This window comes from Corvus kubaryi, unplaced genomic scaffold (assembly GCF_017639235.1).
Source record: "Corvus kubaryi isolate FWS band 111438036 unplaced genomic scaffold, C.kubaryi_AGA036_p1.0 74, whole genome shotgun sequence".
Lineage (NCBI taxonomy): Eukaryota > Metazoa > Chordata > Aves > Passeriformes > Corvidae > Corvus > Corvus kubaryi.
In genome coordinates, this window is record NW_024582061.1 from 16194179 (window position 1) to 16480734 (window position 286556).

Consider the following 286556-nt stretch of genomic DNA (forward strand, 5'->3'; position numbering starts at 1 on the left):
CTGTTCTGGTTTACTGGAGGTGGAAACAAGACTGCATGCCTCAAAGGGCTTTGGAACAAGCACACACAAGCCAGATTCTCACCAGCTCTAAGGCTGTAAAGGTGATAGAACTGAACAGGTGTCATGAGCAAGGGTCTGTCCCATACACTGGTGTTAGGGTACATACACAGAGCTGGTATTTAGGAATATATTAGCTTTGCCATCTGCTCTGTGTGTTTTAGTCTCCTCCCCAGAACTGAGGCTGTCCATCCCCTTCCTCATTCCCATGTGCTGACTCTCCAGTGCTCCCAGTTTACAAATACTCTTAATAAACTGGTGAGGGCACACCTTCCCATTCTGTCTGGTTGGACCTGTTGGCAGTGCAGTTCTGCCCGCTCCTGTCTATGGCTGCTCTCAGGCTGTAGACTCTTCATACTCTGCATTAAGCCATCTGCTGTCTTCAAGAAGTGGGAGAGAAGGTGTCCCCCTGAGTCTGGGACCGTGTGTGTATCTCAAAAGACCAGCATAGATATTGTTACAGAAACGTATTTGCCTTTTCCCAGCTTTTTCAGCTTTTTTTCCCCCTTGCTGTCCAGCCTCCTTAGCCAGTGGAGAGGAGTACTACAGCAGCAGGGTTTGGAGGGAGCAGGAATCCTTCTCCTTTTCTCCTCCCTTCCTCTCAGGACTTCCCCCATCTTTGACAGAGAAGTTTCAAGGTGAATTTCAGAAGTGGAGCCACCAAGGGAAGTCTTTCACCCTGGGTTTTTTTAGAGGCAGTGCTGGTGAGATGGGGGAGGGAGCATCTTTCTTGGACAATCCGTCCATTTTAGCTAATGTGTCAGATAGCATTCTGTATACAGTGATAACGCAACGTTGCATTTTAAATTATTTAATCCTTAGGGCACTGGTATTTTCTAGACTCCCAGATGTGTACTTTGAAGTTTGTGTGTGTATATAAAGTCTGTAGTCTATCAAAGGTTAACAGGAATCCCATTTGTGTGACTTTGTGTTTTGTAAGTTTTGCAGCAGTGAGTGTTGGTCAACTGTTGATTGCTCTTCACTCTGGTTCCCAGATTTTTTTCCCCTCTTCCTTCCCTTGCCCCCCACTGCCTTTCTGATGGCTAGCCTATTACAGCTTTCCTACCCTAAAAGCAGACAAAGGAGACTCGAAGCCTGTAGGCTATTGGGGGAAGTTCCCCTTGTTTTTAATTACTTGAAGGTCAACAAAAATATTAAAATAACTGGGTTGTCAGGAGTTCCCCCAAAGCTCATTTCTTCAGTATGATATCACCCCTCACTTGGTGCTGACTCCAGTACCGTGGTCTTCACATTGTAACAGCAATGTGGTTGGAAATGATTAAAACTCTAGATATAAAAAAGGTGAGATAGAAACAGGAGGAAGCCACTGTCTGAGCTGATTTGAGAACAGTTGTCACACACATATCTGTATATGTATATATATATATAATTTTTTACATGAATGCTTTTACTTCTTCCTGGCAACCTAATGAATTAATATTTTATGGCCATTTTTTGCTGCTATTGAGCTCAATTTGTGTATCAAATGGAGACTGAAGCTGCCTTTTTGCCTTTTCTGTAGACTCTGCTCCACTTCACTTGCATCAACCATCTCCATCATTTCTTCCCTTCAGTTTTGCCCTCCTCTGAGCTAGCCACAAGCCTGTTCTCAGGAGGCAAATGATCACTTCCTACAGGCAGCCACCACAGCAGGCAATAGCTGCCCTGGCAGTGGCAGTCCTGACAAAGGCCAAAGATGTGATGGGTCACAGGGACACTGCAGCTGGGAGTATTTTAAGAGCAGGGTCAGGTATAAGGGGCAATAGAAGCAGGGAAGAAGGTGTAGGATTAAGTATGCAGGAAACCTCCAGTAATGCTGCTGACTCTGTGGGTCGAACAGAATGTTGCAGAGTCTTTCAAACTGGCACCTTTCAGTATTAAATGCAGTACACATGTTGACGTACAGCCTGGAGGGCTGCCTTACCTATAGGTAGGCTCCTTCCTGGTCAAGCCTGTAGCACAGAGCAGGAGAACCTAAAGCTGAATGTGAAAAGGGCAGCTCCCAGCCACTTTCCTGGCAGAGCGGCTCAGAGACAGATTGATTGTTATGAGGCCCAGGGTGTGCATTGGGCTGCTGGCTGCCTCAGCTCCAAGAATGTCTCCGTGTGTTCTGCTGTAGCTTAGTTCACACAAGCTTCCCATGAGATTGTCGTCTTATTCCCTGTAACTACAGGGTGAGGACCAACTTGCTCAGCTGTGGGTTTCACTGCTGCTGAGCTCCACTGCTAATCGTTCAAGTCAGATGGATTTCTTTTCCCATGTTTAAAAGCAATTATGGAAACAGGAGACCGCTTTCTGCCCCCTGGCAAGCTGCCATCAGGGCCCTCATTCTTAGCATGTGGGCACGCAGTGAGAAGTGAAGAGATGATGCCCCATCTCTCCCAGGCCTGGAGGCTGTGGATTTGCAAAGGGGAAAGTCCAAGTGCATGATCTGTGACAGAGTGTGTGGAATTCTGGAATAAAATGACTTTCCACAGAAACCTGGTTGTCTCTGGCATGTTTATAAACAAAGGAACATCTCTCTCTGCTTTCACCTCGGTGCATCACCTTCATGCTGATATAACTCTGCACCACACCAGTGCTTGGGGACTGACATGCCCCTTGCTGATTCACTTGCTTTCCCTTTGCAGCTCTGGGCACTCAGCACTTTGCAGCTTGTCTCGAGGGAGTAATCAGCTCGGTGCGGCAGCGTCCTGGTTCCTGGCAGCTTTCACACCAGTCACAAGATGATGCGTAATTGTGGCGCTGAGCCTCCCATCCTCTCTCCGATAGTCCGCGTGCCCGGACAGGCACCTGCTTTTCATGTGGCTCCCCAGACTTCAGAGGCTTCCGTGCCTCTGGAATATTAAACTTTCCTGTGCAAGCTCTCCCACCCTTGTTCAGTCACACCTTGGTTTTTGTGTGCCAGGCCTCTCCCCTGCCAAATGCACTCCTCTCTTATCCAGGCATCAGCCTTGAGGCAGCGAGGAACCTGCTTTGCCAGGGGCCCATGTCTGGTGTGCTGAAGTTCTTTGCAGTAAGACCCAGTTTTATGTGCCTGCTTGGGAAGGTGGAGTGGAAATGCTGGATGTCAAATAAAGTGTGAAGTCGTGCTGCTTTTGATGGGTCCCAGGCTCCTCAATTCTTGGAAGACATGCTACAGTGGCAACATTGTCCTATAAGACTTATCTTAATGAGGACTCTCTAATTAACTGTTTTGGAGGGTATTTTATGATACAAAGGGAGTCTACATCTCCAACAACTTCTTTTTTTCTAATGTCCCTTGCCTGCGTTGCTTTTGTTTTTTTCCTTTTATCTGTCCTGTGGTAGAAACAGATCAGATGAGATCAAGCACGTTTCATGCCATACAGAGTCTTACAGGAACAGCTAAAATAAGCTGCTCTGTGAAATCTGTGACAGGTATTACCCCCTCAAGTTAAAGCCCCTGGAAAGCTTAGAGCCTGCAATACATGGTTAATATATGCAGTGGTTTGCACCTTTGCATAAAAGCTGTCCTGGCACGAACAGGGAGGAGAGATCAAAAGATAAGTGTCTGTTTAATGTAAAGAAGAAATAATTGAGGGGAGTGATAATTATTTCAAGTATGGAAAAAGTTGCTACAAAGAAGAAGAGCACAAATAGTTCTCCAGGCTGCAAAGACTCAGAACCTCTTTTGTTCTTAGCCTAAGGAACAAACAGCTTAGGAGGAAGGTGAATTTTGGAAAAAGCAAAAGCCCACTTTGTTATATAACCACAGTCCTGTCCTGCATATTAATGTAGCTGAGTTTACATTTTACTTATTTATTTTTGCATCTCTTAATTTTAAAAATAAATACATAAATTCTAGCCTATTTTGTAGCTTATCTTAAACTGGGGAAGAAAGGATGACTGAAACCCAAATTTGAGATTATCATGCTACTGTTGAACTGCATTATTAATGTAGTAATTTTTTCTTCCCAAAGACTTAGTTGCATCCATGGTTTTTAAGGTTTATTTTAATATTCTAATCTTCAAAAAAGCTGCAGACAGCTGCTGCTTTTTAAATTTAGTCTCACAGAAAAAAAAAAAAAAAGAGCCTCTTCCAAATTTTAGTTTCACAGAAGAAAAGAGCGGCCTTTTTCAAACAAGGAATTTCTCTTCCAGATAAGATAAAATATGTTTGCTCACTACCTGGACTATTCAGTGGCTCCAGCATGGCTCACTGAATCGGACTGGATGTTGAAATGCTGGGCTTTGCCCACAGATGCAGCAAGCAAGAAATGGGAGATTCTACCTCCTACCAGTGAAACCCAGTATTGGCTTCCAGCCCTAGGAGAACTGCTGTGGTCCAGACATTTGGGGAACTGTTTGAGATATCTGGATTTTATCTTTTTTATCCTTGTCAGGTTGAGTTACTATCTGAGTTTATGATCTGAGGGATTCAAAGAATATCCTCCCACTCTGTTGGTTTTTTTTTTTTCCTCTCTCTCTCGTTTTTTAATTTAAGATTCAACACCTTCTTAGAACAGCTCTTATTTAACAATGTGTCCCCTACACAATCAAGGATAAAATTTTTACTAGCATTCTCTGAGAAGGACAGCATTATTCACATGTCAAGGACCCAGAAATGTGGTGGTGAGCAGGCTATTATTCCTTTCTTTACAGTATGTGATCCTGTGGAATAATCTTGCAAACAGTAAGGCAAAAGAGGGTGGTAAGACCAGTGGGTAAGGCAGGGAAGATCTGAAATCATTCTGTAGACAGGAAATGTTCTTGTCATTTTACAAACAGCAAAGAGAGTGGGACACAGAGTTTGGCTCAAGGAACTCAAACTTCTCATGATTTTAGGCTTTCCTAAGTACTCATGCAGAAGTCAGTTCTGAACAAAATCACATTAAACACAGTAAAAGATGGATTTTTATTTTGTGCCCTGGTTCAATTTCCCTGGCTCCTGTGGCTAAGTAGCTCTTTGATCTGTCTATTAACACTCAGTGCTGAGCTTCTCAGGGGAAATAAATATATATAGATAAATTCTAACCACATTCTTCATGAAAAGCCTTCTCCATACAAATAATGGGCAAAAGTTGCTTACTTGTGTTTTTGTTTTGTTTAGGATTTTCTTTTGTAAGGCAACAATTCCCTGGCTTCAGTGCAATTCCACCCTTCCCCTTCCTCTCTCTGTGGCAGAATTGTCAATGTTCTACAAAAGCACAGGGGCGATACTGTCCCATAAGACATCCCACTACAATGATCCTGGTCCTGTACAACCCTCTTGTCTCATTCTGCTCAGCATTGCAAAGCACTGCACACCTCAGAGGCAACAGACACGAGGGCATAGATGGCAAATGATGGACTGTGTAGGCTCTTTCCCACAACAGGCATTACTTCAAAACTCGTAGTGCCCTGGCAGGCTCCTTACCTCCCTTGAAAGGCAAGAAGCAATTGTTCCTGGAAGCAGTATTGCAGAATGACATTTTTGCCTTCAGATTCTTGAATTTATTTAGCACAGGGGGCCTTGGAGACAGTAAGTACCACCACTTACATGGATAATAAGATGTGAATCATGTTCAGCTGCTGCTTGTTTGCAGCAGCAGCGAGGCACTCTCAGAGGGCCTGAGGTGCGCTGGAGCCAAGGCAGTACAAGGCACAGCAGTTCCAGAGGCTGCAGAGCTGCAGCTCCCACGGTGCTTGTTAGAGAGCATGCTGGCAGGGGCCCAGCTCCCTGGCATTCACAGGGAAGGTGGTTTTTGCTGAGGCAAGGACATGACCAAGGCACAAACCTTCTCTTTTCTGAATCACTACCTGTGGTCATGAGAGAGACAGTAGTAGAAAGCATCCAGCCTTTTTTTGAACAAGGAGCAATGAACTTGTGTTTTGGGCTAGGAACCTTTCTCCTTTTGGGGATTTTTTTAAATTTTATTTTATTTTGTAGGTTTTTTTTCTTTTTCTATGTAAAACAAGAAAATGAATAAAGAATGATGCATCTTCAGTCCATCACTCTGCACTGCAAAGGAGGATGTTTGGTATCATCAGCAGACTGGTGACTCCCAAGCTTTGTGCCCTGGGACAGACTTACCTTTTTGTGAGCCTGCCCTGCCTACGGGAGACCTGTATTTCTGGTAAGTGCTCAGCATCCAAATGTGCCTTACTGAGACTGCATGACTGAGGTGAATGGCTCAAATGTTACCTTCCTGACTAGCACCAGCACTGCCTCAGACCCAGAGAAGATGTCTCCTCTTGAAGCCAGGACAAGGCCTCAACAAAATCTCACCCTCTGAATGCCAAAAGAGCAGGCCAGCTGTACCTTCCCAACAGGGCTGGGCTGCTGTGGCTGGCTCCTGACAGAGCTGGGTTTAGTCTCAGACCAGTTCTCTCAGCAGTCCCAGAAACCTCCTCCTGTTAAGAGAACTGCAAACCTCCCTCACCCAGCACCACGGCAATGGCAGTAAGAGGGCGGGTGGGTTGAGAAGCCATAGCACCTACTCAATATGATACTTTGGCTGCAAAGTCTTCTTTGGGGACTATTATCCAGCCTGCCCATGGCCAGTCCACTCACTTGAGGAAGCTCTGCTGGGGCCACCTGTCAGACCATGTACAAGTGCAGGGAGCAGAACAGGCTCAAAGTCTTCTGAAATAATCTTCTTTCTGACATAATTTGCCAAATCCCCAAACACAGAGACCTTAGGAGGGAAAATGACATTCCTTCAGGAAAAAGCTATAAACTCAATGGTATGACAATTACGTCAGTATCCACCAGGAATTTTTATTTCCTTCTTTGTAAACAAGTAGATATTAAAACAGTACAAAGTCTGCTGGTAAATCACTGAGCAGTTGCTGCCTATGGAGAGTGGAAAATTATTACTGAGTAATGGCTGCAGCGTTCCTCCCCAGGGACTGGGCAGCTACAGCCTCAACAGTGACTTATCCTCAAATGAGTTTCAGAGCTTCATCTGAACTACTTGTTGTGTCAGTGTTCTTGCTGAAGCTGCCTGCCAGCACCAGAATCAGAGATCTCACACATGCCCAAAAGATCCCTAGAACTCTGTTTTATTTCACTCATAGGGTACACCTGTGCACAGTCTCTCTTCCTGGCCTCATCAAAACACTCTGAAGTGACATGAAGTGAGAAACAAACCCCCCAGAGGAGCACACAGAGCACAGCCTGGTATTACCCTTTCACTGTGCACCCCCCTCACTGAACAGAGAGGCTGAAATAAGCTCAAACAACCTTCCCACCTGCTTCAGCCAAAGCCGATGGTTTAGGAACCAGGTTCAGGAGTGCAGTGGAATTGCTGCTGGGCTGCTGCAGCAAGGGGTCCTCATGCTGACCGGTCTAAGGGGCACTGAGACACTGAAAGTGTCTGATGTTTTATAAAAATGGCCATAAATGTTTTATCTAAAGACACTGAAGTGATGATGATGGGCTGTTAACTCACCCACCGGTGTCTGGGCTGAGATGCTGCAGTCTCATAATCCGTGCCTACTTATCAGGCCTCAGCTCTTGCTAACTTCACACTGCTAAAAAGAAGCAGTGTGCATTGTCACTCTCCTCTTCATCCTTTTGCACAGAATGGCACAAGACACCTGGCACATGTGATGCCAGCAGATGCTGGTAATGTACAGGTACATACATTTTGATACACATGGAGCACACATTCTGCAGGGGGATCACATCAACTACAGGCCCATGAAGAACAACAGCTGACATGAAATACATTTCTGTTCTTTCATTGCTTGGATAACTGGAAGGCTTTTGTTTGTGTCCTAAACTGAGCCCACATGTGCTAATGAACATGAAGGATTATTCCTGACCCCCAAATCCTTTCATCCTAATAAAACAAGGCTGGACAATGAGACAACTAAAAATATCCCCCAATGGTCTGAACAAAAGTCAGCACCCCCTCCTCTCCCTCCTTCACGCATATTTTTTGCTAAACATCATTTTCAGCCAGTTGTAGCTTTGCTTAGGAAAATCATGCTTGGGCAAGTTACAGCTCACCTCCCTCTTACCAGACTTGCACGATGCTTTTACTTGTGGCAGCTGGCCACAGCCTGGCTGATTCTGAGTAACTAAGCCTCTGGAGACACGTATTTTGTGAGCTATCAGCATGTGCTTGGCATGCCCACATTTGTTCAGTAAGAAAAATGTAGGTGGACAACCAGGGTTGTTTCCATAACTGTCTGAAATAATTGAACTGGAAGCTGCAAATGTAAATTGCAGATTTAATCCTCTTTTTTATTAGTCTCATTTCTAATGTCAGGGATATTTACATAGCAGGATGGAAACAGAAGACAGTGAGGGGGTGGGTAAGTAATGAATGATTTATTAGAGATCCCATTTGGTGTACTAGTCCAAAACAAACGAGGCAGAGCATATGTATAACTTACTTTCTGTTTGTATGTAATAAAAGATGGATGCTAATGCATCCCAGCCTGATCTTTAATCATATATATTTGCTTTTCGGTCTAGTTTTAAAATGGAACATCTATAAAGCAATCCCTAAAGAGCTTACAATGAGAATCTCACAGAAAACTTCTTTCAGATATCTGTTTGTACCATGTGAGAGAAGCAAGCAAGCACTGTGAATTAGTGTGTGCCATAGAGGTTGTAGGTAATTCTCCCTCAAAATTGCTCAAAATGTCTCTGCTTTGCCTCATTCCTCCCTTGTGTTTTCCTCAGCACTCTGTCTCCAGGAAAAAATCCTGCTGGTCTCTGGACACGCTTTGTTAATCGAAGTGCAGGGTAAGGCTTCCTGGAAGGTTCAAAGGACTCAAGTTATCCCTCACAAGAATCCCCTTGGGGACTTGCCCTCACACTCACCCTTCTGCACAGCAGGCAATGCTGTCTCCTCCCCAACCACCCCAGCAGAGCCCAGGGCCAGCAGAAAGCCCATCTGCTCCTTCCTGGGGGCACTGAGGCTCAGTGGGGGCCCAAAGCTGCCTGCCCAGTGCCACCATGGCCATCACGCACTCTCCCAATGCAGCGTCAGCCCATCTTCCCCCGACCCTTCCCCTTTTCCCAGCGCTCCAGAGAAGAGCAAACATCTCTGTTACTTGTGCTGGTTCCCCTCCTGGCCCCAGCAATACCCACTCCTCCCACCCTCCTTGCTCCCCTGCTACAGAGGCCCACGAGTTTCCCTGCCACTGACAGTCCCTGAGAGCATCCTATGCAGCCGGTCTAGACTGTGTGAGGGGATGTTACTATGGAAACATTTACGTCCTCCCGGTCTTTGGTGTGCTTACTAAGAGCATTCAGCATGTTTGTCTCCTGTATTCTTGCTGGTGGAAGAAGAAAATCTCTTTTCCTTTGCAATGTTTACTTTGAAAAGAAAAAAAAGGAAGAAATTATTTAAGCACATATCTTGACTTTCCATCTTAAGGAAGGGGGAGGGTGAGTGGAGGAGTATTAGTTTTCCACCTCCTGGTGATGCTGTTTGGCTGGAGGTGGCTCTCTGCAGTGCTGATTTTATCAGGGCACTTCACAGCTTCCCAGCCAGGCCTTTGGCCTCTATCCTGCAGCGAGCTCTGGAAGAGCAGCTCCTTTCTCCTGCAGCTGGCCCCTCGCTTCTGTGTCAGGATGGATCTTACTGATCCCAGGAGCTCCCTTTGCCCAGGTATCCAGGGCAGGAAAACAACATCCACGGTGATAAAGCTGTTAACATGACAGCAGGATGTCACTCACCATGCCCACAAATTGGTGTTCCCTCAGAAGCCACCTTTTTGTGCTGTAAATTAAATTTTCTTCAGAGCTGCTCAGTCTCTGAGCCACAAATATATTATGTAATATTGGAAAAGAATTCTTTTTTAGACACTTTTGAGTTAGTAGAAAGTAGCTAGTAGTCCTCTGCTTAGAAAATACTTATAATTTTTTTTTGTACAAAACTTCCCAAAAATTGTTATTTGTGCTTAAAGAACTGTCTTGCACCTTGGTCAAAAACTCTAGCCACAGTGGAGACATCTCTGACATAATATCTGCAAAAGAAGAAAGATAATTTATGAAGGAACTGGGGTTGTAGTTCATGAAATGATTTAACAACAGTTATTCTGCAGTCCTGCAGGAAACAGGGAAAAATATGCTTTTCTCTTAATGGCTGGCTTCTGGTTACTTGATTTCATGTTCTGGATTGGAGATTGTTACAGAAAATCTGTCTGGAACTTGTAATATGAACAAATTTCCACCTCCGTTCACACACAAAAGGGAAAGCAGGCAGCTAGGAAACAGGCAGATCTGGGTTAAGTTCCTCATTGCATACTTCATTTTTGCTTACGTGATTCTTGCGCACACATTCCCAGAGTCCTTTCAGAGAAATCTATAATTATCTTTCCATGAGGAAGGGTTGGGTGTACACATATTGGGTGCATTTCTGTTTATTTAGCTGCTATTATGGTCGTACAATTGCCTTTTTCTTTTCACTTAAAGGAGGGGAAAGCAGGCACAGCAGTGGATGTGAGAGCTCTCCCCTTAGCCAGTGAGGACATGGAAGTGCTGTCCACCCATCCACACAGCCAATCACCCACTTGGCTTCTTTAAAACCTGCTGCATCCTCTCAATTGTCCTTTGAAGCTAGATCTGCCTCCGCTGTAGTATTTATCAGAACAGTTATCTCAGACTGCTCAACTGCTACTTTTTTTGGCATCGGAGGCGGAGGACATTTTTCTGTGTCTCCTCTATTTTAATGAGTCATTTCAAATTCCGTGCTACAAAAGAAAGAAAGAAAGAAAGAAAGAAAGAAAGAAAGAAAGAAAGAACGAACCAATACCAACCAAAATAAAATAGCAACAAACCAACATGGAAGGAAAATTGCCCTTTTTAATTCAGCAGCCAGTGTTCATGTTACAGATGTGAAGTAACATACTCTGCTTTGTAGCGACAATGCTAAGACCAGACTGCTAAAAGCAGAAATTGGGTCACACTTAACCCTCGCAAATTATCAGTCAAGTTGTTTAAGACCTTCCAGGCAGTTAGACCTGAGCAAATGTGGTGAAGGCTATGGTTTTACACAAATACGACTGAGGCCTGAACTGCAAAATAGTGGAGCCTTTTGCACAAGTAGCTGAGAGCAAGCTGAGCTGCAGAATGATGATGTTGGAATAAGCAAGGTTCCACCACAGCTCTCAGAGCTGATGGTGCTGTGAGGCTGGCAATGTGGAAAATCAACCTTTTGAAGCTGGATAACTCTGACACAGTGAGGGAGGACACAGGTATCGAAACTCCGAGCTCACCGGAGCTGTCCAGTGCTTGTGTGACCAAACTGAAATGATGGTGAAGGAACTGAAGCCAGCGGAAAACTGTTGGCCCATGTGAGTTTCTGGCTGTGAGCTGTCTCAGTGGGGGCCAGGCCAGCTGGTGGAACTGTTTAGCAGGAACAGGGTGGGGGAAGAGGTCTGACTTCTTTCCTAGAAGCAAGTTGAGTTGGATCAGATAAAACGCGAAACCGCACTTTGAAAGCTATCCAAGGTGACACTGCTCTTTATGGCCGCAAGGCTCTATAGGTGATCCATTAATGCTCCCATCACTCGAATGACATCTGCACAGACAACAGAGAAGCAACTGCATCAGCATGAAACTGCATGGCAGGAGAGGACATTCTCATTCCTCAGCTGTGGAATAACCAACTTCATTTTCAGCCCTTGCATGGGTTGAAGGCACTAGTTAGACTGATGCTCCCGGCTGCCCGGCGGCGCGGCTCTACAGCCGGGCTCCTCAGAAGCCTCTCTGCGGCCGTGCGGCGCCGTGGCCGCTGTGAGGCCGGCAGGCTGCGGGCAGACGCCCTCCTGCCCGCACACACACAGCCCCGGAGAGCCCGTAATCTCCGCGCTGCATGTGTGGGGCGGGCAGGGATGGAAAGCAGCGGGTTATCTAAGGGAGCAGGAGGCCAAGGCGGGCTGCCGCCGCCTCAGGGGCGCCATGCCAGCACTTCAGCCTGGAGCGCAGCCGCCAGCCCCCGCCTGAGCTCAGCAGGGCTTTGTGTGGGGAACAAAAGGGGCCGTTGGAAATCTAAGTGGGGAGCACACACTGCTTCGAGAGGGGCATGTCAGGGAAAACGCAAGGCTGCCGTGGGCGGGCACCATTTCCCTGCCCGGCTGCTCCTTCTCGACCTACTCCCGCCTTCCCTCCCCATCCTCCTCCCCCCTCCAGCCGCCATTTCCCTGCCCCTTCTCCTTCTTATCCTCCCCCCCCGCCCTTCCCCTCAGCATTGGTCTCCTCCGGGCCCTGGCCAATGACAGCTCACGGGGAACGTGAACGACTCGCCCGTAGCCAATGAGCGCCGCCCTTCCCACGTGGCGAGCTGCGTGACGTCTTCCTCGCGAGCTCTGCGTCTCTGTTGGCGGGTAAAATTTCCCCCAACGCTCCCCGCGGGGGGGGGCGCGGGCAGCGTCCTCAGTACCGCCGGTCACGTGGCACGGCCGCGCCCGACGGGGGGAGCGGTCGGCGCGCATGTATACATCATATAGTCCCTCCGTGACAGCCCCGGCGTGGAGCCGTGGTGTCTTGTCGGCGGCTCCTGTGTTTAACTCGTAGCAGAACGGTAAGAGAGAAGCGCAGAAAGGCAGGCGACAGGCCGGTAGGTGCTGGTGACGGGCAGGTGACGCTCGGCGGAAGGATACCTCACGTCCGCACCTTGTTTGGTAAGGCGGCTCATATATAAAGGCAGAGCGCCGGCGCTGCCACCTCATTGTTTCCTGCCGCCGGGAGCTGGGGTTGTGTCGTTGTCCGTGTCAGTGTGCGCAGCACCTCCCGCGCGGCGCGGATACGAGCAGCCCCCCTCCCCCGGCCGCCATGGCTCTTTAAGGCGGCAGGGCCAGCGGCGGCATCGGCCAGTGCAGCAGGCGCAGCAGCAGCGGCGGCGGCCTCAGCACATCCCCGGCATCTGCAACCATGGCGTGAGTATCGTGTGTGAGGGACGGCTGCTCCCTCTCTTGTGTATTAAAAGGTGTTCTGTTACTCTCTTTAAATGGGCTTTTGGGGTAGGGTTTATCGCGCGTGGTGATAACTGGTATCTTACGGGGAGCGGGGTGAGATACCTAGGTACACAAAATAATATATAAAGAAACTAGTTAAGCCGAAATTGTAGAGAGGTGGGGAGATCCTTGTACGGCTCGGTATCTTCGGGTGCGGCGAGTGTCAGAAACAGCAGGAAATGCCTTCTTAAAAGCATTTACGAGGAACGTCTGTACTTTCTGTAATTCGAGAAACACTGATTTGGAAAAACCTAGGATTTTATAATTTAATTTTTTTTGTTCTTCGGGTTTTCATGGGAGTAAAGAAACATTCCTAGGGAGGGTTTCTTTGCCCGCGCGAGGGGAAGTGCTGGTGTACTTACGGGAAAATGGGGCATTAGAGGTTTTAGGGTTTTGGGTATAGGGACCACATGGTATAATCACGGATAGATGAACGGGCGTTGATAATAATAATCTGGCAGCAGTACCAATGTTAAATAATGCAGTGGCACAGCGTTAAGTTTGCCCTGGCCATCGGGCGCACAGCCCTCCCTGTGTGGTGCTGGAGCGGCGGTGGAAACGTGGCAGGACACAAAATGGCGGCGGGACTGCCAAATGGCGGCGGGTGGGCGGGACCGGCCCTGCCCGGGCCTGAGGGAGGCGGGGGACGCTCAGCAGCACAGAAATAAAGAAGTGAGATAATCTGTAAAGTTTTGTCATACTTCCTGAGGGACCGTTGCTTTAAAAGGTTGTTATGTTGCTCAGATCAGATGCTGATGAGTTTAAGTTCTGTTCGCAGGTTTTTCACGGCACTGCACAGCAGCATTGCTGTAGTCGACGAAAAGACCCTGTGCTTATCTACATCCTTCGACGTCAAAGCGTTAAAAGCTGACGAAAATGAGCTTCTTGAACAACGAGATGCTGTTGGGGGATTCAATATCCCCCTTCAGCCAGCCGTGTTCGGTGGCTGAGGAAAGTCTGGGACTCCTAGATGACTACCTGGAGGTGGCCGAGCCCCTCAGTTCGCATGGGTTCTCCAGCGACAAGGCTAAGGCAGTCTCCTCCAATTGGCTTGCTGTGGACAGTTTAGGCAACACCATAGATAGCAGCCAGGGTAAGGTATTACTTATTTCTGTAAAGGGCATCAATTATATAATACCTCAGTAACATTCCAGTTGAAAATAAATTGCTAGCTTTTCATAAATCTGAACGCAATCTTACGTGTTACCTCCACTTGGAAAGCATGTGTACTATGCTGCTTACACAACACATAGTTGCTGGTTATGGTAAAGTGCCACTTGTGGTGGCCTTGCAGTAACAGAGAGTTGCCAATGGTACTGTGTTTTGGCATAGGTAACAGTTAGGAAGCATGATTGTATGTTGCCAGTTCCCCTGGATTGTTCTGGTCTTAAAGTAAGAGGGTTGGAATGTCTCAATGGTTGCTTACATTGTACCCTACAGTTTTTAGGAGCTCAGGGAAAGAGTATTTTTTCCCTTAAAATTTACTCATTTTGTGCTAATACATGAAAGAGGAAAGTGATGAACTGCTAGATGATTTTCAAAAGCTTGAGTTGCGTTGAGTGTGGTGGTTTATTTGATGCCTTTTCTTCATGGCATTATACTGAAGTGGCAATTTATTTTTTTTAATGTGCAGAGGATGCCTTCTCTGGCATGGAGTGGATGGTGGAGAAGATGGATCTGAAGGAATTTGATTTTGATGCCCTGTTAGGTATGGAACATCTGGAAGCCACCGTCTCACCAGACGAGCTGATGGCCACGTTGGAAGACACGTGTGATCTATTTAACGCTACCATCCAGGAATTTCACAACAAAGAACTTCCACTGATAAATAATGTAATCACTCATGTCCCCGAATCCCCAGTTGGAGCTGATTCAATGGCCCCATTGGCTTCCCTTTGGTCTTTTCCCCTCTCCCCAGGGTCTCTGACTTCCACTCCAGACCACTCATTTAGTTTAGAACTAGGTAGTGAAGTGGATGTTCTGGAAGGAGAAAGAAAGCGGGAGTGCCCCACTGTTGTGGTGGTGATCACCAAGTCTGAGAAAGAGGAGGAGAACCACTCTGATGATAGTGGAATATGCATGAGCCCAGACTCCTACCTGGGAACCCCCCAACACAGCCCCACCAATTCAGTTGGATCCCCCAATGGCAACCAGTTCCCTGCAGATGCCACCTGTGGCTCTGTGCGGTCCAAACCATACGATCACCCTGCAGAGAAGGTAGTGTCAGCAAAGGTGAAAGGAGAAAAGAAAATAGATAAGAAACTAAAAAAGATGGAGCAGAATAAGACAGCTGCCACACGTTACCGGCAGAAGAAGAGGGCTGAACAGGAGGCACTGTCTGGGGAGTGCAGAGAGCTGGAGCAGAAGAACCAGGCCCTGAAGGAAAAAGCAGATTCCCTTAGTAAGGAAATTCAGTACTTAAAAGATCTGATAGAAGAGGTCCGCAAGGCCAAGGGCAAGAGAACTAGAGTCCCTGAGTAGGGTAGTCAGCAGTGTTGTGTGCATGTATATAAGCTTCCTGCTAAAGCTGTGTATTGCTGTCTAATAAATAATTTTGTAGTAAATGTGCAATGATGGTGTGTGATGAGTGGTACCTGTAAAACCAGCATGGCCTCAACCTCCTGTGGATGTAAGTCCAAGCACGACAAGGTGGTGTGTGGCCAGAGAGTGTAGTGTGACACTAGTGCTGCTTGTGGGTGGTGAATGCACTGCAAGCGCCCAAAGTGCTCTAAACTGGAGCGTTCTGTATAAAGTGTCCGAGTTGACCTGTCCCGCTCTAATTTATGTGTGTTCTAAAGTGAGAAGGGATCACGCCTGAGGTGCCTCAGGGTTTTCAGCTAATTTGTAAGCCCCCTGAAACAATTGAAGTTGGAGAGTTGATGGAAGACAAAACGTCAGTAATGCGGTGGGAGATGTTTTTATTTTCAGACTTAAACATTGTCTCTGAAGGGAGGGAGGGGGTCCTGGGACAAAAGTTGTGAACGCTGGTGAAAGAAATGGACAGCTTGGCTAGGAGACAAGCCCGGAGCAAGCACCAGTGTTAACTGCACTTGGGTTCCTCATGTGCCTGTGGGTCTTCTAAAGTGCCCAAACCATGAGCAGGAGCTGTCAGACTGGTGTGAACTGGGCCAGAGGGGTGGGGTTACTGTAGTGCTTTTACTGATGGGTCACATTCCTGTACCCAAGTGTGAAAGTCTTGGCTTCTTCAGCCAGCCACTAATGAGTCAAATTTTAAGCTCTAAATACAAATTTGACTTTCTTCTACCAAGGCTACAGGCATCAATGTGTGCTCAATTTTTTTTTTTTTTGCCACTGCTACCCCCATCTAACAGCACTTAATCGCTTTGGCATTTGGACATGCACGTCCTTTCCGAGGAGTTGATTCCTTCTCACTTGCACTGGCACGGCTCCCTGAGCTGCTGAGCTCAGGTGCCTGGACATCCCAGCCTGGCTAGCTCACACATGCGGTGCAGTGGCATCAGGGCTCCAGCCAGTGCTGGAGTGGAGAGGGAAAAGGTTCTTAAAGGAACTTTCAAGAAAGGTTTCTCCACTTGCAGCTTGACATTTCAGCTCCTTATGCTCTCAAGTCAGGGCTACAGTCCTCCATCCTTGCTCCTTGCCCAAGCCATTACCTGACGTGGGATAACAGCTGTGTGGGGTGCCCTGGTGTGTGAAGGCTACTCCAGTGGATGGATGGCACAGGTGGCTGTTGGCAGCAGGAGCCGATTGCTGCCATGGAGGGCTGGGTTGGCCAGGCCCTCAGTGGCACCTGTCTGTGCCTACAGCTGTGCCTGGGTGGCTGAATGCCATTTAAATTACAGCAAGAAGGCTCCTTGTCCGGAGTTAGGGCTCATGCCACACTGAGAGTGGGGTGGATAACTAAGGCCTTCCCCTTGGTTTCATGAGACAAGGGGTGTGAGTAGTCTCAAATCTCCTGGGTAAGGGTGCTGGTGACCATGTACTGTGTGAATGGGATGCACTGCAAACTGGAGGCAGCAAGCAGGGACAAGGGACTCTCTTGTGGTTTAGGAGGCAGACCAATGTAATAGGTTTCCTTCAAATCAGCTGCACCAGCCAGGTTGGGGATGGGGATAATTGGAGAAAAGCCCCAAGATTTTGGTCAAATCTACACCTGAGGTGACATTGTGCTTGGTCTCAGTTGAGCCACAGAAAACATAGTAACTGCTATGAGTCTATGAGCTGGTGGCTTCCTTGTGCAGCGGAAAACCCTCCACTCCTCCTCATACCGATCCCCCTTTCCCATCACAGGGCAACCACCTCCTCTTCCCTTAGAGCCTTAGCAATTTCTGCTTACACCTGGCAGTAGCTAGGGCTGAGGGAGCAAGCAGCACGTGTGTTTTGCTGCCCTTACTCAGTTCTCCCAAAGCCTGGAAACATTGTCAGCACATTTATCCCTTCCCCACCCCATGGCAGGGTTGTCTGTGAGCCACTCATGGCTAAAACAAATTTTTCTTCGTGTCCATGCTCTGCAGGCAGATGAGGCAGTGTCTGAGCTGGCCAGTAAATACATGATTCTGGTTCCTACAACCCTGCAGAGAGTATGCAGGTCCAATTTACCAAATTACACTCACTCCAGGGAAGGAAGATCAGAGCTGGAGCAGGCGAGAAGGAATGCGTGACGCATCCATGCCGCTTTGCTCTCTGCAGCCGTGTGTGTGCTTTACAGAACACCTTGTAGGAGAATCAGAAACCTGCCCTTAAAGAGCAGTCAGCACTCAGTGCTTGCCGAGGCTCCGAGCTTGTGGCTTTGCAGAGGCAGCCCATATGGCAATCTCATGCAACGCCTGCTGAAATGACGCCGTGTTTCCATACTTAGTAACTTAGTTAAGATTATACAGGGGCTGGAGATCAGGGCTGACTCTTCCTCTGCATTTTTTATCTAGACTTTTCCTCCAGGCTTCAGTTAGGCACAGCAAGCATCACACCACTCTGCAGCCCAGCAGCTTGTCCAGCCTGCAGCAGGAGCCAAGGAGCACCCAGGACGCCGTCACAAACTCCAGCTTACAAGGGTAAAAAGTCTGATAGCCTCCTGCCTAGTAACTGATTTTACATTTTGCAAACTGCAGGAGCTCTCTCCTTTTTCTCACAGCCTCACAGAACAAATGTGCTTCCACTGAATCCTTGCAGCTTGCATAGAGCATGATACCATGTCCAGAATTAGATTGTAGTGCATGAAATGCAGGCTTTACCTACCGCCAGAGGAGCCTAGTTCTTCTACAACCTTGGAAACAGCAGAATTCCCCCAATCTGCATTAGATAACAGCTATTTAAATCTGAAGTTGGCACGGCTGATGGGATTTCTGCCTCAGTTATTTCTCCTCTGAATTAAGGGCAGTGAAGTAGACTTCACACACACAGTACGCGTGACCCTCAGGCTCCTATCCCTCAGCCAATTTTGTGCTTCGTGGTAAATAGGAGTCCAATGTTCCCCCACATAACCAAACAACCTCTTGCAGTTCACTGCTTGCAAACCCTCTTCTCACAAGCTTGTTTCTGCTGTTACCACAATATTTATGACTCCCTTCCTCTTCACCCTGCCTTTAGAGAGACCCAGGTGCATGCCCTTCTCTTTCAAAATGAAAAGGGGAAACCATCACTGCTGACAACTTCTTCACATGCCTGTGTGGAGAATCAGATGCACCTTTGCAGCATGCTTACAAAAATAAATCCACAGCTGCAGTGTTGGGGAATGAAGAAAGAATGATGATAAAATCTTTCAAATAGCTTTTGCCCTGGCAGAAAGCCCAGAAATAGCTGCAAGGACAGGCTGTCCTTCGGGAGATGAATGCTCCTCCAGTGCTCCCGAGCTGGACTATAGAAAGAGAATGTGGCTGATTCTGATGGAAACAGTTTCACACAGTGGTAGTCCATTCATAGCCTTTTTTGGGGGGTGGGAAATCTATACATTTTTGGCCAGAAGAATACCAGTTTTCTTTATCTTCCCATAGACATAGGCCTTCAGAAAAAAACAGGTTCTCTATTGTCCTTCTATAGGCATAATTTCCATCTTGGGCATACTAATTTTTTCTCAGTATGGTCCAAGTAGCTTCTGGGGATATCCTACCTTCCTCTGTCCTGCTGTATTCACAGTCTTGCCATGCAGTCCTGCACATAAAATCCTGTTACACTTCATTTCCAGTGCAAGGGACATCTCTGGGTCTTACCATGAGCATCCCTTGCTGGGCCAGAAGTGTTCGCCTTTGCTGACTTTCCCATTGAAATGCTTCAAGCCCTGAGAATTAACAGAGGAATTCAGTCCCCTGACCTAGGCAATACTGTTTTGGCTGCTCAAGTATCCCAGGTATGCTGCCTTTGCATTATTTTCGGTGCACTCATGCAGTGTCATAAGTGAATGAAGTCACTGAATGAAGGAAGCTGGCTGCACCCACAAGCTCCAATTTCCCTATTACAGAGGTGCATGTCCTCCAAGTGATGGCCAGCCGCCTCTCATTTCTCCTTCAGCTGCTCTCTTCCTCTTTTTTGCACGCACACACCCTTTTAAGGAATGGCAGGAGCAAGTTCCAGGTGCAGCAGATGCATCAGCTTAATTTATATAGGGCAGAGAATCTCCCAGTGCTGAAACTCCTCTACATCTCCATTGCAGTGTGCAGGAAGGTGGAGAAAGAGCCCTGGTCTTTGCCTCCCATTAAAGGAGATAAATGATCTTGCTTGGCATGCAAACAGTGCAGCTCAGGACAGACCAGCTTGGCTACAGTACTGCTTAGCCCTGCCAACAGCTTATTCCTTCAGAAAAAGGTGCATCTAACCCTGTAGACAGCTGCAGAGCAACCCTCATGATTTTTATGTCCCCTGCCCCCACCAGTTAGTGGCTGGCTCTGTTAATCCTATTTAACATAACTACAGATAGACATGCAAACCTTTAATCCTGCTCCAACCTACCAGCCCTTCAGCCTGCCTTGGCTGGAGTTCCACGTTTTGAGCTGTAAGCAGACAGCAGGCAACCTGCCTTCTTTCACACTCCTCATTTCAGCTCGAATTGATGGGTCTTTATGTCTCAAAATGAGAAACTTCCTTTTGCTGTAACTTTTCTGAGTTATTCAGGGCCCTGCTGCTGTGCCCCCTTTTTACAAAAACCACTCCCCTTCCTGAGGTGTTCAGGAGCCTGTAAGTGCTGATGCTGTGTTGATCATCATCAAGACTGAAATGTAAGGCCATCATGAAAAAAACCTCAGAGGGTAAGATTGGCTAAGGTTTTTAGGACTCTTCCCCACCCCTTGATTTTCCCCTATAGCCTTGTCAGTGTTTTCAATCTCATTTACCTGAACAAATTCGTTGGCATCCAGGTTTGTTACTGCTATGTCATTTCAGAGGCAAAAAGTTGGTGTCCTGAACAAACATGTTTTCTTGGTTTACGTTTGCAGTCCTCCCCCCCCAGTACACACATAGTGCTGTTAGTAGCTGTTGTTGCTTTCTGTGGTAAGGATGTGGAGGCTTCCTGGTACAGCAGAGGCTGTATGGGCTTACATTAGCTTGTACCCACTGGAACAAATTTCCTTTTATTTGCTTTCCATTCACATAACAAGGAAGCAAAAGGCCATTAAGACGCTTGATGAATCTTATTCACACTAAGCTAGCTCAAGGCTGAGCATCTGGGAACTATTCTAAACAGTTTCCCTGGAAAGGTTCTACCACACTAATAACACTCCAGAGCTTTTATTTGCATTCATATGAAAGCTGCCGCTGCTGCCGCCCATTCTGACTCCCTGCTGCGTGTGGGTGGAGATGCCCTGTAGGATGGCACCCTCACCATTCCCTAGCTCAGCTACCTCTATTTTCTGCTGCAGGATGCTCAGCTGGTGTCGCAGAGCTGGGAAGGGAGCCAGCAGCCTGAGCTCAGCGAGCACGCGGCGCTGGCCCAGCAGCACTGGGACACGTCCCTGCGCCGCCGCTCGCAGATGCGTGGGGAAGAAATGCTGTCCAGCAGGTCCAAAGGTTGTTGTGGGCTGCAGCTGTCAGCTTCCAGCATGGGAAACAGGTTGGAGGCCAACTAGGAAAAGCAGCTATGGCAGCTGCTGCTTCCCTAACCCCTTCTTGTCTATTCCATTGGGCAGAGAAGTCTGGCTGCAAAGAACAGAGATCACGGAGTCATAGTGTGGTTTGGGTTGGAAGGGACCTTAAAGATCATCTTATTCCAATCCCCCTGCCAGGGACACCTTCCTCTAGAGCAGGTTACTTGAAGCCCCCTCCTGCCTGGCCTTGAACACTTACAGGGAGGGGGCAGATTGCTCCAAGGCAGCTACCTCCTGGGGTTCCACCACACCAAGGAGCCGGCATGCTCTGGGCATGGCTAGACAGACAGCTGGGAGTATGAGAAGGTGCCTGGCTTTAGCTTAACACCAGGCACATACAACAGGTTGATACCTGTTCTGCCCTCTCATTTGAAGATATTCCCCTCAGGGGGCACCACCTGTCCTTACCTACCCACTACTCAGGTGGCATTGCTCTTCTTTCCTAGGAGCTCCTACCCTGCCAGACAGGGGGAAAGCCAAGGCTGGAATGTGTTAGATCTTTGCCCCTGCAGATGGTATCTCTAGAGCCACCATCCACTTCTGCTTCTTTTTCCTTCCTCCCACAAAATAAAGTTGAATTTATTTAAGGATACTGTTGACCGTACAATCAAGTTTAGTTTCAAATGGCAAAATTCAGTCTGTCAGGAAGCTTTACCCTCCTTGACAACATAATGCCTCAAGAAGTATGTTGATACTAGTGTTGGCTCTAATAGTCTTTCCAGCCAGTAATGAGAGCTGCCACCCAACTTTGAAACTCCTCTGATCTGGGTTTTATTATCCTTGTGGAGAACTGCTCTGAGCCCCACTTTAAAGTTCCTCATTAACTTTGAAAGAAGAGCTTTCCTGTTTGCTTACATTTGCAAACAAACAGGCTGCGTTTTGTACAAAGAGAGTGAACCACATTACCCTCTTGCCCTTTTCTGGAGCAAGAAAGGAAGGTTTTGCTTCCCTCAGCCTGCGGGAGAAGGGCCCAGGGGCTGAACAACCACAGAAACAAGGGTACGTAGGAGGAATGGGTAGAGGAGGAGCAGGAGAGGACATGAGGGATCTCCGTAGGGTCATAGGAAATGCCAAATACTGAAGATGAAGGCTTAAAACAAAATAACGCCCCAGAAATCTATTTCTTTCTGCCAAGTTGTGGCACAGCCATCTTTTTCACACAGTTAATTATCCTCATGACAGCTCCACACAGAGTTGCTTGTGTTAGGCCAGCTTACATGCACTGCAGCAGGCACACAGAGCAGAAGTTTTAGGGAGACGCGCTGAATACACATTTTGCTCAACTATTTTTTCCAACAATAGTGCTTCCATTCTTTTAAAAAGGTTTGTTTTGTGGTTTTTTTTGTGGGTTGTTTTTTTTTTTTGGAAGCAAGAAAAAACTAAAAAAAGGGGAACTGCTCTTTGAACTGTTCTTTGAACTGTTCTATATTTACCACTTTTGGCTGCAGATCATTGAACTTGATCCTATTACAAGAAATACCCTCCCACGTGCTATTACCCAATTTCCAGCACACACACTTCAGTATGCTCACTATTTCCCCTGTCTGGAACTCATACATTCAAGTAACCTTTCCTCCCATGCAGACAAGAGGAAAAAGAACTCAACAGAGGAGGCACAGGCTTAAGAGGACAGCACCAGGAACTGTAATCAGAGGGCAGGGAAGGGATAAGTGAATTCCTGCCTGTGCTGGCATCAAGCAGCTGCTGCTCAGGTCAGACGAGCCCCTTGTAATCACCTCCTGAGCCCAACCAAAGCTTGGAATTAGTCCTTCTCCTTAGCTGTTTTTTTCCCAAGGGAACACATTTCCCATCTTCTTAGGTAAGGCACAGGAAAAAGCAGTGCCAGAAGCTCCCCAGAAGCACATTCAGAGCGGTTTAGTGAGGAAGTTTCTGGAACAACACTCCCACCTGCTGGGCCTTCTCTTTGTTACAGCCGGGAACTTTGAGAGAAAACAACCTCCCTTCAACCCAGCACCACAAGCTCAGGCTCAGATTTTAATTTGATGCTGAGACTAACACAAGCCCTCCTGGCTACAGGACCTGGCAACACTCAGCAGTGGTGCCCTCCTGGCATGGCTAAATCTCAGTGGGACACTCTGCTATAAACATCCAAAGAACAACTTTCTCCATGTGAGAGCTCTTCCTTGCAGAGAGGGAAGACTGTGAGTAGCCAAAATGGAGGAGTCATCTCCATTCCAACCTGCACTCTTTGAAGGCCTAAGCATGTCAGAGAGATGATTAAATATATGTGTCAACATGAATCAGAGAGGCCATTCACACAACTGAGTCATCCTAAAGAGAGGAATGCTTGGATCACAGCAGTGACACGGTTCGTCTTCATCACCTGCCATAATAATCACTACTACAAAGGCAAAGAGAGACAGCGTCTGCAACAATTATTTAATCAAATGACATATAAAAAGTTTTTGCAGTGACTGACAAACCTGACAGGGGCTGTAATAAGAACCCAAACTGCAGGGTTACTCAAGTTTAACAGTCTTTCAAAGCATCCTTCCCTTCCAGAGATTTACTAATGCTGGTCCAAAACATTTCTCCATTCAGATACAGTACTTTCAATGCTCCCTGCCAAATAACACAGGTAGCGGGAGCCTTATATCCTGAGGAAGGGGAAAAAGATTTTTATTTGGCTTAGTCCACCCTTCTACATCAAGAATGCAAGACATGCTGGCTGCAGGAAGATAATTATAAGGACAACACAGCTCAGAGCCAAGAGCGCCTCTGTGGCTTTAGCTGCCCAGCAACAAGCTCTGCCCAGACCAGAGCTGCTCTGCAAGTCCGACACGGAGGTACTTGCTGGCAGAGGCACATCCCCATGTGCCATCTCAAACACACTGAGGAAATGCCCAGGCCTGCGTGCCAGGCTGGAGAAGCTGCAGAAAGGCTGGAGCTGCAAGAACCCCAGTCAGGATGTTTATGGTATCCCAAAGTATTCCCTCTCAAATTTACGGAAATCTTCCTCGGTAAACACAGTGCCTTCGGGCTTCTTCTTTTCTGTCTTCTCTGGAGGCTGATCCTTGGACTTCCTACCTCTGTTCTGAGCAAGAACCTTCAGACAATACAAAGATGGAAAAAAACAACAGTCATTGTTATCCAGACCAAACCACAAAACAGGGATTCTCAAGCTCACCTGCAGCATCCCTGCTGTTCTACAAGAACCCTGCTATTTTCCAGAGTGCCTCCAAAGAAAAGTGAGAGGCAAACCACTGATGTTAACCAAAGCAGGTCACTGGGACAACAGCAGATACCAACTTGTTATTTGGAGTCAAATATGAAAACTACTTTCTAATAATTGTCACAGAGATAAAAACATTGATTTCAATTCAGAACTTTCTGAAACTATGGCCTTCTTTTTACCCCCTCTCCCCATGACACAACCCAAAAACCCAACGAGTTTGTGGAATTCCCTCAGCATTTTCTAATACACTGTCACCTCCTGGTACAATCACCAGCCTGAGAAACACTGGCCTAAACCACTTTCATTTATTTATGTATGTTAACAGCCTGTATCTCATATTAACAGCCCAAGGTTCTAGCATTGTCAGCTATTCCTCTCTTCAAATCCTGGCATGAGACTACCTTTTAGGGAAGACCACTCAAGAAATTCTCAAGTTATGAGAAACACCATTTAAGAGGCTAAGTAATTCCTATTACATGAGCCAGCAGCACATCTGGTTCCTTGTTAATCAGCCTCCAGCTACAGAGAAAGCCAGTTTGATCGACAGAGTAAGGACGAGGTCTGAACCAGGGCTCCTCTGCCAGCTGAAACTACAAAATATCTTTGGTAATTAAGAAAAGCCAACAGCTGCCAGGATATTTGAGGAACATGATGTAGTGTGTGGCATCCCTGCCTATGGCAGGGTGGTTGGAACTGGATGATCTTTTAAGGTCCCTTCCCACCCAAACCATTCTATGATTCTGTGATTTTTGCCTAGTATCAGAGAACATCATTGGGGGCAACATATCAACAACAGTTTAAAGTTTAGTAAGTTGTTTTTCCAGTGCACACAGGAATTCCTCAAGGCCATTTGTAGACAGAATCTTGACTCTCTTGTGCAAGGTATAAATTTGGAAGATCCAGGGATGATTCCCATTCATTCACCTGTGTTCCTCAGTAGAAACAGACCCTCCCCCCCCGCCAGAAATTACAGTCTTACTTGTTCTGTGACGGCTTTGTCTGCAACAACCCGTCCCTTCAACATGTACTGCAGGTTTTCTCTCAAGTGATTCACAGGCTTCTTCTTATGGTACTCCTCTGGGGCAAAGAAGAAAGGGACAAAACTCATCACCTGCTCATCCAGGCAGCTCACAAGGAGAGACACAGGAGGATCAGCAAAGCCCCGGGAGAAAGACACCGCTACAGCTCAGGGATAGGGGTACGCCCACAAATGAGGCTGCGTTTAAAGTGAGCGACACCAAGAGGGCATGCAGGAGAATGGGATGGGATGGATACAGCGACCGGCAGCGTGGCTGCGGGACACCACAAGGGTGCCCGGTGCGAGGGTTGCGGAGGGGTCGGGACTCACCTATCGCCGACTTCACGACTCTGCCCTTAACCGTGGCCTTGTTCCTGCCGGGCTCCGGTGCCCTCTTCCTCCGCCTCGCCGCGCCCGCCGCCCTGGGGCCGGCCCGGCCTCGCTGGAGTCCCGGCGGCGCCTTTGCCCGAGCTGCAGCGGGAAGAGGAACGGAGTCACTGCAGCCGTACCGGGGAGCCACCCTGCGCCCGCCCGCCCAGCCCCGGCCCCGCGGGCTCACCCGGCGGCTCCAGCAGCTCCAGGCCGCGGCGCAGCAGCGCTGCCGACATGACCGCGCCGCGCCCGCTCCCGGCCGCCCCCACGGCGCCCCGCGCGGCCCGGCGGGCCCGGCCCCGCCCCAGCGCCTGTGAGGGGCGGCTGCGCCGGCACCGCCGGCTCCGTAAGCGCGGACAGACAGACTCCTGTCGGTGGCGCCCAGCGACAGGACACGGAGCAGTGGCCGTCAGCTAGAACATACGAATGTTCGCCTCAAAGCGAGGCAGAACTTCTCCGCGTTTAAGGCGGCAGAGCAGGCTGCCCAGGGAGGTCGTGGAGTCTCTGTCTCTGGAGACATTCAAAATCATCTGGACATGTTCCGGTGTCACCTGCTCTAAGTGACCCTGACTTGGCAGGGGTTGGGGCTAGATTATGTGAATATCAAGATTATTTGAAGTCAGGGTGTTCTTTGATGCAAGGTCTTTGAATACTTTCAATGCTAATCAACAAGAATGAAGATTTAATTAGTGGAACAGGCAGCACCCAGCATCCCTTAGTCAAGGACATCCAGGAACTAACAAGCTTTAAGGAGGCAGTAAGTCCAGATGTTCTGTGTCAGTAGATCAGATAGCAGTTAGTATCCCTTACTCAAGGATATCCTGGAACTAACAACCTTTAAGGTTGTATAAAATCAAGATGTTGATGTGTATCTATTGATGCCCGAAAGATAGGCTAGAAATAAATCCCCATAGACCGATGTCTATAGAGCAGGTATTTGTTTATTGCAGCGCTGGTGGTGAGGGGGATTTTTCCTCCTAACTCACCCGCCTTTGTCAAGTGTGGTGGTATATTTATACAGTAAATTTTGCTTTAATGTTGCTATGTCATAACAGCATCATCACATACACACAGGAACTAATTTACATAGCATGATCCCATGGTTATTAGATAATTCTTTGCACTGCGCATGCACTTCCCCAGTTCGGGGGTCTTCGGGGGTTTTTGATGAAGGCTTTTAAAGTCTTCTTCGCATTTGTACTTTTCAACTTTGGGGCATGCGTAGTTATGGTGCTCTTCAGTCCATCTGGTCTTAACTGGCCTAAATTCTTTGTTTTGTGGCTAATTGGCTTTGGCTTGCCAATTTCTCATTAGTACTACACTTATCTATCTCTAAAACTATGCACCTGGTAAGTTTTTGTTTGTTTGTTTTCTTTTCCTCTATTCTGCACATAAACAACTAGTTAACTATATACTAGCTATTGCATTGTATAAAAAGTTATTCATATCAGATTATTTGGGTACCAAAAGTGATGATTCAGGTTATATAAGCATCAGGTTATATAGGTATAGAAGTTATGATTCAGGCTACATAAGTAAAAGCTGTGATTCAGGCTATGTAAGTATAGAAGGCTATGCTTCAGGTTATATTGATATTCTTCAGGGTTTTTTTGATAAAAAGTCATGATTTAAGTTATACTGATATTAGGTTACATAGATATCTTATAACCCAAACTATATAAGCACTTCGTTACTTTGACCTAAGTTATATAGACATCACTATGTGTACACTGCTAACTTGGCAAAATACTCAAGGTCCGTGTATGTTGTCTATAATACTAAAAGTCGTGCTTAAAGGTCAAAAAGATTCCTGCCCAGGTGAAGGCCCTTCGCTTGAACCTACAGAGATGTTAGCTGGCGTTCTGTAATTACTCTTACTAACTCACCACAACACAGGGGCTGTAATGGGAAAGTTACAAACCCTGAACTTCTGCCTCTAAATGATGGTGTGGGAAGTCCAGTGGGTGTGCTTGGTTTGTGGAATGTCACTGAGCACCCGGGCTCACGCAACTCTGAAATAAATAATCAAAGTCTCTCAAAGTGTGTAATTATTGGCTTGTTGCACACTGGGTAATGAATCTGATTTTGTGGACAACACAATGGGTCCTGCCATCACAGGGGTCATCACAGGAGGCCAGGAGGAAAGGGGATGGTGTCATGTTTTGTCTCAGTAAGGCCCCAAAATCCAGATTTAACTGTGCTAGACTCATCAGGCAGAGAGGTTGTCTCTGCCATAAATTGCATCTATTTTTCAGGGTTACTTTAGTCTATTTGTTTAAAGCTTTCTTCTCCAGTTTTCACCCCTCTAGAGACGTCATGCTAATATCTGCTAAATTTAGCTATCATTTGAATAAAGCTTATTCAATTATAGCCAGTGCTGCCAGTAACAAGCTGACAGCGGAGGAGGAAAGAGGTTTATTCTCCCTCAGACATGTCCTGCAGGGAGAAAGGGATACAAATGGCTCTCATTGTTTCTCATAGTAATGATCTGTAACAGGGACTGATAACAGTTAAACCTCGGTTTATTAAAAGACAGTCATTCTCTGGAAATTGTTCTCCAGCCCCTGCAGATGTCACCTCAATGCCTGTCTTTTATTGTTCCTTCTCTTCTGAATCCCGCCCTGGATGGATACTGGCATCCTGCGTCAGTTTCTGCTGATGGTGCTAATACATTTTTCTGGACAGGACTTGTGTGGTGCCTATTCCTGGCTTCAGAGCTGGGGAACATTAACTATTTACTGCTTGTTCAGCATGTCACTTCTCACTCTTAGTTTTCCCTTTAATGAGCTATATATTTTTTATTGATTTGGAGGGACAGTCACTAGGTATGTAACACTTCTCCATTTTCTTGTTTTCTGTTCATAGGTGGTGGAAAATTGAACCTGCTCAGCTTTCACTCCCTGCCAGATTTGTCCTTCCAGTTGTGTGAAAGCTCACAAAATTACAAGGAGGTTATTGTAGCTTTGTGAAGAAACTGAATTTATCAGCTTATTGCTGAAATTGAAGAAAACAATAGAGAATGTTATAGTCAGCAGAAAAGTTGTTACTGCTTGTATACCCAGATTATCTTCATCTTGGACAGAGTGAGATAAATGATAGCTGCCAATGCCATGGGGAAGGTATTTTCAAAAATACTTCATCAGTCAAACACTCTCTTTTAGCCTCTAAAATACAACTTACAGGTTCTGTGTAAGTTGTTCATGGTTTCATATTGCATAGTATATTCAAGATAGCTTATTCTACTGATTAAACACAACGTTTGTATCATTTATTAGGATCACCTATACATTGTTACGCATGCTTTGTGTCAGAAGGGTGAAACCTCATAAATGCCTTATGCAGGCATCTGATGCAATAACATCTTTGTTACCAACACTGCAAAAGATGTTTAACAAATTAGTGTGATAGAAGCTGCATTGATTTATTATCCTGTTCGTGGAAAACATATCCCCTTTTCTACCTCAAAAGTAAACCATTACCAATACCATCTCATTTCCATTGCTCTTGTGCCAATTAATAATGCTCTCAGCTGTGTAGGTCTCTCAGAAAATCTGACTCCCTTCTTATTAAATACCTTTAGTAGCAAGGAACCATAATACAGGCAACTCCTCCTTCGACCAGCAAGGCTGGGCACAGATTTTAGTCAGCAATTACCTGCAGAATAAAATTTAATGAGCACACAGGGGTCACTTTGCTGAAGAAAGAAGGCAAGGCACTTTCTTTAACTGCATTGTCTCCTACCTCAGAGTCTGGTCAGGCTCTTGAAACTGGTTAGTTCACCAAGAAGTTAAATGGATGCACACATTGTGGTTTGACCATTCCCCAGGTTTAGATCTGTTGGCAAAGACCATGGTTTAACGTAGGCTGTGGGGTTTTTAACACTTTGTGAAATCACGTACCTATTATTAATACATTACATTTCTTGGTCTCCTTTTAACAGGATCTGGCAGCTTTTCTCAGGGCACGATTGTTGCTGTTTCTCCTGACTCTGTTCTGACTGCAGCTGTGCTTGGACTTACCAGACATGGTGATTACGGCATCTGCCCTCTCTCTGCTGGGTGGCTCTGGTACAACCAACACCTGTCACACTCCTGCAGACAGAGGTGCAGAGCCTTCCTTTGCTCTTTGACCTTAGTAGAGAATTATGCTCACAACTTTTCCCCACATGGCTAAACAAGATAATTTTGTTGGTTTGTGTTAGGGATGTACAATCATCTCTTAATGTGAACTGGATTTTGCCTGTATAGTACATGTTACTTCTACTATAGCTGTGGAATGTAGGCATTTGGATCACATAATCTCTTCTCCATGTCGTAAACTGTAAAATATCCTCTGCTGACCTTAGATTAAGTCAACTACCTGTTTCTGGTAAATCTGCTTTATGCTGAGCGCAGCATATTAAATGCTGTATTTCTCTTTGCAGGAGCTTCCATGGTTCCTCATGTCATCACGATACATACATTTAACTATGCCTTTCTTTTACTCAGTCACTGTTGAAAGCAGTTGAGCAGACCCTACAAATAGCTTTTTCCAGACTAGTATGTACTATTAAAAACTTAATGTTATAAGACTTTGTCTATATCAGTAAAAAAAAAAAAAAAAAAAAAGTATTTCATTATACTGTTTTAAGGCCTCTATTCAAATTAAAATTTCATCCAAGATGACTAAAATTAAAATTTCATCACTTTGCAATCCCTCAAAAGTCAGTTCGGTTAGCTCTTTGAAGCACTTTGGGGACCAAATGAATGCCAAATGGTCTTCATTTAAATGTGTAACACCCAAATAAATCACTGTCTTAGAGCCTGAATAATCTGAGTTTGGACGGCAAAAGCCACAGGTGCTGCATTCCAGATTGAGAATGCCTTTCTTTCTGAGATTTAAGCTGTCTTCGAAAGCTTTCTGATGCTAATGTTTGTGTTTTATAGCTTTCTTTAAGTCTCATGCCTCAGTGGGTAGCTGGCTTTTCAAGTACTAATAACCCAGCCTACAGATCAGTTGGAGTTTTAAGCAACTTCCATATGCGAATATTATCAGTTCACTTTCTGCTTGCTTTCTTATGGCATTGAAAAATGGTAATTTTTCCTGCTTGAATATGTGGATAAGAATCCTGGTTCATCTTGGAGCAACTGTTCTTTTCCCTATTATTCTCGGCTTTGGAAGACATCTGATTTAGCTTGTTCCACCTTATTATTCTGTACTACACGCTAGCAAAGACGTAACTGATATTCATGTCTAATCATACTGCTGTCTGTGGCAGTTCGTAATAGCTGTCTGTTTGCTCTTACTTTATGTTCCAGCTTTTGGATTCAGGGGGTTATGTAAGAGCCTCAGTCTGAAGGAATGTTGTGAAGGATGTGAGAAAACAGAAGCTAAGGGCAGCATTAGAAATAAAATATAACAATCACAAGCATTTATTTAGTTTAGGGATTTTTTAAAAAAGACCCAGTTTTATGATTTTGGGAAATGGGATCCTGATGTCTGAACACTTGGTACGGTCCACATGGACACATATAGCTGTATTGTCTCTTCCAAAATGAATCAGACTGATTTTCAAGCTGATTTGTAGCAGATTTTCACCTCTTCATGTTTCCTCACACATGGATTATGGAATGTGCTTTGCTTTAGGCAGCTGTCCAGTTTTACCACTTCCCATATTCTGTATTTTCTCTTGAACAGCAATACCCGATGCTGCTGTCATTAATATTTTGCTGTGTTTGCCAACTTGAAGCAGTTTGTGCTGTGGTCACTGTTCCTGCAAAGAGCCATGGATCACTGCCTGCCCCATACCTCAAGTGCATAGGAACCTTTGTCCTTTAACAGTGTGACATGCCTTTGAAAAGCAATTTAACTTTCCAGCCTACTGAATTTAAACAAGGACTGGGCAATGCTTTGATTCATACACTTGCATGGATAAGTATCTAGTTATTTTAGACTGACAGAAAGTCTTTTATTCTGTTTTTTTTTCTTCTTTTTTTTTTTTAATCCCGTGCAGACATCTACCTCTTCCATTCACTTTTCAGTGACCTGTTCCAGGTCACCAAGAATCTGGCTCTGCCTTGCACAGGTTCTGTGGATAATGTTGGAGCAGGTTAAGATTAAATCAGCTTCCCACTGTACAAGATGCAGTAGTAAGAAATGAACTCTGCCCCTGAATGAGACATCCTATACAGAGGAAATAAGGCAGCACAAGGATTAAGCAACTCTCAACATCTTTTTCCTCTATGTTTGTTTTCTTTTGCTCCAAATGGGAAGAGAACAAGCATCAGTAGCTCTGCTGGTGCTCTAAGAGCCCACTTTGTAGATAGAGGAAGTATTTTTAAGAACATAAATTTAGAAAAAAACCCCAAACCTGTCCTTCTTCAGGGCTTAGAATACCAGAAGAAAGCACTTTGCTAGTAATAATTTGCATATAATACAGAGTTGGTGTCACAAGGTTTTTGTGGAGAGAAAAATGGGTTTTGGCATCCAGACTCACAAAAATGCCTGAAAGTTCAGTGCCCTCATACTTTCTATTTTTCCCTGAAGGGAAAATTCTCTTCAGAAGAGCATCTGCTGGTCTTGCGCACCTCCTAGAGTGGAGCAGGCAAAACAGCTCTGCAGCTGGAGGGGAATGATTTCTGTGTGTTTCCCACCACTAACCTTAAATCTCAAAAGGATGAAGGAGTAGAAGGATCCCAGAGCTCAGAGTGATTGACTTTTCCCTGTTCCTTCTGTGGGCCATGGACATGGTTTCTGGGTCTTCCTCCTGCCCTTCCCGCCTCCTTCATTCCTGCAGCATTGGCTCTGGGAGAAAGTGGCAGACCTCACTGCCACTGTTTCCCTCAGTTTAAAAGACCAAAACCTATCCTACTGTAGTTGCTTTTCTTTTTCTCTAAGAACCTAGGAAAAGATGATAAAGATCCTTTGGAGCAGGTATGGGCCTTAGTGAACAAAATATAGGGGAGCTATGGACCAGGAACTGCTAAATGCTGGAGAACAGGTGTAACAGATGGCAGACACAGGAAGGGGCAAAGGCAGGGCTTGGAGGGAGTACCAAGTCTGCTTTATAGATTTTCAGGCTGATTGAAAAGCATTGCAGGAAGGTGAATAAATTGTGAACAACACCTATTGCCACATGTACACAGTGGGAGCTATTGAGAAACTTGAGAGATTTAGGGCCCTATCTTGCTTATTGCGGATCCGACTTGTTAATTTTTGTGGTTTTGTGTCGCTGGCACTGCTGGATCAGCACAACTTCCACAAGTTTAGAGCTATTTCATGCAAGTCTTTACAGACTCTTCCGGGGCATCTCCTCTTGTTAATTTGGAAACTTAGTTAGTGATGGGTTTGATGAGACTTACATCAGCATCTGAGCCTCCAAGTTTACCAGGACCTTTGTTTTCCTTTAAAATCAGCTTCAAGCCACTGGACTGTTACTGTTGACTTTAGTTTTTTGTTTTCTTGCCTATGGACTTCAGCCTAACTTTTTTTTTTTCCCTTTTGTGCTTCTAGAATTGATCTTTCCTTTTTAAATTGCAGACTGACCTCCCTGGTTGACACTTGGCCTTCTTTTGTTTCACTTTTGGCTTTCCATTTACTCTTTATTCCTTCCTTACATTGTTTGTTTGTTTCCTGCTTTGTGGCTTTCTTTTGTGTTTTAGTCAGAAATATAGGTCTTCCATGCCAGAATCTGAGAAATTCACCCCAAAAAAGTTCCCCACTGAATACAGAGAAAATGGACAGAAACTGAAATGAGGATTTTGGGGCAAGGCTTGGTGTACAACATTCTTTAACTAGAGGGATTTGTAAAAAAACCCAGTAGTAGTTCTCTCTTCTGGAAATATTGTGGCCTTTGATCAAATAAAGTCCTGTTTCTTCCAGGAAGGATGTATTTCATCCTAGTTACAGTGGAATTAATGATCTCTCATGTAAAGAGCTTGGAAATACACAAGAGAAGAGGTTACATTAGAGCTGAGAGCTTATGTGTCCTCATGCTGCATAGACGTGACATTGAGGAATGTCAGTGGCTGCTGAGCATGGCTGCTTTCAAAGCAGTGACGACAAGGTGGAAGGATCTGTGTTTTGTTCCCAGCCTCTATGCTACTTAAAATGTTTACAAGCCCCAGAGCTGGCTCAGAATGCAGCAAAGTTTAGCTAGTTATGCTTGTCATCAATTATTAAGGGTTTGGAGACAGACGGGAGGTGGGCTGAGGCCGTCACGGGTTTTGCTGCCTTAGGCAGGCCTTGTTAGAGGATGTCTGTGCTGCTTGGTGTAGAGCAGAGCCAGGGGAGCTGGGGCAGCATTGCTTGCTGCTGCTGCAGCTCCTGCCTGCTCTGTCCTCTGCTGGCACAGCCCGATCTTCCCATGGCTGAAGCTGCATCATGCATGTCCCTGCTTCAGTTGCTAAAGGTGGAACATGTCCCCTCCTGTTCCCCAGTCCCTTCAGATTCGAAGGGCTGGATGTTTATTGCTGCAATACACACTGTGGTTTCCTGATTTCTGGGATTTTTTTCAGAATTGCTCATAACTGCACAGAATAACTTGTGAGGCTTCCCAGATCAAGGGAAGATATTCTATCCTGTGGCTGGCATGCTGCATTCATCAGTGTAGTGCCAGATCCCTCTCCCTGCATTCTGCTTTTGTAATTTTTTCTCTCCTTTTTCACCCCTTTCCTTCCTTTGCTCTCTCTCTATCTCTCTAATAGCTGTATTTTGTCTTTCCTTGTCTTATTCCCTGTTTCCTTGACTGCTGTCTCTTTTTACTGCTTTTGCTTCTCCAAACAGGATCCGCAATTTCTGAGGCTGTGGGAGGGTGACAGTTCAACAACCTGACTTTCTACTATTTATTCTTGACTCCCAGCAGTTGAGTCTCTCTAAATTATATGTTCTCCTCTCCTCTCCTCTCCTCTCCTCTCCTCTCCTCTCCTCTCCCTCTTCCTTTTCATCCATTTCTCCTCAGCACAGGGTAGAAAACACTCTTTCAGAAAGCACTGAGAATCCACTGATGTGTACTTGGGGGGCTCTCACTCTCTTGGGGTGCAGGGGCAGCCCTGGAGGTGCTGGGTACCAAACACCAAAACGCTGCGACATAAGACCCCTGCAGGCCAGGCTGCCTTTTCCAGGGCCACATCTCCTGCTCTGCCTGTGTCTCCTGAAGTCCGGGGAACAAATGCCAGCGGGAGACGAAGCCAGGCTGCCATTCCTAGCACGGGTGCATGGTGCCACTAGGGCTCTCCTCACTAGATGTCACTGTGAGGCTGAGTTTCACCTGCACGAGCACCGCAGCCAGGAGAGACGCGTGTTGAGACGGGTGATGAGTTTTAGGAAGCCCTGCCAGAAGCAGGGGGAGGGCTCGAAAGAGGTTTGCAGGACAAACGTGGAGTTGCTGTAGGTTTTACCCATCCCTGACAAGTTTTGGGAACAGAACCTGCAAGATGCATGGGGGCTTTGGGGTGCAAATCCATGCCACTGCCTTTGAGCACTTATCCTGTATGATAGTCATCAGGGCGTTAGGGTGACTTTGGTCTGAGTCGTGCTCATCTCCTGTCGGTCACATACCGGTGTGGCAGCAAGTCTCTTGCTAATCAGTGTTCAGCCCTGGATCACTGTTTACTGTCCCATCTGCCATCACCCATGTATGGCCCTGGCCCCAGCACACCTTTGTACTCTAAGTGGCCATGGTGCTGCCTCTCTGACAGGGCTGCTGTGGAGAGGACCCCTGGAAGGCACCGTGGTAGCCCCCAAAGCTGGTGGGGCAGAGTGGCGGAGGGAGGCTTGCCAGAGGCTGGTCTTTTCTCTTGCTAAGGAAGCCAAGTGACAGGTAGCAAGCCAGTCATGGGCCCCTCTTGCTGAAGATATGGGGCATGAGTGCAAGGTGGGCCTTTTATCTCTTCATCTTGGCTCCCAGCACTTGAGTTCCTCCAATTCAAAAGACCATCTCTTTCCTTTCTTATGTTCCTTACTCCACTCTTTGTTCCTAAAACTTTGTAAACTGGACCCTAGGATCATGTCTCCAACCTTTGAAAAGTCCCTACTGTGCAGAACCTGTAAACTGTGTCCTAAGGGAGAGTAACTAACTAATAAATGTCCCATGAACCACCTTTTCAGTGGCACCGATGGTATTTAGGAGAGTTCATTTGTTTTATTTTTAAGTTAATCAACGGCAACCCAAACCAAGGGAGCGAGGGTTATGTGGAAAGCCATCAGCCCCAGGGAAGCGTTTTGGTCTGGCTGTATGTAGATGGATGGCCTCTTGTCTCTCTGGGTACACCACGATTTACGTTGGGGTAAGGGCGCACCCCACATACGTGTTAGCATCCACGTAAGCTTCTACCTGGGTGTACTTACATGGATGGAGACGGTGCCATGGCACTTGCAGTGTGTGAGCTCCTCAGCTGATTTCTCACGGCCAGTTCACTGCGTGGGGTTCGGATGGCTCTAGGTGACTGTGTGTGTTTGTGCACAGCCTGCCTGTGTGCATTTGCACGTGCATCAGTGCTAAAGAGGATGTGACAGCAACTGGATCCGAACTGCCAGGACTTGCAGCCTTTGGGGCTGGCCAAATTGGTGGAGAGCCCCAGAGACTTCTCCACTGGGTTCACCTTGCCATGCTCTTCCACCTGCATGCTGCACTGAAGGCTGAATCCAGCTCCACTTGTTCACGTGCCAAGGCACATTAAAATTCACTTTATCATAGTGCAGCCCGATTAATATTTGATTCTGGCAAATGAAGGAGGGCAGAGCGATTAAATGGGGTTGCTAGCTGGGATGGTGAGAGTGGTGAGAGGCAGTCATGCTCTTTTTTGTGCAGCCCAGAGGAGTAGCACTAAAAGATTTTCCTGGAGGAGGAATCAGGATTCCACCGGGCTGACTACTGTGTGGGATGATGAAGGAGGAGCAGGAAGTTGCTTGAACCCTCTGGGCCCTAATCATACAGATCTAATAGAGACGACATGGATGGTTAGCCAGTGCTGATAGAAGGGGCAGGACTTGAAGCAGACCCCTTGGAAAGCTCTCTGCAGGAAAAAATGGACAGATCCAGTCCACAGAGTTCTGAGGAGCAACTTCTGCATCATTTACTTGATGCACTAGCAGATAGCAACTCAGTGTCAGTGGTGCCCTGTCAGTGCTGCTCAGCAGGACATGTGACTTTGCTTTCACAGCCCAGGCAGGTGAGATGAGGCAGATGGACTCTGCCTTGTGGCAGAGGTGACTCCTCTGCTCTCCCCTTCTTCGCAGAGCTGCCTGAAGTCCCCTGAAGGCTGGGTGACCCCATGGGATTCAGCCAGGTCAGGAGAAGCTGGTCTGGGCTGCTGCTATGTTAAGCTTCTCTCAGGTGTGATTGTCCCTACCCAAGTATGCATCATTTCACTTCCCAATTGAAAAGCCAAATGAAATTTCCAGGCAGTTTGCAGCTTTTCTGATTCACTTGTTTGCTTTTCTTCTGTTGTCTCCTTTTTTATTTTAAATTTTTTTTCTTCCTCTCTTCACTCCTGCCAGCTGCCTGCTTTGAATTTAGCTTGTTTCAAGGGCAGGGGAAATTCATTTTCTGATTTCATATTTGGTGCATAATAGCTTCTCCCCTTCCTCCATTCCCTTTCCTTGCCTTCTGCTGAAGTAAAGAGAGATGTCTTGGAAACATTTCTTTTTTAAAATCTCCCTCTGCCCTCTTGTAGCTACTTGGCCTCTCGGCTGACAGTGTGGGATAGGTGCTAACACAGTGCTCCTTTCCTGATCCAAAAGCTGGAGAATACACTCTGGGCATATTGCACAAAACCAAGTGAGAGCACATCTCACGACAAATTTAGCTAAAAACAAAAGGAAAATAAATATTTGGACAGTTGGAGAGGGAGAGGATTTTTGTCGTCCTTGGGGTATCATCTCAGGGATATCTCAGGGGCTACTGAGCCCCTGGGAGCTGTCAGCATACAGAGAGCATCTCAGGGTTCAGTGTTGGGACAGCAGATACGGGGTGACGCTGCTTGGACATGGGAGGACAGCATGAGAAGACAGCAGCCAGGAGGTGATACAGTCAGTTTGCAGCAAACATCTGGTAACTCTAATGTTTTATCCTGGAAATGGTGTGATTTTGTGGTGGGTTTAAAACTTCCCAGCTAGGCATGAAGGAACTGAAAGCAACTTCCCAGCTCCCACAGCCCAGAGATGTATAGGCTGTGTGTGTGTCTATGTGCAATACTTGCTGGTAGAGCATATTTGTGAGATGTGGCGTTTACGTTACCTTTTATCGAGGAAGAATCGTTTATCTCAGCATTCTAATTATGTTCCATTAAAATGCAAATTTGGGTTTATGCGTTGAAATTGTCAGTACCATTGCCATGGCAACAGGAGCTTGAGGGAGGGGAATTGGAATAGGTGGGACTGCAGCTCACTCAAAATCCCTCTCAAGTATGTCCATGTAATTGAAATACAGTGCCCTTCCCCAGGAATTGTGGCACTTTCCCCCTAGGTAATTTGGAGCATCACTGAAGTTCTTCACGGAGTTGTTCTAACAGGGTAAATGTGTGTAGGTCTCCAGGTAACTTCCACCAAAGTGGAAGAGCTAGTGCACAGGTCTGTCAGAAGGAAGTGAACGCTTCCCATTTGACCCCATCACGTGGTGCTTCTTTTGAGGTGTCTGGCAGGAAAGAAGGAAGAAGAGATCCCTAATGACTTCACAAATGTCCACCTGGAAGACCTTAGATGCTGCCACAGTTACTGGAAGGTTTAAGTGCTGTCTCTGCTTTTAAGCCCGCTCACCTCCAGTTAAATGCCCACTCAGGCTGTCTGCACTGGCAATATCCTTCAGCAGTGTGTTCCCCATGTTGATCATCCTTCGTGCACGATGAGTAGAGTCTTCCCCATGCCACTGTCTCGGAGCCCTGCTCCTTTCTCTGTTTGTTTTTATGTCAAGATGGTGTGAATCTGTATCTTCCTCCTCCCTTTACCAAGTACAGATGGAACTCCTGAAGCTTGTCTCCCTCCTGTTTAAAAATCAAGTGAAGGGGTTTAAGTGAATCAAGTGAAGAGTGGAAGCAAATGCTGAGAGAGATTGAGATGTGGCTGAGTACATTTTACAGAGGAAAAATGTGCTTCTCTGTTTTGGCTCTTGACTGAAAATTTTGATGATAAATAAAGCATGGTGAGTTAATTCCCAAACCACAGTGACAGCTGGGCAGGAAAGACAAGAGTAGGTCTGTTTTATGGCTCCCCATCCCTGGTAAGAGCTTTACAAAATCATCTGATACCTCATCCTGGTTTTGTCAAGGGATTTTTTTCCTGTGCCCTGGGAATCTGATTTGCTGATAGTAAAATCTAGATATGGTCTTATGAGCATGGTGATGCAAGCTGCAGTTTCTGTTGAATATAATTGACTTGGATAGCCTGGAGGCTGGTTATCATCCATTTAGCAGTAAAATAAGGAGGAAACATTCAGAGCAGCTTTAGTTCAACCTAGGGAGATCCCAAGCAAGGACAGGTAGACTCAGGTACTGCTGCTCCACTACAGGAGGACTTGCTTCTTCCACACTAGCAAGCCACTAACTTGAGGAGATTGGCTTTCCCAAGAGTGACATCTGACTGGGAATGAGGGATAGGACTAAAATAGTCCATTTTACATCTCAGGCTTTCTCAATGAGCAGATTAAAAATATATGACAGAGAATGTTCTTCCCTTTCAAGTGGAGAATATGGTAGGGAGGAATAAAAAAAGGTGATTGAGGTTTCTTCATTTGAAGTGACAAGGAAAGGTATGAAAGTGGCTGGTACCTGAAAGCAGAGCAATGAATAATTGTTTTTGGTGTGAAAGAAGCCATTTCACTATGTTCAATATTATCATCATTAAGCTGATCAGCTTCAGCAGCAAGGAAGATACTGAGAATGAGAGAGAAAATATTGTAAGGGATGTAGAGGAACACAGATTCAAAATAACTGTGTTTTGGAGAAGATTTGCCAACAAGTGCTTACAGGGGGAAAGACAGAAGGTGAGACAGAGACCAGAAGAAAAAGTGGAGAAGAGAGAATGATAGGGCGGAGGAGAGTGGGAGAAAAGAAAATTTCTGTAATTTCTGTAAATCTCTGCATCCTGTTTCCTCAATGTTCCTTCACACACACAAGTACCCTCCCCTCCCTCAGCTGCTCTGAGAAACTCAAATTCTCCCGGCACCATCCTGGTGGCACTCTGTTTCCTTTGATGATGAGCTGAGGGGCTTCAGCCCAGAACCTCTGCTTCACATCCCTGCCTGAAATTCCTGGCTCCCACCCTCCCCTCCACCTCCCCAGCCAAGCACTCTGCTTTAGAACACAGTGTTTGTGCACATCTCCTTCTGACAGGCACACCAACTGCAACAGAAGCTTCCTCTCTTACTGGGCTGAGGTTTTACTGACTGGGAAGATTTAACCCTGTGTCAGCTGATGTGAAGGAGTTTTCCAAGATAAAGAGTAAATGCCTACTTTGCTAACATTAGCAAGAGGTGGTTTTTGCCTCACTGATTCGGGGGAAGAGCAGACAGACTCACTGACTCCATGTAGTCCTTATCACCCCACACTCTAGTGATTCATGTGGCACTGTGTGAAAACAACCAGTGAGCCTTGTCCTTGCTTTACAGGTTGGCACTGCAAAATATAATTTTTAACTTTGCCTTTCCCACATGAGGTCTTCTAGTGGCAACCAGGGCAGAGATGCCAAGACCTCTAGCAGAGGTGTCAGAGCCAGGTGATGCTTTCTCTCAGCATGTGCTCTGTCCCTTCACCTGCAAACCCAGGCTGCCTGTGCACCTGTACCCATCCAGACTAGTGGGGATGGCAACACTGCACCCTCACACAGCCATTCCCTCATCCTCCCTTCCCTCAGCCTGCCAGAAACAGATCGCCATGGGCTGCTTTCCTCTCACACCCCTGGCTGTTCTAACATATCCTCGGGGAAGGTGTAAGCCTGGCTGTGGCGATGAGATTGTGATCTTTCTCTTTCCTTTTTTATTTTTTAAAAAATTGTCAGTGGAGTTTCCCTTGCCATTTTCAGCAGATCTAAAAAAAGCCCCTTCATCGAATATTCAGCATCTTCCTGGAGCTTGGCGGTAGCCAGCGGGGGCTGTGGGTACGCAGGGGATGACTCACGAGTCCTGTCTTGTTCTCGGGCCCCCAAGACTCCTCTGCTTCTCTCCCTTTCTCTCAGCCAGCAGTTTGTGCTGATGGGCCTGTGGCTGCCAACTCTGACGGGGCTCTAGTCGCAGCAGTGCTGGAAAGAGATGGGAAGAGGGCAGGAAAGAGGCGCTGCTTACAGGCTGTGGGGATGGGACGGGAAGGGAAGTTTTCACTGGAGTATGGGGATTATTGAAGGAGGCTTTACACATAGTGCTGGAGGTGGGCAAGGGTAGAAATCTGGTTGGGAGATGTGGCGATTCAAGAGACCCTGATTCAAAACCTCCTGTACAGATCCCCCATCCTCTCCCACAGCTCTTGGTTCAAGCTCATTCCTAATAGAACCTGAGCCAACGCTGGCTCATTTCCACACCCTGTCACTTGGTCATTGAGTAAATTAAATTTCTGTTACGTTTGTCTTCTTTAAAAAAACTGGTGAGAACAGCAGCTTTTAATTGGAAGCAGCTACTTGGCCTATAGCAGCAGTGAAGGGTGTGCAGGTGGTTTGAGGAGGAGGAGTAGGCAGGGGGAGGTGCTGAGTCACAGGTGGAACCTTTGTGTGGACACGTGAGAGGGCACAGGAGTGGCTGGGTATCTCACCAGGAGATATGCTGTGACCTGCTCTGCTCCTTCCAAGAAGGGAGGCTAAAAATACCATCTACTGGCTTTTCAGTTTGGGGCTGTCCACCAGCTGCCAGCAGTGGGAAAGGGAGCCATGCTGTAGGGTGAAATTGGTCTTCTTCAGGAGATCCTCTCTTGAGCCCTTATGGGTGAACATGAGCAGATGTTTTTGACACCCTTGTCCTATCGGGCTGCTGAGAGTGTAGGTTGTTTTTTAAGAGACCTGGCACAGCCTGACTTACCTCTCTGGGAATATGTCCTTCATGGCTCCTCAGCAAGCTGGCAAGCTGAGGAAAGACAGTGAATGTCTTCACTTGTGCACCTGCTGGGACTTGGGGAAGAAGTGTGTCTGTCTGAAGGCACACATTGTTTAACTGCTCCCCTGCCCCTCAGATGAGCAGAACAGGAGCTGTGCAGGAGGCAAAGCTGTCCTGAATCCTCTGGGAACTCCAGAAGTCATGACATATGCATTGTTTTGGATCTCTGGTTTCTGCTGTTGCTCAGTTTTTTTTCTTTTCCCTCTAAGCGCCTCACTGCTCGTCTCTGAGAAATGTAACCTGTGACCTCAGCCTTCATAATTGTGTCATCCATGTGGGTCAGGAGCACCTGGGGCCCCTTTTCTGCTGGTGACATCTCCTGGGTACATGTTGACAGGTAGTCAGGACTCATTGTCTCTCAAAGAAACCAGGAATATAAGCTTGTGTTTGAATCCCAGGTGCAGAGAGGGTCTGCCTGTCACAGCCAATTCAGCTGCTGCTCTGCCTGGCAGTGTTATTCTATTTTACAGGCTCCTACTCACATTGCTCTCTTTTTGTTTTGCTTGCTTTCCCCCTCACTCCTCTCTTTTTCTCTCCTTCTCCCTCAGCTGCCTCCCAGCAGAGATTGGCTATTGAACCAACTGTACCGAGGCTGGGAGATGCACACAGGCATTAGGAACAACTGACACGGAGCACTCACCTCTGGTGCAGCAGTAGGACACCAGGAATCTCAAGGAACATTGTCTGCCAGGGAGCAGGTGTGTACTGGGAGAGTTGATGAGCTGCCTCTTGAATCCTGCAAACCAAGGTGTGGGTCTGTACTGCTTGAGCTGCCAACATATGGGCGTGCAAATTTGTGACATGGTCCACGGGGCCAACAGCTGCTGTGTGTCAGGGTGTGTTATGTACAGACCGGTGGCAGTGGAAGAGCTGCTCAGCTCCCTCACGCAGCTGTACAAGAGCCAGGGTAAGCACTGCGTGAGCAGCTCTGGGTTCCCCTCGCCTGTGGCCAAAATGTAAATGCAGGTGCACTTGTGGTATCTTCTGGCATTATGGGAGCACTGGTTGGAAGGGCGGTGGTGTAGAGGAAGCATTATAGGTATGTCTGTGTCTGTCAAAGTGACAAGAGCATGGAGGAGGGGAGGTTTAGAATTCCGACAGCTTACAGCAGCCCTCTGAGGGATGAGAGTGAGGTTTTGGTGTAGTCACTTTTTCCCCTTGAGAAGTTTATTTTCCTTTCATGATGGCAATTTCTCAGGTGTCAGGACTGTGAAGGGAGGGTGGTGGAGTCCTTCAGTGCAATGATGATGATGGGGACAGTATGGGTGAGAAGGGTGAAAGTCTGGGCACTGGGCAAATAAGGATGTTATCCTGCAGGACAAGGACAGGGGAAAGAAGCAGATCATCAGACAAACAGACTCAAATAGCTTTAGTGAGTTAATTTTTATCTGGGAAATTAAATGCCCTTCCCAGATAGGCACCAATGATTTGGCCATGGCTGTGTTTAGAAACCGTGTTGAGGTGGCCATGGTTGCCATGGCTTTTCAGCACAGCAGTGCAGGGTGCTGATACTGGGAGAGCTGGGGAGAGTGACATGGCTACAGTGCACAGCCACCCATGCTGGTGGCAGGCAGGCTGCCCATAGGCCTTTGCAGGGGACAGAATCAGCTGAGGGGGGATCATTCTTCATGCACCAAAGGGTCATTGCCTGCTTGGACTCTGTCTCACTTTAAGACTATTTCCCTCACAGTGGTTCCCCCCTCACCGTAACTTGTTTGACTTTCAGGGATTTGCCCAGGAGTGGGTTAAACTTCCTCATTAATAACTAGACCGATAAAAATCACTGGAAAAGGTAAATGAAATGCTGCTCTGACACATCTGATGCAGAGGGGGAGGCAAATTCTCCAGACTGGAAAGCCATTGTCTCCCAGGGGTTTTCAGATATCACATCCTCAATGGAAGCAAATAGGACATGCCAAGCTCCTTGAGAGCGTCTGGTAATGTAGCATGGAGGGAAGATACAGGGACAGATTGGGGCCAACACTGCTTTTTGATTTTATTTTGGGAGAGAGCTTCACAGGAGAGAGGCAGGCACTGTTTTAATCCTTGAGCTGAAGAATAAAGTGCAAGGGGCAGAGAAAAGACCAGCTGCAGAACTTCTAGGGGGGAGATTCTGTGGGCGATGAGCAATGCAAGGGAAGAGTGAATCAGCCCCTGCAGGATGGGGTGACAGACCCAGGCTTGGAAAGATCAGCAGTGCCCAGTGCCTGAACACTCAGACTTTTCCTTAGGATGAGCAGCACCTCCAGAGGCTTATTTCCCTCTGACATAGCCTACAGTATTAAAACAAATTAAAAAATGGTTAGGGAAATATTTCAGCTACCTCTTGCTGTTGTCAAGGCAGCTTTGTAGCAGACAGTGGTGAGGACAGGCAGCAGAGGCTGACTGAATGCTGCGGCGCAGAACATCCCAGTGGGATATCACACAGAAAGGAGTAGTGGGCCAGGGTTTGGAGTAGGGGGTCCTTCTGCAAGCTCCTGAATCTTCATCTCAGTGCTCACCTTTGTCTGTGGCAACCAGGCAAACTGTGGAAGATCCCTCCCTTTCTCCTGTGCCTCTATTGTGAATCTGTTCAGAAATAAAAAAGAAAAAGATGTTGAAGGGGGGAAGATATGGGAAAACTGCCTTGGAAAAATAACTCTGCTGTAATATAAGGAAAATTGTGTCTTATTTTGTTGAAACAGACTCAGTTTAGAAGGAGGAACATTAAGGAACACTTTAGGGAAATCTTTAATCTGGTTGCAGCATCCAAGAGAAACAGTGTAGGAGAAAAAGACCTGAGGGAAATGAAGATATGGAGATGCATTAGTAGATAAATAGCATGTAGCAGTCTCTGGGCACTTCCCCATAACTGTGCTCTGGAATGACCATCTGGGTCTTCCTTTCAGCAACTTTAGCTCTCCGGTAGAGGAAAAGAGGGATGCATGGCTTAGCTCTCCCTGTCCTCCGCTCAGTAGAAGGTTTCCCTTGACCTGGTGTCTAATTCTAATATCCAGAGCTTGTTCCTTTAAGCATTTACACCTCCAATCAGGCCTCCAATCCCACTGCCATGTGGAGCCATAAACAGGGATAAACACTAATTAGTATGGTAAATAGCTTGGCCTTGTGTTTTCTGGTTACAGTATCATGGTAATTATTTCCGGCTCCCTGCCTGTGTACTCCTGCTGCCTGATTTTTTGCTCTGTACATCCTTGCCAGCCTGATTATAGCTGGACACATTAAAATCTGCAATTGCCCGCTCCTGTCTCCCATCCATGTCTCAGGGAGGGGACTGGCCTAAGCCAGTTTCAGAGGTGATCAGGGATGATTGAGGGGCAATGGGTAAAATCACACAGCTCTCTGTCTTCTGGGGGCTGTACCTTAATGTGCAGGATGTGGGGCCATGCTGAGATGACATAGCACAGCTTTTTCACAGAACCCACTGCTGGTCACCAGGGCTTTGTAAAATATGGGAAGAGAAATGGCCAGCTGGGCAGCTCCTACCCGTGACTCCCATTGCTGAGGCATTTTTCTCTCTACATTTTGGCTGCCTTGCTTCAGCAAAAATCTTTGTCTGTAACAGAGGGTGTGACTTCAGCCTGGATTTTGGCCCAGCAGGGATAGATGTGCACATGCACATGAGAGTACAGGAGGTGGCTGAAGGTCCTGCCCGCTGGGGAGGGACTGATCAAAGATTCATCATCTTGGTCTCTTGGCAAGCATCCCAAGCTTTGCTTCTCTCTAATGCAGTGCAGTTGCTTTGGCGTCTACATACACGGGCTGCAGCCAGTGGAGAGCCTGTGGGTTCAGGGGCCTGTGACTTTCTGACCAGTTGTGTGGAGCCTGCTTCAGCTTGTGAGCCAGGACTCTGGTTTCTTTCTAAATTCCTCTGAGTTAATAGAGTCTCTGTATTGCACTGTGCTCTGCTTTTGTCTTGTCTTTGCTCTTCCCCTACATTCCTGACTCATTTTTTCCTTCTGAGTGTTCCTCCTTAGCCACCCTCCTGCACACTACAGTAGGTAGGTATGTAGCTTTATTTGCACCTAGCCCTTTCTAATATGCAAGCACACTAATCAGAGGCACTGGAGGCAGCTTCTGGAGCTGGGGTAGTTGCACATTCACTCCCTCTCTTCCAGTGGCCAGGATATTAGTATGAGCAATTTGTTAGAACCCTCTCTCAGGTCTTGTTTTATTCATGATTTCACCTGTGAAATGTCACTAAAATAGTTGTGTGTTCCCAGTTATCGATGAACTCTCCCCTCTTTCCCCTGTGGAGGCACACTGCCTTATAACCCCTGTGGGCCTGGTGGGTTGGATGTTGCAGCACTGTAGGGCTCATTGGCAGATGCATTGGCTGCTCCTCATGTACACAAGCATATGCCTTAGCTGACCCAGTTTTTTATTTTGCTGGAGATATATGAGTGTTATTATTCACAAAGTGTTGCAAACACATGCTGGGCTCTGTGAGACTCTCAGGAAGACAAAATAAATGGGTATTGCTCAGGAAGAAATGGCCAGGGGAGAAACAGCTGCTGTTTCTCCACAAAAAGCACCACAATAGCAACACTTGATCGTGGTGGTGGCCATAGGCCATTTGGGATTAGACACCCATAGAAGACAGGCCTGGCTGCATCCTTGGGATGTCACTGACTTCATATCCATCTCAGGATGATCAATGCATGCATTGCTCCCAAGAGGTTTGGGCTGGCCTGGTTTCAAAGCCCTGAAGTGCAGGATGGTCCTCAGGCAGCCTGAGCATTGTACGCCTTGCCCTCCTTACCCCTAAATGCCCTGTACTGCAATGTGAGCCTGTTGTTGCTTCTGTCCGCTGTGGGCACTAAGAACTGAGAACTCTTCTCCTTTTTGAGCAAACTTGAAGGTGGTTATCGTACCCCTTCTTGATCTTCCATAGTCTAAACAGCTTCATTTTGCTCAGTACCTTTCTGGTAGGTCATGCTTTCTGCATCTCTGCTCATGGTGGCATGATTCTCCCAGCTATTTGGAGGAGTGCTGTGCTCTCCTCCCCCATCACTCTCAAGCTGATGGAAGAAAACCTGTCCATCACCCGTGGAACTGTAAGTCCTTAAGAGAGGCATGCTATCCTTCACTCCTCAAATACAACTTTGACTGCATGTCATTTTCCGAGACAACCAAAGTCATTCATCAGATAAGCCTCACAAGGCTTGGATTGGAGTGCATTGCCATTCGCTAAGGCAATTAATTCTAGCTAAGTCTTGGCTTAGATGTGAGCCAAAAAGGTGTCTAAAGGAAAACTGATTTTATGTGCGTGTGCGTCTCCTTTTGAAAGTGTGTGTCTCCTTTGATCTAAGGGGTGGAGAACCTTTCAATTCATTTTGTGTAGCTCCCGTGCTGCTTGGAAAACCATCTCAGCAGTGGAAAGCCACTCTACTGCTTGGGGAGTTTTTCAGTCAGATGAGCTGTCCCTGGGTGGCTGTCTTTGAAATCAACCTTCAGGTCCCCTCAGCCAACATACCTGCATGGTTGTGATTTTGTTTCCTCTGTCCAGGGTGCAAAACAGCACATGAAAATGGTACAACAAGATTCTGCCAATCTCACCCTTCCACAGTTTTTTATTCCCCTGGTCTGTTCTATGGGCTAGCAGAAACTCATTCTCCTCTGATACCTCATTTGCACCTGTCTTTACCTTCATCCTCTTTTTGCCCACTTATAGAATCGTAGAATTATAGAATGGTTTGGGTTGGAAGGGCCTTAAAGATCATCTAGTTCTTTGGGAAGGGAGACCTACCACTAGACCAGTTTGCTGAGAGACCCATCCAGCCGGGCCTTGAATACTCACAGGGGTGTGGGGCATTCACAGCTTCTCTGGGCAACCTGTTTCAGTGTCTCACCACCCTCACAGTAAATAATTTCTTCCTAATATATAATCTAAATCTGTCCTCTTTCTGTTTAAAGCCATTACCTCTTGTCCTATCACTATGGCCCATGGTAGAGAGTCCCTCCCCATCTTTTTTGCAAGACCTCTTTAAGTACTGGAAGGTTGATGTAAGTTCTCTCTGGAGCCTTCTGCTCTTGGCTGAACAACTCCAACTCAGCCTTTCCTCACAGGGGACTGCTCCAGCCCTTGGAGCATCTTTGTGGCTCCCCTCTGGACCTGCTTGAGTGGGCCTGTGTCTCTTGTGCTGGGGAGTGTCAGACCCAAACACAGTATTCCAGGACTTATGACTGCAGGCTCAGCCTACCTGCTTTGGCTGAAGTCTTCTCCTCAGCCTTGGTCTCATCTACTGATGCTGTAGTGCCCCGCTTTAAAAATTATTTCCTCCCTGCTTGCTTTTCCTTATGCTGCTTTCTTCCTTGGGATCTCACCCCAGTGGCTGTGAGAGCCCTAGCTGGCACTTGTTCGTATTTTGGTAGCCACCTGCCTGCACCTCTTCACCACTTCTGCTCCTGCTGTACGCAGCTGAAATGTCACCTGTCCTCTCTCCCCACTCTCCCTCCCTGCTTCCCATGCCCTCCCTCCCTCGTTTCCCTCACTGCTGAAAGTTCAACTCATATGCAATGACGCATGCAGAAGCAGTTAGTGTGTGCTCAGGACATATAATAAGCTCTTGGCTCCTACAGGCTGCATTTCAACCTTGGGCTCCAACACACTTCAGCAAAATGATTGAGATATTACCCTCTGCACAGAGGGGGAAGGTGACTCACACAGAGATGCCCAGCCTGCCCGTGCCTGAGCTGGGAGGAAAATGCAGGTAGCCTAAGCCCTACCTGATGCTTCTCCTTGGGTAGGCAGTCCTGCCTGTCTCTGGATGCATTTGCTTGAGAGACATCCCGCCACCGGTGATGTCTGTGCCTGTGAAAATGCCCCTGTGTGGGCACAGGCTGACCTTGTTTTGGCTGTGAGTGCTTGTGCACATGTGTAGGCAGATATGTGAGTGCTGGAGGGCATTTCTAGGCATTGACAGTCCTCCTGGCCCTGGTGGCTTTCACAGCAGCAGAGCTCTCCGCCTGGCTACTTTTCAGACCCGTGGTGGCCAGGGAAGGGGAATGAGGAGCGTCACCAGGAAGTGATGCCAGCAAGGAGTCTGGAAAGGAGTGGAAGACAGAGTCTGTGCCTTCTATGCCACAGCAGTTCTTTGGCTAACAATGGCTCTATCCCAGCTCAGGGCTGGCTCCTGAGAGCTCTGTATTTGGCTTGGAGTGCCCCAGTTAGTTAGCTTGATAGCCAACCCAATTAGTAGCCGTGGGTCTTAGACAAGCAGCCTTCTCCCTGGAGTTGTGTGGCAGCCCTTTTGCTAAGGAGGATGGTGTTGCGCTCTCCTGATTTGCAGATGAGAGTGAGCGTTTCTGAAACGCTCATGGCCAGTTTGGGGCCTTCGCCCTGCTGCCCCAAACAAAGTTGGCATCCAGGCATCTCCTCTTTGAAATGGTGGCTCTGGAGTACTGATGGAGACAAGGAGCCATGTGTTTTTTCTGTCCTCACGCAGGCAGAGTGTTTTGCGGGTCTCTTCTTGTTGTACTGTGGGGAGTTGTTCCACATGGAACTCTTCCTACTCTTCATCTCATAGTTTTAAATGCTGGAGTCCTTTCCTTCCTGTCCAACCCACTAGCACCTGCCTGCTCTGCACATTGCTGTGTCTGACCTCATGTGTCCCAGTGGGCTTGAGAATAGGAGAAGGCTTTTCCCCTCAAAGTCTGTACAGCAGAGAGGGTAGGATAGGATGACAAGAGGCCTGCTTATGCTGCAAGCTGGAAATAAACCTTGCTGTCCTTGCCCAGGCCTTTTGAGCAGCCCTTGGGCACATATAAGGCACACTGCAGAGCCATGCAGATACTGCCTGGGTACCAGCACTGGAGTGGGTGTATCAGCTGGACAAACTGGTTTGGCTGACCGTGGTGGCTCTGTGCATGGCCTTCAGCTCCAGCTGTCCTGTGCAGCCCTGGGTGCTCAGACAGACCATTCCCTTGCTGCATTGTCAGCCAATGCAGAACTCTCCCTTGCAATTTTGGTGTGCTCTGAGCACTCCCTTCCCACCCCCGGTGGAGGGCTGGCAGGCAGATCGGTGAGCCCAGGGAGCAGTGTGCCTGTGCTGATGGCTGGGTCAGTGGTGTGGAGCTATGGGAGGAGGCAGGAGCCTGGCATCAAATCCCCAGCCTGACGCGAAGTGACGGAGCAGAAAGAGTGAGCGACAGGCTGGGTGGGAGGTGGGATGGGAGTGATGGGGGAGCTGGGGGAGGGGAGTGAGAGACTGGGCTCTAGCCTGGGAGCAGAACAGCAAACTGGCTTATTATTAACCATAACCCCTGTCCCTTCCTAACCCTGCATCTGATAAACTGTCCTCTGATTCTTTTTGGTTTTCTTTCTTTCTTTTTTTCTCCCTCAGGCACTGCTGTAGCTCAAATTTAGCCTCCAATATTTATATCCTTCTGTGTCTTCTATTTCCTTTCTTATTTGGAAAATATACTCAAGAGGACTGTGGGACTTGGGAGGAGTTAGAAGCACGGGGCATGCCACATTGGATCAGCTGATTTACTCCAAGATCTTAATTTCTGCTCATACCCTCCCTCCACAGAAAAATTAAACCGCCCATCACAGTGAAAAGCACAGCAGCATGATGGAAGGTTTGGCAGGAAACACCTTCCTCACTCTCCCCACAGCAGTGCACACCTTGAAGTGTCAGATTGGGTTTCCATTTGACGATTTTTGGTGTCCAGGGGATCTCCCAGCTGGGTGCTGGTAGAGGATGACCCACTGTGTGGGTGCTGAGCTGGGACTGGGCAGACCTAGATTTGCATCTGTTCTGCAGGGTGATCTTGAATGGATCACCTTCTTTCTCTGGACCTCAGTTCCCTTGCCCCTAAGATGAGAACTAACTAAGTGCTTATGTAACATTTCTCCAGCTGAAATATGCTGGAGGAAATGCCTTGTTCTGTACTTGAACAATAGAAGAGAAAGTACATCAGCAATTTCTAGACCTGGAAAATTCTTCACTGGTAGCATCAGATACATGGAAGGGCATATTCCCCCTGATGAGGGGGAAATCAGTATGCCCCATGCTTCAGAGAGAGCTGGAAAGAGATAATGTTGGGGAGATAATCACCCCAAATGGGAAAGGTTCCTCTAAGCTTATATCCTGGGGATTTGAACTTGTTTCTTCTTGCTCCAGAGCCCAGAATAAGGATCATTGGATGAAATAAATTTTCAGTTATGTTGGAGAACAGGTGAGTCTCAAGCCTTTCATGTTGTGCCAGTTTATGCTTTGGATTCAGCAAAAGGCATCTTTGCAGCCACCCCTCCACTGCAGTGGTGAGTTCTACAATAAAAAGCACATTTTCCTTTTCATTCCTGTGTTGTTTTGTGCCTTTAGTCCACAAGCTTCTCTGCCAGAGGGTACAGTACGATGGGAAAAGGTTGAATCCATCAGTGTTTTTGGTGTCCTCTATCATTTGTGCTGGGAATTATCTACTGCCTTCCCTGGGCTTTTGCTGCTCTCAGGAAAAGCAATGCCTCAGTCAAGGTCATGCCTTTCCTGAGCTGTAGCAAATGTGAAAGGGTCTCACTTTTTGTTGATCTTAAACCACATAGACTTCCACCTCAGTACTTTTCCACTTCTGCCCTTGGTCCCAGGACTTCTTGGCCCAGGCTACGTTGTACAAACCCATCACGAGGTGGCACCACAAGATTGCCTTTCTTTTTATTTTGCCTTTCTAAATCTTTCTCCTTTACTCTTACTGGCCCCAGCAGCCCTCTTGTTTTTTCAACCCATTGTTGCTCCCTGCCTCTCAGCTGGGTGCAGATGTTTGCCCTGGCTCCAAAGCCAGGTGAGACAAAGCAGCTGTGCAGAGCATGGCACAGAGCCTCAGAGAGTTAAGGTCAAAGGGAGGAATGGGTGATGAGAAGGACTATCTGTTATCTGAGGTGCAGATTTTCTCTCTTCTTTTTTCTTAAGGAGCAGTGAACGTGCCTGAGAGGAGACTGCAGTCTACCCTGGGGTGCTCCCTAGCCCTTGCTGCCTTTGTCTCTGCTTCCTGGAGTAGCTGCTGCTCAGAGGATGCCTCTTGCCTGTTCTGGCCTCCCTCTGGCTGTGTGAGGGCAGACAGAGGTTGCCTGACAGAGCCAAGGAGCACAACTGAGCCAAGAGGGTATTGGATCTCTTGGATGCTGTTGACCTCAACCTAAACAGAGCCTGTCCTTCGGCAACAGGCATTTTGCAAATACACTTGTTAGATTGCTTGTGCTCTCCAAATGATCTTGCATGGAGCATGATCCGTGCAGACTCTCCATGTTGTCCTTTGGATGATCAGTGGGGTGAAGCAGGTCAGGATAGCTCAGCTTTGATGCTTGCTGGGAAATCAACTCTCTAATATTTTGGGTGAAGATGAGAAGGTTTGGAGCATGATGACAAATAGGTACTGTATTGTATGAGATCATCCCTTAGAGACTGACGTACCACAGTCTCAGTCCAAACCCAAGGGATGCCTTGGGGAACCTCAGATCCAGGTTTCACCACTGGGTTCCACAGACTTCACTTACATCTAGAGAAGGTTCATAGAGGGCTTTTGAGCACAAAGCTCCTCTTCCCAGCAACCGCTTAGCAAACTGCAAAGGTGATCTTCCTTTCCTAGACTGAGCTGTTGTGTTAAAATGAATTTCATCCCTTGGAGACCTCTCCCTCAAAGGTACACTCTCTCATTATGTTTTTTTTCTCCACTGTTATTTTTCATAAAACCACCTTTTTGCAAATGGTCTTTGTTTCTTATCTAGAAACCTGTCTGCTGCCATAGTTCAGAGCTGCCCCTTGGGGGTGGAGATTCCTTTTTTTCTTACACACTCTTTGTTTCTCTTCTCTGTTGGAGGGATTAATTTATAAATTCCCTCTTGCCTCTTTCTAAGCTCTTTTTTCACCATCCCCTTCTTTGCTGCTTCGGATGAGGAGGGATGAGGTGAGGGGATATTCCAACTTGCAGATGTTTACAGATGCACAGTGGCCTTCAGTGCAACCGGAAACGATCCTTGTGTCCTCAACCATTTATTTCAGCTCTGCTACACCACTCTGGACCTGTAATTTTGGGAAGCTCAGAAAGGTTTGTGCATCTGGATGTTGCTTTTCCTGCAGTGCCTCTGCTCTCCCTGTCTCCAATGCTACACCTTTGGAGGGGCTTCTTTACCAACGTGTAAGATGATGCTGTGTTTATCAGGTGGTGGGGAGGGATGGCAGCACCCAGCAGAGGGGAGGAGTGGATGTGTGGGCCCTTGGACCTCCTGTACAGCTGATGGACAGGTTGCAGCCCATGTCTGAAACACGATGATTGGCAAATGAGAGAGTGACCAAGGCACCATCGTGCCATGAACGTGCAAGGTATGAGCGCAGGTGTGAGGGAGGGTGCTGGGAGTGCCGCCCGTGCTCTGGCAAGTGAAAAGATTTGTGGAGGTCCCATAGAGCTGTCTTTTGCTGATGACAAAGTCCATTTTCTGGTCTCAGAAGTGGAGAATAGCTGGCAGTGGCTGTCAGCCTTTCCTCATGGAGCACCCGATGGTGTGAAAGCTAGGGCCTGAAGCATGACGGCAAAGCGGCATCATGCCCCAGGGCTGTGGGCTGGAGAAGACAGCACCTTGCCAGCCCTGGGACACATGGCTGGGGTCAGGAGTGGAGCTCCATGCTGGAGCAATGGGATGAGGGATCCCTGGAAGAGAACAGATGTCCATCCCGAGAGCTGTGTAGCCATCAGGAGCAGGGGATCAGGAGGCATCATGGGATCCTATTGCCAGCACCGTGGCTGGGAGCACTGGGCCAGGTCTGAAATGCATTGGCAGATCTGTGTGAGGAGCTGTGCTTAAGAGCCACAACACTGAATCATTTCCCAGAAATCCCCTGTCAGTCTAACCATAAACACCAGAGTGGAAGGTGGGGACATGTGTTTCTTCAATTTCCTACAACAAAGCAAGCATAAAGGGGATTAGGAAGGCAATGCTGGGGGAAAAGAGAGAGAGATTTAGTAGGGGAGGGAGTATTAAGATTTAGACGGATAAAATGCAGATTGAAGTTGTTGGGCCAGAACAGAAGAACTTCTCAGCCTATATATTTAGCTCAGTGAGGTATATAAACAGAAACCTACAGCCAGCTCAGCCACTTCTCCCCCAGTGGAGTGAGTCATCAGCCCTTGGATCTAAAGTTAGGTTCACGTCAGAGCTTACACTCTCTCTCATTTTATTTTTCTCTTTCTATTTTGAAGGCTGTGGGAAAAGCTGGGCACTGTCTCCTGGAAGCAGCAAGCACAGACCCACAACAGCAACAGATGCAGGACCTGATGCCCTGCCTGGGAGCACTGTGACAAATATTGCTTTCTGTCTGACTGCTCCTCTTCCTTGATGCATGCCTGGGGATGAGCTTAGACAACATGCAGCCATGGCTAATCTGGGCACACAGTGGACCCAGCTCCAAGGGGTTTTGTGCACTGTGAAGATGAGCTGGAGGGTGGAATGGGCTGCACAGCCATTCCTGAGGCCACAGCAACAGGATTCTCAGAGCTTGGCTCCCGTGTGCCATGCAGGGGAGCAGGATTTGCCATCAGGGCTGTCAAGAAGGACTGGGGCTGGGTAAGCCTGGCAGGAGGCAGTGAGACTTGGCTAGAAGATGCCTTTAAATCCAGTGTAGGTTGCTGCCTGGTGGATCAGTCCACAGCCACCTGCAAACCTGCAGAGGGGAGAGCTGCATCTCACCGAGCTATCCCTGCAGCCTCTCTGCTTTGATATGGCTCCCCCTTTCCTGCTTTTTCCCTCTCCCCTGGTCCAGCCTCTTAAGCAGTGGCAGTGAATCACATACTTTCCCTATGAACTCATCAGCCAGTGCTGCTGGCTCAGGTAGTGACAGGAACAATGTGGACTTTCCCGTTCCTCTCAAAAATCACAGAGAGGACAGAGGGGGACCCTTGGAAATGCTCTGGATGGGACGGTAGGACCAGCTTGTGCCATGCTCACCTCTGGTGTGATCTACCCCCAGGTCGCTTCCAAGCGAGCCCACCTGTATCACTCAGGCAGATGACAAAACTCTCTGAAAGTGCATTGGGGGTTGAAGATGGAGCCCTGTGACTGCTGTGAGGTGCAGGACAAGGAGACCATCTTCAGTCCCTTCCCTTGTGGATGGTGGAGAGGAGGGCCTTGCTCAGGGAGGGCAACAGCTTCCCAGCCCAAGGCCTGGAATTATTGCTCAGGGGGGATGCCTGTGTGTATGGACCAGCAAGCCATGGAAATCCTCCCCAGAATGTACAGATGAGAAGGGGTGTGGGGAAGAGGGGGCTCTGCTCTGGAGCATGAGCTGTCCTAGGCTTTCTCTTTTCACCAGCTCCAAATTTGTGACATGTTGAATGGCATGACTCCATTTTCCCACCCAGCCCCTTTCCCTCTGCCTTCCTTCCAGGCTTGTTGCATGGTTTTGTCAATTTGGAGGGTTTGTCTGAGTGAGAGTTCAAATGCCTGTTTATCCGCATGCTGTGGATGTGCTGGAAGGCAAACAGACATGATCCTGGGATGAAGACATGAGGGATGACCCACAGATTATCCTGAGCATGTGTTTATGTGCCTCTGTCCTCCTGTACCCCTCTGCACGTACTCTTCATCTTCCTTCACTGTTTTGTTTCTCTTGCCTCTCCTTACTGCCCTGTTTCTCCATCGTGTCTCACCCTCTCCCTCTCTCTTCTGCCCTCCTCCCCATTCTCTTTTTCTCATTTGATATTCATGCATGAATAAATTCAATTGCATTTTTCCCTGTTCCCCCTGAAGGGGCTTGTTGGTGAATTACAGGCATCTGAAATCATATAATGCTCAGATTCATCATTTCGGGGACAGAATTGAAGCCCTTCTATTTCTTGGGAAGGAATAACAGATGATTTTTATGAGGAGAGGGAGTATCGAGTGTCTTGTGGCTGGTGAGGAAGAAGCCAAGGCGATTAACCTTGGCAGCACAGGATGGACCAGCTAGCAGAGGGGACTAGAAGGTCAGCCAGCCCCTCGTCTGTTTGCAGGAATGGGGAAGGCACAGGTAGGTAGGTGTGTTTGTGGACTGTGAGTGCCTGTGATTGCTGCTTGCTTGCTGTGTGGTGCTAGTGGGGCCCTGAGGGAGGAGTAAATCTCTTAGGGGGCTGCCCAGAATTGTTTGAGGAAGGAGTAGCCTGACACCTGATTATTTAGAGAGATTGTCTTGAGATCTGTTTGGGCATCTGCCTCAGCCAGCTTGTGGGACACCTACACAGTTCTGGTATAGCTCCAAAATCTACTGTGGGTCTGGGGCTGTGCCCAGCACCACATCCCCATCACACTGAGAAGCTGAGGTTGGTATGTCACAAAATCCTTCCCTTTCAAAGGCTTCCTGTTGTGGATGAGCCCCCTGCTCCTGATGGGAGCCTTCCAGTTCATGCAGGACAATGAACACAGGGTAACCAAAACCATATTTAGGGCCGAAGGTGACCAGAGATAGTGTCTTGCACAGCTCCCATGAAAACAGGCTCTGACCCTGGGCAGGGAGAGGTCTGACTGCCACAGAAAATTATTATGCTGGAATAAAATCTCTTTCCAGCTTGTGGAAGATGCATGGGTACACCATGGAACTGCAACCCTGGTCAGAAGCTATGAAAAAAGACAGGCTGGACTTGTCCGAGGAAGAGCTGTTTTTCATGGAAGCTGTTAATCAGGTAACTTTGATGCCCACAACATTCCTGTTGTTTCTAACACTGCTCTCTTTCCTTTTTTAGCACTTCTGGAGCAGCCTGAGGATTCTCTGAGGGCTGAGTTTGCCTTTCAGGAGAGGTAACAAGATGAGACACTTTATAAAACACAAAAGTGTTATGCTAAAAGCGGACAGCAGCCATTGTCTTTGTTCAAAAGACTTTTAAGGGCCTCATGAGAGACAGTGATGGTGCCACAACCACATTGCTCAAGCTCCAAGGAGCCTGGCTTATGTGATGTAAGTGGCTAGAGGCTCCTTGACCTCTGCCTCAGGTCCCTGGCACAGCAAAACCAAGCCAAAGGGAGATGAATGGCAGAGGAGAGGATATTTACAGGGTGTTTTTCACGCTGTGGTGAACACATGTGAGCTACCTTGAGGTAAGACCAGAGTGGTCCTGACTTTACCAGAAGGTGGGCTTGCTCCGTTGCCTTCCTGTGGAGAGTTAACGTCCGAAGGCCTGCTTCTCAGTATGATGATAGTGCTTGGTTTCCCAGCCATTTTTAGTTTAGATGTGTTAATTACCCCGACCCAGCTATCCTACCCACGCACCGCAAAGTCTGTGACAGTTGGAGTGGATGTCATCTTGGTGAGGAAGGTTTGGAGAGGCTTTGTGGGGCCCTTCAAGGAAACAGAGGAGCTTCTGGGCTGCAGTGTATGTTGTATCATACCCCAGCTGGCAACTGGGAATTTTTTTTAGCTTCTTACTTACAATATATACCTGTGGAAGAAGCAAGAATGTCTCCGTGTCTCGTAACACATGGGGTTTTATTGGACTGAACAGGGCAAATGCATGAAAAACCTTGAGGACTGTGATAGCTTCATGTAGTGTCTCTTTCCTAGAGCTGACTTGGGATCCCCGGTAGGAAAACTGAAGGTTGATGCTTCAAGAATGAGGGGCCTGAGGTGCTGAGGTGGGGTAGGGCTGCTCAGCCACAGAATGGGACCAGTGGGGGCAGATGGCTGTGCTGGGCCTCCATTGGATGAGGCTTGGGGAGGCTGTACTCTGTTCTAACCACTGGAACATGGGATGTTATCCATCCCTCTCATTTCCCCCTGGCTTCACAAAATGCCATGGGAAACTAATTTGCAGAGAGTTTTTCCCACCCCCTGAGTTCCAGTAACAGATCTGGGAGTAGGATGGGGTGGAGAGGAGGGATTGGTTTTGAGGGAAGGACTTTTGGGAGAGGCTTGTTAGTTTGTTTTTTTAACTCTTCCCAAATGATAATCCTCTAGCCTGCTTGATCTGTGACCTGTGGAGAGACACATCCTTAAAAGTTCAAGGAAAGGCAAGCATGCTGAAGCCAGTGTCCACCAGAAAAGCAAGGATGAGTGGGCTAAAGGCAGGACAAATGTCCTGAGACCCCACCGTGGATGCAGGTGTTTGATGGTGTGCAAGGAGATTTCTTCCTTTCCTCCTGTGTTGTAAGAATTCCTGCATTCCGTGCCTCTAATTGTAGGTTCCCCTAAAGACATTTGGTGTCACTGTAAGGACGGTGTTTCATTCTCCCTCTCTGCCTGTGCAGTTATTCTCTCTCTCTCTGTGCAGTTCGCTCCATAAGCCGTTGGTGAACATACCATGAGACAGAGAGAGAGCGAGACAGACAGAAACCATACACCAGCCTTTCCTCCTCACTTTCCCACCATGGAATAGCTAACCTTGCCCCCACGCACACCTCCATCACCTCTCAGCCTCCTGCAATTATTTTGACCCTCTCTCTGGTCTTTTTGGAAGGAAGCTTCTGTCACTTCTTAACATCACCTGCCTGGAAAAACACACAGAGGCAACCCCCCCCCGCCAAGCCCTCCCGTGAAGGAAGAGGTCCTTTTTTTTAATCTCTTTTTGTTTGCTCTGATTCCAGAGCTTCAGACTCCAGCCTGAGCAGCCACAATTTCTTACCATGTATTCTCCTTTTAAACCATCTCCTTCCTGCACACGCTCAGTCCTCGCAGGCACGGATCTAACACAACTCCCCGCTTCTCGCCGGCAGGTTCTTTGCTCCCCATCACTCAGCTGATCCTGATCTTTTTTTCTCCTCTTCTCCCCACCCCGGGCACCAAGGTGTGTGTGTCTGCGTGTGAGTGTGCCTGTGTGCAAGGGGGGGGAGGTGGGGGGGCCTTTTTTTTTCTTGGTCGGGGAATTTTTTCAAAGCATCTTCATTATTATTTTATTTTGCTTCTCTGACTTGGAGACTTCTCCCTCGGAGATTTCTTTTCCATGCAAAGGTAGGTGAGACGCATGCACACCTGGCTAACCTTGTGTCTGTCTCGTTTTGCTTGGTTTTGCTGTCCTTCTAATAGAAAACTTGAGCCCACCCATGTACCTGCATCATTCCTGTTTTGTTTCATACCTGTTTCCTCTCCGGCAGAAGTAAAAGCTGAGGGTAGACATGTCTTTAATGTGAATAATTCTGTCTTTCCAGAGAGGAAAGTTGCTTCTGTGTGCATGTCCGGTGGTACGTGTATGTCTGAGTGCAGTGCCATGTATGTGAGGCTGCCTCTGTTTACCCAACAAGTAGCAATAATTGATTTTGGTGCGTGTTGTGGGCAGTGGTGGTGGCAGAAAGGGAATGGCTGTGTGTCCACCAGTTCATGTCCATGAGCAATTGCAGCAGGGAATGTATAGCTCACAGATAATCAGCAGCTCTTGATACATGACTATAAATGATACAAGGAGTGTGAACAATTCCAGGAACTTCAAATTTATCCCTGGTTAGTTTGTTCCGTTATGATGGGGAAGGATGGTGAGAAAGAGGGAGGGTTACAAAATCTCCTCCCTGGAGAGGTAACTGCCTGAGACTTGTAAATATGTAACTTTTCTTAAAACCTTCTCACTGTTTAGGGTCTTCTTGGGTTTGGGGTATTTTTTTTTTTTTCCAAAGCAAGAGTTGGGTCTTGGATCCAGGTTTCATAAGTTGTCTTTTCTTGTTTTGTTTATGGTTGTTATTGCATTTCAATTGCATGTGCAACATCCTGAAAAGGGACACGGAATAGGATGTACTTTATTATAGCAAATGCATCATCTTCTGTACATCACTGGAAGCTGTTGGCTGGAGTCAGGAGGTGGAGGGGGTGGAAATAGAAGAATTAAAAAAGAAGAGAAACAGAAATAATGTTAGACATTGTTGACTGGCAATTACCAGGCATATTTTCTGCCAGCACTGGTTTTTGTATCCCTCTTGATGGTTACCTTTTTCTTCTTGGTAACAGCAGCTGTGTGAAAAGTACCAGTGACTTTAAAAAAATAAAAAGCCAGAAAGAAAAAAAACCAAATATGTGTAATTTCCCTGCAAATTATTGCAGAGAAAAATGGTAAACATCAAAAATCAGAACTTGTTTGTGCATTTTCTCTCTGCTAATAGGAAGCATTTTTCTCACTGCTCTGAGGGTTGCTACTGGTTCTGTGTCCCTGTAGCTTAGAAGACCGCTATGTTAATCGTCAGTTGTTTCTGTGTGCTGTTGCAGAGCTCCTGGTCTTAAATTTGGGCTGGTGACTGAGGATTTATTATCTCAAAGAAGGAAGGGGTCTGCTGACCCTCTACCTTGCCTCAGTGTTTTAACTCTGACACGTAAGCTTCTCTATCAGTGGAAAGAAATCCTCAAGCACATTATCTTCTCAACACCCTACCTGCAAAGAAACTTTTAATTCAGAGCACTGCAAAGGGAATCCAAGAGCCCCATTTCTGCTCCCCTTCCCTTTTATATTTTAAGGACATCTTCTGAACATCTCTGCCCCAGCCAGTACTGCCCCATCCCTCAGGTCTGGGCAGGCAGACAGCCTCAGACAGGAGGCAGCTGCCCACTGCCTGTGAAGGTCTGAGAGAATTTATTCCTCTCTCCATTGAATAACATAATAGTTTCATGGCACTGGCGTTGGATGTGAGCTTCCTCAGAAGGGCAGCAGTGAATGTCTGTCAGTGAAGGTCTAGGGCCACAATCCTCTCCCAGGCAAGCTGGGAGGCAGGCAGGGAGGGAGTCTGGGCAACCGATTGGATTCCCTGCCCATTGGCAGGGTGTTTGCACCAGGCAGGCTGGGCAAGGGTGCAGTACCTGTTTGGGAAAGCCTTGGCCCTGACTGCAGCAGGAAGGTGGGGAAAAGCAGCTTTCCTGCAGATCTCACTGGGAAGCTGTGTCTAAACACTCGCCACCTCGATGCACCAGAAGATGCACACGTGCCTTGCTAGGAGATCTGGTAGTGAATATCTCAGAGGAGAGTCAGGGGGACAAAGAAGAAGCTTTGATCTGCCACATCTAAGGGGTTTGCCTTGTGAAGCCTGGATCAATCTGACAGTGCCTATTATAAAGAGGGTTATGCCAACCTGTCTCATGTTTTATCTTTCAAAATCTCCCCTTGTTGCTTGGGAGTGTTTTCAGGCAGTGGATCTGGCTGACGCAGGGCCAGCGCATCCACAGCCACCAAGGGAGAGAGGGGAAGCATTATGTGAGGGGGATGCTGTCTCACAAGCAGCTCAGGGCTTGCCTGTGGATGTTTCTGGGTAGGCACAGTGGCCTTGGCTGGGATATGAGGAGACCAGCTGGGCTTCCTGGGGTCTGACACAGTGCACCTGCAATGCTGGGTGAGCTTTCCTGCGTCCTCTTATCCCCACCAAGAGCAGCACTTTCCTTGCTGGTCCAGTCCTGGAAATCCCCAAAGTGCCAATAATGCACCCGTGCCCCGGGCTGCAGCTCTGGCATCTCCTCTAGTCCTGGGCTTGCTTGCTTGCTTCCTTCTCTGCTTCTACCAACACACTTCCCACCTGGCTGCATCTCTGCTGCCTGATCCAGTTTTGGAGAACCCATGTATCCATGCCCAGTGTGACATTGTGCCATCCTACAGCCCTGGTTAATGTTAGAGCCCTGCCCCGTCCCATCCATAGCAAGGCACACCAGGAAGATGGCCCCCACCAGGGTGGCTTATGCTGAGCCCTGGCCACCTCAGATTTTGGGAAAAGCCTGCAATTCCAGGCTGTGCTGCAAAGAAGCCACATGCTTGGTCAGCTTTTTTTCCTAGGGAAAAAGAAGTTGAAACTAATTTTTATTCATTTTTCTCAAAGAGAACAAGTGTCTACAGCTGGAAACTCATGAAAAGCACACACAGTGTTAGGAACCTTTAAAAGAGTGGGGCACTGATTTAAAATAAAATTTATCTTTTATTAAATCAAAGTCCCAATCCTGCACATTCCAGCAAGGAGGTGAATTTCTGCAGTTTCCCAGAGCCTTACTAAAACCTCTGAGTCCACGGATGGGTTCAGAAATCAAGTGGTACAGGTGGGTCTGCAAGACCATGTAGTACCATTTCTTAGTTGTGTTTTTAAAAATTTATTAGACGGGACAATGTAGGGCTAATTTTAAGGGTGTTCAAGATCCGTAAAACCTCAAACTGCTTTTGGAAAGTAGAGATTTCTTTTCAGTTATGCAGAGGTGCATCGTTGTTTATAATGGCCTAATATAGGCAGCTTACTTAGTTTATTCATCTGTGTCCAAAGGGCATACCTTGAAGCTCTTAGAAATCACATAGTGGTTTGAAAACTGTCTTACACTGATACAAAATTTATTTAAACCCTCTAATCATAACTCAAATTGCATAAATCAACCCAGTAACTGTAATAAACTCGCTCTCCCGGTACTTGTCAGGCCCCGGTGTTTGAAGCACCGCAGTGTGCCCTGAAGAGCAATCAGCCCAGTGCATCAGGGACTAATTGCAATGAGAAGATGTCAGAAAATGCCTTCTCTCTTGCCTTGAACTGGAGGTGTGTGCTGCTGTGGTGGTGCAGGAGGGAGGTGGTCTCTGGGCTAAGCCAGGCTCAGTCATCAAGGATTTTGCAGGTTCATAGCAGTCCTTGCTGCCTGTGGGTGAGTGGACACACTGTGGGCTCCTGGTGTGGAATGCTGCTTGTTGCTGTTTTCTGCAAAAGCTTGTGCTTCCTAGCACCTGCAGAATGCAGCGTGGAAGCCCTACCTCTGTGTGATCAACGCAGGAAGGGTTCCTCCGAAAGCAAAGGTCGTTACCCTCTTATCAAATGTGTGTGTGTATTAAAAAAAACAATACCAAAGGCAGCTGGTCTCTGCTTCTGACATAACCATCATCTGCAGCATGGGCACCTGCTCTGTTGTGCCTTGATGTAAAGCTCCATGGGGGTATCCCTGGAGGGCAAGCAAAGGGCATATCCTTGTGAAACTACTGGATTTGGGGTTATGGCCGTGGGGTTGAACAGGACGGAGAGGAGCTGCTGACCTGTGCTGTTGGTAGCTGGTGACAAGTGCCAGGGATTTCGCTGCTGTGATGTGACTGCTGAAATTGTTTGTCTGGTATGACCACTGGGATGGGGGGGCAGAGGGTAAGGAAGGCTTATGTTTCCTTTCTCTGAAGTGTCAGTTTGGCCGTGGCTAGAAAACCAGCACTGTATAGAGAGCACAGGTGGTGTTAGCGGTGTTAAACATTTCTCAGGTGTTGGCTTAGTGTGTCTGGCTGACAGGCTCGATTTAGTTGCTTTCCAGGACAGAGGTTAGGAATAGATTTCCCTGCATTCAGACTGTCAGGAGTGGACGGGATCCTGTTTCTGCTGCTGCACGTGTGTGTTTGCAAATGTGTGCACGTGTATACAAGGGTGCAGTGTGCCCAGCACCGCCTTTCATCTCCTCTCGGCGTGGGGGCTTTTGGCAGTGGTGATGCCCTCAATTGCTTGTCTTCCTTGGACATTTTTTTTCCCCTTATTTTGCCTTTAAACCAACTCTGTGTTTGGCAGAAGGGGCAGAGTGACTCGTTATGGACTCTTTCAGACTGGGTTTTCTGGCAAGGTTACAAGATTTGGCTTGGACTATAGGGATCCATTCCAGGTCTGTGGTCAAATATACTTGCATTGGTGTCTTTGCCGCTTTTCAGTGATCACTATTCAAGCAATTGTCTCAGCTTTGGTTTTTTTTCCCTTGGTGACAGCAGGGAGAGAAGGGGACTTTTAAGCTTATGTAAATGAGTAGCAGTGTCAGTAACCAAATCATGTGAGATGCAGGGGAACCATCGCAAGGTCCTGGTCCATCAATTGACCTGAGATTGAATAGCCTGTAGGCTTTTGCAGAAGAGCTAACAACACTGTCTCTTCTCTAGAAGATTCCCATCTTCATAGCTACATTTCTTTCCCATATTCTCCCTCCTTTCTAGAGGCAGAGCCTGGGGCATCATCACACTCCACATAGCTTCAGCTCCCTTCCTGTTTTTGTTTTTGCCAAGAGTTAGTTTGCTCCAAATGCATAGCTGTGCTTTTGCAGATTATCTCCTTTGGAGGGATTGAGGGGGAGCAGTAATTTTTAGGGAAGAGAGAGGTTGTAGATGTAACTCTTGATGCTCCCCAAAGCTCTTCATATTGTGTTCCCTTTAGATGTGCTCCTTACCATCTCCACCTCCTCATTTCCATTTTCACCCTAGGGAACCTCCTCTCCAGATGTGAGTGGTGACAATGGGCTGGGAAAAAGTATGGAGGTGGGGTGAGGATGCTTGTGCAGAAGTGGGAGGTTGCAGTCAGTGCTGTGCTGTGACAGGGAGCAGGGAGTCTCCTGGGGTCTCCCCACTTGTTGTATGCTGCTGCTTTCCTACTCCCACTCACTACAACAGGTCCTGAAGGGACACTGGGTTGGGCTGGGCACTGAGATTGAGACCAAAAGGGCAGAGAGATTGATCCTGGAAGGACAGTGTGAAACACAGAGCTTCTCACTGTTGGCTTAGCCTGGGCGGGAGCAGCCCCAGGCTGCCCTTCTCCATCCACTTGTATGGAAGCTGCAGCGCTGGGCATCTGTCCTTGCGGTGGGCAGGAGCTGCAGCTCCGTTCTCCCAGTGTGGGCTTCTCTGGAAGGCACAGTCGAGATATTTGCACATTTTGTCTTTCCTGCTAGCACTTCATATTCTGGCTCAAGGGCTAAGAGTGTGAGGATGGCCTCAAAGGCATCATTGCTAGTAGCCTATGACAGCACTACCTTCCTCTTCATCATCCTCATCTGACCATCTTAGTTTCCATGCTCATTGCTGACCTGGAGGAGGGAGTAAACAGCACATCGATGACTTCCGCGGATCATGATAAACCAGGTTTATGCCTGTCAGTGGGGATGCAGCAAAATAACACAAAGGGAAAAAGTGAGGTCAGAAAGATGGGCAGAAAATAATTTAATGAGATTAATCTTTGGAAAAATGCAAGCTAATGCGTCTGGGGGCAATCAATAATCTGCAACATAGGGTCTGAGGATGTGATGAGGGGCAAAGAAAGGACGGTCCAGGCCACGGGACCTTGGTGTGACGGTAGATGGCACATCAGACGTGGACTCGCAGCGTGCCAGGGCCAGCAAGAGCCATCAGGCCGGCAGCCCGGCCCTACGGCCGGCCCGGGTGCCAGCTCTGCGGGAAGCGGCACTTGGCGCATCATTATCGGCAGAGCGCTCGTAGGCGAGAGGCGGCTTTCAGTGAGACCCGCACGGAACGACCGCGGGGCTCAGGAGATTAATTTATGAGCAAGGATTAAGTGCTAAAGATGTGTGGCTTGGCTAAGCGGTGGTTTAAGTGAGAGGACATGACAGGAATGCTCTCAAGTGAAAGGTGTCCGTGTGCACGAGGAGGAGGAATCTGCGAGCCGTGCAGACCAAAGCAGCGCATCGGGAGAGAGCGGGGCAGGTTTGAAAGGGAGAACACTGACTCTGGGGCAGAGTGTCCACATAGATGGGTCTGTTACAGTATGGAGTCATCCCAGAAGGAGATTTTCAGAGTCTGTTTGTTTGGACCACCAAAAAAGAAAATGTTTTTTTTGAAAACAAGTACGCATATTCTCTGGGAAGCAGGGGGATAAGGTTAGGGTCTTCAGTAGCACTCACCTCTGGGTCTCAAACACTCCACGTAGTTAAGGTCAGGTAATGATTTTCCAGTGGGAACCTTCTTTCTTTTCTCTACCTCCTACACCCAAAGTGACCATATTTCTCCTATGCCTTTTCTTCTCTTGTTTACTTTTTCTCCATCTCTCCAGCAACACTTTTACTGGTCTCCATAACATCTCCTTTGGCTTGGCCAAAGGCTTCTTAGCAACTGAAGCAGATCCCCACTTTGCTGTGCCAGGGGCAGGGACCAGAGGCATGGACAGGATGGGGCTATCCCAGCCACACGACAGGAAAGTGATACAGTGGACATTGACTGATGATGAGGGTGGGAGTCTCCAGGAGATCAGGGCTTGCTATTCCTACAGCTGTGGAGTGCTGCCTGCAGTACAGGTTGAAGGCTATTGTTGAGGCTTCAGGATAGACAATTTGCTTATTTTGTCCTGTGCTGGTTGGACTGCTCCTTCCCTTGCTCAGTGGGAGGCAGTAATTTCTTCTGCTCCTTGTCCTGAACAGGAGGAGGGGTGCAAAATCACCAGGGTGAAAAGGCCGAGGCTGCCAAGTGCTCCAGCAAATCTAGCAGAGGGTAATAGCATGTGTGGAGAGAAGGCACAGCAATCAATCAGCATGCAGCTGAAAGGCAACAGGTCGTGGGCATTAGACCAGGACAGGGAAGCTGGGAGACCTTGGCTCTGGTGCAGACCATGGATGTTGTGCTTCAGGGGTGTGCAGGCACACCAGCATCTGCGAGCAATGGATTCGGGCACTGTTTGGAACACTCCCTGCTGAGTTTCTGCCACATCCCATTGCATTTGGACGTGCTGAGATGACGAAGATGTAAAAGCTCCTGTTTCAAATTAAGTGCTAATAAAACTGACCCTGTTCCTTACTGGCACTCATATGGCTCCCTGCACACACAAGCAGACGAGAACAGGCGCTGTCCACATGAACAGGCAGAGAGACATGCCAGTGCCAGATGAACACAAACACAGAGGGAGCAGGGTACCACTAATTATATTGTACCACGACAAACGCTCCAAATGTGAAACCTGTATGACTAACACATCCCTGCAGCCAGACGCACGCATCAAAGGTAACGCTTGCCACTTATAGCAACAAACAAATGCGGGCTCACTGCCACGTTCGGCAGAGCACCCCGGGAGGCTCACGCAGCTGCCGAACGGGGTCACCCACACGCAGTCCTAAATATGCCACGTGGTCAGAGATCTCCTTAAATAAGTCTGGGCCTGTACGAAGCTGGCTGCAAAAGCCGTGCCCCCAGATGCTTGTCAACTTTCGGATGGATGTTTGGAGATGATAAATAAATATATATGTGTGCCTCAGGTACTGCTCCAGCTGAGGGGACCATCTTGCTGTCCCCTGCAACGCCAGCTGGAGGTTGTCATTTTTGTCCCTCTTCTGCAAGGGTGTTAGCAGGACAGAGTGGCTGCTGTGCTTCCTGCTGCTTCTGAGTAACAGGTGACTGATGGTGATGGATGGTCTGGAAAGGACTTGTGTGCCCTCAGAATGGGAGGTCCTGTGGGTACACTGAGCCGCTCGCAAAGGAAATATACTCTGCACTTTCAGTTTTGATGTGGACCCCGGTATTGTCTGTGTGAGCAGTGTGAAGGCAGGAAGGAATGGCTCCGAGGCAGTGTGGGCTGGCAAGGGATGTATGATTAGGGATGATGGTGGGGAAGTCTGAGGATGGTCCCACATGAGAGGGGAGTTGTTATCCCACTGGACTATAGGTGGATCCCCTCCAGCACTGGGATAGTGTTCTGGGGATCTCTCTCTGGTATTTCCCTCTCCCAACTGGCTGCAAAAGGCGCTTTCACTGTCAAGCTGCAATAGCCCAGAAAGGCCTGCATAAGCCTTGTAAAGGCCCCATCAGCCCTCCCTCACCCATGGCCCCAGTTGGCCTCTCTGCCAAGGGGGTAGTGAGGAGCTGGGAGGCTGCTTTGGCTGGAGTGTGGTGCCTGCAGGACACCTTGGGCTCGCTCATGGCAGATCATGGCACTGACAGCCCTGGGATGCTGGTTGCAGCCCTAAGGGGGAAGAGTGTCTGAGCAGAGACCTCTGCAATGCATGCCAGGAGGTGACATCGGCCTTTTTGGACAGACACCCCTAATCTGTAGCGCTTCTCCTGCATCATGATATTTCCTCCTTTTATTCCTAATCAATTTCCACTTCTCATTAAGTCTAAAACTTCTCTTGCTGTTTTAGAGCATCCTTCTCCCTTCCTCCTCAGTAGTCTGGCAGGACCAGGTGCTTTTGGGGAAGGGTTGAGCCAGAGGCTGTCAGCTTCTCTTGTGCTTGCCAAAGCAATGAGCTCCCTGCCAGCACACGTGTCCAGGACAGGTGTGTGTGCTGGACATAGCACCAGTGGGTGCTCAGCTCAGGATGATGGTGGTTTTAAATGCTCCTTGAGCATGGACGGTGCAGACTTAAGACCTGGCTCCACAGAAAGGTTTGGCACAGGCTGTGCAGGGAGAGAAGCAGGAGGAGCTGCCAGCCCACAAATAACTTCCCTTCCCCTGGGAGGGAAGTGCAGCTGGTGTAGCATCACTCCACCAGCGGTATGTGACTTTTGCAGTGGAATGTTTTTGTGTATTTGGGGGACATTTGGCCAGAAAAGTCCACGGTGGGGAGGATTTGATTTTTTCTGATGGGTCTGGCCTGCAGCACCAGCTGGGGTTAGGCTTGCCTGAGCAAAAGGCTGGGTAAGAAGATCATGCATCTGGCCACCCCATAACCATCCTCATGTATCCTTGTCCTCTTGTATTGCCCTTGTCACGGTAAGCTGCACTTGCACAAAGGGGAGGTTAGAGGCACCCCAAAGGCAAGTTCTGGAGATTTGTAATTCTGTTGAGTCTTACTATAACTGTCTTCTATCTGGGTAGGAATCCTCTCCATTGATGCACATTCTTCTGTGTATGCAGATACATGCATTTGCCAAACTCATTCCTCATTTTGATTTAAACAGGGCTCCCCTGGGTTGAAACACGGTAGCAGGCTGACTCCAACCAAGTTACAGAGCAATGCATACAGCATGGGAAGGCCAGTGATAGCAATCCCAGAGAAAATAGCAGCATTGCATGAGTCACAGCCTGGCCAAAATAGGGGAAATAGCTGATTCCAGCCTCCACATCTGAAATGGTAGCGGAGAGAACCCTGGACCAGTCTCTGGCAGGAAAATCACTCCACTCTTCTTTGAAGTTGAGATGGGAGGACTGACTGTGTGAAGAGCTCAGAAGTGCCCCACTGCTTGATTTTCCCTTCTCTCTCTTTTGACACAGAATATTAATCCTGCTTAATGTAGGAAATACATCATGATCACAGCCTTGGGAGGCAAAACAGGATTTCATCTCAGGAAGGTAACGAGTATTACTCACGTCTCCAGTGGGGCAGTTGTCATTCAAGGCCTGTATTTAGCTTCAGGACTTCCAAAGGGATTCACCTAGCCCTGTGTCCATATGAGCCCTAATGAGTAATATGAGCTGCACAAATTAGAGTGATGAACTGTCTGTGATACACACACTACCCAGTTTGTGCATGTGTGTTTCACATGGGCAGAGAGGCATCCTGAAGTCCCAGCTGCATCTAGCAGTGGTGAGATGGAGAAGAGGCCCTGGATGCTTGCAGAAGGGAAAGCAGGGAAATGCTGATGGGGTTGTTTCTCCTATTCCTTTTCTCAGTTGTACTGGTAATTATGAAGCTCTGTACACTGCAGTTTGGAGCTGTCATGCCCTCATCAGTGTGCATGCTCCAAGCACCATAATAAGTAATTCCTCCTGGCTGTCTCTGCTAATCTTTCTCCTCTGTGCTGTAATGGGAGGGAAGTTGGGCTCAGCCACCGCGTGTTAATAGCTTGCAAGGGAGCCAGCTCAGAGCAGGCAATGGGGAGCTGCTGGGAGTAGGGAATGGTAAAGGTGGTCCAAGTAGTTGCATGGGTGCTCAGAGTAAAAAATCTGCTGAAAGTTTTTTTGAAAACAGCGGTGTTAGATGGTGAGAAGGATGCACTGGCAATTTTTTCACAGAGCTTAAAAAATTGTGAACAGCATCCCAAAGCTGGTCAGGAGACATGGTATCTGTTCTTTCCAATAGCTGCAGGCCTTTGGGATAATGAATTCGAAGAGTCTCTCTGCTATCCCCTGAGGGACACTATGTCTGCTTTCTAAACCCCTGCACTTGCTGCTCTTTATTCTGACAAATACCAAGCCTGGAAGAACAAGCAAAGCTTTGGATCAAAGTGTGTGTTGGAAGCAGGAGGCTGAGAAAACAGGATGGGTAGGCAGAGGTTTCAGGGTCTCATCTGGGAATGGTGAGGCACTGCAACCTAAGGTGGAGGGGTTGGCAAGCACCTGACAGAGGAGTGGTGTGGAGAGCATTGGAGATCATGGATCCAGCAGTGTGAGCATCAAAAGGGTCACAGGCTGAAATGTCAAGGGTGCATTGCCAAGGCAGAGCAGTGTCAACAGAGGTGTGCACAGGCTTTGTGAGCCTAAAGTGCAGAGAACTGAGACAAGTGCCAGGGAGGATAACCTGTGGCCAGTATGCGAGGAGATGAGGTCTGTGCCATGGACAGACACATCCTTTCTTGCTGCTGATTGTCCCTTTCTGTATTGCAGTGTGTCTGAGGGCTCTTGTGTGGCTTTTAAATCTGTACTCTCAGCATAGGTACTCCAGATGGTTGAACATGCCAACAGGGTGAAGGGAAGAAAATGGAAAGTCGTTGGCCAAGCTCTCTTTCCTAAGAGTGTTCGTGCAACACCCCTCCAAAGCCAAGACTTGAGTTTATCTCATTCCCCTCACTTTGACAGGCCACCTCCACTCTGCTTTTGAATGGACAGCACCCAGGCAGCAAAGTGATGTTTTTTAGCAAAAGTTTGGTGCTCTGCAGTGTGCAGGAGTGTTGTGGTTTAACCCCAGCTGGCAGCTAAGCCACACACAGGCACTTGCTCACTACCTTCCAACTGGGATGGGAGGAGAATCAAAAGAGTAAAAGGGAGAAAAAGGCAGAAAAATGAGATAAAGGCAGTTTGATACGTAAAGCAAAAGATGACCACTCAAGTAAAGCAAAAAAAGGAATTTATTCACCACTTCCAATGGGCAGTCAGGTGTTCAGCTGTCTCCAGAGAAGCAGGACTTCATCATGCAAACTCTATCACTCCAAATGTCCCCCTTTCTTCCTTCTTCCTCCAGCTTTATGTGCTGAGCATGATGTCATATGATATGGAATATCTCTTGGGTCAATTGGGGTCAGCTGTCCTGTCTGCAAACCCTCCCAGCTTCTCGTGCACCCCCAGTCAACTCACGGGTGGGGTGATGTGAGAAACAGAAAATGCCTTGATGCTGCTCAGCAGTAACTAAATCATCTAACAACGTTCCTGGTACGAATCCAAAATACAGCCTTACTCCAGCTACTATGAAGAAAATTAACTCTTCCCCAGCCAAAACCAGCACAGGCTGCCAGCAAGTGTGACACCTGCTCTTCTCATGCCCACCCATGCTCTCTGACCATTCCATTAGTGGAATAACTTTTACAGCCCGTGTTCATAGTGTTTCCACTGCCCCAGCAAAGGAGAGCTCAACAAGCTCCAGTAAAAGGTGCTTAATGTTTAATCCCACTCCTGGCTTGTGTTACAGCTCCCTGTTTGAATGACTGTCGTGTATGGGTTTGACATGCATTTGTCAGTGCCAGTCTGAGGGAGCCTGTGCAATGGTGTGACACAGGGCCAGCCCAGAGTGCGTTTGGATGGGAGAGCTGGGACAGCAAAGCTGAACCTGGAGCTGGCAGGACCCTGTTAGGGACTGCAAGGGCAGGATGGCTCTGCTTTGTTAGGATGGGCCCGTGCTGTTCAAAACACTGTGCTCTGTTATGGCGCTCAGGCCGCCTCCAAAAGAGCTGGCACCATCCCCTGAGATGGTGCAGCACTGTGACAGGGTGTCCCAGGGGCTATGGGGATGGTTTAAATGGTGATGGAGAGGAGTAGCCCGCGGAGTCTTGGTGGAGAGAGTGACTGGCAGAAAAGAACTTAAAACTGCTTAAAAGTGTGAACATGGTTTATCATTTGTCAGAGCCATCAGTCCTGCAGCTCTCTCCTGCTCTGGACTTGCTAGGAGAACAGATGTACTGTGCTTTTGCTGCTGATCCTTGTGGGATTTAATTTCTCTTTCTCACCTCCTCTCCAGGGGTTCTCGCTTGTGGCTGGCATGGCAGAGTACGTCCCCCAGCCTCCCTCCACCTGGCCCGCAGGCCCACAGCCCCCTCACACTTCTGCCATCTGCCCACTGGAACCTGTGGATCTGGGCATCTCAGAGCAACAAACGCCACCGGAGCAGCCGCCTTCCTCCCTGGAGCTGGGTGAGGATGAAGAAGTCAGCTCCCCTCCGGATCCTGATATCCCCTACCCAGACTTAGCCCCAGTTGTCTTCTTCTGCTTGAAGCAGACCACCAGCCCACGGAGCTGGTGCATCAAAATGGTGTGCAACCCATATCCTTTCTGAGCTGCCCCTTCTCCCTCCCTGCCTCTGGCTCCTTCCTGCCCCATCCTTCCCTTATCCTGCCCTCCTGGGGTGCCTTGCAGGTAAGGAATAACTTTTATTACATATTTAATGACCTTCTTTGTTCATTGCTTTTGTTTAAACAGAACCTTTGCTATTTCAGTGTGTGATCAAAGGAAACTGATTATGAAAGAAGGGACTTCAGAAAGAGCTGCTGACAGTCCCAGGCACAGGGACTGGGTGCGGGGAGAGTGGAGGTGTGAGGAGAGGTATATTACAAAGGCCCGTTCTTCCCCTTCCCAACTCCCTTTTTGCCTGGGACAGAGTAGGATTTGCTAGCCCAGGAGCTTTTCAGACTGCCATGAATGGTGGAGGTGTCTGAGAATACAGGCTTTAGTGAGAGCTCACCTTGCCCTTAGTGAGGGAACCACCACTGCCTCTGTACCCTGATTGCAGGGGTACCCAGGTGACCCCTTGCCTTTCCATTTAGCACATGTCACTGTCCTGCCTGGGTCTTGTTGTGATGTCTGGCCACGAACGAATGGGAGAATTTGATGCTCTGGTCCACACACCCTGGGAGAGATCTCTGGGGCATAAGCACGTCCTCCTTTCCATGGTCAGCAATCACACACGTGTTATCATTCACACTCAGTGCCTTGATGGCAGGAGGGCCCCTGCAGCCCATCAGTGTAAACAATGGCCACCTGCACAGCTCATTGGCTGCAGCCTGCCAGGTGGGCTCCAGGTAGAAAAGAGCTGGTGGTTGTTTGAGCTGTGGGATCCTTGCTGGTGTGGAGGAAATGGAGAGGAAGATGGGTCATTAGAGAGCTTTGTCTGAAGTTTTATGTGAGCATTTTTCTAGCTGGAAATTTCAAGCGACAGCACTTTCTACCTGGAAGTTTCTTAGTTGCTAGTTAGGTGGGTATTATCTATAAGGATGCTTAGTGTTGATGTATGGCCTTCTAGATTAAGTCTGAGTGTCTGGGGATACAGTAGAGACTAGCAAAATGTTCCCAAGAGTATTTTCAGCTTTAAGAGCCAACCCCGGGTGAAGATTTGAGGTAGTGCCAGCAGTAACAGCTGACCTTAAATGGATGAGATTTGTTTTAATTTCAAGTGTAGGTTAAGGTTTGTGTTTGAGCTCTGAGTTCTTGTCTTAAAGTTCAAAAGCCACTGAAGAGGTGTCGCAGTCTCAAACACAGGTTAGGGCTGAGAACACATTGGAGATTTAGACATTCTGCTTTCCTTTCTACTGGCTGCTCTATAAAATTTTAAAACTTTGTGTTGAATTATGCATTGCGTTTCTATCACTGTGTGCCTGTGCTAGTTATTACATCCTGGGAATGTTGTCACAGCATGTGGTAGAGCAGAACTCAGAACAGGACTCAGAGTAATGCACGAGACATTTGTGTCATGGTCACAGGCTAGATTTGGGAAGTGAAAGAAGAGTAACATCTTGGGTTTGGGATGAAGGCTTGCTTTTGGATGGGGGAAGGAGGTTTTGATGGCAGAAGACAAGAGCCTGTCCTTATTTCTGGCTAAAAAGTCATAATAATCCCTCCAATTTGGTATATTGCAAGGAGTTTGCTTTAAATTGTTGGAGCTATTATTCAAGAAATTGGGCTGTTTTAGTTTTTAAGTGTTACTTTGGTCCTAATCTGCAGACAAGTGTGCTCTTCGACTCAGAAAAGGACTTCTTATTAGAAACTATACAAAGAAGGAAAAAGCCTCATCCAGTCACTTGCTGATGACCTTGCACATGGCTACAGGAGACACCAGGGAGTGAAGGGCAATGGTGGGGCTGCTGGAAACCTTTTGGAAGGGTTATCTCAAACCTGAACTTTCAGCTCAGCTGTGTGAAGCTGGGAGATTACATGACTAGTGGAAACTGAGAGGTGAGGACTCAGCCCCTCCTCTGATTTCCCTTCAACCCCTTGTGCTCCTCTTTTTCAATGGATTATGCAATAAGTAGTTCACATAAGTTTTTTTTCCTCAAATGAGGGGTTGTTTCTGCACCCTGAAGGCTTTTTACAAGTAACCACATGCTCTCGGCATCACACTTTTTTTTCGAAAGCACTGTAGAAAGGATACATTTGTATGGCCTGGTGGCAGATGCCTCGCAGTGGCCTCCTCCCTGGCTGGGAATCAGACCCTTCATAAAAGATGCTTCTGTGAAAATCAAATCATGTCTTCTAGGAGCTGATATGCTTGCCTGCTTTCCATCCATTATATGGAGCTATTGGGTCTCCAGTGTGCTCAAGCTAAGCAGGGGCAGGGTGAGTCACTGTCATGGGTCAACACCTGACCTTTCATGAAGATTCAGCAAAAAGATGGGGCATTAATTAAATGCTTATTAATCTTCTTGTGGAATTTTTTACTAGGCTAGAGCTTCACGATCACTGTTATGGAAGTACTGTCAATGAGATTTAAAACGGAAACTCTGATAGTTAAGGACTGTGTAGCAATTTTTTTAAGCACGAGGTCATTAACCACCACATTTCAATTTAGGTGATTGCATTCTAACTACTTAAATTCCCCTCTCCTGAAGATTATTTTTCTTTTTGTGAGCAGTCCTGCAATTTTGTTATGTGCTATTAAACAGCTGCCATATTGCTTTGCTGCAGTGCAGTAATAGGAGAAAGAACCACTTATTTCTTTGCTTTAAAATAGCTTCTGGAAGCATATTAGTGTAGAGATGTGTGATGCTGTCATTGCAGAAGTTGTAGATCCTAATTCCCTTGTAAGAAGAAGACTATGATCCATGTGAAAGTCTGGGTGTTTGTCCCCAAAGAGAGTATTTACTGTGCTTTTTGCCGTTTTAGTGTGTGGTGAAAAGGAGCCTGATTCTTTTAAGTTTGGTGATTTGCATGTTTTTGGGAGGACTTTATATACAGCACAAGTGAATTCTTGAATAACCTTGGTTTATTGAGAAGCAGATTTTTTTTTTTATTCCTGATATACTTTATCAGAGACAGGTGAGTTCTGTATCAGCTGGGAATGCAATGCAACGCAACACATAGCTGGAGCCTGGCTTGTGTCCTGATTAGAAAGGAGTTGGTGTGATGAAGCATGTGAGCAACCTGCCAGCTGGTTTCTTTAGGTTAATTTGTGCTTTGATAACTAGAGGCTGGACCATGATCTACAACTCAGAGTTGTAGATCATGGAGCTGTTGCAGCTACAATGTTAATACAGTCAACATTTGAGATATGGATATGAGAATGACTGTAAGATCTTTTTTTTTTTTTTCCCTTTTATAAAACTTGACCTTAAATCCTATATGACAGAGTTTAAGCTCGGATGGGGAATAGGATGAAAAGTGTAAAAACATGTTTCCAAAACAACTGTATAGCCTTTATCTTATGAATTTATAAAATGTTTGGGACTAAATAACAGGTATGCCACATGGCACTTTACAAATGGATCCTCATGCACTTTGCAAGTTATGAGAAGATTATGACAGATGTCTGCAATGCTATTTGACTCCTTGGGGTTCCATAAAGACTTTACACTTCATCCATCCCGAGGGTCAAATGCAGTAGATTTAGTTTGTCCTTTGAGCTTTCCTGTAAAAGACATGCTTCCCAGGAGGCCCAGGCCTCCCTTTGCTGTTACATTTATAATATTGGCATGACAGCGAGAGCATGAGTGAAGTGTGCCATTAAAAAATAAAATCAATGTTAAAACTGTAGCAGTAATGAGAGAGGCTCTGTAGTTCATTACTCTGTCATTTTCTTGCTTTTTGTTACATACTAACCCCTTGGTGAAGTTGTTGGCCATTTGGGCTTCTGTTTTGCTCTCAAGCAGTGAAGTGTTGCATTTCCAGCTGATTTCAGTGGTGTAGGAGCAGCAGGTCAGGTCCCAGATGAGCAAAAGCTTATACGCACATTTAATTTTTAGTACTGGGAGCTGTGTTTTACAGAGTATTGAGCAGAGTGACTTCTTAAAGCTGGTATGACTGTGTGTGAGAGGAGCTGCCTTGCAGCTCATTAGCCTTAAAATCCACCAAACAGGGGCTTTGCCATCATACCTGCTGCTAAAAATCCCACCTTGCTTCTGCAGGTACCTTTCCTGTAGCTTTTACTGGCAGCATTGTCAGCTTGGACCATGTGCTTGATGCACAAGGGAACAGGTCTGGCCCTGAGCATTTTGGTTGGAAACAGAGGAAACCTCCACATTTATTCCCCACCTCTTCCCTGCCTGGTGCCACAGGCATCATTTATGCATGAGTCAGTGGAATATAGGATGGCTGATGATGGCAATAGTGGTGTTTCATGCTGGCACTGCCCTCTGAGAGCCAAGTGCAGATTCAAATGTTGGAGGAGAAAAGAAAATGTGTGTGTGTGGATTGATACGTCTCTTGGTGACAGTGGCAGCTGGTGCCACGGTGCATGGGGACTGTGAGCTGCCAAAATCACTGGGTTTTGGGTGCTGTGTAAGGCGACAACAAATCTGTTGCTCATTAAGCTTTGGGTGACTGTGTTATATATATAATATGCCCAAGTCAAATACCAGTTTGGGCAATTTGTTTATGTCCAGTGCAAATTCTGTAGTATGTTGTACTTGTTTCTGCCTTAATCTCGTACACTGTCAAATCCTGGGCAGTTTTCATAACAACTGGATGTAGTTCTACAATAAACAAGCACGATCTGCACATTTATTGCAAATCCTGTAGTAGTTGATGGCTGTCTTAAGGCCTGAGCTCCTGTAATCATCTGAATTTTACTTTTGCTTTTCACATGTATGTGTGTATATATAAATAAAAATAATGGTTTTCTGCATCTCTAGTAGGTAGAGAGAAGCTTGGAAATGTGACCAGAAAGTATCATAATACATCAAAAATTGAGCGGCTTATGAATTTTAAGCAGCATTCATCATTCTTGAGGACCTAAGGATCTTTCTGCTCTTGGGGTCGTCAGTATCAGCTTTTATGTGCATATTTGAAAAACAGTAAAATGTATATGTTGTTCATGTGTCTCCATTTTAAAGGCAGCTCTCTCCTGCCTCTCTTAAAAAGTCTATCTCAGAAAACACATGAGGAATTTATTTGAGGCATTTATTTGAGGACTTTTGACAGCTTTATTTCATTCTAGGTCATCAGGCAGGTGTTGCTGCTGTGCCCTCCTTCCAACCAAGGAGAACATATCTGTACACCCAAGCCCCATCAAGTGCAAGGGTTTGGTTTTTTTTTTTTCTGTAAGAGGTTATCTAACCCCTCTGCACTCCACAATGTGCTAAGTCAACTTTGCAGTTGCTCCCGTTGCGTGGGAAACTGAGCTAGCCAGAACTCTCCAGTGTGTATGCAGCGTTGGTGGCATTGGTGTTCCCCTGGGCAGGTACCAGATGCTTTTCAAGCTTTAAGAGGGAGCAAGACTGCTCTAGGTCCTGCTGGGTTTTCTGCCACCCTGCCAGGCTCCCTACTGGAATGAAGTTTGCTATTAGCAAATAAGAGTGACTTGTAATAAGGCAGTTGCCCATTATCTTGATTAATATTTGAAGGCACTGGATGCACGGGACCAATCTATCATCAACTGCTCTCCTCCCCTTTTGTGTCAGCAGTGTGCCTTAAAGCACACATTTCCTACCCTTGTGAACTGATCTCTAATTTCCCTGTTCATTCTCCTCTTGGAAAGCTGGTTAGGCTTTACCCCATCTAACTCTACCTGTCTGAAAACCATCCAGGGTCTCTGTATTTATTTGACAGACTGCCAGACTGTAGCAGGAAATTGTGTGCTTAACTGAACCCCTCTCTTCAGAGGGTAAAGCAGATCTCTGGATGTTCCTGTTCTTCCTTTAGCAAAGAAGTTTCTGGATAGCAGGCTGGAGGGTTTGCATTTATGATTGGTATGCTGTTTGGTTTCCCAGATGCTCTAGAAGAAGGCAAAGGGAGAGAGCAGGTTTAGTTTTGGAAATTGTGCAGTCTGAACGCTTTAATGTTTCCATAATGAAATATTGGGCAATCTTAGCTTTGTGGAGGGAGAGGAACCCCATCTACCTGGACTCCGAATTGGGGAAAAGTAAGTCTCTAAATTCCAGCTTTTTCTTAGGATAGCTGTTTCTTGATTGTGGTTGGTAGGCAGGTGGCAGAGGAAGCATGATAGAGCTCAGGGCCTTCAAAAGTAGTTGGGAAGGAAGTTGTCTTCACAAAACTAGTGACAAGGGAGTGCCATTAGTGCAGGTCATTTGATGTGCAAATTTACGAGGGGAAGTTTAGAGGAACCATTTGCACAGTCAGACGTGGTGTAGATGGAATTTAAACTCGTGCATAGTAGCACACAAGGGATGGATGCGTTTGAAGGGGTTCTGCATGCTTGAGATCTGTAAGAAATTGGCTGGGTTGTGTGTATGTGAGATGTATGCAATTCCAGGCAAGTGGGCAGATGTAAAGGGATGAGGTTTAAATTTGGCTGGCTTGCAAGATGGCCCCATGTATCTAAGCACAAATGTTGAAACAGGATAAATCCCTGCCTCTCATCCCTTTAGCTTACTCCCTGGAGGCATTTTTTATAGTGAGAGCTCAAAGACCATGGCTTGGAAATGAAGAAGACAACAGCACATAACAAAACCAGGGCTCTGACTGAAGATTTAATGTTTAAAGGGTCTAACAAAATTGGAAATAAAGCTGAAAATTCATGGTGCATCCTTACTGTCTTCATTCAAAGCTCTGAGCACTTTTGCTGTTACTGAAGGATAGATTCCTGCTGTTGGAGGAAGGGCTAACTGCAAAACACAGAGGAGCCTGTGGTTTAGGAGAAGGGTGTTTCTGCTGCGTGTTTGTACTGCCCTGTTTCCCTAATACATTGAAGAAGCAATAAGAGACCTTCTAGACCTCTGTGCCCTGATGCTTCAGGAAAGTGGGGCTAGGACTTTTGCTGCAACAGCTTTTGATGAGGTGCCTTAATGCAGTCCCTGGTTTTATGGTCAATGAATGTGGAAAGTGCAGGGAGGCAGGTGAGAGAGAGTAGAAGATGCAAGTCTTATCCTTGTCTGGTATAAATTAGTGTTATTCTGCTATACCTAGTAAAACCAGACCTGTATGCACCAGCCACTGCTCTTCAGGTGAGGTCGGGAAGATTGGTCTTGTCTTGTCACACAGCACAGTGTATTTGTGGCAGCCTGGGGATATCTGGTAGTGCTGGGCCAGAAGAGAGGGATGATGTGCTCAGCTGGGATGCAGGGAGGGTAGCAGTGCCTGTGCTGGGGGACCGCCCCATCCCTCTGAGGAGTGCATTGCTGAACTGGAACAAATGCTGAAAAACCTTCCTGGAGCATATTGTGCTTATTCACTGGAATATATTTTGCCTTGGAGATGAGATCCATTTATTCTTTGAAAAATGGTCAGTTTGCCTTTTTCAGCCTTCATGAACACTGGAGCAGGGTGTGTGAGAGCACCAAAGGGGCTGTTGTAGGAATAGAAAGGGCAATAAAAATGCTCCTTTTGAGTTCAAGACTTATAAAATACTCTGACCGGACCTCTAATTGCATGTCTTGTTATAACAATGTGAATTAATGAAATTAACCACTAACAAATTGACCAGCTGCCTCTTTGAGGACTTGATGCTCTTCCCACCCCAGACCCCGGGAAAGGGCTTGCAGCTGTGAGCATAATACTTGACAGGAGCTGCTTCAGGTGAGGAACAGTTAACAGAGTTGCAGCTCCTCTGCAGCAAATGGCCTGCAGCTGGTCCCAGTAGAGCTAAGATGAGAGTATGAAAAACTTGGCCCATTACAGACCTAGGGAGAGAACAGGCGCAAAGAGTCTGCCAAGTTGTCAGCCTCGAAGCTGGAAAGATCTCTGTAGTCCTGGAGAGACACTTTTTTTGATTAGGTACTGTCTTTTGGTGTAGGAAGGCTCTAGTCTGGTGTAGGACAGACCAGGCTAAGCTTGCACCCACTTCTGTCCTGTGCTTGCTTTGCCCGCTGGTCCCAGTTGGCCCAGAGCACCTTGATCAGCCCCTTCCCGGGGTGCCTCATGTATGTCTGTGCCACTGCCTCTCCCCTGCTTCCCTGCCTGCTGAGGGGCAGGGCTGAGGGAGATCCTGCTTGACAAGTGCTTCTCTTAAATGGGGTTTTGCAGCCTCTGGCTGGTGGGGGCAATGGGATGAGGGCTGAGCAGTGGTGGGAAGGGCCACCAGCGGGGGCTGCCTGTTCAAAGAGACAGATCCAGTGGTGGATTGGGCTTGCCCTGCTCTTTGTCACTGCTGCTCCTTGGACTGTGAGCTTGTGCTGTGCTACCTCCTGTCAGCTGTGCTCCTCCACCCAGAAGGAACTGCTGCCCTACCTGCCTCCCCTCCTTGGCGGGGTTGTCTGGGCTCAGCTGTGGAAATAAGAAGGAATCATCTCAGTCAAAGCTTTGGAGGAGGAGAGAGTCTAGCTCAGGGGGATGTTTTCTTTATTCCGTCTGGAGAAGACATCAGAGTTGTGACCAGCAGACAGGGAATGAGGTTGAGATGAGCAAGGAAGGCAGATGAGAGTGCAGCTGGACTTGTAAAATGAGAGATGAAGTGCGATGATGAGGAGGTAAGATACTGAGGGGGGTGATAAGTGGAGGTTATCTAGGTTGGGAACAGATGATACAAATCCCTGCTGACCTTGGCAGGCATCTCAGCAAACCCTTGAAATCAATGTATTGAAGGCAGCTGATAGATCTGAGACAATCAGCCTGAATGTTTGATCTTTGACTGCTATCAAGGACTGGTGAGGCAAGAAGGTGATGTGATGGCAGTGTAAGCCTTCTGCTAGAGGATCTGCATAGGTGTTTGGATGGCTTGTCTGGTCTGAGGGATGGAGTTTGGGTGCAGTGTTGTGGCTGGAACAGCTTTCACTTGCCCATCCCTGATTGCAAAGTCAACATGTGGGGATAGAGATGGAAAGCTTAGCTTGGCCTCCCTGCTTTTCCCTTCTCCAGCTTTCCTGATGCCCATTGCTTCAGTGCAGATTGGGAGGGGAGCAACTCCCTCAGGAGGGGTGGGGGATGCGCAAAGCTAAGATGTGGGGGACCATCTGTCCCCCTGAGACAATGGTGCCATTTACACTTACGTACTGCAATTCACCCAAGAGGAAAGATAAATCTGTCCTCACTAATGATACATCACACTCTTTGCTTATCCTTTCTTCCTTTAGTTTTCTCTCCCCCAGTCTGCCCTTGTCATCACCCACTGTGCTTCAGTCTATAAAAGAAGCCATTGCTCCCCCTCCTTGAGTGTGATTTGATGCTTCTGAGTCCTTGCAACTCCTCTAGCAGACTCCCCTGTGACTAGCCACCCTGTCTATCCCTTTTCCTCTCTGTCTGTGGCAGTCTGTCATTTTCCCCCTCTTTCATTATTTCCCTTGCTGTCATTCCTGGATTTTGCTGCTAGCAGCCTGTCTGCACTGACTGTTCCTGCCCTTGAATTGGTTCCTTCTGTAAAGTGCCTCTCTTGGCCAGTGTTGTGGACAACAGACTTACTGGGGTGAAAGGCCAGGGCTTAAAGGGAAGACCTGGATGTAGGATTTAAACAGAGGACATCGTTGATTGGCTTAGTTAGAATGAGGGAAAAGGCCAGGGCTCTGCAGAGGTGTGAGAGTTTACCTGTGAAAACAGCAGATTTCTGCCCTCTCTGGAGGGGATTCCTACATGGCAGGGTGGGATTGCTTTTTCCTTGTGCTCACAGGCTGCTTCCATCCCCCTTTAGAGCATTCCAAGCCCAGGTCAGCTGCTATCTTCCCGTGCCCTCTGACATGCTAGTGGCATCTCTGATGTCCCCGTCCTGAACAGTCAGTGTGTGGGAGCACTGTGCTCATTTCCGAGCGGCAGAGTCTGGGGGGTGCATCTACCTGGGAGCAGGGACAGGCTGCTGGTAGGTGACCACCTCCTGAGCCAGCCTGGGTAACACTTGCTGCAGGATCAGCTGGCCCTGGCCTTCTCTGGGATGTAGCTGGTGCTCTGCTAATCCCTGCTAACCAGAGCTGGCTCTTGTGGACAGGCAGGGACAGATGTGAGCTCAGCATGCTGGCTGGGAGCTGTGTATCTGCAATCTCCTGGCCCTGTGCCCCAGCTTGGAAGCTGGGCAAGATGCTCAAGGATTTGCTTACAAAAGTTGAACCAACAGTGCTGTCTCAGCCTTGTTCCTGACCCCTGAACCTTTGTGAGGGCTGTTTCATCGTTACTTTAATAACTTGGTATTGTTTATCACTACCTCCCCGGGGTAGCAAAAAAAATGCTGAAATACTACAAGGGCTTTAAGACTGCTTGTAGCAACTGGATGTCATGAGAGGCAGAGTGAACCAAATGTACCTCCTGGGGGATTTCTCTTCTCAAAGAGTCACGGATGAAAAAGGCTAACATCAGTACAAATTCATCCAGGAGAAAGCTGCTGAATCCAGTGCTTGTAATGCTAGCTCTGAGATTCGCCTCAACAGGCAAGAAGGGAAGGAAGGAAAGAAAACACATGGTAAAATATTAACCTCCCTATTGGAGCAGGCAGTTTGTAACAAACAGCAGCTGTTCTCTTTCACGGCATGAAAGATGTAGGAGCTCAATATTTGAGAGAGGAGAAATATTTTCTTCCATGCAGAGGTTGATGGTTTCTCACATCAAAGATCCAAAATATCTGCTCATCTTCTAAGCCCTGCTTATTATTTGGATGCATGGTGAAATGTCTGTACTTGGCAAATCTTACTTGCCCCATCATTCACACACCCCAAAAGGAATGCTTCCTGTCTTTACCTGTATCCTGCATCTTGCTTCTCAGCCAAGATCGCTTCGCTCTAGTGTTCCCCTAAGAATACCACGTCCTTATTTTCTACAAAATGTTCTACAGATCATTTACCAGCCAGCTAGCAGATGTTAACAAGAATTGTTAACAGTAATCAGGCTAAAGCATATTTGAGAAAAATAGGTTTTGTGATGTACTGCAGTTTTTATGTAATTGTTTTTGTTCACATATTTACCAACTTGTGATGTAATTTTTGCTTTGAGTAAGTCTCTTGGGTTTGTAGGTGATTCTGGAAGGCTCTGCTTTGTCCACATGTGAGACTCAGGCCAGACCTTGAAAGTGTTTGTCATGAGTAAGTTATATTAAAAAAGACAGCCTCACAGAAGTGCAACAGTAATAATATATTGCCTTTGGTACTGTCTGATGTTCAGTGCCACTGGCCAACTGTGATATTCCTTAATGAAGAATATTTTTTTCCCTCAGGGCAATTTTTTGCTTGCTTTTTTCTTTCCCTGTGGCTCCTTTCTGATTAATTTTCTTGATGGATAAGGATCCTTCCCAGCTTTGGAGTTTGCTCCTCCCTTCTCTGTACTTGTTGACCCACTGTTTAGCAGCCTCTGTGCTGGCAACTGCGCTTGTCTTCCCATCTGGACCCCTCTCTGGAAGTGGGATTTTAGTGAGTGGAGGAGGCTCTAGATATTATCCCACTTGTTTTATACAGGAAAATCCTTTGGAGACAGCAGTCTTCTCACTGTTTTCTTGTAGCATTTTTTTCCTTTCTTTCCTGCCCAGCAGGATCTCTGAAGAATCTCACACAGTTCATACAAGGGCCATGAACACAAATAGAACCAAAGAAATGGAAGAACAATTTCCATTGTTACATGAGGTGGTAGCATGGTTTTCAAAAGCTGTCCAACTTTTCCATTGGAACAGTCTTTTTATGCCTTAAAAAACCCCTTAGTTTGAGGTCTGGGAGGCAGGGACCAGGCAAAACTCTGGGGAAGGATACTGAGATGGGGGACTGAGAAGCCCAGGAGGAGGAAAAGGCCACTGGGTCAGGCAGCCAGCAGGGATCTGCCCTCCAGAGTGGAGGGTCTGGGCAGCAATGGCATGAGGGAGCAGCTTGGAGAATGGACTGGTTGGGCTGGGTAAGGCTGATGGAGGGGCTGGTAACCAGGGCGGGTGAGGAGAAGGTCTGGAGGGAGAAGCTGGCTGAGAAGGCTGGGGCAGTGAGCCCAAATGGAGGCAGGCTGGCAGCGCCGGGGGGCTCAGCCTGCAGCAGGAAGGGGTGAGGTGGCAGCACCCCATGTAGTGGGGTGAAGCTGTGTCCCCACCCTAGAGCCTGCATGCTTTGTATTCCTACTTGTTTGTGTTTCCCTGCTGCCAGCAAACCCCTTTAGGGCCCGCTGGCTAAAGAGGCGTCACATTACTGTCTTCACTGAATGCCATCCCTCCCTGTGGGTGCAGGGATCCTGTGGGGAAAAAACAAACCTGAACATGTGAACATGCAATGAAAGGTTGTGTTGTGAAGGTGGTGTGGAGAGGGAGAAACTGAGATTCCACTTTCATCCTTAATTTATTGGATTGAGTCATATCAGGCAGTCTCTCCTGAGCATATTCAAAGCACAATTTTTTTTTGCTATGGCAGCTGCTAATTTATCTGCATTTGGATGGGTTGTTAGAGGATGAGTGAAAGAGGTCTTGGGTTACTACCTGCTGCCCAGCATGAAAGCAGTGTTTCGGAGCATCCAGCAACAAGTGCTAGTCAAAAAACGAACTGGGGCACTTACAAACAGACAAAATAACTTTTATATTTGCAATCATTAACATTCAACTTAGTTTTTCCTCATAGCAGTCATACCTGCTATGTGAGTTTCAGCTCAAGCTGCCAGTCAAATGAAGCTCTAAGCAAATGAGACAGGGTGTTGGAAAGAAGAAGAGTTTGTGGTAGGATTAATTAAAATTAGCGTTATCAGTATAGCTGCATGCAGCCTTCCACCATATAGGTCAGCTCTCTCTGAAACCTCAGATTTCCCCTACAATGCAATAATTAACTATTAAAGTAGGTACTTAAAAACAGCATTCCTCCTCCAGGAAACCATAACCCAGGATTTTTTTTCAAAGCACAGAATTAATTGCATCCCTCCACAGTATCTTTGAGGTGCTGTTATTTCTTTAAAATGCATTTACAGCATATTGTGATATGTCACACATCCTTTAAATATCCAATAGCTTTTTAACTTTTAAAAATCTATTTCACACTTAGTGGCATGTCTGTAATGCATTTTTCTGGAACGTGTGGCAGATGTCTGGGAAACTGTGTTTTCTCCCATATGGGGGTTATTTTACTGGAAAATGAAAGAGGGTTGACACTTCATTTGATTTTCCTGAGCTGTCACATCAGGGATTCTCTAGCTGGGTGTGAGACATGAATCCAGATCATACGTCAACTGCACAAGGCAAGATGTGCTCCCTTCCCTGTGTGAAGGGGGACTTCCCATTGAAGAACATCCTCTGAGGGCTACAAGGGGGTGAAAACAGGATGGGAAGGTCTGCTCTAGGATACCCTGCTCCATGGGACCATGGGCCTTCTCAGCATGCTCTGGACATACAGAAGTAACATTAAGTCTGTACTTGGACCTTCCTCTATGAGGAGGAGGCAGGTGGCAGCTTTGAGGCTCCTCAAACCTTAAGGATACTCCTGATACTTGTGACCCAGGTGCCTGAAGTGAGCTGGCACTTCAGGGTTGTGTGGTGCTGAATTTGACTCCTGGAGAGGAGTCATAGATGCCGGGGCTGCGGTCACTTTAGATGTAAGGCCACCATTGCATGACTGTGGTTTATGGACACACAGCAGGGAATTTGTCATCTGTGTTGGCCAACAATCTCTGTCTGCAGATCTGTGTTTCTGTTCTGACTCCTTCCTCTCTGCTCTGAATGTGGCTTTGCATCCTCTTGTCCTTGCGCTATGGTGAGTTGTCCCCGCATTTTCTTTCCTGTTCCCAGACTGAGCACTGTGCTTAGGGCAGGCCCCTCTGTTGTTTCCCCTGCAACATCAGAGGCAGGGGAGGGGAGGAAGTTGAGTGGAGAAACTGCTGCAAGTCCCTGAAGGTAATGCCTGTGCCAACATCTCCCCTTTACTGAGACAGATGCAGCGGGGATAAATACCAGGTGTCTCTTGCAGAGTAGTTAAATGTACCAGCAGTCCCTATTTTGTCATGTTAGGACAGAAGAGTCTTCCAACTTTACATTTCAAAAGATTGCCTGTGGCACTTGGCACACCCCTCTTGTGCACAACCTGCGAGATACACTCCTGAGTTTCTGGGTAGCAAAAATGCCAGAGAATTATTTGGCTGTGGTAGCAGTCAGCGTCCTCACTGCTGGTATGTGTGAGCACAGGCACACTGCTGTCGAGGCATTTCTGGGCAGAGTTTCCTAGGGACTGAGGAGCATAGCCCTGGGGGAAGCTGTCACTGAGGGCACAAGGCTAGGAAAGCGGGAAGGTGCTGAATATCACTGGAAATACAGACATGGAGGCATGCCTCCTACATGGAGGCAAGGGGATGGGTGGGTGAATGACCTGGAATGTCCCCCACCAGACTGAGGATATCAGTGATCCCATCAGTGGCAGCAAAGGTGACAGGTTAGACAGCTCTAGCAGGAGAGCATAAAAGTAATTATTTCCTTCCCCATCCACTTCACTTCTCTGGGCACTTCTTGAGTGTGATTAAGCTGATTAGTGTCATGCACTTGAGACTTTGTCTTGTACCTATGGCATTTCCTATCCTTGTTTGTATGTGTGAAGGATTTCCTCATCCATTGCCATGACACCTCTCCCCACTGGACTCAGGATTATGCTTTTCTGATAATTAATGTTTTCATGGGTCTCAGGTAGCTTTCCAGGAACAGAGACATTCCCAGTGGAGGATCTGATGCCAGGTCTTTAGCTGTTGGGTTTAATAGTTACATCTGGGATTATTTCATCTCACGGAATGACCTCTTCTGAGACACTGCTGCTTGCCTCAAATAGGTTTGTATTTATAGGTTTATCTCTGCACCCTTTCCCCACCAAGTGTGCTACTTTTGCCTGGTGCCCTCAGGCACGTAGCTACAAGCTTGTGCTTGGAAATTGTGGGAAGGCTTTGTGCACCTCATGGAGCCAGAGTGGCTCTCAGCAGAAATGTGGACAAGCAGCAATCAGACCACCAAAATGCACTGAGAACTGGCCAGAAGAAAGTATAGGAACTGTTACTGCAATGTATATATTGCTTTTATACTATTAAGTCCTATATTGATATACATACACAGTAAAGATATTTGACTGATACAATTACTACATAATAAATCACCTAAGTGAGCTCTTTATTACTCTAATTTATATGAATCTGTATAAATCAGAGGTGTACTCACCATTCCTTTGCTGTCCCTGAAAGATGCAGGAGGATTAGAAAATCTTTGCATTGATGAGTCTTGGGTAAATATTTGACCTACTGGTGAATTCCTCTGCAATTATTCCTTGGAGAGATTTGCTGTACCTTCCTCTGTGCATCTGTCTGGGTGATGCCAGAGGAATATGGGGGGGGGGGACGGGGGGCACCTTTCACTGGTGTTTAAAATCCTGGGGGGACTGAAAAGGTTTTGAGGGGAATGTGTGAGGATTTAAACTTTTTTTACTGATGAAGTGGTAGAGGGAAACCTGGAGTAATGAGGAGAGAATGGGTCATGGTGGGGGAAATCTAGTGGGCTGCTGTATGTTGGGCCATCTGGAGGTTACTGATTGGGAGGGTAGGGACTGAAAGGCATCAGACAGTTAAAATCAGTGAGCTCCCAAATGTTGTTCAGGTGTGTTGAAATCCCCGTGTAAATCACCAGTGCAAGAAGTTGTGCCGATGGTGGGAGCGAAGTCCTCGCAACTCTTTCTGGGCACCTCTCTGTGGGATGACATATCCAGGCAGCCCGTGAAGATGAGAGGTGTGATTTGGTTAAAAAATGTGGTGTGCTACAGGAACTGGAGCTCATACCCAGGAAATGGGCTGGTAATGACAGAGCCTTCTTTTGGCAGAGGTGGGCATAGGGCTGCCCCTGCCTGCTGGCTGCATGCAAGGTGTGTTGAGCCTCCAGAGAGGCTGAGTTTAGTGCAGGTAGGTGCTCAAGCATTTGAGTTGTAAGTGCTGTGGTTGATGAACTCACACCACTCCACTGGCTTCCAGAGTTCTCTTTGCTAACCCTAATTCAGGGCCTCTCGGGTTTCTCAAACTGGGGTGTAAATTTTAGAACAGAGAACAAGCTCTCTCTTGCAGGACTTTGGCCACCCTTTGCTGTTTTGGTCAGGGTGAATACACTATAAAGAACAGCCTTTGTGTCTGTGCTGGTTTCATGCTCCTGTTCAAACCAAGCATTTACTGAAACAAAATTAAATCTGAGCTGGCAAGTTGAGTTTGAGTTTCAGCTTCAGTTGGCTTGGGCTTTGTTAAGATTAATTCTCCTTTCCCCCAAATGCTCGTACCTCCCACCCCATCCCCCAGAAAGGGAGGCAGCTGTTGTAATTTCTCTGCTCTCACAAAGGCACGGTGGGAAGAGGAGGCAAAGCAGAACATCATCTACCTTCTCCTCTGGTGGCAGGCAGGGAGCTGATCTCCCAGAGGAGCTGGTGCCTAGCCTCCTGCATGTGGATTGGTGGGATGCTGCTCCATGGGGATGCTCATGTGGCAGGTCTTGCTGGAGGGAAAGAGGAGGAAGGTCCGTAAGAAAAGGCAACAGTCCAAACATTGAAAAGGTTCCCAGTTTGGCTACTTCGCTGGTCCTCTGTGTATCTGTCCATCTGAGGGAGAGCTGCTAGGGAGGACCTCCTGGGATGGCCAGGCAGCCTGGAGCGTGGAGACAGCACAGGAAAGAGGACCTGGGGGATGAGAGCAAGCACTGTGTTAGTGCTCCTAGGAGCTGGTATGTCTTTAAAGCTGATGTGTTGCCATGGTGTGCCTGGCAGTAAAGCTCCCTTGTTGCTTTTCTAATTCCATTCAGGCAAAGAAGAATGGTGAGGGGATTAAAAACAATGCAGAGCAAAGGCACTCTCTCTCCTGCTGTAGTGTGCTCTCCTCGGCTCCTGCACCCTTCACCACCTGGGCCTCTCTACAACTCACTCCCCCACATGGGTTGGTAAAACAGCTTCCCCAGTACCTGCTGCCCCAGGCAAATGTGTTGCCTTCCCACGTTGTGGGAGCCTGGGAGAACACCTGCCACAGCTTCTGCATGAACAACAAAGCAGAGAGAGAAGGGAACTTTCTGGGAAGCCAGGAGTGTGGGTGCAGGACTGAAGGCAGCAGAACCAATGGCAGTACTTCCACTGAGGCAAACGGGAACAGAGCTGGGTTTGTGGAGGTCTGGTGTTAATTAGCTTTCTCTTTAGCTGCTTCTGAGTGTGTTAATTGTCCTGTAGTAAAAAATGTCAAAAGATCCTTGACTACAAGATATTAGAGGTAACATGACCTAGAAAGATTAGGAGCAAGGAAAAGACACAGGATGCCACTTTAACCCTGTTCATCTTGCTTAGCTCTGTCTCTCTTCCATAAACTTTTGTCACCACTGTCCACCTCACATTGCCTTGTGATCTTGCTGTCTCTCGACCTCCTGCTTGCTGGTGTCTTTGCTGTCCCTGCCTTGGTCCCTCAGCTGGGTAAGCCACACAGTTCCGTTGCAGGGTACTGGGGACCAGCCCTATCAAATCTCACTGTCTTCACCCCTTGCCCCTCCACAACTTGCTTGCTCCACTCCTCTGATTGTCACCCAATGTCTAGCTGCGCTACCTGTCATGGTCTTTTTCTCTAAGACTTGCTGCAACACAGGAGTCCCTGTGCAGCCAGAATAGCCCTCAATCCTCTGTGCCTACAATCATCCTCCATGTGCAAAATCACTTTCTCCTTTCATTCCCCGTGTTTGATGGGGAGACAGTTGAGTCACTATTCCTTCAGCATCTAATATGGGGGAAATAATGTCTCAGGAAGGAGCAGTGGTGATAGAGGGAGAAGCTGCTGCTGTTCCTCTATATGGGCGTGATCACCCTGTGGTTCTTGAGGAGTTCAGGCAAGGTGGGGTTCCCTTCAGTGGGATGGAGTTGCTGCAGGGGCTCCTGAGTGAACCAAACCCCTGCTCTAGGAGAGGGAAGCTCCAAAATGGTGAAGAAACAACCCTGTTTCTCAGAGTGCAGCATGCTGAATCTCTCCTTGCTTTAATATGCAGCTGCTTCTCCATGGAGAGGTTCCCTGTCCCATGCCAGCTTCCCTTTCACAACAGCCAAAATTACTCCTGTGTTAGCCAGAGGCACTTTCAGTGAAAAGAAGCTCTTTGCTGTCAGGGTTCAGTGCAAACACCTTTTGCTTGGGAAAACGGGAGTTGAGTTTTGTTGCAGGTGATGCACCCCAGAGGAGCCCTCCTTGGTGAGTCCTGCTGCCCTCTTGCCCCAGGCTGCTCTCCCCCTTGATCTCTGACCCCTGACCCCCCTTCAGCTCTGTGGGGTCCCCCAGTCCCCATGCAGCTTTGCCAGTGGGTCTCTCCCCGTCACAGTGAGCTGCCAGGCTTCTCGTGCCCACACTTGATTACTGATGGATTAACGGTGTCTGAAGTTTGGTTATTAATCCTGACCTAAGGCAATATCTCATTAATGAAAATAAAACTGAAAATTAATAGAAGAGGAAATGAAGAGGCTGAAAGCTGATGAAAAGGGAATTGTGAGGGAGAAGTGTGAAAAAAGGGAGGAGGAAATTCAGTTTTGGGACTTGATTTCTCTGGAGGCAGAGTGGAGAGAAGGAAAAATGTAAGCCTTAATAGGGCAAGAGAGGACAGAGAGGTGGATGGAGAGAAAGGAGGGTTGAAGGAGCCCTTGCCTAGGCAGTGTGCCATGGGCCTGCTGAGAAGTCAGCAGGGCCAGGCTGAAGCAGATGGGGAGCGAAGGATTGCAAGTCTGAAGGCTGCATGAAATATTTAAGATGCTCCATCACACCATCTTCTCAATGGTGGTGAGATTCTGGGTAGGAGGGACAAGAAAAATTTGGCTGATAAAAAAAATCTGACAACATGTCACAACTCTCTTCTTTACATCTCTCCTCTTATCTTTGGGGCCCTGGGCAACCTGATCTAGTGGGTGGCATTTGTGGGGTTGAGTGAGGGAGGGTGATTGGAACCAGATGATCTTTAAGGTCCCTTCCATCTCAAGTCATTCCAGGATCTTACTTTCTCCAGAGGTGAGATGATGTGTAGCTAGGCTGGACACAAGGACTGGTTTCTTCAACCTCTGAGGCTTTAGTTTGCTTTTGCTTTATATTTCTTCACATTCTTCCTTTTTTCCCTGTTCCCCAAACTCACAGCATCTGTCACACAGTAACCAACTTCAGTCTAGCTGGGCCTTGCTTGCTTCTCCTACTGCTGAGGCAGGGTGTAGCTCTGTCCCTTTTAGAGGCAAATGTGTCTTCCTCCTTGATTCTCTCAAGTCACCTCTCAAGCCCTTTTCTTTCTCCATTTGGTGCCTGGTCCTTTTGACATCTGCTTGTGGGAGTGGGATGACTTGACCTGCGTCAGTTCAGTGAAGCCTTGAGCTCAAGTGAGGTGATGCAGGAACAGAATCTGGTTGTAAAAGTACCCACAAAGATTTCTCTGACTTTATCCCACATTGGCTGGCAGAGGCAAAGCTCTTGAAGTGTGATGAATGTCACTGAGTGTCTGAGGATCCAGGCAATGGCAGAGCCCAAGAGAAATCAGAAAGCTCAACTCAGCTCATGAGGTTTTGGGCCACTGTGTCCTACATTCTGCTTACGTACAAATACCACTATTGTGCAATGCTATCACCCTTTGCTTTTCCTGCTTCCCTTCCCACCATGAAAGCAGAGAGCTGCTGCCTTTAGACTGGATGTGTGTAATCGCCATGACCTAGTTTGGGAACTGCATCTAGAAGGGAGAGAAAACCATGTCCATTAAGTTAAAAAATACAATAAATAACTACATTTTTCCCTCTCCATGCCCTGCAAATCCAGTGTTAAATTCACCTAGTAATTTAGATCAGGCTTTGGTTATGTTAAAAAAAAAAAAATCTCAACACCTGTCGCAGGTGCTGTTTTTAAATGTAGGAAGGAGTCCAGACTTAATTCTGAATGCTTCAGCTCTAGAGACCTCATTTAGGGGTGGCAGGTGCTGCATCTTTCTTTTGTGATCTTCCTGTGCATAGTGTGTCCTGCCCACTGTTTGCTGCCTCCCTGCCCCTGTGAACCGTGCCTGATCTTTCTAAGATGGTGGAGTTGTCTGTTCCTGTTGCTGATCCACCTTAGGACTGCAGGTGACAGGTTAGCAAGTCCAGGTTAGTTTTTGGGTTTGGGGGTTTTTTTGAGTGGGGCAATAAGGGAAGGAAGGATATGAATTACATTTTATGTGGTTCACAAGGCAAGTGAGCCTGGGACTGGTCTCCAGGTTTTCTTGATTGCTCTCTGTCTGGCATCAGAAAATATCACAGGACACAGAGAAATGCTGCTGTATTTAAAGGCAGGATGTGCTACAGGTCTATACCAGCATGAGTTAATAAATGTGAAGGAGTGAACAAAAAGTAAATGTTATCTCAGACGACAAAATAACAGGCTTTTATAACGAACTAGCAACCCTTCCCAGGACTGATGGCTTCCAATAAGCCTGAGCTGGTTTTTTTCCACTCTTGGGTATTCACAAAGAGAAAATGTTAGACAGCCTTTTGGGTTTTTCCCCCCGTCATTTTTGTAATGGTTCCTGGGTACTGAAATATGTGGTTAAGGTTATTGATGAAACAGCCACAGTACAAGACAGCAGCGTTTCAGAAGATTTCTCCCAAAGATGTGAAACATGTGTCTGGATTTGTGAGAGCAGCATGGCAGTTCACATCTGAGTAGATTATGCATGGGAAGCCTGCATGTTGATGCTGTCTCTCTATAATCCTGTATCAAGATTGATATTGAGCATTACTTTAGCTCTCCTCAAATGTTGTTATTCTCTTTGGCTGTTCTCATTCCTCCCTCATTAGGAGGAATCCATGAAGGAGGAGTGAAAAAATACAGAAACCTGATTTGGCTCAGGAAGTCCTTGAGCTGAGAGTGGTTGGCAGCTGGAAGGGTGCCTAAGGGAAGTATTGTCTGCTCATCCCGTTTTTACACACTTCTCTGGGCAGCTGTGTTGCTGCCCCGTCTGGACAGATGTTTGGTCCAACTTGAGATGCTCATTTTTATTTGTTTTTGTTATATTGCTCTGACTGCTCCCTGACTTGTGTAGGCTTTCTGAGAGTCTGTAAACTCTTAGGTCAGTTGTGGGGTTTTTTGTTCTGTTTTTAAACATCCTTTCTGCTTAATTCTTATTACCATCTGCCACCCTCCCCCTTCCCCTTTCTTTCGAGACACTTGTCCTTTTGGTGGGTGTTCCCATTTAGGGGGACATGGGACCTCTAACTCTGGAGGGAACAGGCTCTGCTCTACTCAACACCTCTTAGTGGGGATTTCTTGCTCATGATCAGTAAGTGTGTACGTGCGGGGTTGGAGACCACAATCTCAGCACCTGGTGGTGCCCACCCCATGTTTTTACCTGCTGCCTAGAGCACTGAGGGAGCAGGCTGGGCAAGTGTCCTTGTCCAGGCTCTGTGGTGTCCCATCCTCCATCCCTCCTGCTGAAAGCAGATCGGGAGTAAGAGCTCCCCACAAGAGGAAGGTAAATACGTTCTCTGGCTCCCCTCTGTTGGGAAAATAGATGCAACATAGAGATGAACTGCTTGCTTTGAGAGGATGGAATGCCCTCCAAGTGGGGGGCCCTTGCTCGGACACATTAGCCTGGCTCTGATTAACCTGTACACTGAATTCTACTTCAAGGTTTGCTTTGTTTGTCATCTCCCTCTCTTTCTTGGGTGTATATGAGCCTTTAGTGTAAACATTTAATTACAGCGACCTTTTCCTTCTAGGCTGTGATAGTTACAGTCTATGATTATAAAGACAGATCTAGACTAACTTATTTGGTTGGTCAAATAAGCTCAGTCAAATCTTGAAGCTCATTTGAGGATGAATCTGTAGCACAGCAATCAAGCACACAGGCGATTCAGCAGCCTGAGGCTGAAGGAAAGCACTGGCTGGGCAGAAGCCTTTGTTCCACTGCACAAAGGCACAGACCTGTTGCATTACTACTGCATTTCCCGTTTGTGGCTTTACAGCAGATCTGCAGTATTTTCTGTACTCTCACAACAGCTCAAGCTCCCACAGGTTGGAGTTACAATTCAGTCATAATGCCAGTATTTGTCAGCAAGAGATGCAGGTGGCTTAAATGGAACTGGTTTTCTTTTGCTGTTGGATGGATGTTTGTGTAAGAGAATCACTTATTTCTGACTTTTGTTTAAAATCATATTCAAAGTAACTTGTGTTATTTTATATGAAGTAGTCCTCCTACCCTTCCAACCCAACGTTTCTTTTATAATAAGTGGAGCTGCGGGTGCCGTTCCCAAGCCTCTTTCTTTAGACTCAACATAATTTGAGGTTTTAAGACCTAGTAAGCTGTTTTCTAAAGCCACGCTTACTATTCAGGACTACACTTAATAAGATACTGCAAGAATGAAGTAGTCTGGAAGGAAGGCAATGGGATGAACGAACACAAGCTTTGATGGGCATCCAAGAAACAACCTTGTAAAGGACTCAGGGTCAGGCAGCAGTGCAATTTAACTTCTTAATGAAAATGATGAGCAAATGCTCTTTGCTTTGGTAAAGTCTGCTTTCAACACCCGGGAGCTGGTCCTTGTTTACGGATGTTATACTGAGAGTAACACAGACTAATGCTAATGGAGACAAAGGTGATCAAGGCTTTGGAGGGGTGGATCATCAGTGAACCCACTCTCCCCTCTTAGTACAAGCGTCCTTTACACCTCTATAAGTCAAAAGGGAAAACAAAAAAATATTTGGGTACAGTTGATGTTAGCAGTTTTGAAGGGAATGTAGGTGGGGGCAGGACAGATGTTGAAGGGAGGGAACTCATTCAAATTAGATGAAGTGCCTAATTTGCCGAAGAGGTTGCTAAAAGAAAATGACAATTTGTAAAAATTCTCCCTAGCACTGGGCTAAAGTTAAGAAGGTGAAAATGATTGTTCAGCAGCTGTTGGGAACACGGAAGGAGTTTGAGAGGCGTTCACTTGCCAGCGGGTGGCGCAGCCTGATGGGCAGTGGGGTAGGGACACCGATTCATTTATTTATCATCTGGCTGAGCTCTCCCTTGTGGGTTATCCCTGTCTGGGCAGAAGGCAGCATGAGACTCTGTGAGAGAGCCCTGATTAGACTAGGAGGAAGGATGAAGATTGTGTTCCTCAGAGAGGGAGGTTTGTAGGCAAAGCACTCAGGTGTATGTGCAATGTTACCTTGAAGTCTCCTGTAGTAGAATATAAATGCGTTTGCCTTCTTCCCAAACCACTCTCTCCATCTGTTTTATGTTTTAGGCACCTTGGTCCCTATCTAATGTTTTATCACCTTGATAGCTCTTACCTTATTAAGTATGTCTGCTTCTATCTCTCTAATCTCTTCACATCACCTCCCCAGGGTGCTTTCTCCTTTGTCTCTTACAGTTCTCCTTTACCTGATGCTATTTTTTCCCACCCCTCACTGATGCATTGCAACCTCAGCTGACACTTCTGCTGTCCCTTGGAGGAGTGGTGAGGAAGCACTGCTTGGTGGATACTGGAAAGGAATTCAAGGTATACAGAGTGCAGCTGTAGTACCCTGGGGGAGCTGGACATCTGGTGTTCCCTGGGTTGGGAACTGGTCCCTCCAGGCTCCCTATGTAACTTAAGTCAGCTCTGACCTTTGGTGGCATAGAAAAACCAGTCCTGAAAGCCTCCGCTCTATGTTCATGCTAGGAGGGAATTTATGGGGCTCAGAGACTTTCCCCGGTGTGGCAGGTGATGCTCAGAGATGTTGCAGTAGTGAGCCTTTTGCTCCTGCACTGGCTCTTCCCAGGCATCTCCTCCTCCAGGTCCTAGTGCACAAGAGCAGTTTGGGTGGCAGCTGAGGGACAGGAAAACATTGTCTCAAATGGAGAGAGGATTGATGATAAGAGCAGAAGATGAGGCAACCTGGAATATACATGGGTTAAAGCTGTTTGGCACCTGGAGACAGACCCGTATTTCCTAAGTGGTGTGACAGAGAACTGGCCAGAAGGATGGGAAACTGACAGGAGGACTGATGCTGCTGCTCTGCAAGATGGTTTTCTATCCACTTTCAGCAGAGCTGACCTGTGTGATCAGCCAGCTCACCTGAGAGGCAGAGAGCCCTAAATGTCTCCAACCTATGCAGACTTGTTCTGCATGGGTACCCCCAGCAGAACTGCTTGGATAGCAAAGGGGCTGTGGTCATCAACCTCATTGTGGAGCATCTGCAGGCTTGATAGCGAGTGTCTGAAGCACCTTGGCATTGCAGTGGCTCTTCAGCTCAGGTGGGCACTGTGCTGGTAGACCCAAGTCACTTCAGAGACCCTGATCCCCTAGGAGTGGGTTTATTTGTCTGGGAGCTGATTTCTCAATTTTAGACAGGCTTTTCACTGGGAGTGAGGTGTGGAGGTGAAGGCTGACGGAGATGCCAGGACCCCACCAATGATTAGAATGGGAGCCTGATTTACCAACTTAAACTGCATCCCTACCTTCCCCTGGGCTCCCTGTCTCCTGGCTGAAGGGACACGAGGGGAATCTGAACTGGGTGTGTGTGTGGGAGCTATCTGCCCATTATCCCACTATGCGTAATCAACGTTTGATTGTTGTCCTGCTCTCCTGGACTGCTATCAGCCAGAGTGCACCCGCTCTGTGCTCATCAGTAATGGCACCCTGTCCTCACGGGGTACTCTCATCAGGGATGAGACTGGCATTTGAGTGCTGGCAGTCGGGCTTTGTTCCTTGGTGCTGGTTTCTAGGAAGGTGATGAGGCTGTCAGTGGAGCAGTGTGTGTGTGTGAACGTGTGGCTGCTCCTCAGCCGTAGGGACTCAAGGAAGTTTCTCCAGCTCTTGAGCTCTTTCTGCTGTTGCAGTTTCTCTGCCTTCACTCCCCAGATCCTCTCTATTCTTTGCCTTGGCAGGAAGAGGTGTCCCAGTGTGCACAAAGCTTAAAAAAATGCAAGAAAAATTGGAAGTGTTTCAGCTTTTTTGTACATGTTTCAATTTTTCCTTGCAGTTTACAGCGCTAGACGCACTGGATCTTATTACATAAAGATGTTGTTTCTTGTCATTAATCCAATGTGCGGTGGCTGTTGGCACTCTCCTAATTTGCTGTTCCCCTTGGTGAATAGCTATCTCATGGCATGTACAGACTTGCTCTACTCTAGCCCTATTGAGAGTACTTGCTCTTTAACCCTAGGACCAGATGAAGTATGCTTTCCTTGTTTTGTTCTGTTTTATTCTCTTAATTTTATTCATGATATAAAAAATAACTCTGGCTGAAGCAATAGCAGTCCAGCAAAACCTGGATTACTCTTTCTGGGGAGCAAGGCTTTCCAGGTCTGTCCATTCAGCTTAGACAGGAGCCACAGCACTAAATTTCGGGTCCACTGGAATTGAGCACTGCATTTATGGCCCTAGTTTTGTCTGGAAATGCCACTTTAAATTGCTGTGAGGATGATTTTCCACAGAAAGAAAACAGCTATGGGTGCTCAGCTGTTCATTCTCTTTTGACTGTTACTAGAATGTCAGTATTAATGTTGGAACACTTTTCCCTTTTTGCCTGAATCAGGATGCAGAAAGCATTGTTGTTACAGCTTTTGTATGCTCAAGCCTGGTCTTTCTGTCAAGGACCTGACTAGAGCATGAGCTGCTGTTGTGGTTTAATCCCACCTGGCAACTAAGTACCATGCAGCTGCTCACTCGCTCTGCCCCAGCTGCAGTGGGAAGAGAGAGAACTTGTGGGCTGAGATAAGAGCAGTTTCATAATTGAAACAAAGTAAAATAACAATACTAGTACTGCTAATCATAATAATAATTGTAATGAGAAGGAGAGAAAGAGGAATAACACCTGACAGAAAAAAGTGGTGCACAATACAGTTGCTCATCACCCGCTGACCAATGTCTCGCCTGTTTCTGACCAGTGACTGGCAGTGTCTGACCAACTCCCTGCAGTTTATATATTGGACAAGGTGTTCCATGGCATGGAATATTGCTTTGTCCAGTCAGGTCAGCTATCCTGGCCATGCTCCCTCCCAGCTTCTTGTGAAGCCTCTCACTGGCAGAGCACAGGAAATGGAAAAGTCCTCGATTTAGAGTAAGACACTACCTAGCAACCACTGAAACATTGGTGTGTTATCAACAGGATTCTTGCGCTAAATCCAAAACAGCACTGTTCCAGCTACCAGGAAGAAAATTAACTCTATTTCAGCCCAAACCAGGAGAGCTGTCCTGCTGTGAAAATTTAAGGCTGAAATCAGCCAAACTCTCCTTTTCCCTTTGAGGTTGACCTTAGGTGAGCTTCCGGACTTTTCTGTATTACTTGCTCACCTGAAAATAAAAATAATTGTGCTTCACCACTTGGTGGCTAATTAAGGCCTCCTTGAGTAATAGAAGAAGGGGAGGATGGAAGCATAAGGAACTGTTGCAGAACCAAGTCCTCTGTTGTTTGAAGTGACACAACTAAATAAGTTGGCTGGTGCCTTTTCTTATGTTTTCAGACCATGTTTTTTCCCATTGTTCTCCTACTTTTGTCAGGTGTTTGAAGGATGGTGTTCACTTAATGAGAAGCCAGATTACACTTTGTTTTCCTGTGTTTGTTCAATGCGTGGCTCTGGGCCCTATTGACAACACACTGTGTAAGTCCTGCTCTGGAGATAGGATTATTGATTTCCTCGTAGTCCTTTTTTTTTTTTTTTTGTCACCGTAGTGCCTGAATGCTCATCGCTATAGAACCTGAGTGCTTCACAAACATTAATTTATATTTACAATGCCCCTGCAAGGAAAGGGCTTTTCTTGGCTCTCAGCTTATACAGAGGAGATGGCAGTGGGCACAGATTGAAACCAGAAGCATTTAGTAATTCTGAAATACTAATTAGAAGTACATAGGATTAGTATTCTTCAGTCTGTGGACTGCAGCGCTTGCTATATTCAAAGTGCCTTAGATGCAGAAGTGAGCTGTCAGTCATCCCCCAAGACGTACTTGGGATTTCTGGTCTGCAGTGCACGATGAAAATAACAGAATTAGTGACCGCGTGCTTGAAGTGACTAATCTTAGAATCATTAAATTTGAAAAAGACCTCCAAGTTCATGAAGTCCAACCTTTGACCGAACCACCACTGTGTCAACAAAACCACAGCACTCAGTGCCAAGTCCAGTTACTTCTTGGGCACTTCCAGGGATGGCTATTCTACCACTTCCCTGGGCACCCTCTTCCAATGCTTAACCACTCTTGATGCTTCACACCACACTGGGATCATGCTGATGTTTTTCTCCAGGTGATGCCATGGCAACTGCTCCTTCAGCTTACAGTGGTGAGACCCTTGGCTGTGTAGCTCTTGCTGGATTTCAGCAGGGCTGGGAGCTGCAGCCTCCTCAGGGACAGCTGATCAGTGGGATTTTGCCTTGGCACTTGGTGGGGGCATCCATCAATTATTGTTTTGGAGCCAAGCACCTGTGTTAAACTCTTGCCAGTTTTGCAAGCAGGGAAATATGGATTCTGCTTTTCCATACAAGGAATATTTGGGGAATTTCCCATGTGGGAAATATGGTTCCACTGAGGGAATCCCATTTTGGTCTATGTAACTGTTGGAACTTCTGTCTGCTTTGTCTCACATAGTTCAGGTAAATACTAGTTATTTGCCCTTTTGTGCCTTTGTATTTTGATCTCTTTCAGAGAGCTTCTCATCACAACTGTCTTTCAACAGAAAGCTGTCTTCTCAATTTCATGGAAGCTTTGCCATAAAAAGAGTCTCATTTTTACAAAAGAGGATTATTTGGGGCAATAAGCATAACACCACAGGGCCTGCAATGATTGCTGTAAGCCCCGAGTATCCAGGGTCTGCAGTAAGTTCTGGCTCATAATGGAGCAGGTCATCTGCAGGGTATGACAGCAGCCAGACACCTGTTCTTGATGACGTCTGGCTGCCAGGATTTTTTCCTCCTAACTGCCAAAATAGCTGCCCTGCTTTACAAAAGTGGTATGAACAAGGACCAAATACTGGGAGAAGTCCGAATGCTGAAAAAGTGGATAGGAGCCCCATGGAGCCAGACTTCAGAATTCAAATGGTTAAATTTTTTTTCGGTAATTATTATTTTGATTTAATGCCAAAAGTAAAGATTTTTCTTTATTTTTCTGACCTGCTGCCCTCTGCAGTACATAATTGCATAGCAAACAGGGCTAGCAGCTTTAATTTTTGACTTCCAGCTGTAACTGTTTGATCTCAGCCATACTGGTTGATTGTCTAAATGATGGTTTTGTATGTCACAGTAAAATTTTGGTTTATTTTGCCTCTCTCCCAGCTGTGTTTGCAAGTCTGGGGTTTGCTTGGATTTGGATAACTGATGTCTTGTGGGGGATAAAAGTACTTGTTTTCTACTTGTTGGCATCTGTGATAGGAAATCTAATCTTTCCATTGGTGTGTTTCTAGGATCCAGCAGAGGTAGATACAGCTATTTATTGCTGAATTTAACTTCTTTTAGTCATAAGTATTTGCTGTCCAATGGGATGTATGGTTCTCTGTGTGCATCTTGATGAGGAGGTAAAAGGGTGAAATGAGTGTGGTTTAGGGTAATTAGAAAATTTCACAGCAAAGAATTGATCTCCTGTGTTTCTGTTTGCAGTAAATGATCTAGTATACTGTTTGAGCTTTTCTTCCCCTTGCAAAATTAAGTCACTTTGTTACCTGCATTTTGTTTCTGAGGCAGGAGTGACCACTGCATTTGAGCAAGCAGTGTTGCTCAAGTAATCTGTCTTGCTTCGCTCGAGAACATCCCTCTCACTGATCTCTTCTGTCAGCGGCCAGTGCCATCCCAGTTTGCCTCTGCTGCAAGCTGTCTTTGGGAAACTGCTAATTGCTGCTTATGCAAAACAAGCCAGCTCTTTGTCATTCAGCTTGAAATGCTGCACATCTGCATGTGGCGAGACAGCTGCTTTCCTAAGGCTGTGACTGCCATCCTTTGGATGTAGGCACAAACCCTGATCACCTGCACTCTGACCTGGCGTTACCTGTGGCACTGAAATAAAGCAATAAAGCATGTTGAGTGTTTTGCTGTGTTACCCCGGGCTCAGTGCCGTGCTGGTGCAGTCACAGCTTCCCACTGTGCTAAAGGGTGGGGTGTGCATTGCTTGCCATGCACGGTGTTTGCATAGTTTCTGTATGAAATGTCTCAGAACTGAGCAATGACAAGGCCAGGGCAGGTTTTGGTCCTCCCCAAAGCTGTGAAAACCTGGTTATGTAAACGCTGTCATCTCTGAGAAGTGTAATGCACACACACAAGCAATAAACACTAGAAAACACCTTTAGCTTTGGAGAATGAAGGTGCAATTCTTATTCTTTTGTTATAATGGTGCTAGTTTTCAAGAGTCTTTGCTGAAATTGCTTGGAGGAGAGGTTTCCTTTGAGGTAGCAGGTTTTCTAATGAAAGCTGAAACAGCCAGTTGTAACACTTGCATGAGAGCTGCAAGTCCAGGTGTTGGTGGGAAAGTGCTCTCAGTCTGCCTGTGGGAGCAGCTGGTCTGCTGTTACTTCCACATTGACAGATGTCACTCTGAAGCAATGCTGATGTGGCGTGCTCAGCTTTTTCACAAAATCGTAGAAGGGCTTGGATCAGAATGGCCCTTAAAGGAACATCTAGTCCCAACTGTCCTGTTATGTGCATGGACACCTTCCACTAGACCAGATTGCTCAGAGCCCCATCCAACCTGGCCTTGAACTCTTCCGGGGTGGAACATCCACCAGTTCTTTGGACAACCTGTGCCAGTGTCTTTTCACCACCCTCATAGTACAGATTGTCTTCCTATTATCTAATCTAAATCTACCTTCTTTCAGTTTGCAGCCACTCTCCCTTCTTCAGTTGCTACATGCCCTCATAAAAAGCCCCTCTCCAGCTCTCTTCTAAGCCCCCTTTCAGGTACTGAAAGGCTGCAATGAGATCTCCCAAGAGCCTTCTCTTCTCCAGGCTGAACAGTCCCAGCTGTCTCAGCCTTCCCTAAGAGGAGAGGTGTTCCAGCCCTCTGATCATCTTTGTGGCTCTCTGGATTTGCTCCAACAGGTCCATGTTCCAGTGTTGGGGGCCCAGAGCTGGACACAAAACTCCAGGGGGTTTCTCATGAGAGCAGGGTAGAGGAGGACAACCACCTCCCTCAACCTGGAGTTTTCCCAGTTTGTATTCTACTTGGAAATAAAGGTCAAATTTTTGCCCACCTCCCCCTCCACCAGCCCCTCATGCATGACTACGTAGTAATTTTTAGAAAAGCAAAGTGGATTTGTTAGGTGAAACAAGCTCCATCATCTTTTCAGCTTTGGCATCGTATGTTGTAGTCTAGGTGCTGCTCCAAAGCATGCTCTTAAGAGGAGCTCACAGCCATCTGTTTGATATTTATGAGATTGTAATTTTAGATCAGGGAGTTTATTATTCTGTATTAAAAGGTAAGCATAAAATAAACCAAGCTAAAGGGCATACAACCTTTCAAAAGGTTTTCAGCCAGTTAAATCTTTCTCTCTCTCTACTATATAATATTATGTTTGAAAGCAAGGGTACAAAATCACCTGGATGTGTTTTCTGTTAGCTCTATGTCGAGATTGCAATCCAAATGCAACTGGCTGCTGCCCTTGAGGGAACAAAACGCCTTCTGAACCTTTGGGGTTTTTTTTTTTCTGGGGCAGGGAAAGGGATAGATGGTTCTGGTATTACAGCTGACTTATTTAGCTAAGTTTACAGTTAGCCTGTTGACCAGTGTGTTTAACTGTTCTATATCCCTCGAACCAGTGGCTGGAGGCAAGCCATGTTCTAGCACTTTCCTGGAGTGGTTTTACTGTTTAATAGTAGACTTGTGTTTTTGTCATTCAGTTTTTATCACACTCACAAATCTTTGCGGATTAGGTTCTGGTATGGCTGCTTCTCCCACAGCCTTTATTTTGCTTTAAGCTATCTTTGTTCACTGCAAGTCAAACTTTCTATAAAAGGGGGATGATCCAGGGCTTGGCTGTTGCTTGGCTCCTAGCTGGGCATAGGTAAAGAATCTTCCTCCGCGGTATCTGCCTGTATTTCATCAGGAGCTTATGTGTGTGTGAGTTTGTCCTTAGCTGGGCCTTTGAAGTGAAGATGAATTGTGATTTATGTGCAGAGATGAACTGTTTGCCCTGCAGAGAACAGCACTAACAAATGTCCATATTGTTTTCTGGACCAAGGTACTGCTGGATCTCTAAGCTCCAGCAGATGTGGAACATATGCTTAAAGCTTTGCATATAAATACGTGTCCATTTGTATTAGTTTTTCTGTGCACACGTAACCATCAAATAGGGTTGCTTTCATTTATACATGCAAACTCTGCACACCAGTTTATCATGTGGAAGATGCATCTCTTCACTTTGTTTTTTGCGTGGATGAATGCAGCTGTGATCAGCTCATAGCTTATGGATTTTGTATGTGGGTTACTTAAGTTAAACACACAGCAAGACTTAAAAGCCTGTATGTGACTATTGCAGCAGCAGAGAGCACCAATGCCAGCACGCTGAGGTTCTCTGCATTTAATGAGACATGTGAGTGGCCATCCAGTTTTTCCTCATAATCCTCTCCCCCCCAGCATGTAAACATTCAGTACCTCTTGGGATCAGAAAATTTTGCCGCCCTGTAGTTTGAAGATCGTGGGTAGGTGAAGCATGATAAGAGAAAGCCACTGAGATTGGTTACTCTGGCAGAATACTTTAACATCTGTGATCTTTATCTCAAAAGGTGGGGTTGAGCGACCTTGGAGAACAGCAGGAATCTTGTCTTGGGAAACCTGTGATATGGTTTGGAGTTGTGCTGTTGTGTGGCTGAAAGCTGCTTCATCTCATGAATCTTAACTGTGGAGTGCAAATGCTTTTTTTTCTATTATAAGAGTACTTTTAATGCATTTGCTAGTTAATGCATGTGTATTTGTAGCAAAGCTTGTCTGTAGGGTGCTCTTCACCGCTTGTTATGTCATGTTCATGGCAGAATCCAGGAGAAGTGGAATAAAACAGGGAGAATTAGGCCCCGTTCTCTAATTGTTCCTTTAATGGATTACTCTAATTAGAAATGCATTATTTAATAATTAAAATGCACTCATTTGTAATTCTGTAATGATCTAAGTAGTTAGTCTTTGCAAGACCTGAAGAGGAGACTTAAAGCCAGTTAGAGACCTTTCATATGACATCCAAACAACGTGCACAATCATTAATTTAAGCTTAATCCTTGCTTTTTGCCAAAATGCTTGTATGTACCTGCATATATAATCTCCTGTGTCTTTCGGGAACTCAGCTTTTCTCTTCAGCAGTGGGTTTTCTCAGGCAGTGTTCACACTTTCAGTAACAGCCATAGACTGGCTCTACAGGAAGCTTTACGTTTTCTACAACTCTCCAGACTTTCTATATTACTATGGTTTTTGTATGTTGGGAGAAATAAAATTTGTAGCTCTGTCTCCTTAAGGAAAGTGCCTAGGTGTCTGTACCATCCATCTCTTGAATCCCTTGGTCCTGCTTGAGTCCCTTTTGGTAGAGGAGCAGAGGTCTCAAAGCAAAGCTACTGCAAAGAGGTCATGTAGGCTTAAAAGCCCACGCAAAGGCCTCTGCAGCAGAAATCCTGCAGTGTGCACTTGCAGTTTATCAGACAGCAGGGACTCCACGTGGCTATTCAGCCTTGAAATGCATGCAAGGGAGCCCCTGCTCCCTGCAGAGCTCCTGTGCCCCGGGAGTCTGCTACTCTTCTGCTTTAATGTCAGCAGAGGGGAAACCCTCATCCCTCAGCTATCCATGAAGCTTGGAAGATGAATATTTGCCCACAACAGAGATGAGACTTTCTTCAACTTTATTTTTAAAAACTACTTTTCCTGGAGGCTCTGCCTCTGAAATGCATCTGACAGCTGACCTCCAGCCTGAAGACTGCTTCCACCTCCTCTTCTCCTGCTTGGAGTTTGTTTTCCAATCCCATCTGAATGACTCAGTGGTGATTACCCTCCATCTTAAAGCAGTTCACGAAGGGAGGGCAACTCCACAGAGGAGCCCTGTGTTTCTCTGCAGGGCCTTGAAGACAGCCATGCTGTACCAGAAGAGACCTGCAGCCCATGTCCCTCTGTCTGGCACTGCAGTGAGGCAGGCTTTCAGATACAGCACATTAATCTGTGTGCACTGCATGGAAAGTTGTCACCAAAAGCTACTGATATTTTTTTTTTTCTCTGTGACCAAGGTGGAAATAGTTATTTGCACTTGTACTTCGAGTCCTGAATAAGCAGCATGCCTTGCCTTCGATTCCTGTGCATTTTCCTTAGATATGCTATTTATTTTCTATGATTAATGCTGCTCAGAGCACCAGCGTCTGCAGAACAAGATAGAGTTCTGTCTCTATTCAGCTGTAGCTGCAATCACAGAATCATAGAATATCCTGAGCTGGAAGGGACCCACAAGGGTTGTGGAAGTCAAACTCCTGAAGCAGTTTGTACTGTGGTCACTGCAGTTACCAAAACATGTGGATCACTGTCCCAGTGCTGCCCAAGCATGCAGGAAGTTTTGTCTATAGCTGTAATGTAACTTTTAGAAAGCATTTCTTGTGTGTAAGCATTGATGATGTAATTGACTAAGTGCTAAGCGTTTTCTGGTTTTATTTTCCTGTTTGTGTAGAACTTGTTACAGCTGCAGCAGAGGATCATTTTTTGGCTGTGATTAGGTGTGGAGCTGGCCCTTTGTACTTTTAGTTTGATGATCTGTGATTGCTTTAGTTTTCTGTATCTTTTGGCTCTGGGGATTTCTTTGTCTTTTTTTGAACGATGTCACCTGGAATAGCTGCTTCTGCTGTCTCGAGCCTAAATTTGCATTTAATTGTAAAATGAATTTGCATTTCACAGATTTTTTCGAAATCTCTGTGGCTTGGGTTAAGGTTAAATCAGCTTTCCACATGAGTCTGTGACTTGCTCAGTCCTTTTGTATTCTGTATATGAGCCTAATCTCTTCACTAAAGAACCATATTTCCTCAGACTGACATATTTGAGCTTTAAGTCTGTCATATGCATCTACTGATTCATCTTTCCATTGATGAAGAATAAAGGAGGCAGGTCCCACACCAGTACCTCTCTGCACAAAAGAGGCTCCTTGCCTTGACATCTGTCTGTGCCCTGTGCCTTGTTTTGTCATCCTCCCCTTCATCTGAAAGCTGTGCGTGCCTGCTTTGCTGGGAGCCTGCTGCAAAGAGGGATTGCATTGCCTGCTCTTAAAGGCTGCAGAGGAACAGCCACCCTCTCCACCCTAATTTCACATTGCTGCCTCAAATGCTGTGGCTGCTTGGTGGTTTGTGGTGGAGGGGGGAGGTATCACCTCTCTTTTTTCCTTTGTGTAGCACCTGGGACACGGGCCCTGACTAGACCAGGGTATGTAAGCACTGCAGTCATACAGACAATTAGTAGTGCTAATTGCAATGTCTCAGGCAGCAGAGGAACATGCTGGATCTGGATGGCTGGGCAAAGAAAGGCTTTATTTTGTGACAAGGAGTATGTAGAAACTTCGAGTCTATCCTGGGTACAATCAGCACAGCTTTTTTGCAGTGGTGACAGCTTCTCTTTAATCTTGTGTGGGCTCTTGGCACTTCTGACCTGTGCCTTGGGAGGAGCTAATTCATTTTAGCCTGCTCATAGTCTTTGCTGTGTGCTGTCCCCAAAACTGGTGCTCTCCTCTCCTCTTGTCAGGGTGTCTCCAAATGAGGTTTGCACCTTTCGCAGGGGGCAGCCCAGGGCTGTAGGGTGGGTGCTGGTCTCTTGATGCTAGATGGTCTCTATATGGGAGGGCTCCTCTAGCCCTATGTTATCTCTGCCCAGACCTCATCTCTGGCCTGTCACTGCCTGCAGCTCTCTCCCTGCTGCCACCTTCCGCCTCCATGGCCAAGGATATGCACCAGACCTGGTACATCTTGCTGTTGCACCAAGAGTGACTACCCGGTCTTGTCGAGTGGCCTCCAGTGGTAATGGGGGGACATGCCCAGAGCAGCAGAAATGGTTCCTAGTATCTGGGTGAGATAATTTGTTTTCCTACAGAAAAATTCAATACATCCCTTCCCCCTTCTTGTCTTCTTGGCTCCCCTTTTTTCTACTTTACAGTTGTTTACATTTTCCCCTTTCAGTCTATGTCCTCTTTTAAAAGGAGCTAAAAAAAATGACCTCATAAAACCTTTGCTCGTAATTGTCAGAGCTGCCTTGACATGGAGGCACAGAGGCCTGATTAAAGGGGGAAAAAACAAATGGTGTTCTGGTTCATATGAGAAATAAAATTATTTTCTTTTCCTTCTTTTTATAAGCTTGTGTGAAATGAAAAGGGGGAAAGGTAAAATAGAAGAGTTTAAATTCTGCACCGGGGAAGATCTTGGTGTGTTCTGTCCCTGTGCACAGTGTATAATTAAACCCAAAATAGAGCAGTGAACTGAGGGAGGGAGGTGGGCTAGAGGACCAAGCAGGGAGGGGGCAGGGTTACTCACTTCAGAAGCATGATCCAAAAATAAGTCTCTATTTCTTTCCTGCTTTGTTTGATAAATGGGCTTGGTCTCATTGATACCATTTCTGGTTTGCTCTCTTTCCATCTTCGTCTGCCCCCATTCTCTCTGCTATGTCACCATGGGATGTGATGTCCCCAGCTCATGCTGGATCTGCTGTGCCAGAGATGCACCTGCAATGAAGGAGACTGGCAGCTGTCTGGGAAGCACTGGGGAGTGATGGGCTCCAGGAACTCAATCTGTTGATTGTAGCTTTGTCTAATATGTCTTCTAATTAACTCAGTGGTTTTGGCTTTGTGGTGTCTCCCCTGCCCCTCAGACTGGAGCCTTTTTCCCTTGGTCCAAATATATCTCTGTAACTCTTCTTAGATCCACTGCGCCCCCATGACTTTTACCACCTTTACATACTTTGCTTCTGTGCCTTATTTAGCTTTGATTTCTCTTTACTTTTTTCCTTTTTTCTCTTTGTTCTGTTTACACATCTTCCTGCTTCTTCTACCTCTTTTTCCTCCTATTTATGCTCTCTGCTTTATTTTTCTCTCATTGCATTGCATTTTTCTAGGGCATCACACTCACAATATAGCCACGAGGTAAAGGCCAACGGGCTTGCGAAGGAAACTGCTTTGCAAGAAAGTGAGAAATTCAGGTTAATTGGATGGAATTAGGTCAAAATTTAGTTAATCTTTGAGTGGGTGGGTGTGTTAGCACAAGGCTGTGTATGCATGCCCAGTCTAGGGGCTGATTCAGGCATATTCGTTTCCAACTTTGTATGAATATGCACATTCCCTCAGAGACTGGGAGAGTGATGTGCATCTGGGGAAAGCGACAGCAATACAAAAGTGACATCTCTTCATGTCATAGCAGAGAAACTTCTTCCTTCTCTGGCAAGAGAAAAAGGCTGTCAAATTGTAGAGTAAGGGTAGCTGTAGAGCTGTAACATAATAAACAATAGTGAGAGATCAAATAGTGCATCCATCCTCAGGAAAGCATCTCTATGTAGAGGGCAGAGGGGCATTGCCTTTGTGTAGGATGAAGAGAGGGAAGATTCCCTCAGATATGTCTATTGATTTTTGTGTGTGTGATTAAGGAGCAGGTTTAGTTTTTCAGAGCTGTCCCATTTTATTTAGCTACTGAGATGTCCACTATATTTGAATGTCTGGATGGGATTAAAAGTTAAGGAAATTGGTGCTGTAGTTCTGAGGGGCCCAAAAAAAAAAAATTTAATCCTTCAGACTGGAAGGGTTGTCAGGGTCCTCAGGAGTCCAACCTCCTGCTCAAAGCAAGGTCAGGATTGAACTTAGGCTGGGCTGCTCAGGGCTTTGTCCAACTGAATTTTGAAAACCTCAGAGTATGGAGTCTGCACCACCCCTCTGGGCAATGGCTGCAATAGCTGCTCTAAGTAGGGAAGACTCTCTTGCTTCCATTTCATTTAAAAGCTATTGTTTCCTTTTCTCCTGCTATGTACTGCAGTAAAAAGCCTGGCTCCATCTCTTCTTTGGACTGGAAAAAGGGCTCTCAAATCTGTTCAGGCTGAACAAGCCCCAGTATCTCAGCCTCTCCTTGCAAGGCAAGTCCTTCAGCCCCCTGAGGCCTTTGGTGGCCCTAGACTGAACCTGATCCAGTTTGTCAACAACTTTCTAGTGCTAACAGATCCAGAGCTGATCCAAGTACCCACATATGGTCTAGCAAGTGTACAGTATGAAGGGAAATAAACACTTCCCTTAACCTACTGGTGAAAGTCCTGAGAACACAGTCTTCTATGCTCTTTGTTAGCTGCCTCTGCTGCTGGGACAGAATATGTACTTCTGAACCTTTTGTTGCTTTAAAGCCAGCTGTCTGATTTGGCCAGTGCAGCATCTGAGTGGGCATCGCCCTGCTTGGCAGCTGACTGTCCCCCATCTAAGCCCTAAAGGAAAAGGATATGGATCATCATTTCTGCTATGAATTTGGTATGTGGGATAGACAGTCTGCTGGGAGTGGTAAGGGCTCTGAAGGTAAGGTGGAGCTGCTGACCTTGTAATCATAAATAAAAGGATTATTTGATACTGGGTGGAAGCTATTGCAAAGGGAACTGCTGCTTAGATAAGAAAAAGCTTGCTTCTTTTAAGGAAAACAAACAAAATTCCCCACTTCTCTTATTCATTTGGAAATAGTGACATTCTGGCTTCTATCATTAAGTAGCATTAAATAAGGCCAGTTAGAAGCAAAGCACTTTGAGTTTCTATGACCAGGTACTCCTATGGCTGAACGTGTGCTGCCAGGTGCTGCTAAAACACTGGAGTCTTGTTTAGCTCTGCAGGGTAGCTATCATGCTGTCCATCTGTCACACAGGAGGGCAGTTTAAATAAATTCAGTCCTCCTGCAGTCTTAGGCCTCGCTGAGAGCGGTAAAGGGCAGAGAACACATCTGCAAAAGTGGTGCTCCACTGATCTAGGCTCTGATGTGCACTTTAAATTCTGAGTCCCATTGTGGTGTGACAGATCTTTGTCCTTCACACAGGGGACACTTGTCTTCATACAAGCAGGTGTCCTCACCTGCGTGGTTTGGCGTGACCGCTGAGCTGTGGGTTCATGAAAATATAGCCTGTGATAGATGTTCAAAACCTCTTTTACTTCCAGTGCTGGTTTCGACCGTGCAGTTATGGGCTAGAATTATTCACTTGTACATCTTTGCATCTCAGTAGCTGAAATATAATATTAATGAATTAAAGGGCAATTCCGAAGCAATTTGAATATTCAGAAATACGGTAGAAAATTGGCAAAAGGAATAACAGATAATTTATAGGGAGAAGCCATTCAGAACTGTAATCTGAGTCCCCTTTCTTTCAAATTTTGTTATAAATCATTCATGATTAGGGTCTGTAGGAGGATGCTTGAAATTGGAGATGTAGGAAACTTCTAGGAAGCTGGAAAGAGTGCACTGTCCTGATGTAACCTCAAATTTAATAGAAACCTTGCTTCATACGTGTTCTGTCCACACTTGGGGGAATCTTCAATGGAGACAAGGACTTAATATTGTAAGAGGAAGGGCCCCAGTAATGCATCAGCTGGTCCAACCAGTGGCCCATGAACAATGAGCATTCATGTGCTTCAAGTGATTTCCTGTTTAGGGTCTATGTCAGGGCAGGGTTTGGGCGATGAGAGTGCTGCTGCACAAGTCATGGCTTCGGGCAGGGGCAGGAGGTGGATTGGGGTGAATCAGACACCCTCCCTCAGCAGTGTGAGTACGTGGTAGCTCTCAGCTGTCTGATGTGGTTGGTTGCATAGGAGCTCGGAGGTTGTCCATCTCCATGTGGCAAAGGAGACACCCACTCCATGTCCTGTTGATGCTTAAGGAGAGTCCCTTATCCAGGATTGAGGTGACTTTGCGTCAAGGTGGGAGCTAAGATTTAGTCCTTGAGGAGTGGAGCCCTGATACTTTCTGTGCCCACCCCCGTAGGACTCTTAAGCCCCCAGGGAAGGTGGCAAAGCACACAGGCAGAAAGGTGGATGTGAGCTGCATCGATGAGGGACTCTGTCCCTTTTATCCTGGAGCTATGCAAAGGCAGCCCACAGGCCCCTGGCTGAAACTCTTTCAAACATCTTTATCTGTAGCATGCTAAATGCTCGTGATTAGTTTTAATTCCAGCTATTTTCAGCTATTAAAGTGCTGCTTTCCTTGCATGGCCTCGTGCTTTTAATTAGCCAAAGCAAACCCATGTGCTACAAAATCCCTTCCTTCATCCAAAAGGAGGAGAGTTTTATAATTTCTGCCACAGCTCCTCTTTCAGACAGGCAAAACAGGATCCAGTAGCTCCCTCCGAGCTGCCAGGAGCCTGCGCTGCTGTGGACTGTTTCCCTGGCATAGGAAGAGAGGGATGGAAGACCCCTTTTGCTCCATGTATCTGTTCCTTGGTGATCGCTGCCTGGGACGGTGGGGACCAGGGATCTGTGATACACACGTGCCATGTCCCTGGGCTGCTGACTGCTGAGTGGCACGTGCGGCATCATGAGGCAGTGCCCACCTCTGCTCCAGTCCAGGTCCCCTCACAGATCCCCCACCTGCTGCTCCTGCAGGCGTCCTCTTTCCTCCTTTCTCCTCTGCTGTAAGCACATATTTTCAGATAAGTGATACAATATCATCTTATTTTGTGTGCTATCTACTGTGCTAGCTGTATTCTCTGAACACAATAGCACAAATTACTTTACATAACAGAAGTAGGGAATTCAATAATAGCAACAGTAGAGGGAAGGGAGAAGTGAACCACTGAAAAAAAACCAAGAGAGATGTTTCCAGCTATGAGCTTTAATACACAGACGAGTTAAATTCAATGCAAGGTTGATTTTTGTGGGCCAGTCATGAAACAACTGAAACACCTCAATAGGGAGTGAGATGGGGAGAAATCCCTGTTTCTCCTGAAATGCAGTGAAGACAGGGACATGGAGAATGGCCTTAGGATAGATGGGTACTCAATCTGCAAGAGCTGTCAGTGTATCTCCTCCTAAATTGCACAGCGTGACCATGGTCATGGCTTTATTTTACTCACGCTCCCCATTTAAATTTTTTTCCATTTTTTCCCCCTCTTTGAGATGGTGATCAGCACTGCATATAATAATCTGAGTGTGATTCCAGCCTTGAATTATAGAGGGCTCAGCACAGTCTTTGTATTGCTTCATCCTGTTCCTCCTGTGTTCTGACATCGTGGTTGTTTTATTTTTTTTATTTTTGCCACAGCTGCACAGTAAGCTGAGCTCAGCATTCAGCTGTTCCTATTGCCATCTAGATTCCTTTCTTTGGTAAGAGAGTTATTTCATAAATTTGAAAGATGTGTGAATAATATACAGTTTTCTCCTCTTTAGAGGTATTATTTGCATTTAGCAACATTGAATATAACTTATTATCACAGTCTATTTGCTTAAGTCTCACTCAGGTTCTTCCCTATTCCTTTCGGTCTTGGCTGCCTCAAATAACTTGGCGTTGTCTGCAATTTTGTCACTTGCTGTGTGTTCTCATTTCCAGCTAAGTGTGTTTAAGCAAAATGTGACACAGCCTAGAAATGAGTCTTTATCTCTCACAAAATTCACTGCCATAGTAAGGATTTTAACACCAATGCGGTACAAACATTGACCAATTTTATTCATTCACTAGCTTGTCATGTTTGAATTATTCACGGAGTGGTAAGACACTATTTTCTTTAATGTGTATTAAAGTAAAAAGTAGTTTGCCACAGCATATTCTTCCAGATGTTTAGATACTATGCTTTTAAAACTTATTTTATTCCAGTTGTGGGGCCTAACTTGAAAAGTCCCTTATATAGAGGTTTCTGGATTGGCTTCTGAGATGCTTTCCAAATGCAAAGTGTGGCCTACTAATTCCCCAATTTGGCTTATGTAACTGAATGTTTAAGTGATGGAGTTGCCTCATACTGCAAGTAATTTAGAGATCATTGGTGTAATATTTGGTAGTCGCAGCTTTTGGATTTAACGTGTTGGTTTGTTCCTGAGCTGCTTCTCCTCTTGGCCCCTCAATCTCCAGCAGTGTGGTTTCACTTTTAGTGCAGAAAAGGATGGAAAAGAGGCTAGAGACAAAACTTTTAAAAGGGGAAATTTAAACTAGTTTCTTCTAAATGAATTGGAGATTAATGAATCTATTCAAGAGCAAGAAAGATGATAGCTTTTCCTTGTACAACATGAAAAATAAGAGTGATATTGGGGGCATGGTCGAGTGAAGTGGGACTTGAGGCAAAATAGGGAAATGGGTCAGGATAAGAGGAAATGAAAGTGTGGATGAAGGTTGCAGTGAAGGGAGACTCAGGAAAACTGTAATGATGATTAATTAGGCTTCTCCCTAAATAACTGTTGCCATCTGTACATCTGAAAGCCATTCAGATGAACAGCACATGTTTGGAGAGTCCTACAGGTAATAAAGGTAAGTAAATTAGATATGAAGTTACAAATCAAAGTATCAGAAGAAAAGTTCATTGCAATTTTGAACTGCACCGTTAATGCTATCACCACTGTTATTTTTAGCTCTATTTTCTAGGGAAATGGAGGTGATCAGTGTTCCCCTGTAGGAACCTTTAGGCTGATTTCAGTCTCAGGTGGTTGGATGGAGGAGTCCTACTAATGCCCTCATCCAAGGAAGGATGGGCAGAGCAGAGATGCTGTCTGTTCTGCTTGATCCACCAGCTGCTGAAAGGCAGGGACCTGGGCAAGCAGCCTGCTGTGCCAGATGGCCAAACAGCACCCACGCAGCACAGGCGCAGCCGTGGTGGCTGCTAACACTTGCCACGCTGGGAGGGCACAATGTGCCAAGTAGGGTGCACTGGTGGGAACAAGGAACGGACCTAGGCATGGTGGCAAACTGTTGATGTTGGGAACACTGTGAGGAAGTAAAACATTGTGGTGTGATGCAGAGTGCATAGAGTTGGAGGAGAAGTTAACCTGAGATGTGCTGGTAGGTGGGTAGACCCAGAGAGGTTGAAGAGATTAGTTTTGTGAGCAGCAGAACTAATGATGCCTCATGTTTGTGTCTCAGCCCTTGCAACCCTCTCTCCCTGCAGTAGGAAGGGTCACCCTGGGGAGCACTGGCACAGGGACCTGCTCCTGAAGAGGGGACTTCTGGAGGTTAAAGACAAAAACTGTAAAAGCTTAAATTCTGCAGTTCAGAGCACCTTGCTCTTACTGTTACATGGGAGGATCGGGAACTGGTTGTGGTAGACCTCATGTAAACATAGGAAGACAAAATGGTCCCTGCTCTAAAAAGTTTTAGATGTACAGCAAGAAATCACATTGTAGAGCTGGTATGTAGTCCTCCTTTTTCCTGTGTGATTGCAGTTGTTACACGTTGAGTACTCCAAGTTCTGGGAGGGATTTTGGGAAGAGCAAAATAGGAAAAGCAGTGAAAGAGAAAACAAGGGAAATGCCAAAGGATCTGGATGGTTTTTTTCTTTTCTTTTCTTTTTTTTTTTTTCCCCTTCTCTCTAGCAGGAAAGAATTGAAAGTTCCAATTTTGTGTTGTTCGACTTAGCAACAAGTCAATGGGGAGCCTGGAAGGAGTTTACAACAGGAAAAGTTTGTGCCCCAGGAATGAAGAGGATTTACTTTAAGGCTGTAGAAATGCTGGAGGCTTTTGGAGGAGGAAAGGGACAAAATATTTTGAGTGTTTGAAAGAGCTTTACGCGTGTGAAGGTGTTAGGCTGATGACTGCCTCATTGTGGCTTGTGGCACTTGCAACCCAGCTCAAACACGCTGGAAACTGTGTTGCTAGGATCCTTCAAGTTGGAGCCCAGGGAAGAGGCCTTGCTGCTGCACGTCTCTGACACTGCTGACTTGCATCTTAGTGCTGGGATGAGCTCAGTTGGTTGGAGCACGGTGCTAATAACAAGGTCATGGGTTTGATCCCTGTATGGGCTACTCACTTAAGGGTTGGACTTGATGATCTTCGTGGGTCCCTTCCAACTCGGAACATTCTGTGATTTCTAGGGAGAGAAGCATCAGCTCAAGCACAAAATTAAGAGAAGGAATATGCCAATTACCAGTCAGTCAGACTGGAAGCCCTATCACTGCTTCCTTGGCTCTATCCCAACCCCACAAGCCTTAGCAGTGTCCTAGACTTCACTGGCTGCCATCATCAGGAGTGATAAAGTCTGGAAGCACTTCCATCCATGATGGCAGCAGTTCCCAGGTATTGCTGCAGTCCAGGAGAGTGCACACAAAGTTTTCTTTTTTAAAAGGGGATCAGAAGGCCACAGCAAGGAAGAGTGTGTATGGAGACAGCACTACAGAGAAGGTGTTACCTACAGTCAGAAAAGCAGGTGTATCACAAATAAGGAGAAGCTGGACAGGAACAAGAGATGGCAATGGTGAATTCCAGGAGGATGGAGGAGCTCAGCATATAAGGCTGTACTAAGGTCAAAGAGAATGAGCCAAGAGAAAAGCTCATGGTTTTCTCTGCAAAGATGAAGATGAGATCATTAGCTATCCCAGGCAGTTCCAGTGCTCTGACTCTGTCAGAACCTGATCTAAAAACAGGCTGGGTCTATGCTGTGTATAAAAATGAGAGGTGGCATTTCCCTCCCCCCCTGCTTTCCTGAGAAGAGGGAGGGCTACAAAGTGAGATATGTCAGGGCAAAGGTGGAAATGTGCAGGAATAAAAGTAGTGACATCTAGCAAGGCGGCAGGAGAGTAATGGAAGAGAAGAAATTTGGAATTGTTACAGTGGGGCAGGGAAGTAGGTGGGGGGCAGAAGGAGTGGGAAGTGATGCAAGAGGAAAATGAGGAATACCCTGAGGGATGTGAGAAGGAATAAATAATATCCCGGGAGCAGTGAAAAGCAGCAGCAGACAGGGAGCGATGTTATTGAGATTTAGACCAATCTTATGTTGAAAGGAAGCAACATGCTATAGTTGCTCATAATACGTGTGTAAGCTTCAGTCCTGCATGCACACACCTTTTCAACGATAAGGAAATGAGTAGCAAATTAATTAGGAATTGGGAGCATTGTTCTCATTGTCTGGCAATCCATAAAGAAAAGATGGTCAAGTGCCATGACTGAAAAGGAGCTGGAAGCTCAGAGAAGGCTTGGGCATTTGGCAGTCAGGCTAACTGAGCTAGATAAAGCAATGCAAAAAAATTTGGCTGGGAAGCAAACTACTTATCCTGAAACTGGCTTGTGTCACTTGAGCAGTTCTCAGTGCAATACCATATTGTAGCTGCATTTTCTTTGGACACTGAGCTAAGCAAATATTCCTCTGCCTGTTTATCTTACAGAAGAAGCTGATGTGGAGAGGGATAAGGATGTTGGGCCTGTGTGGTGCTGGACTGAGTCTGACATGCTGGCCTGGCCTCTCTCTGACAGTGATTGGTGGGGAAGGTGGCAAGCGCCTGACTGTGCCTGAAAGGTGTCTCTACCTTCTCGGCTGTTAACTAGCATGAATCATAGCAGTTGTACTAACACAAACAATTGTTTCTATAAACTGAAAATGGGGTGTTAGGCAGGGTTTGCTTGGCCTGATCTGTGAAGGTCTGACTCAAAATGATGAGAGGAAACTGATCCTGGAAGTGGAAAAAGATCCAAATGAGCATCACAGAAGTTAATGCTGATGCCCACTTTATCGGCTGTGGCTAGTAGCTGCCCTTTACTTGCTTCATTCTCTGGCTCAGAGGTTCCTTTTCTGCATATGACTCCAATATGCTCAGGCACTTCAAAAAATCAAGCAGTAAATGTGATTGCTTTGATTATAAATGTCATCCAGCTTGGATGAAAAAGGAATGGCTGAGCTGGTGTAGTACATAACTGCTGGTGATTAACCACAGCAGGGAGCACCTCACAAAAAGGTGTCCAGACCTTGCTGTAGGCAAGTGTGGATTTATCCCCTGTGTATGGGTTAGAGATGGATGTAAGTGATGGGGCTTTGAGTCTCTAGTAATGATTACTCTGCATACGGATTTATTTTCCTATGAATTGATTGGTTCTGTATTGAGTGATGTGGGGATCCTGGTCTTGCTGCCTTCTGTGGCAGAGTTCTGCTGTTTAATCATATATTGAAATTGGGAGGAGAGGAGGGAGAGCAGCACACTATTTCATTTCTGCCAGGTTGGATTTGCCATCTTCTAATGACTGTGTATCCTCTTGGCCCAGTGCTGGGAGCACGGAATTTCACGTTATTGGTTTTATTATTTTATGCACTTCTATAAATTTTTTCTGTTCAGATGAGCTCAGGACCAAATGGGATGGCTGGAGTTGCCTTATCAGGCACCCTGCAATCATGAGCCCCTGTGCTAAGTCCAGAATGAGCTGCCAAAAATGTACTCTCACACGTCAGAGGCTGTGAAATATTTTTGTGTGCTTTACAGCAGATGTAAGACCAATGCAATAGCAGATCAAAAATCTCCGACAGTAATATACTGTGGTGACAGCCTTGCCTGGCAGGAATCAAGGGTATTGCTAATGCAGTTGGTGCTTGCAGTAGGGAAGAGGATTTCCTTGGTAAAAGGGACCAGAAACCAACGCAAAGTTTCCCCTCCTTGGAGACAACAGTGTTCCCAGGCTGTCCATCACTTCTCTCACTTTTCTCTGAACCCTCTCAAGTTCTGCAAAAACTGTTGCAGCCTGAGATAGCCAGTCCTGCGTTTTCTCTGTGTCCTTCCTCTTCCAAGTCCTTTTGCAGCTGGGCACATTTCTGATGGTACTGTGTTTGGCTGGGCAGTGCTGAGTTGGGTGCAGGGACACCAGCTCCCGTGCATAGGCTGTTGCCTCTCAAAATCCTGTGAGAGGACTTGGAGCAGCTTTAATGTGGGTTTTCCAGGATAATCAATTTGTTTTAACTGACAGTGTCACTTATCGTTGTGTTGGCCATCTGCCTCGCTTTGGTTAAGTTCTCAGTTCAACATCCAAGAATTCTCTCTGGTCTTGAGAGGCTGTTTTGAATTCCCCAAAATAACCCGTATCCTCTGCAGACTCTGTGACCCCACCAAGAGCTCTCTTCCCACATCATTTATATATTATTTAAACCATCTGTACAGCACTTTCTTCCTCTACGCTGAATTAATGTCCTTCTGAATGACTCCTGTTGTGCTCTAAACAGTCTTCTAAAATCTAGAGTCATTTGTATATCTCTTCATTCACTACCTCTTCCTAGGACACTGAACTTAATTACATTGTGAACCCTATTACTTAAGGGCTCAGATATTGTCACTTCTTGATTTAGTTCCTGCATGTTGCTGAAAATTAAGTCAGGAATTGCTGGTTTTGCTTGTGGGCGCTTGAATTATCTGTTCCAAGAAGCAATTGTTTAAAGAGCAGAGGAGCTGTTGTGTTCTTTGTGCCAGCTTACAGGTGAATTTCCCCATCTTAATTTTCTATAAATTGTGTGTTCTTTCAAAACTGCATACCCAGCTGTCTTTAGCTACAGTCCTGATGATAGATGTGCAGCATGGGATTATAAATGTATTGCAGCTCCCGGGGTTGTGAATTCATGCAGAGTTGATGGAATGATCTTCTGCACGTGCTTTTCCCCCTTAAGAGTTTTAAGGTTTTCTGAATTAACTCCACTGAGGTATTGAAAAGACTACATTATTCCTTCAACCCTTTGGCTTGAACCCACTTTTCTATAGAACTTGCAGCCAGGTATTATAATATCTCATTTGCTTTTTAGTGTTCCACCAAGTTTCTGTCATTCATAGTGTATTAGTCATCATCCATTGCCAGGATATCTAGTTCACCTTAAAATCTGCCCGTTTTGAGATGTTTAAAGCCAGGCTTGAAGGGGAAAGAGGGGAGTAAAAGTACAAAAAAAAAAAAAAAAGAAAAAAGAAAAAGAGAGGTAGTTGTAGAAATGCTAATGTCAAACCTTCCTCCCTTGTTTAAGTCGGGGTAAGGTGTTATTTGATCGGTCTTTCCTGCTTCTGTCTCCTCTGACAATGCAAGAGCTGCTGAGGGAATGTGATTGATTTCTGGGCTTGGATTTGCTGACTAAATGGTTTGTTTCTTTATCTGCTGTAATGAAAACAAGCAAATTGGAGTCAGCAGGTGAGAAAGGGCTGTCAGTAATTCCCCTTACTTCACCCTGCTGTGTAAACCTGATAGGTTTAAGGGTTTGAGGGCTGTGGGGCTTTGCTCTGTGTCCCTACTACCATAATGTACCATGCTGGGAGCAGGGCTGCCAGCTCTGGGGTATCGAAAATGAAAGCCATCTCCTGCCCCATCCCACCGCTGTCCTTCAGGAGTGGCCCTTCCCTGAAGGGGGAGGGTGGGCACTGCACAGCAGCCAAGCCCAGTTTGGAAAACGGGATTGTGGACCCTGGGGAATGGGGTACCTTCCTCCGGGGAGGGGAGGCGGGGAGCATACCCCATAGACTCTGAGATTATGCCAATCCTTCACGGTAGGGCTCTGCAGGGAAGAGGCTGAGGGGACCTCCCACAGATTAATCTGGTTAAACTGTTCTTCACAGGGCAGATAATCTCTGTGTCAGCATTTGTGAGTTCAGACCCACTGATGAAAGCTACTCTGCAGCCAGCTGGGAGCTGGATAAATAGGGCAGATACTGCTGAACGTAATGGATTTCAGTGCTCTGTACAAACATTTGAAAGTCAAAAAAAAAAAAAAAGGAGCCCAGTGGAGAAAAAGGGGCCAAAATTGCGTGTTTGAAACACTGAGACGTGTGTAGCGTCTTAGATGAACACTAGGGACAGCATGAGAATTCCCGATGGTACTTCTGGAGAATTTTGCCCTGGAACTGGGTTCAGTTGGAAATTGCTGATTCAGAGAAATCAGCATAAATTTACTGTCACCCTTCTGCCCCCTGGAAATGATGTGCATGTTTTAATCAGCTCAACGTATTTCCTTTGGCTTTATATGTTAATGTAAAAGTCAACATGGTAATGGTGATAGACAAAACCCTGAGGTCAAAACAAATGTACTTCAAACAAGTCAAAGCAAAATGTATTCTTGAATATATTGTTTCAGGCCATTGCAAATTAAGATGACACAGGCTTATGGCACATGATGTTTGACTTCCAACAACCTATTAGGAATCTGTGGCCTTAATGTCCAAACAAATGCTCAATAAGGTTCAGTTTGCTTCTCTTATTTTTAACCGAGTTCAGTTTTAATAACGGCTGTGGGGCTGACAGCTCTGAACAACGAGCCTTAATGCATTTCTGCGACTCACGTCTTTGAAGCTTGACGTGTCCTGGCAACTCCTCCCCCGTTTCTGAAGCTATCTTTTATCTTCTTTTTTTTTTTTTTTTTTTTTTTTCAAAGCTTCTAATGTTTCCTAGGTAGACATGAACTACATCTATCAAAGCCCCAGTTTATCTGCGAGGTGGATGGTGGGGTCTGCAACACAGCCCATGTGGTTTCCCACACATTCCTGGCTCCAAGCCCACCCCTTGTGCAGGCTCAGAGGGTTTGTAGCATGCTCAGGCTGCCTGTGACAGCCCATCCAGACTGCACAAATGAGAAGAGGCATGCAGGACTGAGAGAGCAGCGCCTGGGCTGGCACAGGAACTTTCTGCGGCGACTAGGGTTTGCAGGAGGGGTAAAGATGAAGCGTAGAGGGGACAGTGGCTTTCAGATCCGTGTTCCACCCACCTGTCCAAGACGTGATATGCTTTCAGGTGGTTTTGGATTGGAGTCTGCTTGCAAGCTCACCTTAGAACAGGCACAACCCTGCAGGAAACAAGGAAGGGACGAGTCCCCAAGGCTTCCTGCTTGTCCTCCTGCCATCTCTGTAGGAGCGAGAAGGCAGAGGGGTGAGCGTTCCTCGTCCTCTTGCTCTTTTGTTGGCTGCTGTTTCTAAGAACGGGTGAGCAAGCAAGGGCTGGTGTTGGGAACCAGGCAGGAGACAGGGCTGTTGCCTTCCCCCTCCATCACAGCGTAGGGAGGAAGGGCTGAGAGACGGGGCCAGACATGCCAGGGGTCCTTGCTGGGCATAAGCAAAGGTGTATCTCACCAGAGATTATGGCAGCATGAGCCTTGTTCCCATAGAGCAGAGCCTGTAGTACCCTGCTCCTGTATCCTCCCCAATGCTGGAGTAATGTGGGGCAGCTGGGGGAAAGCAGAATACGAGCTCCCTTCCAGAGCTGGAGTGCTGTGAGGAAAGGAGCAAGTAATGGAAATTGAAATGCAAATTCTTTTTCTGAGTGTAGAAAAGGCCCCCATAAATCAGGAGTGATAAGAACACAAAGACACCATCAGGATGCATTTGCACAATCAAGGGATGTTTCATATATCTGAGAGAACCAAGGCACAACCTCCACTCCTGAAATAAAGCAAATCCATTTTTTTCTCATCAGTGAAGTAGTCTCTGAAATTCCCTGTTTGAAGAGCAACAGAAAAACAAAAAGAAGATTTGAGCTAAATTTTACTCAGATGAGGCATGTTTTCTAATCCAGACAGGAAAATATTTGTTTTAAAGGGTCAGTGAAAAATAAACAGTTCCTCTCTCCCTACACATCCAGCAACATGATAGGGATCTGCAATTTTTTTCCTCTAGATTTGATCATTGTCAAATAAATGGTACAGCTACTGAGAACCTTGATGCTATAATTGTGTAGTCTAGAAACAGAGTAACCTCATGGCAAAGGAAGAGAGCAGAAATGCTTGAACAAAGACCCTGTCCGCAGAACACCAGAAAGGAGCCTGGGAGCATAGAGAGCTTTTTCCAAGGCTTGAAGCTAAAACTGTAGCTAAATGTTTCACTAGCCTGTGCATGGGGTGAGGCAAGCTGGAGGTGCTGCTACGGGAAGAGGTGGAAGTTTTAATCTGAAATCAGAAGTGACAGAGCTGAGTGGTTGGATTTGGTCAAGGAAGCCCTGCCCTGGATTTTAGCTTCACTCCTCATCGTTCTGTCACAAGCCCCAAATCCAACTGTCTTTTGCTGTAGTAACTGACAAAACCCCTGTGTCTCACCATCTTCCATGTTAGACTTGAGACTGGCCTTTCAGGCTTACTGACTGGCTTTCCTAATAGACAATGTGTGCTGGGCATCTCTCTACTTCCACTTAAAGATTCCTGAGGAGCCTAGCTCCCATGGGTGAGATATCTTTATCCCAGCCTTGCTGTGAGGAAGTTTTATGTGCAGTTTTCAGTGAGTGTCTTAAATCCAGGTTAAATCTGCCGAGTGCTATCTCTGCATTGCAGAAAATGTGATTAGATATGTGCAAGTGGTCTCATAAATCAACTGTAACACATTTGTGCTCTGCTTTTGACCGCAATTGTGTGGTCCTGTCCCACAGGTAGTGTTGGGTCACCCCAGCAAGATTGAAGCAGTTGCCATCTTCTGTTCCCCTGGTTCAAGGCCAGATTGGATGAGGCCCTGAGCAACCTGATCTAGTGGGTGGTATCCCTGCCCACAGTGGCTGGAACTAGAGGGTTTTGAGGTGCCTTCCAAACTAACCAATCAACTAAGACATGATTCTATGTTGATGTGTTAAATGGGTGTAGAGCTCCACAGACTGATGGAGTTACAGGCTATTCCTGCCCAATGTACCAATATAGGACCCTTCTGAAAAGCCTTTGCATGCTAAGCACTGTAGTTGTCCCAGTTTGTATTCCTTCAGCTGAGCCATCGTCCTCTGCTATTGCAGCTGTAGAATGGGGATTAGGCAGACAGGCTTTACTGATGTGATTTGTACTGGGTTAAAACTTACAATTGAGTTGTGCAGGTTCTGTGTTAATAAAACCTTTCCATTACACCACCACATGCTCTTAAGCACATTAGAAAGTGGCTGCATTGTGAAGGGCTTGGGGAATTCAGATCTGTTTTCCTGCAGCTGTTTTTCTGTCCCTGCCAGGGTTAGGTGCATAATGTGCCATTAGCTTCCATCTGCTAGGGCTGGAAAGAACCATCTCTGTTTCTAAAAGATAGCCCATGACAAACTTCCCCAATGCTAAACTGCTTCTATTACTTTTTTGAGCCATTTCACAACTAGAAGAGAAGCAGGAGAATTGCTAGAATGTGGGAGGCTCCTTCCCATGGAAGGGTGATTCTCCCTGGATCAGGGACAAAACTGGTTGCGTTTCCATAGGAATGCCATGTGTTTCATGGGTTCCTGCTCTCCTCTGCCTTCGTTGCTTTATCCCAGTCTTGTACTGTGTCTTACCAGCCTGCTGGTGGAACTGTCAGTGAGCTCTGGGGTGAGAAATGAGAAGCAAAAACTTCACCCAGAGTGGTCACAGTGTCTGGGTGGAAAGGGAATTTTAGTGTGCTACTCTTGCTCCAAATAGAAGCAGACAAACCTGTACATGCATATCCATGCTGCTCCCTCATGCTGTAAGAAAATAAGCATGGATTCTCAATTCAGGGGCTATTGAGTTTAGAAGTGAGGTAGCCACGATTTGATGGGGTCTGGGAAGGGGAGATGTTTGTCTAACCCTAACTCAAGTTGTCAGAGTCTTAGCTGTGTTTGGAGAAGTTCTCTGTGCTCTGGACTGACAGGTGGCTGCTTTACTCAGGACCGTCTGTGGGGATGGAGGGCTTTGCTGGCTTCAGTGGCTTTGTTTTGGACCTTGATGGTGGTAGCTACAGGAGAAGGTGCTAGAGGATCACAGCAATTTCTTATTTTCAGTGCAATGAGGAGAGAGAATAATGATTTCTTATTTCTCAGTTTCTTTTAAATTAAGAAAAAAAATCTTTTAAATTAATTGAAAAAAAGTTAAGGAGTTCTCAAACATGGGAAGAAAAGGCCTTCTTGAGAGAGATTATGTTTTCAAATAAGTATGAACAGTTTAAAAATAAGCGCATCAAACGTGTCATCAAAAAGCCTGGGCATTCTATGTGAGGAAACAAATCACTTGACAGACCATCAAATCACCTGAATGTACATGCCTTCCCCATGAAAGACCTGTATCAGCTGATGCTTGTTCTATGGATGTGGCCCTAATCCTTGTGTATGCTACATATGCATAGGCATACTTGCTTTGAAAAGCTGTAATGCAACAGCCAGTAACGGGGCCAACATTAGTTTATCATTTCTTTTTTATCCACCTTCAAACAAAATCCTATCAGGCAGCATCCGGGAAACTGAAAGGAAGAGTGTCAGAGGAAAATTGTGACTACTAACAGGAGAGGAAAGGATCAGGTGTGTATATGGAGTCTCTGTGGAAATGGCCTTAAAGCATGGAGAGAGACAGGACCACTAAAAGCTTTGTACATGACAGTGCAGCCTGATGTGACAACTGTCATTTAGAAACTTGTGGCTCTGTGAGGCTGAAAAGTTTTTTTGAAGCGTTGCTAAAGCTAATTATCCTGGAGAAATGAAGCTCAACTTAAACAAAGAAAAAATTATAATATGGGTCACTGTGCACAAAATATTAGTGAAATTTTGATTTTTCTTTGTACCCTCCTCCCCAATTTTAGTGGCAGGTGGGTGGGAAGAGTGCAGAGTGAGGGAGAGTGGTGTGGGTAAAATTGCTTTATCAGCCTGGTGCAGCATGCGGGGCTTTGAGTGGGTGTCTGGCTCCAGACCTGGCACACTGTGACTGCCCTGGCCCCCAGCACTGCCTGGCAAAGGTGCCTGTGGGGCTGCAGAACCTCAGCCATCTTGCTGTTAGCTGGGGATTTGTCATCCTCCCTGATGGCAGAGGGGTGGGGAGTAGAGCTGGCTTTAGGGACAGGCTGTTCTTTCTGTGAAAGATGGACGCTCCTTTGCGGTCGCTCTTGGAGATTTACTGTGGGTGCACAGTGGCTGTCTCCTCCCTGTGTGCCAAGTCTGTCTTTACTATCCTGACCTATGCTCTGGTTTTTCTTTTCCTTCCACTCACTGTCATAAATAATCTGAAAGCTCTTTAAATGCAGTGCAGTTAAGTGGGTGCTCCAAGCGTGCCTGAGAGGAGGCTGTGCTGTGCATGCTGTGCAGGTGCTGACGCCTCCTGCCTCAGCCCCCTGCTGTAGGAGCAGGTATGGCAGCTCCTCGTCCAGAAAAAAACGGTGGTGCCGGGGGGTTTCTCCTTTCTCAAAGTGGTGTTACGACAGGGCTGCCCCTTCTTTTCCTCGCTGATAAATGGTGACTATGGCTGCTTGAGGGAAAATATTTTTGACCCTTACCTGCTCAGACCAAACCAAACATGCTTCCTGCACAGCATCCCATGGGGATGGGCACTTGAAGCACTTTATATCCTGGCAGCAAAATGGATGAGTGCTCGGGGCACAGGTCAGTGTCAGGCATATAAGAATCTGTAGGCAGTAAGTATTGAAATATAAGGGTGGATTATGAGTAAGGAGCCTAAATTTCTGTGGTAGTTTTTCCTATTACACCTCTGACTCCATGTCTGATTGTATCTGGGCAGGAAGAATCATTCTCAGATGAACAAAAAGATTGCGTAGGGAAGGTGAATTTTGTTAAGTCACTGCTAGATGTGTTCGAGAAAGGATACTGCATGTAGGGTTTGAAAAGTAAATTTGCAAAAGTTGATGGGTCTTCCAGATGTAGGTATCCTGAGCCTAGTAGTAGATGGTATGTTATCTCAGAGAACAGCACATGAATCCACTGCTCCTGATGGGTTCTTTGGCAGGGTTGTACAGGGCATGAAGCAGCCATCCTAATCCACCAAGAACTAATTTATCTCATACTCTGGTCACTGGTGCTCCTCATTGACAATGTCTCATCTTGCTGAGCTGGGCAGGTTACCAATAATTTTGTGACTCTCTTTTCCTTGGCCATCTGCTGATCCAGGGGCTGAAATGTCTGCATCGTGCCACAGCCTTCCCTGCAGTGGACCTTCGCAGGCTGCTGAGACCCTATGGGAGCCCTGTCCTCTGGATAGGGAAAGATGGCTGGGTTTTGTACTCTGCTTGCCAACATTTTGTACTAGCTATGTCCCAGCTAAACAATCATCTTTATTCCATCCTTGTGGTAAAGTCACTTGATTGTGAAATGTGAAAGGGAAGTGTTGCAAGTGTTCTGTGGAAGTGATGTTGTTAGGTATCATAGAATGGTCTGGGTTGGAAGAGATCTGCCAAGGGCAGGGACAGCTTTCACAAGATCAGGTTGCTCAGAGGCCTGTTCAATCTGACCTTGAACAATCCCAGGAAAGGGACTACTTCTTTGGGCAACCATTTTCAGTGCCTCACCACCCTCAATGGAATCATACAATGGTTTGGGTTGGAAGGGACCTTAAAAATCATCTTGTTGCAACCCCCCTGCCATGGGCAAGGACACCTTTGCAGTGGCAGTATTGAATGAGTGTGCACTATGGAGAGGAGGCAGGAAGCATGTGAGGGTAGCTGACTAGTGCAGGTAATGGAACCTGCATGGCACAGGGGAAATGCACATGATCCCTTGGTGCTCTGAAATTAATGTGACAGAAGATGGATGTCGGTGAGATAGTGAAGAGTAATCCAATAAAGAAGCACCTCCTACAGAGTCAGACAGAATGGGGGGTGGTTGTTAAAAGTTAAAACCAAAAGGCTCATAAGAGACTCTGAAAAGAGAAAAGGAAATACTTGGCATGGCTAGAAAGCAAGGATGGGGTAATGGGCTAGGCTATCACTGGTGTGTCCAAAATGAAGTGAGATTAATGCACAGTGAAAATTTCTGACTGGAAACAGTACAGGGAAAAATAAGTTAGACTGTAAATAAGAGGAAGAAACATGTATTTCCAGGGGCTGTCAAAAACTCTAGAATAAATAGAGTGTGAAGTTGAATCTATATGAAAACAAATAGGTCACAGGAATACAAATGTGGTACCAGTCCTAAATCTGAATAGGGGCAATGGATACAACAGGCAGAAAGACATCAAAGAGGCAGTAGAGCTATGCTGTGCTGATTGATGGAGGCTTTAGCTAGCCTGCCCCATTAGCAACATGCTGTGTAGGAGCTGCCTTTTACAGAGATGGTTGTTCTGCAGTCAGTTGTGTTGGTAACTTGTGCTTATAGAGTGTGCTTCTATTAAAGGAACCTGGAGTGCCCTTGGACAGTAGCAAATTCCTTGGCAGACTGGAAAAGAGAGAGATGTGGGGGTGTTAAACTGGATTTAGTGTTACACTATCACAACTATGGGCTGAATTTTATCTTGAGGTCCCAGTGAAGGTATCAGTGGAAGATGGAGGTAGAGAGCATACAGACGTATGCTATGAACAGGCTCTTGCCTGTTCATCCACTGCACGCCTGAACAGCCAGAAGCCTCTCTGGATGCAGGGAGCCCAGTATTTATGACAATCTATATTATCATAAGGCAGTACATTAGTTGCCTCTACAAGTGGAACTTGGACACTGCTCCCATCATTCTGAGGAAAGATTGTTGGGAAAATAATTTTCCCTGTGAGCACTGTCCTCATCAAATGCAGTGGTAGTGGAGACAGAGAATGATCTTAGGTCAGAGATGCTGGAGAACAATTTGGGAGACTCTTGCTCAGTTCCCAGCTGTGCCCCATGTCTCCTGTCTGCCCTTGGGTAAATGCATTCATTTCTCTGTGCTCTTGCTTCTTGTGTGCAAAGCGGAGATCATAATGCATCGTTAGCCTGTCCTGTTCAGTTAGATTAAAAACCCTTTGGAGCAGGCAGCATGTTCTACCGCATGTTTATGTAACATTTTGCATAATTTGATCTTGGCTAGCATCATCTAGGACACGTGGAGATATCTCATAAATAATACTAATAATATTTTAATATTGTTAATGCTTAGCACATTCACAGCATTTAACCTCCCCCTAAAACAGCACTCAGCACTGTCGACATCGCAGTGATTGAGCATGAGTCATGTTGGCTCCTTTCCCTGGCATGGTGCAGTCTGTCAACTAGCCAGAAAACTGAGGCCTTTAGTGAACATGTACTGGGTGTCAGGAACACCTGGATCTTAATGCAGCCCTAGCAGTAACTTACTGTGTCATTGCTGGGTAATGTTGTTTGTTTTGGGGGTTTTTTTTAAGTGAACTCTGGTCTTTGGCCATCTGACTTGAGATAGTGGGAGCCAGAGGCTTTGAAGGCTTAGAGCATCATTAATCCTGTTGGCTCTGTTAGAAATTAAAAGTATTACACACTCCTGAAAACCAGTCTCTGAGAAGCTCATGCATTGGAAAACTCAAACCAGGGGATACTTAAAAAACCCTGCTCCTCTTCTGACTGCTTTCTTTTCAGCAACAAAAGGGAAGCATTCATGTACCTTAAGAGGTAGATGTGGAATTTAGTGAAAGTTCACACAGTGTCTTGAAGGAAAGTACTAGACGATTCATATAACCTCATTTTCACTGACTGCTCTTTGTTTCAGGATGTAAGAGGAGGGATGGAAAAGAGACCAGATGTACTAGGAGAGTGCTGACACATCTGCTCACCCACCACAGGCTCTCTTCTCCTCCTAAGATGAGAAGCTTAAATACTGAGAATCTTTCCCGCCCTTCGCAGTTACCTTTGTCACACAGACACATCAGGACCTTCCTTTTCAGGGTGCATCCATAGCCCACCTGTGCCCTCAAGGAGGTTCCAGCAGCTGCTGGGAGCCTGTGTGCTGGCTGAAGCTCCTGGCTTCCAGTTATCTGCTGAGACAGATTGGCTCAGTCATTTGCAGTCTTTTCTTCAGGCACACGTCCTGCAGGACATCAGTGCCAAATCTTCCAGAATACCCTCTGGGAATCAGTGTAGAGTGGCCAGCTACAAACCTTCAAAAAAGTTAAGAAGTGTGAGAAGAAAAAGGAGCGTTCAAAATAAGGGGTGGTAATAACTTAAACTCTGACAATTATGTTTTCATTACAGCCAATAATGAAACAAACAACAGGAGCTCATACCCAGCTCTCTGTTATTGCCCTGCATTTTGCCTAGACTGAATGCAATTTCTTCTGAGTGACTTTACCTGAGCACTCCCTACACTTCTGAATTAATCTTTATTTACTTTGCTGCAAAGATTTGTCACCACGTCTTTTTTTTCTGTACTGAAGCACTCGTCAGAAAAGCCTGCTAAGCTAAGCACCAAGCATAGGATTTAGTGATGCTCCAGCCACTGAAAACATCACGCCACTGGGAGAGGAGAGAAAGGATAAAGCCACTCTGCCTTTCTTTCTGCCTCTCCAATCTAGGACTTCTGCTGGAGACGGAGTACCCTCTAAGATAATTTAGCCTTGGAAACTGGCTGTCTGGAGGAGCAAGGTGCTCATTTCCACATCCTTCACCAGGTGATGTGCTGGGGTACAAGATACTGCCCTGAAACCTGCAGAGAAGAGCCCCTGTGCAGAAGGGCATACACACCTTTTAAAACTGTGAGAAAGTCCATAATCTGCCTTTTGTATTTTCGTTGTCGTCATCATCACATTCCTGCAAGGCAAGATGACCTTTCATTAAAGGTGCCCTGCACTACCTTCAGACATATCTGATATGTACATCCCTCTAAGCTCAGCTTGAACTTGTGTGGCCTTTGAGAGGGATAGGTGGGAAGCTGCAAATAATGGAAAAAGCAGTCTTTAACATCTGAAAACTACTATGGTCTAGAAAGACAGCAATGCTGAACAAAGAGACCAGTGCAAGGAAAGGGAACAGGAGCACACTTATTGTTTGGTGGGGTTTAGCCCTTTGGTCCTGGTGAGGTTTCTTCTACCCTATTTCCTCTCCAGGGAAATGGCTTCTTGTTCAAAGACAGAGGTTTCCTTCATTCCTTTGTATTTGCTGTAAAGTTCAGCACCCAGGACCCAAATCTCTCTGTCCTTCACGTGTCTGTGCCTCCAGCCTGGGGGAGGTGATTCCCAGCTCAAGCCTGGGCAGCTGCATAGCAGCACCTGCTTCAGGAGGTTCATTGGAATATCCTCTTCATGTCCCACACATGGTTTCCCAAAGCCCACTGAACCTAAAACCCGCAACAAGAGGACAAACCCTACACCCATCCATAAACAAACCTGACAACATTAGGAGCAGTAAGGAGGCATAAAAGTAAGGTTTTCCTTTTTAGAATTCCTCTTCCCTGCCCTCCCAAATCTCTCATCGCTTGTTCTTTCCCTTTCTTGAAACTGAGTCACACGAACACTGCTCTTATGGTGCTGTATTTATTTAGTGGTTGTGTCTAGTGGGCCCGCCCGAGATAAGGACTCTATTCAAACCCATCATGACATGAAGGCAAAAGAAGGGACTGCAGCACTGCCAAATATGGCAGGGCTGTTGCATCAGTTTGACAGGTGCTGAGGAACACTTACACAATTTTGGATGAAGCTGCTGGGTGACAGGGCAATGAAGCACAGAAGCAGAGGGAGGACTGGGAGATTTTTTTTTCCTTTCCCCTTGCAAAACTCCATTCTCATACTTTAGAAGGAAATTTCCACCAAGTAAGATATTGACCACAGCCAGATTACATCTGATAAAAAGTCAACACCCAACCCAACTCCCATGGCTCAGGCTCTGGTTAGAGAACTCCACCAGCCTCTCTGATCATGTCACTTCCTGGGATCATGGATGATGGGGCACTGTATCAGAAAATTCAGCTACACTCGAAAATTCAGATTTTGTCACTCTGGAGCACATTACTAATTGAAATCACTTCTGGACTGCAAATACCTTCCTGTTTTGGCCTGCCAAGTTCAGCTCTTCTCTGGTGTAGAGGTCTAGCTGAGTCCAAAATCAAGAACTAACTCTTCTACTTTGCCACTGCTGTCAATTGGGAGTTGCTTGTGCTGTGTGAAATATCAAAGCAATAAGACCTTTAAAAAATGGACCCCAGTTTTGTGGTTCAGGGGGTTTCCTCAGCTGGTCCTTCTCTGGTGTCTGTTTCTCCTATGACTCCATTTGCAGCAGGAAGCAACTGCTGAACCTGCCACTCTGACCAGGAGATTTTGGAGCAAAATTCTTTCACCTGTCATACAGCATAATAATGTTCCAAGCTGCAGTCCTATTGCCTCATGCTGTGACCTTGTTGAAGCTCTTAATGTGAAGCCAGGTCAGATTTTGGATAGCAATCTCCAAGGCAGAGCCAGAATGCTGCAGGAGGCACCATTTGGGAGTCAGCGGGAGGTGTGATTCCTCAAGTCAGTCTTGAACTGGTTCCACAGCATGGTGGAATACTGCTTTCCTGGCAAGAATGACAGGCAACCACAGTCCCAGCCATCTGAGGATATTAAAAAGCTCTTTCTCAAGGAACAGTCATTACCTCTAATACCCTGCTTAAGTTTAAACTTGGGTAATTACTTTCATCTGACCTAAAAAAAAAGATTCTTGGGTGGGGTTTTTTTTCTAGGTACTGTATTTTTTCATGCTTTCTGTAGCAAACAGCTTTGTAGGAATGCTGCACACTGTCAAACAGATGCTCTGCTGCACCCTGAAAGATAGATGCAATTTGGAGGTGGGTCATTATCAGTCGAGAAGCTCTGGGGCTCAGCTGCTACAGGCAGGAGGTAATCATTAATAGCAGGGCAGTGTAGCAGCATTGATGAAGATGCATGGTATTTGTGAGATATTTGAATAATCGGCAGTGGGATCTGCACACCTCTCCTGGAGAAAACACCAGGCTGCTTCACAAGACCAATGTGTATCCATGTAAATGGTGTGACAGACAGACAGAATTCTTGGTGTAACTCATGCTAGCTTTAGTGCCACTGAGTCTTGCTGGTGAAGGGTGTCTTAAAGAAGCCTTGCTTTTTCCCCTGCAGCCTCCTGCTTGATTAGGGCCCCTACACTAGGTCAGAGACCTCATGTTGTCTCCCTGTTCCTGGAGTATCTGAAGACTTGCCTCATTGTGTTAATACCTCTGGTTTTTTCTTCAGGTTCATTCTTAGCATCTTCATCTTCACTGTATGTTTTTCCTGACAAACTTCTTTCTATTATTTTTGGTTTTAGTGGATTTGAGAGTTTAATGGATGCATTTATAAGAACTGAATAAATCATTACAGAAAGAGTTTTAAGAAAGGAGAGATTTGCTTCGTTTTGTTTCTGTAATGGGAAAAAAAGCAAACCTAACAAAATTTTTCAAAAGCCATCTTCAATCCTTGCCAAACTCTGAAGGGGGATATGATGTGGTGCTTGAGAAAAAACTGACTTAAATTCAAATTTAGCTTAGAACCTAATGAAAACTGACCTATGCAGCCAAAAGCCTGTGTGGCCTGGTACAGGACCCACTTTCTGAGCAGTCCTTGGAAGTGAGATCAGAGAATCTGACCTATGATGCTTTGTGGTTTTGGTGTTTATTGGATTTAACACGGGAACAACTGAGTCTTTGTCTTTTGTAATCTGTTCTTGATAGGAAGTCCCTTCCAAAGGGCATAAACATAGAAGCATTGCCAAGCATTTAAAATTTCTCTACTGTGTCCCCCTTCTGCAGTTTCTTGTCCTGCCTTCCAGTAACACCAACACAAGTTAAGTCTTCCCCAGTGCCTCTCAAATCAATGTAACAGTTTCTCTGTGTTCGGCAGTACTGCTGTCCTTTCCTTGGCACCAGTATTATTGAACACTTGAAGACCTCAGCAATGCTCATGTCAGGTGCCTGAAGTTCAGGTGCTCCTTTTTCATGAGAAGAGTTTATAAATGGTGACATGATGAAAGCAAACATGTACAAGGTTGCACGACACGGGACCACCTAGAGCGTGTCGACATTGAGTACTTGCAAATATGCTTTACAAATTGCACCCCTCGGCTTGGCCACCATGAAATCCCAGCATTGCATTTGATTTCCAACAGAAACTCAGAACTCAAAACGAGGGTGTTCTATGTTGGGTCAAAAAAACCTCAACCTTTTTTTTCTGTTACATTGAAATTTTTCTTTGCACTAAAAAAGACAAAGAAGAAATGCTTTAGTCTTTCCAAAGTAGGATTTTTAAAGTTTCTTGTTCTGAAAAATGTTTGTTTTGATCTATTTGAACACAAACACATTTTGAGAGGTGTTTTTCTTCAAGCGAACACAGTGTTACATTCAACTTCTAGTAGTGAGTTAGCTCAGCAGACTGAGGCTGAAGAGAAAGAGCCCTGTTGATTCAGCCAGCTTGTTTCGTAGGAAAAGACAAAACTCCTATGCATTGATACAGAAGGAAAAACAAACCACAAAAGCTGACTGGTGATAAGAAAAAGTGGGAGGGGGCAAAGAGTGAAACTTGCCTGTGAAAACATTTTCAAAAGACAACAGCAATGAGGTAGAGAAAATGAACATTTCTACCCTTGGAGCTGTTGCTTTCTCTGACCTTTATAACAAATCTCTCCTTCCATTACAAATGTAATATTAACTGTCTTGCTTCAAGTACAGCATCCTACTGGCTTCTTGCAGGACAGTCACAAAGCAGGGCTGGAAAGCAGGGAAGGAACACAGCTCTGTCCTTAGTTTGCTTCAAAGGGAGAGAAAGAAATGCAATCACTGCAGACTGGAATGACAGGGTGAAGCCATTTAGCTGGTGGGAAGGATGGTGGGATGAGAGGTAGGTGGGGAGGAGCCCAAAGGGGAAGCAGAGAGGAGTGCTCAGGCTGATGCGATGCAGAGTGCCCTCAGCTGAGCCTGCCTGGCACCAACTCAGAGATGGGAGGCCACAAGGAGTTGTATGTAGGGGTGGCTGGTGTTTGGGATGCATTGCGTGGGGCTCCGTGTTTCCACTTGAATCACTGAACTGCTCTTCTCTCCATTTTGGAGCAGGAGCAGGTTCTGCCATGACCAGCCATACCACAGGGCTGGCTTTTCCCCCTTGCTGTAAATACTTTGCAGTCAGGCATTTCTGCTGCATGTGAAATAGGTCTGAGGTATTCAGGACTTTAATTGGCACAAGGCATACTCTAGGAGTAGTGTGGAAATAGCAGCAGGAAACACTGAGGGATTGTCATGATTTTAAAGCTTATATATTTTCTGTGCTGTTAGGAATGCCAGCCTCTGGGGAGCTACTTGTGCCACTACAGCTGATGATGGAAGAAGAGAAGAGGGGACCCAAAGTACTGTTTTATTTTGCTCTGTTGTATTTTTGTCAGTGATAGAAAATGGAGATTAAGGTCAATCCCAAGAATCTTAAGTGGTATGCAGTTTTTAGGTGCAAGGTATTTACAGCTCCAGCACAGCAGATGTTTCTTCTGCTATTTGTCACTTAGGAATTGAGCCCAAAAGCTTTGTCTGTCTCTCATCACCTGTTTCTAACATAATCTTCCACTATGCATAGTTACATTATCAAGCACTACCACAAAACATGTCCCAGAAACATCTGCATATCTCCTTAACTGTCCTGTAGCTTGTGGCTGTCAGCGCATTCCAGATGGTTTGGGGTGAATGACGGCTCTCTCCTGGTGTGCTCTGGTGATGCATGTCCCTGTTGAATGCATCCTCATCCCAGAGTTGCCCTGTCCATAGGAAGACAGGGTGGAGGGTCCGTAGATACACAGTGGCTGTCTCTGGCCGGCAGCTGGCCAGGCCCTGCTTGGGGTGCAGGGCAGGGTTGGCACCCAGCAGCAAAGAAAAGTCTTGCTGCCACAAGCAGGCACCAGCTATAGAACCAGTGCAAGTTTTTAGGCAAAATATAGTTAATCTAGACATGGATCTTGATGTCCCCAGACAGTGCTGAAATGAACAAAACTTTTTTAAGGAGGAGAGACTTACGTGGATAATGAGACTAGCCCATGGTTACTCAATGATCCTTGTGGACCCTCCCAACTGAGAATATTCTGTTATTAACTCAGGAGACACTTCTCTTCTGCTGTATTTCTTTTTTCAAATGAGGGCCATGGTCTTTTTATCTGAAAGGGTTTGAATCAACTGTGAACTGTCACAGGTGGGAAAAGGGCAAGTTATTACATAGTGGATTGCTGTGAATTTTCTGGTGCCTTCCTCTGAAGCACCTTGTGGTGGCCAAGGAGAGAAGATGACCATGGGCAGAAATTGTGTGGGTCTCCTTTTAGTTTCCCAAACCATTTGCAGGCCCCAAAACTCACTGGGAAAGATATTGGCAATGAGGCTGTGGGAAGGGAGAGTAGCCGTAAGGAAGAAGGGCTGGAGTGGGGCTGGGAGAACATGTGCATGGGTTTGCTTGTAATTAGGAGATTTAAACTTTGAAAGAAGTTAATTAATAATTAAACTTCTGACTGAATGATGCAGATTGTGAAGACTGGCTTTGTCAGCAGCTGCAATTAATTACAGGCTCAAGCACAGGGAAAAGGAGGGGGGTGAGGGATGTGGGAGAGGGGAGGCATCACCAAAAGAAAGATGATAAACCTTGGGTGCAGGCTGTTGCTGTGGTGACAGGAGTCAGTAGCTGTGGTTGACAATGGTGACACATAAGGCAGCAGATAGTCCTAATTACCCCCTCCACCAACCCAAGCAGGCACCAACCCCTCCTGATTTGGGGCAGGAGATGCTCTGGTTTTCTCCTTGCACTTTCTTCCTTTCTGCTGCTGCTTGGATGTGCTTTTTCAGGGTTTCCAACTGCTCTGAAAGGAAAACTGTGGGGCAGTGGCTTTTTCTAGTATCACTGTAATAGCCTGGGAATGGCCAGCAGTCCAGCAGCATTCTTGGGAAGCTTGGACAACGGTGGCAAACTCTGAGAGCTGATACCTAAAAAGCAGGGGAGAAGAAATCATCTGCAACTGGCCACAGCTTTTTAAGCAAGAAGATGAGATGAGATTGCACATCTGGCCTAAGTTTCTATCTTTTTGGGAGCAGTTGCCATGGTGTGTCATGTCTTGTGCTTCAGGGTCTCACCAGATGCTGACAGCACCCTGCCATGGTCTGCATGGCCTTGTGGGGGGCACTGCAAGGGCAGTGAGAGAAACATGGAAGCGTGCTGCCCTGACAGTGCTGCTGCCAAAGCACATGCAGAGAGGTGTAGATCTGTGTTAAATAAAACCTCCTGACTTTTACCCCCTTTGTCCTGACTTTCCCGAGTTTGGCTGTAGTCAGAGTAGTATTCTCTGCCTCAAATTCTCTTATCATGCTTTCTGGAAAAAAAAAAGAAGCTAATTGGCTTTTAAAACAATTTTTGCTTTTCATTCATTATGCATTAATTTAATCCAGGAATGTTTGAGGTCCTGGTTTTTTCCACATATCTTCTGACTTCCTCTTATGTTCAGGGAGAAGGACTTTTGCAACCATTGGCTCAGCCTGCTCTGAAACTGTTTTGGCCCCTTGAAGAATGTCATTCAGCACTGATCCTCCTGTCTGGGCTTCCCTGCTGCTGCCTTTCCAGTAACTGTGAAAGCACCTGCTGCAAAAGGGAGAGGCTGAGAGAGCTGGGGCTGCTCAGCCTGGAGGAGAGATGGTTTAGGGAGATCTTATCCACGTGTATCAACACCTGATGAGAGGAATAAAGGACACAGACTGCTCAGTGATGCCTAGTGACAGGGCAAGAGCTAACGGGCACAGCCTGAAAGGTGGGATATGTCCTATTTAAACATAAGGAAACACTTCTACTCTGCGTAAATAGTCAAATGCTAGAGCAGGTTGCTTGGAGAGGTTCTGGTGCTTTTATACCTGAAGATAATCAAACCCCAAGTGGATGCAATGCTGAACAACCTGCTGTAATTGATGCTACTTTGATCAGGGAAGGTGGACAAGACAACCTCCACAGGCCCTTCCATCATCAACCATTCTGTGGTTCTGTAACTCGCAATGAAGATGCCAAACAGGTTCTGAAGAGTCCAGAAAAGAACTGCAGTCCTATCTGAAAACCCTGTGTGAGCTAATGGAAACCTCTCAAACTGCTTTCCTGGGCTTCGGATAAGATCATTAAAAAAATGTGCAAGAGAGAGGAAGGTGGAAAGTTGAAGTTGCATAGACCCCTGAGTGAAAATACTTTATTTGTGCCTTTTTGGTGCATTCCCCTCAGAAAAGGGCTCTAGTTTTGAAGCCTACATTGAGGGTGGGCTTCATGTGCATTACTTTGTAGAGCATGTGGGATTAACTTTGTGAGGGATAGTGATAACACATTCTTGAAATCACCTTAGAGAATAATTGGAACAGTAGAACTAGTGCCCTGCTCTTGTCTGATTTTGCAGCTGAAGGTAGCTCACCACAAACCAGGTGGGGGAGAAGAGAGAGAATTAATTATCTTCTAGATCAGATTGCGCAGTTTAGTCATAAATCACTGTCAGGGAATGAGCATGGAAGAGTTGCTCAGAACAAACCACAGAAGTTGAATGTCTTTCAGAAGTGATCAGAGATATAGACCACTCTTTTAGATTCAGTACTGAAAGGGCTGAAAATGGATGCACTCAGTGGTTGTATGTTAAGTAGACAATTTCGTGCCTCTTCTATTTAAGAAAAGATAAAATTGTCTGACAGTGGAAACTGGGCAGATACGTTGTTGTGAGGTGTGTAAAATGCCCGAGAATGTTTGTGTCAGAGGTTGGAGGTCTATTTGCTCTACATCACTGCTTTGCAATGGGAACGCTGGAAAGGTATTGCACAAATGCACCCACTTTTAGAGCTAAAATACTGTAAATGAGGTCTTGGATAAGCGTCTACCAGGCTTTAAAACTTCTTCAGGAGGAGAGGGATGGTGAAGAGGGGGCAGCTAGAGTGGGTAGAGTACAGAGGTCACACAAATACACCATTTTTATCCACTTCTCTAATACATAAATGAAGTGGCACTTGATAAAATTACAAGACAACAAATTAATAATAAGTAGGAGGGAACAGTTTTTAATGTAAAGTATAATTAGCCAGTGTAGCTCAGGGCTGCCAACTATTATCGAAGCAGATATTTTAGTAAGATTATCAACAAAGGATTTAAATGAATAAGCAAAGCATCTGCAGGGATACCAGTGTAGCTGAGAAAACAATTATAAGGACTATCAATCCTCATGCTTTAGGGCATAAACAGATCACCAGCTGGGGTCAGAAACACAGTTTCTCCCCATAGTTACTGAGTAACTTGGGCACGTTGTGGAGTTTATACAGTGTGGGTCACTGTTGGAAGCGTAGTAACAGATTAGGTGGACCACGGGCACTTCTTTACCCCGAAGTTTCTCTGAGAGGGGAAGAGGGAGAGTTCTAGCATCATGTTGTATCCCCTTCCCAATAATCACTAGGCTAATGTAGAGATTAATCTGTCCCTTTTGGTTTAGATCCCCAGATCTTGGAGATCTCTGATACACTAAGGTATAGACCACCTTGGAAAGTCTCTTCCATATATTTGGGAGATTCAGTAAACCAGCGAGGGAAGGGACTCAGCAAACCAACAAGAGAGGAGCAAGCATGTGTTTGACTATGGCAATGATTTGACTTGTGTAAGTACTTCAGGCCTTTTGAGCTACCTCTACTTTCCCTTTTTCAAGAGAGTTTTGGCTTAATCAAGGACTGGAGTAGTGATGAACTGAGTGGGGAAAATGCGGGAATGTAATAAATCAGCCTACCAGCGCTTCTTTCCCTTAATCTTCCTATTTTGTTACTTCAAGCCTAGAGCAAGCTTATCTCAGCCGTGATGCTTTTGCAGAAGTTTTCCTTGACTCTTTTCCACCTGGTTCGAGTGTGTCAGCATGATGGTGATTTTGCTAAACTGTGTTACCCTGGGAATGTACCAGCCATGTGAGGATATGGACTGCCTTTCTGACAGGTGTAAAATCTTGCAGGTAAGCAGATTTCCTTCTTGTTGTGATGGTGCTTCAGTCCAAGTCACAAATTTTCATGCATGCTTTCCTTCAGCGTGTGGGCGATACCTTCCCAGAGAGGCTGGCAAGATTGTCCCTCACAGTGAGCTGTCCTGTTGTAAAACGGCAAGAGTTTGCTTTGAGGAGGGGAATGGGACAGCAGAGAGAATGAATGAACTCTTCTTGTGACTATGCAATACTGAGCCCTTGCTGATCTTCCTGATCCTGCACATAAGCAGGGGTTTCCGGATACAGACACCTACGAGATACATAGGTCAGGGTTAAGCCAGGGAGAAATAACTAAGGTTACACAATCCAGGCAGGAGAGAATAGCAACCTCCAATGCATTTGGTAGTCTGGTGATGTGCAAGACTATTACTGATTCAACAGATACTGTGCCATTCAGGATGCCCAAAGGGAGAGGAAATAAAAGGAACACTTAGAAGCGCCATGAGTGCATCCAGCCTGTGAACACACCAGCTGTGCTTGATGCTTCCCCGAAGAAAAGGTGACAGCAAAGGGTGTCATCCACAGTGTTGTTGTGGCTAAGCCTTCAGGTATCTGAAGCTTCTCTCTGTGATGGGTGTGTGCTGTCCAAGCTGTCTGGGGAGTTGCACTATGTCCTCAGCTGAGCCATCTGCAGCAATGTGATGAGGAGTCCCTCCTGGGGGGGATCTTGGAAAAACAGTGTTTTTCTGGCCACGTTTAGATCTGCTGGTGCTGAACCAACACCACTTTTCAAGCCTATGTAAGGAGTCTCGGAGTCTGCATCAGTTACTTCACCTGTGGGTGAAAAAACTACGAAAGCCCTCACTGAATTTGAGCAGCAGGAAACTGTGATGCCAGGGCTACATGGAAGAAACTTCTCCAGCCCTGCCTCTAGCTCATTTTCAGGAGTACTGAAATTAGTATTTTTCTCACATTCTGTGTTTTAAAGTCCACAGCTGAGAATGCTTGTCAAATACGCTCTTGGGTTTCTGTTTGGCAGGTGTTTGATGATTTCATCTTTATCTTCTTTGCCATGGAAATGGTCTTAAAGATGGTGGCCCTGGGGATCTTTGGGAAGAAGTGTTACCTTGGAGATACCTGGAACCGCCTGGATTTCTTCATTGTCATGGCTGGGTAGGTTGATAGTTTCTGGGTTTGTTTATTCTGGGTTTACTAGAGCCTTGTATGGAACAGAAATGATGTAACTGAGGGGAAAGTTTCTACTCTGGTGCTGCTCTGGTACAGCTGCCAAACTGGAATTGGGCATGCTGGGGTTAGCAGCCAATGGAAGAAAGAGCAGACAAGGTAGCTTAACTCCTCAGCTGACGTGCAGCCATCTGTCTAGCACAACTTCAGGAGAGGGTGTTAATTTGTACCAGCCAAAGAGGTTACCCAGAAACGTTTCTGGTTTTTTTGTGTTTTTAAAATGTCTGGGTAGAAGGGGTGTAACCTTTACCAGAACCAATTTAAAGCTAGCATTTCCGTTTCCAGCAGCAGTGTTTCAAGGGTAAGAATGTAGGGGATTTTTATTCAGGGCTTTTTGGTTTTGTATTGCACCAGCATTACCCACTGTACTTTTGGGACAAGTTGACATTTGAGGGTTTTTTGCAACAAAGTTGCTATGGTGAAGCTTTGATTTTCCCCTCTGCATGTATCAAGTGGAAAGTCTACCAGAATCTGCCTGTTAAAGCACAGCAAAATGTCCATTTCTGATAGCAGTGGGATGTGCTTTTTTTCCCAGAATTCTAATTTTGAATTAGAATGCCTTGTGGTATAATAAAAAAAAAAAAAAATCAGAAATAAATATATAATATTGCTCTTCTCACAGAAAAAAAAGCTAACATCTTTTCAGAGAGAAGCCCTCAATTTTCTTTTTCTGCAGCCAGGAATTACCAGCTCCACTGCTGCCTGGAAGTGCATGTATTACTGACTGAGCTAGCAGTGAGTTTGAGCTCACTTTGCAGAGTTTTCCCCCGTGGTGTGGAGCAGCACCATCTTTATATTTGCTTTTGACAGAGTTCTTCTACAGCAAGACTTGAAAGTCATTCCCTCTGGAGGAGCAGATAATTGTTTGCTTCTGGGAGGAGCAGAGATTTTCAAACTCAGTGAAGCTGTAAAAATTTGAAGGCTGATTCTCGGTCAGGTTGTGCATGAAAGGAGGACAGGCAGATGAAAGCTGTAGGCTTTTCTAAATTAACACAATATGTGTGAGATGGGAAGACCTTTCTTAAAGCTGAGCCTGCTTCGATTAACATCTGATTTAAAACAGCCTGATGTGAGGAGTGCCACTTAAAGCCCCTGAGACATGGTGCTGAGAAAAGCCAGATCATTGTATGTTCTAGCCTGAGCTCCTGGTGGCAAAATTGCTGGAGATTGGATGCAGGGAAAGCAAGACCATAGCAGAGGAGCCTTTGAGGAAGGAAAAGCTGGATAGGTTTGAAAAGGGGACCTTGGAGCCCATGGTGCTCCTCTGAGTGGGTGAGATGCTGCATTGTGCTGGGAGAAAGACTCTACTCCAGGTGGGCACAGGAGTACCAGCATATGAGGTAAAAAGGCTTGGGAACTGGGGGTCTTGCTCTGTCTGGGGTCCCTGCAAGCATGGTAAGAGAGTGGTGCTATCTGAAGAGATGGTGAAATCAGTGGGCCAATACTAAATGAAAGAGGGTGAGCTCAAATAATTCATGCAGAAAATAAGCAAAATCCACACTACCTAGACAAGAAGGGAGCAAACTCTATTTACATATTTCCTTCTGTCACCATTCCTGGCAGGAATTTGAGGAGAGAGAGAGTCTTTTGTGCATCTGATAGCAGTACTAGGGAAAAAAAGCTTATATCTGAACTACTTTCAATGCCAAGGAGACTTCAAATCAACTCCTTACATATAAAATAATCTGTGTGGAGGATTTTTTATTTCACGCCCAAAACTGAAAGAAATTTGTTGCCTGATTTCTATTCAATTGTCCTCATGAGGTGTCAGAATGAAATGATAGTAATCTCATTAGAATATCTGATCTCAAAGGACTTCTGCTAAAGAAAGATTTTTCCATTTAGTTATATAGAACTAATGACTATATAATGTATTTCGAGTTATAAAAGCTTGTGGTTATTAATTCATTATTCTTTGAAATTCATTAAAATTGTCTGCGCTGTTTAAATAAAACCCAAGGCTTTAACTTGTCCTTACATACTGTAGGCTTTTACTTAACCTCAAATGTAAGCTCCAACATTTATCCTTATTGATCCCACACCTGGATCATGGCTTCAGCTTACTCTGGTCCAGATGCTGCCTTAGCATTCTGATTTAGAGAGGACACCTAGCATTAGGTCTTGCACATTTTCTCCACGCTGGTGAGTTAGGTCCTGATCAGAGGCTAATCAGTTTTCTCTAAGAGCCTTCTCCTTTTCATCATCCTGGATTCTTGTTTTCTCTGAGGGAGGTCATAAACTTGGCTCCTGAGGAAACATCTGTGATGTTGGGAAGCAATGCCCAGCTAGAATATATGCAGCTTCTCTCAGTTTCAAGAACAAGGACTGTACTTCCCAGCCCTTTCTCTGCCCTTCTCCCTTTCCCAAATAAACACCAGCAAGGCAGCAAAAGTTGCAAAGAATAAACTGTAGCATGGCAAAGTGAAGCTCAGGAGGGGCCCATTCTGTGGGGCATTCTGGGCAGCTGAGATGTCTCCATCTGGCTCACTGCACAACAGCATATTTTATCGAAGAGCATAATGACTATTTGCTGCTAAGGCCCCAGACAGTGTTTTGGTTACATAAACCATGTATTCAGGCAATCATTCGTAGTTATTTCCTTGGAAAGCCAGAAGCTATGGTTGTAGTTAGCTGAATTCCCTCGTGTGCCCCTGCCCTGCTTGCCCCTGCTCCCCACGCAACCCAGCAGCTCAAGGAGGAAGACTCCATTGTCACTAAAAATGTTCCGTTTCCATGGCGATAGGAGCTGACATCACCAGAACTTTCTCCCCTCTCACACACTCCCTCCCCTAACCACCTTCAACATGTTTTTTTTCTAAAAGGGTTAGGGAAAAAAACCAAAACCACAGTTAAAAGTCAATGCTCTCCCTCATTGTTCCCCTCAGAGCTCCAAAAATCATATGAGGCAATTTGGTTTGAAGAGTGCCAGTGCCCTTGTGTGCACAAACAGCCAGGGCTGCAGATTCAGCTTGTCGATGCTCCCGTTTCCAACTGCTCGCTGGTGACAGGAGGTTGCAAGCTCCCAGACGTTTCAAGCAGACTGTGCTCGTCACACCAGCTGTCCTGGTGGGAGTCCCTCTTCCCTTCCATTTGTGATTAGGTCTTGTCTGTCGTCATTTGTTTCCCACAGAGATGGGTGCGTTTGGAGAGCTTGAACTGAGGCAACTTCAGAGGGCAGCTTCCTCAAGTTGAGAGCCTATGATGGTTTGAAAGTTGAGATAATGAGAAAGCTAATCAAATTGGAAATGTCAGCCAGAGTCTATATGTGTGTGAATTTAGGGGAAGACTCACTTGTTTCTGGGCTCATACTCATCAACTTTTTAAGCCAGGCAGTTCTCTAGCAATAAAAGAGGGAAAAATTTTCCCTGCTCGCTCTAGTCTGTGAGACAGTTGCATTCCCATGTGGTTGGAGATGATGCCACTGTCCCTCTAGGAAGGGGGATATCATCCCTTTATATGTCTGATCTGAGAGTCCCCCGACCTTGGGGGCATGAATTCCATGGACCAAGTGGTTGTTCTGCCCCTCATGATCCAAGTGTTGTAATAAACAATCTGTGGTGGGAATTCTGTCTGTCTTTGCCCTCTTCTGTGGCATCCCTGGGACATGGTAAATTAAGGGGCAGAGGACTTCACTATTTGTCTGGGGGGGTGATTGTGATTACAGGTGTGTCCCCAAAATATGCCCAAAATCTTTTCTTAACTACTTGTTGCTTGAAGTCCATTGGCTGAGGAGAGGGTGGTCTATCTTTCAGAGAGTGCTGTCTTTACCTCTCTCCATTATCACAGTGGAGTTTGCCATGTAGGTCTCAAACTGTGGTCAAATCCCAACTTGACCTTACCTTTGGTGTCAGGAATGGCATTTTGGATATTTTGGCTTTTTGAGTTTTTCTTTTGGTGTTCTTAAACAGCTTTTAAAAGTGGTGGACTTCAGAACAAGACACAGTACTCTGTCAGTGCTTCAGTCTGCTTCAGTGCCTTTGGTTGTAATATTGCCTCTCTATTCCTGCCTGAAATTTCCTGTTTCCTATAGCCAAGTATTGCAGTTGCCTATCCATTCAATCACAGCACCTCGCTATCAATTAATTCAGCTGCTTTCTTCATTGCCTCCAAGCTTGATTGGTTGGGGTTTTTTTTCCTGTCTCCTCTTCTGAAGAGAGAAAACCCCTTCCTATTAGTAGGAACAGTAAACTTTGTTCACAGATGTATGTTGGTTCCATTTTTTCACCCTGGAATACATATTACTTGCATTTCCAGAGCAGTTCATGCTGTTCTGTCCCTGACTTGTCATCTTCATTTCTTTTCTGTTCTCCCAAAAATATGCCTCAACTGTAAAATCCATCGGTGACTTTTTTTAGTTTTCTGTCAGGTTGTGATAAATAAATAAAGAACAGAGTGGCAAGAATTGTGCATTACAGAAGTACATCTGCTTACAAATGAATCCCCATTTAGTGTTGCATGTGAGGTTTATTACTTAGACAGTTTTTCTCTAGCTAATGTATGTCATGACGATTGCATATCATTCCAGCCATATCAACCTAATTACTTGTGTGAACCAGACTTGTAATCTCATAAGAAATTACGGCACATTAGTTTGATGATGTCTATTTTTCCTTAAACTTGTATTGGGTATGGCTAATTTTGTTATCCACTTTTAATCCATAATCTATTCAAGATGCATATTGAAAATTTCATTACTGTACTGTCACCAGCATCAGTCCAGTCACTGAGATCACTGTGTACTGGCATAACATCAGAATTCCTTTGACCCTTGGATGCTTTCCCAGTTTTCTGAGTGCAATCAAAAATTATCAGTACTGGTCCAGATCTTTTCTGGCCGTCTCTTTTAAAACTCTTGCATACAAATTGTCCAGGCTTGCTTATCTTAGAAAATCCCTATTTAGGCACAGCCTAAAATACTTGATCACAGCTGGAGCTGAAATTAGCTCATTATGATCAATGGTGCACATACATCATCTGACCTTCCCCAGAGGACTTTTAACTGATGTTTTCTGCCTTTTTTACACTTAGTGACAATTCTGTTATCTTGTTCCAAAACTTATGCCATTTTATGCGCTCATTCAGTTCTCTTACAAATTTTCTACAAGTCCATCTCCTAATTTATATTCATTGGTATCACCTTCCCCTCTTCTGCTATTCCGTTGCTGCTTTTGCTTTCACTTATGTTGTACTATCTTTTTAGCCTGTTCACCTCTCTTGTCTCTACTGAAGCTTCTTGGACACCTGATAAATATTCCTAAACACCACTTGACTGTACTCCACAGCTCATTAGTTGAAGTCTGGCTAGTCTGACACATGGAGCTATTTAAAAGATGTGTAGATGTGACTGGTGTTTACGGACAGGGTTTAGTGGTGGACTTGGCTGGGTTGAGTTGGACTCAATGATCTTAAAGGTGTTTTCCAATCTAAATGATTTTATGATTCTGTGGCTGTTTCTGTATGGTTTCAAATTCATGAATGTGGCCTCACTAATCCACCAAACGTATCTGGTACTGTTGATGACCTTGCATGATTTGGACATAACACATGTAATCAAGTTCTATAATTTTTTTTTTTTTTAATAACTTAATAGACAATCTCTCTCTGTCTTCCGTTCTTGAATACAATTTTCTGTGATTTGTAAGGCTGGGAACTTGCAAGGAGATTTCGGTACCTCCAATGCATTGCTCAAATTTAATTCTTAGAGATGGATGGGGAGAGTGCTTTTATCAAGAGAGCTAGTCAGCCTCTCTTCTGGTGTGATCTGGACATACCTAATTACATTCACAGGATCATAGATAATCAGGGTTGGAAAGGGCCTTGTGGAGTCTCCACTCCAGTCTTGTTCAAAGGAGGGTCAACAGCAAACTCAAGTTAGAGTTGTCCAGACAAGTCTTGATAACCACCACAGATGGAGATGGCACCACCTCTCACCATCCCACCCTCACTGCTGATGTATCTCTGTAACTAGTCTGAACCTCCCTTTCCTCTTCGGATTTATGTTTGTTGTGTCTTGTTCTCCTGCCCTGTGGCACTGTGAAGATTCTGGCTCAATCTCCTCGCTGACTGCCTTGTAGCTACCAAGGAGCTACTGGTAGGTCCCACCAAAATCATCTCCTCTCCAAGCTGAACAAGCCCTCATCCTTCAGCCTCTCCTTACAGGACAAATGCACCAACCCTGAGCACCTTGGTGACCCTCCCCTGAACTTGCTTCAATTTATCAACACCTTTTACTGGAGGGCCAAAACTGAATGTGCTATGTTAGATATGGTCTACCAAGTGCAAAGTAAGGGGCATAACCCCTGCCTCATCTACCTGCTGCAGTATGGCTGGTGCAGCTTGGTATGTCACTGTCCTTCCCTGCGTGGACTGTGTGTCACCTGTGTCCCAGGACTGGCAGCTCCTTTTCAGCAGCACCACTATCCATCAGTCCGGCCCAAATGCAGCACCTTGCATTCATCTGTTGAATTTCATGAGGCTCCTGTCAGCCCATTTCTCTAGCCAGGAGGAATTCTCTACATGGCAGAAAATTAATCTGTAAGTATTTTGTCGCTGATTCTGTAGTAGAAAATGCCATTCTTGACAGAGTGTGTTACTCCCCCTCTCTTTCTGTCCACTTGAGCCTCCCTACTAGGTTAAAATCCTGGATTTTAATATTCCTTTCATGCAGATTTTCCCACCAGGCCTTCCTAATGCCATTTAGGCATTGTGCTCATAAAATGAACAATTCTTATTCTCTTTATTACTCAGGCCCCTAGCACTGGTGTATAGGCGACACTATTTTTCTCCTCTTTACATCTTTTAGTGCTTGATTAGTTTTGTTCTTGACATGGAGGTTCTGTAAGAATTAACTCTTTTCCTAGTTTTATCACTTTCCCCTTTGGTCTTTCATTTAGCAATCTTCTGACTGGTCTTTCTCTCAGTTCTCTAAAACCTAATTTTTCTTCTGATGAAATGCTGGTTAATATTTCTGGGCAGGATTAGCCCAGTGCTCTGCAAGTCTCATGCTCTCTGTGGCTGGCCAAGCCAGCACTTTGTTACCAAACTCCTCTGTCACCTTTTTGCCTGCTGGCTAGAATGTGCGACTAAGGACTTCAGCTGAATATTTATTGTCCAACTTCTTCAGAAAGAGACATAAATCCAAGTCTATAATATGTGGTATATCTATCATGGTAAGAAAAACAATTAGTTTCAAAACACATCAGCATGGATAAATACTGTCCTTGTAGTCTGAACGCTTTCCTAAATTTGCTTTTTAGTTTCACCTATAGTATGGCAGCACGGCTCTCCTGGTATCTCCATTTCTCGTCCAAAGCATCCTTTCCTTTTTGAGTAGTTATGCAGCCTTTGGAGAAGGTTTTGTACAGCTGAAGATCTCTTCTCAGGCAAGCCTGATAGCCCCCTAGGCTGAGCAGAACACTTCTTCTCACTCCCCGTGCCTTTTGGCTAGTTGCTTCTTCAGGAGTGCTTTATGCAGCTTCCACACCAAGAGTCTGGAAAGTATTTCTATTAACTGAGATATTACTTTTACATTCTCTTTCTGATAGTTATTTGCTGTCCTTGAGTTCTGTTCCCCATAATTCCTTAGATATGGCATCCTTTCCATAAACTTGCAGTGATGATGCTTCCCAAATTCACCCATCCAAGCTCTTTTCAAACGTGTGCAGCATCACTGTGAACACCAACTTTCTCCTTACATGGAAAGCACTTACAGCCCCAAGTTTATCCCTCTAAATTTCAGCCTAGGAAAGGCAACTGGCAGCTCTCTGAAGGATGTGAGGTACCAGCCCCCCATCCTCAAATGCCCACCTGTTTCCAGGAAACAAATCCATCACTGCATGGTGCCCTTCCACACTGGGAAGATGCCTCTTAGCCTGAAAAACACCAACTGGCCTTAATCTCACAAGATGGGGAAGTGTGTTGCCAATCTTCTGCTTTTTCTTTGCTTTGAATTAACTACAGTCGTTCAGGGACCTGGCCAGAATTTGCATAGTTATGACTTTAAAATCTCAGATCATTAAATACTTATTAGCAGCAGGGTAAACAGCAGAATGCTCAGAAAATCCTAGTTAGCTAATGTTCGATGCCAAATAGAAGTTTCTATAAAATTATGGCAAGTTAAAGAAAACTGTAATAAATATAGCAATTAGGTGTTTCGAGTAGTGATCAGAAAAAGATGGAAACCAGCAAGCAGCAGGCTAAATAGCATCTTAACCAAAGGTAGAAATAGCAGCAGCACAGCCCTCCCCTCGAACATGCACTCGCTTTTTCCTCCTTAATGATACTAATTATTTTATTTGCTTTCTCCCAGTAAAACTATCCCTAGATGTGCAACATATTGAAATGAAAGCAGTCATCAAAACGAAATGAATCACACCAGAGAAGAATGAAAACAAGGAGGCAGCGCTACCCTGCCTGCATAATGTGTAGTTCTCAATTATTGCCTCTGCTTTTTTGCCTTCCTGAAAGCTAATTCCTTACCATGTGAATGTTAGGTTTATTTAAAAAAAAAAAAAAAACAAACACAAACCCTCCCAAAATAAGTAAAACCAGCAGGCTCACAGGACCAAAATGCAGACATTCTTTTTTATTTTTCTTCTTTATTTTTTTCCCTAAGCAGTGAAATACAGAGCTCAGAGCCCGTGTTCTGACTCTTGCTTTTTAAATGAGGCCCCATCACTCGTATTCAGTCATCTGAGCTTGGCGAGTCCTTCTGGCTTTCTTATCACAGTGTGAAAACCTGCTTATGTCTTTTTGTATCATGTCTCTGAAACTATTAAGGAACTCTGACATTTTCTCTTAGTACACAGTTTGGAAAGAAATCTGAGTGTTCCAGGGTGTGAAATAATCACATTCTAGGCAGCAAGGGACCAGTCTTACAGGCTCTGGAAGCTTTCAGCGGCTTTTGCTTGCACAGCAATATAAAAAAAAAGTAAAAAAAAATTTTGTACTGGAGGGGGGAGAGTTGCAGGTTATTTTTTTAAGAATATAAAGCATCACAGCTCAGGAGCTGACTGTGTAATTAGTAATTGATCTATTGCTCCCTGAGGAAATGTCTTTTTACTAACAGAATTACAGACTCTTTATTATTATTATATTTTATAAATGAGGAAAAAAGAGTGTAATTTTTGCATTTCTTGTTTTACCAGCAAGGCTTTTTTTTTTTTTACTTCTATCTTTCAGCTTTCATGTCAGCAGAGAGTTTTCTTTTTGCAGCATAATGAGCTCTAAATTTAAAAGAGATAAGCAGGACTACTTAGGTTAGTACACTGTGGTTTGCAGAGCAATTTGGAGGCCTAATGTGTCATTCCATTTTTTCTGTGGTAGATGTTGAAAGGATTTTGGATCATCTGTTTAGGGTGTGTTTTTAAGCCTGGCCCCAGAGGCACCAAATGGTACAAAAGGGGTACAAATGCACAGTTTGCTCTTCAGGTACTTACATCTGTATCTATCTATCTATTCATCTATCTCAAGTGAGCTGGTAGGAGGGTCAGTGCTGGAATCTGCCTGGCAGCCCTGTGCCTCCTGCAACACAATGTCCATATAGCAAAAGATCAGGTCCAGATAATGAAAGAGTCTTTAACTTTCGCTGTAGCCCACCGGACCTTTGGGGAAAATAAGGATATGGCTCCAGCTGTAGGGCAAAATGGTGGGCATGGGGCAGAAATCTTAAAAAAATAGGTCCTGGCTGGGAGCCCTGCTGGGCTGGCAAGTAGCCTGTCTGCATCTGCTGGTACTTGTGCATCCTGTGGCTGCAGGCTCTGAGTGGCAGCAGTAGTCCTCCTCTCTTGCCCAGTGTCTGATCAGGCCTCATCAAAATCTCCTGGCTCTGCTTCTAATATGTCCAGATGGATTTACAAGAGATTGGATTCATCTTCCAGCTCTCCTTGTGTACAAGCTCAGGCATGTCCAGCCTTAGCAAGGGATGACAGGAGGTGTCTTGAATGCCACATGTGCCCCATACTCTAGACTTTCATCTGTGTGCTCTTTTTCCTGCCTGTGTGCTCTTCCTTCTGCCTCATTGCTGTTACTCCAGTGTTGCTGGTCCCCACTATCCAGGCAGTTGTGGACCCCAGGAAGTGGATTTTATTGCCTGCCTTCCCTTTCCACAGCACAGATTTGGCTGATGGAATCTCTGGTGTATATGACTGAAGTGGAAGAATTTAGGGATAAATCAGTCTCCCACCACCCCACAAACTTCAGGTGGAAGATTTGAGCTGTGGGATGGCTTATATACAAGAGGCTAGACATTTTGGTAAATGGAGAGATGTTGGAGCTCCAACTTTTGGCATAGATATCTGAATAAAATTTCAGTCAGGGAAAACTGACAGTCTTATATTTTCCCTATGGATTCCTATGTTCTGGATCTTCAAAGTGGTAGAAATTCCAGTTTGTAAAATGTGATTGCCAAATCAAGGAGCCAAGGACAGAAAGGCATATTCTTGTACGCAGAAGACATTGATTAAATCCCATCTAGCCACAGTACAGGACACACCCTGAGCCCTGACATAGCTGAGAAACTGAAGCTCTGAAGGAATTCAGAGCAGAGACCAATCAAAGTCTTCTGCCCTGGTCACATCAGGTGCTCATAGATGTAGGGATCAAATGGCAGTCCACAGGCAGGAAAAGCTTCACTTCCCACCGAGACCCATAGCAAGTCTGAAATTACAGCTAGAAAGTCACAGCCATGACGTTTTTGCCTTCAGTGCCAAATGTAAATTTATTTGACAAAAAATATTAATTGATTAGACTGCAGTTAATTAGATTTCAATTGAAAACTTCTATCAGAGAAAGGGAATTAGGCAGCTTTTGAATTTGACAAAAACATATTGGCTTTGTGTCATAAGAAAAATACTGCCTCAGTATTTTTCATGGATGATTTCAGAATAGGTTTTAAATACCATTTCTTGGCTGCTAATTTTCAGCAAATAGAAGTTCAGAAGCCAAGATTAGGAAAGTTAATAAGTATTTAATAAAGGTATAAGGAGATGTAAATATGAAGAGGTAAATGGTAATGTTTGAACTGTTTTAATAATGGATTTCATTGAATGTAACTGTGAGGTAGCAGCTAGCCAGGCATTGCATAAGTACATTATCTTGGGTCACACGTGCAGCAGATAAAGTCTAAATTTTCTGGACTCCTTACATGGCTTTCATATTCTCACTTTGCCTATTTTAGATAGTCTTATCTTTATTTCTCCATCCCGCTGGTCAGTCTGCTCTCCTGTGCCTGGCACAGAGCCATGCTGGCCGTGCATTTCTGCTGTTGGACACGAGCGCTGCTCTTTTCGAGTGCCAAGGCAGACCCAAGCCCACTCTTGAGCTCACAGGTGCAGAGGACAAAACAAGTGCCAAGCTGTAGCTGATGAAGCTGTTCTGGTGTTGTTGAGGCCTCACGAGCATCAAAGGTTTCCATGCCCCCTTGTCCCTGTGTACTCACTGTCTGCTCCAGTGGTGTGACACAGGACAGAGGTACATGAGACCACGCACACTCTGGACAGGGTCAGCGTGCTAACAAATTGCTCAGTTGTTCCCTGCAGTAGCTTGGTCTCATCTCTGTTTAACTCCAGGTCCTTTGTGTGTTCAGCTGAGCAGATTTAACTTAGTGGAAAAATACGAAGGAAAGTCAAGGGGCAATGGCAAAACTGGGAATTAGGAAGAAAGATTAAAATGAGAGGTGGAAATGTTGCAGGCAGGTGTGCGTCAGAGGGATGTAAAGAGGCAGGGAGCAGGTGGGATGCCTCAAGATTGGGGGGGGAGGCAGAGCTCGAGTGGAGAGGTGTTCCCTGCCAGGCATCCCCCTGCTTCTGCAGGATGAACCCCATGCATGCAGCCAGTGCCGCTGTCCCATTTCCCACCCTGACAGTGTTCCCCATGTGCATCAGTCTTGAGCTGTGTCGTGTGGAGACACTGCGTGTGCCAATCCCCTCTCCTTCCAGAAGAGTTTCGTGTGGAAAGTTTTGAAGAAGAAAATCTCTAGCAAGGGAAGAAGAATTACTGTAAATATTCAATTATCTTGACAGCTCAGTGCTCAAATTCCATCACAGATGAGAAGTTTGTCTGATTTAGCATAGTTTAAGCTTCTGAACCTGTCCTTCCACTCACCTACTCTCACCAGAGGCCGCAAAATACTTTAGTGGTGCTAGAAATAAGCTGCTGTTTCCCTTAGAAGAGATGCATTTAACCCTGTTCCCTCATAATAAAGGGAAAGGACTCACAGCTAGCACAGTCTTTTTTTTCTTTCCTTCCTTTCCCACATCCTAGACTTTTTCTGACTGCCCCTAGATCTTAAAGAATTTATGGTGTTTACTAACAAGACATGCTTTAAGCAGCCAAGAAAGAGAGGAGGACAAGATGAAGGGTAGTCAGGTCATGGGAGCTACCCTTGCTCATGGCACTGAGCTACTACAAGGTAAGGACAAGGAGCCTGGGAATGTCCTGGAGTTCAATAGGTGGCAACCATTTCGTGCTAGCTGCAACATTTCCTTGCTCTTGGTTTACAAACACCCAGCAAACACATGGTTCTGCAGGTTGCTGGTGGGATAAGGATCCAAAACCCACCTGCCTGAGAGTCCAAATCAGCACAGTACACTTGACCCACCACCACAAGATCTCTAGACACAGGAAATGTGAACCTCCTGACATAAACCTGCTGACAGCTTCTGACTGATCACTTTTTGGGATGAGTCCTTTTGACTCTGTCGACCTGGCATCACCTCCACATATGGCATTAGGAAATGGGGTACAGCCCAAACCTAGAGCACGTTAAGAGTCCACGGTTCCCTGGCTGTAGGAAGCAGGGCTGGCTGGAGAATGATAATAACAAAAAGAGCTGGGCTAGCAATCCCTGAAATGCTGCAGATGCCTGGAGACTCCAGCAGAGTCATTTAGAGACCCTATTTCATTAGAGCAAGGAGGCAACATTTGGATTTGTCAGTTTTACCTACACAGAAGATGGGTGGGTTTTTGGTAATCAGTGGAGTTTCGCTGCACCTTGGTCATCTGCATGGTGTGAGCATGTTACCCTTGCACAAAGAGAAGTGTGAACATAAGCTGATGCTGAAGTGATCACTAGGAAAGAAAAGGTGAAAGTGAGAGGTCCTAATGTAAAACTACACTGGAATTGCATTGAAGTTGTTTGGATACAATCTGTGTGTCTACAATAGTCATATCTCATCCACAGGGGCTTAAGCATCCTGGATTTCTCTGTTGTTACAACCAAGACCAGGAGGCCTCAGGAAGAACTGTAGGCAGAAGAGGTCTCTTAATCGAGCTGAAGCCCTGGGCCCTCCTAGGGATGAGTTCATTTTTGTTACAAGTTGCTCTCTAAAAAATTTAGCAGTTGCCCTTTTCTAACCCATCCTTGGGAACAGCCTGCTGTTTTCCCTGGCAGTGTGATTGTCTGCTCAGCTTTTTTGTCTGGCTACACTGGAACGTAATGGCAGTAAGTCTGTGAATCTGTGGCCACTGAGGGCTGCAGGAGGCTGGCTTGCTGCTGTCTGAACCACAGAGTTGAGTTAAGGCAGCGTTTGCCTTGTGCTGAAAGGACCCACGGTCACTACTTTGAGGATTAATAATTTTCTAGTGACACTGGGACTGTACTACATAGGTGGTAAACTCATTCCAGCTAGGAGAGGGCAGTGATGTGCACCTGGTTAAGGTCACTCATGTGCTGTAGCCACAAGAGAACAAAATCCAAATGGTTTGTAAACATTTTAAAACTAATTTTGCATGGTTAAGGCTAAGAAAAGATGTCACCTCTGTCCATTGATTTCATGTCAGCCCTAGCCCTGTGCTTTTCCCCTGTGCTTGGTTTCTGTGAGGGCCACAGTGTTCTTCCGGACTTCCTATTTGGCTCCTCACAGTTCAGAAAAAACAGTACTTGAAATTAGATGTGTTTTGGGCTAACAGCTTACTTGGCATTTGACTCTGTTTCAGGTTGTTCTGCTCCTGCTCCAAAATAATATTTTTTTTTGCCTTCAGAGGCAACCCAGTGCTCTTAGGGGATGAGTGGTTTTAGGAGAGGAAAGGAAGTTCACTGGAACTTCACCAAGCTTGGAGGCCTTTATGCTTCTGTGCATATCTGCACCCCCACAGCAGACTGCAGCGTGGGGGCTCCTTCAGTCAGGAAGCTGCCCCTGTGTGCCAGGTCTCTGTGAAGAGCTGTTAGCTCGTGTCCTGGGAGCAGTACAAAAATGTCTGCAGCGTGCTTTGCCCCTAACTGTAGTTCCACAGCTTCAGCAGGTCTGTCTAATTCTGCAGCAACAACGCACTGGTGAGACAATCTTGCTTTATGTGGAGCAAGGTTAGTCAGTGCTTACTCAAGGCCCTTTCACTGTGTGCCTTTGCACCACACACGTATGTCCTGTAGTCATGTCCATGCATTTATGTCTCTGTGTGTTCCTCCTCCTTTCATACCTGTTTCCCAGTTTCACCTGACTGGATCCCAAGCCTTTGTCTATCACTAATTCTTTCTGTAGGCTGGTTGAATACTTCTGCTTGGTTTGGGGTCGGGGCTTTCTTTGGGGAGTGGGAATATTTTGATTATCTGCATGAAATCCCTTGTCTCTTCTTCTGCACTTGGTATATGTGGAACTGACAGCTCCGGGGAGGTAAATGAATGCCACTGCATTTCAGAGGAAGAATTATTTCATGCAATTACCCTAAAAGTGCATGAGAGAACAGACTGAAAGGAATGAGGGAGAGAAAGAAAGAGAGCATGAGAGAGGATAATCACAACACTTCGACAAGTTTACCCCACCGTGTTTGAAAATCTATCACTCTGACAAGTCCCCTTTGTGAAAGGTGTAGACAGATAACCAGGCATTAGCTCTTTGAGGTCCTCTTGAATGGAGGGTAATCAACAGAAGGATCAGTTCACTGGTCCATTTCACTCGATGCCTCTTCCTGATTATTTTTCACAGACTGGCTGTACCCCATTTCCCTCTCAGTGTCTCACTTCAGCTGTCTCATTCAGTTCTCAGTGATTCCTGGTCAGAGGGATTTGGGTCAACTTTAGGTTGGCTTGTGAGTCTTCCTGTATAAATTATGATGGTTTTTGTTCTGAGAAAGGGGGCAGTAACAAAAGGCTGTTCCCCCAATCCCTCCCTGTCTCCTGAGTCTTGTTAAAATGCCAAGGAACAGGGAACTTTTTGTAGTTTCATTATTCATGTCTGAGAAGAGATTCAGCAGAAGCAGTTCCTGTCCTGCCTGCTGCTGTTTCACTGGCCAATTTTGTCACTCTCTTGATCCCATCACCAGATCAGGGTTACCCGAGGGAAGCTGGTGACAACGGCCCATGTCTTCCCGGAGGCCTCTGCATCTGTGTTCACGAAAACATGAAAGATGCTTTGAGGTCCTCAGGTGGAAATTGCTGGCCAGGATAAATTATCAGTATAATAGTTTCTTGCCATGCTTTCAAAGAGACAGGACATTTGCCATATTGGGTGAGGAGAGAATGCTGGGCTAAGGATTGCTGAGCCAGGTCACTTTTTGTCACCTGCACCTGCTGCTCTTGCAGCAAAGCCAATGCATTAGTCACACCTCTTTGCACTTTGAGGTTATTTAGAGCACATATTGTTGGGTTAGGAGAGCTAAGGTCTAGCATATGTCCTAAAATTAGGCTTTTCCCCTTTTGGTTGGTGTCAGAAAGGAGTGGTTCATAGCCATGGGGGAAGCCTTTCCACCTAGTCAAGGCAGGTAGTGCTTTAAGTAAGAGGGTTTGTTTCTGTGTGAGATAAAGCAGCTTAGCTGAAGCTGCCTCCCGGGACCATATCCTGCAGTGGGAGATGAGGGGAACACAGGGAGCACCCCCTGTGCTGCAGGTAACTCGCAACTAAACTGGCCACACAGCCCTCCTCCTGCTGGCCTCGTGTGCAGTGGCCACCCCCTGTGTGTGCCCTGGCCAGGGGTGTGTGCTCCTTGCCAGTGCATCTTCACTTGGCTCCTTCCTCTCCTGGCGCTCGCAGCAGGTACGTGTTAGCACAGCTCCTGGCCTGTGTCCGCGAGAAATGCGCTCACTGCTCACTGAGTTTTCTGCCAGAGGAGCTGTGGGCTCTGGGCTTGTCCCATAGGGCTCATGGAGACTTCATTTTTGCTTCCAAAGGCTCCGGCTTCATCCTCATGACTTCCAGAAACTCCTCAATGAAGAAATGATAAATCTGTGGCTCAAGCCAAAATTCTGGATTCTTTTAAACTTTCTTTTTCTCTCTTTTTTCTCTCTCTCCCTCTCTCTCCCCTTCTGCAGGATGGTGGAGTACTCCCTGGATCTCCAAAACATTAACTTGTCTGCAATCCGTACTGTCCGTGTCCTGAGACCCCTGAAAGCTATCAACCGTGTGCCTAGTAAGTCGTGCTTCCCTCTCACACCTCTCAGCTCGGCTTGTGGGGAGTACCTGGTCAATAAGGCTGTGTGTGGTGGTGTTGTCCCAGCAGGGTTCAGGTACAAAGTGAATAGAGGCTTCTGTAGGGTGTGTGCAGGCTTTTTGCCATCACAGGGCCAAGAGGTGTTGTTGGATCGGCAGGAAAACAAGAGTGTCCCAGCATACCGGCCCTAGTCATCCCTTGTGCATGGCCATGTTGATGGAACTTCAAGAGTTGAAGGTGAAAATTATGCAGTAAATGAAAGTGTTTTTTCTTCCTCTTACTGAAGGACATCACAGGTTTAATGATGTCTGTAGCTTCAAAAAGGCCTGTGCGTGAGGTCTGGAGAAGGATGAGCTTTGGGAAGCAGGGAAATTAGTTTGCTCAGGCTTTCACAAGGCCTTCCAGATTCTCTCATCTGAAAAATGTTCATGCCATTACAGGTTAGGGGCGTGTAGCACCGACTCATGGCTGTTTCCTCCTCCCCTTGTGCTTTGTACTCCCTCTTTTGTGCCAACAGTGCCCTCTGTGAGCTGCTGTGTGTGTATGAGCCAGGCTGAACACCACTGGGCTGGGGCTGCCAGGGCTGTGTCTGAGCCTGGATGTGTCAGCCCTGGGAGACTTTAGGCATTTCTTCTGCAAGTTTTCAGTCTTACAGAATGGCAGGAAGTCTCTTTGCTGTTCTCCATAATCTCCCTGATCAGGCTGTCTGCAGTGGCTAACACCTTGCCAGAGCTCTCCTAATCCTTCTCTCAAGCTCAGATGCTCCTTTTTCTATTCCAGACCTGAGAAAGTTTGCACAGTTGACCTCCTAGTCTGCATCGTATGTTTTTCCTTGTGCCAAAGTCATTTTCACGATATCACCTCTTTCTTGAACATGCTGTGGAGGTGAATTTCAGAGACTCTGGCTCCATTCAAAGCCCAAGAGGGATCTTGTCCCTCTTCCTGGATATACTTTAATCTTTGAGCAATAGCCCTGAAAAGAAGGTGCTGAAAGGTGTGAAGGAGAAACTGAGGCACAGTCCTGTGTGCCCAGCATGGCAGGAGGGGACCAGGCAAAAGATCCACTGGTTGGAGCACTGAGAGAACAGCCAGGAATGTAACAGGTCCATCATATGATCATAAAGACGAGGGTCAAGAGAAGCTTTTGGCTATTCCCTGTCAGCAAAAAAACTCCCCCAGTCTGTCTCCATCTCTCTGGCCCTTCTCCAGAGAGGAGAGGGCTGGGTGCCAGCCCTGGGCCTGGGGTAGAAGCTTTCTGTAAGGGGGTGGCCTGGAGGCTGTGCATGGCAGGCTCGCCCCTTCCAGGAAGATATGGGCAGCTATGTGACAGCAGCCCCATCCTTGTGTTGTGCAGCCTCTTCTCCTCCCTCCTTCATCAGGCGTGCCATGAGCTTGTGCTGAAAGACTGCTTTGAGAGCCTGAAGCCTATTATCAGTGTAGACATTACCTTGGAGGCAAATGGAAACATCCGGAATGAGATCCAATTAACCCTTACAGGTGTCTGCCATTTTAATTGCTGGACAAAGGTGGCCAGGAGGAGAGCGTGCCTGGCAGAAACTTGAGGCTTTGTATTATTCCTATTTATCTCCTGGAACAGCCAGAGCTGCCCCAGGGAGGAACAGTGTGAGCCATGTCAGAACTGACCCACCAGGGACCTGCTCCATCCATGCAGAGGCACCAGAGATACTTTCCATCTTCTTTCCTGACCTTTGCAGAGCAGATGCCATTGAATTCCCCCTGGCTGTCCCTGCCCTGACACTGCCTGTTTGCTCTTTTCATCAGTATAGAGCTTCACCTGTATGAAATTGATGCTGTTTTAATTTCCACTCTGTGGTTAAATCTTTATGTATTTTTCTTGCTACATAAATCTGTGGTTATGTGCAGAGAATATTTTGGAAGAAAGACATCCTGCCATTAATTAAAACAAAAAAAAAAAAGAAACTGGATTTCCTGGGAGAGGAAGCATTGACTTGAGGGCTGAAAACTAGCAAAGAGGCTGTAAATGAAGGCTTGTGATAAATGGGAATGAGCTGCATTAGAAGAAGGTGCCTAGTGGGGCACAACAAACATAATTAATGGGACCTTTGGCCACAAATCTTTTTTTAATGTCTTTTTAAAGTTCTTCATTACTAATCTGAAGCAACAGGAAAGTCTATTAGTGAGATGTACTGATGATACCAAGCTGGAGGTGTTGCAGGTGTAGCCAAAGAAAGTGGGAAATAGGACAGCAGGAGGTAGAGGGAAATTGAGGTCGTGGTTGTGAGTGTGAGATATCTGGTGCGAGGCAAGGAGTGGGGGGTGGTTAATCCTAAAGGCAGATTTTCAGCCATGTCCCAAAGGCTGTGATGGGACAGGGTGGCCCAGTGTTTGCCTTGGACATTTCAAAGGCTCCCACATGGACACCCAGGCAGGGACTGATTTTCCCAGAGGAGTCTGGCTGTGTGGACTGAATAATGGCAGTTTATTATCAGGAGAGTGGACAAAAAGATTGGGAACCTGACTGATTAGAGCATGAGTGGAAGAGTGCTCAAGTGGTCTGTCAGGGTAAATTATTTAGTGCCCAAAGAACTTTACTAATCTGCCATTGTTTAAAAAGTCCACGTACTTATGTGAGAAATTTCTGGAGAAGTTTGAGAGAAATTTCGTACTACATGATGCAAGGGGAAAAAAAAAGGCTATAACAGAAAATTAGGAGAGAGGAAATTCAGAAGGAATTTCTAGGGAAACAGTAGCAACATGGCAGAGGAAAAAGTTCAATAAACTTATTTTATATTCTTGGCAGGTGTGCAAGGCTGAAGTTTAAATGCCCAAATTCCCAGATTGGATGTGTCTAAATTCTGCTTACACATGCTCATTCTTAACATGCTACTGAAAGCCCTTCCTCACAGTGACACTTCTGAGGCTTTGAAACAATATCCCACAAGGAGCTGGCAAATTCTATTTGCCAGTGCTGTACTCATTATCTGTGGTAAAAAGGATGCATGTGAGGATGTAAAGTCTCTCTGAATCATGACAGAAGAAGAAAAGGACATCCAGTGTAACCAAAAGGTGGTAAATGTCCATTAAGAATGACAGTTTCTACCCAGTTTGTAGTTAGGGTGTAAAGCTTGCTGCCGCGGGAAGTGGCACTGTGCAAGTAAAGGAAGTAAAACGGGATTTTCCAAGGGATGCCCCATCCCTGGAAGTGTTTAAGTTCAGTTTGAATAGGGCTTTGGGGAATTGGACTAATGGAAGTTGTTCTTGTCCTTGGCAGGGAGGTTGAAAGTAGATGTTCTTCAGTGTCCTTTCCAAACCATTCCATGAGAGCTCACATGGAGACACCTCTAGATTTCAAACCTCCTTTGGGGTTAGAGCTGATCTTCAGCTACTGGTTATCAGCAATTGATTGCATCTCTTGCAATTCTCAGCAGAATGTGCTACTGACCATTTGAGATTTCCTGTCTGAAGCACCCTGGGGTTCTGCCCTGCCTGATCATTCCTCCATTCTCATGTTATCATTGGAGTGTACTAGAGAGAACATGAGGCCACCCTGATCTTGTAATATGTATCACACCTTCATTAACATTCCCTCTTATCTCTTGCATTCCTGACTACAAGCCCGGGAACTCTGCCTTTTGGAGTCATGTTTGAAAATGCAGCAAATGAAATATCAGAGATCTGTCTGGTCCTATTGCCATGTGATTCAATTCCATGGCAATGAGCTGGTGTGACAAGCCCTGCAAGTCACTGAAGAAGTGTGAAGAGTAAAAAAATACCCTTCAGGTCCCTGTCAGAGGTAGTTGCTTTCTGCTCTGGGCATGTCTGTGTCCTGGTCTTGGGGTGAAATTCCACATCCATCGGTTTTTATCCTCTTGTGATTGTGTGGAAGGTTGCTGGGTGAAATATTGCTTTTTGTGCTGGCTCTTTTTTTGTTGCTTCTTCTCAAGGCAAGGCACAAGGTTTGGGGGGGAGGCTGGTTTTGTTTTATTTTTTTTGTCTGCTTTTGAGCAGTGAGTCTGTGATCATTTCTGATAATTTGAAATTCTTGCTCTTCTTTCATTAAGTTTTTTTGACGTCGAAGAAGGAAATGTTTCTTCATTTTACTCTTTCTTGGCGCATTGGCCTTATGCAAAGAAGAGCCCTTGCATTATGTTTGATGTCTTCCACTTTCTACTTACAATTTAGCAGCTGATTCATCATTGGAAGCAGATTTCTTCAGCTGAGCACACTGTATGGAAGCGAAGGAATCTGTTGCAGAGCAACTTTACGGGGTAGAAAGTGTATATATGTGCTAATACTCTGTATGTAAGTGGCAGTGATACTTATGTGGAGTTATAGGTATCAGAAAAATAACATTATATGCTTATTACTAGGTGTACAGAAAATAAAATTTCAGATTTGTGGGAAGTTCTGCTTTTTCTAGATGTGTTTTTTTCAGTCAGAACAAAAATAATCTTTTCTCATCCATTTTAATACAGCTTTATGCTGCCTAATTTTAGGTGGTTTGTTTCGTTTGATGTTTTTTCCTATACTGGGTCCTGACAAAAAAGTTTAAAAATCAGAAATCCTCAATCACGCCATTCTAGTATAAAAATCCTTTCCTCTCTTCTTGTCCTCCTTTTTTTTTTTTTTTGCTAAATGTTTTAATAACTATTGCACTGTTTTTATTTCAATCAAAGAACTTTTTTTTTTTTCCTAGTACAAGTGCTGTGTGCTAAAATCTTGGTCTAGTTCCATTTTTCTTTATTGATGATTGTAATTACAGTAACTCCATGGGTCCAAATAGACTGGACTTTTCTACTTTTCTTCTACAGATCTCAAAGATATAAACCATGGCTTGTTATTTTTAGTCTTTCTTATGCTTCACACCAGGTTAGTGGAACCCAATGAGTGTCACCAGCAGACTCAGGAATACAACTGACAACTCCTAACTTGTAGCTCTGCATTCATCTCACTAGACCAAAGCACCAATACAAAAATAATATATAAGCATCCGAGTGCTGAAATGGGAAAAGCAGATGTTTAACGTGTATATGCCTGCTTTAAATCTGTATTCCACACCAAGCTACCTGTGCTTGGCGCTGTAACAGTGCCTAAAACAGAGTAATCTGGCTACGAACCCCGCACTTGGCATGGGGGAAAAGTGATGACATTTGCTTCTCTAAATGTGTTTTTGAAGAACTAATTTCACTGATGAGCGTGTGTGAAATGAGCTTCTGACTGAGATATATTAGGCTGCAAAACAGTCTCATTTACAGCTAGATCAGACAAAAACCAAGTGCATTTGACAGGCACAGTCCTGCCCTAGCAGTTGGAAATGCAAAGGGATTATGAAATTTCTCTTCTAAATGCCCCCCACAGGGTCTTTGCTTCAGATGCTTCAGTGTTTTTGCAAGAGGATTGTCACTTGCTTGTTCTCTTCCAACGCTGATTCCCTTTCAAAAATGTACTCTTCAAATGACTCTTTTGGAAGTACGTTTTTTCCCCCTCTCAGCTTTATTTGTGAAGCAATAGCTGAAACTCAGATAAAGTTGATTTTTCCAAATATCTAAACTTACCCAACTCACAGTTCTTTGTATGAGGTGCTCTGTAAATATTTATTATCACATCTCAGTGACAAACAAACCACACCCACAACCATGTGCAAATGTGTATACACGTAGATTTATCCACATACAGCCTGAGCAGGTTAGTAAAGGCACAGGAGGGATGTTCTCTTGTAGCACCCATACAAAAAAGTTAAGAGGTCACAAAGCCCTTTTCATTCCCTGGTCAGGCCGTGTGACTGAAATGTATTTAAAGGTGAAGCTGCCAGCTTTCTGTAGGCTCTGTCCCAGACAGGTGGGCAGGGAAAGGATGGAGAAAAGCCAACACGAAATGGACTTGACCAATAGGGTCAAGTTCAGTCTATGTCCTCCCTTCCCAACGAAATGGAGCAAAACACTGAATCGAGCAATGAGATTTATGCCTGGAGCATGCCATTAAAGGACGCTTTTCCTCCAAGAGGCGGACAGATCAGAGATGGAATTGTAGTCAGAGCTGCACTGTCCTCTATGTGCAGCTCTATCAATTCAGTCAAGCCCTAAATCAGATGGGAATGCTCAGGATAAAGGGAAACAGTGCAAAGGGGAGCAGAGCAGAATGAGGATCAAGAGAGGTGAGAACAGAAAAGAAGGGAGGCTGGAAAGAGAAATGCATAGGAGGCAAGTGGTAGGGTTTGCCAGGCAAAGCACACAAAGGCCTGATGCACCTCTGTGTGTAGGATAATGCAGAGAAGCGGGGCGGAGGAAACCAAAACCGATACAAAGTCAAGGATAGTATAAAGAAGATTTATTGACTCACAAATATGCTGGATGGGTTTGCAAATCAATGCTTCTCTGAAGCTTTTTAACAAACCAATTGGTCTGTAACCAGACCCACATTTCGTAGTGCTGGAGGAAGCCTTCAGAGAAGCCTGGAATGGCTGGGGTTGGAAGAGACCTTAAAGATCATCTTGTTTGAACCCCCCAGCCATGGGCAGGGACACCTTCCTCTACAGCAGGCTCCTCAGAGCCCCATTCACCCTGGCCTTAAACACTGCCAAGGATGAGGCATCCATAACTTCTCTGGATGTTCCAGTGCCTCACAACTTACAGGAAACAATTTTTTCCTGTACTTAATTTAAGTCTTCAGTCACTGAAGACAGGCTCCAATTTTATTTACTTGTTGTCTGAGCTCAGTGCTGTTTTTCATGTGGATTCCAAGTGTGCAGTGTATTGTCAGGTGTTTAACTGGGTAATCAAAATAAATTTAGGAGCAAAACCCCTAAACATAACGAAAATTATATTATTTGGTAATGTAGCATCATGGTAAGAAGCTGGGAAACACTGAAATGCAGGAAATATAGACCTGGAAATGCCTTGTTTTGTTCCATACATTGCGTAGTTTCTATTTTTTGTGGTCACGGTTCATGGGAGAAAGTAGTATTTCCTTCTCTGAACCAGTCCACTTAATTTCACTGTTATTAACAAGTATTCAAAAGTCACAAATTGTGGGCTTGTAGGTTTTTTGGATGGCTTTAAAGCAATGAGATTTGAAAAAGGAAAAGGAAAAACAATCAGAGATTACATTTATTTTTCCTGTGTCTTTCAGACCTCTAGACCTGTACTCATATCTTTTTTCTACCCATAGTAGAGGGGAATAGAACCTTCTCTTCTTTGGTTTGTTGGGGGTTTTTTTCTGTAATCTGAGATTGTCAAGTCATAGCAAGATTTCACACCTGAAGGTTTCTGCCATGCCTCCCAAGACTGACGATAAAAATCACAAGAGTCTGTAATAGCACTTCAGAATTTGTGTTACTGGAAGTAAAGCAAGCCTGGAAAAAAACCAAACCAAAACATTAGAGAAACCAGTCAGAGAAAGGCCTTTGATGGAATCTTTATTTCTCTCTTCTCCTGTAGGGGAACCTGCAGAGCCAGAATTTTAAAAAATGCTTAGTGCCTCACAGCTCCCATTGTGACAATTCTGCTGCCTGTTCAAACAAGCTCAGCCTCCAGTGTACACAGTGCTCACAAAAGCCCAGCCATGTATTTTGCTGCCTAAATGGGAGCTGAGCTGTTTTGCAAAATCTGTCCCATGGGACCTATCAAGCAATGGATACCATGGAAATGTGAGCAATAATGACAGTGTATTATGGGGTGAATGATACTGTCATATTACACTAATGCAAATTAAAGTTTGTGTGTGTGGGCAAGGCAATTTACAATCATAACCTTAAATTTCTCTATCTTTGTGTATTTTGGGACCGATTCTCCTGTTCGCACTCAATTCATGTAACGTCATGTCATTGCCTGCAGTAGAAAGAAACATGATTCATGCTAGTGACAGCAAGAGGAAATTAGCCCTGTTAAATCTTAACCAGAAGTTGCATTAACGCTCTTTCACATAATATTTTGCATTATACTGTCCCACTTAGACAGCACTAGAGATGTGTAAAGAACTTAAGGATATTTATGGAATGGAGGCAAGTGGCTCGCAGCCACAGCACTGGACTTGACTTTTGTCCCTGGTGTTGGGTGGCTCCTGCAATTCTTAAAGAAAAGCTGGCGCTGTATGTTTTTAATAGACTCTTCACTGAAAGTGAATGCAGTCATCATTGCAGTGATAAATGGGGAAAAAATGAGATGATCAGTGAATGAACTACTGTAGCAGGTGGTAGTAGGTGTTGCTTATTAGATGTTCAGTATTACAGAAAAGAACAAAATGACAGAAATCCCCCAGAGAGACACCTCTCTAAGAAATAATCTGACACCTGTCATCACTCTCCAAGACAAGGTTGCTTAACAGTCCAAAGCTTGCAAGGGGATAACAGCAAGAGAGTGAAGAAGGGGGCTGCTAACTGGGACCTTTGCCTGCATCCATTTCTGCTCATGTCACGGATTATGTGGCTACCAACCATGCTATGGTGGCACGTACTGAATGCCATTGCCTGTGGAGGAGGAATTTTCTGCTGTTATCTGCGAACCGTAGCTGGGCTTACAGCATCCATAATAAGGTGCAGCCTGCTGCAGAGCTTAGGTGTCTCCTTTTTGGATGACAGAAAAGCTTAGACTGGCCACTCTTTTTCCTAGAAATGTCAGCATTTAGGTGTCGAGGTAAATGCTCTGGATTTTGCTCTCTTTCTTGAGGCCACTGCAAGCCTGGGGTCAGGTCCGCAATTAGGAGGCTTCACTTCCGAGCTTGCTTCTTCACATCACCTGGCAGCACCACCTGAGCCCCCTTTGGCAGCCTGCTGAGCACTGTGGCTCTGCAGTGCCTGTGTTTATTTGCTCCTCTTCCCCTCAGGAAAACAGTTTATCTCTGGTTTCATTTGCACTCTCTTTTTGGTGGTTGTTTTAGCTGAATGTCTGTTGGGAGGGGTTTTAAGTGGTGCATTTTTTCTCCCTTCTTCATTTTCTTTTTGATGCTCATGATGTGACCTGGTCCATGTCTTGCTCTCTGACTGAAAAGAGGTGAGGTCTGTGTTAGTCCCTGGATCCCAAGGGAATTGTTTCTACAGCCTTGGAGCAAGCTTAAAGAGAGATTTTTCTCTTATATGAGTGTACTCTAAGCCTACTCTGGAAAGATCTGTTGTTCCAGCAGGGTGAAGCTCTGGCCAACAGTTTTTTCCTGGAGTTTTAGTCTGCCTTTTGACTACCTCAGGCTTAAGCTGAGGAGTACTTTGAAGGTGAGGACTTAGGGGAACTTAATGTTTAACCTTGATTCAGTATTCTAAGGCAAGTCACTGTATGAAGATGAGGCTTGGTGTGCCCATGCTACTGAAAAAATGAACAACAGCTCTTTGTACTGGGTGAAGCTTTGTAAGTGCTGGAAATGTCATGTTTTGATATCTTCTGTGGTTACACTGAGGAGTGATAAAGATAATTTGAGGTTATGTCATCAACAAGCTGTGTAGGATGAAGTGTCTGAGCCAGTCAGGGATTCTAGAAGCCTTTGCTTGTTGGTAAGGCAAGAGTGAGGAGTTGGTGAGGAACTGACCAGTGCTCCTGAGCTATGGGTCATGCTGAGCATCTGCAAGAGCTAAACCCCCAACTCTAAATGTATCCTGCAAATACACCCAGAACCTGACAAAGAGATCAATGGGAAGACTTTGAGTTTCTCTGAATGAGGTCAGCATGTCTGGGGCAGTTTTTCCTTAGCAGCAGAACTGGCTTAAGGTCTCTCAGTACCTCATCTGGTACCTCAACTGGACCTGTCTTTCCACAGAGTTAATTTAATTTGGGTCTGACCATCCGTCTGGACATGTTCTCTCTTGCCTTGGTGTAAAGCAGGCGGTGATGGTCTGCAACGTGAGTGAGGCTGGCTTTGCAGCTTGAGGACAAAGCATCTGGAGCTGCACACTGGCTCTTCCAGCTGAACTCCTTTAGCTTGCACGTGTTGTTTGCAGAAGAGGCCTCAGTTAGGGGGAATGCAGCAAAGGGAAAAGATCTCCATGGCGAGGGAAGCTGTGGGCTATAATATCGGTGAGCTTGGCAGTGTGTCTGCTGTTGGACCCACAGCTGATTGGTGTCTCTTGGCAGTAGTTTGGCCCCATGTTTGAGCTGATGTTTATGAATGCAAAGTGTGAAATGACAGCTAAGCTTCAGGTCAGCAAGAGATCAGTGAGGACGGCCACAAGTTGGAGCACCAGCTTGCACTGTGCACATAAACCAAGATTATTTTAACTACAGGGGTTGGCTGCAAAATAAAAAAAAAAGGTGCACGTTTCTCTCTGTGTACTTTCTGCACAATCTATCTGCTGGAATGGTTCCTCAGTTCTGAAAATTTCCATAAAGGAGCATGCACAGGAAAATCCTGCCAAGCACATGCTAGCTGGATGGACTGCCATGCGTCCTGGGGCAGGGGAGGAAGGAAAAAAGGCACGCTTGGACAAGCAGCCTGGCTGAGGGACATAATGACACTTCAGTCTCTGCGTTCTGCAGAATGTCCTGCCAGCTACAGTCACAAGTGCTGATGGGAAGGAGATTTGGTTTTGTTCCAGTTCAAATGACAACTGGTAGCTTGGTCCACGATGCAGGTGAGATGGGTGCTGACAATTATGTTCTCCTCCATCTTCTTTACCCCAAGCAAGGGAATGATTGCCTCCAGCTGCAACTCCTTTTGACTTCACATGCATTGGCTTTGTCCCTCACGCTATAGCTGGGGAGGACTGAGAGCCTCAGAGGTGACTGAGATACAAAAAACCAGAAAGAACAGGGTTTCTCACCCCTTCTAAGGCAGTTCCCCCGCTCGCATCACAGGGTGGTTAGCGCTGGGGAGTGAATCAGCTCCGCTGTCGGCCCTGGCGCTTGGGAGGAGGCAGGCGGAGAGAAGGCGAAGTGGCAGCGCTGCTGAGCAGGGGAGGCGGCGGCGTGCCGGGCACACCTGCCCCGCACACCTGCCCCGCACAGCGGGCTCCGCTGCCCGCGGCTCCGCAGCCCCTCCCCAGCCCGGCCCCGCCGCTCTCCCGGGGCGGGCACGGCAGACGGCTCCGCTTAGCCGCCGTGGCCAGGCTAATCAGGGCTGATGGCAAGTGTCTGGAGGGAGCTAGGGTCACCATAGTGTCTGCAGAATTTGTCTGGAAGGGCTTCTGGATGCCACCAGAGGGTCAGACAGACGATTTGCTTCTTCCAAACCCCGGAGGGAGCTCAGAGACTTTGCTCAGCCCTGTGCTTCCTTCTGATAGGTCACTTCCTGGCACTTCTCTCACCTTCCCACCCTTTCTCATTCCTGTGACATAATTTCCCCCCATCTGCTGTGTGTGAGTGGTGAACGCGTCTGTGGCTTCGCTCCTGCGGGATATCTTACCAGAAGCAGCCCTGCCTTCGAGGTACCATCGAGCACCTTCTCTACCCCTTGCCCAAGGGCATGGGTGAGCAGCAGGGAAGCATTATGTGAGCATCGTGAGGTTCCTTCCTTGGCTGCCCACAGCCGAGGCCATTTCATTTCCTCCCTTCCCCTGGTCTCCTGGTCAGAGTGAGTGGAGAAAAGATCTTTCTGAGCCCACACCTGGCACTCATGAATATTTAATGTTTCTAGCTTTTATTTCCCTTGAAGAGCAAAACCTTTTCATATTTGATGCCCTGGAAGGCTGTTTGGTTGCTGAATGTTGTTTCATCAATGCTCTCCCTCCTCGCTCTTCCTCCAGACTGCCCAGCCTCTCTTCCTTTCTCTTCTCGAGCAGCATTTCCCTTTTTACAAAGGATGCTTCAGAAAAGGTCACTGTCCCTTTCATATCCCCTCCTTACTGTGAGCCAGCATGGCTTCTGCTCTGCCAATGGTAAAGGACAAATGGGGATGTGGGGAAAGGCAGCAGTGGGGAGGGAGGCCAGGAAAAGTGTGCGCATGAGCTGAGGAGCAGCACAGAGGCAGAGAGGAGTTGTAGGCACAGCAAGAGAAAAGTAAAGTGGCAGAGCAGCAGGTAGAGGCAGCAGAAGGTGGGAAGAAGGCAGCAGCAGGATTTTGATGAAGAACTGGTTTTCCAGCACCTTTCAGAATTTGTTATGCAAGATGCACAGGTGTGGCTGTGGATGGCAGCTTGTCCAGTGAGGGCCCTTTGGAAAAGGGAGGCATCCCAGTACCCCAAAACAGAATACTCCCAAAGCTTTACTGCCCATTTCCATTGTTGGGCAGTTGCTTTGGAGACCTCATTGTTTTGGCCACCAGGCTCTATGGTAAATCATCACCTGTTATCCTTAGGCCTTTCAGGCTTTCTCCTTCTTTCTCCTGCAATTGCAACTGGTGTTTGAACATCTGGATGGGTGTAGATTCAGTGTTCCTCATTTTGAAGAGCCAATCTCATCTCCACAGTCTGCATCAATAGAAAGAGAAAGATTAATCTGTCTAACTGTGAAATTAAAAAAACCTCATTTGTTTCACTTGGACTTAGGACCTGTTAATGCTGAAATTCTTTGTGAGGTGGAAAAGACGCCAAATGGTGGGGTTACCTGCCAGTTCTTGGGTCATGGCTCCACATTCCCCAGAAGGCCTAACACGAGGGCAATAGCTATGATCTTAGAGCTGTGGAGAGCATAATCTTGTACTATCAGTACTCCCTGTGAGAGTCAGGATGGAGAACGTATGGGCAGGCAGAAAAGGAAAAGGCAGACAAGTTTTGCACATCACTTGCTTTCTCTTGGAACATAGACAAAATCAATTTTTGCAAATTCTGACCCAACAAGCGTGCTGTCTGTAAAATCCTGGTGGGAATGTCTGTTCTGTCTGTTCTGCATTTCAGCATAAGGGCAGCCTCACTTCTCCCATTACCCAGCTCTGAAGTGGAGCTAGCATCAACTGATCTGACATCAACTGATCACCCCCTCTTGCAGCATTACTGGCACAGCTTCCCATGTCACTTGGCTCTCCCTAATGTACCAACCAGGACAGTTTATGGGAACTACTGAGCTCGTTCTGTGACGCAACATTAATGCCAGGAACGCAGCACTACAGTGAGGGTGCACGGTCTTGAAGTCTCTGTACTCTCCAGAGCGTTTCTCCAGGGCCCAGCAGGTCACAGTGGCCCACAGCAGGGCACTGTGGCTGCGCTGTTGGACTTGGTGTGCTGAGAGATCAGAGAGCTGCCAGTGACTCAGGGCATGGCTGCGATCCCCAGTGAGTGGCTGGAGCCGTGCCCCAGCTCTGCTGAGTTACTGATGTACTCGTCTAGAAGCTGCCTTACATGGTGGCTGGTGACACAGCTGGACAGCCAGGCAGCAGGGCTCAGCTACTGCTCCCTAGCCTGGTCTTAGAGCTAGTGCCATCATCCATTATCCTTCACAATCCTGTGTAAGCACCATTAAGCATCTTCTCCCTCCTACACATCACCTACCTGTAAATACCACTCCTGTCTCTTCTACCCTGCTCTGTCCCCAAAACATTCTCTACTAACCTAAACCAGTCTGATGTTCCACAGCAGGCACACTTCTCCTTCTCCCTTCAGTGTTTGTGAATTCCATGCCTGCCTGCCCCACCCCAGGTGCCACTTCCCTCTGAGGTGTGAGCAGTCCAGGGGATAGACACGGAGCATAATGTATAGTATTGTGTGGTAATTACTTGATGCTGGGTACACAAGGGGGATTATCTTGTGTCTCAAAGGGCTGTCAGAGAATCCTAATCTTATCTTCCCCTCCTCTTTTGCCTTCCACTGCCATCTGAAGTAATGAATTGGTTATAAATATCTAATTAGCTAATTATTTGCTGGCCTACATGGAAAATCTTCAGTGAAGGAACTCTCTGGGTACCTGGGGGAGGGACCTCCATGGAGATGAGGAGAGACAACCTCGTGAGGTGTGCATAGGGGTAAAGGCAGTACTGTGATGCTCAGAAGAATTTCTAGACTTTCACCATCCCTGGAGAGCAGAGGAAAAGCCATTAGCTCCACAGAGAAACAAGACTATGTTTACCTCTACTTGTGGCTGTGAGATGAAGAGCCAAGGGGAAAGTAAAACCACATGAACAATTCATTAGGTAATTAGAGAGTAAAAAAAAGTTCTTTTTGGAAACATTTGCAGTGGGCAGAGATTCTGTGCTGGAAGCATTTTGGGCTGTGCCTGCTACTTGTGTGCTCCAGCCCCATTGGGGCACGATGACTACCCAGGGGAGGAAATTGTGGTCTACATGAGTGTCTCTTGATGATACTTTCACTGATAAAAACCCAATTATCTATGTCAGTTTATATGTTCTGGAAAGGTTCATCCCACTGGCAGGCTGGCCTTGGTCTGTCAATCCAGGTCTCATCTCACAGGTTGCACATCTCACAGGTAGCTGTTGTACTGGGATGACTTTCAGTCCGAGCCATTGGATAATGGGGCTGTTGAGCTGACATGCCCCTTTGGGACAGTTGTCACTCTGTTGTCCTTCTGCAGGGAAAGGGGAGGAAGGGATGTCAGTCAGATAGCTGATGGCACCAAAAGTCTCATTCTCTTTTCTTCCCTGCTGCAGATGGAGGCCTAAGGTTAAGAGATCACAGCATCACAGCAGCTCTGCTGGCTGCCTGTCAGTAGAGGTTAGGACAAGAAAGGGCAATAACCATAAACCTGGCCTGCTTTGGACAGTAGTTAATTTCTGACACTCTGCTTTTATTTTCATGGGGCCTTTTTTTTTTAATTAGTATTTTTTTGATGCTTATCTTGTAATCTTTTTTCCTTTTCTTCTCCTTCCCTTCCTCTCTCCCTTTCTCTATCCCTGTGTCCCACACTTGCTCCTTCTGGTTCTCTTCTCCCCCTGCAGGCATGCGCATCCTTGTGAACTTGCTCCTGGACACCTTGCCCATGCTGGGGAACGTCCTTCTTCTCTGCTTCTTTGTCTTCTTCATCTTCGGCATCATTGGGGTGCAGCTGTGGGCTGGGCTGCTCCGCAACCGCTGCTTCATGGAGGAGAACTTCACAGTGTGAGTGACTGGGAGACAACATCTCCTTCCTTTCTTCCAGGGATGCTTCTCTTTTCCTCTGCCTGCTCATGTCTTCTGCCAGGCTCTCTGTGTATCACTTACTCCAAGTGTGGGGTGATAGTGTGCAGGGTGTTGGTCACATCTTGCAGTGGAAAGGGAGGGCGGCAAATACAGCTGGATTTCTTCTGTCTTCTCAGCAGGTGACAGGGCTCATATGGATTTGATCGAGGCACAGGTTAGCATGGCTGCCCCCTCCAGCCATGCCCAGTAATACAGGATGGTGCTCCTACACCCAAAAAGACATGAAACTCTGGAACATGCTGCCTTTCTCCTGAACCTGCTCCCTCTTCAGAAAACAACACTCACAGGAGTCTTACAGAAAGCCACAGTGCCTCCTGAGGCATCCAGGGACAGCTCTGGCGCCTCCAAAGTGGAGATGGGGTCACTGTTTGGACGGTGGTGCATTAACTCTGGAGGGACACTGAGAAATTACTAGAAAACTTCAGGAGCAGGATTGCATGTGGCCAGTACCATGGGGAGGGGACAGAGGGCTGGTGGGAGAGGTGTCCCAACAGCCGGGTTAGTAGAAGTGAGAACATCTGAAAGCAAAGAATGAATGTTTGAATGGGAAAAAAAACTCGTGGGGAAACATGGGAACAGTTCTGGCAAAGAGAGCCTGGAGCCACACAGGGGTCAATTACAGGTATCTGAGGTTTATTCGGGGGGGTTCAGGGGCGAGCCTGCAGAGCACAGCTTTACTCCTCCCACAGGCAGTGGGGTGGAAAAGCTCCTGCCTGCCATGAATTCTCCGATTACCCAGTTTCAGGGCACAGCTCCTCCTGTTGACTTTCTGGCTTTAGTAGATCTCAGGCTTTAAAATGTTTTCTTAAAACCGTATGCTAATCCCAGGTGTGCTATCAGTGTAGACTACTTAAAGAAAACCTAGAGCTGTAGATCAGTTTAGACTGATTAAACAGTTCTGAAGCTTTAGATCATCTCAAATTGGAAAGAAAATGTGTGAAAATGCAATGTGCAGAACAGCAGTGGAGTTGCAGAGTAGGAGCTGCTTAAAGCAGGCATTTTCTGTGTTTATTCCTTGGAGAAAAACTAATGTTTAGGATGATTGTCCTTTATGTAAATCAGGAGTAGCACTTCTTTAATGAGTGTAATTACATCCATGCAGAGTTGATGTAACTGAGAAGTGAATTGGGGCCACAGCCTTCACAGTGCAGATATTAGAAAATATTTGGCTGACTGTTACTGGGGAAATCAATTCTGAAGGTACCCATGCACCAATGATGAGGACGAGTTAAAACATATCTTTGTAGTTTAGTCCTACTTAGTTAAGAATCAGAGACTGTCTTTTCTTTTTCATCAACACCTGTCCTCTTCCAATGACACTTTGTGAAAAAGTCTGCGTTTGCACAACGTGAAAGTTGTGCATTGTAGCACTGCAAGGAATACTCCAGATAAAGTTTAATCCAATTTTTTTTATCTCCACCTTTCACTTTTCTGATATTAGCTCATCTCCAGCTAGGCAAGCATAGATGATTTTAATTATTCATGCATTTGGAAGGTGCTTGCATTATTTGGAAAAAAGACATGAACTTGTCATGAAACATTGCACCCATAATGCCAGCTGTCAAGGAGGAGTCAAAGTTAAGGTTAAGTCAATTTTATCATTCCATTTCCAAATTTTAAGGCTTATCTGTGCAACGTTAATTATGCATGAACTGGATTTTTTTTTAGAAGTACAGAAGGTTCACTACCAAATGTTACAAAACATGTCCATCAGCAGTTACATATATGAACATATTACAGTAAAGCCTGATGAACTTCCTTAATGTCATTGCATCTGATTTAGCTTTGATGTTAATGGGGAGAGTGATCAGACTGCAAATCTCTGCATTCCAGCTTTTCTTCACCTTCATGCAAGCAGATTGTGTAATTCGGCTTGGGGTGATCTGATGGCAGGAAAAACTCTGAAGGCTGGGGACTCACCCTAGAAATGTCCTGGTTTTCAGGAGCCCTGTCTTTCTTCCTCTTCTCCTGAGGCAATAAATCTGGAAATCCCCTACCCAATGCAGTCCCTATGTCAGAATGGGGGGTCCCAGCTCCACCAGTATCACTGATAGGAAACTCTCTGTCACAGGAAATTTGACTGTGGGTTCTTTTGCAGACAAGGTGACATTGTCCTGCCCCCTTATTACCAACCAGAGGAAGATGACGAGATGCCCTTTATCTGCTCGCTCTCAGGAGACAATGGAATTATGGGCTGTCACGAAATACCCCCACTGAAGGAGCGAGGCCATGAGTGTTGTTTGGACAAGGATGATTATTATTATTACAATTCAGTCCGGCAGGAGTTCAATATCAGTGGCATGTGTGTGAACTGGAACCAGTACTACAACGTGTGCCGCACCGGCAACGCCAACCCGCACAAGGGTGCCATCAACTTTGACAACATTGGCTACGCCTGGATCGTGATATTTCAGGTAAGTCTGAGTTCGCCTCCTTACAAGGCTCAAGCTTATTTTTCTGTTTTTCAAACCCAGTCATTCTGGGCTCCAGTGGTAATTTCTGCAGGGTGTGACAGAGGTGCAAAGTAAAGGGCCTTGCAACTCCCCTGGTAAGGGAGACAGCACGCACACGAACAGTGTTCCTGTAGGTGGGGAGGGACACAGAGCAGTTCCAGGTGCTTGCTGAAATAAGCTCCATTCTTCAGCCTGACTTGTATCGGTTTCCCTTTCAGTCCAGACAACTATAGTAAAGGAAGTTTTGGGTTTTTTTAAATTCCCAGTACACGTTGCAGATGGGAGCTAAATTCCATGCTTTTTTCTTTTCCTCCGGCTGTACGCGGTGTCCAGTCCAAGGGGCACAGAAACCTGCCGCGGGTTTTCCCCTGCTGCGATCCAGGGAAATGAACTATTTTAATGGAATATTCCTGCTGTGGACTAGAATGATCTCACAGGCTTTGACAGTATGCCAGTGTCACCAAGCAGTACCATGCTGATTTCCCAAGATGGAAATTTGGCTTCGTTGAAATGAATTGTTGTTTCTCACCTTTCTTGGGTTGCAACCGTCCTGCCAGTATCTGCTTGTATACACTGAGGAGTGAACTCTGGAATACTGCTTCCCTCCTGTTTCTCTTGTTGTTCGTCTTTGCAGGTGATCACACTGGAAGGGTGGGTGGAGATCATGTACTATGTGATGGATGCCCATTCCTTCTACAATTTTATCTACTTTATCTTGTTGATAATCGTAAGTATAAGGTTTGATGAATGACAGCAATGCAAGCTAAGAGCCTACAAAAAACAGGTCTTAGATCAACACAGATCCTGGGCATTCTAGGAGTCTCAGAAATCCAGCTAGTTGATTTTCACCGAGAGTCTGCAGCAGGATCACATACATAGTTATCAGCCAAGTTATTATATTTCACTCAAAAACATACTTAGAATTGATTTCTAAAGTTATACATGCCCAGTGTAGAATAATGTTCTCACTGGCAGATCTTCTTGCAAAGTAAATTCACCGAACCAGTTGGCTTAAAAGCCAATTCTTTCTCTGCTCTTCTACTTGGTCTCTATATATTTTAAGCTCTTGAGTAATTTTTGAGCCATGTTGAGCCAGGAGCTTTTGGCAGCACCTGGATTTATCAGGTTCAGAGTCTCAGATTCACTTTTTGTTAGATTCAGGGTCTGTCACGCTGAATTACTTCCTCACCGTGAACAAAAAGGAACTACTGCTCCGAAAGTGTCAGCAGTCCAAAATAAACTGGCTGTGTGAGATCGCTCGTGGTTGGTGGGATGGAAAGAGAGAAGTGTGTCAGCGATGAGAACTTAATAAGCAGTTTATAAACCCTGTGGATTTATGCAAATGAAGTTTGAAGGTTGGTTTTCTGTGAGGATATTTATTATCTGGACCTGGGATGAGAGTTGAGAAACATGGTGCCACTGCCTCTCCATTCCTCAGGCTTCCCTTGCATAAGTGCATTTTTTTGGAGGGAATAGTCTGTTTCTAACAAGGAGGGATTTTGTTTTTGTGAAGGCTCTTGCACTTTGCTCACCTGGGGGACCAAAGAGTGAAATAGAAAGACATAGGATGAATTATGGGAAGTATAAAATCTGTACCTGGTAGATGCAATTTCGTTCCAGGTCACTAAGCAAGGACCTCAGTGTGTATTTCCAAGACCTATGTGCATTTGGATGGGCTGATGAATGGGACCTGGCTAAGACTCTGATCTTCATCCAACACTTGTCCTGTGAGGCCACACCCTTCAAGAAATAGGATCTCTAGACAAAGTCACCCAGTAAAACTAACAGGTTTACCTAGTACAGGATCTAGTTGAAATTCAAGTTGGCATACAATGACTTGAGAAAAAGCAAACTTTAATCCATTTCTGTGAGAAATTCTGCAGCCTGTACATATGGAGGGTCCAAAAAAAAAAAAAAAAATCTATTAGCCCATTCAGGTCAGACAACTTATGAAAATCTTACTGTATCCTTGATTTCACCCTGCCTTATGGCCTTCTACACTCACAAGGGCAAGACAAGGAGAGAATAACAGAAATATGACCCTGTGGGCTGGAGCATGAAACCTGGACAGCAGAGGTGAAATATACCTTCAGGAATGTTCCTTTTACTTCGAGGCTGGAGAGTCCCAAAGAGACAGTGCAGAGATGTGATTGCACAGGATGGGGTGACAGGGGGGAGTTTCCACAGGCTCTGTTCTCAAGGGCAAACTGAACATCCACTGCTTTTTGTGAGTTCAGAAAATTCTTCATTTCCCATGAAGTTTGTTCATATATCCCACGATGTAACAGATATTTAGTACCCACCTGCATTTTGACTTTGAGCAGCATGGTCAGGATACGCCAGTTTGTAGAATATGCAGTTAGACACAGACTTTACTCCTTGTCCCACAGCCACAGTCTCTCCCAGAGGCAGGAAGGACTGTGCAGGGTCAGTGTTTAACCACTGGGGCACAACATACCCAGTCTTTTGTAGGCCAGTTCCAGAAACTGCCCCTCCCCCCACATGTCAAACTACAGAAATTCTGTCACCATATTTTTGGTTTCTAAGTATCCTTCCAGTGCTGGCTCACATCATGTGGATTCACAGTGATTCAAACTTTGTCTCTGGATTTGCAGGCACCGAAAACCCTCAATTAAACATTCCACCTGAGATGTTACTGCAGAGTGTCATTGACATTTCTAGACACTCCCTCCTCATTTGCAGAAGCCATATAGGTTTATTTCTGTGAAACACAGAAGAACATTAATCTCAGGTTACTTTGGGGTCTGCTGAGAACAAAGGAGCCATATGCTAGGTGGAATATTTTCTTTGCCTTTGGTGGAGTTAGGCCAAGGAAGTATTTAGCTTTTCTGCTACCTACTTGGCGTGTGTGATACACCTTTTGCAGCACATAGCCACAGTGTAAACTCACTATCACTTGGCTGCATTTTCTGTCTGAATCTTCATATAGAAATGATAATCTTTCTTTAAGTCTCATGAAGTATCGCCCTTCCAGCCTTTATGCTTCCCTCCTTCTCCATGGTTGAAAGGCCCGCGTTTCTAAGCAGAATTGTTCTGACAGTCATACTTTAAGCTCTGACTCTTTGCTTTTCCACACACATTCTAGCCTTGGCTCAGACTCAGTCTTCTGGGGCTAGATCTCTGCAGCTTCTCTCCAGAGCTGTGCTTTCATCCATGATTTCTTTCCTACAATGATATCTGCAAACACCCACATAAGGGCATTACCTGCTACTGCTCATATGGCAGGAAGAAGGCTCCACCACCTGGATGTACTCCTAGCACAGTTAGAAATCCTGCATAGATGTGCTCCTCTGAGGGGAAGGGTGCTGACTGACCCTGGCACTCTGAGAAGCCTTGTAGAACAACCTGGAAAAAGCATTTTATGTATTCAGTAGATTTTAAATTGCTTCCCCTTTGGCCAGGGGTCAGGGATGTGATACGAAGGAAGGACTGCTCCCTGCTCTTGGATCAGTGTTTCATTTGGGATTTCCTGCTTGAGGTCCAGCTGTCTCTTTGACACCTCTCCAGCTACTCAGCCACTGCTGTGGCTCCTGGATGAGTGAGCTCTTCTGAACTCTTAGACTGGCATCTGCATTGCAGCACTCAGAGGCTCCTTGAAGTGCTCTGTGCTTACACATGTGGGCCTCAGAAGGCAAGCTGGACATCCAGGCAGAAGCAGTGAAAGTAATTGACAAGTCAGCATCTGCAGCACTAGTCAGATTTTGTTAGATATTGCAGAGATAGAGCTTGAACCTTGGGCTGAATGAGGCCAGGATCTGCTTTATCAAAGCACAGCTCAGTCTCAGGGCTGAAAGGGACCCTGTGTTAGGGCTCTGAATCAAGGGTCTCCATCTGCTTCTGTCAGATGCTTTGACTCCATGTCCGACACTTCCCCGTCTCTCTGCTCAGCCAGCTGAGACGAATCGCTCAATTAGGAGCCTTCTGGGACCCTTCTTGCCCTTCTCCTGGCTGGGAAGCAGTGCCAAGCTCAGCAGGGCCTGAGAGTTTATGGACTTGCCTGTGATTTTGAGGATTAACCAAGCTAATTTGCTTTGTGTTTGATGTTCCTAGCTAAAAGGATAAGGACTGGGGAGTAGTTGCCATATCCAGTCCTCTCCCTTCTCTCCTTTTTGTTCATCTGGTGGGAGATGGCGGCAAACAGTGCCTGTGAGGACAGGGCTCGGTGATGTGAACCTGAGCCCTGCTCCAGATTCAACCCTAGGCCAACAGTGTGGTCCTGGTGTGGGCATCTCAGCCCTCAGCTCTTCCCCTTGTGGCCTGGAGAGAAGGTGTTGCAAGCCCTAACTGCTTGTGGTTTGTGAAGTTGTGGGAAATTGCAAAGTACCAGGCGGTGTCACAAGTAGTGTTCCAGAGATGCTGACACAGCTGGTGTCCATCTCCCTGCGCTGCTTCACTCAGTGCTGGCTGAGGGACATAACCAAAAGGGAAAGCCCATGTGAGTATCATGCTGCTGAGGAGAGTGCACCAGAGAAGAATTTGGATTCCCAGTCATACTCTCATCAGTTAAAATAAAACATGCAAGACATCACAGACTAGGGAAAATGTTGGGTGAAGGCAAAGGAATCTGAACGAGGCATTATTTTAATTTTCAAGGCAGTATGCAGCAGCTGAAGGGAAAATAGGCTGAAATATGGGGGAAGGAGAGAGAAGGGAAGGGTTCAGTGATGAAGGGAAACAGAATTAGAACAGCTTTGAAGGATGCTGAGAGGAGGAGGGGGAGGAAAAAAAAGCCCTTTATTTTCAGATACTTTACTGTCCTTATGTTGAATCTGGTCAGAAAGAGCTTCATGTTTCAAAGGGTTATTGAGATGCTAGCAGGGACACCACCCCTTTGGACAAAGGTGCTGGGCACTTGTGTGCAAGAGAAAGGGTCACCCAGAAGGGCAAGCTGGTCAGGAGAAAGGCTGCTGGGATAGGTAAAACAAGCTCTGAAGTACTTGCTGAAATAAACCCTTTTTCCATTCACAAGCACTGAGGTCAGGTTATCACCACCTTTGTCTCCTCTGTCCCCTTTGCTGGAAAGGCTTTACAGGAGAGGACACATGTGAAGACAAGGGCAGGACTGAATCCTGCTCTCTGTCAGAGCTCTTTGCTTGTAAAGGAGGGACAGTGAGGTGAGACTGGGTCCTGTGTGGGTTCATACAGGAGAAACTGGTGTCAGGATGCCCCTTGGCAGGGATGCTCACTGGCCCAGGGGAAGCAGAAATCTTGGGCTGGTGCTTCATCTCCTCACAGGGGCTGCCCCTCAGAGTCTGTTTCAGAGCACTGCAGATGCATGGTCCTTCTTCAGAGTTTAGACTCTGCATTTTATCAATGCCCTGTTGCCATTTACAGATCTGCGGGGAGTAGGCAGCAATCAAGGGGTCATAGCTTTTGAAAATTATTTTGAACGTAGTTACCAGCCCTTTTATGTATGAAATTCTCATCATATTGAAGCCCAGGATTCATCCTATATCTATCTATGGATAGATCTCCCTGTGGAAATGAATCTCTAATTTCATGATATGTAACACAGAGTGTGTTCATTTTGCTTCCAGATCTCTCAGCACCAAGAAATCCTTTCTCCATTTTACAAATAGAAAAACTGAGGTTTAAAGGGAACATACAAAGTTGTAAAATAAGCCTGGTAGACATTTGGGCTTCTGTATGGAGAACTAGAGCATAGGGAGAACTTGAGCATTTTGTTTGCTCTTTCTAAGAAATGGGAGGTGTGTTTTTTAAGGCTTTTGTGTTTGAAATGTGAAGCCTACCTAGGCCAGAGGGCAAATTTAAAAAGAGCAAATATGATGTATCTTGTATCAGAAGAATAGGAAATAAGCAAGGAAGCATGGTTTTACCAGACTACTCAGTGTCCTTCTAAAAGTCATTCGTTTCTGTAAAATCCTTTTTGATTTCAAGAGCTCACTCATTTCAGCAAAGTCCCATCTCCCTGTATGGAGAATTAAGGTGCAAATGGTAGAAATTAATAACATGCCCCAAGTATATAAGTATGTCATTAAAATGATCTGAGAATACTGACGTTTCTTCCAAGAGCTGAAGGTTATAAATGGCAGTGCATGATTTTTCCAGTGGTAGATGAATAAGTAGAGATCAACCAAACTGGTTCTCTGTCTCCTACCTTCTATTTAATACAAAGGAGAGGGAAAGAAAAGGTCTAGTTTTCATCAAGCCCTTTGTATGCAACTTCTAAGTGATTTGCTAAGGGTCCCAAAACCTGCAAAAAGTTGGACCTATTTCCTGAATTTCAGTGCATAGCTTTAAATTCTGCATGGAAATGATGTTGAGTGAGGTCTCAAAACCAAGCTCATGCACTCCTGGCTTTCTCTGAAACCCCTTCTCCATATGCAGACTGATTCCCGCTCCTCTGTCTGCCTCCAGTCACTTTCCCCTCCTCTCTTGCCTTACATTCCCCCTCCCACATGTTCTTCCTTGTGCTGACATCGGTCCCTTCTTCTCCTTTGCTGTTAGGTGGGCTCCTTCTTCATGATCAACCTGTGCCTGGTGGTCATTGCCACACAGTTCTCGGAGACCAAGCAGCGGGAGCACCAGCTGATGCAGGAGCAAAGGGCCCGCTACCTCTCCTCCAGCACCGTTGCCAGCTACATGGAGCCGGGAGACTGCTACGAGGAGATCTTCCAGTACGTCTGCCACATCCTGCGCAAGGCCAAGCGCCGCACCCTTGGGCTGTACAACAGCGTGCAGAGCTGGCGCCACGGCCACGTGGAGGAGCCCAGTGATGCCAAACCCGGCGTGAGCAGGAAAAGCCAGAGGCACTACAGTAAGGATCACATGGGTAGAGCTGGAAATGCCAGCGGTGGAAATGTGAGAGTAGCTGGGAGCATCTCCATGTGCCAGCTTTCCAAAGGACCTGTGCCTATAAAGAACAGAATTATAATTAACACTGGCCATTGAGCGTGGCACCATGGCCAGCACACCAGACCAGCAAGGTGGGGGTGGCCAGCAAGAAAGGGAATGAAACAAGGGTGGCCAGCAGGGAATATGGATAATCCAGGTCTGAAATCCAGAGACCATAAAGAGATAAAGACACTGAGGCTTGTAAAGGGTTCCGTGTCTGGTATAGCCCGGTGTTGATAGCAGTTTGGGAGAGAGAAGAATTAGGGGATATAACAAAGTGGGGCAAAGAATTTGACCTGGTGGCACAGCAGGTCCCCCAGAGCTCTTCTCCCAAACAGAGTTGCTGCCAGACCTCAGGAGAGAGGCAAAGAGAGTAGAATTGCAGTAAGATGTTGCCTGAACCTAAGGAGCGATGCTGAGGTCTGGTTGATATGCAAGGACAATGGAGACAATTTCTCTTGATGGCAGCACATGCTGTTGCGTAAAATGAGACATGAGATATCATTTAAATTGGGTTCCTGGCTGGAAAAGTCACTGTAAAAATGGTTTTATAGAGTTAGTATTAAATGCCTGCTGATGCTTTTCCTATGTTATGCTCCCATTAACAAGCAAAAAGGCAGATTTTCCTTCAGCTGGTCCTGCATAGTCCAACTTTCATTTTCTTTTCTTGCTGGGAGAAAAATTTCTGCAGGCTTCATGTGCTGTGTTAATGAATTAATTGTTTCATTTCCCCCAGTGTCCACTTGATCTTCCAGGCCCAAATGGAGGATCAAGAAACAGAAATTTAGATTTCTCACTGAAGTCAGGGGATCTGTTCTGATTCATAGCACACACTGTCAGAAGGATGTGTTCCTGTGCTACCTCTTCTGGCTTCTTGAGATGCTTTGCTAATGTAGTTTCTCTAATTTAGAGAGTTCAGTTCAGGCTGGGGGGTTCTCAGACCCCACTTGTAGCAGTTCAGGCCAAAAGCAACTCTCATGACTGTTTTTTCCCTCAGGTCCCTCTTAACACAAGCTAGTGAGTCTCAAGCCACAATTTCTTCATGAGACAAAGCAGTTCTTTCTCTAATGGACGTGAACCCTGTTGAGTCTAATCACAGGAAGCTGAACAGTACCGTGTGTTTTGGAGGCACAGCCTGTCAGCATAGAGCCCCCAATGGCAACGGCTTCTATTGCTGCCCTTGAGATGATATGTCAGTGTTTAATCATTCTTACAGCTAAAAAGCCCAGTTACTCTGTCTAAATACCCAGAAACCGAACAGGTGTCCACTTTGAATGTCTTTTTCATAGCCTCCTTCTTTAAGCAGCACCATTTCTCTTTCCAGGGGTTTGCCAGCAGCACAACTCTCTTGGCTGCCCTCCTCAGGGCTTAGTCCAGCCCATCGCTGTGACAGCAACCTCTGATCCCACCAACTGCCCCCGATGCCATAGGGCAGAGCATGAAGCATCCAGGAGGCTCTCAGTCCTGGACAGCGCTGGCTCAGACCAGGAGGATGGAGGAGCCAGCGAAGGGGATGGAGAGGGCAGCCAAGAGGACCAGGGTGCCTCAGCGCTGGAGAAGGAGGAGGAGGTGGAAGAAGGAGGACGGCTGAAGCTCTGCAGTGATATGTGGCGAGAAGTGAGGGTCAAGCTTCGAGTGATTGTGGACAGCAAGTATTTCAACCGTGGGATCATGATTGCAATCCTAGTGAACACCATCAGCATGGGCATTGAGCACCACGAACAGGTAAAGCACCTCAGGGCACAAGGTGGGCAGCGTGGACTGCTGAGCCCTGCTGGGGGTTATAGCCTCGCTAAGCAGCTGATGCAATTTGATGGAGGCAGAGACTGAGCAATTTGGACCCCAGACTGCAGCACAGATGGTCCCAGCATGACGTTGGAGAAAGCCTCAGGATCTTGCAGGGTCTCTTACTTCTTTATACCTGTTCTTAATTGCTTTCTCTGTCTCTCCATGTATTTTCCTCTCACCTCTTTTCAATGCTTCCCTTTCCCTCTTCCCTGGTCATTCATCCCTCTGTTTTTCTTTTTTGCCCTCTCTCCACTTTCTGTCTTCTTCTTTCTCCGTCATCCTCCTCTCTTCCATCTTCCTCTTCTCTCTCACTCATTTCTCTCTTCATTAGCTTACTGAATCCTTAGTCTATTTGGTTAATTTAATGTGCCCTCTGGGGATGTCACAGGCACTTCACCAGCATCTCAATTCAAATCCATCAGCTTGCTAGTCTTCCCAACTTAATTAAGAGATGTCTGAGCACATTCTATCTATACAAGAAGGCTAGGAAAGGCACCACCTCCAATCTCCAGTTGTTTTGGGAACTCAGGCTGCTTGAGCCTTTCCTTTGCCCTGAGAATAAGAAGTGATAGGTCAGACACAAACAGCAGGTGTGGACACAGGTTTGACTTTCATGCCAGTAGTTTTCAGGCAGCTCTGAGTCAGCTGTGCACTTTATCCTAATGACAGACTTGTGAGATGGAGAGCAATTGTGTGCCCTTATTTTATAGCTGGGACACAGAGACTGTGTCTGCACTGTGATGTGCAGTGCCAGTGTCAGAGGGTATTAAGCCCACTCATAACCTTGCATGTGCACTGCTGGTTGGTGGCTCTGCTGCACTTTGCATTGAAAGAGTGCATGCTGTACATCCATGTCTCAGATCTATGCTGCCAGTCTGAATCTGACCAAGATTCACTCCTTGTGTCTGCCCAGATCACAAAATGAGATCGCTACACTACTGAGATGCTGACTGTATTGAAGCTCTGGAGCCAAGGTGAAATCTAGTCTTGAACACAGTGTCAGGCAGCAAAGAGACAGGCAGTGAGCCCAGTTCAAGCAAGGCACTCCAATTTGTCCTGAGCTGTATCAGGATGAAGATACCTTGAGACCTTGTGTATCTTAAATTCCCTGTTTGAGGCAACACAGTGTCTGAGCCAGTATTTGAAGCCTCAGATGTCTGGATCCCACCCACATATCAAGCTTTAAACCAATTTTCAAAGCCCAGCTAGTTTCTGATACAAGGCTGTGAAACCTTAATTTGATCCCAGAATTCAAAACTGCACTGGATGCTTCAGTACCAGAAAAATACTGGCAGGAGCTCAGAGGAGAGGAGAATGAAGAAGATGCTGGAGGGGTTGACTCATGGAAATAGATAAAAAAGAGCAAAGCATTTATCTCATAGCAGAGAGATGACTAAGGGCTGGAGCCCAGGACAATTTGAAAACTGCCCACTGGTATTTTAAAGATGTGATCACCAAGCAGGGAGAGCCATTGTTCATCCTGGACACAGCGTGAATAATAGTTTGACAGAAGAATACTTGAGCTGGAGGTAGAGAATTCACTCTCGTGTTCTGGCTATTGTATGTGCAGATTTAAGCCCTTCTAGGATTCCTCTGCTGTGTTTGTACAGCCTGCAGCAGACTGAGATCTGCCTCTGCAGCCTTGGCGTTTCTAGTAGCAGGTTCTTAATGACAGTCTTTAAAATTGTGCTATCACTTTTTATCCATGAGTAGCTAGGAAAAGCTTATGACCCTGCATGCTGTTTTTACCAGAAGAGATGTCAGCCAAAATGATCATAACTGAAAAATGTGGTGCAGCCTGTTTATTCAGAATGTGTACTGAATTCTGCTTTCCTGGCACAAGAAGACTAAAACATATTCAGACCATACCATGAATTTTGGATTCTTTTCAGTCAGCAGTTAACTCAGAAGCACACAGACATTTGTACCTCCCTTTGCTCTCCTTCAGTTTTTCCCAAACTGTGCCATCAGTACATCTCAGGCTGGTGCTTCCTTGCCTACATTTTTCTCCTTTCTATTTTTTTTTCTTCTGCTGTCTTTCCTCTCAAAAGCACAATTTTTCACAGAACAAAATCCAGCAAAGCCCCTCTGCCCACCAAGATCTGTGATTTGCAGGGTGACACCATCCTTTGACTGAAGAAGCTTCTGTTGCTTCACCTGCTTTATCATATGGATGTCTTCCAACCCAGAGCTAATGCCTATAAGGACCTCAGGTTAAGGACTGCAGGAGTGAGGCACAAGTTTCAGGCTCACAAACACTGGAACTCTGGGGACAGAGCACATGCGTGTCGCCTTCAGTTGCCCAGTCTTGACGAACAGACAGAAAAATATGAATTTAAACTGTTTGCTACAATTCAGGGGTTTAAAATTCATGGTGTTTTTCTTCCAGGAGACTGAACCTCAACAACTCAAGTAACTTTACTCATACTCAAATCACCTTAGAATTTGGCTTCATTTAGCTTATTCATCCAGTCCTTCGTCCTGTCCTGATTGTGTGGCCAAGGCAGTTTCCATCTGCATATATATTTCTTGTGAAGGAAATCAACTCATTTTAGGAGAAACTGCACTTCTTTGCGTCATTTTAAATCCGTGATCTTATAACAAGGTATCATTTGTAAATAGCTATGTTTATTCAAATCCATCAGTGTGCAATATACCATGTAATAGTCTCGATATTAGGCCTTCAGATATTGCTGAGACATTGCATAAGCCAAACCCCATCATTTCAAGCTTTGTCCTTCTTGAAATAGTTTTTGCAGTTCTTCAGATCTGCCTCTATTTGGAAGTGTCTATTTTTAAAATCCAGTGTAGAAAATATTAGATTCTTGTGGCTGTCCAGAAGAATCCTTTTAAGAGGCTTACTTTTTTCTTAATATTCACAGTGGATCTGGTGCTGCTGACTTTTCTCCCTTATTCAGCACGAGGATGAAAAGCTTGTCCCAGCTGAATGTCCCAGACTGCCTTTCTCATCATGTATTTCTTGAATGGCCTGTTGGACTCAAGTTTCTCTGCCATTAGCAGCCATGTTAGACAACTGCTGAGTAACTTGGTTTATCTTCTGCAGTATCTGCTGGATATCCTTCATACATCATATCAATTCTTTATGAGGTCTGTCTGTATGGATCAGATGATGATCCCCTGTTTCCTAACTAGACGCACCCTGTGGATCAGTACCTTCATATCTTTTAGCCTGTGTGATTTCACTTTATACCAGCATTTATTGCATTCACAAGTTCATATTTTACAGTTATTGCTTCTCTTTTTACTATTTGCTCCTTGTCAGAAACATTCAGCAAATGTCCAAGCCAGCTCATCATACTGACATTTAGTAAGGATGGAACAGTCTCCCTGGAGTGGTAGATGAAACCACACTACTTCAGCCTTGTAGAACTGGAGTATAACAATCATGAAATCCTGCCCTGATTGTGGGGTGGTGATTAAACTTAAGTAAAAGCTAGTTAGTGTGTTCCATAGCTGATTTCAATGGCTCTTCTAATTATTGTCAAGCGACTTTGAAATTGTGTGTAAAAATAGACAGGCTGGAGAGAGCTCTTTATGGAATACTTCTTTTTCATGTTCTCATCACAGAGGCAGTGATGTGCAGGTTTGGTAGGGCTGGTCTGCATAGGTCACATCAATTACTCTTCAGTTTCTAGACAGTTGCAAATTTACTCCTGGTTAGGAGAAACTTTTCCTGCAGGGGCTTCATGGTGATCTTAACCTTTCCTATGGTGTAGGAGTTTCTGTCTGCTGCCAGATAATGGACTAATTATATTTTCAGTCAAATCTGGCAAAAGAGCTCCAAGGTTAGTAAGAAATTGGAAGGGAGAAAAAAGCTGAGCTGCTGCCCTCTATTGCCCCAGTTCCAGTTTCTGATCACGGGACAGGAGTTCTGAAGTAAATCTGAATCGTATCTTTTACTCTCAGTATTTGATCTACGTTGTTAGAGACGAAGGACTTTATTCCACAAAGATGTGAATTAGATTGTTTCATGGATTGGGAAAGATCCATACACAGGATAGGTTAACTGTTCTGATTAAAACACTGGTTCTGGGCATGCCTCGCCCCCTGGGATCTCTGCCCCTTCAAGCCATCCTCCTTACCCCAATACTCAGCTCCCACAATTATGTTCAATTTTCACTTCTAGTGTGATGGGTAAATCTGTCTGTCCTGTCTTGGCAATGGGCACAGACTGCTTCTGGGGAGATTTCTGGTGTTCCTTTCTTTTTCTTGGACTAAAGTAGCCTTGAGTTCAGTTCTTTCCTTGGGGATGCTTTAACTTACAGTTTCTAGGTAAACCTGGGAGGAGGAAGGGTTTAGATGATGAATGCCTGAATGCTGTCTGTAGGAGCCTGGGAGACCTCACAACTGCAGGGTGACACATCCACTGTGTTGGAGAGCCCGTGTGTCGGTAGGAAGAAAAGGAGAGAATCACTTTTCCCCTGTTTGCTTGTCCTCTTCATCAGGTTCACACTTCCCTGGCCAGAGAAGAGTCCCCTGCACCAGCCCTGTCCCAGCCACCCGCCTCATCCATTGTCACTCACAGCCACTCTGCCCCAGGAGCAAGGGCATTGCCACACAGGACACAACCCCTGGTGAACTCCACCCTGCAGCTGATGGTTCTTTGCACTCTGTCAAACTACCTGGATCTCCAGAAATGGCTGCAATGCTGGATCTGCCTTAGTGCCTCTCCATCTGGCTGCTCTCTATCACCCCTTTTTTTCCTGAGTTAATTTCTTTTGTGTTGCTCTTCTTTTCCCAGCATTTACTTCTTTACTACACTGTCTAAAACAACTCTTTCATTCTCTACTTATTGTGGCTGCTAGTGAGTTTATTTTAATTTTTTTTCAGCTTTGTTTTTTGATTTCTCTTTTTCTGCTTTTATCTCTGCCCATTTCTTTCTTTCTCTGCCTAGACTTTCCTGTCCCTCTCTCTAGGAAAGATGCTTTACTGGGGCTGATGGATGGTCCATTAGAAACAGATTAACAGGTGAGGCTTGACTAGAGAAACAGGTGTCAAGGAGGGAAGGAGTGACAGAAGAACAGGTGACCTTTTCCACAAGCAAGATGCAAGCATGGGGTTTTAAACATCAGTTGCTCCCTACAAGAGCACAAGAGAGAACGTATGGAAAGCAGAGAGGAGGATAATCCACCATCATAACCTGTTGCTTTTTTACATTGCTTATTTTCACTAACATAATGATTCGATTCAGACTGAAATTGGCATCTCAGTTTGATATACAGCCCTCATGTTCTCAGCAACTGTCATTACTGCTGGGTCTTGGTGAAGTGATCTTCATCTCTCCCTTCCCACATGCACTTGCTCATTCCTTCTCTCTCATCTCTTATTTCCCCTCCTTTCTCCATCGTTTTCAGGGTGGTTTTGCTATTCAGATGTAACTATGGATGGAAATTGATCCATCTCCACTTTTTTCATTTTAAAGACACGGACTATTTTAATAAAAAGCTACAATGAGGAGTGCAAGAAATTAACAAAGGGCATGGGAAGCCAAAGATGTGAGGAGCAGTTTCCAGTTCATTTGTTCACCTGGGAGGATCTTAGCCCCTGGGGGCCTCAGAGCAGGGGTTAAAGCAGCCCCCAGCTTCAGGCAGAGAGCCAGAACCAGAACTGCATTCCTCCTTCTCTTCCCTTTCCACCAGCTGTATAAGTAACAGGCATGGCCAATGCAAAGGCTGCCCTTCAGCAAAGCAGCAATTTTGCAGACCATGGGGAGAGACTATGACTTCCCTTCCTGGTGGGCACTAATATTGATTTAATGGTAAAAGTATTGGCTCTGACTTGCAGGGACTCATTTTTCATTTTCGCAGTGCCAGGAATGTCTGTCCTCTCTTGCTCTCTACAACAGGCTTTTGCAGTTTTCTTGTTCCCATCCATTTTATGTGCTGCTTAAAAGAGTGGCTTGGTGGCCAGGCATAGCCTAGACCAAGGCAAAGGAAGATGTAACCTCTTTATTTTTCAACAGTCATCTTGTGTTGTCCTTGGATTGTTCACCTTGTGCACTTGCCTTTCTCCTCTTGCTGTCCATTTTTCTCTTTTCTTCACCCTGTCCTGCTCTCCCTGTCCCTTACAGGTAGGTTTTAGCAGTGTGGTCCTCCTTGCTGTTGTCTTGTCTAGTTTGATATTTGCTTGGGTAATTATTGAGACCACTCTGAGGATAGGGGCATAAGACTGATGGAGCAAGACCAGGAAACTAATGCATACCAAGGGTTTTGTGGGGAAAGGGGGAGAGAAAAGGGGGGAAGTGAAAAAATAAAGGGGAAAGAGTCAAATGAGTGTAGTGACGGTTAGAGGAGGATGGGGAATTGTTTTCCTGTCATTTAAATGTTTTCAAAATTTCAGGAAAAAAAAAAAAAGTGCCAGCTACCTGTGGAAACTTCAGAGGAAGAAATTCTTGAAGGAAGAGGTTGACTGCAAATCAGCCAATTTTGCTCTCCTTCAAAAAATGCTCAAGTTCTTTGCACAAAATAAAGCAGCCTTTATCCAGGGGAATGGGATATGGAGGGGAATGTAGAAAAGGCTTGGTCACCCTTGGCTGTGTGAATGGCTTTGAGGCTCCTGATTGCCTCTAATAAATATAATTGTTAAGGATATAATCTATGATGAAGGTAGAAAATCTGCAAAGGAATTGGAGTGCAGGTGCTGCTATCCAGTTCCACTCTAATCTCACCCATGGACGTTTGCAGCTCCCTACAAACCCTGTTCCCTCGGAAGAGTAATTTATTTCCCATAATTTCAGGGCTCTTTCAGTTCTGACTCTCTGAATTTGCATTCTCTCTAGCCAGAGGAATTGACCAACATCTTGGAGATCAGCAATGTTGTCTTTACAAGCATGTTTGCCCTGGAGATGATCCTGAAACTTGCTGCTTTTGGTCTCTTTGATTACCTTCGCAACCCCTACAACATCTTTGACAGTATCATCGTCATCATCAGGTGACAAGGGCCTTGGGGATCAACTGAAATACATGTAGGAAAGAGTACCACAGAGCATGCACACTTTTTCAAAAAGGATTTAGCAGCTGTACTGAGAGGAGCTGAGCTCATGCACAAGGCCAAGGATTGGGGGACCAAGATATCTTTTCCCAATACTCGGTGTTGGTGCTACGCAAGCCACACAACATTTCTGTCCCTCAGTTCTCTCCTCTGCAAAGTGGAGGCAATTGCAACTGCCTTGTTAAGTTCACAACACATATTAGCTGTGAAATACTTTGAAAATGCACAAATTGAAGATGTTACAAAGGTTTAAAGTGTGATAAAAGAACTTATCTTGCTGGAATTAAATGCTGCAATCCTTTCTTCATTCCTTCCACATGCACTGCCACGTTCATGTTCTTAAGGCATAAATGCAGCTTTCAACACATAACAGCAAGCCTATGGTACATGCTTCTGTCTTGCTCAGACAGGTTTTCTCTCTCACCCCTTTGTACTGCCAATGCCAAGGTGAAGACTTAGCATTGTCATTCCTTGTTTTCTTCTGTTTCTTCACTTGTCTTTTGTTTTGTCCCTTGTACTTCCTGTGCCTCTCTGGACCACAGCATCTGGGAGATCATTGGCCAGGCAGACGGGGGCCTCTCTGTGCTGAGGACGTTCCGACTCCTCCGGGTGCTGAAGCTGGTGCGTTTCATGCCTGCGCTGCGCCGCCAGCTTGTGGTGCTGATGAAGACTATGGATAACGTAGCCACCTTCTGCATGCTCCTGATGCTCTTCATCTTCATATTCAGGTGAGGAGGCAGTCAGCTCACAGTGTTCTGGAGTGGCGCTGCGTGGGTCATGGGGCAGCAGCTTCAGAGCATGACTGCATAACTCATGTTGCCCATTGTTCTAGGCCAAGGCAGCACTGACAAACATTTATTTGTTCATAAGGGCTGAAATTACTCCTGCATTAAATTGGATTCAGCAGCTGAGGATTTGGCCTGGATGGGGTGGTGAGATACTGCCAGCAAATGCAAACATTGAGCATAACGTCCCGTTGCAGGATAGATGAAGTCTCCTGGTAATCAATACTGGCTACAGGAGCAGTTCAGCCTGGAGGCTAACTCTGGCAGAAGGGCAGCAGGAAGCAACCAAGAAAGGTTGTCTGTGCATGCCATGGATACCCTGATAGCAAGATGAAGAAATATGAGAGTAAAAAAGGACAATAGAGAGAACAGATCTGAATGACAGGTTGGAGGGAATATATGAGCTGAGTCAGCACAGATGGAAAGCAAATTTTTTGGTGACCCACAGGGTTGCAATATGTAATTCCTTCTACACAAAGAATAATTCTACACAGATAGGTCCCAGTGGTCAGACTGTGTTCTTGTACCCCTTGCTGCTGTGATGTTGCATTAGATTTTCAGGAGAAGAGAATTACTCTGACGAGTTCATTGTGGAGGCAGAGATATTTATATTTGACATCATCTTGTTCCAAAGCATCCTGGGAATGCATATCTTTGGTTGCAAGTTCAGCCTCAGGACAGACACAGGAGACACAGTTCCTGACCGAAAGAATTTTGACTCCCTGCTCTGGGCCATCGTCACCGTCTTCCAGGTGAGCCCACTTGCTCTTTATGGGTGGGCCAGGGCAAAGTGAAGACAATCAGGAGATGTTTTTTCCTCACTGAGGAGCACTGCACTGACTCCTGACAGCACAAAAGGCTGTGTAAAAGACTTTTGTGTGATGTTTGGAGGAAGAACAATTGAATATTGGAACCAAACAACTGGTGTATATCTCAAACAGGGGAGCTCCTTCCTTCCTAGGGGACGGTGTGCAAAGGTCTCTCCTGTTGTGGCAACTCCCAAGTTTAACACTCTCCCCTCAGCACATAACTGCCCTAATGGTTGCTCCTGTTTCTTCTTGCTCAGCTAAGGTTTTTGGTGCAGTGCCACAGCTGGGCAGTGACAGTGGGTGCGTGGTTATGGGGAAGTTCAGAGGCCTGGTCTGGTCCTGATGTGTATTCTTTGACTGTCCTTTTCTGGGAATCCCCTTCGTGTTCTTCCTTCACATTTATCTGACTTCCTCTTCCTCTCTCACAGATCCTAACCCAGGAGGACTGGAATGTTGTTCTCTATAATGGCATGGCCTCCACCTCGCCGTGGGCTTCCCTCTACTTTGTGGCTCTCATGACATTTGGCAATTATGTACTCTTCAATCTCCTGGTGGCCATTCTTGTGGAAGGGTTTCAGGCTGAGGTGAGTTGCCACCAAGGCTTCATCAGGAGGAGGAACAGAGGTGCTAAAAAAGGGATCCTTTGTGACACTTGAGGATACTGGACTGGAGGACTTACAAAGTATCACCCCTCACTCATGAAATGACCCTTGTTAGAGTAGTCTTCAATTAAACAAAAGAAAAATCCCCCAGAGTTAATCCTTGCAAGGAAGTTAAGCCATGCAAGGCTCTCTGGAAGGGGATTCACAATTTCTGTTCTGTGTAACACAACAGAACCTACCTTAGGGTGAGTCCTTTACCCATCCAAAAGCAGCAATGCAGTGTATCAGCCATCCGAAATCACGCAAGACTCTTTCCAGTGATCGCACTGGATGCCTAACTGCCAAGGACAATTTTGCAGTTGTTCTAGAAAGGAAAGACAAAAACAAATGGTCTTTTCTGTTTGAGTTCCCAACTTCTATATTTATGTGTTCCAGGGTGATGCCAACCGGTCATACTCAGATGAAGATCAGAGTTCTTCAAACATGGAGGAGTTTGGTCAGTTCCAAGAGGTCCAGGAAGGCTCAGGTACAGTAACTCACACAGTCTTATTTGCTTGTGTCCTACTGCTGTTTGGTGAGAAATCTAAAAGCAGATTCTGCAGAAATTCACTCGCACCTCCGAGAACTTGCCAGTTTTTATTTTGAACTTTATGCCAGTTTGTGGTGTTATTTGTGGAAAAACAGAGATATGTTGGCATCCTGAGGAATGTGGTAGTTAAGTGGAACAGTTCTTGAATGGCCTCCAGAACAGCAACTGGAAGTGAGAAGTGAGACTGTCTCTGCTTATCTTCAGGGTAACCATTTCAGGAAAACTGTGCCCAAACCTGAAACCCACATTTGGAGAGGGGATACCAAGACAGTAAAAAGGACTCAGGCAAATTTGGAAGCCTTGCCTCATAGTGAGAGACTAATGAAGCTTAGAGAAATCAGGAAAGTTACTTGATCACTCTCTCTGTAGTTGTAGACCATAAGGAGGGATTTGTGATGGTAGATAGCTCTTTAATTGAGCAGAGAAAAGCATAATGAGATTGTAGAGGTTGGAAGCTCAAGCTAGACAAATTCAGGCTGAAAAAAAGCCATATATTTTCAAGGAAAGATAATTAACAGTGGGAACAACCTGAATATGAACTGCCTAGTAAGGTCTCCATCCCTTGAAATCTTCCCTCAAAGACTGAAAGCCTTTCTACAAGAGGCATTATATTTCAAACAGGACTTGGTGGCAGGGAGCAGCAGGAGTAGCTTACTCTGCAATGGATGGTGAGCCAGGAGTTAAAAGGGGAGAGAGAGCCAGGCAGGAGGGCAGGGGCCACACTGCGCATTCTTGCACAAGGTGAGCAGAGAAGGTCCACTGGCACTAGTGAGGGTCTGCCAATGGTTCAGTGATTTTCAGGCAAGCCTACAGTGGTGAGGAAGGTCTGAGGTCAAGCCAAGAAGTCCAGTCAGCAAGACAAGATCAGTATCAGCAAGGTGCAAGGACAGGCACAAGCATACTCACAGCACAACTCAGACAAGCACCACAGGCACATTTCTGAGTGTAAATGCAGCTCCCACAGCAGGGAGCAGTGGTTCCAGTTATTGGCTCACAGTTTTTTCCTGCAACTTAGCTCTTTTCAAAGCAGTCCTACCCTGAGTTACATGGCTGCACCATATCAGAGCTTATGCTGAATGTAGGCAGTCAAACCTCTGAGATGGCAGAGGAGGAAGAGGTTACAGAGGTGTTGGTGCTCTCATGGCTGTCTGTCATGCAGACATGGATAGGTGACCTTCATTATGCAGTAAGTCAAACAAAAATTATTGCTCTAGTCCTTTCAGGCATTATAATCCAACACCCTGTCCTCTCCATGCATCTCAAAAAATGCTGATGGTCATCTACAGGACCTAACATTTCCCTCAAAAGTGTCCCTGATCTTAAAGGCCAATGCTCAGTCATTTGGAGAAGTGCAGTGTAGTAGCATAGACTGGGATGCAGTTTGTGTATGCAGTATGGTTGCAGGAGTTTTAAGGTGACCTCAGTACATGGATGGTTGGGGCTATCCCTACATCTTAGTCCCTTGCTCAGTGTTTCAGCCTAACTGCTTTAAGTAGCCAATCTGAGAGCTGGTGGAATTTGTTCAGGCCTGAAGATGCTGGTGTCTGCTCTTGGCATGCAGAAGCACGCTCTCGTCTTCCGTTTGGCTTTGTGCTCTGCCTATCAGAGGCTGCTTGGCCACCACTCTGCTTGTCTGTCTGTCCCCAAGGAGAGATATGGTCGGTTTTGGAGACTGAGGAAATGACTTTAAAGCCTTCCCAGCTTGCACTGCCTTTGTCACCACACCCTAAATCAGAGGAATTGATGTTGATTGATTCTAAAGGGATAATAATCTGTTAGCTGCTGTTAAAATGTTAAACTGCTAAGGCATCAAAGCATCACTGGCTAGTGAGGAACCCACCTTCTTCTTTCCTCATTCTTCTTTCTGCATCTTTCCACTCAGATCCCAAGCTCTGTGCAATTCCTGTGACCCCTAATGGGCACTTGGACCCATCCTTGCCCTCTTCTAACCCACCAGTGGCTGCTGGGGGGGTCACCAACTCTTCACACAACTCACTGCAGCTTGACCAGATCCGTGTGGCTGTTGGCTCCCGGAAGAGCAGTGTGATATCCCTGGGGAGAATGACCTATGACCAGCGGTCCTTGGTGAGTGAGGGAGTATAAATGTGTGCCATACCCTTCTTTTGAAGGCCAAGCACTTTGTTGGCTTTCTGCCATTACCTGGGGATTTCTGGGAAGAATTGCCCTGCTGCTGTAGGCTTCTAACAGAACTGCATTGCCCGTCTTTAGAATCCAGATCAGTTCACATTATTTTTCTAAACTTCCAGATTTTTGAAGTCTATTTCCAGGTCAGTTATCTATATTCCTTTGAGTGTGGGAGAGGGAGAACACCAAGAAGACAGTCTCCCTCTTACAGTGAAACACATTTTTCTTCCTTGCCTTTTCCGTGTTTTCCTAGAGTAAAGGACACAAAATGATGCCTTAAGAACATAGGAACATCTAGGTGATGCCAGAACCAACTCCCATTACAGCTGGGTTTTGTATCAGAGCTTTTCTAACAGTGAAAAACTTGTCTTTGAGCTCCCCATAGCAGATTCTGCTGCCCTATAGCACTTCCCCAAGCACTGCAGGTTTTCTAACCAGTGCATCTCTGACCTGTCCAACTTGTAACATCAGCTCCTGGGCTTTCTACCCACTGGCATACACAGCTCTGGGGAGTACCTCAGTGCTTAAAGGGCTCATGCTCCTGTTATTTCCAAACAGGGAGTGCTAGCAGCCACATACTACATGATAACTTGCTGATGGGGTTGGACTAGACTGTGACCAACAAGCCTGTTTTTCTCATTTCTCCCTTTTTACGAAGACTCTACTCAAAGATGGTGTGTCAGATGATCCATGACCGTGTACCTTGTGTTATCCTGAACCCCAGGGCAGTGTAAAAAGCTGCCAATCAGATTTTTTGAGAGCTTTACTCTTGCTCTGTGCTGGTGTAAGTAACAATATCAGGCACCTGGCCTTTGGCTTTATTACTTACCTTCCCTGAAAGTGCTTTGCACGCAGATGGTGCTATAAAGTAATCACAGCCAACACCATTGCTAACTCATTATCAATTTATTGTCAGATTTACAGAGATTGCTGCTAAATTCCCACCATGCAACTTGCTTGACATCTGATAAATGGCAGCCCTCTGGCTTAGGGGCCCAGGGAGAAGTCTGTGATCTGAGAGAGGATCACATGCTCCCTCCTTGTGCCCAGAGTCACTGAGTCCCCATCCCACTCCCTTACAGTCCAGCTCCCGCAGTTCCCACTATGGTGCCTGGAGCCGCAGCGGAGCCTGGGGAAGCCGTCGCTCCAGCTGGAACAGCCTGGCCCGGGGACACAGCCTGAAACACAAACCTCCCTCAGCTGAGCATGAGTCCCTCCTGTCTGGGGAAATGCACAAGGCAGCAGATGGGGAGCCGGATGGGACAGGAAGGGTGTTTCATCACCGCCGGACACTCTCTCTGGATAACAAAGGCTCCTGTGACCTGCTGGAGTTGGCCTCGGTCCCTTCTGGACACAGAGTGACCCATAGGCTGGGAGCACCGCCTGGGGCCAGTGAGCATCAGGACTGCAATGGCAAAATGCCCAGTATTGTCAAGGAGATCTTCCCAAAGATGAACAACCACAAAGAAGGGGGAGAGGATGATGAAGAAATAGATTATGTGAGTACTTGGTGGAAGAGCCTGGCGTTACATCACAGTGCTCTGAGAAATCCCAAATCCATCCTCAAATTTCAGTCTTCTTGCATGTGTCTGGGAAAGCTTGCAAAGGTGCTTTAGGAAGGCTGGAGGACAGCACTGAATGCAGATAGGACCTTCAGGCACAGACAAGCTCACACCACATTGTCAGGCTGCCTGCAAGGCAGGTGGATGGTGGGAGGAAGGCGGATGTGAGACATACATGTGGTCATTCAGGGGCTGTTATTTCAGAGCAGTGCAGCCAGTGATTTCTGCAGGGTAGGAGAGGTCAGGCTGTGTAACAGTGAGTTTTGCATGGGAGACATCAGCAGACCAGAGCAGGAAGCACAGGCACCACAGGCAAGGCAAGTGGGTTTTGTGGTATCAGCCTGAGGGACAACAATCTGTGAGCAGATCAGAGGGTGGAAAAAGTGGAGTGAGGGTCAGTAGAAAATTGAACAGACATATATGTCTGTATGAAATTCCCAGCTCAAGTGCCAACAGAAGGCTTTTTTGTTCTGGCTTCTTGTTTAGCTGAGGTAGGGAGGACACATTGCCCTCATGTAACACAGTCCCTCTAAGACCTCTAAGGCATCATGGACAGCATCCTACTCTAAAAAGGACACCAGCAGTTTTATTTGTCATGATTCAGGTAGGAAACCAGATGCCAAGAGGTAGACAATCCCTGGCAAAGCAGCTTCTACCTTCTTTTCCATTACTTGTTGCCTTTGAGTTGATTTTTCTCAGTCGGGGGATTAAAGAAAAGCAGGTAGTGGTGCGTTTGAGTCAGATGTGAAAGGAAGACTATCTCTCTCAGGCAAGTGGGAAGGTCACCAGTGGCAATTGCTTCTGCTGCATCCCTACAGAGCCTGTGCTTTCGCATCCGGAAGATGATGGAAGTCTACAAGCCAGACTGGTGTGAGTTACGGGAAGACTGGTCCATATATCTCTTCTCCCCACAGAACAGGTTTGTGCAGTTTTTGCCATGAGAGGGTTGAGAAGAGGGGGTAGATTTTGTTGCTCTGCTGGCCACATCCCCTGATGTTAGGTTGCAGTTTTAGCCTCACCAGCTGAGAATGTGTGTTTTCTCCTCCTTTGTCCCTTCTACACCCAAACAACATTTCTTTTCCTAGATTCTGGCAATGAAAGGAAAGTCGAGCATCCTAAATAGCTATTGTGATCTTCCCTCCCTTTGGAGCATCCCATTTTTATTTTCTGTAATCATAAATATTTATAGCAAAGCAGGGCAAGGAATACTAATGTTAGCACAAAGAGCATAAAGAATGTATTATTGATGACTCTATAATACTGATATTTCTTCCCCTGGTACCAGAATAGTGTCTTCATTTAATTTACAGTCCCAGTACCAACTTACCAGCAGTTATATCACGCATTTAGGGTAAAGTTAGAATTCTTCTTGCCTAAAAAAAGAGGAAAATTGGGTTGAATTCTTCATGTTAAAGAGATCTTCTCACCAGGAGAAAATGTCCATGTACCCCAGCCAACACTATTCTCACCCATGTATATTGCCCCTTGAAAAGAAAGTGTTTCATTATAGGTCACGAGGGAGAGCTTGTGTGACACCTATGTTAATCTACACAGTGTCTTTCAGAAGTGTGGTCCCCATGACTGCCAACCTACCTGCCTCTCCTGAGCTTTCAGCATCCAGCCTCTTCGCTGTGGGGTGGTACAAAGTGTGAGTTTGGGAGGAAAACTAGAATTCAGCCTCTTCACAAGGCAAGAGAGGAGCACAGAGTCATAGTGGTTAGGAAACCACTCTGGCACTGGGGAAATCAATGGAGGGTTCAGCTCATTGCTCTGCCCTTGCTCTGCTCCAGGCTCCCTGTGTGACCATGTACCACCCTGGGCTATTGCCGTTTCAAAGGACATCAGTATCATAGATAGGAAAGCTGCTATATCAGAGCCCAGTTTTGGCCAGAATGCTTAATTCTATGTCATCTTTGTTCCTAAATTCGTTCTGCCCAAGGCACAAGTGCCTACTGGAACTCTCTTGCAGGTTTCGCCTCCTCTGCCAAACCATCATTGCTCACAAGCTCTTTGACCACGTAGTGCTGGCCTTCATCTTCCTGAACTGCATCACAATTGCCCTGGAAAGACCCCAGATTGAACACAGAAGCACGGTGAGAACCATTACCTGTCACCCATTTTTTGGCACAACCTCTAACAGTGATTCTTAAGTGTTGCTGGTACTGGTATGATCTCTGGAAGAACTTGAGCTCAGATTCATCTATTCAAATACCTAAGTATTAGTAATTGACATAAATGTGTGCTTCCCCTGCAGGCTCTTGTAATAGGGCAACCCGCTTTATAATACAGAAAGCCCAGTTCCTTCTGTCTTGAGAAGTAAGAGTCTCCTCCAGGAACCTGCATATAAGAGATGAAAGGCAAAAGGGACAAGGACTGGGAGCTGAAACATAGAAGTAGCTTCCATGCTGTAGGAATGGCACATCATCATTCATGTATGCTGCTCTTGAGCTATCTTGGAGGAGGCTCAAGCTGGCAAGTGAAATTACTTTTCCTGCTTGTCTGCCTTAGCTGACGCCCAGACTCTGCTGCACTTGGACACGATCTGTGGTCTGTGCTCAGCAGTTCTTTGGGAAGAAGTCCCAGGTCAGTGCAGCAGGTCAGGCCTGAGCAGCACTGACAGAACAGGGCAGGGAGTGCCTTGGAACCAGATTTGCAGGATGCAAAAAAATCCCAGCCACTATGCTCTGGCAGAGCTGCGTAGGATCTTGTCCCAGCCAAGGTGTATGAGCTGAAAGGTGCCTAGCACTGACCTCTGCCAAGGACACCTCCCTTATTTCTTCAGCTTTCAGACTCTTCATAGGAATGCAAAAATATCAAGATCATCAGAGGGGCCTGACAGAGTAACAAGAAGTAGTCAAAATACATTTAAGGTCTTTCTCTGTTTTGTTTTTTTTTTTTTTTTTATTTTATTTCTAGGAAAGAATCTTTCTCACTGTGTCCAACTACATTTTCACAGCAATCTTTGTAGCTGAGATGACACTGAAGGTAAGTTACTGGAGGTGAACAGCTCAGAGCCTTTTCCCAGTATCAAACACGGTTCATGTTTCATCAGCACCCTTTTAAAATCTGTTCATCTTTTTGGTGTGCCAGTCCTTCCCTCTACCTTTATAACAGCAGATATTGCCTGGGGTTGAGTCCTGTCCTGTCAGGCTTAGAGGAGATGTTTATCCTAGGCTTTAGATCCAGCTGGATCTTATTATTCATAAAGGATAGCTGGCATTCAAGTATGGATTTTGTAATGTTGTCAAATGTCCATTCCCTTTCTCCTGGAGCAAGAATGGCAGACATTACAACAATATTAATGACATGCTCAAAGTTGAGATAATTATTCAGTAGATTTCAAAGTACTTTGCAACAATCAGAAAACCTTGGTATTCCCTTCTTGTGATTGGGAAAAAGTCCTGAACTGTGTGCTGGAAGTTAAACCCCTAAAATTCATATCTGAATTTTGACCGTGATTTGCAGAATGTTAAGATCTCCCCATGGCCACCAATTTCTGTAGTACCCACTGTTTTTGAGAACTGCTGGCAAACAAACTACCCCTTTAAGAGCCAGTGTATGGATTTTGGTGCCTGACTTTACCTCTCAGGTGATCTCTGAACTGGGAGACTTGCCCCAAGTCTCTGGTGTGGCAGGGAAAGGTTTCCTGTGTGTCCCCTACAGTGTCATGTTAGGGAGGCAGAAAACAGATGTTTTCCTTCACAGACATCCAGGTGAAAGGAGAAGATTATGAGATGACACTTCAGTGTCATGAGGAGTTGATAACTATTCCCCCTCCTCCCATTCTCTCCACAGTTGCCCTCTACCCGGTAACATGGAGAGGAGCTATTTCATCCCCTCCTCTCTCCCCTCTCTTCCAGGTGGTCTCTCTAGGCCTGTATTTTGGGGACCAGGCTTATCTCCGCAGCAGTTGGAACGTCTTGGATGGCTTCTTGGTCTTCGTGTCTCTCATTGACATTGTGGTTTCAGTGGCCTCTGCTGGCGGTGCCAAAATTCTGGGGGTGCTGCGAGTGCTCCGGTTGCTGCGCACCCTACGTCCCCTCCGGTCAGAACCCCACCAAGCCCTGCTCGCCCCCTTCTTCCCACTGGTCATCCCCAGGAAGGGTCCCAGAGTCAGATCCAGCTGGGCTAGGCAAAGTGTGGTCTTTGACAAGCAATAAGCCACAGGGAGGTCCCCCTTAGCCATTTGGGTCCGATGCTGGAGGTACCTCATCAGACAACAAATCCATGGGAGAGGAGGCTTTTTGATCACAGGGGAGTGATCTCCACTGAGGGGTCACTGCACAGGGAGAGAGGGGTCTGCTGCTGCTGAAAATGCTTTGCTTAGGCCAAATGCCCCCACCCTGTCCCCCTGTCACCCTTCCCCTTCCTTCCCTTCCAGAGTCATCAGTCGAGCCCCTGGCCTGAAGCTGGTGGTGGAGACACTCATTTCTTCCCTCAAGCCCATAGGAAACATTGTCCTCATCTGCTGTGCTTTCTTCATCATCTTTGGCATCCTGGGTGTGCAGGTAGGTTGTTGCTGTCCATCAAACAGCCCTTGAGCCCCTACCCCTATTGCCGTGGGCACCTGTACCCCCAGGTCCTGTAACAGACACAGGGAGCCAAGCAGAGCAGGAGAGACAGGGAAGCCAGTCAATTTTCTGTATTTGCCCTCTTCCACAAGTCATCTCCATTATCACACAGCCTTTCCCAAGCACAGACAGGTGCTCAGCAAGTGCAGGCATTGCTGGACATGAGACAGGAGTTAATGATCACACCTGGCAGCAGCTGCATGGGGGTTTGGGTCAGTGTTGTTGGGAGAGCCCAGGGCTGGCACAGCACAGGGCTCCCTGGACGCATCCATTTCACCCCACAAGGGCAAGCAGCTCAGCACCTGCTCATATGAACCCTGCCTCCAGCCAGCTCTCTTTCTCCCCCTCACTCTGAGCCCTAATTCCACCCACAAACTTCTTTAATTTTTTTATTTAATCCTTTTTATTTTTGGCTGTTGCATTGCAGAGGAGCAAGGGTGTGGGCGTTACTTCCATCTCAGGGAATGCGCTATACTTAGTTTGCTCTGATGCATCTGTACAAATGCACAATCCAGTACCTTCCATATGGGGAAAGGAGCCCTGGGCAGAAGTCACAGCAGTGCAGTGCAGCTTTGTGAAAAAATATATATGAGAAGAAGAGGATGTTTTTTTCTGGTCCTTTACCCTCAGATGAGATCTTCTTTTCCCATCAGCACTCTCAGTAACTGGGAAGCAGGGAGGGAAGATTACTCTAGGGGACTGATTAGAAGATACTTTCTCCCTTTGTACTCAGAAAGGCTGCCTTAAGGACTGTCAGACGGTGGGCTTACAGTCACTGCTGGCCAGGGGCAATGGAGGAGGCTGAAAAGCCAAGTGTGAGCTTACAAGGGTGGTCCTGGCTCCTTTGCAATGGTTGAAACTGTGCTCTACATTGTGTTGGTGGCGTCCCTGTCATGCTCTATGTGGCTTGCAGTCTTGCAGGCCATGCAGCATCTTGGCAGCTTCTGTACATCCCAGGGAGCATGGGGAACCCTGTGGGGAAAGGGGCTGATGGGGTCACTCCCCTCCTGCAGCTTTTCAAAGGCAAGTTCTACCACTGCCTGGGGGTCGACATCAGGAACATCACCAACCGGTCTGACTGCGTGGCAGCCAACTACAAGTGGGTGCACCACAAGTATAACTTCGACAACCTGGGACAGGTGAGTTTACCCACATCTCCTTCCTCTGACAGGAACCCATCAAAGGGATTGTCTCCTCCCCAGGGAATAGATGCAGTGCCTGGAAAGCCAATGCCTGGGCCAGAAGGAGCAGTTATTTGGCCTGGGTGTCCATGCAGAAGCTGTGTCACTAGTGGGTTGGTATCAGGATGACAGAGGATGAGGGGGAAAGAAAAGTGGTGGCAGCAGAGAGCTTGATTTTTCTCTTTTCTCCTGCCATGAAGCAGATGTTCTTCAAAACCTCTCTCCTCTGGTGGATCTGGCTGTACATGGCTTCCTGTCACCCCCTCCCTGTCCTCCACAGGGGAAGGAGCAGGTTTTGATGTGTACAGAGACACAGGAAGAGTATTTTGGTGCTGTGTGTGTTAGAGCATAAACCCACAATATTTTTTTTCCTGCCTGCCAGATGCACCTGCTCCACATCTGCTTTGCTTTATGTGTTGCAGGCTCTGATGTCCCTCTTTGTTCTGGCTTCCAAGGATGGCTGGGTGAATATTATGTATAATGGACTAGATGCTGTGGCTGTTGACCAGCAGGTACATGGACTTTTATGTGAAAGGACCTTTGTCATTTTCCTTGTGCTAGTAAGGCAGAAGCGTGCTTTAATGTCCTGCTTCAGATATCTCCCTCAAACCAAGAGTCCCTTCCAGGCCCTATCTGAATCCTTTGCTCACCTATTTGCAAGGGGTCAGGTCCATGGTCTTGTCTGGTCCATGCAGGGAGGTGTAGCTGTGGCTGTGCTGTGGGTGTCTGTGGTAGTGTCAGTGGGCCTTTATCAATTCGTAATGAAGAAGCAATAGTGCCATGTGTCTTTCTGGGCATGCTGGCTCCCTCCTGGCCCACACATGGTTATTTCAATACCTTGTAAAGCAGGAACTGTTGGGCTGCTGCCCACTGCATCCCTATTCCTCTACTGCTAAGACAATCACTGCCTCTGTTCTCCTTTCGCTCCAGCCAGTGACCAACAACAACCCCTGGATGCTCCTCTACTTCATTTCCTTTCTCCTCATCGTCAGCTTCTTTGTGCTCAACATGTTTGTGGGGGTGGTGGTGGAGAACTTCCACAAGTGCCGGCAGCACCAGGAGGCTGAGGAGGCGCGCCGGCGGGAGGAGAAGCGCCTGCGACGCTTGGAGAAGAAGCGAAGGAGTAAGGCACAGCCTAAGTGTTTGGTTGGTTCGTAGGCCAAGGTTTTCTGAGAAAAACCTTTTCCTCTTCTTTTTCTTTCCCAATGGGCTGGTCTCCAAAATCCATCACTCGTGGCCATGCTCTCAGCCTTCCTCCCCGCACCACTGCTGTGTCACCACACATGCCACTGGGGCGGTCTGAGGAAGAGGGGTGGCTGAGGAGGTCTGCTGGGACTCCAGGGAAGGCACTGGGGAGGGGTTTTAGCACCCCGTTCCTCAGGAGACAATGTACCAAAAACACCCCTGTGCACATGCTGACAGGCACTGTTGGCATGGGGCATGCACACACTGATAACACTTCCTGAGCTTGGGGTAGAGTCCCACCTGGGCTTCCTGCAGCTCAGCTGGTGGTTGAAGAAAGACCTGGACAGACCATTCTTTGTGTTTAAACCCAAATTTAAAGAAGAGGGAAAAAAAAAAAGAGGAAGACCCCTGTGTTTTGTGTCTCAGTGCCCCCCGTGTTGCAGTGTCAATCCTTGGGATCCCAAACCTTCTGTGGTAAAGGAAACCCTCTATTCCTGGTGTTTCTGTCCTGTTTTGTGTTACCTTTAGATAAAAATTGCTAAAGCATACTTGCCCCTGGAAATCACCCCTACTACTCAGACTTCCATTCACAGCCTATGGGCATGCTTTCCCTTCCTCTGCTCCTGTTTTCCCTTCCTCTGCTCCTGTTTTCCCCTTCTCTCCCATGACACCCCAGGGCCTCTTCTTGAACCATCTGCTCCCTTTTATCATAAGTGATCTTAATTTGTCAAGACATGCTGATTTAGCACCATTCCCACAAACACAGACTAACAGATTTTCTTTCTAGTATTCTGTTCTTTGTCTTTCTTCCTACATATTTTTCCCCACTTCTTCTTCTTTTTCTTCTTCCGCCCCCCCCCCCCCCGCCATGTCCTTTATCTTTACCTGTTCTTTTCTCTCTAGGTTTTTCTCTCTCCCAGCTTCATTCCATTTTCTTTCAACACCTATCACCAGCCTTATGCCTTCTCCCTCCTCAGTGTTTCTTACCCATTTCTCTCTTTGTTCTAATTTCTTCCTAACTCTGCCCATATCCCTCTTTCCACTGAAGAGGCGCAGCGTTTGCCGTACTATGCTACCTACTGCCACATACGCCTCCTTATTCATTCGGTCTGCACCAGCCACTATCTGGACATCTTCATCACTTTCATCATCTGCCTCAACGTGGTCACTATGTCCTTGGAGCACTACAACCAACCTGTGGTGAGTGAGATTATGGAGATAAGTCCTGCCTCTAGACATTGTTATTTTGGTACAGCTCTCTGGTGACCACTGCCCACCAGCATAAGTAGGACACTTGAGTGTCTCTAAAAACAACTGTTAAAGTTTTGTAGGAGTTAGTTTTGTAGTAGGCAAATTTGTGTGAAGAGTTTTATGTGTATCCAGAAAGGTAGTTCCTACTCAGACACTTGTTATCCATTAAAATCTTTAGAGAGAAGGTATCTGAGCAAGAGTCAAGCCCCTAGAAAGCACGGTGCAATTAAGTCTCTGTGCTTTATATGAGTAAGTGGATATGTGGGTCACCCAAATTTAGCTTCCTGCTCTGCTTTTTATGTTCCCCTGGATCCTAATAGGAGTCATGGAAGCAGCAGTGTCCTGGGAGCTTCGGGCTTTGAATCAGATTTCTGAATGTCAGCCCTATTCCCCTGCCATATGGCCTCAGCTGAGAGAACCAGGGTGGCCAGTGGTATGTCATGGGATGGGCCATCTTTACCAAGCCACCTTTTCTTCGTAACAGAAGCTGCAGGGCCAAAGTGCTGAGCAGAGCCTCTCTCAGCTGCAGGGTGTGATTCCAAATACAGCACCCTGGAGGCCAAATAAGTTTTACACTTTGCTTGGGTATAGACCATGTACCTCTCAGTGTTCCTGGCAAAGCTGTAGATGCCTTTGGTGGGAAAAATGTATGCTGCACAGATCAAAGGAGACTTCTGCCTCCATATGTAGACAAAGCATTCATCATGACTTCTGCCCAGTGGCGTTTCAGTTCTCTCTTCAGAAGACCCTTGGTTTAGGTGACAATGCTGGTGTCTGAACAGATTGTCTGAGGTAGCTCAGGCTTTGATCAGGAGCTGAGTCTGTCTGTCCTCTTTCAAATCTACTGCTGGGCTCCTCTGTTTCTTGCCCACCTTGCCCAGCTGCCCAGCTTTCATCTTGCCCTAGATGATGCCCAGCTTTAGGTTTCAAGAACTCTCAACCTTTATCTGTTGTCGTCCTCACAGATCTTTGTTCCTCAACAAGTCACTTCTCTTCCTTACTCTTCAGCTCCTTTCCTTGGAACACAGCTCCAGCCAAGCCAGCCTGCTCTGTTAAATAATCTTCTCAAAGCACTTCAAGCCCTTCCAGCACAAAATGCCACCAAAAGCTGCCCACTGCTCACACTGGTCCTTGGTGGTGGCGAAGGGGCAGCCCGTAAAAGAGCCAGAAGCCAAACAGCTCAGAGGTGGGATGTGCTGGCCCCAGACCAAGGCACAGCAGGGTTTCCTCCTGTCAGTGATGGCCCGAATCCACAACCAGAATAACCTCTGTGCTTCACTCCTGGTTGACAGCTATGCCAGTGCCATTAACAAGGTGTCATTCAGGTGGCACAGGCTACTGGCAGAAGAAAAGCCTGATGGCATTTTGTGGATTCTCTTGCAATAGCCTCCTCCTTCTGATTATGCTAAACAGTACTGGAAAAGGAGCTGGAACTGATCCTGAGAAGAACATGGGGCAGAGGGGCTGGCTGGTGGTTGCCCTTAGTAGGCAACCTCTACATTCAAGTAGGTCGGAAGCATGGGGCAGCTTCCCCACCCCACAATGAACACCGGGGGTAGGTTCCACACCCCACAATGAATACCTGGTGCTTAGGAGAGTCCCCACACAGGGGGGTTATATCTTTGATGTTGCTTTCTCCTCAATTCTTTATTCTCTCTTTCTGTGGCAGTCCCTGGAGACCGCCCTTAAGTACTGCAACTACCTGTTCACTACAGTCTTCGTGTTTGAGGCAGTCCTCAAGCTGGTGGCGTTTGGTCTGCGACGATTCTTCAAAGACAGGTGAGCAGAGGATTGTCAACCGTGGCTGTGGGACAGCTGGGTTTAGGGTAGAGGTTTGGGCATAGTGCCCTATCTAGACTGTGAAGCGGTGGCAGAGTGCTCTGACTGCCTTCCAGTTCTGAACAGCATGGACCTAACCTCATCCTCCACAAGCTGCAATGCCTAGGCAATAGCAAGAGTTGTCCAAAAATTGCCTCTTGGTTGGAGTCTGCTTGTTGGGCTAGAAAGCAAAGGAGATGAGGTTAGAGAGAGACATTTTTTTCCTGCGCTTGAGGCAAACTCTGAGCATGCTGAAGCAGAACATATATAGCAAAGTTGATTCGAGGTAGTAAGGCCGTAAAAAGCTGAGCCCATTAGTCAAAGCATAGTGCCATAGTAACACAGCTCCATGCTTTCAAATCAGTCTGGCTTGCCTCTGGCTGCTCAGGGTGTGTGCAAAGTGAATCTCTGTTTCTCTGGAAAAGCCCATATAGGGTGAGTCACAGTGGGGCCTTGAACTCATACATAAGGAAATGTTTAGGATGAAGTGGAGACAATTACATTTCTTTTTCAGGGAAATGGAAAACTCTATCTTCGTTTATTCTCTTGAATTTTTCTTCTAAAGGTGGAACCAGCTAGATCTGGCCATTGTGCTGCTGTCTGTCATGGGCATCACATTGGAAGAGATTGAAATCAACGCTGCTCTCCCTATTAACCCCACTATCATCCGGATCATGAGGGTGCTGCGTATTGCGCGGGGTGAGAGAGACGCTGGCCAGAGCAGGGGTGTATGTGGCCATGGAGTGCAACTTGGTGCCATGACTCAATGAGCAGTGGCCGTAGAGCCGTGAGCTCACCCTGTCCCCAGCCATTGAGGAGCCTCTGGGGCGTCCTTCATCATATCCCAGCAGGGATTCTAGGATCTAGGACACCCTAGAAGCTCAGGCTTTCTGGTTGCCTGGGAGGTGAAGCACTGGGAGGGTGGGCAGATCATGTGAGAGCTGAACTTTCTCTGTTACTCATTTATGGGGCAACTGTGGTAGTGGTGTGGGGAGAAGAGGCCACCAAGCAGACTGAAATTTGCACAGGTAAGGGCCTGAATCTTCCTGGTGGTGGCCAAGGTGTGCCAAGATGGCATAACAGTGATGGCTGAAGGAAGAGAAAGTGATGGAAGGAAAAATCAAAGCAAAAGGACAATTAGGATACGTGTTCCTGGGAAAAAGAGTGTCTGGGTGAAGCAGAAGCAGCCCAATAGGCATGGGTGGCAGAAATAGAGTATTTAGTAAAAACTATAAGAACTCAAGGAGAAGGAACTGGGGTTGTAGAGTGAAAAGGGAGAAGAGAAATGAGGGGAAAGTCCAGTTTTTCTAGGGCAAGAGGAGACAGGACATCTGTCTTGTGCTACTGACATTAGTAAGTCACACAAAGGATGCCTCTGAGCTCAGTCTGACTGACACTTCTCTTGTGCTTGTTGTGGCAGTCCTGAAGCTACTGAAGATGGCCACAGGGATGCGAGCGCTGCTGGATACAGTTGTTCAAGCCCTGCCACAGGTAAAACATCTTCCCAAAAGGCTCTCCTCTTCTGTCCCTTTTTCCAAAGGGTTTATTCTTGTGGAGTCTCAGAGGTGGTGTCTACTGTGGTGTGCAGGCAACTGACTGAAGGTCATGTCCAAGTTCTCATTCATGGGGTTACAGCTCACCTCACCTCTCTCTTCTCCAGCACTTGAAAGAAATGAGGCTTGACTGCTGGATTTCTTCCCATCATGTCTAGCTAGTGTCTAACTGTTTGCAATTAGTTCTTGGCTCCTTTCTCCCTTCTCCATAAGAAGGGAAGAGTGATTGGAAGCCATTTCAGGAGGAAAGGAAATATTTCTGTCACTGTACCTCTCACCCTTCCGTGAATGTGCCCCTTTTTCCCTCCTTCTCTTCCATTCGTACTCTCATCACTCCTTTTCTTAGCCAGTGCTTCCCCCTTCCTACTTTCTCTTCTTTTCTCCTCCTGTACCCCTTTATGTTTCCGAGCCTCTCATGTATGAGAAGCAGTGACACGCTCTGTTGTGGCTCACACAGCCGGCAGTTAAGCGTCTGCTGCAAGACATGGAGACAGAAGGATCTCATGATCTGTGAGTGGCAGCTGCTCCCAAACAAGATGCTGACACGGTGCTTTACACAGGCTTCAAGCCCACTGTGAGCATCCTCCGTGATGGATGAGTAGTCAGGGAGTCTGGTCCCGTTCCTTTTGGATTGTTGAGGGAGAATTGTTAAGCAAGGAGTAATGGCACCAAGTGGTTTTACGGATCATACATCAGACTAGTCCCTTGGCAGGCCCTGAGAAGGGAACTCTACTGCGTGATATCAAAATGCACAGGCATTTGTCAGTTGATTTATCAGCTAATGTGCCAGTGCTGGTGAGTGATGATGAGCTGGGAATCAATCTGAAAACAGCATGAGTAGTTACCCAGGGAATTTACTTCTGATGTTGGTGACAATAAATGTCAATCTGTACTAGAGGAATCTGATGGCACAAAAGTGAGAGGGAAACTCTGTGATCTTTTATGGATCCCGACCTCTGTCTGATCTCCCATGTTTTTTATTAAACAATAATTATTTGTGGTTTATTATAATAGTAATAAAAACAATATTAGTAATTCATATGTAGGATATACAACATCATTCAGGATAGTTGTGGACTGCGATACACTGGACAATAGAAGGAAGGAGAGATGAAGGATGTTTGTAGTGCAGGCAGATGTGGAATGCAAATTTTTATTAGTTCTGGCTCTGGTGCCACAGACTGGCTCGGTGCAGCTACTTTGCACCTTGCTGTTTTCCATTCCAGGAGCCACAACAGATGATTTTTCTCAGGCAAGGATCTGGAACAGAGCAAGTCTTCAGATCCAGCATCTGCATGTCTGTGGCATGTTTATTCTGAAACCCAGATAAATGCACACAGATATTAAGAGCTGGATGAAATAGTATCCAGAAACTGTTGGTTAGAGGACTCTGCAATATATTTGCACTTAAATGATGAGATTCAACTTCTATTCCCAAAATAAATTTCCTCCTCTCTTATTTATTATCTATTCATATCGCTGTCATGTAGACAAAGAAACTGAGTCATCAGACAGTTAAGTGTTTTGCTCAAGATGGCAAAGAGCACAGCTGGGACCCGTGAGTCTCTGCTTCTGGTCCTAGCCACAAACCACAAGTATATTCTTCCATATTTTCTCATTTCTGATTTTTCTGTCTCCTGTTTACCTACGGCCCCTTTGCTAACCAAGTTGGTGGGTCAGGTCTTTTGGAGGTCAGTAATATCTGCCCCAAAGCAAGCAGATGTCTCAAAGTTTGGCCTCTAGGTATTCCCTGGAAGATAATAAAAAGCAGTAGTTAATCCTATGACTTCCTGTTAACTGGCTTTTGCTACTTCCTATAACAGGTTGGCTTTGTTTAATAAAGTTGTGTAGCAAGGATAAAAAAATCACTTTATACTTAGAGTTATGTAAAAATCTGAACTTAAAGGTCTAAAATCCACCAGTTTCACCACTAAAAGAATGAACCCAGTCTCCATATTTTATACACCGGGTCTTCGGGGGACAATTGAATTATGTGTAATATTAATCTCCAAGACTTATTGGCTTTGCCAAAAGAAGTAGTTTAAAATAAGCTGTCCTTTCCCTTGCGCTTTATCCTCTTCCTGACACTTCTCTTTTTGTTCCTAGAGCACAGACTCAAATCAGGGATTCTGGCTTGCTAATGGCATACAAGGCATCTCCAGTTGTTCTGTTTAAATTCCGTTCCTGTCTTTGTTACACTGCAGCAATTCTTAATAGTGAATAGAGCTTTAATTTAAAAGAGCCCTTTGGAAATGTAGTTCTCAGCTAAGTTTTATTAACTTCCTTTTCTTAACGCCCTGTAGACACAGACCCAGCACGGTGTTTTCACAGCATTTACTATGGTGTCTAATTTAGTCATCAGAAATAATTCCTTCCAGTGAGTATGTAGGGAGCCAGGATGTGGCAGTCCAGGGGAGTGGGTGGGCTGAATCACTTATTTCTCTCCTGAATTTGGATGGCACAGCAGTTGCAATAACTAAATTAAGATTCCTGAAGTGATGATCCTAACATAGGCCCAGTGACCACATGCATTCAGATCAGAAACTGTTCAGTGGTTCAGAAAAACTTGTTAAGTCCCTAATTTTTCCATGACTTCTCTTCCCACCTGCCTGCTTCTCCCCCAGCCCTGATGGCAACTGGAGCCATCACTGAAGATTTCTCAAGTGTTGAGCAATTGTTTGGTTGCATTTGTACACTGGGATTTCACTGCTGTTCTCTTCAGACTTTGAAATGCAGAAATACTTTCTGTACAGATGCAATAGGCTTTGGGATAGACTGACAGTGCCCTTTGCTTTCAGGTGGGAAACCTTGGACTCCTTTTCATGCTCCTCTTTTTCATCTATGCTGCTCTAGGAGTGGAGCTCTTTGGAAAACTGGGTAAGTCTCAAGCAGACCATGCTCCAGTGTGAGCTACAGACATGCTGGTTGGGGTTTCTCAAAATCAGAGCTCTTCAATAAAGGGACTGAATTATTTGATGGACTTTATTCTCCCTTATGCTTAATTGATGTAAGAGGAATTTCCCTCTAAATTGTTACTGTCCTAACAACCTAACAAAATAAAAGCAGCCTCTGTTTTCTGTTACATTCTTAAACATTTGCTTTTCCTGCACTCTGTCCCTGACATTGCCTTCAAGATCACAAGAAAAAGTTTGTGAAAGTTTACTTACATCTCTTGCCATGGAATATTGATCAAGAAGAAAGGCAGCACAATGACATGTTGGGAGGATACTCCTCAGCAGCAGAGTTACACTGCCTGGTATCCTGGGGCTTGGCCAAAAGGGATTTTTCCATATTGATGGCCAACAGCCAACCATTGGGCAGGGTGCTGATACCATGCATCACCTGAGGTCTTCAGGCTGTGAGTTCATGCTGTTGGTCTCAGGGCTGGTAGTGTGTCCTCCCCTGAGTGCTGCGCTCCCCTTGTTTTTCAGTGTGCAATGATGAGAACCCCTGCGAGGGCATGAGCCGCCACGCCACCTTCGAGAACTTTGGGATGGCCTTCCTCACGCTTTTCCAGGTGTCAACGGGTGACAACTGGAATGGGATCATGAAGGTAACTAGGCCTTAGGGGCAAGGATCTCCTCCTTGTGGGGAAAGAGAAGTTCCGATGTGTGGTCTGTTCAGCAGAGCTTGGGCTAGCAAAGGGAAGGAGCACAGAACACAGAAGCTGGGTTGCTAGATAAGGTCCCTGCTTGGTCCAGAGTATCTCTCCCCACCATGGTAACTCAGACCTTGGGCTCATCTAGCCTTAGAGACATCTGATAGAGAAAAGTGCCAATTTTCCTTGGGAGGAACAAGAAAATAATTTGGGCTGAGAGGGACTATCCACTGTAGTCAGGACTGTTATCAAAGCTGAGCATAGGACATGTGTGTTGGACACAGCACTCATCTGCAGAGCTATCAGGACAATACAAAATAAATACTTCCTTTGGAGGACGTGGAGAAAGGAAAGTTCTTTCATCACATATGGTGCTTTTGGGTATAGATGGGAGAAGGCAGTACCAGCCTGCTCATTTTTGGTCTTGTTCACATGTGTGGGGCTACGGTGGCAGCAACATATCATGGTCTGAAAGTTTGCTTCATATGCCTTTGGATGGTTTTGCTCTGAAGCAGACAGCATATTAACAGAGAATGTCCCAGATTCTTTGGGACCTCATTATGCCAAAAGGTATGGGGTGATAGAAGTGTTTGCTTTGTTCTTTCCATTGGCACCAGTGCTTTTTGACAGAAAGAGGAGCCAAGCTTCTGTTCTTACTTTAGTCTTTCCTTCTTTCCATCGTTCCCTCTCAATCCCAACTCCCCCTCAAGGATACCTTGCGCGACTGCAGCCACGATGACCGGAGCTGTCTCAGCAACCTGCAGTTCATCTCCCCACTGTACTTTGTCAGCTTTGTGCTCACAGCCCAGTTTGTCCTCATCAATGTGGTCGTAGCTGTGCTCATGAAGCATCTCGACGACAGCAACAAGGAGGCCCAGGAGGATGCAGAGATGGATGCTGAGCTTGAGATGGAAATTACTCATGGGCTGTGCTCCCACAAGTCAGGCTCTCCAAATTCAGGACAGGGAAAAGGAGCAGGAACAGGAGGAGGTGGTGGTAGAACAGATCCTGAAGGACATCTGTGCGTGAGATGTTACTCTCCAGCCCAGGTGAGTACACCTTTGAACTTACTGACCAGACTGCAGCAAGTAGCTGTGGGCAGTAGCTGGGCAGCTTAGATGATTGAGGGCTTAGCAGTAGCAGAGTCTTCCACCTCAGGGTGAAAGGTTTGCTTTCAGCAGTAGACTTTTGAGTTGATAGGATCATGTAGGGACAAGGCTGTGACAGCAGTGTGTCCTGTTCATTGTCATCAGGGTGTAGGAACCTGAGGGCCAGCAGAGGAGGGATGGAGCAGATCAGCTAAAGGTGTGACAGGAGCAAATTTGAGAGGGGAGCTCAGGAGAAGAGTGCAGGAGAAATGGCAGATCGAGAGTGAGTGACTCCAGCAGAGCTGGAAGGCAGACGTGAGCACTGAAAGTGAGTGAAGACTGTCCCTCCTTATTTTATTTTTTTTTTTCATTGAACTCTGGCACCTTTACACACCCTCTGGAAATGTTCCCCCCAGTGACCCTGTGCAAGTACCTGCAGAACAAGATGCTGCTCCAGATGAGTCAGGGTGGAGAACCCAGCCCCAAATTCACATGAAACTTGAAAGCAAAAAACTCGACATTCTTAAAATGATCTCTCCCATCCTCCCCCCTTTCTTGTCCCCTAGGAGAACTTATGGCTGGACAGTGTCTCTTTAATTATTAAGGACTCCTTCGACGGGGAGTTAATGATCATCGATAACCTATCGGGCTCCGTCTTCCATCATTACTCCTCGCCGGCCATGTGCGAGAAGTGTAACCATGACAAGCAAGAGGTAACCTGCGTACGAGGATGTGTGAGGGGACTCTTCCCCCCCAGACCTGCACACCCACACCCACGTGCCCGCAGGTCATCCCATGTGTGCTCCTCACTGTAGATTGTGTAGACAGTAGAGCTTGTTGACCTGTGTTTGTTATCTGTTGTGAAGTGCTGATACTGCCTCTAGTACAGGCCTGCCCTCCTCAGCCACACGTGGATGTTTGGAAAAGTGAGACGTGACAGGACATGGGTCAGGAGGGACTGAATGACCTGCAGAGAAATTACTATGAAGGCATCCTGGCAGCTCTTGTTGCATTCAATTTTGCAAGAAAAGTCTAGGTTCAGGCTCATGTTGGACAGAGGACTCTAAGGATCTCACTCCAATGAGAGCACTCAGGAGCAATTCAGTGGGAGATTTAAGCTGGTGTTTTGTTCTCATTTTAAGCATGTGCTTGCTTATTCCCTATTGAGGTTGATCAGTTAAGCACATGTTTAAATGCCTTGTTGAATAGAGTCATGTCTGTGAGCAAGGATTGGTTTGTGGTGAAAACCAGTTAGTTTGAGCAAAAACTAAATAAAAATGGGCCCACTGAGAAAGTTTGTTAGCTGACAAATGGGTTGTTGCTACAAGCAGGACACCAAATGGCTTAGACTTGAGCTACTGAAGTTGGTAGATGCTTTGGAAAACTACTTCCTAAGCAATTGGTCTTTTCAGGTTATGAAACTTAAGGAGCAAAATAGTCTTTTGGACTAGGAAAAGGTTAGGTCAATAGCAGAATTAATTTTATTTCTGAAATAATTTTATTGTATTTAGGTGCTCTGATTTTGTGTGGTCAGACCTGTAGAAGTAGTGTGGCTCTTCTGACAGTAGATTGGTACATCAGTGGCAAACCTCACTCTCTCCTTCCCCATAACTGACTCGACGTGTTGCTATCGCTTATAAAGAAACAAGGAAACCTGGGGAAAGAGCTCTTATTGGCAGATCATTCTATCCATGCTTGAAGAAAGCAATATTTTGTTGGCCTCAGATGCCTAGTTCTGATGCTCTGATTTTTTTTCAGCTTCTCAGCTGTCTGCTTGTCCCCATTGCTTCCTTTCAAAAGTATCAAAATGCAAACATTGCTGTAGTTTATCGTTATTGAGACACTTCACAAATGAATGCTGCATTAATGCAACCAAATAACTAGTTTTCAATTAACTGCAATTTCCACTGCTTTACTTAAGTCTTTATGTTCAGCAATTGGTGCTCAGCTTTCTCAGCAAATGAGATCTCCTAAGGCATTACAGAATGACTGCCCTCAAGTCATTTGCAGCTAGTTTGCTACATTTGAAAACCTCCCTGATAGTCTTCAGTATCCCGCCTATGAATGAAGACAGCAGCCCATTTTCTTACCTTCCCAGCACAGAAACTAGATAGCAAAATCTTCAAGTGGAACCCCCAGCCTGAGCAAAGAGTTTGATGTAATTACCACAACTGAAGAATTATTCTTAGATCATACTTTCTAATGGCTGTTATAGAGCCATAAATTACTTTCAAAATTGGTATTTCAATACATCTAAAATGTGGAACTGAAAAGAAATTATCTATGCAAGAATGAGTTTAGTAATAAAATACAGGTGTTTCATTTTGGATCATATGAATCAAAACTCTACCTTAGGATTTTAAGCCACGATTGGTCATGACCTTCTCTTCATATTTCAAAGTAAAAACAAAGAGGAAATCTCAACAGTAAATCACTATGTGGAGTCATAGCTAACATCAGCAATGCACACAGTCATTTAAATTAGAGTGCACTCTGGTACATCAACATATCCATATGAGTATTGTACACAGACAGAATTGTACAGTCTCAGAAGCATTTGACAGCAAGTTACATAGGCAAAACTATTTATCTAGTCCTCTTCAATGTGTGTGTATTAGAAAGAAACAGTATGCTTGCTGTCCACCCTTTCAGCCTTAACTCTGCCCTTCTGACAAAAATCATGCATTAGCCAAAAATGTTCCCTCCAATTTCCTTGGTAGTTTAATTCATCAAGATGCTGAGCACACATTTAAACATATGCTCAAACTCATTAATGTGTGCTAAGCTTTTTGTGGCATTGAGCAGAAGTGCTCAGCACCTTTCCCAATTATGCTCCTGATATTTTATTTTCAAACCAATTATTTGTACAATTAAGGATTTTTGCAATCGTGGGTCTGTTTTTAAAGATATATCTGCAACTAGTTGTTTTCTAAGGGATATGTGTGCATGGTTCAGTGTCTCAGGTTGATGTTCCTCGCAGGTTTCATGGATTTGGATCTAGTGAACCTTCTCCCACACTGTAATTTAAAAAATTTCTTTTGTTCCTCATCTTTAGTCAGCAAATTTTAAAATATTCTACAGTAAGGGAAGCAATAAGAACAAAACCTCTTTTTTTCATGGTGCTAACCTCGTCTCTTGTCATTTCTATCGTTTCACTCTTGGGATGGTTGACAGACATCTGTATATGGATGACTGAAGTGTGTTTAGCCATGGTAGGAGTTTGTCAGTGGGCACCAGGGAAATGTGTTTCCACACCTGCCGTTTATTTAATCATGACTTTGTTGATTGTGGGTTTTGTGTAGACCCAGGATGATCAGAATTTTTGAGCAAGCGGTTCAGTGACAAACAGACTGTTCTGGCTTTTGTTGAAATCCTTTTTTATGGATGGCAAAGGTAGACGCAGATGTTACCACAGGTCATGCTCCTGTCTCTACAAGCACAGCTTTAAGGCTGTTTTGGTGTAGCAAGCGCTTGGGAGAGAAATAGATGAATACATTAAGTGGGACTGAATGAAGACTATGCGTCTCTACACGAGTAGTTGCTGACTGGTGGTTGTGTAGCATCCCTGGCATCAGTTCATTGTGGGCTCTCTGTGTGTTCGTGCTCTGAGCAGCAGTTGTTGGTTTTGGGCTTTCTCCATGGTTGAACAGCACCATGTTCCTGTGTCAGAATAATATCTCAAATAAGGATGTCATTTGTGCACTTTATTTAAATCCAGCTCTGGTTTTCCATTCTGTTTGTTTAAAGTGCATTATCCCTCAGATGGAGACCTCTTCCAGTCTCTGGCATTGGCACAAAGCCACTAAACTTCCAGCTCAAAAGTCATCTCTCCAAATGTTTCACCTGCTGTCATGGCACAAGAGCTGTACTTGCCTCTTGCCAACACAAACACATGTCCAGAAGCTGTCCCGACTGAGACAACCCAGAATACAGCTCTCAAGAGTTAGCTGCTGGTGGTGCAAACTGGTGGCACTCTAGAGACCAGTGATGGAAATCCAAGCACAGGAGGGACAGAGAAACTGCTTAGGCTGGTAGAAAAAGAAGATGCTTTTCAGGCATTGTGAGAAAGAATTGTCAGGCAGAGGGGGTTTAAAAGCTTGGAGGAAAGAGGATGAGAGAGGGGCGTATGTGGTATGAAACAGGCCAAAAATGAAGCAAGGTCAGGCATGGGACTGGAGCAGAGCTGAAGCACAAGAATGGCAGAAATGCAGTGGTCAGACTTGCTTTCAGAAAGCAGGAGAGCTCAAGCATGGGTGTGTGGGAGGGCTGAGATTAGAGATGGAGAACAGAATGGAAGACAGTGTTAGGTGAGGTCTTGGGTAGGTTAGAGGGGAGGGGAAAGGCAAGATGCAGGAAAGCTGGAGAGAAACAGGGTTTCAGTAATGAAGGTAAGAGAATATGAAAAGCATGATACTGGCATGGACTGCAAGAGGCATGACTTTCCCTGGAATGAAAGCACCTTCATGCTTAAGCAGGGCTGTCTGTGGTGCCTTCAGAAAGAGGGGTCCACTCCTCATCCCTCAGCAGAGCCGGCTGCCCTGTCACCAGCCTGAGGGACCCGTCTGCCTGCCTGGCTTTACTTGCAGGGCCTTGGGCCAGCTGTATCGCTGTGACAGATACAGGACTCGTTCCTCCAATTCTGGAACGAGAGGAGCATGGACTGGTAGCGGGCTGCTTGCAGATTGTATATTCAACCTTTCTTAAAAAGGGAATTCTCCTGCCCAACCCAGGTCTGGGTTAGGCAGTTCCTGATTTATCCAAGGAATATAACCTAAAATTGATCTTGGGTCTACAGGCTCTCACTTATCCACCATAAACAGTGTGACTGCTTGAAATGTGGATCCCAGGCATGACCTGTGATAGCTCCTTTCCCTTCCTGCAGGTCCAGCTGGCTGAAATGGAAGCATTATCCCTCAACTCAGACAAGTCCTCTTCCATCCTTCTAGGAGATGAGTCAGACAATCGAAACGCTGCTCAGCTGAGTCCTAAGGAGATCAAGGTTAGCCCCAGGCAGTCATGGGCATCTTACACCATGTGCTGTACTTATGCCCCTGCTCATTTCAGGTGCTCTGTATCCATCCGGGTGTCCCTGCTGAGGAATATAATTCTGGTCATTTTTCAAGAGCTTCTCCATAGAGACATACTGTGGAGTAGGATTTGAGGAGAACAAAAGAATACATGTATTTGAAAGTTCTTCACTACTGTTAGTAACTTCCTCTGAATTAGTCAAAAGTTAGACAATTTGGGCTGCAAAATTGAGCATCTCTCAGCTAGCTTGAAGGTATTATCAGAATCAGCTCTTCTTGAGCCTTTGAAAAGTCTGCTCTATCATCTTCTATTAAATTTCACAAGGCTTGGTCCTCACTTATTGTTTTCAGCAGGATGGTCAGAACAACCCTGACTCCAGTGGGGCAGACAGTCTGGGGGAATGCCTGCTCCCAGCATCCAGTGAGGATGGCTCTACAAACCCAGACAGTTACCTCTGTGAAATGGAGAATACTCCTTTCAACTCAGTTCAGTCTTGGCTAAAGCATGAAAGTACCAAAGGTGAGCAGGGCTCTCATTCTCCAGGTCTGCTGAAACTGTGGGTTGGTTCAGCTCTGTTTTTCCCCTGCTTTCCCTCTGCCAGGGGGAGAGTTAATGTGACTTGGGGTTACACTAACAAAGAATTAGCCTTCAGTTTGCTAATTTGCTTCAGGAATGGGGGGAGGAGCCGTCCCTTAATTTTTATTGCTAGCTTTTATATCTCCTCTCAGACATGACTGTGAAATATTGTGAAAATGCTGATCCCCATTTGCAGTAGTGCAGCTATGCATGGTCAGAGAAGAGTGGGGACAGATTCTCCTGACATGCCAGCTGGATGAATTGTGCTCACTCAGCACAGAAAAACTCTGCTGTCCCCTGAGACCAAGTACAGATTCAGAGAACATGTAACATGTCTGCCCTTGGTGGAAGTGCTCTGGTTCTACTCTTGAGCATGTCCTGGTCTCCTGTGGTCCCCAGGTTTCCCAAACCACCACTTAATTTATCTTTCTTCATCCCTTGCCCTGCAGGATCTGGCATGAAAGTTCTCTGGCAGATACATCCTTAAGTCAAGGCCTTTCAGCTCAGCATTTCTCTGTGAGAGCAACAGCAGGGCTGGCCTGTTATCTTATGGCTCTGAGCTGTGTTAGGTCTTCCAGGTCTGGTGCAGCTTTTTGTGCAAAAAGTGGGATCCTTAGTCTGAACATCAGACTGAGGCTTCTTGGCCTGGAGTGCATGTTCCTGAATATCCTTTGTTCACTGGTCTTGAGACTTTGCTCAATGTAACAGCAGCAAAGGCACCAAATAAAATCAGAGGACTATTCAACTTTTTTTTCTTCTATTTCTCTTCTATTTCTCTTTCTTTTGATGTTCTGTCAGTCCCTCCCAGCCCCTTCTCTCCAGGTGCATCTTCCCCTCTGTTACCTGTACCAGCAGAATTTTTCCACCCAGCCATCTCTGCCACCCAGACAGGGCCTGAGGAAGTCTCATGTCCACACAACCTTCCTAAGATCTCTCTGCAAGGCTCGTGGGCATCACTGAGATCTCCAGGTGTGAACTGCTCACTTCTCCATCAGGTGAGGAACCCCGCTTCTGTCTGCTAGGAAAACTCAATTTTCACATCATACCCAAACAGAGGGGGCTGAACAAGGAGGAGGGCAGAGGAAGGAGGGAGGCAGCTATGGTCATGGGCTGGGTAACCTGGATCTGTAGGAGGAGCACAATGGACTGCAGAATGCAGGAGGGTAGGGGAGGAGAGGGGGTAGTATAACAAAGTGGTGTTGGATAGCTCTCACCCCATGAAGTCACACGTTCTTCTGCTTTGGACCAACAAATAGTTTAACAGCTGCAGTGAGCCCCACATGAAGATGAAATCACATCACTCTGTAGCTCCCCCCTGGGTCCCTGGCACTGGGTGTGCTGCAGACACCTGCATGCACAGCAGCCCTGGTGTGAGCCAGGGAGGTGACAGCTTGCACACCCTCCTGGGGTCCTCTTAACACTGTGACTCCAGATCATGCACCTTTTTGGTTGGAACAGGCTTCTTCCCACCTACACCCTCCACAACCTGTAATGCCCCATCCACACGCTGTGTCCTCACTGTTTTGCCCTGCCCACTTAACTCTTGAATCCCAAAAAGGTGCCATCTCTTTCTGAAAAGGCAGCTATTTCTCACTAACAAAAGAGAAGAATAAAAGCACTGGGGGGAGAATAGGTGTCTCTGAAGGGCAGAAGATGCAGAGATGAAAGCCCAGTAGAGATTCCTGTTATTGTTCTTGGAAGATACTCCATGAACAGGGGCATTCTATTCCAGACAAACTAAAAAATAAAATCAGATGTTATCCAGCTATATATGACAGACACTGTTGGCACAATACAAATGTGTATAAATTCACCAAGGATAAATTTAGCCTTGGTCTGAGAGCACTGAGTTGTTGCAGTTTTGAAACTTCTGGTATAAGTTAAGACACGAAGAGGTAGAGCCCTGGAGCTGGCACACCACTGGGACAAAAGCACTGAACTGTTGTAAAGCAGAAGTTGATAAACTTCTGATTATGTGATGCAGACTCTATTGAATAACTATAGAGACTGCTTCAGGAGACTGTTTCCTGTCCTACATCCATCATCTCAGTGCAGTGTCCCGGTGATGATCTCACAGTGCAGACCAATTTCCTAGAAACAGCTAAAATGCAGCTTAACTAGATGAGCCCTGATACAAGGAAATTAAGGCTCTTTCCTCTTCGTGCTGGGAAGGGACCCCCCCTTTCTGCGCTAAATGCCATCATTGCCAATAGTGTTTGTCAAAAGAACCATGGGGCCTCTTTTCTCTCCCCAGATATTGCTAATTTTTTTAATGAGAGGAAGTCTGTACAGAAGCCCCTTGATTCCTGTCCAGTGGATAGACGTGTCCACAGTCTGCGTGGCAGGTTTATAGGGCAGCCATGAGTGAGGATCCACAGGGAACCTTTGCTCTGCTGCCTCCTGGACCATCAGTGCTCAGGGAGAGCCTAGTGGTGGGGGCTGCAGGGCTTCACATGGGAGGGGTAGATTCATCCTGAAGCAGAATGAAATGAGCTCAAAATACCGACACCTTTCCTCCTCCTTACCCAGAAGGAAATCCCAATGGCAGGCTGCATCGCTGGTGCTTCGTACCATTGGTTGGTTTATAGCTCTCTTCCCCAGCTGAGGAGAGTGAAACAGGAGCTTTTCCCCTTTCCGTAACCGTGGCTTATTTTCACACCCCAAAGTACCCCCAAAACAAATAAGGCAAAGTCTCTTGCCCTGTGCCCATCTCCTTCCTGAGAACCATGCTTTCGTGTTCCCACTCCCCAGCCCCCCGAGAGCGACACGTCGCTGGACAGCCGGAGCAGCAGCTCGGCCGGCAGCCTGCAGACCACGCTGGAGGACAGCCTCAACCTCAGCGACTCTCCCCAGTGCACGCTGGACCTGCCGGTGGCTCTGTGCCCCGTGCCGGCGGCGGGCAGCCAAAGACCCCTGGCAGCGCCGCTGTCCCCCGCCTCCCGCCGCCGGAGCCTGCGGGGCCGGGGGCTCTTCAACCTGCGGAGCCTGTGCCGCCACCAGCGCAGCCACAGCAGCGGCGGCAGCACCAGCCCCGGCTGCACCCACCACGACTCCATGGACCCCTCGGATGAGGAGGGGGCCGGCAGCAGCCTGCGCGGGGGTGGCAACAACAGCGAGCCCTCGGAGACGCTCAGCAGCCTCTCGCTGACCTCGCTCTTCTCGCCGCCCCCACCGGGGCTGACCCTGGTGAAGAAGTGCAGCAGCACCAGCAGCCTCCACGCCAGCCCCTCGCCCCGCCGCCCCGCCGCCCACCACGCCAAGCCCTTCTACACCGTTGACCCTCGGGGCTTCCTCTCGATGCCCTCCTGGGTGACGGACTTCTGCAAGGACACCCCCTCGCCCAGGCAAGGAGAGGAGCCAGATGGCTCCGGCAGACTGGGGACAGGGGACCGCAGCTCCCCGCACCCGTCCGAGCTGGAGCTGGGCGACGGAGTCAGCAAGAGGAACAGATGAGGGTCCCTGAGGTGCAGGGAGAGAGCATTCGGCTGCTGGCATGGGGAGCATGTTTCACTAGCTTCTCCCTGGCAGCAATTCCAAAGGATTTGCAAGAAAAAGAAACAGGCAAACAAAAATTTATAAATATATATATATATACGTAAATATATATATATATACATATATATATAAAATAAATATTCTGGTACCGTACCTCAGAGGTGTGGGAGAGTGCAAGCAATACGGGAACAGTCCTGCCTGAGGGCAAGAGCTGGACCATCACCCCAGAGACTATAGTGACAAGAAAAGGCCATGGAGCTGGTAGGGACAGGACCCTCCAGCCAGGTGACTGCCACGTGGCAGCTGTTTAGTTATATACATATACATATATAGAGAGATCGATTTATTTATTTTTTTTACTGAGAGATTATGAATTTCAGAAAGTGCTAAGGAGGAACAAGAGAATGGAGGGCCTGGAGGAGCTGCTACACCAAACCATGAGCGTGGGAGTGAAGGGAAGGGAAGGGAAGCAGGGTGACCAGCACGGGAAGAGCATCTGTGGCTTGCCTTGTGTGTTTCTGGGAATTTCCTTATTGTCCATGCTTCCATTTCCAAGGTTAAAAATTGTGGGCCAGATCTTCAGGGTGAGTGTAAATTGGCAAAACGTGCTGTTGGTGTAAAGCAGCACAGCTCTGGCTTGAGGTGGATTCATGCTGATTTACAGCAGGTGAAAATCTGGCCCCAGCTACAGAGAAAAGCAAATAGCCATGGAACGCAGGGAAATGTTTTGAGGTGAAAAGCCTTGCTTTGAAGGGAATGTATGAACACAGCAGGCACCGCTCATGGAAGGAGGGATGGAGGCTACATGGCTTATCTTTGTTGTTGTTTTGTTGGGTTTGGTTTTTTCATTTTCCAAAGAAAGGCAACTACAAAGAAAAAAAATTACAAGGCTCCTGGGGATATTTGGAGTGGGAGAAGCAAGGTCAAAGGGAAGAGGGAGGTAAAAAGGGGAAAGGAAATGGAACTTTTCCCCCTTTTATTTGCGGTAATTGTGATATTTTATTTTAGAAGCCCAAAGGTGCAAAAATTATCCCTAGAGAAACCTATCTGTTATTTTTGTATCTATAGCTATATATATTAAAAGAATACAAAAACTAGAATATTAAAAAAGACATAGAAGCAAAGGGGGCTTCAACAACACAAAACGCAGTTACTCCCTTGGCTGAGAGCTAACCCTGTTCCAAGTTCCAGTAGGAAGACCCTACAAGGACATCCTCAGCTCAGTGGTGGCTCTGTCTCCTCTCTAGCATCATCCTCTGGCATTTTCCTGGTTTGCATCAGTGTACCTGGGACCATAGTCCTGCTCAGCGCCAACCATGGACGTGGAGAGCAGCAAATACTGGAGCGTGTGTGTGTGTGTGTTTGTGTGTGCATGCCATTGTAAGGATGCTGATGTGTGTTGTGTCCAAGCCAACTGGCTCACCAGCTGGAGAGATGGGTGAGAGGGACAAGGAGAACTGCAGCTTTCCTTGTCTCTGCCTTGCAGGGCAGTGGGAGTGGGGAGGACTGCGGTGTGGAGGGGGAAGGCAGAACGACCCCTCAAACCACGACCTGCCTCAAGATCCAGGATTCTGTCCAGCAAACACGGCCCTCTCCCAGCATGGTTGCAGCAAGGCTTCCAGAGGCTGCATCCCTCCTTGCTTTTCCAGTGGTACAACTGCACGAGTCTCCTTCCTGGCAGGGCCAGCCTTCTTCTCCTCCTGCAGCAACTCCAAGGTTTTGTACCCTTCTCAGATTTACAAGTGGGTAGGAAAACCAGCCACCCAAGGGAAACAAAGAATTTTGTATGTCATGTACCACCCCAGGGATGTTCCACTCAGGTGTGTCAGAGAAGACAGACTGGGAAGGGCAGGGGGGAGATGATAGCAGCCCAATGGAGACAGGAATGTTTAGAGCACTGGGGAAAAGGAGCAGGGCTCCCTGTCCCCATCAGACCAAGAGGGCCTCTGCTGCCCTCACAGAGGTCTCCCAGCTGGCATACGAAGCATTGTGAAGAGGGCAGCACAAAAGATGTTCTGATTTTATTGTGACCTGACTGACTTTAAAGCAGCTGCTGCATCTTACGAACCAGGGTTGTAAACAGCGAGCGCATCACTTGGGACCAGCAGCCAGGAAAAGGATAATTACTGTGTGGACTTCATTCATTTGCTCTGTTGCAAGCGTGCATGCTGACTGCAAGGAGGTCAGACCTGCGAGGAGAGGACAGGAGAGCCTGGGTCCTCGTCCTTGCAGAAAGGATGCAAATACAGATTTATTAAAGCAATAATAAGGGTCTTTAAATGCTTTTTTTGCACTGGTGGTTCTTTGGGTGAGTTGCCCCTGCTTGCTGTCCCGTGGGCAGAGAGGAGGGACACGACATATGGTTTCACGTCCTCAGAGAAGGAAGTCAGTCCCTAAATGGCTGAACAATGAACTTGGGTTGCACAAGGCTTAGACCCAAAACCAGAGCTGCTTTGAAGCCAGAGACAGGGCTTACCAAAAAACCCAAACAGTTGAAACCCATCCAAGCCCCAGACACTTCAATGCACTTGGAAGTTTGCCATCAGAGAACATGGAGGTGGGACTCCAAGCTGTCCTGGCAGTTGTATGGGCTGTGAAATGTTTCCACTGAGGAATGGGAAAAAGGTCAGCGATTGGTGGAGTGCTAGAAATTACCCCAATATTTGGTCATGAGAGAAGCATGGCCTGCACTTGGGATTGCTGAGGGGGAAGGAGGGTAAAAAGATGGTGGTGACGACTTCAGGGGGTGACAACTGCCCCTAGGATGGATGATCTCTAGGCTTATTCCCAGTTATCCCTGGAAGTGACATCTTTGTTTCCCCTGTGGTTTGGGGTTCATGGCAGTCCTTCTGCTCTCCAGGATGTCTCCCCTTCACCACCAGCAGGGTCACGCCACCTCTCCCACCTCCCTGCAAAAGGGCTTTCACCCTCTGCTGTATGACTGGAGCAAAAGGCTGCTGGCTTAGGAAGGAGGTTGCCATGGAGACAGAAGACTAGGTTATCTTTAAAGAATATTTTGTCTCTCTCTTTTAATTATTTACTAACTGTTTCAAGAAGAAGCAGGAAACATCTATCCTTCCCAAAGAGGAAGCAGAACACTAAACCCCAGCAAACACTTTGTGTTTTTGCTGGGGATTTCTGCAGCGCTTCAGGTTGTGCAGTTTCTCCTGGCAAGAGCTGCCTTTCCCAGCTATGCCTGCCTGTTGGCACATGGAAAAAACCTCTGTCATCACCCACCCACCTCCCAGACAACACCTGAGGGCAGCTTAGGATTTGCCCAGACATCTGTTCAGCCTCCCGTACTCCCCACTTCCCACAGGGGACTGTACCGCAGGCAGCTCCTGCCAGGGTGCTCTTTGCTGTCGATAGCCCGATACTGCTCTGTTTTGTCCTGCTGTCACACTACCCTTGTGCCCAGCTCTCCCCCACGTCTGCCACTGAAAGCAGTCCCTCTCCCTGCTCCACGCCGAGCCCCTCCCCGAGCTCACACCTCGCTGCCGTGTCCTGCTCTCGATGCTGCTCCGCCAAGCGAGGCGTATTTAACTCTTTTCATCTTGGCTCACCAGGTGGTTCCTCTACTTCTTTTAAGCACTTTTCTGAATCATCTTCTTTTTCTAGAGCCTCCCTATAAATTTTCCTCTCTCACTATGATCTCTGGGCCTATTGACGTTGTTCATCGCAGCTGCAGAGCACAGCCCATCCCTCGTGCTTCTCACCTTCTCTTGAACATGGAATCCTCAACTGCTCCAATCGGCCCATGGAAAACACCCCGGTATTTAGTATTTTTTCTGAACCCAGAGACTCTGACTCAGCACAGCCAGATAAGTGATGCATACCACTAGGCGTACATTTCATGGCTTCTACATCTTCGTCTGTCTTCCTTCCTATTACCAAAAGTTCCTTATGAAATTAGGTATGTAGGAATCAATTGCCAATGTGACTACAGTTTTCTTTCAAGGGAAGTTGGCAGGGTGGTTCATTTGGGCTTTTGGGGAGTTTTTTGTTTTGTTTTGGAGGTTTTTATGAGGCCTGTGTAAAGGACCGTACACCACCAGCCCTCTGTGAAATTCTTATGAGCTGAGCAGGACTGGGTGGGAGGGGAGGAGCTGAAAACATGATTAAGCAGGAAAATAATTTTTCAAATAGAAGAAACATAAAGCAGAAAACTTTGAAGTGTTTCAAGGAATTTTCTACTTTTCCCACCAAAATAGCTTTCACATTCAAAATGCTCCCAAAGGGCATTACAGAGGTTATTGTGTCCTGGTTGGCCTCTGGTGACTGAATCCTCAAGACCCCAGGCCAGTTGTCCACTCCACGGGACACTGAAGATGGGTCCCCAGGCAGTGAGGTGCCTGCAGGAAATATGCCCTGCACACGCACCACACAATGAGAGAAAGAGTCGTCCTAACACCCGCTCAGGAGCAGAGATTTAATTTTAGCCAATGTAACTAAAAACTCAACATTTATTATGGAAGATATGGAGGTAAGTGGCTTTGGTTCACTTGGGTTCATCACAAGAATTCCACAGAGAAGGGAAAAATTAAACCGTGTGGATTTTTTAATTAGCTGGGGTACAAAACACACAGTGCACTTTGTAGGAAGAGCTTGGTACCTTGCAAAGTCAGGCGCCTGGATGTCTGCCACCCAGTTGAGTTTATTTGGATGTGACCTGACTTTCCAAGTGTCCCCTTCCCTGGTCTTCACGAATACTTTATGAGATCTGCCTTGCTTCTTTTTTTCTCCATGTTATTTTTGTTTCTTGCTGGGGACTGGTTTCCAGTAGGAACTCACTATCTCCATGTCTTTGAGTTATCACTCATTTCTTCCATCTCATTTAGAGATATATTTATTTCTTCTCTAGCACTTTTTCCTTCTTCTGCATACTTCCAAGCCCCTGTTTGCATTTACTAAGATCCTGTCATGCAGGAGCTGGAGCTGGCAATCTGCTATTCAATATTTATGCCTCCTGGCCACTTCTAGAGCAGATGTGCTCAGTTTACAAGGAAGGAGCTCTCCCCCCTACCAAAACCAGCATCCCAGATGCTGGTTTGCAGCGTGCCTCTGCTTTTGCTCCAACATCAGCTGCAGCAATAAGCAATAACAATCTGCCCTTCCCCTTATGCCAGCGATGGGATTGCAAAGATGAGCCGTACAGCGGGGTTTGTTCTCGGCCTCGCTTCACATGTCAGCAGCACTGCTGAGCATCTTTCATGCCCATGACATCAGTAAAAGCAGGGAGGACTCCGTACCTCATGCAGTTGCTCCCATGAGCAGCTGGGCTGTTGCCATGAAAAGCACAGCAGGCTCCAGCTCACGCTCCCCCTTTGCCGTGCAGTGCTGTGGACACAGAGGAATACAAATCTTTTTCCTTAGTGGTTTTGTCAGTAGTCACCAAAGTTGACAGATACGCCTCTCCCTTTGTCTCATGGTCTACAGAGCAGAATGATAGCAGTGGGACAGGTGCTGTTTTACCAAGGACATTTTCGGAGACCAGAGCACCTTAACCTTCTGTCTAATGCTGCTTTAACAATCTGTATTATTTTGGAGAACTTTGAGAGATGCTGCAACTGAGTTTTGTTGGTTTTTTGTTTTGCTTCTGGTTGCTGGGGCAGTGTTGGTGCACATAGTGCATCATGTGAAATGAAGCAGCTCTTTCTGCACCTCTTCCCTTTTCTTTCCTGCAGCTGACTCATCCTGAATGAAATTTTTGCACTCTAAGTTACCTGCTTGTGCTGACCACAGTGAGGTGGGATTTTTAACAGTTCTGCTGTCACAACTTTCCTTCTGTTCTTCTCTTTCTTATGCTGCTAAGGGAATAGCACTATTTCTTCACAGAGTCTGGCAGAGCATCTTCAAAAAGGGGTCTAGCAACCACCCAGCACAAACAGGCAGGGCAGCCACCCTTCCTTCAGTCAGAAACACTCACATGGGCTAAGATGCTGCTTCAAAACAAATAATCAGTGATACCATGGGCTCTGTGGATGGCAATCTGAAGAGAAACTATTTTTTAGTGAAACACCTTTAATCCAAGACTTGCTTTTAAATTGAAAAGTGCCTTTTTAGGAGAGAGCCGCCCACACACAAGGAGGAGAAGCATCATGCAAGAACTCAAGGTACGTGGTAATGCACAGGCAAGTGTTTTTATTACCCTGCAAGTCCTTGGGATAAGACTTGCTTTTGAGCTATCACAGCTTCGGAGATGAAGTACCACGTGGACTTTCCTCTAAAACTACCACTGTCATCCTTAGATGCATCTAATAATCACTGGGATAACAATGAAAGTGGATGACCCCATTTCTCCTTTCAATTACAACTTCACCAACACAGTTAATTTACCTTCTCACTTACACATTTCCTTTCTCACCTCCATATCTGAATCATATGAAGGGTTCATTTCAAGATGACCTATGCACAGAAGTACTACACATATTCTAGATAATAATAGATATTTCTAAGTAGAAAAGCTGAGTGCAGTGTAAACAGGATGATGTGGATAAAAGACCTGCTTTTGTGTGTATAATCCCTGTATACAAATACAACTGCCCCTTCCTCCCTGTACATTTATATTTCTTGGCACAGATTTTTGAAATTACCTTACCTTGAATGCAGAATTAATAACACGTGAGAGACTTAATCATCATTGGCCACTGATTAGTTTCTGCTGTTATTGTAAGCCCAGGCATAGGAAATAAATCAGGAAGGTAAAAAAAAAAAAAAAAAGGCAGTCAACAACAAACAACGTGGCATTGAATAAAAAAAGAAATAGAGAGACTGTTCTGAAAATCCCTCGGTGTCTGCTCAGTATTTATTCGTATGCTTCCATAGTCACTGCTGCTTTGTGTCTGTGCGTGGGCGTAGGCATATACTTGTTTCAGGGTGGTTGTGGCTTATAAACAGATCTCCCACTGGTCTCTTTTTTCAAGGATATATTAAAGCAGTAAACAGCCCAAACTGCTGACTCGGAACACTGCTCACCAGCAGTGCCCACAGCACTGAGACAGGCAATGTCTGGGCAACGCTGTCTGTAACGAGTTGCAAAGGTCTCTGCTTGCCCCAGGGCAATGAGCCCCGTCTTGCACTGTTGGGGACCAGAGGGACCCTCCTCATGCAGTGTAAATTGCTACTCCATCTGCTATTCAGAACTCGAGCTGTGGCATCTCAGCATCATCAGTTTGCTCAGGAACCCAAAGAGGTCACAGATCCATGTCAAAACACGTTGAAATACTCTCCCTTTTGGGCAAGGATGTTCAGGCACCTACACAGGGGAGGCCAGGGCAATGGCAGCTCTCTCTGCGGCAGAAGCCACCAAGCGTGCAGAGCCCTGGCTGGGGTGGGAAAGCATGGCAGTCACCCCTGTGCTGCTCACAGATTTGCAAGATTAGTTATTATCTACCAGATGATGGCTCCATCCCAGCCTGACTGGTAAAAAGCCAGCCTTTTCTTTTAGGCTTCTATGGACACAGCATTTTAATGTCTATTTGTGCCCAACCAGCCTAGGTAACAAAGAGGTGAGAGGGCCTGAGGGGAATTTGCAGTAATGATGGAGAGAGCTAAGGGTCTGGAGAAGAAGATCTAACTCCTGGCTTGATATGTATGATTGACCTTGAGGGACAGGACACACCAGGGGTGAAGGTTTCTTCCCTCCAGCCTCACCCCTGCTTGCTTCTGCATTCTTCTGCTCTGTAAATACCACAGGAATCAATGAAGCAGCTAATGTGGCATTTTTGACGTCTGAGGGAGGATTATTTCGGCAGGAGTGTATAAACCTGCTTCGTCAAAAGCTCAGAGTCAGCAAGCAGATGCCACCTTGCAGCCCCTGCCTGTCTCCTGGTGGCAGCCTCAGAGGGACAGGCCCCAGGTGCGTGGAAAGCAATGGGGCTGTTGCAGCACTGGATGAGTCCAAGCACGCAGGTAGGAAGGGAAGGAGGCAGCCTGGCTGGTTGTGTTGTTTGCTTTGCACTGGTGATGATGCAGTGGTATCACTTTCATGCTAAATGCTAATTTTCTGCTTTGCTGGCCTCAGAATCGCCTACATTCATATCCTTCATTGCAGAAATTAAAGTGCTGGGTGCTGAGGCACTTGTGATGAGCATGATTTTAATCAGTGTGCACGAGAGAGAAGGAGGAATGTGATTGCCTTGCTGTTGCTGTGGGAACATGTGAGAGTCCATGAGGGGTAGGAGAGCCCCTGCCCTGGTATGAGCATACATCAGCTTCAGCTCAGCACAGGACCGGGAAGTGCAGTTTGCCACAACTTCCATCTCTCTGGTCTGGTTCCATTGTCTGCTCAGGAATTGCTGTTCGACTTCAGTGAAACATTGGAGCAAATCACCTGCCCCCCTGCCTCGCGTTTATACCCCGTGACACCGCCCTCCAAGGTGCCATGCATGGCACAGAGATCCCCAGCCCCTGCGAGACAGGCTGAGCATCGCTTGCCTGTCTCCTCCAGTGGGGAGGCAGGGCAGAGGGAGAGGGCTACACTGCACACGCAGGATTTCCAGGTGTGCCTGTAGGCAGAAGCATGGAATTACACAGGTCCCTGCTGTGAGATGGCATCTGAGACTGCTCTGCATGGCTGGGCAGGAGAGTCCATTTGTGAGAGTGCCAGGAAAGGTATTAGATGTAAGTACTTAAGCATTTACACTGTTTGCCTAAATCATGAAGCTCATCCTGCTGGATATGCTCACACATGCCCTCTGCCTCTCCAGCTGGCTTAAATGTCCCTCTAAAGGGGAACAGGGACTGTGTCCCTTGAATCCTTACTGCTTTGCTTTTCCTCAGTGTGGCTCAATGACTGTGTTTGCAGGGAAGGGACCACCCTGCCAGGGTCCCCAGCTGAGGTATCCCTCTCCCTGCTGCCAGAGGACTGTGGGAGTCACAGCAGGTGACATGGGTAAAAACCCCTAACAGGTAGAGTGGGGAGGGACACTGGGGCTTGGTTTCCCATGTCAAGGGATTTGTACATGCAGGGACAATGCAGGAAGGGAACATCTAGGGAGAGACCAAACTTGTATCAAAACTGCAGGAGCTGGGGGATAACAATATTTCTGGAACTCTACAAGCTCGTCTCTACAAGCTTCCTAGGTCATATTTCAGCTCCTCCTTGAATGTATCCCAGTTCGTTCCTACGTGGGTAGGGACACCTTCCACTTACACCAGTAAGTGCTCAAAGTTGTGTCCAACCTGGCCTAAAATAATTCAAGGGATGGAGCAAGTCCCTGTCTGTCTCGTTTCCCCATTTCATGGCCTACCAACTATTTTTGGCAGCCAGAAGTGGTAACTGCAGACAACACAAAAATCAGAGAAGTGGCTGGTTTTGTCCTCTTCACCAGTTCAGAGAAGATTTTGAATCTTTTCTCAGGGTAAGCCACCATATCTCACTGCCTGTCCTGCTCCCACAAGTAAACTTGATCACAGACATTTGAACACTTCCCCTGCTTTTCTGGAGGTTTTAGCACTGCCACTGCTCTCTGGTCAGGCAGAAGGCTGGGTAGCCTTTGTAGTCAGTGGGCAACCCTGGGCAAACAGCCCACACAAACCTACAGCACAGCTCCACAGAGAGAAGGTGGGTTCTTTCCTCCACTGAGCTCACAGCTCATGCCCAGCAGGACCCTGTGTCAGGCCCCATCTGACCTGTCCAAAATGCTCCTCTTCTGTCTAGGCCAGCATTCAAGTGGGGAGGACAGACACAGGAGGCACAAGTGTGTCAGAGGTGTATGTTCATTACATAAGAAAAAGAAAAAAATCTGGTCTTGACCAGCAGCATGTGAAGCAAGCTGTTATTTCTCTTTTCATCATGGATATGTGGGCTTCCAGGGCTCAGGTACCTCCAGGACAGGGGCAGGAGATGTTCACAGTGTGGAGTGAAGGGGCCGCATTTGAACCTGCTGCACATCCTAAAAGTCCATGTCAGTGAGGGCTCCCTACTGCAGAGGGACAAGCAAGACCCTGGCCAGGGCAGACACAGGCTTGGATAGATAGGCAGTGAGTTCCCTCTCCCTCCTGCAGAAGCTTGGGCGAGAAGGGAGATTTCTCCTTCCCACTGGCTGAGCTTTGAACTGTGTACTAATGACAACACAAGGAAGAGAGGAGCTAGAGACTGACAGCCATGAGAGATTTCTGTTGCTGTTTAGGACAGATCTCTCTCTCCGTCTCTTTCTCTGTCTTTCCATTTACTCTGCCACCTCCCCCTTTTTTCCTTCCTCCACACCCCTTCCTCAAGCCCAGCCCTCCTCTCCCCTTGGTCCTAGTTCTCCTTGCCTTTTCAGTAAGTGAGGAATTTAATAAGCCTCTGTGGAGACAAACCTAAGTCATAGATTCTCCCTTGCCTCCCTGGCTGGATATTGATGAGGTTAGAGAAGAGACAGTTCCTAAGGATGCTGATTTTAGTTTATTATTTAGTCCAGCATGCACCAGGTCAGGATTTTGGGAGCATCCTTAGAGCCACATGCATGCATGCATGCAATACAAGAGCTCACTGTGAAGTCCCAGAGCACCCACATATGCAGGTACCTGCCACCTGAAGTGACAATAACCACCCCCCAGGCACTGCCCCACACACAGCAAGGTGGGGTCTGACCAGCACCAAGGACTCCCCATCACTCAGACGAGGCCCACCTGGAAACAGTAATAAAGAGGGTGTCAGGTACCAGCCTCAGAGTGTTTGCATTTAGCAGGTAATGAAGGAACCTGAGGAGGAAATTAAAGAAGGATGGGTGTAGAGGAAGGGTTTCTGTGCTTTACGGTGTGCTTGGCTGGGGCTGTCCCTTGGTGCTGCTATCTTGTATCTGTGCCATCAGAGTAAATAAGCTTCCTCTTGTCAATGCTGACCTCAAGCTGTGTAGTAAATTCTGGTACCAGCCAAACCCACGTTCGGTCGCTTGCAGCGGTGTGTTTGTCTCAGTACGATGCTGCTGTATTGCTTTCACCACAAGCACCAAAGGCTGTGAGATGCTTTCCTTTGGGACTCAATTCCAGGTACAGTGCAGCATCTGGCCAAATTGTTTTATTGCTTGTTCTCACTACTCACATCGTAAAAGCAGCAATGTTTCCTGTAATGCTTTTTGCCATGTTTCTACTTCAGAGCTGACTTAATCTTTGTGTTTTCCTTTCTCTGTTAATCTCAGGATTAAGAAAAAGCTGTGAAAGTATGATTTGAGCTTTTAGAAATATTTTCTGCTTTAAAAAAAAAAAAAAATTAACCTGCAATGAGCAATCCTTTTTATTTAGAACTGAATTAATGAATTTCAACTGAAGATGGGCATGTTGGGTATTAATATATGTATAATTATGCAAAACCACTGTTATGCCTCTAATGAAAATTAGATTCTACCACTGAGGCTGTGTTTGGCGATAGTGTATATCTTCATTTGTGCTATATTTATTCTTTTTTCCTAGCTGCATGACCTAGGATTACAGTTGCTATGGTGATAAGACAGTTAGTGAGGGAAGGAGTGAAAGGTAAGTTTGTGTGTCTGCCTGTGCTGCGGGGGGTGGGGGGGGTGGGCTGGCAATCTCCATCCCCTGTGCTGCATCTGCCTCCTGCTATTGCTGGCACTGGAAAGCTCTATTGAACAAGTTATAGTATTTTCTCAATAGCTCAGGGGTGGGTGTTCAAGCAGCAAAGCAAATTGGGCTGCTTTTTTTTTTCTTGCTAGTAGTGCATGTGCTTAACCAGGCCATGGGATTGCTGTTCTGGGACTGTTTTAGTGGGATGGGGGAAGCTGATCCTTTGTGTGCATATTTGCCCTGGCCTTGGAGGGGTTTGGAGGTGGGATGCTGGGACTACAGGGGCCCAGAGTAAAACCCTCCAACTACTCTTCTGTATTTCTTGACCTATGTTTGTGATCTTGTGTGGCCTGGCCTTGGAACTGGAGGTGCTGAGCAGATTTAAAAGATGTGTAGTCGTGGTGAATTTGGCAGTGCTGGGCTAACAGTTCACCCTGATGATCTTAAAGGTTTTTTCCAACCTAAGTGACTCTCTGGTTCTAGAAGTGGCAGCTTTGTCTCCCTTCAGCTGAGTTACATTCCCAGCCCTTCTGCTGGGGTTTGCTTTGTGGTGCTTGCTGCAGGAGATGCAGCATTCCCCAAAACCTTCCAGAGCCAGTGCCACCTCCAGAACTGAATAGGCTCAGGAGTGCAGGGGTTCTTTCGATAAATAGTTGATAGTGGAGGAGAGTCTGTCCTTGGTGCAGCTTTCTTTGTTGACAAGGAACATACGCAGTCATGTTTCCCTGAGCACAGCTGCCCAAACCTCTGTATCTCTTTCAGTCTTAGCTTTCCCTGTGTGTGTGTGAAGTGCTTCCCTGGCTGCCTGCCTCTCCCATCCTGCTCTCTCTTTCTCTGCACCCCTCCATCAAGACTACCATCATCATTTGCTTTAAGCTCCTGGTGAAAATGCTTACCATGGAAACTCAGGCTGACCAGCCTTGATGATTGCAAGACTGATTCAGGCAGATTTTTTGGGGTTTTTTTGCAATTGTCTATTCCAAAATAGCTGAACAGCTTCTTTGTGTCTTTTTTCCTGAAAGAACAATGGCTGCTATCACCAGCAACTTGAGAACTTTTCACCTGATCCTCCCAGAAGCAATGCCTTAGACACTCTGTGCAGCTCTGGGTCATGTTCATCTCTGGGAAACATTGTGAATTAACATACTAAGGGCTAGTGCATAAGTCTCAGGCTCCCACCAATTGATTTCTGTAGCCTTGACTATCTCCTTGGACTTGCTAAACTTTTAATTAGGTATAGATTTTCCCACAGAGGTCTTACAACTTTCTTTAACAAAAGACAAAAGTGTTTTAAAAGAGTGTCTCCTCTCCCATCCTGCCATGCTTTGCATTTTTCCCCAAGTGAACTCTGCCTGTTTGCAAATTACCAACAGTGCAACCACCTTAATGCAGGCAGACAGTGCTCTCTCACTCTCTTGGACAGGGGTAGGGAAAATGAGCTGTCTGACAGGGACAATCCTGTGCTTGTACTACTCTGTCCCCTTGAGGAAAACTCTTCCAAGCCACTGAACTTTGCTGGGGCTCTCTTCATGCACAGTCACCCTCTCATCCACAACAATCAGCATCCATCACTGCCTGCACAAAATGCCTGTGCTCACAGAGGACTCCACAGCTGGGGGAGAAGGTGGAAAAACCCCATGGGCAATGCTTATTGGTGATTAGAGAGCAGGGGGAGTTCTTGTCAGTTCTAAGGTAAGGGTGGGAGCTTGAAGGATCTGTATTTCAACCTGTTGGAGAGTTGCTGCCGCCCTCTCGTGGGAGAGAAGATATCCTTGGGGCTAACACTTTTATAGCTCAAAAGTTGGGGAGGAGCTGACGTCCCTGCTCCTCCAGCAGGAGTCTGTCTTCCTTCCAAACCCCAAACATCACGGGGCTGAGGGCAGAACAAACCTGTGGGACTGCTTAGCAGAGTAAACTCGTTCTCATTTGCTCCAAACCACAGGGCTTGGCAGAGCTGGCTGCCCAGCTGTCCTCTTGAGGACGGTTGTAAAGTGATGTTAAATGTAGCCTGGAGATCAAGAATGTGATTCTGTGTGCACAGCCTGAAAAACAAGAGTAGACAGCCATACAAGGGGATGTGCAGCTCAGACAGATGAGAAGGAGCAAAACAAGCTCTCTCACATTTTTAACTCCTCTTCCTGAGATGAGGAAAATGGCTTTTTCTCTTGGGAATCCATCCTGGCTAAGGCCTGCTTCAGCTGCCCTTGCACAATAGCTACAAGGTTCTTCAAGTGGAGCCAAGCAATAATGAGGGTTGATGGTTCATCTGGCTTGGAGGTGTCAGTGAGGCTAAATCAGCCTCCACCCTGCACCAAAACTGCTTCTCTGTGAAAGACTTGGTCATTCTCATAGGACACTCCCTTCTGAGGGAGCAAAATCATAGAAGGCCCCATATGCAGACTGGACACACTTCTTAGGGAAGTCTGCTGCCTTCCTGGGGCCTGGGTTAAAGATATGAAGAGAAAGCTTCCTACTCTGACATGGCCCTTGGATTTTCTTCCATTATTGATTTTTCAGGTTGGCAGCAATCAAGTTACAAACCCAAGGGCAGTTTTGGAAGAGAGACTTTGGGGCCTTGGGATGACTGGTTAAGGGATCAGGAGCACAAGTGGTGTTCTCATCTATCCTTCCAGTTGCAGGGAATGAGAGGAGAAATGGGAAAAGCCAGCAGATCAATACCTGTCTACGAGCCTGCCGTCACTGGCAGAATTTTGGGATTTTGATCATGGATCAATTTACACAACCCCAGGCCTGCTGGTGATAGATACAGTACACCTGACTCAAAAGGGGGAAAGGATCTTTGCAGAGGAGACTTGTGGAAAGAGATTTAAGCTACCTTAATGATGGTGACAGCAGGGTTGGGTGTTGATGGGTCGGAATCAAGGGGAAGGACAAGAAGCCAAATGTACCTTGTACCTTGGGGTGGCTTTTCACTTTTCTGGGTAAAAAACTTGCTGGATGGCCAACCCTAAAGCATGCTGGTGAATGGAGTTGCATCCAGCTGGTGGCCAGTCACCAGTGGTGTTGCACAGGGCTCAGTACTGGGGCCAGTCTGTCTAAAATCTTCACCAGTGATCTGGATGAGGGCATTGAATGCTCCCTCAGTCAGATTGCAGACAACACCAAGCTGGGCAGGAGTGTTGATCTGCTTGAGGGAAGAAAGCAGTAAAGTGAGATCTGGGCAGGCTGGAGAAAAGGAGGCTCAGGAGAGATCTTGTTGCTTTCTACAACTACCAGAAAGGAGGTCGTAGCTAGGTGGGGATTGATCTCCCAAGTAACAAGTGGCAGGAGGAAATGTGTTGTGCCAGGGAAATAGTTGTGCCAGGATAGAAAATTAGGAAATGTTTTGTCACTGAAAAGATTGTGAAGCACTGGAACAGGCTGCCCAGGGAAGTGGTTGAGTCATCAGCCCTGGAGATATTTAAGAGACATGTAGATGTGGCACTTGGGGACATGGTTTGGTGCTGGATTTGTGCCACATTAACAGTTGAACTTGATGATCTTGGGGGTCTTTTCCAACCTGATTGATTCTGTGAGATGAAGCTTGCTGAGCCATGCTTCTCTTGCAGCCAATATGTGACGTGAAGGCAAATGTCCAGTAAGGGCAGATTTATTGCATGACCCGGGTTTCGGGTTAATTCATCAGGTTGCCTTCTAGTAGGGAAGTGTCAGATGATAAGTCCTTAGAGGGGAGGCACTAAGCCTCTCAGACTTACCTGTGCTGTGGGTCCAGCTCAGGTCAGCAGTATAATCAACACCAGGCTGAGATTTAGCAATGGTCTAACAGCTTCAGGCTTCAGTTTAGATCTGTCAGTGCCAGGTCAGAAAAATCAATACAGTACTAAGCAATGTCTTCATCAGCCTCTGACTTATGTACCTCCTCCCTTAGCCTTCTGCAGGGCAGTACTGAAGTGGGTGAGGTGTGTGTACACACAAACTTGCAGTGCCTCAGACAGCTGGGTATAGACAGAGGGCTGGAGGCAGCCTAGGTGCTGTCAAGCTGGCCTCTACTCTGGAAGAAAACCTGCTGAAAAAGAAAATCCCAACAGGTAATTTAATGATTTCTCCTCTATCTGTAAATACTCAAAATAAGCAGTTAAAAGGGAGCAGCTGCAGTGGATGAATCCTGAGTTGTCATTCCTCTTTCAGGAGGACAGCCTAGTCGGCACTCAAATACCCTTCCCCTCTCTCCGGCCCCCTGCCACCTCTGTGTGCTGCATCCTCATGCTGCCAAGGCTCCAAAAAGAGCTTACAGACAGGAATGCAGCAAACGTATGCTGTACCTGTAATCCCAAATGAACTAGTCAGATGCTTAAGTGTTACCAGGGTAGGAGCAGTTGGACTGATGCAAGGCATTCAGGGGGAGGGATTGCATTGCCATCACAGGTTTGGCCTCTAGGAGGGACGAGTGGGCAGTGGGGTCAGAAGAGGTTGCCTGACTCTTACATCTTCAGACATCAATGCAGCAGCATGGCTTTGTCACAGTCCTTGTGCTCAGTTCACACGAATGCCATTAAATCCAGGCAGGTCACACTGAGGGCCAACAGGTAGGCAGGAGCTCTGTGGATGGAGCCGTGAGGGTCCTGTGTGCTTGTCAGAGAGGTGAGAGAGCTGGTAAATTCTCCTCATTGCAGGACAAAAGGGAATAGTGGCACATGGGAGGATGCAGCTGGCTGATGAATTGCCCACCTGCTTTGTAAGCATGGTGTTTACAGGCAGGTTAGTAGACACAGAACATATCAAAGAGGTGGCAACTTGGGGCGTGGGAGCGTTTTGGCATTTTTTTTCTGTTTATTTCAAGAGCCATGAGATGTTGTGATGTCCCTTTGCATCAGATGCCTGTACTCCCAGGTTGACCTAGGTCATCAAGCTTCTTCCTAGGCTCGGTTCTGGGCCAGCAGGGATATGGTGTCTCCTTACCCGCATGGGATGATGGGGGGATATGTGTTGTTTGAGAGCTGCAGTGAATTGTCAGGAAGGACAGGCTGATAACTTGTGTACTTGCTTTTGCATTTCTATTCCTTCTTAGTTGTCAGGAAAGAAGCAGCTGAAACATCCTAACTTGTTGATTTTTATAGTGTATCCTTTTCCCTTATCACGTGGAGAGATGGGAAGAAGAAAGTGATGTAGGAGGGGCAGATGGAAAATGAGGACTGCAGTCAGCTTTAATCCTCTTTAAATAGCACTTTACCAACTAGGGCAACTGCTGTGGCTCTATTGTGTCTTGTGCATTTGTTTGTGATTTGAAGCATACAGATCACTTTGAATGCTGCTTTGTTTTTAAAAATCAGAGTAAAGTTAAAACCATGTGAAAGATGAGGAGCCTTTCTTAACCCCAAAATCAAGGAAGAGAGCTCAGAAAAGCCACCCTGCAACATAGTAATGTGCCCTGTAACCCTTGTACTCACTGCTAGTAAAAGTGTTCGACACCCTGAGACTCCTGCTGAAAGCAAATAATTTGTGCTTACACATTGATGGATGTTGGGAGCATTTGGTATCTCTTCTCCTGTATCCTTTTAAAGCTCCATTGTCTTTGCTCTTTGGCTCTTATGTCTCAGGTTAAATTCTAGTGGTGAGCTTTTCCAAAAGTGAGAGAGAAATGGCACTGCAGCTCTCCCTATATCAGCCTCTTTGGCATGCCTAAAATACAGCACCTTATTCAAAGGACATCCGATTAAATTAAAAGATGGCAAGCTTGGAATCAAGCTCCACATCATTGCTAAGTAAAAGCATGCTGTAAAAGTAACTTCCTGTCCCAGCACACCACTGAAAGCTAAGCCTCTGCAAGATCCATTTGTGCTGGACATGTGAGAGCTGACTGAGAAAATCCAGATATTTCAGAATATCTGATATTTACCGCCATTATGCTTCAGGTCCTCGGGCACTTCCTATTTACTAGGAGCCTGATAAGACTAACACAGAAGATGGATGCTTCTGCATTATTTACCTTCTCTGTAGCATCTGGTAGTGCCACAGGGAGACCAAACCATGTGAAGGGCTTGACCTGGGACAGTAGAGCCATGCTTTGCCAGGGACTTGCATGTCTCTTTCCCTTGCTCCCTCCTTCCTTGTGCCTGTCAGAGATGTTTACAGGAAGATGAACTGGACTGAGGGTTGGCTGATCCATGACAAGGCTTAGAGCTTCCCGTTACAGATGAGTGAGCAGCTCATAGAGTAAATGGAGATTATAAGGTTGCAACCAGCACCCTGGGTTGGGCAATTTGTACATCTCCCCTTCAGGGGCAGGTTGGGGTGCCTGGGAAAGGGCAGGGGAGGAACCCTTCTTGGAGGTGGAACCTTATTTTTACTGTCTCTCAGCAGCTCCCTGGAAACCAGAAGCAGCTTCTGTGCTGGGGTACCAGGGGCATTTCTCAGACAAGCTAAACCCCACCAGCTCAAAAGCCAACCAAATAGCCTGTGCTTTGGGACAGCAGTAGCTCAGGAGGGAAGGCTGAAATAACTGAGTGTCAATGGCTCCATTTGTGGGTCCTGAAAGGTGGCTGTAATGATGTCATGCTAGTGAGGAGAGTGCAAGGTGGGGAAGAAGGGAGGGAAAGGATATTTAGGGTGGTGAGAGCAGATATAACCTGGAGTAATGATGTGAGAAACAGAGCCTGTGGATCAGCAAGGGATTACTGCTTTATTAGCCTCTGGATTAGTGTCCCAGGGCCAGAGACTGCAGAATAGACTGTATTGAATTATTCCTTATCAGTTGATGCTGACTGACTCGTGTCTGTCCCAGTAAGCTCCCTGGTTGAGGAGGTATTTTCTGTGTTTGGGATGGTATGCCATAGTAAATAGCTTGGAAAGGAATGGCTGTTAGGAACAAGAAAACCTACATGGAGATGAGAAATTATAAGAGGACTTGGAGGTGAAGGAGTCACACAGCAGTTGTGCTTCCTTGAATTGGAAGGGCTCTCTTATATCCAGATCAAGTCTCTCAAGACATAGCTGGAGATCTCCAGTCTTTGATTGCAGTAGCTTTTATTCCAGCATCTTTCCATGTTCCTATTTATTCTTCAAAGGTGAATTCAGACTAGTCAAATCTACTTTGACTACAGATTTAAAATATCAGGGGATACAATTTTAACCACAGAACACAGTCACCTCATTGATATATCTATGAATGAGGAAGAGAAACAGACTGTGTGAAGACAGGAGGGCAAGTATACCTGCAGCTGTCCCGTAACTGTGCTGTGAGGCTGGAGGAGGCAAGGACAGAGACAAAGGTGGCAGAAAGTGATATTGCTTCAGCAGGGGATGCACCTCACTGTGAGACAGTTCCTCAACAGACAGGAGTGTCGTGATGAAACACCAGCCCAGGTATTCCATTTACTTCTTGCCACTAGTGATGCAACTTTCTCAGGGGAAAAAGGATGTGCAAAGTGGCTTGCCTGGCAAATCTCTGGTTGGGAGGAAGGATGAATAATACTTTGTGTTTCTACCGTCTCATGTTTCTGCAGTCTTCTGAGCCTGCTGGAAGTGTAAAGAGGCAAGGGGCTACCTGTAAGAGGAGTTCTGGCTCCAGTGCTGTGAGAGGCCATTAGAATTGCAGTGTGTTGGAAGACAAAGGAAATTCCCGATGCAGGGCTAGTACCCTTGCTCTGTGAAATAGATTTAGGTTCTGGAGTATCACAAGTGGTGTTACACTAATGTTTTTAGCCTTTATTTGCAAAGGAAAACCTCTACATGGGAACCACTTACAACTCAATGCACTTTGAGGCTTGAAATGGCAAATCACCAGAACTAGGGCTTTTGAGCAGAGCTGACTCCCCCCAGACATCCATCATCAAAGGTGTCTGAATAAAATGCTGGTCACTTGAATACGTGAAATTTTTTATGATGCAAATATGTGAGAGCTGGGTGCTTGAAGGCAGTGAGGAAAATGAAGAGCCACCTAAGAGCAAGGCTCCTGCCTGTAATGTGCATTTTGTGATGGAGAACATAACAGAAAATTTCTATATGGATAACAACAATTAGCATTGTGGTTTTGGACAAGCGTGGTGGCCTGTCAGCAACCTTTGTGCAGAACTCAAAGCTCCAGAAGCTAGAGAGGGTCATGCACCTTAACTAGCTAATGTGATCCACAGCTGGAAATACAGTCCCACCTTCTCCACACAATCACACTGGCATATGAGGGACTTTATTCCCATCATACTGTTAACCACAGTATTTAGAGTAAAAGCAACCATGTCCTGTAGCCTGACTGGCCTCTCTCTGAAACTCTACTGAGTGCTCCTGGCCTAACAGAAGTGTTAGAAGCAGTTTTGTGCTCAGGCTATGCTCATACTGGCTGTTGAGAAATATTGATCTTCACTGGGCTTCAGGGTTGGATGCTAAACTGGGAGGCCTTTGAGGAAATGCAGGTGATTCAGAAATGAATGTTGATCACTCAGTGGGTATCACCTGGGCCCTCTCTAATGCTAGTAGAGACATTTTGCTGCTAGAGGTACTATATTTTCTTTTAGAGGTAAACCCAAAGGCTGGTTAGTGATGCCACGATATCTTCCCCACGAGTTTGAATGCAATCCTCAGTGTTCCTCTAAATTTCACCCAGAGAGTGGTGTTCTGCTGACTTGGAATTTGTTCTATAATCCAACTAGAAGAGTTGCTTTTCATTTTCCTCTGTCTGACTTTGCCATATAGTTTTATTATGTGTGGTTATGCAACTTAGTTCTGAAGTGAAGCCAGCTATATTTCAGCTAGATGAATGATCCCTATATAATATGCATATATGACTGCAAAGCACTTTGGATAAAAGATGCTAAAAACCACAAGTTATTATTTTGCCTTTTCCTGGGTTTTGTTTTGTCACATGTTATTTAGTAGCTTTGCTGTGGTTCTGTCTCAATGCATTGCTGAATGAAGCGTTCTGAACAGTTTTGGGACTGCTGGTGTGTTTTATTAATTTCCTTTTGCAGGTTGTTTTTCTGTCTGGTTTTAAACTCCTTGTTTTACAGACATAATGAAAAATAAAAGTTTTAAGCTAAAGCTTAGCTACCAAGGCAGGGAGGGAAAGAAAGCTCAGCAAAATATTTGGCCAGTCTTAAGCTCAGTGTTTGGGATGATGTCATGCCAGAAATTCCTCACAGTGGGGGTTTAGGGTACAGGAATAATAATAATTGGAAAGGAGCACAGTGTTCCAGGAAGGACAGAATAAGCCAGTAACCCATCTGGGTCTCTGACAACTTCTCAAAGAAGGGTTTTGTACACTGAGATTTGTTCTGACAGCAGTGTTTTGAAATTGTTTAGGACCCTTGCCATCACATTTTTTTTAAGTCTGATTGCCTTATGGGACACATTCTCAGCTGCTGTAAATTGCTCCCACTTCGTCACTCCAGTGACATCTCGTCGGTGTACATCAGCAGAGGATTAGCCCTCTATTTCCAGACATGTTGCCTTGAGCTGGGTTGGGATTTCACCACAAGCCATTACGAGGCTGATGAAGGTGTGCTGAAGGGAAGACATAGGCTTATGATAGGTTGTGGAGAGGACTGACTCAGTAAGTGGAATTCATTTATTTTGGATTTATTACTAATTCCAATTTCTCTGTATGATTTTTGTCTCAGGACACATAATCTTCCGAGACAGAAAATCTTGTAGCTACTGAGACTTCTGTGCCACCCTTTGTAAGAATTGGGATGATATTGGTTCTAATGTTCTGGCAGAACCAATGTGAGAAACTGCACTCATCCTTTCAAATTCCCTTTGTAGCTATTTAACACTCATCTCTGCTGCTTGTCATAAAGTTACTGTGAGATACTTACATGCCGCAGTGTTTTATCATAACTCAGGTATAAGACTTTCTCTGTGAAAGACCTTTTGAAATGTCCTTTGGTATCCATTAGTGTGAAATGTGCCACAGAAATGTAAATCTTGTCACTGGCTGTCAAGGAGCACCTGGTCTTCAAAGGGTGTCCTGCTGCATTACTGAGCAGGGGGAAGAGGAGGCCAGCAGGGCAAGGCAAAGGAGAAACTGGATTTTTCTGTTCACTTAGAGGACCCTTACTGGCAGAATGGCATTCAATGCACCCCGGGACTGGAGAAGCTGAAAGCAAGGGCCATAGTGCTGCTCAGCCAGGGGACTTGGAGAAGAATGTACTGTTGCCCTTGCTCCTGTGACACTGCCCAGGCAGTGCTCTGTCAGCTGGTGGGCAGGCTGTTCTCCCTGTGGATAATGATTCCCACAAGTACGGAAGTGTTTCACTCTCTTGACTTACAGGCATTGTCTTACAGTTTTAGGATCTGAACTGGAAGGGCTTCCCTTCACTGGTAGCACCAGCGAGGGCAGTGCTGGGGCTCTCAGCCTGACTTGGTAGGAGTGGGCTCAGGCACACACTCACTCATCATGGTGGAGTTTTCCTTTGTTATTCCAGGCCAGAGTGAGCTCATCTGACTGCACACAAGAGTATCAGTGTGTCTTCCAGTGTGCAAGGTAACATTTCCAAAGGTTATTAACCTTCTGTGTAAGGGCATTGGCTGACTTGCCTGGGTAGATCAGGTATAAACCTCTGGTACACTTTACAGTGCCCCTGTCCAAGCCAGTGATGAGCCAACAAATCTCCTGTGATGATCCAAGGGCAGCTCTCCATTAGATGGTTGGTGTTACAAAACAACCAGAGAGCTGCAGTTTGAAAATTTTATGATTCAGTTTTTGATGCAGTTTAGTCAATTGCCTGGTTGCAAAGTTCAAGCTGGGGCATCTCTTAATCCATGCCAGAATGCTCTGAGTCATCTCTGTAATAAGATTAAAAAAGACATTTGAATTTTTTGTAAATTTTCTATCATCTTCATCCAGTCTGAACTCCAACTCATGATATTCACCCAGGAAGTGTTATTACTGAGTGAGCCTTTGTATTGACAAGCTGCATCTTTCACTGAATGGTATCCTATTCACATCCTTTTGCCATATTTTAATTTTTGGCTGGCTGTAGGTCAGGTGGGTAAATTTGCTTCTTAGTGCATCAAGGATTCCAGTGCAGATATTAATTTTATCAATATGAAGTGCTCCAGTCTACAGCAAGTCTGGCCATCACAAGGATCATGAACTGAGGATATTTCCTGTGTGGTCCCAGCAAATAAATCCTAATCTTCTAGGGTAGACACAGGCTTCAGGCTGCTCTTAGGCTAAAGGAAATATGTTCCAGTCTTGCTAAATGGAGCGTTTCACAGTGACATTGGGAAAGCAAAGAGTGGGCTACTTTGCCTTTATATCGTGCATGTCTTGAACCTACCAGTGCATGCATGTCAAACAGGAACTGTGCAGGTCCTTAGGCAAGAATTCTGATTCACTCAGCCTTGCAAATGTCTCCCTAATGGAGTTTGCTTGAAGCTATATGACCTTGAAAGTGGGAGCTCCTAAAAACACACTGCCCAATGTCTAACAGTTAAACTAATATAGATGGGGACAAGTGCAGACTATGCTATGAATGAGAATTGTTCACCCCATTAAAACTCAAGCTTATCAGAGAAGGAGCCTTTTCCCTTGGTAAAAGTGTTTTCCACCAATATTAGGCACGTCCATCTTACAAGAAGATGTCACAGCTCAGAGAGGATTTGAAAATATTATTCTTGCTCGCATATGTGAAGTGTGTAGTATAAAGATTTTGGTGCATCTGTAGTGTTTGTTCATTGATAAAGCTACACAGATTATTTAGCAAAGACTGCTACACTCTTGCTAATACTGTGTGTGCTTGTAATATGTCAAGTGCTATTAAACAACTCTGGTGTTGTCAGAGACCAGTTCTTATGAGAGCTGCAATGAGATATTCCTAATCATGTGTAGTATAATCCCTCCTTGTCAGGAAAACATATTGTGCCTCTGAAGTAAACATTCCTGCAGAAGTGGAATACCATTTTATACTTTCTCTCAGCCAGTTGGCCCTTACAACTGCACAACTGGTGTACGTGTGCATGCAGCGTGGAGAATTGGCAATGCCTGTGTGGTAAGGATTTTAACTAGCTTTGCATCCAATTTTGAAGCCTTCTAAATCCCCTCAGTAACAAAGTCCATTCTCTTGATTGTTTGTTTGCATCATATGTGGCCAATAAACCATATTTCTGGCAATTGAAAGCTGTTTTGATGAAAGGAAACCCTAATATTAACTGTGCTGTTTGCTTTTTGCAATAGCTTTTTCCTCAGGCTCTATCTGAAAAGTGATTTGGACTAGAAGTTCAGTTTTGCAAGAATCCTTGATGATAGGCTGACATAAAGCATGAGTTCAGATCAACTTAGGAAATGGGGTTCTTTAAGCACTTGCCAAGGCCTCTTCAAATTTTTGTAATACTGACTGCAGACCTCAAAGGTAGAATTTTTCAGAGCATCTGGCACTTACCTAGCTTTTCTCATCCTCACCTGCTTAGCTTTCCACAGAGCAAAGTCTGGACAACAGCAAAGCCTCATTCAAGACTCTATCCAAAAATTGTTCCTTAGGCTGGTGGTGCTGGGCTATGGAAGAGGGACTCATGTTCCCAAACCATAAAAGCCCTGCCTCTTGGTTTAGAGAGATGGCAGTTATTCCAGCTGCACTCTTGCAGACAGTTAATGTCAAATTCCAGTAACTGAACCACCTGGGTCTAAATTGGTTATGTGTTCTCCTAGCACTGCCTGTGAATTTGGGGAGCTCTTGCTGAACCCTTCTCCCTTGACAGGGGACTGCTGCACTCTGCCCAAGAAGCAGTGGAGTTTGTAAACAATCTTAGCTGAGTTTTACATTCAATGGAAAAACTAATGTCTAATTGCAGATTTCTCTAGATCTCTAAATTAATTTCCTGCACGTAATTTTTCTGCAAAGTGGATTCAGGAAAATGTTCCTTTTGCTTTAACAATCTCAGAAATAACTTTAACTCTGTTCAGCAGTTCTTCAACAACTGTATGATGGTACATGGACCAGCACAAGGGTGTGAAATGGCATGAAAATAATGGGTTTTTCCTATGTGTGTTATTAACAGTGTACCTTGTTGATGTTGCTAGACCAAAAAAGAAATGTTATTTTTAAAAAGGAAGTCATACTGCAGGGAAAAAAATAATTCTCCTTTTCCTCCCATGCACCGGCTTCTAGCCAGGAATATATTGACTAAACTGGAGAAGGAGGGCTAGGGGAGTGTAGAATAAAGTCTGAGGGTGTACAGATTGTATTCTGTATCTCTTGTGCCTCAGATGTTGCCCTTCACAGCACTGCTTTGTGTCCCCTGCAGCTGTGCTCTGAGCTGAATCAGAAGCTGCTGAAAGCAGCCTGGAGTATCTTTTCTCTTAATAAGAGCTGAAGCATATCCAGCCTGCTTTTCTCTTGCTTTCCCCACCTCCTCTTCTGCAGAAGAGAAAACATGAAATTGAATGGGTCTTCTTCCCTGCATCACGCCCTGCAGCCTTTCTTGGATCTTTCTGCTTAGCCCACTCACACCAGTACCACAGCTTAGATGCAGGAACAGTCTCCCTTCCCCCCAAGAAACTGGAGATCATAGAAAAAGCTTGTGGTGTGATGTGTGAGCCAAGGACAGGGACTGCAGATGTCACCATGTCAAGAACCTCGAGGACATCCCCACAGCAGTGTCTGCACTCTGCTCCTTGCCCACACACCGCTCCTGGCACGCGTGGTTGGTGCGCTGTGGTCAGTAAGCCACAGGTGACTCCAGCACCGCTGCCTCACACCACGTCAATCTGCCCACTGTAACGCAGCTGAGATTTCTCCAGGCAGTGGGAGGAAGCCCAGCTGCAGCCCATACAGGCATACCCCAGGTAGATTAAACCACAGACAGGAAATATCTGTGATGAGAATGCGGAGGCGCAGCGGTCTCCGCAGGTGTCCCGGTAGCTGTCACCTCTGCGGAAGCCAGGCCTGTGTGGGTGGCAGTCATGTCCCGGCTGCAGGCCAGGCAGGCCCAGAGGAACAGGGAGCTGAACAGCCCTGTGCCATGTCTGCACATGTCAATGAAAACAGTGCCCACTGGGCCCAAGGCAGGGAGGCTTTGTTCCAGCCTGTACTGCTGCTGTCCCCTCCTCTGGGGGATGGCATTGTCACTGCCATTGTCAGGGCTGGCTGATTGCCCATGGCTCATTGCAGCAGTCGGTGTTGTTGCATGGGGCAACAGTCCATTGAGCACAGAGATTGGGAAAGAAGGCTCTGAAGGGAAGGCCATCATTGTTGGCACAGCTAGGGCTGAAAAAACGTCAGTGGGAGAAGTGGCCAAAACATGGGGAAAAAAAGAAATTTTTCTTCAGTTCTTTGCCAGGAGATGATGTGGTTCTTCTAGTGTGGGTTGACCTTTGTGAGAGGGTGACATCAGAGGCCTGAAGATTTAGACATGGTTCTCCTCTTTGCCAAAGGACACCCAGGTTCTTGGACCTATTCTTTCAGCTCTGCTCATCTCCGGGGTATACAATGAGATATACTTCCCACATGGAAGTGTTTTGTCAGGCTAAATTCAATGATGCCAGTGATAGCCCAGAGACGATGGAGGGCATTAAAAGAATGTGGTTGATTCACCCAAATTTGTGTAGCACAGGGGAGTTCAAGGGAAAATCACCCTGTTACACTTCTATCTCTGGTCTGAATTCATTCAGATGGGTATGTTATGGCATAACTCTGTGGGCATATATAGTATTATGTCTTTATATGTATATTTATCATTTATTTCAATAATGTGGAAAAACAAACAATATAGCTGGATATATCCAGTGTAGAAATCTGTATGCATTTCTGTCCTTTTTTGCAAAGTAAGGACATTGGATTTTTTTTCTTCCCCAGAATGTAGCTAGTGGTAATCTTCCTCTTGACATCTAATCACAAAGAAATCTTCTGTTTTGCTTAGTAATTGAAATTGGCACTTTTGCTTCTGCTGCTCATAGGCACTGCACCACAGGAATCAATCTAATATCTGACAGTAACAATTGATTTGCAAGCAGTGGCACCCACACTGAGGATTTCAGGCCTCAGGGATCAAACACCTTGAGAGAGGAGTAAAGTCATTTTAAATCAAGAATTACCACAAGTGTAACTTAATTATACTGAACTTTGTAGTCCCATGCTTGTTGCTTGCATTGGTATTGACAGCTGAGGAGTATAACCCAGGCACATTTGTCGGCAGCAGTTGGCTGGAGGTGAACCTGAGCTCAGTGCTGGGCTGCTCCTTTGCTCAAGCAGTTGTACCTGGGTGAGCTGGCAGGGACGGGACAGTCCAACCTCTGAAGAAAGGCTGAAAGGGTTAAGAAAAAGTTTCTTCAGGTGTCTCCTTTGACTGAAACCATACATAAAGGTCTGTCAGCAAGATGATCCTTAGCTATTATTAATGAATGAATGTCAGTGGTAAAGTCATTAGATTTACAGATGGTGGTTCCTTCTTCCTTTGTCATGGTGGCAGCAGCTTTCTCTGATGAAAGGTGCAGTACATGGCTTTTCCTTAAATTTCTGTTTCTGTTCTCAATGGGATTGCAGAAGATCACAGCATTTGGTGGTATACTCCAGGCTTCTTTCAACTGGCAGGGGGGAGTCATGGATAAATGAAAGGTGGATAGAGCACAAAATGCTACTAGATGTCTAGATCAAACCAGGTAATGCTTCTGCTGTTTTCAGCACTTCCAATCTGAGATATTCCTGGCATGCTGTTCTTTTGCATATATTGGTACTCTGCAACATGGCCTCTTCAGATGAAGAAGCAGGGATTAATGAGCCACAAAGAAACACTAATTTGTCTGGGTTAGAGGAGATTAGTTTTGCTTAGACCATTAACGTAATTAATCTTGAGACTAGAAGTCTTCATCTGGTATTGCAGACTGACTGTTTTTTTTCAGGAGTTGGAACCCAACACTATTAATGAGAATTTCAAAATGTGTTGTATTTCAAAATGTGATCTCTGTTCTTTGAAAGCTTTTAGAAGTTATGTATGTTCTACAGTTATGTAGGAAAAAGCTGTGTCATTGCTCTAATAATTTGTCCCCCTATAGTGTCTTGAGGCACCCCAAACTGGTCAGGTCCTCTGAGAGCTCCAAAGCAAAGGCTGCATACAGGGGTCACTATGTTAAGGACAGAAGGGAAGAAAAACCCCCCAAGTAACTTGCAGAGGTGTAATACTTGATTGGCTCAGTGCCCTTCTGTCCCATCACATTGTCTGGGGAAACATTTATTTTTTTTAACATTTCCTCTTTTCCCCATTGTTAAGTATTTTATCCCTCATAATAAAAAGGAGCTGAAGTCAGGCCATGGGAATCATTTGCAGGCACCAGAAGGGGACTGCTATGGATCTCAGAAAGTACTCATAGTGAGAAAACTGCTGCCTGTAAGGGACAAATAGTCAAGGCATACAAGGTTCTTGTCCAGTTGGGGAAAGCCATCTTCCTTGCATTTTGTGGAGCAATAACTGGCTTGGAGGAAAACTAGAAAAAGGAAGAAAAGTGAGGCTGATGAAAGAGAGTCCATCTCTACCCCACGAGAGTCCTAAGAATGGGTATGAAGTTACACCTGTTTCTGCAGTTTTGCACCTCCAACCATGAAATAGTTTTCTTTCCTTACCCTTCTTGAGGTTTGGGATCAATGTAATACAGTTAGTTCAGCTTGCAACCAGCTTGGCTTCAAAAATTCTGTTTCAAGAATTCTACAGTAACAAATCTATCTGAAATGGTATAAAATATTAAGGCACTGGTGTTAAAATGAGTGTGCAGACTGAGGCTGCTATGGGAAAAAGCATTTGCAAAAACGATATTGGGATACAGCTTGTGTTGGTCTTTGATTTAGTTTGAGGAAATTCAGAAACTCTTCTGGAAACATTTTTTAATGTGGAGCTGCTAAGCAAACTTGTTCTAGCAATTTTCCAAAATTGAGAGTTGAGCTTTATAACCTTAGACATGGGGTTTTATTTCCAGCTCTTTGAGAGGAATGGGAGGAGGAGCTTTCCTTCTGACATTTACTTTAATTCATAAAAATTACAGGCATCTGCCAAAATATCCTAAATTGTGGAGGAGGTAGAAATTGGGTCATGGAGAAAGATTAATGTTGAACAAAAATATTTGCCAGTAGTTTTACATGAGAAGGGGAAAACTGTGTGTGCTGCAGAAGAACAGGCTGGCTGTAGGGTTTTTTTTTTTTTGTGCCACCACATCTGCCTTGTTGCTTTAACAGAAAATGAAGACGGGGACTAGAATCAGGATAATTATCTTTGTGCTTGTTTGCTCTTCATCTTTTATGTATCATTAGATCCCTGTGTCCTGCCCTGTAAATGAGCATTACTTTGATTTATTTCAGGCACCTTTTAGTTTAGGGAGAAGGGAGGCCAAATCTTCATCAGACATACCTTTCACAGGGGTTGTATTTTATAAATGCAAAAAGCTTTAGACAACACACTAGCAGTGGCCTCAGCAGAAACCTTCGAGCTGCTCCTCTCTCACAGGCTCCTTCAGATGGAGTTTTGTAACCTCCAGGGTGGAGTGTGCGATTTGGCAGAGGTGGAGCTGCTCCACCAACTGGTGACAGCTGTGGGATTGAGGGCCTGTCACTGGAGAGTAATGAAACATTCATCTCTTAAGGGAAGCCTGAGGGTATCAGAATAGGGGAAAGAGGGCTGAGAGTTAAATGGGAGCTGCTGTCAGCAAAAGTGCCTGCAGATTTAATGAGGATTTGGTTTCTGTTTCCCAGAACAGCCATTCACCTACAGAAAAAAAAAGAAATCCTCAAAAAGTCTAAGCACAATAGTCTCAATTGTCACAGCATGCCACACTGACCTTGGCACAGTCTCAGGCTTGATGTTGGCCTCACCTATGTCCCAGAAAGCGCTTACCCAGCCCACAGCATACTAAACAGTAGCTTATCAAGGCGCAGATTTGCAGGCAGAGCAGCTGCTGGCTTCAGGAGTCACGTATGCTTTCCCCTCCCTCTCCACCTGTGAGTTTTATCTCCTCCACCACTCTCGTGAGCATTGCCTTGCAACACAATGACAAGATTACACTGAAGACTAACTGTGCAAGTGGGAACACCACCTTTATATCCTTCCTCTACCTCCTAGGGCCAACTGGGGATGCATTCAGCCTCTGAGCTAATTAATTATGCTGGCTTGAAATAACCCTTCAGTCATTTATTACTGTTCGGAATATTTCTTCTTTGGGATGCAGGAGCGTGTCTGAAACAGGCGCCATTCCCTGCCTGTGGAGAAATGCAATGATGTCTCTTTTTTCTAAAAGTTTTATGGCTCCTTTTCACTAGGAGACATGACAAAGAGTCCTTGTGGGCAGTGATCTGCCCTTGTCACACTGCAACCTGCTGATGCGAGATACCAGTGCTTAACAAGGCACTGGTCTGACTTGCAGGAGAAAGCAAATCAGATGCAATCATTTTGTGAGATTGTCAAGAATTTTTAAATTATGCTGTGCCTATGAGAATAATATTCATACTTTAACTAAATAGAAATCCATTTATTAATTTCAGAAATATTTCAGATGTATGTGGATTTAAACTGTTACATTGGGCTTTTCCAGCAAGCAATATTGGCTTTTTGACTGTGTACTTCCAAGTGCCAGTAATGATGCAGGATGCTTTTTTTTCTTAAACAGTCTATTTGAGACAAAAGCTTCTCTTCTCTTTACTTCCATGGTAATAGCTTCTCATTTATTCTGGGTATGTACAGTATTTTCTTGCTGGCACTAATGTCTCTCGACTGGAATAAAGTGCATTTTTCAGCATCTTCAGTGGCCACTCTCCCTGGGATGCTCTGAAATTATTTTCTGCACGCTGCAGAACAGCCATGTGGAGGATATGAAAATTTTTCTGGCAGAGTGCCCTCTCCTCCAGCAGCACGAGTGCTCTGAGTGCCACTGCCATTCCCCAGTGGTGAATGATGCTGTGGGGTGGCAAGGAGAAAGCAAGAGGTGGTTCCTGAGCTCAGCTAACAAAACAAAGGCATTTTTTGTTTTCGTGTCAATCTAAGAACATCTCTCTCACTTTGCCAAACAAAAAACTATCATTTTGAACATTTTTAATCTTTAATGTCTAGAAATAACTGTAAGGTTTGAATTTCCTCAAGGACAGAGGGGTCTGGGGCAAGGAAGGGCTTGTTGTGTCCCCTATGAAGCTGCTTGTGTAGTATCAGTAACGGAAGAGGTTTGTGATTGGCAAAGCAGAGCCTCTGCACAGAGTTAAAACCACCTAAGTGAATACACACAAATGCGTCACCTGATTTTGAAATGCTCTGTTAAAGATGATTGTTACTCATTTTCATGATTAGATTTTAGCCTTTACTAAGAAGGCCTACTGTTGAAATGATGATTTAAATTATAATGATTACTTGAACCCTGGACAGCCTGAACTACCTTGAAGCAAATTAGCATATTCAATATTGTACTCACCTGGGGAGGTGGTAAGAATTGCCTACAGCACAAAAGGTGATGCTGACAACAGACAGTAGACTGTGAAGGGCTAATGTTCCTAGCTGAGCTAGCAGAGAGTACTCTTCCAGCAAGCCCTAGGAGGTAGACTGGGAGCGGACAGATTTAAGAAATCCATGTAGCATTGACTGTGTAAGCTCCCCTTGCCTTGGAGAAGGATAGAGAGATTTGCCAGATGCCTGCACGCTGTCCCAAGAGGAAGAAACTGGCTTCAATTGCTTTGCTCACTATAGTGTTTCCCAGAGATTGAGATGCCTTGAATGAAATGAGCTAGATGCTCTTCATAGAGGCTTTGCTGATGTGTGGAAAAAGATCCCTGACTTCTGGTTTTGATGGAAATCGTGACATCTTTTGGCACTGGCAATCAGGGATGGAGTGAGATGGGTTGTGTCTCTTTCTTTTGCTTGCTAACTGTTTCTTGGAAGGAGGATTCAGGGTGACATAAGAAGCTGGGTTTGAGGCAATATTATCTCCTTTTCTGTTGAAGCCCTCTGCTTGAGAAGTAGTTTGGTTTGTCTCTGAAGGGCAGGAAGTGGCACCTGCAAGGCAGCAAATGCAAATACTGTCACAGAAAGGGAATGTGTCACAGATGGGGTGTGGGGGATGTTTTAGTAGTGTGGGTCACAGTGTAAGTGGCTCAACATAAAAATGATCATGTATTTTGATGTAATCTACAAATGGGATTGTGCCAGAAGAACATCTGACCTGACAAACCAGATGACCAGCTAGCCCCATTACTGCTCAGGGATTTTCTCAGATACAGGTGGTGCTTTTAGATATGGTGATACTGAATAGATTATTTCTCACACATGTGGTCAGTCACTTTTTGCATCTAGATTAATTTCTGGTTCATAACATGCTTTGGCAAGGAGTTCCACAGATCATCTATGCCTTACTGAAAGGGCTACCCTTTGGGGTTTTTTTATAATGTCACCCTTGTTTGCTTTTGTACTCAAGTCATTCCTTCCTTACTATTTTACCTGTGATTTTTAGGGGTCTGGTGCCTATCTCTAGCTTTCACAGTTCTGTTAGATGATTCTGGGGATAGTTTAGGGTGAGGGGAATGACACATCAGAATACGATGCCATATTCAAAAGGTGGACACACCATGAATGTGTACAGGTGCATAATGATGATCCCCTTTGGTCTCTATTCCTTTCCTTATTGGTCATGCCATTAAATTTGCTTTCTGGCCACTGATGAGCAATGAACTGATGTTTTCACAGTTCTCTTACCATGCTAAGGACTTCCTTCAAAGGAGTGATTGTCATCTCAAAACTACTCACAGTGTGTGTAAAGTTGTTGGTTTTCCTCATGAGGGGCGCTTTACGTACACTGTACCCTCTCTGCCTTTTTATAACACTTCTGTTCAGTATTTTGGCAGTTCTTTCTGGTAAATCTTTGTCTTTAATAATCTGATTTATTTATGCTTCTCAGAAAAGTGTCATTACATGACATGGTTTTTTCCTAGATCACTTCTGTATATGATAAGTGGGATGTATTCCGGTGCAGATTCCAAAAGGACATTTTTTGGTGACCACTTTCTACTAAAAAACCCCTTCTTTCCCCTCTCTTTTGCCGGTGACATGATCATTTGAGGACCATTATGCCATGGCAGGTTACTTTTTTAAAGAATCTTAGCTGAAGATCTTGTTGAATTCCTTTGTATTTCTGGAGGAGGGAGATTTGAGATTCCCACAGCAAGCATCTGCTCCAGCTGTGCCATACCAAGACTGGGGAAAAACTACTAAAGTAGTTCTTAGAATAATTTAAGGGAAACTGAGTTGAACAGCAAATTGCAATCGCTATAGCAAATTGCACATAAATTGCTAAATCTGGGTTTATTTTCCGTTAATAGAACATCAAGAATCAAAAAGATTTTCTCTTTTGTTTTTCTGGTGCTGGATTATCTAAGAAAAATGAGGTTTGATATTGCAATTCATAGGGACAGTTCTTCTGATGTACTTAAATGGGGAGAGAAGGTGTCTCATCTGTAAATATTTACTGCTAGACTATCTTAACTAATCAGGATGTAGAGTTTATATGGCTATAATCTTAAGTTTATGCTTATTCTATGCAATCAGAATGGGCACTGCATTCTAAGGTATTAAGCTCAGAAGAGTCTTGTTTCCTCACTGATACGGTCATTCTGAAATTTAAAAAAAAACGTTGTTGAATCATGAGCGGGGTGATCAGAGGATAAAGCCTGACCTGCTGATCAACCATATGGTACTGTACTATATTATAATGGTGTCACTCCCTTCCCCCTACACACACAGTGACTGTTAAGGACTGGTTTCTTAATACTAAGTGAACCCAGGTGGCCTTGTGAGTGACCCAAGTCTCTTCCTCGGTCTTCTCTAATGATGCACGTTAAGATCACTGTAGATGTTTATGTGGTGTGAAATGCGTGAGTGGAATAAAACTGCATGACAGACTTCCAGCCAGGGAGACACTGACCCCATAGGGGGAAAGTAAAATATACTAAATGAGATGAAAATGAATCATTGCTCCCCATATATTATTGCCTTATTCCAATTCCAGTGCTATCAATAGAGAATTTTGTGCAATTTCATTAAAAAGAGGGAGGCAAATGAATACTATTGACTGACATCAGAAATATTGCAATAAACCTCTCTATGTTCAGAAATTTAGGAGAGTGAATTTTCTAGCTTAGCTAGATAAATGACTTGATGGCCATCTCCTTGCCTAATAAATGAAATTATATAAGTCTTGTCAGTTATGGTGCAGTTCAACAAGGTTGGAAAGGCTTGAATTGTATTCAGACTGCTGTATAGTCTAAAGAGCCCCGTTGCCAAAAAGTTACCTAGAAGTAGTAATATTGATGAAAGAGGTAAGTAAAAGAAAAACAAAAAATAATATAGTGCATCAGTGGGACACATCACTCTCCAACATGCCTTGGCAATCCATAACAATACAGGAAACATCGCGTTTGGGTAACTGTTGCAGTTTCTCAAGATACATCAATTTGGAAAAATTAAGTGCAGGGTGATGTGAAGGCAATAGTAGTTTATCATGCCAATACTCTTGGTTCTTTCTGAAACAAGGCAGTACAGCTAAAAAGGCTCTTTTTAGTGAATTCTGATACAGTTGAGAATGATTTAGCACTCCCAGGGATATTACCGAATTTAAAAAAATATGATAAAACAGCTGTATTTAAGATAACCAAATTGCCACGGATTAGACTGTCTTATTCTCCTGCTAAATGGTCTGTGTTTACAGAGAATGGAGACCTTTCTTTTTGTAACTTAGTTACAGTCAGGAAGACCCTGATGGCTTCATTACATTTCAGCCAGGACAGAACTGTGCAAAATTTATGTCCAGGAGGACAGTAAGGGTTTCTTTGTCATGGGAAAATTGTAAATACAGTTTACAGGATAGGAATCTCTTAGCAATTTTATTTAACTCTCACTAGCTCAGGGAGAATGGTAAGAAACAAATCAAACACAACTATGAAACAAGAGTGCTAGAATGCTCCTGAAAAACACATTGTTTTTTCTAATTTGAACATTTAAAAAAAATACTTTCTAACTATTGAAGTTGATTTTTATTATGCAGTATCAGTATGCCACCATCAAGATAAGGAACATTTTATCCATTCATGGTGGATTAAGATGTTCCCAGACAATCATTTTTGATAGGATCAGAGGATTGTTTGGTGCTAATCATTCCTGACCAGCAAAACCTTGAGAAAGCTTTCTTGCAATGGCGTTTGGCAAAAAAAATGTGAAACTTTAACCCAGTTCATCACCCAACTGCTTTCCACAGGTCTGCAATCCAGTATCTGTATAACAATAACTCTTTATGAACCATTTTTCATTAGCTGTTGTTCCAGTGCAGTGCCTGATTTGCTGAAAAAGATTTTCCCTTGTGTATTTCAGAGTGAGAAAAACAAGTACTTGCATAGTGACACTACTGTGGGGTTTTACGATCAATGCTCTAGGAATTGAGCTGAAATGATGAAATTATTGCAAATTAATCTGCACCTTCTGAACACAGGCCTCTCATCTCTTCATGATTCTTCCTCCTGTGATCCTGTGAAACAGACAGGTCTGCTAGTCCTGGTTAGACAACAGGGGCAACAGCTGATTCAATTCTTTTTTATATCAGAAGGAGAGCAATGAAGCTCTCCAGAAACTTCAGGAAAAATAACTCTCTTATAAAGTTGCATTTATGCCATGTGCTAGTAACTGGCTTAAAGATACTAGGTCAACTGAATCCCAGAAGAAGGTGAAAGTCATTCAGAGCTGGTTTTTCCTGGTGGAAACATTAATTGTAAGATTTTTATGCACTCATGGGATCACAGAATATGCTTTATTATTATTTCCTGAAGAAAATCTGTTCTGCTGCTCCTCTAGACAATAGCCTTGAAACCTTTTTTGGAGAAAATATTTCAGTGTTAAGGAAGATCTCATGCCTCACATGTTTGTTCTGTCTTTTGAGAAGGTAATTCCAAGGCCCTCACTGAAAGCATATGTAAAATGGCACATTTCTTTGTTCACCCACAGTTAGCCCTGAACACTGGCTGCTTTTGCATATGTGAAGGGACCTGTTATTACTGAAAAGGCCAAATATATTTTATTGCTAATTAATGTAATGCACTGTGGAGTGATATGGAAACTTTTGGTTTGTTACCTAACTCCTTTTAATTCCAACTATCCAATTGTAAATGCTTTAATACATCATAAGACAGGTGATTTACAGAAACATTTGGCATGAAAACAAATACCCATCACAGTTTGGAAATAATAAAAATCAACCAGTAAAATTGATTGAGCACAGCCTCTTGCAAAAGAGTTATTCTGACGATTCTACAGTGGTTCTTAATGGAGCAATTCAACGCACTAAGTTCCACTGAGAGTACAGAGTATTATGCATTAGCAGGGAAGTAAAATGTCAAGATTCAGGCTCCTGTTTGTTTATAAACTAAGCCACAAACATCAAAGCTTGAAGTCAAAGATGTGTGTGTGTGTGTATATATAAGAAATATCCTAATCAGTTGACAGTACCACAGATGCACGGAATGTAGCTGAAGTGTGTATGCTGTGAAATCTAATGAGCAATCTTGCTGTTGCTGATGAAGGTCTTGTCGAGACTGAACAATTTATTCATCATCACTGTGTCCATACCAGTGGCAGCACGACTGTTAAAACCACCGGATTAGTTCTATTTTCCCCTAAAAAGTAAAACAGTAGAAAACATTCTACCCACTCATCCTGCACTGATACAGCACACTCACTGAGCAGCCCTGGAAGTTAGCTGCTGGCACCAAATGGTCTTAAATGTGATCGTTAGCAAACTCAGAGCCATGTGGAGAAGGAAAGGTAGCAGAGATTTCCAGCCTGCGCAGAAAACTCTCCCAGAGTAAGAATCATTGGGAGCTGCTTGCATGAAAATACTAAAGAGCTGTATATAAATCCAGAGACTGCCCCACAGCATTGTGCTGTCTCACCATGACAGAGAATAAAACACAATGTGCAGCTGGTAGGTATGCAGAGCAAGTGTGGTAAATTAAGAAGAGGAGTAAACATACCTACTCCTACTTGGCATACAAGGGATGTGTGCAAATTTTGTAGGACCTGTGTAAAAACTGAGTAAAAGCTTTTTTTTTTTTCCAACTGTGGAACAGAAGGTACCATCTGCAGAAACCCAAGAGCCATACAGCATATGGTAGTATATTTTCCTTCTTTCCTTTAAATGGTAGGAAGTCTGTTGATGTGGCTCCTCACCCTTACTACGTTCTCTCACTCACTTTTTCTTGACTGAGACAATGCAGGTATTGTAAGAGGTACAGGCTTGTCATGACTGATGTGCAATGCAAGGAGTTTCTCAGACCTTCCACTGGCAGCTCCAAACCCAGAAGATCCCGCGTCACTTTATGCACCACTGCAATAGCAAAGCTGCCTCTTCTGTGGCGCAGTTCGGTGGTGTTCGTGGAGTGCTCTGGCTACAGAAGTACCGAGCACAAATTTACATGTGACTTAGAGCTTATATTCAAATCAAGGCCTCTTTAGAATGATGAGAAAGTGTCCTGTATGGGGAGACAGCTCAATTTGTCATGCAGGAGATGACAAGTGATCCTGTGGAGTTTCTTCTAATAGCTGCAATGTAATTCTGGGCTGCACAAGCTGATGCCATGTGAGTCCCTGCACCTGTGGTTTGGACAGACCTGAACTGCTGTTTCCTCTTGATTGCTGATTTACTTTCATTATAGGCACACACTGTGTTGTTCTTCATGCGCTGCTAACTGGAGCTTGCTTTCAGAAAGCGAGATTTTTTTCAGAGAATTGTCTCTGTAAGCAATTTCGCCAGTAGCCTGATATGCCATATCCCGTTAAAGATTACAAAGCAGAGCCAGCAAGGATGACTAGGGATTAAAAAAAAAAAAAAAAAAAAAAGTTTATCTCTTGATTTGAGAATGTGCAAGTGAAGAAAATCTTGCCTTCAATAATTATGTTGCTGAAAGAAATAGAGCTCAGAGATAATAGAAAGGCCAGTGTAGTAATTGCTTGTAGTACTAAACAGTTGATACAGCAGGGAATTTGAATTGCTTAATGAACTGATTTAAAGGTAGATATGTTGTGTCCTTTACCAGTAACTGCAAATGTCCTACCAGACATCTCATTTGAGACAGGGTTTTAATGCTCTCTTTTCTCTATCTTCCACCTTTTACACAAAGATGAGGCAATAATATCCCTGCAGTAATGGAAAGACATGCAGTAACTACAAATCTACACATTTTGAAAGAGCTTTAAGCATCTTAAATTCGGGTAGACATTTTCACACTGCACCTGCATGCTCCAGCTGCAGCAGAAAACACATCCAAAGGTCTTCCAGTTAGGTAACAATACATATATGCCAGCTGATGCCTTCTGGCTTTCTTACATGGGGTGAACCTGCTGTGAAGTGAAAGAATATAACCTCTTTAAAGTAGAGTTCTGTCTGAGAAATGTCATAGGTGCTGATCCTTTACCTCTTTTGTGGTTTGTGGGGCTCTCGTTCTTCACTGGACTTCAGTTCTTATACTAGTACTTTGTAGTGTTTCTACAGGCCTACCTACCCAAAACTTTCCTAAAGAATATCTGGTATTAGGAAAGGCTGCTTTGATTATTCACCTTCATTTAATTTGTCTTCATCCTTTCTTCTCCTCCATCTTCCTGCTTCTCCCTCCCCCCAAATACTCATTTCCTTTGATATTTGAGAACAGCAGAGACAGTTAAGCAGGTAAATGCACTATCAGCCAAGCTTCTGCAATTCTGTGAAGCTCTATAAAATTCCTGAAGAAAAAAAACAGATTGTGTGCAAAGGGCTGGCTACAGCTTCTGCGGAGGACTGTCCTGAACTTTGTCCTCAAAGGGAGGTAGCAGCTGTCACCTTCTGCAAGCAGGGGAGCAGGCCTACTGGGAAAATAACAAGGTTATTAAAGATTAAATGCTAGCAACTTGGAACTTGCTAAATTCTTCTGTGGATTTTCAAGAGCCTCTGTGGCTTTCAAGAGTGCTGGCAGTTCTTGAAGTCAGCATTTCTGCCAAAGCTGAGGCAAGTGGGCTCCACAGCACAGTTTGCCCTGCTTTGTGTGCCCAGACCCCTGCCCCAGATGCACGGTTAGATGGGAACAAGTGTGTGCAGTCCTTTTGTTATGCCCAGGCAGGAAGGAGCCAGGGTGTGCTGTGATCTCAACATCCAAGGAATGAGACTGTGCAGGACACTACAGGTTGCACCATCCTCAGCACTGGGACACAGCCTGAGACCTGCATGACCAGACAGCGTGACCATGGCATTCACACTGCACAGGGGTGAGCTGATGACTGTCAACCACTCTTGAAGAGTCATAGTCCATTTATTCCTGCTTCTGTATAAATACTTAGGCATCTAGTTTTAAGCTTCCATGACAGGGGATTACAGGGGAAAGGGGCGCTTGGAGGAGTTTAACTACTACTCGCTTCGTTTTTCTGCAAGTCTTCTCAAAAAGAACAAAATGTGTGTTTTAATCAGTGCACAACGCTTCAGGTATTAGGGCTCGGTGCATTTGTTTTGGGTGACTCAAAATGTGGACAGCAGAGGGGGAATGGCAGAGTATTCTGCCATTCTTTCTGCTGCCTTCTAGCCCTGATTTTTTTTAGTGAGTTAGTTCAGCCACCTGAAACAATTAGGTCACTTTTCTTGTGCAGCAGCTCAGGGTATGCAATTCTAATCAGAGACTCAATGAAGCAGACCTGTATTAGACATTAAATGACAGCTGAGTGACAATAGTACTAGGAATTAAGTGAAATTTTAAAATATCCCAAATGGAAAAATGGCACCATTAAAAGGCTCATCTGAGACAATTTTTCTTTTTTTTTTCTAGAATTACAGAAGACAGTTGGAAAGAATTTAAACAGAACTTTGTTGCTGCAAGGAATGGATGCCAGAAATGGAAGGCAATCAGAATAGATCTTTATTTTCTGATAATAGCTGTTTGAAGTACTAGATCTATTAAATAGTTCCAAGTCAAACAGTAAAACTCAGTTATGAAACCATATACCAGAAATTTGAAAGGTATTACATTTGTACAAAGATGGGAAGTCTGGGAGATCTAAGGGAGATCTGAGGGTGGGTTGCAAATGGTTTGAGGAGGCAATCCATGCTTTTGCCTGCTTCTTGATGTCCTTCATGAAAAATCAGGCTGTAGTAAGGTTTCAAGGCTAAGAAAAAGATACCAGAGAGCCAAAACAAATGGTTAGAAAGAGAAGAAGTTTGGTAGCCCATACAACAGCTTATGGATCATGTCCTTGACATGTCAATTTTATTTGGTTTGAGAGAGAGACCTAGACAGGTTCAAACATACATCTATACAGCAAAAACTGCTCTGCCATACTTTTTGTGTGCAACAGGTAGTCATAAAGTTAGTGTCTCATTGCTAAGAAAAGGTTGGGCATTCTTTCAAAAAAGTTCAAAGTGCTGTAAGAAAAGATATTGGAGAAAATGGAAAAGGCAGAGTCCACACAAAAAAACACCCTCCACATGTAAAGATATTTATGTTGTGAAAAACAAACAAACAAAAAAGCCAAGACAATCCCTTGCCTTTAGAAGAATGCCTGTGGTTCTTACAGATTCTGTTGTTTGGCAGGAATTTAATTTTGGCAAAGTGTACTTAGCATAAACGAAAAACAAAAGAAGTGTTATTATCTCTTTGGGACTCAGTGGACAGTGCTGCAGTGAAAGATTAGTGGACTATCAAAATGAAGTGTGTTCAGTTTCAGTTAAAGACAGGACCACCAGCCGGCAAAGTAGGACACTGGAAAACAATTATAGGCAGTAAAAGCAAAGGAAAAAAAAAAAGTGTTTATAGCAGTGAGCTTATACCCTTTTTAACAGAATGTGGGGTGTACAACCAGGCAGGAGAGTGGTGTATTTTGTGGTATCAGGGAAAAAAAAAAAAAAAATCTAATTGCTTGAAGATACTGAAGCAATATCCTCTTCTGGGAACAGGAAGCAAATAACAGGGAAAATATGAAGTTGTTTCAAAGGGATGCAGGAGCTCCCACTGAAAAAGTATCTTTTGTCTCTCTCAGTAGAAAAGGTCTTCCCGTAAGCCAGAAGTGTCAGGAGGAGCTGGGTAAGACCTGCTGCTCTGTGACCAGAAGGGTTTCAGAGCCTGACCGAGTGCTCACAGCACGCTTTGGGGCAGCTGCTCTCAGCCTTTGGGGCAGCTGCTCTCAGCCTCTCGCTGCACGTGAAGCCTCAGATGCTCTTTTCAAGTACATTCACATGCTCTGCACTTGTGAGAAGCACAGGTTTGTTTGTCTATCACAAGCCAGGAGTGTGAAAGTGTTGTAAATAACACTCTGCCATCTTGCCCACGCAGGCCCCTCCCTTCTCTGGGCAAAGACCTCCTAGTGTTGCCTCCTTCCCTCGAACTGCTATGTTGCCATCACCTCCTGCTTGAGTGCTGCTCCCACGTGGGCCCCAAAGGCAGGCCCCATGCTCAGACAGCCCTTGTAGTTGTTGCACGTGCTATGAGGCTTCAGCAAATTCTCCTGGCAGCTTCTGAAGTGTCCAAAGTCACCTGTCTTGGGCTGAACAAACGAAAACGCAACCTTCCACACTGTAATACAGTGAATTTCTTCAGTGATACGTGATGTGTCAACAAAAAGGTAAAAGTCATTGCCAATTTGTCTTTATTTACAGACAAGGGTGGAAGGCAAGACTCCCTGGACTGCTTTCTGCCCAAATTACCTGCCCGAAGCAGCCACCTGACCATGCAAAGCTTTCTAGTAGCCAAGGGGTTAGAAACTCTAACAAAGAGCCTCCAGTTCTGATGTAATAAGTGATAAAGCAGTTGTTCACACCTCTTTGAGCTGAACAGAAGCACAGTCTTCGTAAAAGTGTGGTTAACATTGGAGGTTGGTGTTATGCACATCACAGGTGCTAAAATGAAATGAACGCCCACGTGTTCAAATAAAGCAGAAATCGGTGACCATGATCTACAGGGGTAAGAAAGGGTCATACACACTCCGACCTGAGAGAGGAGCAACAGCTGAAACCAACTACAAGGCATAGATGGTATTGTGATGGACAGGAGAAGCCTGCCACAACTTACTTATCCATGACCAGGAATAAAAATCACTCTTTACAATAGTCTCACTATTTGAACACAAAGCTGGATGCTTGCTGGCATAAATTACTGTTTTTCCCATGGGTAATGAAATTAATCTTACTGACAGTATAAACTACAAATGTTAGTTCCTAGGTACTTTTCCTCTTCGGTGACATCTTGTTGTCTAGTGAGTACAGAGATAAAGGTTTTGATGACTTTTTGTTCAGTAATTCATTTTATCTTTTCAAAACAACTCGAGAATTAACATTGAATTTGCTGGGCAGGGAATTTGAAGGAATTAGCGTTTTCCATTTTCACCCAGGATCATCCAAAAAAAGAAAAATCATTTTCTTACCCAAGGAGATCTACCAGACCCACAGGGGAATCCTAGACATGAGGGAGAGGCTCTATGAGAGTAGCACACAAATACGCTTCAGAAATTTCCTGTTTTGACTTTCTTACTTTGCATGGGACCACTGAAATATTCACTGAGCCAAAAACTGGGGATTAATTGCCTGGCACTAATCTGGGAAGTGGGATAACTGTAGTTATGTCGTGAACTGTGTTGTAGTCATGAACGCTTAAGTGATAATGGTTGTTAAAGTTCATACTCGTTCCCTTACTTTGCTTTATTTTTAGTTAAAGATGCCTAGAAGAAGGAAAAAAATTATTTTGGTTTAATTGAACTTTGAATTGTTTTTTAATTGAAAAAGCTTGGTTTGGATCAGACGAAGGAAAGTACTTTTGTTCTGCATGCGGAAACAGCTGGGGGAAATTGCAACCCCAATACCAGCCCTTTTTCACTGGGGGTGAAAAAAAGAGAGAGCAGGATTTATCCATGTTCAATGATCTTTCTGTGACTGCAAGATCCTTAGCTAGTGGTGACTTGCCATGATCCATGTTGTCAAATGTATCTTAGGAGCCAGGTCTGTTCCAGTGGCCAGCCATTTGTGTAGCAAGAATTCAGTAAGCAAGGACAGAGATTACAGAGACAAATCTCACGTTTGGATTTTATGCACTGTTGTAATTGCTTCCTCATGCCTGGCTCACAGCCAGAAGAGACAGAGCTGTGCACAGGAGGTTGCACGGAAAGAGCAGGGCTCTTTAGCCCTGAGACAGCCATCTGTGGATGTGGCGCTGCTGCTTCTGCATCCTCATGAGCTCGTCTGTGCAGCGCCGTGTTGGGCTGGGTGAACTCGCCCTGCCCTGGCAACAGCTGAGGGCACCCTGCATTGCACCCTGCTGCAGATCCCCAAACACCCACAGGAAGTCAGCAGGCTGAACAAACGCTCTCTGCAGACCAGATCTCTGTGTTTAACAGACCTGTTAAAACTAAAGGAAGGCTCAGCTCTGTCTTTAGCTATGAAGTATTTCTCAACCGTCAATTTAGACCTTCTTTTTTATATTATACTCCAAAAGGTGTAACTGAGGAGAGTCTTTCTCAGAGAAGCACAGTGCTGTGGATGTGGTCTGAAAATGCATCTTTAGTCCCAACACCGAGGATGGAAACATTTGGCTGTTTAGACAGTTATTTTCAGTTCTGTCTCTCAAAGGTACCTGGAAATTATTTTAAATGCTTCATAGTACAAGTTGCAGAGCAGCTCACTGCACTTACACTGTCAGGGAGTTAATGTTTAAAAATAATTTATTTTTTGTTTTCTTTACCTCAGAAGAAATATATTCTGTTTTATCTAAAAAAAATAGATCTGACTCCTTTGCTTGCAAAAACTGCCTATAATGTAGTTGAAGAATTTGCTGCTCACTTTTTTTTCATTTTCAAAGTGAAATAAAAAAGAATTAATTGCTCAGTTGCTACTCTGACATTAAGGAAAACTAACTCATAGAAATGGTTGTGACAGAGCTTAGAAATGGGCTGGGTGCCAGCAAGGAGACATAGAAAAGCAAAAAGCAATATAATTTTGCTTTATGCAGTCCTCTTATTGCTGCACTGCTGCGGTACAGCCTGCTAGTTAGGGCCTGAGTGTCTCAAAGTTGTTTTTTCTTGCTCCTAAGGCTGTGGGAAGCTTGGGTGCATCTTAGATAAGAGTCAATGAATTTGATGCTTGTCATCTTCAAGCATCCTTCATGTCTCAGGGGCTGGGAAAATTAATTAAGAAGAAATTGCATACTCAAATCTCACTGATGTTCCAATAAAGCCAAAATTTTTAACAAATCCATGGCAACTTTTAAAAGAAGAAAAAACCCCCAGAACATAACTAAGTCAAGGAGAAATGGTAGGACAGTGGGTTTATTTGGACTACAAGTTTCAGTAGCTGAATCTGGTTTAAGTCAGAGAAAAGTCAAGTTGCTCTGGACACTTTGGAGATGAAAAAAATCTTACTGTCACTGCCCACCTTGAAGAAAGCAGCACTTTCAGCTTTAAACTTGTCTCTCCTCAGAGAAAGCTTGGAAGACAACGCTAGTGGTCTGACTACCATAATTCATCTGTGCTGAGTCTGAGCAGAATATTACAGGAAAGGCTGCAGGTTTGACTTGTTCCAACTTGCAGTGGGTAGAAATCTGATATTCAGACACAGAATTACATCTTTAGTGTACTGGTACGTGAAAAAAATTGCATCTCTAAATGCAGCTGAAGGAATGACTTCTCACTGCAGCTCTATTCCAAGGCCCATGCTTAAGGGCTATTCCTCCTTCAAAGAGATGCCTACTGGCAAACTCGGGGCTGTTTTTATAGAGCAATCACTGAAGATGCTGGAGGAAAAAATAGAGACAGAGAAGTTTCCACTTCAGTCATAACCAGTCAAAAAATGCCATCTTTGTATCATGTCTGGGGGCTGTCTCCCATGCTCATGGTGGGTTTTCTTGAAGGCCAGGGCAGTTCAAAAGGAAGTAAAATTCAAGTGCTCTGCTGTGGCTAATTTAAGGCAGGGAAACTTGTGTTCTGGAGACTTTCTGGTGGCAGCTGGTGCCAGAGAAAGGCAAAAGTAAGCTGCTAGATCTGTTTCAAAAGTTGCCCCTGGGAAATATGACGGTTTCATTTATAACCCATTTTTTGTTTTGTTAAAGAGGCCAGCCTTGAATTTTACTGCAATGCACCGCAGGTAGCGAACCTCCAGCATGGGAAATGCGAGCAACAAAATTAATTGTGTTTTCAAAGAACAGAAAGATCTAGAAAACAAAATAAAGGTTACTTAAGTTTCCTACAACTGTAGTTGTACCTTGCTTACAGTGTATCAGGAGAGTCAATTAAATGTGCAGGTTTTTTGGATGCGCCTCTGATTCTCAGCCATTCTCTCTTTGAGGTTTTAACTGTGGTTTAACTGCTGTAGCTTTATCTGGAGCTAAGAAGCTTGCACGAATTTCAGGTGGCTGCTGCTTATTAAAAATTGCACTATACCTTTTCTGTGTTCTTAAGGGATATAGCTGAGGTTCTGAGATCGCGTTTGTAAGGAAATACACACGGCACTTACTAGACTGCACAAGAAAGAGTGGCATTGGGGGCTGCATTTGCAAAGCTAGAATGACTTTACATGAGAGCAATGCTAGTTTTCCACCATTTTGTCAGCAGGGGAAAATCTGACTGAAAAAGAAGTATTCTTGTTTGTACTGTTCTTGTTTCTAGAAATGAAATTAGGTACTCACCAGTAAGCTGCAACTCAGGCAAGGACTGTTCAGGCAGCCACAGATAATTCTGCTGTTCATGAATCTAATCAAAATTGTGTCACCTGCTCCCTTCCTCTCCTCACGATTTGCCTGTTGCCTTCTCACAAAACAAAATTTTGCTTTTCAAAGACTGATTTTTAAATCATGGCTCATAGCAAAATGAAGACTTCATAGGAGTCTCTAAGTGCTACCACAGTACAAGCCATTATTTAAGAAAATTACTTTCCTCATCACTGGCTTTTTTCCTAGAGTTCTTGCTTTCCTACCATAGTGGTAATCAGGAACAAAATGTGTAGAAAAAAGGTTTACTGAAAATAAGGATAGAAAATCAAGACCAATAGCCTAATTTATAATAATCTGCCAAAATACAAGTTCTAACATTTAAAAAATGATAATAATTTTAAAATATTTTAAAATCTCTCTATTTCTAGTAACACAAAAACACCTTTACACAAAAGCATCTTTTCACATTGCAGGTGTGATATTCATAAGTCAGCTAAATTGCCTCAAAACACCACCACTTCTTTAAGCTAATGAGCTGGCTTCACAATGAAGCATGTGAAAAGTATTCATATATTTTGTTTTGCAAGGTTCAAGTGTAGAGGTCATAATCTCCACTGAAAAGACAGTAACAAACAGTTTGGAGAAGACAATGTCTTGATTTAGTCGAGGTTATTGCCAAGTGAATGTGTATCTAGCAGTTAGATGCAGAGCTGTTTGCTTTCTAGATGCTGATAATATAACCAGTAGTATATGAGATTGATGATCCAGTTGGCAATTAATACCAAGTGATGGCAACATATAAAATTTGGGCAATAGGAGATACATGAGGAGAAGTATAATTAATGCAGATGACCTGTTAGAGCTTTGCTTTTTAAATTAATTTGTTAGGTTATTTACATTGAATCCCTTCCTCTGGCTAGATTCTGTTCTGTGATTTTCTTGTGTGGTGAGGGCAGGAATCTGTATGTGATGCAGTCAAATTGATAATAACAGAGATAAGTAAAAATATATAAGACAGAGTGACAATTTCCTGCATTCAATTCAATTTATTGAAGGCTTTCTAATACGATAGAAAGATTATTTGTCTCTTCAGGATAAATGCAAGGGGACTGCAGTCCTATGTGTAGTTAAGTTTTTCCCATTCTTTTGGTTCTTTAACTGGTTTTTACTGCAGCAGCTTTTGTGATGACTTATTGCATTAACAGGAGTAAAATTGAACCTTTTTGTCATTGCACCACCACCACCTCCACCCACAGTTTTTTCACAGACTTTTTGGAAAGAAATTTACAGCCTGCTTTATATGCACAATTAATAGTAACACATTCTCCTATGTTTTTATAGTCAGAGGAAAGGAATAAAATTCAATAGGATTTTTTCTTCTGTATACATTTCCTGCATGCATACCTAAAACCAATTTTATAGCTAAGCCAAGCCTTCAGTTTCTTATCTTCAATTTCATGTCTTCATTATGAATGTAAACAGTTCCTGAAATCTCACTGAATACATAAAAAAATTCTAAATGCAATTCACTTTCTAATCACTGAGATTTCCTTCATCTGACTCCTCCTCATTTTTCATCTCTAAGGAAACATGAATTCATTTTGCCATGAAAATAGGCTCTTGGTTTCTTGATAGTTGGCTAGTTCCCACTACAAATACTTCTTTCATCCCATGCCTTAATTTATTGTCCTAGCCATCTGCTGGTGACATCAATGGTGATGTTCCAGAGGACTTTGATTGGAGGTGCAGGAGATAAGGCAGCAGGAGGCAGAGGTGGACTGTCCTCAAAGAAGATGAGTGATTTCCCAGTGAAGTAGAAGGAAAGCACAGAACATATTGGGGAGAAGTTGAACTGCTCCTACATGAAAAGATATTTTAAGCTCCTGTCAGCTGTTAGAAATCCATAGACAGAAAACTCAGTTTCAGGAACTGCTTCCATTACACTAACGCTATGCAAAACGGATCTTAAAAATATTAACAATAATTTATTCTGAGTAAACATAAGAATTTTCCTTTCAGGCATCCTGGCCTTAAATCCCCTTTTATGTTAGTTGGCTCTGATCCTTGATTCTATTTTTCTGTCCTGTGTTCCTCTCTCCCTAAAACTGCCTGCTTCCATAAAAGTTCCCCTGCTGCACATCCTTCCCAAACCAGTCTTCATCATCATTGGAAAATGCCCCCCCGTGGTGTACTGGATGTCTCTAGAGGCTGAGTTTCATGTTTCAGTGTATTGTTCTCTGCTTTGTAATATGTAATGTAGTGATACGCTTTTGAACATGAGAAGCTGGGAAGTGTAAAGGTAAAAGATGCCTATGAACAAACAAAGAGCTCTGTGTGCAACAACGTAATGCTGATGTAGATGAGGCACTCAGGGACATGGTTTAGAGGTAGACTTGGCAGTGTTAGGGAAATGTCTGGACTTGATCAAGGAGGTCTTTTCCAATCTAAACTATTCTATGACTCTATGTGGAACTTCGACACCATGAGGTAGAAATTTCAAGAACAAGCTGTTAACATCTGCAGGTCCAAAGTGCATCTGCTCTTGTAAATAGTTGCCTGAATCAAACCAAACCTCTTCGAAAATCCCCGTTTTATTATCTAATTTCTTCCCAGTAGACTGGACTTTACTTTTAAACATATACCATAATACATGGGGTAGGACCTGCTTTGCTATCTATACTACTACTTCAGTAATCAATAACTTTCAAAACAGACCTATTTTGATATACTTTAGGAAGCTGAAGATCCTGGATTAAGCAGGATATATGTCCTGTTCAAGCTGTACACATTTTAAACAGCCTACGTTTGCTCCAGGCACCACTGACAGCATTGTTAACCACCAGTGGCCTTTCATCTGCAGAGCTTCTGGCAAAACAATTCCATGATCTTGTGGGGGTGGAAGCATTCTGCTCACCTTCACTGAATGCTACCAAGTCATGACAAGAAAGAAATACAGAAATGATAAATGACACAGTGCATGTTTATACACAAGTCACTCTGAGTGTTATGAGGATATCTTTTCATCCTTTTTAAGCTGTAAGGGGAGGAAGAAGGGCAAGGGAGTTGCAAATTGCAACGTATTTGACTGGTATCTGTGTGTAATGAACCAGCTGGCCTAAGTGCCAATGTTTGTAAAATGCTTGAGACAGGAGATGATTGCCTGTGCAGCCACAAGAAATTCAGATGATGAGACACAGATATTTAGCACACACACAAAAAAATTACTGTTTCTTTCTCTCCTCTGCAGCAAGGGCTCAGGAGGAGTCAGATGTTTCCCCTGAAGCATGTAGCAGTATCACCAGTGCCTCTACTGCAACTAAAGCTGATCCTCCTTTGTGTTGTTAGAGCAAGAAGACAGCATCCTTCAGTGAGCACTCACAGGCTTCTCTGATCACCTTTAAAACAAAAAGGTCCTATTTAGTAGACCTGATCAACTAAAGGGCATCTTTAGATGCCCTTAGCTCAGAAAAAAGTTATTCTAAAAAGTATAGAATATTTGTAATGCTTTTCCATAACTGTTATTGAAAAGCTAAGTTTTAAGATGGGCTGTCTTTTATCCAATTGACAGTTTAACTGCTGTCAATAGTGCTTCTAATTAATGCCTTCTGTTTTATCATATCCTTTGGGTTAATGCCCTTAAGAATTAAATTAAATGAGCTTACACTATTGTATAACAGGCTATGAAAGGGCTAGACATGGCCGGAGTGGGAGAAGACACTGTGTAATCACACCCAGAGCATCCCAAGTACCAAGGAAGGGAATATAATCTTTATCAGGAAATTCATACCTGATATGGAAGCTTCATCATGTGTTAATGAAGTATATCTGAAGTCATGCAGAGAGAGGTCTGATATCTCTTAACTCTGTCAAAATGGTAGGCCAAGTCTTGATGTGAAATGAGGGGGCGTTGACCCAGGGAAGTCAGTCAATTTGTGTCTGTTTTCTTAAAGTGAATTTCTAGTTAACTGCCCCCCTGGAGTTGGTCTGGTTTTTAAAAGTAGAAACAGAAATTGATAGCAGGTTTCTCTGCTTATGTACTGGCTCATAACACACACAACTAGTATCCAAGCATGTAGTATTTGAGATGTTTATCTCCCTTTACAGAAAAGGCTTAAAATCTACAGCAAGCCACCAGTTGTTTAAATAGATTGGGTTTATCAGTGCATTGCTGACAGCAGTTGAACAGGGAAATACGGCTCTTTTTTTCTATACTAGAATAAAAGTAATTTGCTTAAAGGAGGATGATGAGAAAGAAAATGCAATTGAGGCAATGTAAATAACCCTTGAGTATGTCAGGACAAGGACTCTTCCAACCCAGACCATTCTATGACTCTACACTGCTAACACCTGTTAGTAGCAAAGGATATTTCTGTTCTACAGTCATGATGAAAAGCATAAACTCTCAGAGTAGGTGAAAGTGATTCTGCTCTGGTAACAGATTGACAGCCACCCAGGGTATTCAGGGAGTAACTGTGATTGACATACAACTGGAAGCAGTAGAATTTTGAGTGACATAAATGTGTATGATCTTATAGGACTGCGATGTGGGTGGATTAACAGACACAGACATGTAGAAGTGGAAAGCAGTTTCTTGATGATGCACAGGATGCAAGTTTGAACACAAAGCTCTTCAGGAAGTGCCCTGAAATTCATACTTGTCTTGTCTTTGTTTATCTTTCTTGAAGACAATATAACAACAAGAAGAAAAGCTGACAAAAAAAACCAAAAAAGAATAGCCCACATCCTTGTCTGCTCTTTTTTGTCACAACAAAGAAAGAGCATATCAGAGGAGTATAAATTCTTTCACACTGCTCTCACACTGGCACAACTTTAAAGTCTTCGTAGTTTAATTCATGTAAGCATCTAAAAGTTTGTCTGATCTCTGTTTTGCCCCTTCCTCTTAGTCTTGAAAAAGTAGACCAGAATTACTGGGGAAAGAGGGGAATTCGTTCCGGCATTTCTGTGTTTTGTTTTGCATTGAAAAGGAAACAAAGAACTTCAAAATAAAAAATGAGTGGAAAACCTGACAAATCATTCTTGAGTCACTGAAATTATTTGTTTAGGTTTCATTCCAAATTAAGACAATAGCTTGCTCTTTTGTTTTGTTTCTAAATGAGAATCAGGCTACATTTGATAGACATATTATTCCAATAGCCATGCTTGATCCTGTCAGGATCTGCTGGAAGAAAAAAAAACAAAGGAGACTGCAACTTTTATGAAAGGCTAAAAAAGATAAATTAGCAATGTTTGGGATTGAAATCACATTGTATTTTAAGGCCTGTCTTAGTGCAGAGCTGTTGTAGTTAAACCAATCAAAAGAACTGATATAATTACAAAATGATAGGTAGTAGATATTGTTAGTTAATATTTTGTCCTATGTCTAAATTTTTTGTTTGCTGCATGTTTGTAGCTGCTTAATTCTAGATTTTAAGTCCAAACTTCTGACTTTTCCCTCTGACTTAATGAATTCTTAGAAGTCAGCAAAAGAATTCTTAGAGATTTTTAAGTATGCAGAAGCTGCAAAGCCAGCTACAAAATTAAACAAGGAAGATCAATACCGGTGATATGTCCCATGTTCAGAAGAACATCCTCCTGCAATTTCACTTCTCTCCAAGGTCTCATCAAGGAGTGAATGGTTGTCAAGAGCTGTGGAGTACACTGTCATCCATCAAGTAACATTGCCTTCATTTAGGCTGATGCATTGGGCAGCAATTGAACTGTTTGAGTTCAGCACTGTAGTTTGTTTTGCTTAAATTTGTATGTGTCTGTGGAAAGTCTCTTTTTGGAGTTGTCTGGTCAGTGCATTTCTTTTTCATTCCAACACTTTCCTAGCATTATTTCTATTCTTCTGCCTGAAGCCTTCCTATTTGTCCACTACATCTTGTCTCATCCCTATAGGCTTGAGAAGAAAAAGTCCAAATTCAGTTTTCCATACATATTTGTGTTCCCTCTAAATCTAGGTGCCACACCATGTGTCTTCTGAGACGTTCTGTCCTCTATCAGTAAAATAACTATGGGCCTGTAAATGCTAGTTCCACATGTGTGGCAAAATAGCCTTCTCTTCTGCTCTAGTATTCCAGTTCAGTGGGGAGGCCATTTTCAGAATTCCTAAGGAGATATTTTAGAGTTTACACAAAACACTAAGGAGAATGGAGTGTTAGATTCACACGAGAAAAATTTGAGCACTGCCCATGATTAACAGAGAGACTGTCAAGCCATTTACTTTTGAAGGTTCCAGCAAGAAAGCAAAGGCATGTTCCAGACAGTAAGGAAAAGGGCTGATCTGCTTCAAAATTCAGCACCTGCATGGGTGATGCTGTAGGTCCAGCACTGTGTGGTTGAAATGTATTCCTTCAAAGCTTAATGTTTAAGCTGAAATATTTGATTTGCATGCGCTTTTTTTTTTTTTTTGCCTTTCTTTCTCACCTTGTCTTCTGAGACCTGCACTGCTGAAGTGAGGGGTTTTATACTACATTAATGAGCATCTCTGAAATATTTTAAAATGTGTATTTTATGGCTTGGTGTTGGTAGTTTAGAAAATATTATGATTTTGCTCACTCATGCTCTGCATTGCTTGTATATCACTTTCCCAATAAAATATGCTTCAGACTTCTTTTCGTTCATTAAGCATCAAGAAAAATTTAAACCTGGTTACAGAAGTAACACCAGCTAATTAGTCACCCTACATGGTATATATATTTAAAGATACAATGTTGTGTGAACAATTTGTCCAAAATGTTCTTTCTGTTACTTCCTGTTGTAATAATCCCTTCTCTTGACACTTTGCCTACCATGGTTTCTTTTTCCTCTCTAATCATCCACCTTTTCCTTCATTCATAACTTTTAGTCTAGTAATAAATAGTGTCAGTCTCCAGTGGTCCATGTTACAAAACGTCAGCTCAGTGTTGCACAGAGATGAAAAAGTTAAAGGGAATGTTAAGAATTACTAAGAAAAGAATAGGACAAAAAACCACTATTGTGCTACTGTACAAATTCCTGGTGCATTTTCAACCTCGACTATTGCAAAGAACTAGAAAGATTACAGAGAAGGAGAGCAAGTGTGATTTAAGGTATAGAGTGTTTTATCCATGAGGAAGTACTAAATTGTTTCATTAGCTTGGAAAAAAAAGAGCAGGAGATGTTATCCAGATCCATAAAAGACATGTGGAGTACAGAAAGTGAATAGGAAATGACTACTCATTATTTCTTGCAACACAGGAAGTAAAGGACACCCAGTGAATTTATAAGCTGCCATAAATTTGCTTTAATACAAACTCAAAACACCACCTTTCCCCACAGCATATTACTGAAACTCAGCACCACAGGGTTTTGAGGAGGCCAAGATCAGAATGGGTGTCAAAACCAGCCTGAACAAATTCAGAGGAGAAATACATTTGTGGCTACTGAACGTGATGCTCTACATTCACCCCTTATGTCAGTTCTTTAAAGCTATTACATGGCTTGAAGCCACAAGATTATTTCAGGAAAAGATCACCCAGAATTTATCCTCCTTTTTGTAATCCTTTCCAAAATAGTACTTATGTTCTCCTACTGCTGAACAGAGGATACCGAACTAGGGGAACCTTTGGTCTAATTTTGTGCCATTATTCTTATATTCTCTGAATGATGTCATTTTGACAGTATGCTCAGAAACCTGTTCCTATATTGAAGTGTAGTGACTGATTTATCTCCTGGAGATTTGAACTTCATCGTCCTTGACATCATTTGATCTCACCAGAGTAGACATGTTGGTCTTGAGCAATATAGGAGCCACTGGTCCCAGGAAAAGTTTTGTCTGTGTGAAGTTTTGAAAAAAGATGGTTATATTTCTAAAAACTAACAAGAAAATGGAAAAAGAAGGAACCTTAAGTAATCTAGAAGATGTTTTCCTAACTGGATTTTATTAATGGTAGTTTCCTGCTGTGGTTATTTTCATACATTTATTGAGCAGAGCTATTTTCCTCACTCTGGTCGTGTCTTATAAAATTCCACAGTATAGACTCTCACTCATGCTTGCCAGGGATAAAACATTGGTGTGCTGTAATTTAACTATAAGCAAGATGGTTTAAATAGTGGTTATGGTTTGTCTTTAATTGGAAGGTTTAGGATATGCATTTTTGTTTTGTAGTAACTGCTAATTTTTTTTACATCTTTCTTATCCCATTGTAGCAGTAATTGCTCATGTGCTCTTCAGTGGTCACAGGACCATGCAGCTCCCCAGAGGGATAGGCAGGGCTCTGCTAAAACAACAGTCAGGTTTGGGGCAGGAGTCAGAAAAATAAATAGGAGCCTCTATTTCTGAAGGCTGATTTATGCCAGTAGGGAGATCCTTGTCCAGTACGAAGCAGCACTGTGTTAATCTCAACAGAGCTACTTTGTTTGATGGGGGTTAAAAATCTGGACCCGTGTGAGCAAGATTCTCTCCTTAGGTGAATGCAATTATTAGCACTGCGCCTGGATAAGGTTTGGCTTCTGTCTCCTCCTCTCTTTATGGCCCAGCAACCCTACAACTGCCTTGTTTATCCCGTTGCTTTTCTGGAAGGTTATCCCTGCTCACATGGCAAGCTGCATTTGTGGCTGCATGTCACTGGTTCCACAAGTTTTTATAACACAGGCTTGGTGGTGTTAAAAGCACAGCAGCACTGGCTTTGCTGCTGCCTCACTGCTGTCATCAGGTGACACTTGTTGCTGAGATTTATGAGTTTGAAGGCTAAATTTTGGAAGAAAAAATCTTGTCAAGTTGACTGAAGGTAATACTTTACACCTTTGGTATCAGAGACATGGCAGATGCCAAACCTTGCTTCCAGAGGTGACTGATACATTTTACGTAATCAGCGGAAGACACTTCAGCATGAACTGCAACACTTGCACCTTTCTTTCCGTGAAATGAAAGATTTTGTGAGGGATTGTCCTGTGCCAGACACTGTAGTTGGAAACTGGCGTGAAATACGTGGATTGGCTTCCACTTAGCTGACTCCCTGCAGGCTACTCCATCCCCTTTAACTGACAGGACCAAAGGCAATGGGCACAAACTGAAATACAGAAGGCTCCATCTGAGCTTCAGAAAACACTCTTTTACTGAGTGACCAAGCTGACAACACACTGCCCAGGAAGGTTGTGGAGTCTTTCCCCTTGGAGATATTCAAAAGCCATCTGGACGTGATCCTGGGCAGTCAGCTCTAGGTGGCCCTGCTTGAGCACAGGTTTGAACCAGATGGTCCTCCAGAGGTCACTTCCAAACTCAACCATTTTGTGATTCTGTGGTAGAACCCCATATAACGTGAAGGCTGATATTTAGTTTACCAGCAAGTAAACAAACCAACCAGTTTGTTCCCGACAGCATTTCGTGTGTGCTCTGGTAGGCACACCAGGAGGGACTGTCAGGACACATTAGGAGAGGCTGCTCTAGGCATGGCCCACAGTCATATCTGAAATGGAATCAGACTCTCTTTATAAGAAGAAGTTCTGCATTTGGTTCCAGCTAGAGCTTGGGAGCCCACAAGCAGGTTAGGCAGCTGGGGAACTTGGTGCAGAATGCAAAATTGGGAATGAAACTGCCTGATAGTGTTCAAACACAAAAGAACCTCTTTATGTTGCCTTGCAGTAGTGCTCCCATCAATAAGAACTAGGCCCCTAACCTCAGGAAGAGTACCACTTAATGTCATTACTGTCAAAAAATCAGTGTTTCCCTGCCGCTATCATATTGTGAGAAATCACAGCAATTTCCTATTTCTAGAAGAGAAGTGCAAAACATCATTTTGCAGTACTGTGCCTGAAAAACTGCTGTATTTTTAGGGGACTTAGTATGTCACAGCAATATTTATTAGACAGTGAGTTGAAACAGTAAAGTACTTTCTAAATGCTAAATATTAGTATTCCAAAGCATGAAAAACTAGAAAAACTAGAAAAAGGAAAGCCCTGCTTTCCTAAATTCCTGCAGCCTATGCATGGAAATCAAGATAGAGTGAAGCAGATTTTATCACAAGCCACTTAAAAAGAGAGATGTGGAAGCTTTGCCTGTGCTGACTGAGCAACCATAGAGATGAAGCCTTTACAAAATCCCCTTTTGTAATCAGTCTGCACGTCTTCCTCCAGCACTGTAGATCACGTACGAGTCCTTGCACAGCACGTGTGGGCATCGCTAATAAGATTTACTCTTTATCCGTGCCAAGTTTCATCATCCACTGAGAAGGCAGCTTGCTGAGCAGAGGGAAGAGTTAGATTGTGTTGGATGCTGCTTATACTAATGAGAAACTTGGCAAGAATATGGTGGAATATTGCTATAATATAATAATGTTTTTTAAACAAACAAAAAAAAAATCATTTCCAAACCTCTTTGAAATGCAGGAGGCACAATTTATAGGAAATTATTTGTATTCAAGAAAGCGGCAAATCAGTTACAGCAGGTTTTCACAAAGCCCACTGAAATGATCATCACAGGCAAGTAGGAATAATACAGAGTTGAGTTTGCCCTCCATTTCCTCATAAGACGTCGTAAAATATTTGGGGGCATATTCCTTCCCTCCTGAGTGCAAAAAAATTACCTGCCTTGGCTGGAGAATATGTCCTCAGAGTCATAGAGCGTAGAGCTATAAACAGTTACAATTTGTTTTAAAAGTGCTTCTCTCAGGGCAGATAAAAATCTTTAGGGTTTTAATTTTCTTCCCTTTTTCTTTTTTTTTATACCCCTCCTCTCCTGCTGCTCTGCAATTCAATGGCTGAAAATCTCATTTACTCGATGTCTGAATTCAGATCCAGACATGGTCTGTATTCTCTACTGTAAAAACTCTAAGGAATGAGTAGCTGCTTGATAATTCCTCTTTTTTTTTCAGTTTGCTAGTTTCAGTATAGGCCATACCAGTGTCCCTCCCTATTTTTGACATTAAGGGAGGAACACAGGCACGTTTGCCTTACATGATGACTGCTGGTTCTGCAATGCTTTGAAGTCTTTCAGCACTCTGTTATTATGCACATACCTTGAGTAACATGGATGATATATTTATGTATAAAACATCTTCTAAATTGAACATTTTAACTACCTAGGTGAAATATTTCTCACACATGACAGATGTAAGACAGTGATAACTAGATACTAATGAACTAGTTTAACAATAGTCTTGTGCAGAAACTAGAACCCAGGCATCCAATGCAGCATGAGGGGATAAGGAGTTTTTCCCTAGAATACCCACACAACTTTATAGCTATATATTATTACTATTCATTCACTATTATTAAATACAATTCTGAAAATTAGAGAACATTTTACTTTCTAGAGGGCTTCAATTCTGCTGACTAGTAACCAGATTAGTCAACTCACCTAATCCCTTGTTTATGTTGCTGAGTCAAATTGTGATATTTTATTCATATTAGGTAGCATCTGGTCGATTTAAACAGGATTACCCATGATGTAAGACATTACTAAACGTGAGTGAGTACAGGGCACAATTCAAAACAGGTGTTTCACTGGGATCTCAGAGTACAATTGTACAATGTGAAAGAAAATGAACTCTAGCCCAAGATAGCATAATGTCTCGGTAAAACCTGTACTGAAGTATTCTGAGCTGCACATCATTCTTTGCAGTTCCAACAGAGCAACAGAGGACGTGGATAAAGTGTTAATGCTCAGACTACAGAGTTTTATCTTGAACATAATTTTTAAATGGTAAATTTGTACATTTTTTGCAATACATGTTTGATTCCTGTCAGGGGAAGTCAGGCAGGAAACTACCTTGGTCCCTCATATTCAGTATTATGGTAGGCACTCATGAAGACGTGCTTAAATTTTTTCTTACTGCATTTATACCAGAGGGAACAGATGACAAATGAAATCACTACCTTCATTTTAGTTGTTCAGGTCCCACAGGTTTTATTCTGAGAAACATCCTTATTTGAAGGATTTGACTGCTAATATTATTGGTTTGATATTTGTTAGTTAATTACTTGGAAGGTGGGGGAGTAGAATGATGATTAAATAAATCTGTTAGATATCCATCAGCTCTTCCCTTCCAAGTACATCAGTGTTACTTATAAAATGGCCTCTGATAATTTCATATTTTCAGAGAACTTGTCTGGTTTGGGCTACTGCTACTTTTGCCTGGGTGCTGGAGAAAGCTGATTTTGATATGACATGAATGCTGCCTTGGAAAATGCTCTGATGGGAAATATTTTTTTAATTATTGGGGGGGAAGGGGTGATATTTTTTACACAGATGTTAAATTTCCTGGAATTAATCGGGTAGAAAAATGCCTTTGAGGCATCATTCGGTCCATTAACTGCAATGCCAACAGCAGTGGCTGGAGTTGAATACTAACAGGTTTTATAAGTCTTTACAGTAATAGACAAAGCCTGGCAGATTCACAGCTCAGCCTGGCCCTCCTGTTCTTACGTGCTGCTTTCTGCGTTTATATCCCCAGTGTCTGCAACCTGCTTCCATTTTTAACAGGGAGACATGAATATAAGAAGCTGTGTTGGTTTGCCCATTTGTGTAAAAATTATCCACTCAACAAACCAGGATCAGGCCCTCCCCCTCCACTTCTAGGTGCTACTTTAAAATTAATGCTATTGCAGCATTATGTCAGACACATGAGGTTCATAATACATGGAGCAAAACAGGAGAGTAGGGAACAGCTGAAAAACTAATTTTAAGGATGAAATTTCCTGAGAGAAATCTTTATTCATAAGACAAATGTGAGAAGAAATACAGAAGGAAAACGAAAAGATGTTGGTGTTATTTAGTGTATGCATGTTCTTTTGTTGGCTACATGAAAGCTTTCGATAGTTTTTTTTCATTCAGACAATGTTCTGAATCATGGTATCTTTCCTAGGGAAGGCAGGAAGTCCTTGAATGCTTCTGCATTGCAGAACTGAGTTCAGCAGAGAGGTGTATAGCAGTGGAGACATAGGCTGACATAGGTTGTATGTGCACCTATTTTGGATTCTTATCTCCATATTTCACTTAGGCTATTAGGATCACGCCTTGTTAGTTCTAAGCTAGGAGTCTCCAAGCCAAACTTTGCTGCAATGGGTTATGACAATTTAGTATGCAGACTACTCTGAGTTTCTATTACACCAACATCCATAGAAGATGCTGACCTTGGAATCAACTACGGATGAGACATAAACCCCAAAATACTTATTACTTCGAGTGGCTAATAAACCCAAATTAAATTTAAAAGAATAATAGATTAAATCTAGGACCCTGATAATGTTATTTTATACACAATTAAAGGTTGCTTCCTCTAGTTTCTACAGAATTTATGCTATTTCTTTCCAAGACTTCCCATGGTGGGTGCTTGGATATGATAATGATAGCTAACTATTTAATAGCTTGTTTATCTGTTTGCTATGTGGTATCCCTGCAGCAGTCTTATTTCTTTGTTTGAAGTCTTTTATATACATGCATTTATAAGACACTTGGGGATGTGAGCGGAAAAGGCAGCAAATAAATATGTTTAGAAAGCATAGGTTGTACTAAATCAGCAAAGGGTAAGGAGCTTCAAAAAGGAGAAGGGAAGAAATTGGGCTCCACCTTAGAAAAGTAATGTGAGAGATGCTGAGTGAAAAAAGAACAGTCATCCAGCTGGGATTTATTAAGTGGAAAGCTTTGGGTTTTTTTTTTAACAAAAGCTGTGGAAGACCAGGAATCAAAGATCACTCTATATTTACCGGCTTTTTGAAGCATCTCTTCACTAATATCAGAGTATCTCACAAAAACTAATCAACTGATCTTCAGAATATCCTTATGAGTTTGAGAGATTTAAGCCTTGTTTTATCATTGGAGGAATAAAGAGATTTTTTATCTAAGACTACACAGGAAATCTGTGTAAATAAAGCAGTCCTGCATTCAGTGCAGTGATTCAACCATAAAACCAGCCAATCTTCTTTTAGGGTTACAAGGCACTAAGGGAGGGCTGTCAGTACAATTCATAGCCAAAGGAGAGAAGCTGGTGAGAGACTGCCCCCAAGTATAGATGGAGAGGGTTATATTATTCTGGTTACTGGGGAAAATCTACATTTTTTTCTTGTGTTTTGATTAAAGGCAATGCCATTAAATGGATTTTCAACTAACCCTTGCTGGGAATCTCTGATGGTAGACAGTCTTAAAAAGCCAAGCCCCTTGTAATGAAATTTGAGACTGTGTTTTGAGGTTTGTCTTCATGGGGTCATTTTATGAAAAGTTAGAAAACTTGTATGCAGTGAAGATGATAACACCCATGTTACAGGAAGTTAAAGCCCTTTAGACTGATAAACTACAGATACAGCTAAACATACAAAAGGGAAAAAATATCCTACTAATTGTTCCAAAGGGAGTTTAAAGCAGAACAATTAATACTTGAAAATAGGAAAAAAATCATGTTATTTAAATAAAATTTTGCCATTTTGTTTTCCTTCAGCTTTTAACCACACTTTGCTAAGGCTGTATACAAGCATTATCTCTGTTAAAACATCCAGTCATTGGGATTGCTGGGTGAGCTGACCACATTTCGTGCATAGCTCTGAAGGAGACAGTTGTCACGCACTGTCTGAGCACATGTCATTATTTATGTTACCTCCAGTGAGAATGACCTTGTAACAACATTCAATATGGTTAAGTGAGATTTTTACAAAGGATTTGCACATCCATAATCAAACCGCTGTAGAACATTGAAGAAAATTGATGCAACTTTTATTAGCTGTGTTAACTGACTCTAATAAGGGGTTCCCGGTCTTTCATCCATATTTTCAAGGTACATCTACCAATTGCATCATCTGCTTCTAAGGGATCTGAGAGCTCAGAAAAAAATAAGACTACCACCATCATGGTGGTATCACACTTTTTCTGGGCAGAAAATTGCAGCTTAACTGTGCAATCACTAGGACTCCACTGACGAAAAAGTTTAAATTGACCATCTTCTAGGACTTCGGAGTCCCAGAATAGAACTGTCATTATCCACCACATTTTCCATAGAGGCAGTTGCTCAGAGGAAGATATGGATAACTAAAATCAACAGTACATGTATTTGGTCTACTTCTAATTTGCACTGTAGTTTTTAACATAAGTGTGGCAATGTAAAATATTCTTAGATTGCATAAAAAGCAAGGCCATTTACAAACACTTTGAAGTGTCTTGTCAATGCTAGAGCTGAGCAAAAGGGTGCACTTAGCACTGTAGTGCATTTAGCACTACAGCTAAATGCATTCAGTGTTTGACAGTTGTTGAAGTGGACAATGTCACAACTTCCCTTCTCCTCTCCTCTTCCCCAACATGGATTTCTGTGCAGCTTTGAGACTAAGACACCATTGGAAAAAAAACAATTCTTTTAAAAGTTATTAGATTCTCCAGTGGCATTACATAAGTACAACCTCCTGCACAGGGGCATAGCTGGAGCTGAGAGGAAGGAATGGGATGATTCCCTTCAGAAATTTTAATATATTTGGATTATTCCACATAGTCATAGGAATCACAATGGAAAAAAAAAGAAATATTTATTTACTGTGTTGAGAAGAGCATAGATGTATCTTTTAGCATCAATTTGCTTTGGAAAGGAAAAAGTCATAGGGCTATGAGTGAGATACACATATTCTTTAAGGCATTGTGGAGCATACACTGGAGGCACTCTGATTCCTCAGTTTCTTCGTTTTGAAGTATTAGTGGTTTTCCCCAGTTAATTGCAAACAGAATTCAGTGTAGGGGGGGAAAAAATATCTAACCATTTCCAAAATTATAGTGATTCCCAGACAAGTCTGTTTGAAGTTAATATTATAACATGGAACTATTGAAATGCAACAACAACAACAAAAAGGACATAAGATGTTAGGAATTTCTTTTATATCAGGATGATCTAATCTCCCACAGAAAATGCATTTCTGAAGTTTCTTCTGTTAGGAGCTACACAGTGTTCCAAACATTTGAGAAACAGATCAGCTGAAACTATTTGTGTGAAAATGTTTGTTTTCTGGAAGAGGGAGAAGGTTACAGCTCATGTCTGGTGAGACAAAGAAAGCAACCTGGGGAGGCAGAAGGCAGAAAAGCTGCAGGTCATAGTGTTTTTCTCTGCCTTGGTTTAAGAAGAACAGAAAAAAGGGGGGAAAAAAGACTAGTAACTAATAGCATTTTGAGTGTTACCTAATTTTTTATCAGCCAACAAATAAATTGTGCTGAAACATTAGACTCTACCCCAATGGTGATTAGATATTACAGTACATATGGTATGGAAACATTAAGCAGTGTTTGAAGACCTCACAGCGCCTAAACACAGCATGCTGGCCAACTGGTGACCATACGCTGCAGCTGACATAAACACAGAGTTGCCTTCTGCTTTCCTGCACCTGGATTTGCCACACAGATAAATCTTGGATGTTACTGCAGAGGAAGGCCCAGCAAGGACTTCATATACTTCTCTTTGCAATATATGCACACCACACATCTCCCACCAATAAAAACAGATATAATCTTCTCTTTGAAATGAGTTTGTCGCATCACAAAAGATTTGTTCTCACCTTGTCCAAAAATTGCAGCGCTTCTGTTTTTCTCCTGATGAAACTAGACAACATTACAACCTTTATGTTATACTGACTGCATCTAAAATACAAAAATATTTAGGATTGATGGGTCAGGCTCAAAAGTGCAGCAACAGACTAAATGCTGTACACAGTGACTTTGGTTGGTTTGGACGGTATGTCAACTTGAATAGTCATGTCCTGTAACTTTGTATTCAATATCTGGCATTTCAGTCTTAGAAAATCAAGGCAAAAATTCTGAGTAATTTTTTTCTGACATTAAACATTGTTTCATGGAATTTCCTACTGCAACTTTAGCTTAAGTGAAATTCACAGCATTTTAGAAGATTATCCAAACAAAACTAACACCTGCTAATACTAAGTATTCACAAGCTTCTCCTTCTTCCATTTTACAGTTTAAATGTTATGCAGAATTATTTACGCATTAGTAAATAGCCTTGCTGTTTTTTAGACTTCTGTAGTATTCAATATATGCAAAAGCTGTACCAAAATAACTGAAAATATGCTACAAGTGGGCAATTTCTCTTTGTTCTGTGGCACAGAGCCATACTGATTTAGCTAACGCTAGCATCCTATTAATACAGACATCCTGTTCTCATGTTATTCCACAGGAATATCATCTGACATGTGGAAAGTGGATGACTTTTTTTGAATCCTGCCTAGAACCCACAGAATTAATTTCTCCTTTTACCTATATACCCTGTATAGTGTTTTTGAATACCAGTAGTCTAAATTATATAAGACACCTGTAGCTGGAATAAAGCATAAAGAAAGCTGTTACAAATCTGCTGTAACCACTCTATGGATCTTTACTCACCTTTTCAGAGCATCTAATCTATGGTTTCTGCAGCATATCTCTTCTTCTAGTACTTTTCAGTCCCAGTGCTATTGCACAGCTCGAACAAGAGTCCATTACACTGATTACTTGTTATTCCCTAGTGGTGCTCTCTTCCTAGTTCTGCACAGGCACCTCAGTCTTGACCCAAAGCAAGACTATGTCTTCCTGGTTTTGGGATCCCAATGCACTTTCTGTCAAGCTATTTTAAGACTAACCATCAATAGGCCCTGCTATCCCAGTTTTTAATTAAATCTTTTGGTTAAACCAAGCTTTATCAAATAGGGACTAAGACAGAAAAACAGGTTGAGACAGAGAAATGTTTGCTAGATATAAACACCCACAATACAACTCTATTTGTGACAAAAGAGTACTATATCAGACCCATTACGTTATTCCTAAAGACTTCTATTTTCCCCTTTTTCTAAAGCCACTGACCTATCATTTTTACTTTTTGCATTATGTGGATTTTTAACCTTTCTTTTAACAAATATCACTTTTCTTAGCATGGAAAGCTTTTTCACTTTAAATCAACTAAAATTTTTAGAAAACATAGTTTTCAAATATAAGCTTGAGTTGTTTAGGCTGAAGTTTGTAATGAGAAAGTCTGGTAGGAGCAAAAAGAAATTAAATGTTGGTGAGCAGCCTTTGATAGTAGATCTCTTAGGGGACAGCATAATTTAAGAGATACAACATCTAATTATGTTTTAGCTATCTTGATGCCTGTTTGTCATATTACTACTTCTGATACTGTCAGAAACTACTGGAAAGGGAAGATAAGGCAGATTTTTCCTGGGTTTGGCATGCTGAGCAGACATTAACATATGCTATAAAATGCCTCCAGAGACAGGTTGCAGACATTGAAAGACCTCTGGTTCCCTCCTCTCTTGGAACTGTAAACCCAATAATTCAGTACTAAGATCTCCTTCTCTGTGTAACTTTACATTTCCTCTTTCATTCCTGGTTTCTGTTGGTAAGCTTTACAAGCCCTGAATCTGACATCATCACACTAATTAACTCTGGTCTGGGGTGAGCTAAATACAGTGACACGATGGACAAATATAATGAGTTTGTAGCTGGTAATTCAGGTGGTTACTTCTGTCACTGATGAGTACAGGGCTTTCAAATTCTTTTTCAGAGGAATTTTGAAGTTGGGATATTTTAGTTCACAAATAGATGGAATAAGACTGCATGTATTGTCAGTTAACAAAATTCAGGTGAAGGGCAATAGCAATTTCAGACAGTGACAGCATCTTAGAACTGAGTGACCAAATGTTAGTTGGTTTTTTTCTGACTTATTCTGAAACCACATTAAACCACATACTACTTTCAAGTTAAGCAGTGGAGGTGGAAGCACGTGCCTTCTTTTGCTGAAAGAGTGGAAAGAAAGGCATTGAAATGCAGATTCTTATGGTACAGTTAGAGTTTTCCTTAGTTTAGTCCCATAGTCCCCAGATTTTTATACAGTCACTAAACAATCTTGAATTTCTCTCATCAGCATAAAATCAAGAAAATCATTATGCGCAGCTGTACTGTAGAAGCATCACAATGCAATTATTTCATTGCACAGAGCAGATGCATGCTGCTGGTGTGTCAGAGCCAATAGGAGCTGCATGGAGTTTGTATCAGCAGGAATTCACTTTCACATACATCACCTTGTTTAGGTGACAGGAATGTGCAATGTGACAGGCCCATCACTACCCATAATTCATCTAATTTACTATGGCAAGGAGGATACTTGATTGTGTCTGGAAGTCAACAGGTCAGCAGCTTCATGTAGCAACTCATGCTGTTCCCAGCAGTGCTATGTTCTTACTAATAATTTAATCTTTTATTCAAAGTTCAGCTCCTATGGCTTACCTCCTCCTTCTTGTTTTCTTTCACTTCTACTTAAAAATATAATGTTCCATTTCAGCAAAATTAACTGCAATTTCATGGATCACTACAGCAGGAATAAGTTTTATACATAATACTGTAATCCATCTATTTGCTCCCCAGAATGCAAATTGACTTGATAAGCAATTCCATATCCTATGTAAATAACCCTACCTCTAATTGAGAGCGCTGTATTTTCAGTGAAGATGGGGCAGAGAAAAGAAGATTGGCTTTGGCTTTGTGATAGTTGTTGCAAGATATTTTGTTAACATGTTTTTTAATCTATCATATAGAAAATAGAGGCAGCAAATACCTTGATTTCTTTTTAAACAAAACTCTGGTGTTCTACTAGTGTTTTATTCTTCCTTATTCTTAGAAAAAGCTTCTTTAGAAAAAGTTTTCAGAATTTGGTTCTGATATAATATGCCAGATGACAATATCTAAAACTACTGGCCTCTAGCTAGTAGATACCAATTATGATAGGAGTGAGAATAGAACATGACTCTTGTTCTTCCATCAGTGTGTCAGTAATGGGTAGGAAAAAACACTCTACATGAGGATGAACAATAGCAAGTTTACTTTCCATGGCCCCTTTTAGGTTCAGATTCTCTGTGAGGTTTTCCAGCAGCTGGAATAATTTATATGAACTGGATACTTATTTTGTAGTGTGGATACTTTTCTACTATTAATTGATTGGTATTTCCATTTCTTTTCTCTATAAAGATATTAGTAACTATCAAGAACTTCTTGCAGGTTCAGAGTTAAAATCAATGTCTAGATTGAAAATAAAGACAACAGCTTTTATATGTTGTTACAGATCTCCTAAACTACCAAGTTTCTCAACCAGTTTTATTAAAGTAAAAGTTACTTAAATGTCAATGGTAAAGGTATTTGAGTGGTAAACATTAAGTACTGTCTTTAACTGTAATCTTCATTGAGCTACCAACTTGAAGTCCATTAACTAGTATAATCGAACTTTTCCAGGAGGAACAAACCTATTAAAATTACCAGAGTTTTTAAACAAAAGAAGGAAGTATTCTTACATACCATGCATTAAGTAAATTGTTGCATTTATTGCCACGGAATGTAATGAAGGACAAAAACACAGACAAATTTACAGAAAGTAAATGGCTCTTAAAAATAATTGTTCAGAGATAATCTCTGGCTCAACAAGTCAAGTCAGACTTGTTGCAGTGAAGAATTCCTGGAAGGAATGTCAAGAAGGCATGCTTCGTTTCCTTTCTTCCTGCTCATTTTCTGTAAATAGATCATATTGGCACTCCCAGCAAGAGGACACGGGGCCAAGTGGGCCTTTTGCCTGACTCTGTACACTGCTGTAGTGCTCTTATGTGCATTATGGCATCTTCAGTAGGATTTCTTGGCAAAATCAAATTTGCTTCAAAACAGACTTGTTTCTACCTGTGGCATCTGTCAGAACTGCAGAATGAGCAAACTTGCTGGCTGAAACTGCTTCAGCATTTGCTTCCCAGATGACAGACACTGGGGCTGCTGCTTAGTAACTTGAGTTAACTGGGCTCTCACTGCACTGAGCAGCCACATTAATTATCCTATTCTATCAGTACTCATGTAACTAGGAATTTGTATACAAAAATTCCTTCTAACTGCCTTTGGTCCAATTCCCTTCATTAATCTAGGAAAATACAACTATGGGAGAGTAATATAAAGACCAATCTATTTTAATATGTGCTCTAGAGTCAGAAAGTATTAGTTTGTCTTGCTTACTTTCAAGCCACTAATTTT

General features: G+C 45.2%; 5 protein-coding genes across 11 annotated transcripts in view; 4 read left to right on the forward strand and 1 right to left on the reverse strand.

The window, feature by feature from the left end:
* LOC121675644 (mitochondrial dynamics protein MID51) overlaps positions 1 to 2537 on the forward strand; it is a 9538-nt gene extending 7001 nt beyond the window's left edge. For both annotated transcript variants that reach the window (XM_042051245.1, XM_042051244.1), the window contains one exon: positions 1 to 2537. This exon is cut by the window's left edge and continues 1786 nt beyond it. The gene's annotated coding sequence lies outside the window, so the exon portion shown is untranslated.
* A 9954-nt stretch (positions 2538 to 12491) lies between these two features.
* ATF4 (activating transcription factor 4) lies at positions 12492 to 15549 on the forward strand. The gene is made up of 3 exons (XM_042051246.1): positions 12492 to 12900; positions 13757 to 14071; positions 14612 to 15549. The coding sequence occupies exons 2-3, from the start codon at positions 13855 to 13857 to the stop codon at positions 15457 to 15459; spliced, it is 1065 nt and encodes a 354-aa protein (XP_041907180.1). The 5' UTR covers positions 12492 to 12900; positions 13757 to 13854; the 3' UTR covers positions 15460 to 15549.
* A 7866-nt stretch (positions 15550 to 23415) lies between these two features.
* Positions 23416 to 25891, reverse strand: RPS19BP1 (ribosomal protein S19 binding protein 1). The gene is made up of 4 exons (XM_042051248.1): positions 25803 to 25891; positions 25574 to 25714; positions 25205 to 25302; positions 23416 to 24096 (listed from the first exon to the last, which is right to left on the reverse strand). The coding sequence occupies exons 1-4, from the start codon at positions 25849 to 25851 to the stop codon at positions 23962 to 23964; spliced, it is 423 nt and encodes a 140-aa protein (XP_041907182.1). The 5' UTR covers positions 25852 to 25891; the 3' UTR covers positions 23416 to 23961.
* Positions 25892 to 57865: 31974 nt separating this feature from the next.
* Positions 57866 to 222761, forward strand: CACNA1I (calcium voltage-gated channel subunit alpha1 I). 5 transcript variants are annotated; one of them, XM_042050735.1, is made up of 38 exons: positions 57867 to 58406; positions 58537 to 58570; positions 71390 to 71691; positions 137867 to 137978; positions 138985 to 139118; positions 155434 to 155531; positions 170277 to 170436; positions 172616 to 172931; positions 173605 to 173697; positions 179460 to 179769; positions 181171 to 181571; positions 188434 to 188585; positions 189188 to 189373; positions 190065 to 190182; positions 190668 to 190823; positions 191277 to 191367; positions 193313 to 193515; positions 194658 to 195074; positions 195956 to 196056; positions 197107 to 197230; positions 198054 to 198122; positions 198998 to 199182; positions 199519 to 199645; positions 200722 to 200847; positions 201312 to 201401; positions 201820 to 202012; positions 203123 to 203274; positions 204995 to 205104; positions 205709 to 205842; positions 206564 to 206634; positions 209495 to 209573; positions 210128 to 210249; positions 211005 to 211343; positions 211949 to 212095; positions 216265 to 216381; positions 216761 to 216929; positions 217785 to 217981; positions 219738 to 222761. In XM_042050735.1, the coding sequence occupies exons 3-38, from the start codon at positions 71411 to 71413 to the stop codon at positions 220437 to 220439; spliced, it is 6582 nt and encodes a 2193-aa protein (XP_041906669.1). In that variant the 5' UTR covers positions 57867 to 58406; positions 58537 to 58570; positions 71390 to 71410; the 3' UTR covers positions 220440 to 222761. The 5 variants fall into 5 exon arrangements, with proteins under 5 accessions (XP_041906670.1, XP_041906669.1, XP_041906668.1 ...); XM_042050736.1 differs by lacking the exon at positions 58537 to 58570 and having other exon boundaries at positions 57866 to 58406; XM_042050734.1 differs by having other exon boundaries at positions 57867 to 58570.
* An 8372-nt stretch (positions 222762 to 231133) lies between these two features.
* Positions 231134 to 286556, forward strand: part of GRAP2 (GRB2 related adaptor protein 2) — a 105428-nt gene continuing 50005 nt past the window's right edge. Inside the window, exons 1-2 of one of the 2 annotated variants that reach the window (XM_042050744.1) lie at positions 231134 to 231458; positions 231879 to 231941. The gene's annotated coding sequence lies outside the window, so the exon portion shown is untranslated. Of the gene's footprint in view, positions 231459 to 231878; positions 231942 to 241288; positions 241492 to 286556 lie in introns of those variants that run through there. The other variant, XM_042050743.1, reaches the window with a different exon arrangement.

Excerpts from the sequence above, each read along its gene's own strand:
- ATF4 (XM_042051246.1), top strand. The coding sequence starts at position 13,855 with ATGAGCTTCTTGAACAACGAGATGCTGTTGGGGGATTCAATATCCCCC. Across the intron at positions 14,072-14,611 it reads CACCATAGATAGCAGCCAGG|AGGATGCCTTCTCTGGCATG; the intron begins GTAAGGTATTAC and ends TTTAATGTGCAG.
- RPS19BP1 (XM_042051248.1), bottom strand. The coding sequence starts at position 25,851 with ATGTCGGCAGCGCTGCTGCGCCGCGGCCTGGAGCTGCTGGAGCCGCCG. Across the intron at positions 25,715-25,802 it reads GGAGCTGCTGGAGCCGCCGG|CTCGGGCAAAGGCGCCGCCG; the intron begins GTGAGCCCGCGG and ends TTCCCGCTGCAG. Across the intron at positions 25,303-25,573 it reads AGTCGTGAAGTCGGCGATAG|AGGAGTACCATAAGAAGAAG; the intron begins GTGAGTCCCGAC and ends TCTTTGCCCCAG.
- CACNA1I (XM_042050736.1), top strand. The coding sequence starts at position 71,411 with ATGGCAGAGTACGTCCCCCAGCCTCCCTCCACCTGGCCCGCAGGCCCA. Across the intron at positions 172,932-173,604 it reads CCTGGATCGTGATATTTCAG|GTGATCACACTGGAAGGGTG; the intron begins GTAAGTCTGAGT and ends TCGTCTTTGCAG. Across the intron at positions 216,382-216,760 it reads TGAGTCCTAAGGAGATCAAG|CAGGATGGTCAGAACAACCC; the intron begins GTTAGCCCCAGG and ends TATTGTTTTCAG.